We start from the raw sequence: 284,089 nt of genomic DNA on the forward strand, positions 1-284,089 counted from the left end.
AGTGTGGTGGCTGAGTTCAACTGCAAGTTGAGTTTCCCAGCGTGGATGTTTCTGAGACCCCAGAGATGGAAAAGTCAGGAGTTGCCTATCCTTTAGGAAGGATCCCTGCTGGGAAGGGAGGGTGGGGTGGTGTCTTGGAACTGGGAGACACCATGCCCAGTGTGTCGTGTTTGCCATATCCAGGCCCCCAACCTCCTCAGGTCCCCTTAGTGAACTAAGGGCCAGCGGACCCAGAGTCCCACCATGGGGACACGGGGCCAGGAGTAGGACACCAACGGCAGGCTCAGCAAGGCATCAGGCAGGATGTTTTAGTTCAGTGATAATTCTGCTTATCTAAGTATCTGAACTTTAAGAAAGAGCCAGAGGGGCTAAATTAAGAAAATACTCCTAGGGGCAGAAGGAATCCCATTTTCCAACAACAGCAACAACAAATGACAGGCATGCGCGATGATTAAACACACCAGTATTTTTTATTTCATTTTTCAATGTAAAAATCAAACATAATAAAGAAACTTTGAAAACTATCAGCAGGGTTGTTTTCAAGGCGGGAATGCACTCATTAGGGTTCTGGCAAAGTGAGCATTGCTACATTTCAAAAGCTGAACCTGTACAGTCTTTACAGAGGAGTAGGGCGCTACAGTGCTCCAAGGGGTCGGACTCCAGGTCAAGAGGGAAGGTCACTGCTGGGCAGGGAGGGCATTTCTGAGAAACCCAGACCAGAGTGCTGTGAGCTCAGGCTGTGTCAAAACCACTCAGCAAGGTCTCCCTCCCTCACTCCTGGTGGGAAGGCAACCCTGAGCCCCAAACCCCGTTCCCTTCTCTGCCCCCTCCTCCACCCCGTCATTCTGCAGACAAGGGTCATCCACAGACCACACGTGTGGTGGCTTTGGCAGCCAGAAATTAAAAATAAGCTACGGTTTTTCCAGTAGCCAAAATGATCCCTCACCAAAGCTTACAGACTGAGAACTTGAGCATGCAAAACCACAGTCTGGGTAAAGGGATGTCTGCTTTTCAAATGACCTGCTAATTCTTTGCAACCCACAGTAATTTGGTTTCTGTGAACCCACAGAAGCAGGCCCACTGAAAAGGGCCTTGTCTGCTAACCTGGAAAAGTCCTTGTGTAAATGAGTCACTGGCAATGGGATCAGTCATTTTTAAGGCTGCCCCATTTTCCTAACATGTCAAAAGGTCTATTCTCAGTCTGCTTAGGAGAGGAAGAAGCAAAGCTGCCCCCACATACAGAAAATGAAGTAGGCCCCACAGACGCGTGACTTGGGCTTGGGAGAAGGTGGTGACATCGTGGGACTGCTCTTGGGCTTTCTAGAGTGGGACTGATGGAGAGATGGATGGTGAGGACCACTTGAGGGAACTAAACTGCTGGGAGAATTAATGGTGGAAGGCTCATAAGATGGTGAGAGAGCAAAGCCAGTCTACTTATCTGACAGTGAAGTCATGATGTTTCTGTACCGTGTGGTTCATACCCATTGGTTCTAAGGCTCAGCACAGTCTTTACTCTTAGGTATTAAAACAAGATGAAGCAAACTGTGTGTTCAGGATCAGTTGCCTCTATTGGCAAGTGAATTTCTATCATGGTCTTAGTATGATTTTTGAATATTTTCCATGTCTTTAAATCCAGATACAGAAATATGTGGAAAATCTACAGCCACCCAACATAATCCACCCCCTTGCCCCCAAAAAACAAAGCAATGTTACCTAATAGACAAAATTACATAAAACCTCACAACATCCTTGGGAGGTAGATATTGTTACGTCCTTACATTTTTAAAAATCAAAACATTAACATTCCAGTTTCAAATAACAATTCAATATCAGCATATGACAGTTCACTATTGTAATATTCAGAGGAAACTTGCATCCAGCTTCTTCAAAGTGCAAAGACCTGTTTCTCATGTTGATGACACGGTGTGGGATAGGCTATATACAGCTTGGGTCAACAAAGGTACAGTCTTGTGCTAGGAGCTACACAAGTCGAAAGCCTAGACCTCTCTTCTAGGCTCTTCCAAGTTCACAGTCTCCAACCCTGGGTTCACTGATCATTCTCAGACCTTTTCAGTCGGTTAGGCTTAGAGACGAGTCCTTTCCCTGGGATGGCCCAGGTTTAGCTTTAGGTTTTAGGTCAAAATTGTCCTTTTCACAGGCACTTAAATCCCCAGTCATTCTGCTTCCTGAATTCTGCCTATAGAGAGTCTCTGAACTGTACTTTCTGTCTGAGCATAAAAACAGCTCCTAATTCTTTAAAAGATGAGGAGGATCACTGCATCTCTCTTATCTTCTGCACAGCCTGAGTCCATTTTCTAGGGCAAACTTTTCATCACTCCCCTTTCTTTTCTCTTCTTGAGCTCAAACTTCTAATTCTCTTTGTCAAAGAGCCTGGACACTCCAAGGACTCAAATCTTGAGTGTTATAGAGTTTCCAAATCTCCACTAGAGACCAACGTACCTACTCATAGTGGGGTACACTTTAAAGTTAGGACTTCAAACACTAGACATTTAACATTTACACTGCAGTCTTACTGCCTGTCCTGGGATATATATCAGAAGTATTGCTTTTTCCCCCTAAAAACATTCTAAACCTCACATTTAGCTGAGGGAAAAAAGCAGAGGAGGGGAATAAAACAGTGATACAGAAGCTCCTTGGAAAAAGCATTATGCTGATGCTAGATTTGTTACTAACACAGTGTTTCAATTGAATAAAATGTTGTGTTTTTAAACATCTCTCTTTGCAAAAGAAATCTGAGGTCATTTTACTTCTGGGTCTGGCAAAACGTTAAATAAGCCTTGCCTTTAAAAGGTGAGACATTTTGTCACTGATAAAGTTGGAAGCTGAGTCAGGAACAGCTTAGAATGGATAACAAAGCATAACATTAGCTAGCTTATCTGTGTCAAGGTTAATATCTTCTTGGAAGAATGACTTAAAGAATCTAAAGACTGCTGGATTTATTAACATTTTTTCCCGGTGGTGGTGTGGAGTGTAAGAGGGGAGACACCTCTACCAGGGAACTGCAGGAGGGAACACAGCCAATACTTCCAACAACAATAAAGAACGTTTGGAGAACAGCTCTCTTCCTTTTCCACTCTTACCACCTTGGCTGTAAGGGAATTTTTCACAGGTTTGGTTGCTCCTCAGATTTCGGCCTCCTGGGTGTGCAGTGGGGGCCTGGCTAATAAAAGGATTGGGGAAAGTGAAGGAGAGAGAAAACCTACACAGCTCACAGTCACAGGGACTCTGGCTGAAAAAAGAACTGTGCTGTCAGAAGCTGCCGAAGACCTCACTGTAAAGCAAGGTCAGATGTAAATCTTAACCTGCCCTCCTCTCTAGGCATCTTGCTAAGGTTCTTCACCTCCTTCCCCAAGTAAGGGAGAGGGTTAAGTAGGATAAGGAGTGCCTGCAGAAGCAAGTGTTTACCTGTGTTGTGGCAACTGCTACATTCCACCCTGTTCAATTTCAAGATTTAAGAATGTGGAGTTTCCACATACACATTTTCTCTGGACCTGACATGTCCCAATCAGAGGCTCAAAATGCAACAATGAATGTGCAGCCTGTGTGAGAGGTCACCTCACTCAGAAAACTGACCTCAGAACGATGGAAATCATTCAGAAAATCCATTAGTCACAGAGAAAACCAGGGTCATAGCTACAGAGTCCCCGTCTTGGTGGGAAGGGCTTTAGTTTCACTATCTTAAGGTGCAGAAGATGATGTCTTCTCTAAAGACTCTCCCACTAATCTGGTGGAAATACTCGCTTTCCCTAGCTTTCTCTTGCTAATCCTTGCTTCCGGATTCTCTTCCTTTTGTCCCCTAAAGAGTCAACAGGATGTGTGGTATTTCAAAAATATAACAAGCAGCTCCTCTTTCACAATGGGTGTAAGCAACCTGGTGTGGCTTGGGGTCTAGGATTACAGAAACACAGTGATGTTCAGAATCCCGCACACTGAAATCCAGCTAGTCTTCTAGCTGAAATCTCAAACATGTTGGGACTGTTGCCATGGAATTTCACAAAATCTTTTTTTCCTGAGACAGACGCCATGCTACAAAGAAGGATAAGCCATTTGTGCAGTCTGAGGTGGAACATTTAAATTACTGGCAGCACACAGACGCGTTGAGGTTGAGCCTAATGCATAAAGCCCTTTCGAAATATCAAGGCAGATACATAAAACACTGTTCTACCAGGAATTGGGGATTCTTGCCTCTGCTAGAAATGTTCTCACAACTGACTCTTAATTTGTAAATAGGCTCCATGAAGTGGTCCCTGGAAGCAGCATCTATTTTTCCTAACACAGTTACTTTCAAAGGAGAGAAAAAATAAGGCTCTGTAAGCAGCAGCAGGGGCCAGTTTGTGTGCTCACTCGGGGGCAAGATCAAGATACCTTCCTGTTTTTTGTTCCTCCCCTTCACACTCACAACTCAGTGGTTAAAGGAAAAGCTTAACAATACTACCATTTTCACACCAAAGAAATGTGAAACATATATTCATATACACATACGTTTCTGCTCAATACCCATACATCAAGAGGTTAAAAAAAAAATTGTGGTTACTACACAATCACATAAATTTAAAGCTGGAAAAGATCTTCAGAGAACATCAAAATCCAATCCAACCCCTAATTCTATGGTTGAGGAAACTTAGTTTTAAGAGTTACATGATTTGCCCAAAGTCATTCCGCTAATTAGTGGCAAACATGGAATTCAGCTAACAGATTGTGTGACCCCTATTCCAGTGCTAATTTTACAATTATCACAGCACTTTTCCTTGACAGCATGTCTCCCATAATTAATGAGAAAGATGGCCAACACATCTGCAGAACCAAGAGCAAATTTTCAGGAAACTGTGGAATACAACAGCTCCATTTAAAATGTGGGGGGGGGGGAGGTGGTGGAGCCCCCAACCTGCCTGATGGAGGAGAGCCTGCCAGCAAAGGGGCTCTCTCCTCGTCCATTCTGAAGCTCAGCTCTGATCATGGTGTTTAGCCTTGATTCCTTCCTGTGGGGTGGGGGAGACTAAGTCATACTTTGGGTATGATTCTTTTTTTTTTTTTTTTTTTTTGGTCAAAAGTCATTGGCAAGTTTGCTTTGGATTTGTACACCAATACTCCACAAAGGAGATGAAAAACTTCCAGGTGGGTGGTTCCTCCCTCCCTCCATCCCTGGTGATGCTGCTGAATCATTCCCCCTTCAGAACCACGCCTGCCAATCTCCATCATAGGAAAAGGATGCCATCATCCAAGCAGACAACCTCCTGGAGTTCCAATGACGGTCTAAGTTTAAACCACCAGTTCTTCTGATACAGAGTTTCTTCTGTGCATGGTTTAACCCAAAGCAACTTTAATGGGACAGGGGAGGATAAAAAGTAGAAGCAGAAGTATCATCGGATAACTTGGGTTTTTTCGCTTGTGTGATAAGAGGTGGATCTGATGCTTGGAGAGTAGGGGCTTTTGGTAGCTTATTTTATGGCTGCTCTTTTCCTTATTGTTAGACTCTAATTTGGGATGGAGAGTTCATATTCTAACCCTTCAAACTTGTGTGAAGTGCACATGGGCCAGGTTTCCCAGCAAGGTTAGCTGGTCAACAGTTCTTCTCTGTGGACCCGAGCATAGAACTATGAGGCTTCTCCACATATGGCCAATGTATTTAGAAAACAATGTCTCACACAGCACAACCAGGGGACTCTTCTGATTAGCAACAGACTCCAAAGAATGCCTGTCTATTGCTACAAAAGATTATGACCAAATATTTCACTGGCTTTTAAATATAAAATCCACTGGCTTTTAAATTTCCCTGATGGGAAAACACAGCTCTCACAAAAGTAGTAACAAGATATATCTGCAAATGATTTCTGAATGCGGACAGCATTTCTCTGCTGCCCACACGAACGTGATCCTTTGGACACTAAAATGTTGTGGAAAGGGGTTTGGAACTGAGTTTGAGAGTGACTTGTTAGGTGAGTGGCATTATCAGTTTTTTAAGAATGACATGGAATGATCAGGTGATGGTCGTCTCTGGGCCCGGGTGTTCACTTCAGCATGGCTCTGTGCTCTCCTCTGGCTATATGAGATGAGAACTCATAACGATCATGGCTTCGATATCCACACATGTTACACTCAAAAGGGTCACGAAAGCCATGGCAACCCATGTGAATAGTGAACATCACGTAATCCAGGAAAAGGACTCGGCAGTGGTCACACCGGTACACATCCGTCACCTCCCCTTCTTTGCTGATCACTTTGATGGAGTCTCTTGGGCAGATGGGTGGGGGCTTGAGGAGTTCATAAGAGCGGGGGCCCTCCTTCAGAAGTGGCATCCCATTGCGGGCCCGAGGAGGGACCATGGGGTTTTGCTGGTAGATGTGATTCTGGCGTTCCTCGTGGTTGCTGTCAGTGTCCGTGGAGTCGTGGCCACTGTTGGTGGGGGACAGACCTCTTTCAGAAGGCAGGCTCTTCTCTGGCAGGTGGATGTTCTTCTTTTCCAGCTCCTGGGAGGCACCATTTGGCATCTCGGCGCGGGTGAGGGCTATGGGGTACATGCTGCTGATAACCGGGACCATTTCTGAGGTGGGAGCAGGTGGTGTCTGGACCAAGGGGCGCAGGGCTTCGGCCCCGAGATAGCTGATGGCGTTATTGATGGCCTGGTCCATCATTCGGGTCTGGATCATCTCGCTCTCCTTCTCGTACATGTAGCTAGGATTATAGCTGACATCAAAGCAGTGGCGCTTCTCACCTACAACAAGGGAAAGAAACGGTGACAAAAGGAACAACACAAAGGCACAGAGTTTTTAGAATGATTTTCTGGAGTCCTTGAGAAATGAGGAAGGACAAGCTGCCTGCTTAAGAACACTCAGCCCAGGCGAAATGGTCCTGCACGGTGCTGAAGTCTCATGGGACAGTGGTTGACAGCACATGTTTGGACAGTCAAAATAACTGAAACCAGCAGGCAAGAGGGAGTCAGAGATGTCACTAAGTTTAGGCTACAATGTGAGTTGTTTCCACTGCTCATGTCAGAGGGGAACCCTGGAGAAAAGAAGCAAGAGAACATTAGGAGGGGGTTTAGGAGGGGGTGGGGAGTTGCCAGTGTCAGGAGCGTGGGGGCTTCTGCATCTCTACTGTTCGTGAACTCTGAAGATGCAGTCCATTCCTGAACTCTTCATTTGCTTGTCCTTTTCTGCTTGTAATACGAGGGAGCTAGGGGGCCGGATGTGCTGCAAAAAGTGGGGATGCTCTGCCCTCGGCAGTTTTTTAAATAGCTGCAGAGGCAGAAAAAATAGCCCCCAAAACTCCAACTTACCACTCCTGAAACACATCGGTCATTAGATAGACTGAGATTTAAATAAAAGCGCTTCAAAGGCAGGGAGTTTTAGAAAGGCTCTCTTGATGAAAGATCATGATGTTTGTCCTCATCAAGTGTGTTATTCTTCTTTTGTTTGAAAAGATGTGTCATTGATACATATGTGATCATTAGGACTTATCTCACACTTAACTGAAAAATTTATTTGTGGTCACCCTCTCCTACTTCTCATGTCAAACTGCTGAGAAATTTTGAAAACAGAGTTTAGCCACCTTCAGGGCGTGTGGGTGTTCTGTGTTAGAAAACAGGCTCTGGCCACAGGGAAGGCAGAAGCTGGGTCTGCAGTGATGGCAGGCGTGCTCAATGGTGAGTGGCTGGTGGAGGCACAACAAAGTGGGGAAGACGTGTCAAGGGTTGGAAATGAGGCCAAGGTCACTCCTGATGCTTTTTCATTCTGTAGACACTGGATTCTGAGAGATTTGGTAAATGATAACCTGTCTTCCCTAACATTTCCGAAGCATGTTATGCTTGTTCCAAAACTTGTCACTGCCACACAGTAAAGGCTTCAGGGAGGAAAAAACACAAAAAGACAAAAAGAATTGAAAGAACCAGTTTCTGTTCTTATGGACTCTCCAACCTAGGGAGAGAGAAATAAGACCTGGATAGTTGGAACTGGGGAAAAATAAATGCTAAAAGTTTAGAAAAGGGCTGCCTTGCTCTATAGAAGTTTTTATTCTAAATGCCATGTTTGAGGCATTTAAGCGGGGGTGGGGGAACATGTCTTCTGTAAAAAGGATTATAAGGCAAGGGCAGGGCAGTCTGGTACAAACTATCTATTTAAATGTTAAAGGAATACAAAAACTTTAGGAGTACTTTCGGAAGGGAAAGTATTCTTGGAAAATCTAAATTTTGAGAAGGGTCTTGATGAACTGGTTGCATTTAGATTTTCAGAGATGCAGAAGAGACATCCTAATTGAGACATGAGCATGAATCAAGACAGACACGAGGGACCAGCCAAGCTATGAGCAGGGAGGAATGAGAGTCTGGATACAGCAGTATCAGGAAGTATGGAATGAAGGATTTCTCAGACTCCACTTATCCCTCCACTCTGTGCAGCAGCAACACCCCAGGGCAGAGCAGAGGCCGCGAGCAAGAGCTAGACGGCGTGGATTGGATGCTGCCTCCTCATCACCAGTGGCGTGAGCTTGGGTAAGCTCCTTAACCTGTCTGTGGCTCCGTGTCCTCATGTAAAATGGGGATAATAATTGTATCTACCTTAACTAGCAAGAGCTTAGAACAGTACCTGGCACACTGAAAGCACTTGGTAGACATTAGGGTTTTGCTTTTTTTTTTTGGTTTGAATCGGCTTGCATTTTCTTTCTTTCCGTTTTTGCTAAAAGAAATTTGTTTTTTTAAGGAAACTTTATATCACCAACATAAATGGAAAACCAGAGTCACGTGCCACAAATAGAAGGTAACTATGAAAAATAAAGACAATGAAACACAGCAATTTATTAAAGTTTGATCAGATACTGTAAGTACCTGTAGACAAAGATCCCCTTCTTTCTTTGCTAAAAATAGAGTTTACGAGTGTGCGATCAGTGCTGAAGACAACTAACATCTAATAAAGTCAAACTCTTTCTCTTTGGTATAATCAGGAAGATTCAAAGAGAACTAAAAAGAAAACAATTTTCTAGCCATGTAGATCAAGGTTTTCAAATGCCCTGTGAGCCTCCCAGCCTTTTGCCTCCAACATTTTGGGGAATGTTGAGAAAAGATAACACATGGTGGGACCAAATGATGCCCACTCTGAACAATCAACAAACAGTAGGGCTTAGGTCTGGACAATGGCAAACCTCTTGTGCTCTGGAGCAAGAGAAGCTTGCGGTCAGAATGTTATTTTAAGGATATTAATGTAACAGCAACGTGTGAGGTGGACCAGAACAGTGAGAAGTTGGAGACAGAAAGACTTGCTAAAAGACCTAATCGGATGGATTTGTCCTGCATCCCCACTACCTTAAGGCCAACTTGACAGCTTCCAGACAAATACCTGAGAGAAAAAATATGTTAAGAAAATCACCGTGCCTTAACTACTCAATAAAAAGGAATAGAAAAAGACCTTTGCCAAAGTAATCAACAGTTCTTTCAAGTGCCAGACTGGCTGTGTCTCTGATCAGAGCTGTTTGGAAGAATGAGACGGGAATACGAAAGCTGGCTTAAGTCACAAATATTCGTTCCCCTGAAAGTGACACAGAAATGATGAACTTTGGTTTCCTGGCCTTTTCAACATTACTGATGATTTTTCAGTGAGCTAACTCTACTCAGTTCCTCCAAATACCAGGAATCTCTGGAAGTCTTTTTTATCTTTTCGCCTATCAGAGAGGCTCCGAAAAGTTTCCTAGGTGGGGCAGGCACATCCCAACCTCTGCTTTTATTCTTTCTCCCAAGAGTTTGTTTCGCCTACTTAGGCCAACGATTTCACAGTCTCTACCACCTGCAGCACATGTCAGAAAACAGCTGAGTGCTAAGGTTGTAAGAGGCAAAACAGCAAGAGGAAAATCAGCTCTGGATGTGGAAATATGTGACTGAGTTCTGTGGTTAACGCAGACCATTGTTCATTTTTAAGAAGATGGGAGAGCCTCAGATCTTCACGTGCACGCAACCTGCCCTCATCAGATCCCCTCATCTCTGAGTTACGGTAACTTGAGTAGTGCAGATGATTATCAGTCACCTGTAGACACGATGACTCAATGTGTATGAAACTCAGGAGGGGTAAGCTACAGTAATTGAAAAGCCAGCAGCTCACGTTTCTTTAGTAACACACTCATAAAAAAGGTTAGTCAAACCACAAGAGTGTAACTGCTCCCAAACCTGCTCAGAGCCTCCAGTCCAGCTTCTAGTCAAAATCAAACCACACCTCTGCGTGATTAACGAGAGCAGCTTTGGGCTGAAGTGGAGGTTTTCTTCCAATGAGAATACAAATGGCAACAACAAGTCCTAAGTTTAGAAACCCAGGCTGCCTCATTGGGCTGTTCCCTACCTGTGATTCCTTTTAAAGCTGTCAATCCCTACTGCCTAGGCTTCTGGTAACCCTGAACTGAGCATCTGCCCGTCCTGAGTTGTGGCAATGTGGTGAGGGCATATGGTTTTTGGCTGCTAAGTGCCAACCTGAAAGGACAGAATCATAGCCTAGAACTAAAAGGGACCTTAGCTGGGCACGTGGATTCAGATTTCTGCCTTGGGCATCCAGGGACAAGATGCACCCCTCTAATCTGTTTACTTCTCTACTTCACAGTACCAAGCACTGGGCCTTATGTGTAAATACGAAGAAGAATAGCTACTACCTATTGAGTCCTACTATATACCCAGTGCTGTCCTAGGTACTTAGCCTATTAACTCATTTAACCTAAGATGAATTATCATCTCTTAGTCAGATGAAGGACTTAAGGCACAAACAAGTTGACTAATTCGCACAGGTTGCTCAGCTGGTAAATGGAGCTGTGATCCAAGGGCCCATGTATTTCAGTAAGTGTTTGAGCATTAACTCTTTCCTGGCTGCTACCTTACCCGTGTCTCAATCCCACCACCAGCAATGACTCTGGATTCTCTGCTGGGATGGTTCCCGTAAGCACAGAAAAGCAACTGTGCTTTGTTCTATATGGACCAGTACCATGCATTCAATAAAGACCTAGATGCGTAGAGTTGTCATGATGTCCGTAAGTGCATGACAGAGTATGGGCATATGTGAGCACTCAACAAGTGGCAGATCTATTATTATCATTGTTGTTAGCTTCATACCATGTTAGGAGCTTTGAAGAATACAAACTTAACTGCAATCCAACAGGAGATGTAGCATGTACACAATTTCATCACATATTAGTATCCTCAATACTATGTGGTGGAACAAAGTTTAGAGTAGCCAAGACAGCAAAGAGAGGAAAATACATGCCACACCTCAAATATGCCAAATAACATGGGACAAATATTAATTCATTCTTCCTCTAAAGTCTGCTTGAAATCTGAGGTGGTGGAAGTGATGGTGATGGAGACAGTTACATATATCACGAAAAGCAGACTGTTAAACCTGCCTGGATTGCAGGGGGAGGGCAGAGAGAGGACTCAGGACAGTGTGGGAATGTAGACCACGTGGAGGTTTAGGGCAGATGGGAGGGAGGGCATTCCAGACAGTGAGCATGGAAAGAATGATAACACAGAAGTGGGAGTAGTTCATTACGGCTGAATTAAAAGATTAGCTGGCTGAAATGATACATTTAGAAAAGACAACTTAGAGACAGATTGTCAAAGGCTCAGAGCGCCTGGGTGGTTTAGATTTTATTCTGATGAGAAGCCATTGAAAGATTTTTTTTTGACAAGGAGGAGAAATGATTTTGACATTAGAAAAATAACAATTCTTCTGTGATAGTCATCACAACAGGGTAATGTGAAACACCAGGGTTTTCATTAAGGCTTTAAGCTTCTTCAAATCACTTAATTGTATCTGCTGATACCTTCATACCATTTCCCACGTGTATCATCAGTTACTCTTACTCCAAGCACATATCCTCCCCCTAAAAAAGGGCAGGTAAGTAGGGTGAATGGAATATCTGATGATGGTGATGGCTCTGCTCTCACTCTAAGTGAGACTGAAGTGGCTAACACCTCTTCCAGGAGGAGGAGAACAGAGGGTAGGAAGCCACAGAACAAGAAGCAGGAAGGAGGAGAGAGAAAAGAGAGAGCTGTGGGGGTGGCAGTGAGGAAAACTGAGCTGGAGACCACGTTCGGTTGCTGCAGAAGCCTTTGTCCTCTGTGAGTCACCATGAAGTGCTATTTGGTTGTCATCTGCCCTGATGGAGTCACCACAGCTCTTTTCTCAAGAAAACACACCCTTAAGAGAGAATGACTGGCCTTCAGGAATTTTTCTTCCACCAGCTTTCAGTGACTAGATCCTCCCCTTTTCAAAGCCCCCGTGTAGCGCACGTGACATGTACAGCTCTGGGTGACTTTCTGAGGAAGGAAGGCCTTGGACCGCAGCACATTACAGACCCAGGCTCTGGCCCTGCTCTGTCACCTACTAGCTGCTTCTCTCCATCTTTCCCATCCCCCTTCCTCCCTTAATGAACAACAAACTTCACCTACTGGTTCCTAATATTCCTTCAAGTTCAAAAAGGCTATGACTTTGGATGCTTATAGGATTAGGGATTTCGGCCCTTTGGGAAGGGACGGGAGAAGATACTTTTTGCTTTTAGAAACAGGCATTAAAACTGCTTCCTGTCACCCTGTTAACCAAAGCAGACAATTTCTCATTAGTTACTTCACAGGGAGAACCGACAGTGTTTGCTGAAGTGTCAAAACCTCACGACATGTTTACCGGGGGTGAGTGAGATCTTTTTTCATGTTCTTTTCAACGTGAAAACTTCCTTTAATAAAGTAATACATGAAATTAAAAAAAATAGGGAGATGCTATGGTAACCACTTTGGTCTGAATAACACATCTGTTTTTGGAGAAAGAATGAAAATCAGAAAAAGAAATATGCAGAAATGTAGTCATTTTTCTCCTCCCTCCAGGAGAGAAATCTGGCCTCTATTTTGAGCCAAGTATTTGAAGATGGCCTAGTTAGAAGTATAGTCAAGCAAGTCTGTAACCGGAGAAAAAGATTCAGAGAAAAGACAGTCCCTATGGGGGTTAGGTGCTAAAAGCAAGGTCTTCTTTGGAAAGAACAACTAAGAAGAATTATTTTGATGACGTAAAGATGCTGATTTCTAATGAATGTGTGTCAATTTATTTCCCATTTTATAGAAAGTGATACAACATTTCTTGGAGAATTTAAAAAAAGGTGATTCATTTTTCTCCTCCTTGGGTGATTTTCTCCTCCTTACTCTTCAACAGAGGCATGTTTTTGTGTTTCTAAATGCATTTAGACAATACAATCCATCCTGCTTCCTCCGTCATCTCTAATGGGTGAAAATGCTTTCTACGGGTAATTATCTCAAGCCTGTTAGGAAAGTAACAGGCTGATCTGATGGTATAGTCTTCACCTCTACCCTCACAGTTCAAGAGGTCAGAGAAGCCAAGGCTGGTCTGGGAGCTGTGCAACCATCAGCCAGGATTAAAGGGAGTGACTCATTCTTCCTTCACATTTTACCCACTGCCATTTCCCTGGCAGCTGAATCCCTTCAGAAAATGGTGCCTTGGAGAGGAAATAGAGGAGAGAAAAGAGGGAGGGAAGATATTAGCTCCACAAGTCTTATATCACTACATCCTGAATACTGCACGGTGTCATAATGTTCCTTTAGTTCCCCTTTGAAATTATTCTTTTCTATCAAAAAGGTTGATTAAGGTAAGTGATTCAGAGAGTTTTAGTAAAAAAAAAAAATCTCTTAAGGTTCAGGGTATAAGCTAATGCTAGAAGATGAGAACAGTGCTAGGAACCAGACTATCACATACATGGCAGGACCTCTATAGACATTTGCATGACAAATGAATGGACAAAAAGAGTGGAAGAATCGGTAGTAATATTCTAAGTAAAATACGTAAATGTTGAACTAATGTAGATGTTTTACAGTTACTCAGGTTAAATGACACCTTTCTGAAGAAAACACCCTAAATTATATGATATGGTTTATAACATACAATAAACATATACTAACATATCATATCTACACAATCTTGAGAAAAAAGTTATCTGAAGTTATACATATTGACTTAAAGTGGTGCTCATAATTGCTGGCTTTTATACTTCATCTTACAGACTTACAGAATGATGGAGCTGGGAGGGACCTTCTCGATCATTTTATCACCTGTTCAGTCTATTCAGTTCACAGATGAGTAAACAGAGGCACAGAAAGGTTATGTGATTTGTCTAAACACACACAGTTAAGAAATGACTGAACTGGAACCAGAACCTGGTCTTCTGGCTCCTAATCCAGTGCTCTTCCTACTGCACATTACCACACTTTACAAAAAAAAAAAAAAAAAAAATTCCCCCAGCTATTCAGGGCCCTGAAGTCCTGAAGTTGCTACCTCAGCTCAAATCAAGAACTAACTAGACTGGGTTTCCTGATGCCAGCAGAGAGAACATGATGGTTCAGAAGATGAGAGAAATCAGTACCTACCAGATCAGCATCCCTCCTGAGTCTGGAAATGGAAGAGTGAAAACCCTCTGGTCATAACGGTCTTAAACAAATGGAATGGATCCCTGATGCAATAAGCAAAATGGCATGGACTTGGACATACGAAACATGTGTTTTTAAACCCATGAAAATACCAAAGCAACTTATTAAGTAGGGCTTTAGTTCAAGGACAGGTTTAAGGAAATTATATGAACTAAGTACCTTCTCTCATACTTTAATTCTCTTAGACCAACATGCATGGACCATAAGTGGATTGAAATTAAGTCACTTTACATTTTTTTCTTGCCCATTTCTCCCCATATTCCTCCACCTACATCAGCTGCAGCCATTTCTACAGTCAAAACATCCTCCAAATTACATTATACTCATGGCACAGAATAATAATTCAAGCTTCCTTTTGTACTCCAGACAGAACCTCTTTACACAAGTACAGCTCAAAAGATGTATGAGCAATATTTTAATATAATGTCTTGGTGTCATGACTCGTCCACTGTGCCTAAACTCCATATGGAAGTCACTGCATGTCCCCTGACACTTCCCTCCACGAGAGGGGAGTTGGTGATGAGGAAAGAGTCTCTCTAAATTGAAATGCACCAACTTTAGTCTGACACGATTTATTCTTACAGTAACTAAAAGGATACAAAAACTTCTCAGCCAATCAACATAAAATAAATAAGCATAAAGACCAAACTGGATAGCTTTGGAATATATGGGTTCCTTCAATATATCTCTATAATTCACATAAAATTAAAAAGCTAATTAGACCAGAATTTAGAAATTACCTAGACCAGAATAAAATTTAATCAGATTGAAAAACCAGGCAGGTGCTTGATATCTGTAAAAGCTATTGAAAATAATAAACACAAAATAACTGAAGTAAAAAATCAACAGTAGCAACAGCTTTGGAAAAACAGACTGACAGGTTTCTAAAATATTATCGGTGTTGAGGAAGGTCTATTTTTGTGTGATAACTATTTTTGTTCAATATCACCGACTTTCAATTTATAGCAAAACCGATACATTCAATTCAGCTGCCTACTCCACAAATACAAATCTATTTTAAATATCATAGTCACATTTAGGTAAACATCTGGGAGAGTTCAACAAAATATTTCTGCCATTTGGCAGTCCTAACACTTTAACGGACATAATTATTTCTTAGCCATCTCCTTGCTGTGTTTTTTGACAATGTGAAAACCAATGGTATAAAAATTAACTCCAGTAAGACAAGTGACTAAATCAAACCTTGTTATTTAAATCTATGCATTCTCAACCACATTCTTTTAAAACCAATTCTCAATCAAATTCAAGAAAATATAGCAATACATTTTAGAGCCTGAAAAAAGTTTGAGCATGATAAGGGAACCAACTTGTAAAATACAATTACAAAAGATTACAAAAATACTATCTTGAACATCTTACTGGTGTAAATTGCACAAACTCTCTCATGCAACATATGTCATTCAAAATAAAGAGGAAGGAACAGCATTTCTAACACCAACTTCATTTAAGATACTGGATACCAAACACTCCTCTCTTTAGTAGTGAAGATTTTTTAGTTAAAAATATTTTATTTTATTTGCTCTAGTTCTCAAAGTGAATCCCAAAGAATAAAACTTGTAAATGGAAAAATCAATTATCTTAACAGAGATTAAACTAGGAAAGGCCTGGGTAGTAAGCATCCTATGTTATCTCATTCAAACTATCCGCTAACAACAGCAGGAAAAAGGGTTGTATTCTTACCAATGAATTTCTGAGGCATTGAGCTTTTTCGCTTTGCCACATTGCTTGCTAATCTGTCCAGAACGAGAGCTCTTTCACTTCCCATCTCTGCTTTGATGTGTCTTGCCTCCACACTTGCTGGTTTGGAAAAATGAAAAAAGAAGAGGGAAGAGAACACGATGATAAATGGAGAGAAAAAGAAATACACTGGAAGGAAAACTGTCAGAGGTCTGATGCAAACTCTGTTGTTACCTGTTATTACTGCTCAGATTCTTGCTTGGGGTACCTGCTGTGGTCAGTGAAGCCAACACCAGGGCACATTCAAATCTTGCAGTCTTATGCTGACATGGGAAAGCCCGACCCATCCCCAACAAGTACCTTCATTAGCAAGAGGAAGTATTAAATAAACAGCCTGGACGTGGTTGGTTGCAAAAAGATAGATAGATGGAGATCTTCTAACCCCTGATCAGCCTTCTTTCTGATTCTGAGTAACTGCGTGTGACACCTGCAGACTGATATAATTCTTCTTAACAACTTTGAAAAAAAAAAAAAAAGGATGGTGCCCCAGATTTACTGCTCTGTTTATGTTAATAGCACTTTTGAAAATAGATACACTTACCCAGACAGCAAGAAATCTACTCAGTGATTTGTGTATTGAAATTCTGAGTGGTTTTTTCTTTTTCTTTTTCTTTTTTTTCCAGCATGCTCCTTTCAGTTCCTATCTTTTAAATTCTATTTTTCTGGTCTCGGCATTGTCTGTTTCTTATGCTCTTCACATTTCAAAACTGTCTCGGTTAAAATTTCCCTGAGCAACACTTCTGTCTTGAAATTATAGAGCAATTTGTATAATGGATCTTTATTATATTTCTAATGAAAAATGTGAATAAAAACTGACTAACAATATGGTCTGATTGTCAATCCACAAACAGAACTTCAGGTGGTATAGGTCTGTAGTTCTCAGACCTGCCTGAATATTAGAATCACCTGAAGAGCATGTAAGACACACTTATGCCCAGGCCCCCTTTCAGATCAGTTAAATCAGGATCTCTGGTGTAGGGGCCTAGGAAACAGTATTTTTAAAGCTTTCCAGATGATTTTTAAGATGCAGCAAGAATTGAGAAGCACTGAAATAATATATAAATAGTGCCAACATAGAATCAAACTAGAATAAATGTAGTATAATTTAGTCTGGTACAGCATGCGGTACCCAGTAAGAGTTTGCATCTGAAGTTCAAAGAGACACCAGCTGCTCTAAATACAAGGCTTTAAATTTTAACACATGATGCTAGTCCAAGGCAGGGGGTCAGTAAACTTTTTCTATAAAGGGTCAGAGTATTTTAAACTTTGTGGGACACATACAGTCTCTGTTCCAAACTCTTTGGTTCTCCCTTACACTTTACAAATGTTTAGCCCTAATGTGCACAAGTAAGTTGCTGACTGCATTTGGCCTGCGGGTCATAGTTATACACACCCCTGCCCTAAGCAAACACGTTGTGATGCTACGAACATTTCTCTCTGTTTTATCATAAGCATTTCCAGAGGTCCAAACTAAATGAAGTATCCATACACTCCCAATGTCTCTAAGGAAGAAGAAACTGAAGTCAGTTTAAGGGACTAGAGTAAAAAGCAAGTGATGAGTGCAGAATGGAATTTCCCACCCCCCTAAATATATACACAAATTTAGGAATTGTCGGTACTCACTCTGCAGTTAAAAGAGTTTACTGTATGAAGAGATTCTAGGGAGATGGTGAAGGACAGGGAAGTCTGGTGTGCTGGGGTCACAAAGAGTCGGACATGACTGAGCAACTGAACAACGACAATATACAGAAATAATGTTCCAAGTTTCATGGTCTCTGGGACATTCAGAACCAAACGGACACACCCAGAGAGAAGAAAACTGGCCATCTCTGCAGTAAATGAAAGACAAAGAAAGACCTCAAGGGCAAGACTGTCAAGAATGGCCAGGGTGAGGGTTCAGAGCCAAATCAGAAAAAAAGAATTCAAAGTATTAAATAGTTTTCATTTTATTATTGGCACCTTTTTGGTTTTGCTTTTAAAAAACTCCTTGCCAGTCATTACACAATAAATTATAAAACTCAATTCAAGAATAAAGTTCAAGAATAAAATGAAATCTGGCTCCAAAAGTGAATAAGAGAAGAGACTGATGACAATGCCCATATTTACTGGACTTTGTTTCTTATCAAAAATAATTCTGTCCTCTAAAGAAATAAATCCCAGCCTCCAGTTTAAGCTATAATAACACTGTATAAATGAAGATAAGAAGGATAAAAATAAGGGGGCTGGGCAGCTTTGGGGCTGGGCAGCTTTGGGGCTAGTAGTAAAGCACTGTGACTTCAGCTGACAGATCGCTGTAAGTAACGGGTACTTTAGTGACAGGACGCTGCTGTTGAGCGAAGTGGGTCAAATTCTGTCCAGCACAAGGATAGGTTTAAATGACCAAACAGGAAACTATTATACATATTATTTCCTTTCACACAAACCACCACCAGATGTGGCACTACCCAGAGCCCCAAGAGCAGAGAGATGAAAGACAAAGGCCTGGGATTTGAAGTAAGCTCCTGAGGCTGTTTTAAGGAGGCTTTTCTTAGGAGTGTCGAAGAGGCAGCTCAGTTTGTGCTTTGACTTGGTTCCAGCAACCTTGAGGGGATTAAATCTAGGTAAGGTCTTTCCCCACCCCACCCCTGCCCCATGTATTTACTATCAAAAAGATTCATAGTAAAATAAGAATGAAAAACACTACTTTGGGAATTTTAAACTTTCTCCCCATCTTACCACTACTCTTTTTCAGTCTTTCAGTCACTCCTCTAAAGGCCCCGTTATCACCCAGAGATCTGTCAGTCCCAGGACTTCCTGCAAGCATTATGCTGTCAGTTTGGTTTTCCCGTTTGGCTCTTGGGAGTCCCTGTCTACCTTTTACCAAAGTCACCATCAATCACCACAAGCATCTTTCTGAGGACACATATTCTATGTATTCTATATCTGGGAGGATGCAAAAGCGGGTATACAATGACCTGAATAATGTAATTGGGGCATGCCACTAAATGGCAACCTTTAGAGATAACATCATCTTTTATCCCTGGTTACTCACCAAGCTTGTCTTGACAGTCATTTCCAGGTAAATCGTACTCTGGAAATCAGTGACCAAATGCCTGACATTTAAAAAGATAAAATTCTGGAGTGTTGATGGATATACAGATAATTTGAGGCAAACGGGGAGATTTTCCCATACTTCACAACTCTGATTCGATTGAAAGGAGTCCCCTGAAACTACTAATCTTTTCTTTTGTCATAACGAGAGGCCTGTGGGATCTCAGCTCCTCGAACCAGGGACTGAACCCCCACCCTCTGCATTAAAAGGCAGATTCTTAACCACTGGACCACCAGGGAAGTCCCTGAAACTCCTAATCCACAGGGCTGCCATCTACCAACACCCTCCTGCAGGGCCATTCACTCAAAATATCAGCTTCATGATGCCAATCCTCAGTGTATATGTGCATATACTCTAGAGATTAAGTTAATCTTTACTAAATTAACTGTGTTCTCCAATTGGCAAGTTAGGCAAAGGCTACAGTTTCAATTGATTATGGCTTGGAAGGAAAGTTATGACCAACCTAGATAGCATATTCAAAAGCAGAGACATTACTTTGCCAACAAAGGTCCGTCTAGTCAAGGCTATGGTTTTTCCAGTGGTCATGTATGGATGTGAGAGTCGGACTGTGAAGAAAGCTGAGCACCAGATAATTGATGCTTTTGAACTGTGATGTTGGAGAAGACTCTTGAGAGTCCCTTGGACTGCAAGGAGATCCAACCAGTCCATTCTAAAGGAGATCAGCCCTGGGATTTCTTTGGAAGGAATGATGCTAAAGCTGAAACTCCAGTACTTTGGCCACCTCATGCGAAGAGTTGACTCCTTGGAAAAGACTCTGATGCTGGGAGGGATTGGGGGCAGGAGGAGAAGGGGACAACAGAGGATGAGACGGCTGGATGGCATCACCGACTCGATGGACGTGAGTTTGAGTGAACTCCGGGAATTGGTGATGGACAGGGAGGCCTGGCGTGCTGCGGTTCATGGGGTCGCAAAGAGTCGGACACGACTGAGCGACTGAACTGATACTCTCATTTTCTTCCCCCAAACTTTCAGTCTATTGCCTTGCAGTTATTGGACAACTGCTGTACTAAATGATGCACCCTGTAAAACACAAAGAACTGCTTTGGAGTCAAGACAGTCTCTGGGATTACAAGGAGTCCAAGCAGTAGACTGAAAAGGGAAAAAAAAGGACTTGGCGTTTGGTCCTCTGCTTCAACTTTAAGACCCAACTGTCTATTTATACAAACAGTCTAGACGTGTTATCTTGCCACATCATGTCTCAGAATTTAAGTAGAGGGAAACCAGTTTGGCAAGATAGTGAGGCAACAAGATAATGGGTTTAAATGACGAAATAGGAAATCCGTTCCTGGGTGGTGTTTGGCAGTTTAATGTTGCAAGGGGTGGGTGTGGGGAATATGGGATGGTGGCAAGGAACAATTTGCACACTTGCTTCATGAGTGAGCATAGTAGGAATAGGACTAATTCTGGGTCAGTTCCCCTTCATGTTACTTGCCTACTAGTATAGAGGGGAGATAACCATTTTCATTAGCAAAATGATTTTAATGACATATTGGAAAAATAAATAATCAAACTCATACTAAATCAAAATTATAGAATAAATTACTCTTTAATCTCTGTACAAGTGTTAATAGTTCATCTGGTTTTTAGTTAACTGGTTGCATGATGTCATTTCTATTTCAAAGTGATTGTAGATTTAACTATATAATTTGTTGTGTTTTTGTTCAAAATCCTTCATTAGATCTTGAAGTGTTAAATGGAGCTCAAATAAGAGACATTGCTTCCTGTCTCTTCTATAGTGTGGTCAGCCAGTAGCTGATGGAGAGTGGAACAAAGGGGTGATATTATGCAATAAGAATTGTCTAACAAGAGATTGCTATCAAAGAGCAAACCAGGTTCTAGCAAAAAAGTTGCATAAAACCGTTGCCTTTTTGAGCATGTACAATGAATACTACTTGTGAGTTAGTATTGACTTTCTAAAAAGAATAATCTGTTGGGAAAACAGACATTTAAAACATTTTAAGCGCTTTCTTTGGACTGCTATTTGGTAAAAGTACGGATTTTTTCCTGAAATTCTCATGCTTGTATTATCTCAACCACAACAATGAGGATGAAGATAAAAGGTTTTGACTTCTAGATTCATAAATAAATATAATTACTCAATTACTTTAAAAATCTTCTTATTGCTAGAACTCATTGTCATACAAAAATATGTCCCGCTCCAAGTATTCATAATTTGTGTGAAATGAGGCTAAATGAATCTCTATACCAGCTGTTAGTCCCTTTCTGGAATAAGGATCAAGCTAATGAGAAAATGAAATCTGTGGTTGTCTATATTCATTCTTCTTTACATATATACTCCATTAAGACAGCAGAATTGGGAGTATCCTGATGATGTCTGGTATAGAAACTTGAGCTGAAGTAACACCATTACATGTGTCTCTGTTAGACCTTTATATTAAATTAATAGATCCAGTGCTCAGTCCCTTGTTAGACTGAGTTCTTTGAGGGTAGGGGCTTAACCTCCACTCATCTTTACAAATAGCTCTGACACAGAGCCTGGTCCATGAGAATGCAATGAATGCTATCAGAACAAATGAAAATGATCAGCTAGGGCAGGAGTCTTGTTGTCCAACACGATCTTCTTTTGCAGACTGGTCTCCAATCCAAGGTCTTTTCATTTGTCCTGCTTCCATAAAGGCCTGATTCCTGACTGGGGCAGGTTTGTCCCAAGGCTCAGCTCTCACAGTAGGCTACACTTCAACTTACAAGAAGCACTTGATGAATGGTTGGATGGCATCACTGATTCAATGGATAAGAACTTGGGAGAGCTCCAGGAGATGGTGAGAGACAAGGAGGCCTGATGTGCGCAGTCCATGGGGTCGCAAAGAGTTGAACATGACTGAGCGACTGAACAACACTTGATGAATAAGTGCCACATCCACAGTAGAGCATCATCCCTTTAAAAGCTAGTAATAGGACTTGCTCAGTGGTACAGTGGATGAGAATCCACCTGGCAAGGCAGGGGGCACAGGTTCGATCTCTGGTCGGGGAAGATTTCACATGCTGCAGAGCAACTAAAGCCTGTGCACCACAATTGCTGAGCCAGTGCTCTAGACCCACAAGCCATAACTACTGAGCCCATGAGCTGCAACTATGAAGCCTGCACACCCTAGAGCCTGTGCTGCACAACAAGAGAAGCCACCACAATGAGAAGCCTGTGCATTGCAATGAAGAGTAGCCCCAGCTCACTGCAACTAGAGAAAGCCCAAGTGTGGCAATGAAAACTCAATGCAACCAAAAAGAAAAGAAAAAGGAAAAAACCCTAGAGATGAAGGGATAAGAGGTACCACTGGTGATACAATATTGGTCAGGTTCAAAATGGAACACTATGTCCAGACCTGGACTCCCAATTTTAAGAAGGAAACAATAGAAACCCTATAGGGAGCTCTGACAATAATCAAAGGATTGGCTTGTCTTCAATTAAAGATTCTTTATATTTTGGATTTTAGGAAAAATCATGAGAACTATTTGAAATATCAAAGATAGACATGACATACAGTGTTCACCATTCTTGATTAAGCTGTGACTTTATACATTTTCTAACCTGAAACCACCATAACAATATATATATATATATTTTAATCAAAACTTGCTGACTTAGTTAGCCTTTTATTTTTTTGCTGAGACTTTAAGTGTTTTGCATGCATTCATCAAACCAACCTATGAAATGCAAATTAACTCAACCTCTGTATTTCAGTATTTCCTGAATCACTTTGTACCACTGAAGATAACAAAAAAGATTCTTTGAACACTTTTATTTTTTTAAATTTAATTTAATTTCTGTATGTTTGGCTGTGCTGGGTCTTCACTGCTGCTTGGGCTTTTCTCTGGTTACGGTGAGCAGGGACTACTCCTTAGCTGTGGCGTGTAGGCTTCTCATTGCAGTGACTTCTCTTGAGCACAGGCTCTAGGATGTGCAGACTTTAGCAGTCGTGGCATATGGGCTCAGTAGTTGTGGCTCCTAGGCTCTAGAGCACAGGCTCAATAGTTGTGGCACACAGGGGCGCACACGGGGTTAGTTGCTCTGAGGCATGTGGGAACTTCCCAGATCAGGGCTTGAACCCGTGTCTCCTGCATTGGCAGGCAGATTCTTTACCACTGAGCCACCAGGGAAGCCCCTCTATCATCACTTTTCTAATTTGAAATTCCTAAAAAGGTCATGGGGATAGGAAGTAAGGTGGTAACCTTTCTTCAAAATCACTAATTTTGAACTTATTGTTCATAGAGGATATTTTACTCATGTTTTCCCCTACCTCCAGGACCATCAAGACAAATATATATACAAAAGTGTCTATTAATTAGTATGTGTGTTATTCTACTTTTGCTAACTAATACATAAGCTTTAAAAATACATAACTAATTAAGCCATTTTTCCAAAAGTAGAAAAAAACTAAATGCCCATTAACTAATAAATGAATGGATAAAAAGCAGTGAATCCATATAATAGAATATTATTCAGCTATAAAAAGGAATGAAGTGCTACCACATGGATGAACCCTGAAAACATTATGCTGAGTGAAAGAAGGTAGATATAAAAGGCTACACATTTTATGATTCTATTCATAATAGAATGTTCAGAACAGGCAAATTCTTAGAGACAGAAAGTAAATTAATGGTTGATAGGGGCTGAAGAGGGGGGAACAGGAGTGATTGATAAGGGGTACAGGGTTTCTTTCGAGGTGACAAAAATGTTATGAAATTGGAGTGGTGATGGTTGTATAACTTTGTGAATACATTAAAAACCACTGAATTGTATACTTTAAAAGAGTGAATTTAATGGTATGTGATTATGTCCCAATATGTCTTTGAAAATAAAAAAATAGCTAATCATGAAAACAATAAAAGTTCTATTGATTTTTAAGCAAGTCATTGAATTTTTGATGAGTTTCAGTATTCTCAACTGTAAAATGAAGAGGTGGGATCAGATGCTCTCTTTAATTTTTCTTGCTTTAAATATTAATGATTCTACTTGGAATATAAGAGTTTCATAACTTGAGAATTTCTCATAGTAAGAGCTTTGTCTATTGTCTGAAATATGGAACTTCAAGTAAAGATGCCCAGGTATTGCCTGACTAAGCTTAAGCATGTTGCTTAAAGATGTCAAAATCCAAGTTTTAGGTTTTTAAGAGTAAACATTTCTCTTTAGAAATAAGGAGGAAATCCAACTCCTTGATAAAACTAAACATGCCATCAGGATAAAAAGCAGAAGCAGTGCACACCAACGGAATTCAGTTGGCCAGCTCCTAACACCATAAAATAGGCTTTATCTAAAACAAAAGTTTCCTTTCACTCAAAACGGATACAGTTAAACTACTCAAGATTTCCACTCCATTTTCCCTGAGTTTCACATTATTTCTGTCACATTTTTGTAATCTTTCTGTTTTAGAATTTTCAAACTATTCAATTGCAACCACTACCATCAAACACCAAATCCCATGAAGATTTATGCCTACTCTAAATAAGCAACTGGTTTAAGTAACCAAATAAAAATAGCAGGCAGTCCATGGAATTCTCTAGGCCAGAATACTGGAGTGGGTTGCCATGCTCTCCTCCGGGGATCTTCCCAACCCAGGGATCGAACCCAGGTCTCCCACATTGCAGACAGATTCTTTACTGTCTGAACCACTAGGAAAGCCTAAGAATACTGGAGTGGGTAGCCTATCCCTTCTCCGAGGGATTTTCTTGACTCAGGAATTGAACCGGGGTCTTCTGCATTGCAGGCAGATTCTTTACCAACTGAGCTATCAGTGAGGAAGCCCAACCAGGCTGATGGTCAATTATATGGGTCAAAGGACAACTGCAGGGATGTTACACAAAAAAGTTTCAGGTCGAGAATGAATGAATGAATTCATTCAACTCAAGAATGAAAGGAAATAAAACCACAACTGATACACGGAAAGACATCTGGTGTTTCAACCAATTGCCACCAGGCATGTAATTCAAACCATGGAATAAAATATGAAATTCCCAGAGCCAAATATAAACATCACAATAAATCATATGAGTGGACAAGTACATGATTTGGGGGCCCTGTGCAAAGAAAATACTTGTGGTTTTAATGAACTCTGCCCTAGCCACCCCTCCAGCTGCCTCTACCCTCAATCTTTGCCATTGTAGTTAATGGCAGCTGCGTTCTTCATCACATTGCACATCAATCTGTTAAGAAACCCGGCTGGTTCTATCTTTATACTATATAGAGTTAGAACACTTTGCACCACCTCTACAATTACCAAGACAATTTTCTTTTGCTTGAATTATTGCAATGGCCTCCTAACTGGACTCCCCAGTTTCTAACCTTGCCCCCAATACAACCTATTCTCAGTAGCAAGTAGAGTGATTTTTTTTTTTTTCAAATGAGAAGTCCAATCATGTCACTTCTCTGTTCAAAACCTTCTAAAGATTTTTAATTTCACTCAGAGTAAAAGCCAACATCTTTACAATGGCCTACAAAGCCTGGTAAGATCTGGTTTCCTATTTCCTCTCTGGCCTCATGTCCCATTACTCACTTTCTTCCAGCCACACAGGACTACTTACACTTCTTTGAATTCAAGCCCCAGGGCCTTTGCATTTGCTTTTGCCTAGTGATCTGTAGGGCTCTCCCCTCATGCTTTTAAGTCTGTTGAAAGGTCAGCTGGCTGATGTTTCTCCTAACTCACCTTCAGCCCCCAGTACCTGCTTTATTTTTCTCAATAGCAATTACTACCTTACAAAATATCAGACAAAACTGTGTTACTTTTTCACTTTGTTTCTAGTCTGTTTTTCCCAATGAGAATATAAACTCCACGCGGGCAGGGTTTTTTGTATTTTGTTTACTATTGCAACCTACCTCGGAGAAGGCGACAGCACCCCACTCCAGTACTCTTGCCTGGAAAATCCCATGGACGGAGGAGCCTGGTGGGCTGCAGTCCATGGGGGTGCTAAGAGTTGGACACGACTGAGCGACTTCACTTTCACTTTTCACTTTCATGCATTGGAGAAAGAAATGGCAACCAGTCCAGTGTTCTTGCCTGGAGAATCCCAGGGACAGTGGAGCCTGATGGGCTGCTATCTATGGGGTCGCACAGAGTTGGACACGACTGAAGCGACTTAGCAGCACTGCAACCTACCACCTGGAACGGCAGGTGCTCACTAAATATGTCCAGAACAGGTGTTGCATGAACTCACCAGTCTCACCCAGGTCAGTGCTCTGAAGAAATGTACGGCAGCGCTCCTTGTGCTCCTCAAGGGAACTTCTCTGCTTGTAACTCCTTCCGCAAAACTCACATTTATAAGGTTTCTCAACTATAAGGAGAGCACAAGGGGCACTCAGTGACCCTCAGGGGTTATAGAACAAACGGTGTATTGGGGCCCTGTGAAAACTGTCCCCTAGTAAGGAGACTGCTCAAAGAAGCCAGAGTACTTGGATACTCATGCATCTACATTTCTTTCAGATTCAGTACACTGAAACAAGGTATGGCCTATGATTGATTCTCATGTACTCTTTGAAAGGATAGGTTCCTTCCACAAATGAAAGGATTTAGACTTAATCACTATCCTGGAGCACAGTGTTTTGGCTCCAAATCCAATCCTGCTTTTTCAGGAAAGAAATACAAAAATGAACATTTTATTTTTCAAGGAGATTCATGTGGTTTAAGAATGAAGTAGGAAGAGATCCTGTATTCTGTGACATCCAGCTGGCTTTAAGTAAAGAATGCTGCAGTTTGTGGGTATTAGCCACTAAAAGTCTTTTTAGAGCATTGACCTATTTCAATAAATGTAGCTTGTCTTTGCCCAGTGGCTATAGCAAAGTCTGGGCTCAATTAATAAAAACTGACCTAACCAACTGAGGATCGTTTTGAATAATAGAAATAAGAAGGAATTTCAAAAAATGACTTCATCTTAATTTCTAAGATAAAGCAAAAATTTCCTCAAAAGTTCATCCATACAGTACAGGCCACCTTTACTCTCCTAACTCCTCCAAATGCCTTACTGTTATAAATAATACTTCAACTCTGCGTGCAGGGCTCACCTTTCTGACTTGTCAATAAAATGTACACCAGAAATTTTTCAGAATTTTAGGGACTGAGAGTTTTTTTTATTTTCATGTCCTCTTGCTCTGTTTAAAATAGAGCCTTTGGGGCTTAAAGCACTGAAAGATCCTTATGGAATCACAAATTAAAATAAATGCAGGTTTTCTGGGGCTAGGAATGTTAAGTTTCTACATAAATTGAGGTCCTCTAGAATCTTAAAAATGACTGCTATTGTTGGATCTTACCTGGAAAAAGCAATAGAAAAGAACTACTCTAATTTTTTGGACCAAACTCAGCCTTAACTCATTACTTTGAACAATGAGCTGTAAAAGAAACCCTTCTTTTACCCTTTACCATCTCTCACAGTGGGTTTTCTTGGGGCTGATTTGTTTAATCCTTAGTCTCTGAATTGTGACCAGTTGCGGGTTTAGGGCTGGGTTTTAGTCAAAGCAGAATGTGGATTAACATAAAAACAAGCCCTTTTTTCCCCCTTCAATTAAAATTTTGTCAGATAACATCAAGAACATGAGGTCCCAAATTTGAAAATAAACCCAGTTTTATTTTTCTAGGAGGGAAATTCTAAATGTTAGTTTAATGTGGTTAAAATAAGGAGTGAAAACATCAAGAGAGAACATAGCTTTTTATGAATTCTTATTGCTGCTCATCTTTTAGATTAAAAATAAATTGGGTGATCAAGAAGAAAGTTTGGTTTAGAAATTTAGCTCATATACACCTAAAACTAATATAATGTTGTATTTTTAATTATATCTATTAAAAAAAAGAAAATCTAGACCAGAATGGCCCAAACTCCCCAAATTAGCCCAGATTAGCCAAAATTTACCCTCAACAGAGATTCATACCCAGTTTACAGTTTTACACAACTTACAAACTGTACATCATTTACTTTATCCAGACTTTTGAATGAATAATGTGTGTATATTTTTAGGAAAATATTCTTTTAATAAAGTTTTACATAAAAATACTGATGGCTATAATGTTTTTGCAAAAATTTAAAAAGCATTTTTACAGTGTAGGCTTCTCCTGTCTGACTGTGTTGTTCTCTAGGGGTGCAAAGATGGTAAGGAGATGTTCATCCCCATTGAGCCAGACGGAGAGCAATTAATGTCTTAATGGAAGTGTAATTAGCCCTAGAGGTCTCTGCTGTTGTAACCCTTCAGAACCGAGTGACAGATTAAAACCTCCACACTTAACTCTTTCTAGTTTCCTCAATGGGCACGGAGAAAGACATATTTACTAGATATGGAATGCTCATTGCTCTCACTTACCAGAATGTGTCCTAAGATGACCTGTGAGTGCATCTCTTCTCTGGCATGCGTAGTTGCAGAGGTGACACTTAAAAGGTTTTTCCCCTGTGTGCAGTTTAATGTGGCGGAGGAGGTTACCTTTCTGAGTAAAAGATGCCCCACACTGATTACACTGGAATGGGCGTTCACCTTTAAAAAGGACAAAAAGGAGATTTCTGATCACCCAGCAATTGGCGAAGCATATGCACAGATTCGATGCCTATGGCAAAAGCTCATTTTTCACATAGTTTCTGTTCATTGTGAGATCAGATGGGAGCTGTATTTCAAGGGAAGCCTAGGACTGACTTAAGGAATCTTCCTTCTAGAAGAGAAAAAACATTCATCTGGCAAGGCTAGCTATCACCTTGCCTTGGATCAGAGCAAAAAAAATGAGTAGCTTTAGAAGTGCTTTCTAGACTTAAGTTTTCGCATTACTTAGCATTCCTTTTAAATAATCTCAATCTATAAAAAGAGTCACAGACTGAAGTCCTAATAAGGTATAGATAGCCAGAAATGCTTTTTTTTTTAATTGAAAAAATGCTTTTTAAAGTCTCCATATCCTATGTTAGATGAAATCTATAGGGCTTGGTGGTGTTAAGTTTGCATGCATCTCTATAGACTGCCTTTTGTTGTTTGAAAATAAATTTTTTAAACTGTTAATAAAAACTGAATCCTTTGATCTACCAAATTTGAACCCAATACTATAAGGAGATCTGCTGTTTTAAATGGGTTGCCATTTCCTTCTTCAGAATTCTCGCCTGGAGAATCCAAGGGACGGAGGAGCCTTGGGGGGCTGCCGTCTATAGGGTCGCACGGAGTCAGACACAACTGAAGTGACTTAGCAGCTTAGCAGCAGCTGTTTTAAAAATTACACAAAATATATGCAAGATGCTTAAAAAGCATATCACAAAATTTAACTCCCACTTGTTACTGAAGAAAAATATTTGGCTGACCTAGAACACTGTGATCTCTACAGCCTTACTCATAGCATTTGTGATATGCTTGACAAATGCATGGTGAAGCAGGAATAAAAATCACTTGGTAAATGGAAATGCAGAGAGGGAAAGCGATATCAGAATCATGTAAAAAATCAATGAAAAGTAATCAAAAGTAAGTTCTAAATTACACCACTTCTTTTTTTATGTGGTTGAATTAGGACAGTTTTCAGAACAATGGATAGAACAGACTATTTACCAGTATGGCTCCGCTTATGAACCATTAAGACATTGAAGCTAATGCAGGATAATCCACACACATCACAGTTCATCTTGCCACTGGTTGGCCTGCTACTATCATATGAGACAACATGTCTCTCCAACTTAATGTTTTCATATTCATTATATTCTCTTGAATAGCTGTAAGGAATTTCAGGCTCTTCTGCATTTCCCATGGGCTCTGGCTTTAAAACATTCTCATCCCTTTCACTGTATTCATCTTTCACTTTCATTGAATCATCTGCAGGAAGGAAAATGCAAGAAATGAACAATGATTGTTTTTGCAGCTATCAAACCAGCTCAAAGAACAGAGACCCACAACTGACAAATACCAAATGAAGCTAAAAATATTGTACATCTACAAAACAAGAAAACACCATTAGGATGATCACTGATTATTTGAATTCAGAGCCACAGTCAGGGCAAAACACAGACACATGTGCACACACACACAAACACACACAAAATAGATGACAGCATTTTAGGCCATTCAGAAAATTAGAGATAACAGATTTTAGCTATGACTGCTCAGAGCAACTATGAAAAAAACATTTTGAGCAATTTTTCTCCAGTACCGGGGGAGAAGAAAGGTTCTCAGATTTAGTACCTTTTTTGGTGGCTGCAGTTACAAGGCAAGGTGATGTGCTCTTTGGTTTCAAGAAGAAAATACTATTTTAATTCTTCAGTTGCACCCAATTTAAGTCACTAAGACTGAGAATTGAGTAGTTAACAATTTTTTTTTTTTTCCTGATTTTAAGCCATGCCTTGCCTCTTCCCCTTCCATGTACACAAACTGCTAAAATGAGTCTTATCTCTCTCTCTCTTGGAACTGATAAAGAGACAACGCTGAACATAGAGGAAGCTGGCAGTACTAGTGAAATACTGTTGAGAAAGATAAAAGGAGAAGTAATCCTTTAACATAACCTTCTAAGGAGTCACTTTCATTGACACAGGTAAATGAAGCTCAACCTAAGCAAGGGGACAGCACCAATAACCAATACCCAAGTTGAGTGAAGTTGCTCAGTCGTGTCCGACTCTTTGCGACCCCATGAACTGTAGCCCACCAGGCTGGAGTGGGTTGCCATTTCCTTCTCCAGGAGATCTTCCCGACCCAGGGATTGAACGCAGGTCTCCCACATTGTAGGCAGATGCTTTACCATCTGAGCCACCAGGGAGGGAGGGCTAAACTCGAAGCCCTAGAAGAAAGCACTGGATAGGAGAGGTGTGGCTGGCCCAAGTGAGTTGGCTGATCAGGTACTATTTCAATAAGAGCTGCAACACTCTTAAGCTGAAGAACATAAGAAATGAAGAAGGCAAATTTATGTACTGATACTAAGAAAACCTAAAATATTTGCCTGATATAATAATAATAAATATTTATAAGGGATTTTTCACATATAAAACATGCTGCATAATGCTCACTTAAAAAAAATCATTCTTAAAAACTGGAAATTGTAATGCTGCATCGGAATCACAAGTCAATGGGATTTCAGGGCTGGAAGAGAATTTAGAGATCATCTGATCCAACCCTTGTTCTTCAGATGAGGGAATCCGGGAACAGAGATGTTTTTGGGATTAGCCCACAGTTAAACAGCCAGTTAATAGCTGATGAACTGGAATTAGAACACTGAACTTGGATTTGCTCTTGCACTCTGACACATAGAGTCTAATTTGCTCCTTATATCATATTGCACACTCCCTCATCAGTGGTGTAGATGTTAAAGACCAAACACTCTGAAGAAAAGATATTTAAAAAAATGACATCCCTTCCAAACAACACCAGTAAGTGCAGCTCCTGTTGCCACACAGGAGGAAGTATAACTGCAGCTGTGCCTGGCTTGCTACCTTCTACTCAAGTTTCAATTTTCACTTCTATCAAGGTTACCTTTCATCTGTATTAACTGTGTTTGCTTAATAGAGCAAGACAGGGCCTAACCACCAACAGAGGAGCCATTGCTGCAGCACGGTTCCACTGCTTCTCACCACGGTTCATGGTTCATAACCTTTTACTCTTTGATTAGAAGAGATGGAGGGCTGCAGGAAACATCCAGTGTGTTTCAAAGTGGCCCATCCTATGTATCTGGGTTGTATATGAATTGATATCTATTTCCTACATGGAGAGAGAGTCATCCCCTTCCTTGGACACATCTTGCCTGCTTTCACATGGAATGTGTTTCCTTAAGTGGTTTTTGCTTTTTAAATTTTTTTTAAACAGAAGGATGCACCTGAAGCTTGTACCCTCCTCCTCCTCCATCACTCCAGCTGCGGGTGATATCCCACCAAAGCTTGAGTGCTCTTCAGTTTGCATGTAGGCGTTTAAAACAACCTCAACGGAAAACTTCAGCTACTGAAAACCAAAAACAGCATATAGAAAAGGCCAGCAGAAATGGATCCTTTTCATTTGGGTTATAAAATGTTAATATGAACAGACTCAGGCTGTTCTGTAGTCCATGATAATTAAAATCTGGTAAAATCAATGTTTTGAGTCTTTCTGAAAACACAAGACATAAGAAGGTTGCTCCTTCTCTCAGGATTTTGGTTTTAATGGGCTTGACCTAGAACTCAGTACTACACCGACCTAGCTCAAAACAAGTCCTTGGCTTTTGTTCTTGAGGACTTAGCTGTATAACAAGGAAGACAGTATTTGAGACTCTAAGGGAACAAATCCAAGCACATGAACAGGAAATTGAGGCAGTCCCTTGGACTTACTGGACCAAGAGAGTTCCTGATTTGCTCTTGGGGTCTTACCAGTTTTAGATAAAAGATCTGGATGGCCTCTCTGCATGGTTACTGAGGATCAACAATTCATCATGGTTTACCATGTGAAGATAAACAAAGCTGAATACTAGAATACAGTAGTATATAAGACACAAAATGGATTCCTGAGAGATTATTGGGCTTAGCACCTAGTCTCCAAATATAGTCCACCAAAACTACCAGAAAAGAAACTAGTCTGCTCTAAGGACTAAGAGATTCATTCCAATCCTTGGGAGGAAAGTTTGTAGGAGCAGAGGAAAGGGAGTTGGAGGGACATTCTACTTAGTGTCCCTTGAAAATAATAATAAATATATCTAGTGGTAAATAACCCACCTGCCCAAAGCAGGAGACGTAAGAGATGCAGGTTCAATCCCTGGATTGGGAAGATGCCCTGGAGGAGGGCATGGCAACCCACTCCAGTATTCTTGCCTAGAGAATCCCATGGACAGAGGAGCCTGGTAGGCCCCAGTCCATAGCGTTGCAAGGAGTCAAACAACTGAAGCGACTTAACACATGCACACACTAACATCAAACTTACCGTTTTGAACCCCAAACTGCTTCTAATGTTTGATGTCTTTTTTTCCCATCTGTACCTGCAGCATTCAGGATCTTAGTTCCCCGACCAGGGATCGAACCTGGGCATCCTGCATTTATTGGGAGCTCGGAGTCTTAATCACTGGACCACCAGTGTAGTCCCTATGATGTCTTTGGAGTGACCATGGCATCTTCCTTCTTCTATTCTCCAAATATTGAAACTGGATGACTTTTCCATCCAATCTCCACATCAAGTCATCTCCAAGACCTATAGATTCTATGTTCTCAAGATCTCTAGATGCCAACACCTCTTTTCTATTCTCTTTGAAATTTAGTTTAGCCTCTTATCCCATCACACCCAAACTCTCTCAACATTCCCTTTCTAGATAGATTTAATACAAAAGTAACCTGTGCTTACTGTCTCTACAATCTCAAAACTGATATAAAATTGCCTGTAATCTGGATTCTGTCTTCTTAATTCACTGAATCTGCTCCCCTAAAGATCGTCAATAAACTCATGATTAAATCCAGTGGTTTTTTGTGTGCCATTCTCCCCAACTTCTCTGCAGCCCTTGATACTGTTGACCACCACTCCTTCTTCTTCTGTATTCCTACTTCTTCAGTGAAACTGAAACTTCTTTCCTCACCTTCTGTGAGTGAGTGTGAAAGTCGCTCAGTCGTGTCTGACTCTTTGTGATCCCATGGACCATACAGTCCAGATTCTGTATGGCCAGAATACTCCAGGCCAGAATAATGGAGTGGGTAGTCTTTCCCTTCTCGAGGGGATCTTCCCAACCCAGGGATCGAACCCAGGTCTCTCGTATTGCGGGCAGATTCTTTACCAGCTGAGCCACAAAGGAAGCCCAAGAACACTGGAATGGGTAGCCTATCCCTTCTCCAGCTGATCTTCCCAATCCAGGAACTGAACTGGGGTCTCCTGCATTGCAGGTGGATTCTTTACCAACTGAGCTATCAAGGGAAGCCTACCTTCTGATTACTTCCTTCTAGCTCCTTTCCCCGTTTTGCCTCCTAAATACTGTCCCTATCCTTCTTTCTTCTTCCCTGCTAGACCTCCTTCCCTATTGCAATTTTCTCCACTTTTAAGACTTCAACTAGCACCCCAAATACATAATTTCTCTCCCCTTCTTCTGTCCTGTGTTCCCAAAGGCCTCCTAGGTATCTTCACAGTTACTCAGGTTAGAATCTTTACAGTCATCTTTCCTCCCTCTCTTTTTTCCTACAGTCTCTTTTTCCTCCCTCCCCAACGTTTAATCACTCATTGGTTTTATTTCCGCACCCTCTCTCCAATCTGCTTCTCCTCCCTACTATTTCGCGTGCTCATTATCCCAAATCTCAAACTCTGATTGCTCTCCTTACGATCTATTGTGGTAGCCTCCACATGGTGCTCTCTGCCTTCTTTCTCTCTTCTTTCCAGCACATCCTATGCTCTGCCACCAGATGGTTCATGTAAACGATAGCTCTGGTCACATCATGAGCCTGTCCAAATTCTCCAATAGTCTCTGCTGCCAACAACATGAAATGCAAACTCAGAAACAAAGAATTTAAAAGACCTTTCAATATGTGGCCCCAACTATCTTGGTAATGTTGATTTGGAATACTCAGGTATCTTTAATGAAACTAAACAACTTCTGAATATTCTTCCTTTTATTATTTCCACTGCCAAAAAGATCTTTCTCCAACACTGCCAAAGGTCCAAATCCAACACATCTTTTAAGGCTAAATTAATTTGCCATTTTCCTCTATTATGCCTTCCCTGTTCCCCCAGCTGCAAAATAATCCATTCCTTCTTTCTCTGAGTTACTAATAAAGTCACTTCACCTCCCATATGGACATATAAGCTATCTGAGGTCAGAAGTTACACAGTTTTGTTTTTTTTTTTTTTTAACTCAGTATTCCCTATGACACTGCTGGAAGGTTGCGGGGTTTTAAAATACAAATTTTAGGGGCCCAAAAATTTTAGGGTGTGAGGACTGGAAACATGCATTAAAAATATGCTTTCCAGGCAAATCTTATGCACGATGGAGTTTGAGAACCGCGCTCTGCGTAAAGTACATACAAAGTAAATACATAGTACATGGATCTACTACTGTGTTAGCCTCCTAACTGGTCTACAGTGGATATGACCTCTCTTTTAGACTATATCCTATTATCGAATTAATCAGCCTGTAGTATACTAAAACCCTTGTTCAGAAACTTTCAAGGATTTCATTTTATTTACAGAATCCAAACTCCTTATTTAGACATTCAGGGGCCTGTCCAGAACCTGCCCCAAGCTGATCTGACCCTCTCATATCTCACTAGATTTCCTGAATCACCCTTCTCTCTAGACTAGAATCTTGACTATTCAAAGTGAAGTCCTTGGATCTGCAGTTCCAGCATGCCTCCCAGGAGCTTATTAGGAATGCAGACTCATAGGCCTCACCCCAGACCTACTGGATCCACTGTGCATTTCAACAAATCCTCAAGGATTCTTATACACAGCAAAGTTTGAGAAGCACAGTAGTCATCGTACTAAATGCAGCTTTCCAAGCCTCTTCTCCAGTCTTTTCTTTACCTAAAATGCCCTTCCCCACATCAACATTCTATTCAAACTTGCAGATGCTGTTTAAATGCCATTTCTTCCATGAAGTTTTCCTTGATACTTTAAACTAGCAAAAAATTCTCCTGTTTCTGTTTTCATACAGCACTACACATAAAATCAATAATACTGTTCCACAGATTTATATTATACATTCAGAGGTGTTTATCTTCATTTTTCCTTGATTTTTCAATTGTCAGTGACTGGCAACACCTGAACTGTTAATAAAGGCAGAAAATCTTAAAGATCTGGCAAGAAATACTTGAATATACTTGAGGAATAGCCCCACAGTAACCCGAAGTCTTTTGTACAGAGAACAGACCTTTTGTAATATGAATAATCTGCCATTTCAGTTTTGTAAATTATAGTCGCTTATTATATGTATCAGGTTTCTTAGACACATGACTTTGATTGCCACTTAAAAGACTATCAAGAATCTTCTTAGGCACTAGCAATATTTTATTTCTTAAGCCAGGTGGTGGGTCCATGGATGCTTGTTATTATTCTTTATACATGTAAATATATTTGCCTTTTTGAATGTATCATATACTTCATAATAAAAAATGTTAAAGGCTCCTGAGTAAATTTTTTATAATCGAGCTTGTAGAGAAAAGAACACACCAAACCACAAATTGCTGATAAAGGTAATTGCTAAACATTCCCAGAGGGGGGAAAAAAGATGTCTAAATTGAATCTAACCCATAGAAAATTAGATTAGGTTGCACTTCTTTCTAAAGGACCTACTCTGGGGTACAATTGCTCCCATCTTTGTCTATGTTCTAGAGGCCACTTAGGAAGATGACACACACTAACACACACACACACACACCCCAGAGAGAATTTTGTAGGCTGAGGAGAACAAAGGCTTGGCTCACTGGGGCTGATGCACATGGTTTCATTTCCTGGGGTGATGGTTATCACATGAAAGGCTTGCACTCCAGAGTAGACATTTTTGGTTTCACCTGAGACACTGCAAAAACAATGGGTCTTGGAAAGGATCCAATATCTAAATCCTTCAGGGGCAATAGCAGTCTCAGCCAACTGTGCCTCAGTTTGTTTTTACAGGCACATAAAATGCTCAGTTGGAGAGAAGAACCTATCAAAGATGGCAAACAGAAGAGGCAACTTGGATGTCTTGGATAGTATGTTTTTAGTATGAACTTCCCAGTGTAAAAAGCGGGTTCTGAATTTCCACTCTGAACTATGAGATCTCAGAATCCAACTCAAAGAACAAAGTTTGGAGTAATAGCTTCTAGTTTGCCAGAGATGTGAGAAGGGACAAAACCAGATAGCAGCTTTAGACAGGGAAGATGCAAAAGGGGATGTTGTTTAAGTGTTTTACAAAGATTGGGGGTCATAACCATGAAATCCTCGGCACATGCAAAAGTCAACTGGATAACAAAGAAGCTTAATCATCTTAATGTGGCATTTTAATGATGCCACTGATTTGCTATGCCAATTCAGAGATAATGAGGCCCTAATGCTACAGATGTTCAGCCAGGCTAAAAGAAAAGGGGGGTGGGCTTTTCTAGCATGCCATTTTCTAACTATCCAATTAAACAAATTGTGAAAGCATCTAAATAGTTTACCAGGTTTTGACAGCTGTTAATAGGATTTAGAAGCTTGAAGCACTAAAGAGCAAAATGGGAAATACATGTACTGTAGGTATTTAGTCTATAGAGTTTGTTGCTATCACCCAATATAGCAAAAATAGATTAACTAGAACAGTTCTCCTTATAAAATTAATGTCTGTACTTCTTTCCCACAATGGCTTCTTTGTAGTATAAACAAGAACACTGAAATTATGGGTCATTTTCATTTTCTAATTTACATTTTTATGTGAAAAGTGAGGAGGGAGAAAAACCAATGATATTTTGAGAAGTAGAGAATATGAAGTTTTAGTATTTTCTAACCAGTAAAATAAAATTTCAATGAAAGTAAAACTTTTGGTCATTGATATATCTATTATGTTTTTATTCTTCTCTTCCTTTAAAATTTAAAATGATAGGCATCTTGTGACTTTAAAACACTTATTTTAAAATTAGGAAAAAAAATTGGTAAATATGAATTAGACTAAGAAGAGATAAAATATTGATATCAATAGTGATGAGATAAGAGGCAGCAGTTTGGATAATATTTGATTTGACTTAAGTTCTCATTAAAACATATTCTTATCAGACTTTAAATTTGCCCTTAAAGAATCTAAACTAGTAATCAGTAAATCATATCACTTCAAAGTCAAGAGCACTGACATGAAAACATGAAGAAAGTTACAGTTGCAAGGAACCACCCTTGATTTTACTAGAGACATTAATCTTTGTCTTATTATCTGACTATCAAATAGCTCATTCATTGCCATAATAATAAGTAAAAATAATTTTGCTTAATAATTTCAGTGCAACTCTTGCTTCTCCATTAGAACAAGAGGAGATTTATTACTTTTAACAAGAATACACTACACATCAGCAGTAGATATCATCCAAACTGCTACCTCTTATCTCAACACTATTGATATCAATATTTTACCTCTTATTAGCCTGATTCATTTTCCAATTTTTTCCTAATTTTAAAATAGGTGTTTTATAGCCGATCAGTTGGGCTAAGTTCTTCAGCTACCATCAGGCCAGGTGAATTCTTTATCTTTTGAATTGTTGTGAGGAGTGAAAAACATGATGTGTGGAAGTTCCTTCTAAACTATAAAAAAAGTATACAGTTTTTCATGTCTGTCCATTGTAGCTATGAACTTTATTGATCAATCTTTGTGTTTATTATTTTATATTTCTGAGAAAGAACTGCCATCCACTGAAAAATAATGATTGAAAAAAATATATTTAAAGAGGTTAAGGTTTTAGATGTTGCCTAAACATACTAGAGATAGACTAAAGTATGGACCTGGTAGATATTTCATTTATAAATCCAGAAGAAAAAGCTTTCTTTTCATTCACAATTTTCTTGTGTATAGAATATTCACTTTATCTTTCTATCTTTTTAAAAACTGAACAGAGCTCAATCCTAAAAATTTAAAGTATATTAAAACATAATTCTTAGGGACTTTCCTGGTGGTCCAGTGGTTAAGAATCTGACTTCCAAAGTAAGGGACACAGGTTTGATCCCTGGTCGGGGAACTAAGGATATGCCTCAGGGCTACTAAGCCTGTGTGCTGCAACTACTGAGCCAAATAAATAAATAAATATTAAAAAGAAACATAATTCTTAGAAAAATTAAAAAATTGTTGTCCAAATACAATTAAATTGGTTAAAAACATCCTAACTGTCATAACACCAAACTCAGCATCATGGGTGAGAGAAGGAATGAAAATGTCTTCTAAATATATTCATAGCATAAGTAGTTCTTTTTGTACATAGTACATGTGTGTGTTATGTTAACTGTACAACAGTTAACATGTTTATTTATTATTTATTTCACATACAGATTAGAAGTATCATCAAGGCAGAAGCCAGGTTTCAGTAATATTTGTGTCCCTAGAACCTTTCAGAGAGCTCACTTATTGAATGAAAAAATGAATGAATGAACGAACTCCTTGTGCAGCCTGAACCAATTTAATGATAATAAAAAGGCCAGCCAAGGAAGAAGTCATAAGAGAAGAGGGTTCCATCTCTGGGTCAGGAAGATCCCCTGGAGAAGGAAATGGCAACTCACTCCAGTATTCTTGCCTGGAGAATCCCACAGACAGAGGAGCCTGGTGGGCTATGGTCCACAGTGTCGCAGAGTTGGACATGACTGAACGACTACACACAACATGAAAAGGAAGAAGTCAGTCCATTTGCTGAACCACCCCCTAGCTTGTCTACAACAGTCTGAAAATGAGCTGTGCTATGAAGTTTCTCTTCATGATACATTAGGAAAAACCCCAAGCCCCACAGTGATAATAAGTTTTCTAGTTGATTTCTTTGCCAAGTGTGGTCTGGCTTCAGGCCCTCTTATTCTGCTACTTTGGAGCAGGCTGCCACTGACCTGCCCCAGCTCCTTGAACCTCTTCCCTGAACTCTATTCATTCCTTCTTCTATTTCTACCTCGTTTATTTTCCATGTTTACTTGTCTTTCTGTCTCCTAGGTGTGAACGACCTCCAGGGGTCTGTTTCTTGAACTTTTCGGTTTTTTCACTCCACATATTCTCCTGATCCAACTTTTTTTGCTAATGACTCCCAAATCTGTATTTTCAGCCAATCCTGCCTGCTGAGCCCAACAGATACTGCCAACCACCTCTTGGATTTCTTCCACTTGTTTCATACTCAGTCTAATGCACTGTCTCTCTCTTCTGTACTTCCTTTCCACATCTGCGCCCCATGTTAGTTCCCAGTTTCTTCTCTGTGTAGTGGCTCCTTGATGTCAATGTCTACACCCTCAACATTTAGCACTCTGCTGGTACAAAGTTTAGCAACCACTTACCAAATGAACAGAAGGAAGGGAAGAAAGAAGTCAAGAAGGAAGGAAGGAGCAAAAATTATTTGTTCTTTGCTTAGAGTACAAAATTAAGGCTGGAGATGTTTCTAAAATACTGCACAGTTTGTAATTTTGCTTAAGGCTAGTGTCTTAGGCCATGGCAAAGGAAAACAATAAATTGTATTTCTAACTTAAGATATACCAACCAGACACAAAGGGTATAGAGGATTCTTGGAAGAGAGAAAAATGAATATAAGGATTAAGATTGAAAAGATTCTTGCTTTTTTAAACATTAAATTAAAACAAAATATATACAAACTAATATAAAATTTACCACCTGCTACACATTATTTGGACTTCTCTTCCTCTCTGCTTCATCCATTCCCCTCTCTCTGTTTTCCAAATGATGGAAATAGAGCACTAAGAAACAATGGAAGGAACTCAGTACTGATTTGTCCTAGGTAAATGTACATTAAAAGCACATAAGGGAATAAGCTATTTTGTCACTGGAACATGTTAGTCCCTGAGGGTAAAGTATAACTGCTTAACAGCTGCCCAGTGACACACTTCAAGGCTGCAAGCAAGAAATGCATCCTAGCTCCACCAGAAACTGTGGAGGGAATATTGCCTGGCAGAATAAAACCAGGACGGAATCCAGCCAACAAACTGGAGTACAAGCCTCTTTCTATTTCAAAAGGCAACTTCCAATGATCATAAATAGAGGTTTCTAATAACAGTATTCAACTAGCACCAGAATGGCTACTAATCATCATAAAGAAAGGACAATATCATATTTCACTCTCATTCTGCCCACTGAAAATGGATTTGAATGTCTTTTTTTTTTTAAAGTTCTGATGAAAGAGAATGAACTTCAGAGTAACACAGAATCTAGGTTCAAGTTGTACTAACTAACCATGTGATCTCAGCAAGTCACTTGACTTCTGTGAATTTTCTTATTTGTGCAATGAAGATAACATCTACACCTAACAAGATAGTTACGGTAATTAAATTGGCAAAATAATGTATATAAAGGCCAAGCATATTAGATGACATATGATATCTTTGTGACCTTGGAATCGATTTCTTACATTTGATACCAAAAGCATGATTCATAAATGGAAATATCTTACGACTCAATAATGAGACAAATAACCCAATTTGAAAATGTGGAAAAGATCTGAATTGACATTTCACCAAAGAAATTACACAAATGAACAATAGGCAAACGAAAAGATGTTCAACATCACTGGTTATTCGGGAAATGTAAATGAAACCACAATAAGATACCTCTTCACACTCACAAGAATGGCTAGCATCAAAAACACAGATAAATGAGTGTTGGCAAACGCATGGAGAAAATGGAACCCTACCTAGTACACTGTTGGTGGAATGAAAAATGGTACAGTCATTTGGGGAAAAAAAAATTTGTCAGTCTAATAGGCAACCTTCTGAAACTGCTCCCAATAATCCCTGACTGCTAGTATGCATATCTTGTGTAATCTTACTTTGCACGTGGGTTGGATGTAGGTGACGTGCTTCTAATTAACAAAACGTGGCAAAAGTGATGGGAAATCACTTCTGTTTATTTTAGATTTTTTTGATGTGGACCATTTTTTAAAGTCTTTATTGAATTTACAACACGCCTTCTGTTTTATGTTTTAGTTTTTTGGCTGCAAGGCAGGTGAGATCTTAGCTTCCCGACCAGGGATCGAACCTGCAACCTCTGCACTGGAAGGCAGTCCAACTAGTGGGCCACCAAGGAAGTTCCCCACTTCCTTTATTATACTGTAAAAGAATATGGTTTCCATCTTGTTCTCATTCTCTTACTCTCTCTTTTCTCTCTGGTGCTTCTCATGAGCTTCTCTAATGAAGTAAGCCAGACAGCTCACATGGCAAGGAACTGAGGGTAGTTTCTGGCCAAACGACAGTGAGGAAAGGAGGCCCTCAGTCCAAAAACCTTCAAGGAACTGAATTCTGACAAGCACACGAGTAAATCTGGAAGTTGATCCTTCCTTACTCAAGCCTTCAGATGAGACTGCAGTCCAGGTCAACACTTTAATTGCTGCCTATGAGAGATTATGAAGCAGAGGAACAAGATAAGCTGTGCCTCTGTTCCTGAGATAATAAATCTGTACTGTTAAGCTTCCAAGGTTTGGGATAATTTGTTATATTGTAACCAATAACTAATACAGACTGTTTCTTATAAAATGAAACATAAATTTACCATACAATCCAGCAACCCCACTCTTAGGTATCTACCCAAAAGACATGAAAACCTATGTCTACACAAAGACTTGCACACAAATGTTCATAGCAAGATTATTCATAAAAGCCAAAACAAAAATGGAAACAATCAGAGTATCCATCAAATGGTGAACTAATAAACAAAATGTACTTTATCAATACAATAGAACACTATTCAGAAATAAACAGAAACAAATTAATGGTACATGCAACAACATACATAAACTTAAAAACATTATGTTAAGTAGAAGCAGCAGAGCAGAAGAGTACATATTGTATTATTCCTTTTATATGAGATGTCTAGAAATGCTATGTCTATAGAGACAAAAATCAAATTAGCTGTTGCCTAGGGCTGGGAGTAAGAATGGGAATTGACTGCCAACAGGTACAAGGAATTTTCTTAGGGTGACAGAAATGTTCTAAAACATGGTTGCCCAACTCTGTAAATTTACTAAAAATCACTGAATTGGACACTTAAAGATATGGAAATTATAACCACATTATAGCTGTGTTTTTTTTTTTAAAGAAAACTATAAGAATTTTTTACAAAATCAACAACTAATAGCTAACAACACTGATAAATACTCTCTCAAGAGGGAAGAGTTTAGCAGCTCATTCACCAATTATAAGAAACGTCGTGACAAGTGTAGCTTTTGAGCTATGATTAAGCTCATATGAGAAACCCTCATAAGACTATCATTAACTCCTTTTATTCTTGTGCAACTAATTTCATGTCCTTTTAAAACAATTTAATAAATTCTGTATTTAAAAAACACAAGATGTATCTGCTAATTGGTAGTAGGAAAGAGGCTAAAACAAGCAACTGTAAGCATTGGCCTCATAGGACATTTCTACAGTACTTAATTATTTTATTATCTACTACTTCAGATAATACCTATTGATTTTTGCTTTCTAAATTGTACTAAAATCCATAAAAATCCAGACTTTCTAACTGTATTAGTTCTTTGTCACATTTTGCGTTTTTATGTCTTTTTATGTGGTTTTATGTCTCACTTTCTATTCTGTTAATGGTTGAGTACGCTTTACTAGGCTATGACTACTACTTGATTAATGAGTGCTATCTCTGACCTACAAGTTAGCAGTGGTATAAAGCAAATGGGGAAGCTCTCTGAGGATTCACTCAGGAATGTGAGAGTTTAGTTCTCCCATTAGAAAAGAAGAAAATAAAGAATTATCTTTTCTATATAGTCTTAAGAGAGAGAACTAGTACAACCTGAAGGACTAGAACTGGAAAGTCAAGTTCATGGTGAGTAAGAGTTCATATAAAAATGCCAGAAATAGTTCTGGACTGCAAGCAATGAAGAAAGATAATAAAGGTACATTAAAGTGGATGAGCATTATGGCCAGAAGCCTAGGGTGACTTAAGAGACGCTAATAAAGAGCCTTTTCTATATTTTCCAGGGCTGCTATGAACTTCCTTGAGGAGTAACAAAGGCATGACTGGGATTTCTGCTTCTGCAGACGCAGGTGCAGAAAAGCCTGGTCCTAACAAATCTTGTCAACGTTTTTAATGCCACCAGACTGACTAATATAGTGAAACATCTACTTCCATCCTGTTATTACTTATTCAGTTGACATAATTAACAAATCTATTAAGGGTAAGGCCACAAATTATTTTTAATTATTAAACCGTGGAGTTCCACATGTAATGTTTCAACAGCATCATTCACTGCAGAATACAGTTTTCAAGATTGTCATTTCTGCAGCCTCAAATCTAGATCCAACTGCAGTCGGTTAAAAAACAGATTTCAACCAGGCAGCTGAATGAGAAAACATCTGGACCTACCAGTCAGAATGAGAAAGGTCGCATGTTAAATCCAGATAATCTTGTTTATTGGTGTTTGAAGGTTATACACCAAGGGCTGGATTACCAAGGTCCTCCTTTAGGCCTGGTTCTGATATCTTCATTCATCTGCTCTGTGTGTGACACTTTGAAAACTCAAAGCTTTAAAACTACTGTGTTGTCAGTCACTTCCAAATGTAATTTTCCTAACTCTAAGCCTGAATACTATGTCAGTCTACTGCTAGACTGCTGAATATTAAGTGCTAGGAGAAACTACATAACAGAATTGTCAGGGGCAGATGATGTCTATTCTTCTAAAAACCTGTTTTCCAAGTTGCCACTTGGCATTTTTTGTGGATGAAGCATTTCTAACATTCTCTATCAAAACTTAAAAAAAAAAAAAAGGAAAGGCTTTTGAAACAGCAAGGAATATAATCAAAAGGTTGCCCTAGGATAGGGTTCAAATTGGTGATGAAGAAAGAAAGAGGATTGTGCTTATTTCATGATTTTCATAATTAGTACATATCAGTATTATTTTATACACACACAAGAATGAACCAAAATTGTTTATGTTGAAAGCATAGAGACTATTACATATAAACTATTAAAAAAACAGCAAAGTTAAGAAGCCTTAAGACCTTACACATGTTGGTCAGGGAATTTTCATCTTTCTAGGTTGTGGATCTACCTGTGAGAACTATATTGTACATAGAAAAATGTACACATATCGAAAAACAAAATTTCACATAGTTTTGAAGAGGTTTTCAAACCTTGAGGTATCAAGTCTATATTAGGCTTTTAATCAGGTCCAGTCTTAAACTGATGGCTCCTTATATTACACTGCATTTATTTTACATGTTAGCAGTTGGTCTTCAATTTTTTTTGCTTGCATAGTCTCAAAGAATTTTGAAAAATTATATTTACCCCTGGTATATAGTGGACATTAAGTGGATATTAGGTTGATATCTATAACTTATCATAACTTTATCATTTAAAAGTTTTTAGAAAAAAAACAGTTTTGTTTACTGTAAAAAATGATGGTTAAAACTCACTGCACCCTTTCAAATGGGCGTTGCTGCTGCTGCTGCTGCTAAGTCGCTCCAGTCGTGTCCGACTCTGTGCGACCCCATAGATGGCAGCCCACCAGGCTCCCCCGTCCCTGGGATTCTCCAGGCAAGAACACTGGATTGGGTTGCCATTTCCTTCTCCAATGCATGAAAGTGAAAAGTGAAAGTGAAGTCGCTCAGTTGTGTCCGACCCTCAGCGACCCCATGGACTGCAGCCTTCCAGGCTCCTCCATCCATGGGATTTTCCAGGCAAGAGTACTGGAGTTGGGTGCCATTGCCTTCTCGTAATGGAATATAAATATTAGTGATTTGATTTACTCCCTTATAAACTTAAAAATATATAAATAATCTTTAAAAAATCAGAAAATTTCTCCTTGAACTTCTATTTCCATTTTCCTTTTCCCATAGAATTTTATCTTTATGCTATTCTTTTATGTTTGAGTCTTCTATTGCTCATTCTATCATATGTCTCTATAACAAAAACAACTATAAAAAGAAAAGAAAAAACAACTATATACAAAAATAAAATATTTTTATTACCATGAATTGCTATGTGTCAATAAAATTTCTTTGAGATTGAGTTATCATTAAAATTATTAGCATAAAATTGATGAAAACAATATAGGTATGTTAAAAATCTTGATCAATAACTATTAAACATAAAAAGTAAAATGTTGAGAATGCATCTCTAAATGAAATGGATGAAGGGGGCATGCATTTATGAAAGTTTGAGTAGAGGAATTATCTCTTGCCCCTTTGATATCTTGGAAATATATATATATATATACACATACATATACACATACTTTTTATTGGAGTATAGTTGCTTTACAATGTTGTGTTAGTTTCTGCTGTACAGCAAAGTGAATCAATCACATGTATACATATATCCCCTCTTCCTTGGATTTTCTTCCCGTTTAGGTCACTGAGTATAGCTCCCTCGGCTATACAGTCTGTTTTCATTAGTTATCTGTTGTATACATAGTAATGTAAATATGTCAATCCCAATCTCACCTCATCCTCCCCCCTTCTTGGAACTATTTACAGTTTAGGGCAAAGAATTAAGATTTGCGATGGTGAGAGATGTGCCTTTCCTCTATAAAGTGAAGAAGGGTCACTGTGCAAGAGGAGGTGGGAAATAAGAACCTCAATGGTAGCAGCCTAGTAGGGGAGATCAGTTCCAGGAAAGAGAACATGATGAAGATGAAGAAATAGAAACTGATTCTCTTAAAATTATCCACATCCATGTAACCCTTGGAATGTCTCCCCATATCCTGGTTTGGGGAACACTGCTAAAAAAGACCTCAAGGCCAAAATGTACTCACATGCTCTTCTTCACCTAATCAATTGACAGTTATTTAGTGAGCACTGGGGACAGTGCAGACGATGAATGCATAAATGAATAGTTGGATGGAAAGGCAAAAAGAAAAATGGATAAATATTGACCATTTACTGTCAATAAATATTGACCACTTGGCATAAAAGGAGAAAGAGACTAAAGACTGTCCTTGCCATGTCAGCAACCCTTTGAGGTCAACGAAGTACAGTAAGATCCCGCCACAATGCATCAATTTGAATATAATAGGACTAGCGATTGCCTGCAGCTGTCCACTCTTCCTTTCTCTGACAGGAGCAAGCTAAAATTCTTATGTTATGAGATTAGGTAGGGAAGTAACTGCTTCATGATTACTTGAGACTTTAAAAGTTTAATATATGTCCAGTAATGTCTAGTCTAAACTTCACTGTTGTTGCTTTGTGCTTTTTGTAATATTATCTACCAAAACCCTCCTATATTTCATTAACTCTGTAAAAATGTGACCCCCATATCTTAAAGACAAAACTTCTGGATCCTGCCTACTATGCTGTGGAGATATTTCACATACTCTTCTCCAACACTATTCACCTTTGTGCAAATTACAAAAAAAAAAAGCCCCTTTGACAAGTTATGAAAAATGATGACCTAGTGAGCCAGCACAGGATTTCATTCGGTCCTCAGTCCAGTGGCGTGCTGGGAAATGCTTAAAAACCCAGAGGGGGGCCAGAGCTTCTTCATAGCATTTGCTGATGTCAGTGGTATAAATATCATAGCCTATTTCAAGCTATCAACATGAAGTCAGCGGCTCACTGAAAACTTAACAAGCAGTTATGAGCTGCCTCTGGCACATCACTGGGACTCCTCTTACCCCTCAGCAGGATGCATTCATGTGGTTACCACAATGTACCAGGGCACAGAATGGCCCGGTCACCATGCCTGGTGCCAAACTCAGTTTGAGCAGCTGAACTCCCTTGGCAAGAGCAGATGCTGGCCGAGTTACTGGGCACAAATGGGTGTTTCATGCATACTGCTAACCAACTGGACTGTAATCTACATTTCATTTCACTCCTCTTGCCTCCACTCCAAGGAGGCGCCAGTATTATTGTTCCACAGTTAAAGGAAAGTCAAAGGAAGGGGAAAGAGTCTTGGAGAGCCCACTAAGGACAGTGGGCAGACCTATTTTCCTGTCCATTATTACAATTGTACATTTCTATGAATCACAAATATCTTCCTATAATTTCCTTGTGGTTCACTGTGCCACAGAGGTTGGTGAGAGAAAAAAAAAAAAGAATCCTGGGGTGTTTTTTGTTTGAAAAAACGTCAGGGAGGGGTGTCTGGGTTTTATCACCAACAGAACTTACCCGTTTGACACAGTACAAGCCGTGAAGCCTCTCTGCCCATTGTGAGCACTTACAGAAATCCCCTGTGAGTGAACTTCTGCAGCAAAGCACTGCTGATTTTGTAAGATAACCCCCGCATCCCATGAGCGGCAGGTCTTGATCTGGGCTTGAGAGATGTAATATTTTGATAAAAAACGGCACTTCCTTTTGAAGCATGTACTTGCGTGTGCTTAGCAGTACCACTGGAACCTCAGTGAGCGCCTAGGCGAGGCTGACTCGGTCTCTCCCAGCTCCCTCCAGCCATAGACCCCTCCTTCACACATCTAAATGTAGCAGTAATTAGCATCCATAAGCCACAAATGTGGCTTTTTTTTTCCCCCTTTCAGAAGCATCAAAATAGTTTGTATTTCTCATGAGTGCAAAAAAGTCGTACACCTCAAAAGACAATAAGACTCTGACATGGAGAACTACTGAGGACGGGAGCTCTAGCTCCTAAGGGGAGGAGAATGATTTGTTTTCAGCAAACTTTCTAACTTTCAAACTTTCTAAAGTTCTAAGCATAGCATCACCATAGAGAAAATTTAAGGCCTTTCGAAAAATGATCAGATTCAAGTTTTCTCATGGTCACGATCCTAACTCTTACATAAACGAATAATTAAATAAATACACTACTTGATCACCACTGTATATTTATTTAAAAAGAAATCTATTTCACAATGAGAACCAGGTATAGCCAATATTCGGTCCTAAAGATTCTGAAGATGAAGAGTGTACCCCCAAAGTTCATGTCTGTCAGAAATTTCAGAACTTGACTTTATTTGGAAATTGGGTCATTATAGGTGTAATTAGTTAAGAGGAGGTCACACTGGATGGGCTTTTAACCCAGTGACTAGTGTTCTTGTAAGAAAAGGAGAAGACACACATCAATACACTCACAGAAGGCCCTGTGATGGTTAAATTGCAGTTGTGCTGGTACAAGCCAAGGAACACCCAGGATTGCTGGGAGTCACCAGAAGCTAGAAAGAGGCAAGGAAGGATTCTATTCTAGAGGCTTTTAGAGGGACCATAGTGGTGCTGACACTTTCATTTGGAACGTCTAACTTCCAGAACTATTAGAGAATAAATTTCTGCTGTTTAAGCCACCCAGTTTGTGGTAATTTGTTATAGAAGCCCTAGGAAACTAATACGAAGGGTAAATGTGCCACTTAAGCAGAATAAACAGCCGAAGCTGATAGATATTGAGATATATTGTGTACTTTTTGCCCAGTAGCAGCTCAAGAATAAAATGCTAGCCTAAGTAGAAAGAGATGGTAGTTGATAGGGGAATGCTGAAAAATGGAGGCCAGTAGAATATTAAATGCAGGGTATTGGTAGCCAAATTTATATTCCCTAATTATTTAAAGAAGAAAAGCAATGCCATCACCATATTCAAAAACTCAAAACATACAGATGATGGAATTTTTCCTTCCCTATTCTAAGTGGGAAATGGCAAGGGTTAGGGATTCAATTTCAGAGGAAGAAGGACTGAAACAAAAGCTGTGAGGTTCTATGTCAGACATGCTGCCTTTAACTGCATTTCTTTTTCACAGGGCCCTGCTAGGATGACATCCCACCATCTGGTGTGTCATCTCTACCTAGTTATATCCTAGGTACAACCACCGTTAAAACACATTTTACCTCTAACTCTGATCTCCAGAGGCTTTAATTTATTGTATTCTTCTGTGAACACAGGCCAGATACAAACAATAAGAATATTTTCTCTTGTGATACGTTATGATTGCTCTAATTTCTACTTTTGACGGTACAATATCTCAATGACATTTTCGATCCAATAGGAAAGTCCCAATATCCTCTGTATTCAGTGAAGCACCTATGATACTCCCAGCACTCATCCGATGCTAAACAAAAATAAAGACCTGGGGAACCCTTGGTTATTTCTTACTGCTCAAGATCAGTTCGACTTAGGGGAGTTCAGGGGAGAATGGATACATGTATATGTAAAGCTGAGTTCCCTCACTGTTCACCTGAAACTATCACAACCATTATTTGTTAAGCAACTATACCCCAAAATAAAATAAAAAGTTAAAAAAAAAATCAGTCTGACAACAGATGGAGTTGGTCACTGCTAAGAAGAGAAATAATTGTTCACAGGAGTCAATGACTAGGCTGGAAAAAGAACTCTCAACCTCTTCAAAAATCCAGGTGGATTATATCGCTTCCTAGATGAGTATTTTTGAAAAGACGTAAATGTGGGCCACGAGGGTTTTTTTTTTTCTCAAAAAGTTTATAATGTAATGGGGTGAAAATCTGTCATGCACAAACAAATCCAGATAGAGTATAATAAGGCTTAAATAAATAGTAATTAAACACACACCCAAACATCAGCTCTAAGACCATACTTGAGGAGGTGGGGGTTGGCACAGTACAAGAAGGCCTCATGGAGGAAATAAACTTGAATTGATTTAAATATCTCTAGTGCTTCAGTCTACTAGATTTACATTTTCAGGAAGAAAGGAGGAACCGACTGAGTGGCAGACACAACACTGAATCCACAAATGGTTTTATTTGTGACCAATTGGCTTATATAAACTATAGTGGCATAAAGCTATACCCACAGTACATATGTGTGATAAACAGAGCTGTTAGTGATGTATATTTTTCAAGTTTAAAAAACAATCCTGTTAGACCCCCACTGATGCCTTTTTGATATGGTTACATGAACCCTGTTCCTTTCAAGAACAATAGCTTTCTCAAGCTATCACACAAAACATGCATACACTAGGCCAAGAGTCGGCAAACTATGGCTTGCAGGCCAAATCTGACCCACTCAGTGCCTGACGTTGTAAGTGAAGCTCTTGAAGGCCATGCACATTCATTTCTGCACCTGCTACAGTTGCTCTACATTACAGCAGCAGCGTTGAGAAGCTGCAACAGAAATTGTGTTGCCCCCAAAGTCTAAGGTATTTACTAGCTGGCCCTTTACAGAAAAAAAATTGCCAACTCCTACACTAGGGAAACAAGTATGGGAAACAAGTAAACATAAGTTAAATGTTTACACCTTTTAAAAGTTTTTTTCCCAAATATTTTATTTTGTTTTTCAAACAACAATACTAGTTGGGTAAAGCCTTTTCCCTCTAAAAATTTAGTTGGTCTTTCCACAAAAGAAAAATAAAGTAAGTGTTTCTAATTTTTCTATAAAATAACTTTCTAAGAGTTGGAAAATTAGAAAGAGGCACATGACACATTTAAATATGTACATTAAACATGATTACAATTATTCTGAATTTAAAACATTCCAAGATTGGTCTGGTCTTAACTTTCTGGAGGACATTAAAATACACTTCCACAAACTTAAATAAACTAAGATCCTCTAAAGCAAAATAATCATTATTACATTACAGCTAAATTTCTCTAATTACCTTTTTTTTTGGCATGCGGGATCTTAGTTCCTTGATTGAACCCATGCTCCCTGCAGTGGAAGTCTGGAGTCTTAACTACTGGACCACCAGGGAGGTCCTCCTAATTCCCTTTAAAAGTATAATCCTAATTCTAGTCTTAATGTTTCTCCACATTAAATATAGGGCTTCCCTGGTTGCTCAGACGGTAAAGAATCTGCCCGCGATATGGGACACCTGGGTTCAATCCCTGCGTCAGGAAGATCCTCTGGAGGAGGGTGTATTCAACCCATGCTGAATATGGCAGAAGTGCCTTAATATATCGATATATTAAGATTCATTACTATATATCTTTTCTCAGGCAATGCTACTTTTCAATTCTGTTATTTCATATTTTAGCATGTATAATTTGTATATACTGATCATATGGTATCTTTTTAAAAAGCAGACACCTGGTAACAATCTTTCCCAAGATATATGACCCCGATCAAGTGCCAGCATTATGTTACATTATATGACAGTAGTCAGCTTAATCATGAAATGAATTAATCTTTCAATGCTAAAGGTAGCCTATTCACTTCTAAATTGGACTTAACTGTTTCTTCTCTTTCCCAAATTATTTAGAAGATTGATAATATCTTCTAGTCTCTACCAAGAACTACATGACACTCCCAGACCCCTAACAAGTGAGAAAAATAGACAGATATTCCAGTGATCCACTGACATGTAGCTGGAGATGACAGCAGTTGGAGATGACCCTCAGAAGCACTTCTTGATCAGGGTCATAATACTGTTGCATGGACTCCTCGAGAAGTGATATACCACATGGCTTTTTATAATATTTGTTTTAAATTCCTATAGTTGAACAGAGTTATTTGGTTTCTTCTTTACATTTCAATATTTAATCTTTTCCCCCCAACTATCTGAAAACATTAAACTCAAAGGCTACTTCTGAACCCAGAGCAAATTCTAACATAAATTGTAAATTCCCAGACTGAAAGCAGTATAGGGATCGCCATTTCAATCCTAAACTTCATGGTGTTATCCACCAGACCTCAGAAACCCTAACTTGGAAAAATGCAAGCCAGTGACATGGTTATCATTTGCCTCATTCTGAATGTGACTCCATGGTTGTCACCTTCAGAAAGTTGCACAAAGTTGGTAGAACACCATATGCCTTTCCTCAGCACAAATGACCACATCCTGTGCCAGGTAGCAATTTTCAGTCTCTGTGGTTAAGAACTGGTACAAATTAATGTATAGCTAGGCAGAGCTGGAATGTTAGTTGAAGCTGTGATTTGAATCTCAGAAGTTTTAGATATAGACCTTCATTTCTTGGGCCTTAAGAATCTAAGACAAAAGAAGACGATTCAGAGAAACAATTTTTGTCTTTTTCTTTTCTTTCTTTAAGGAAAAAGTGTGTGTGTGTGCATGTGTGTATTTTTAACTGAACAAATATTTACTGCACATCTACTGCCAAGTACTATTCTAGGTACTGCAAATACCTAGAGCAAAAAAGAAAACTCAAGATCCTAGCTCATGAAGGGGGAAAAAGAGACACAATAAACAAATAAAACTCCAAAATTATCCATTGCAAAGTGACATGGAGAGAATTGAAATAGGCTACTATGTTAAAATAACTGGGTTGTCAAGGAAAGTCTCTCTGAAGAATGTCATTAAGATGAGATCTGAGTGATATTCACAAAGCAGTACTGATAATATTTATCAACATAAATATTAATACAAAATGTTTACAATGCTAAATAAAGTGCTCAAAAGTAACAAAAACAGTCTGGAAGTATTTCATATGCTAATACAGACTATATTTGAGTGGTAGATCAGAAGTCGATTTTTCTTTTTTCTATTTTTATGAACTTTCTGAACTGTGGTAAAACACAAAAATACAGTTAGTCTTTGTCCCCAATTCCTTACAGAGAGTTCCTAAAACCCTTGAAATTTCCTAAGTGATGGGAGCATCTTTTGCTATTCATAACAAGCTCCTTTCAGTCATACCTGAACTTGTGTTACTGAGGTAACTTGGGGTGCAGCCCCTATATAGCCTCAGGATGGGTTGGTCACCAGAAACACCAAGTGATTAGAGGACTGGAATTTTCAGTGCCACCAACCAACCTCCAGGAAGGGAACTGGACATTGAGCTCTATAATACTTTTGAACTGTAAGACTCAGAGAGCAACTGGTGAGGACACCAAACTGCTGAGCAGGTTGTATGCCCAGGGAGGGCATGGAAGCTTTGCACCCCACCCCACCCTCCATCCCATAGCTTGCCCTATGCACCTCTTCCATTTGATTGTTCCTGAGTTGTGTCCTTTATGATAAACCAGTAATAATATGCAAAGTGCTTTCCTAAATTCTGAGTCATTCTAGCAAATTATCAAGCCTGGGAGTCGGGGGGAGTTGTGGGAAATCCTAAATTTGTAGTCAAACTGGACAAAAGTGCAGGTAACCTGGGGACCTGGTACTTTCAACTGGTGTTTGAAGTGAGGGTAGTCTTGTGGGACTGAGCCCTTAACCTGTGGGTTCTGTGCTAACTCCAGAAGTTAGTATCAGAATTGAACTGATGTCTGGAGAATCTGTTGTTGGTGTTGGAAAATATCCCAGAATAGGTGTCAGGAGTGGGATTTGCTAGAACGGCCCTTGCTCATAGAACATATAGTTTGGGAAGAAAAAGAGGGGAATGAAGAACCTCTGATTCTTGTCCATATGGTCACCCATGTTACAGAGCAGCAGTTATGCTAGGATCAGTTACTATAAAATAAAATTACCCAGAGTATTCAGAGATGGATCCAACTCTTGGGAAGCTGATTCACTGGATATGTGCAGAAATGCAAACTGATAAGAAAAAAGTGAAATGCGTAATTCTTTGGTCACTGTTATTGGCAAGAGCTGAAATGAAGAGAGTTCTGGGTCAGACCTTGATGACGGATCAAGCTCAGATTTCAGTTGGATTCTGCTTCAGATACGAGGCTCAAAATTTCCCCTAAAATGAAAAACTATGCAGAGATGGCAGAGAGTACCTCTAAGAAGGTACTTCATGTGGTAGGAAGGCAAAACCAAGAAACTACTGAAACCAGGGGGTAGAATGTGAAAGAGTTGTCTTATTTTGTGAATCAGTACCATCAGTTTCCTGGAGAACTTTTAGTAAAACAGATTGTGAGAGTGACTAATTCAGGGGCACTGTCTTTAGTTCTGAATGCTATAGAGTGGAAGAGCATGTCTGGGTTGATAAAGGACCCACTGCTCACTATGAAACAACTGCAGATGGTTATGACCCAGCCAGACACACAGCATGTTTTCCAGGAGGAAATGGTCAGCCTGATGGACTGGATAAAAGCCACCATAAGGTCTGCTTACGCTGAGAAAGAGGACCATCCAACTCCCTCTGTAAGTGCCAAGTAGAACAACCCAGATGAAGCAGCTGATATGTTTCATATGTAAGCCAGACGAGACTGACTTTATGACAACCAAGATAGTCACTCACTGAATATGCCTATTACCCAGGTCATAGTAAATGCTGTGGATTAAGGGGGTGTTCTGACTCATTTCAAACATATACAGCAGTAAGTGGCAGCTTGCAGCAAGTAGCAGTAAGCAGCAGCTAGAAGCAAGGTCTTAGCTTCCCAGACTGAGAGTCCTAACCACTGGACCACAGGGGTCAGAAGTTAGGGTCTGAGTCCCTAGTCTTTGTCTGCCTAGTCAAGAACAAATTCAGGTGAGAAGGTAGAAGGTGACGAGTAAAGTAATAAGTTTATTAAAAAGGAAAGTACATGCAGAAAGGCACACAGGTGAACTCAGAGAAAGAACTGCACCTTTGGAAAGTTTAAATTCTTTATGAGGGGGCAGTTTTTCAGGTCTTTTGTCTTCCCTTAGCCCAATCATCTTTTTTTGTCCCCTCCCACCAGCCCACCAGTTAATTTGTCTCAGGACTCTCCCCTGAGGTGTGTAAGCACCCTTAGCCAAGAAGAATCTTGAAGTGAAGGCTTCTTGGAAAAGCAAGACTCACTATGGCCTGGCATTAATGCCTTTTTTTTGACCCCAAGGAGCCTTTCTGCGCATGTGTAGTGTCTCCGTTGTCCCAAAGTGTGGGGGTGGGGGGGCTGAGATCCTTTACTCTTTCATGCAAACAAGGTTTGGCCCCTCTTTGTCCTTGCCATGACTATTATCTTAAGGTTTTTACAAGAGACCAGACTGGCTATTTACCCCGTTTCTTCTGTTACTTGCATTTTGGTGGGCAAACAGGAGGCTGATTGTAAATGCCTTAACTAGAGCCCACCTATCTCTTGTCTCAGGAAATGCAAACAGGAGGCTAACTGTAAGTATCCAGCATGAAGCCCACTTCTTTCTGCCCCATGAAATGCAAACAGGAGGCCACTTGTAAATGTCTAACCTGGAGCCCATCTATCTCCTAACTCATAAGCATGCACACGTTGTATATAGCATGGTAAAGTTACTGCAGCCACAGAAGGAGATGAGAATGAGGCCTGGAAGGAAGAAGTTTATTACACTCACATGATCCACAGAAGGGGTCACCACATAACAAACAGGGCCACAGGGGAAAGTGCCAGTGCCAGTCAGAATACAGAAAAGAGCAAGGAAAATCCTAGGCTGAGAGCTTTCATTGGACTTTCTGAGAAAAGGCGAGGCAGGCAGGATAAACAGTTAAGGATTGGTTGGTTTGAATAATTACAGCAGGCTTTGTGACAAGTGATCTCTAGTTGTCTGGTACTTGGCCCTGGATTGATTACAGGCAAAGGAAATATTAGTTGAGTTCATGAGATTTAGATAAGGAGATAGTAGCTGGGGGGGTATAGACTCAGGATTTGGTCAGTTTGTATATGAAAAACATGCTCCTGGCCAAGTCCTTTGCTATCTCTAACAGAAACAGAAGAGATTAAGAAGAGGTGGCAAGAATACACAGAAAAGTTATACAAAAAGTGTCTTAACGACTTGGATAACCACGATGGTGTGATCACTCACCTAGACTCAGACATTTTGGAGTACGAAGTCAAGTGGGCCTTAGGAACTCCAGCTGAGCTATTTCAAATCCTAAAAGATGATGCTCTTAAAGTGCCACACTCAATATGTCAGCAAATTTGGAAAACTCAGCAGTGGCCACAGGACTAGGAAAGGTCAATTTTCATTCCAGTCCCAAAGAAGAACAATGCTAAAAAGTGTTCAAACTACCATACAGGTATACTCATTTCATATGCTAGCAAGGTTATTCTCAAAATCCTTCAAGCTAGGCTTCATGAACCAAGATATTCCAGATGTACAAGCTGGATTTAGAAAAGGCAGGGGAACCAGAGATCAAATTGCCAACGTCTGTTGGATCATAGAAAAAGCAAAAGAATTACAGAAAAACATCCACTTCTGCTTCATTGACTACACTAAAGCCCCTGACAGTGTGGATCACAACAAACTGTGGAAAATTCTTAAAGAGATGGGAATACCAGACCACCTCACCTGTCTCCTGAGAAACTTGTATGTGAGTCAAGAAGCAATAGTCAGAATCAGACATGGGAGAACTGACTGGTTTAAAACTGGGAAAGGAGTATGACAAGGCTGTATATTGTCACGTTGCTTATTTAACTTATATGCAGAGTACATAATGTGAAATGCCAGGCTGGATGAAGCACGAGTTGGAATCAAGATTGCTGAGAGAACTATTGACAACCTCATACATGTAGATGATACCACTCCAATGGCCAAAAGTGAAGAGAAACTAGAGAGCCTCTCAATGAGGGTGAAAGAGGAGAGTGGAAAAAGCTTAAAACTTAAAGCTTAAAAGCTTAAAAAGCTTAAAATTCAACATTCAAAAAACTAGGATGAAGGCATCTTGTCCCACCACTTTATGGCAAACAGAAGGGGAAAAAGTGGAAGCAGTGACAGATTTTATTTTCTTGGGCTCCAAAATCACTGTAGATGGTGATTGCAGCCGTGAAATTAAAAGACGCTTGCTCCTTGGAAGGAAAGCTATGACAAACCTAGACAGCATACTAGAAAGTAGAGACATCTCTTTGCTGACAAAGATCCATATAGTCAAAGCTATGGTTTTACCAGTAATCATGTACGGATGTGAGAGATGAACCATAAAGAAGGCTGAATGCTGATGAATTGATGCTTTCAAATTGTGGTGCTGGAGAAGACTCATGAGAGTCCCTTGGACTGCAAGTCAATTCTAAAGGAAATCAGCCCTGAATATTCATTGGAAGGACTGATGCTGAAACTGAAGTTCCAATATTTGGCCACCTGATGAGAAGAGCCGACTCACTGGAAAAGATCCTGATGTTGGGAAAGATTGAGAACAGGAGGAGAAGGGGGCAGCAGAGGGTGAGATGGTTAGATACCATCACTGACTCAATGGACTTGAGTTTGAGCAACTCTGGGAGATAGTGAAGGATGGGGAAGCCTGACGTGCTACAGTCCATGGGGTCACAGAGAGTTGGACACGACTTAGCGACTAAACAACAACAAGGACTGGTTATCCCTGAAAAGTCAGTCTTATGGAAAGCTGGGTGGACCAAAGGGACCCCCTGCTAGTTCCCCTGCTTTAAAGGGCCCCAAAGAGTCAGATACGACTCAATGACTAAACGACAACAAAATCTACTCTATTCACTCCAGTATAAAATCCAGAAGGTAAAGATTGCAGTGAGAAATCTGATCTGAAATCATCTAAAGCAAGTCAGGCAGATTAATCTCTGTCATAACAAAAGAGCCAGGGTCCCCAGCTCAACCTGTCACTTAGGGACCCAAAGTCTTCTGTCAGTCAGGAGAGAGGAGAAGAAAAGCTTTTGGAACTCCATGACATGGGTACTTCAAGCAACATGGTACCTGAACTTGTTAGTGGAGCCCTAAGTGAGTGAAGTGAGTGAAGTCGCTCAGTCGTGTCCGACTCTTTGCGACCCTGTGGACTGTAGCTCACCAGGCTCCTCTGTCCATGGGATTCTCCAGGCAAGAATACTGGAGTGGGTTGCCATTTCCTTCTCCAGGGGATCTTCCTGGCTTCAATTAGATTGACAGAATAAAGAAATGTAAGGTTTGATAGGATTAAGGTGGTGGTTTGGATGAAAATTGGGATGTTTTAAACAGGTTTTGTTTGGAGAAATTGTGCCTCCTTTACCTGAATGTTTTATAAGAATGGATATTATGTCTGATTGGGAAACATCTCCCTTACCTAATATTGTAAAATTAACCCCTGTGGAGGAGGCTAACTTAGAGTTGTAATTTAAAAAACTGGGATGAAGACCTAAATAGACATTTCTCCAAAGAAAACATACATGCCAATAAGCCAACAGGCCAACAGGGACAAGATAAGATGTTCAAAATCACTAATTATTAGAGAAATGCAAATCAAAATTACAATGAGGTTCCACCTCACACTGATCAGAATGGCCTTAATGAAAAAGTCTACAAATAATAAATGCTGGGGAGGGTGTAGAGAAAAGAGAACCCTCCAACACTGTTGGTGGGAATGTAAATTGGTGCAGTTACTATGGAAAACAGTAAGGAGGTTCCTCAAAAAACTAAAAATAGAGTTGTCATATGATCCAGCAATCCCACTCCTGGGCATATATCCAGACAAAACTATAGTTCAAAAAGATACGTGTGGCCCAGTGTTCACTGCAGCACTATCTACAACAACCAAGATACTGAAGCAACCTAAATATCCACCGATTGATGAACGCATAAAGATGTGGTATATATATACAATGGAATACTTGTTATTATTGTGTAGTTGCTAAGCCTTGTCCAACTCTTTTACAACCTTATGGACTGTAGCTTGCCAGACTCCTCTGTCCCTGGGATTTCCCAGGCAAGAACACTGTAGTGGGCTGCCATTTCCTTCTCCAGGGAATCCTCCCCACCCAGGAATCAAACCCACGTCTCCTGCAAGGGCAGGCAGATTCTTTACCACTGAGTCACCAGCCTCAGACATAAAACAGAATGAAATAATGCCATTTGAGGTAACATGGATAGACCTAGAGACTGTCATACTAAGTGAAGTAAGTCAGATAGAAAAAGACAAATATGACATCACTTATACATGGAATCTAACATGTGACACAAATAAACTTATTTATGAAATGGAAACAGACTCATCGACTTAGAAAACAAACTTATAGGTTACCAAAGGGGAAAGGAGCTGAGAGAGAAATAAATTAGGAATTTGGGATTAGCAGATACAAACTACTATATATAAAATAGATAAACAACAAAGTCATAAAGAACTATATTCAATATCTTGTATAAATCATAATGGAAAAGAACATGAAAAATAGTCTATATTTATATATATATATATATGCAAAACTGAATACCAGAATACCAGACCATCTTACCTGTCTCCTGAGAAACCTGTATGTGGGTCAAGAAGCAACAGTTAGAACCCTGTATGGAATAACTGATTGGTTCAGGATTGAGAAAGGTCTTCAACAGGGCTGTCTGCTGTCACCCGTTTGTTTAATCTATACGCTGAGCACATCATGAGAAATGCCAGGCTAGATGAGTTAAAAGCTGGAATCAAGATGGGTGGGAGCAACATCAACAACCTCAGATATGCAGATGATACCACTCTAATGGCAGAAAGTGAAGAGGAACAAAAGAGCCTCTTGATGAGGGTGAAGGAGGAGCATGAAAGAGCCAGCTTAAAACTAAATATTAAGAAAACTAAGATCATGGTATCCAGCCCCATTACTTCATGCAAAGAGAGGGGGAAAAGATGGAAGTAGTGACGAATGTCCTCTTCTTAGGCTCTAAAATCACTGAGGATGGTGACTGCAGCCATGAAATCAGAAGGCATTAGCTTCTTGACAAGAAAGCTATGACAAACCTAGACAGTCTTTACTCTGCTGACAAAGGTCCGTATTGTCAAGCCTATGATCTTCCCAGTAGTCATGTACAGTTGTGAGAGCTGGACCGTAAAGAAGGTGGAGTACCAAAGAATTGATGCCTTGGAACCGTGGTGCTGGAGAAGACTCCTGAGAGTCCCATGGACAGCAAGATCAAACCAGTTCATCTTAAGGGAAATCAAGCCTGAATGCTTATTGGAAGGACTGATGCTGAAGCTGAAACTCCAGTACTTTGGTCATCTGATGCGAGTTACAGCAGACTCATTGGGAAAGTCCCTGATGCTGGGAAAGATTCGGGGCAGAAGGAGAAGAGGGCGTCAGAGGACGAGATGGCTGGATGGCATCACCAATACAATGCACATGAACTTAGGCAAACTTCGGGAGATGGTGAGGGACAGAGAGGCCTAACGTGCTGCAGTCCATGGAGTTGCAGAGTTGGACATGACTGGGTGACTGAACAACATGTACACCTGAATCACTTTGCTGTATACCAGCAACTAACAGAACACTGTAAATCAACTATACTTCAATTTGTTTAAAAAAACGAATATAAGGGTTGATGGATTAAGGTGAAAGTTTGGAGGAAAACTGGTTATGTCCTAAGTGATTGCATCTCTTTTACCTGGATGTATTATGGGAACGGTTGCTGTGTCTGACCAGGGAACTCTTTCGTAGAACAGGAGGCATGAAAATGTATCCTTCAAGTAATATTAATTGGACATACTAAATGAGGATGAATAAGATTGCCAAAGTCCACACAGGGTAGAAGAGAAGCCGGAGCACTGGCATGGAAAAATTCTATGCAATAGTTCTATGTGGAGCACAGATTGGGGCTTATGGCAAAAACCTGGGAGTGCTTCCTAGTGACAACTATGGCGATGACAGAAAAGATAATTTCTACTTGAGGGGAAAGTAGTAGGCTTATATCAGACATTAACTGAAAACTGCCCCGATGACTGCAGGACAAACAATAATCTCAATATCTGAAATACCCATGGTATCTTAGATGGTATCAGAAAAATGTTCTAATGAGGAGGGCAATGCCCAGAAGAGTGCCACAAGAAAATGGAAATGGCTTACACAGGATTATGCTACAAGAGAATGCAAGCTGGAGATATAAGCAGGGAGCCTCTTTTCTATTAGGACTGACTTTGGAACTGTGTAAGGAGCTGCCAGATTCTATCATCACTTGGACAGTGCCCTATAAACTGCTCTCTTTTTTTAAAGCTTTTTATTTTTTATTGGGGTATAGCCAATTAACAATGTTGTGATAGTTTCAGGTGGACAGTGAAGGGATTCAGTCATACATATACATGTATCCATCCTCCCCAAACTCCCCTCCCATCCAACCTGCCCTATAACATTGAGCAGAGTTCCATGTGCTATACAGTAGATCCCTGTTTGTTATCCATTTTAAATATAACAGAGTATACATGTCCATCCCAAACTATCCCTTCCCAGCATCCTCTCCCTGCCCCAACCCCAGCAACCATTAATTTGTTCTCTATGTCTGTGAGTCTCTTTCCCCTATAAACAGTTCTTGTGTTCAGTCGCTCAGTTGTGTCTCACTCTTTGTGGCCCCTGCCAGGCTCTTCTGTTCAAGGAATTTTCCAGGCAAGAATACTGGAGTGGGTTGCCAATATCTACTCCAGGAGATGTTCCAGACCCAGGGATTGAACTCAAGTCTCTTATGTCTCCTGTATCATAAGATTCTTTACCACTGGCATCACTTGGGAAGCCCAAACACCTCTTGACTGACCAACAAAGGTCTGCTTGATGTATGGATGGCAGTCCAAGGTAAATAGCCGATATCCTATTTGAAAGACCTTCTTCAATCAGAAGATTGAAGAAGGTAAAAACAATTCAGTTTGGTGGGGTTAATTACACGCTGCTTTCCTAGCAGTGATGGAAGAATCGAACAATGATGAAAGCCTCTATGTTTTGGTTTTTACCTGACTAATGTGTGATGGTCAATGACCTGGCCATATTGATAGGCAGAAGGCAATAGAAATCTGGCCTATTAAAGGGATGCCCACATGGAGTAGAACCCTGCAGAAATCACTATGGAAACTGGAGAGTACATTAAAGTAGGACAGGTTGATGTTCAACAGAAGAACCTCCTTCTAGACTAGATGATGATCAGTCATCCATGGATACTGTGGTTGGATATCGTGGTATATTAGCTTGAGATGCCAACCTGGGTCCATGAAATGAGTAGACATTTGGGGACCAAAGTAGTGCAGAGGGCTGAATCTGGACATATTCCTTTTGTACTCTTTGAGGCTCAAAATGCCAACAAGAACTGTTCAGTATGCCAACAAGAGAAACAGAGGCTGCAGATGGCTATGGGGGGATTCCTCAGGGGGAAGACCCCATGCATAGGTGGTAAGTGGATTATACTGAACCAACGTCAGTAGCCCCAGTAGGGCTACAAATGGGTTTTGACAGAATAGACATTGACTCTCTACTGAGTTTTGCTTACCTGGTGATAGATGCAGAGTCCAAGTACTATAAAAGAATTGGAATAGAAGATATTGAACACATTTGGATCATCAAATCACATTTTATCAGAGAAAGGAACACACTTTACAGCTTATAATGCCAAATAATGAATAGTCAGAGAGATTCTTCTCAGAATAAGTTTCATAGAAAATTGGAACAAGCATTTGAAATACTCCTTGTTTAAAACAGGGGGAGATGGAGGCATGAAGGGTTGGTTAACATGTTTTCAAGAGTAAAAAAAAAAAAGAAGATACAATCTGTTTGTAGGATATATATTAAATTTTAAGTTGACCTTCAAATGCATTCCAATATACATCAGGTACAGACAAATACTGTTTGATTCCATCTACACAAGACACCTAGAATAGTCAAATTCAAGGAGTCAGATAGTACTCTGGGAGACAGAAGGGGCTGGGGGGTAGAGGGTGGGGAGAGGGAACGGGGAATTAGTATTTAATGGGGACAGAGTCTCAATTTAGGAAGGTAAAAAATTCAGGAGATGGATGATGGTGAGAGTTGCACAATAACGTGAATGCACTTGGTGCCACTAAACTGTATTAAATATGGTTAAAATAGTATGTTTTATATTATGTGACTTTTACCATAACAAAAAAATTTTAATAGATTAAAACATAAAAAAAAAAGATACAACATAATAGGGCTAAGGCAGCGTTGTTCCCACTAGAGGGATTCCTCTGTTTTTCTGGGGAAGAGAGGGTGGTGAGAGGCTGCTGGTATGATTATGCAATTTTTTTCACGAAAGGAAGATGATGGTCTGACCATATGAGTCTTTCCAAGTAGAGAGGACACTGGTATGATAAATATACTTTTTGTTTTCTTCTCCATATACCTCAACTTTCTCTTTCCAATCTGATGCCCTGTGGTCACAGGACCTGGGATGCAACTACAAGTGCCAGAAACAGGGATGATTCCTAGGCAAGAAATTATAACTATAGTTTTACACCTTTATGTCAGAATTCCTAAAGGCCTGGCAGGGCAGGTAGTGCCTTCATTCTATTTGACAAAATCAAGGTTAACACTCGAAAGTAGCTATTGCCTGGTGGTAAAAAAAAAAAAATAGCCCAGTGGTTATGTAGCTAAGTAATTCTACCCTATATGAATAGAAATGAACTGAAGGGGAAGCACTTACTACACTAGTATGTTGCCTGAAATCTAGAACAGCACAGTTGCTAAATCTAAAGTTCCTTCCAAATGTGGAAAAGTTTAGGTATAAATAAATGGAGAGAAGGAGGAACAGTAGTTCAGGGTAACGGAATGAATCAATGGGCTATGCAAATGAAGGAAATCTAATATCATATTACAATCTCAACAGAGGCTCAGAGCAAGGGAATAATACTGTCTTTTAGCTCAATTATGGGCTTCCCGGGTGGCTCAGAAGGTAAAGAATCCACCTGCAATGCGAGAGAGCTGGGTTCAATCCCTGGTTTGGGAAGATCCTCTAGAGAAGGTACTCATTCTGGTATTCTAGCCTGGAGAATTCCATGGACAGGGGAGCCTGGCAGGCTACAGACTGTGGGGTCACAAAGAGTCAGATGCAACTGAGCAACTTTCACTTTAGCTCAATTACACCAAATGCTTGAAAAGATGAAACCATGTATTGCTGAGACTACTTGTGCCTTTGTAACTTGACAAGATCAAACAGAAGCACACACATCTGAGTGGTCTCACCCCTGAAGACATTTTCATATGATGTGATGATGGACTAGACTAATTAATGACTGAATGTGACTCTAGTGAAGGACCAGGATCTTTTGACTTACATGATGCTTTTGCTATAAGAGATTAGTGGTCAGAGACAAAATATACATTTGGTCTTTGTCCCAGGTTCCTGGTATGAAGTTCCTAGTTCAGTTAAGTCACTCAGTCGTGTCTGTCTCTTTGCGACCCATGGACTGCAGCACACCAGGCCTCCCTGTCCATCAGCTACTCCCAGAGTTTACTCAAACTCATGTCCATTGAGTCAGTGATGCCATCCAACCATCTCATCCTCTGTTGTCCCCTTCTCCTCCCGGCTTCAATCTTTCCCAGCATCAGGGTCTTTTCAGATGAGTCAGTTCTTCCCATCAGGTGGCCAAAGTATTGGAATTTCAGCTTCAGCATCAGTCCTTCTAATAAATATTCAGGACTGATTTCGTTTAGGATGGGTTGGTTGGATCTCCTAGCTGTTCAAGGGACTCTCAAGAGTCTTCTCCAACACCACAGTTCAAAAGCATCAATTCCTTGGTGCACAACTTTCTTTATAGTCCAACTCTCACATCCGTACATGACTACTGGAAAACCATAATTTTGACCAAATGGACCTTTGTTGGCAAAGTAATGTCTCTGCTTTTTAATAGGCAGTCTAGGTTGGTCATAACTTTTCTTCCAAGGAGCAAATGTCTTTTAATTTCATGGCTGCAATCACCATCTGCAGTGATTTTGGAGCCCCCCCAAAATAAATTCTCTCTCACTGTTTCCATTGTTTCCCCATCTATTTGAAGTTCCTAAAACCCTCGGAATTCCCTGAGTGATAAGAGTGTCTTTTGTTATTCATAACAAGCCCCTTTCAATAACACCTGAGTTTACGTTACTGAAGTAACTTAGGTTGCAGCCCCTAAATAGCCTAAGGATGGGTTGGTCACCTGAAGCATCAAGTGATTAGATGACTGGAACTTTCAGCGTCACCCACCAACCTCCAGGAAGGGAACTGGAGATTGAGCTCTATAATACTTTTGAACTGTAAGATTCAGAGAGTGTTTGGTGATGACATCAAGCTGCTGAGAGGGCGGTTTGCCCAGAGAGGGCATGGAAGTTTTGGACTCCCCATCCCATAACTTGCCCTATGTACCTCTTCCATTTGGCTATTCCTGAGTTGTGTTCTTTATGATAAACCAGTAATAGTATGTAAAGTGTTTTCCTAAATTCTGTGAGTCATTCAAGCAAAGGATCAAACCTGAAGGGAGGGTGGTGTGGGAAATCCTAAATCTGTAGTCAAGTTGGACAGAAGGGCAAGTAACGTGGGGACCTGGAACTTTCAACTGAAGTCTGAGTGAGGGTAGTCTTGTGGGACTGAGTTCTATGAGTTCTGCAATAATTCTAGAAATTAGCATAAGAATTGAATTGAATTGAATTGTTGGCTGCCCAGTTGGTATCTAGAGAACTGGTGGAAAACATCCTAGACAAACTTTCTATCATGAGCATGTATTACTTTAATAACAAAAAAGGGCAAAATAAACATGTTATTTTAAAAAATGAAATATGAAGACAACCAACAAAATGGGAAAAAATATTTGCAAAGTGACCAGCAAGAGATTAATCTCCAAAATATACAAATAGCTCATGCAGCTCAATATCAAAAAAGCAACCAACTGAATCAAAATAAGGGCTAAAGATCTAAATAGACACTTCTCCAAAGAAGACATACAGATGATCAAAAAAGCAAATGAAGAGATGTTCAACATCACTGATTATTAGAGAAACGCAAATCAAAACTACAATAAGGTACCACCTCACACTGGTCAGAATGGCCATCATCAAAAAACCTACAAACAATAAATGCTAGAGACAGTGTGGAAAAAAGGGATACCTCTTATGCTATTGGTGGGAATATAAATTGTTACAGTCACTATGGAAAAGAGTATGGAAGTTCCTCAAAAAAAAACAAATAATATAGTTACCATTTGATATAGCAATCTCATTCCTGGGCATATACTCAGAGAAAACCATAAATTGTAAAGATACACGAAACCCAATGTTCATTGCGGCACTATTTACAATAGTCAGGACATGGAAGCAAGCTAAATGACCATCACAGATGAATGAATAAAGAAGATATGGTGCATATATACAATGGAATATTACTCAGCCATAAAAAGGAATGAAATAATGCTATTTGCAATGACATGGATGGACCTAGAGATTGTCATAGTGAGTGAAATAAGTCAGACACAAAGACAAATATTATATGATATCACTTATATGTAGAATCTTAAAAAATGTTACAAATTAATTTATTTACAAATCAGAAATAGAGTCACAAACATAGAAAACAAACTTATGGTTACTAAGGGGGAAGGAGGGGAGGGATAAATTGGGAGATTGAGATTTACATATGCACACTACTATATATAAAATAGATAACTAATAGGAACCTACTGTTAGCACAGGGAACTCTACTAAATACTCTGTAATGACTTATATGGGAAAAGAATCTAAAAGAGTAGATATATATTTATATTTAACTGATTCACTTTGCTGTACAGTAGAAACTAACATTTGGCACCCCACTTCTGTACTCTTGCCTGGAAAATCCCATGGACAGAGGAGCCTGGAAGGCTGCAGTCCACGGGGTCACTAAGAGTCGGACACAACTGAGCGAATTCCCTTTCACTTTTCACTTTCATGTACTGGAGAGGAAATGGCAACCCATTCCAGTGTTCTTGCCTGGAGAATCCCAGGGACGGGGGAGCCTGGTGGGCTGCCATCTGTGGGGTCACACAGAGTCAGACACGACTGGAGCGACTTAGCAGCAGCAGCAGCAGAAACTAACACAACATTGTAAATTAACTATACCCTAATAAAAGTATTTTTTCTTTTTTTTTAATTTATTTTAATTGGAGGCTAATTACTTTACAATATTGTGGTGGTTTCTGCCATACATTCACATGAGTCAGCCATGGGTGTATATGTGTTTCCCATCCTGACCCTCCCTCCCACCTCCCTCCCCATCCCATCCCTCAGGGTCATCCCAGTGCACCAGCCCTGAGCATTCTGTCTCATTCATCAAACCTGTACTGGCCATCCATTTCACATATGATAATATACATGTTTCAATGCTATTCTCTCAAATCATTCCACCCTCACCTTCTCCCACAGAGTCCAAAAGTCTGTTCTTTACATCTGTGTCTGTTTTGCTGTTATACCCCAATAAAAGTAATTTAAGAAAATTTTTAAATGAAGTTCTTATAGCTTGAACACTTAAACTCTCAAAATCTGCTGATATCCTACAGCAAATTATTAAATGCAAATATTTGTAAAGTGAATAAAACTGAATTCCTCCCAACTCAATCCACATATATAAGTTTTCCTGATTTCTTCTCCATACTGAGCCTCAATCGTCTCTTTAGTTCTGGTCTATACACTATGGCTCACCTCCTATGTCTTCATCCTCATTGGCTGGGCCTTCTGTACCATCCACATTTTCTGTTTCATGAGCTTTGGTTAAATCGTAGTCATTCAAAAGCTCTGAACCTTCTAGGAGATAAAAACAATTTTAACTATGAAGTAACCTTAAAGGATTTTTATAACCCTGTATTAAGTAAGACTCCCATTTCAGCTTTATCCAATCCCTAAATGATAGACAATATCCTTTCACATACACCCAAGCGAGATATATGTGAAATTTTAGAAATATGCCCAAGGTTTATTTGCCTTTCAATTAGACATTGTTTTCTTGAATAGTTCTTTCACCTTAAATTCCATTCAAGTTCCTTCTGGATAGAAATTCTCTCTCCTTTGGTGTATTTCAGGATATTCAGTAAGATGTTAAGACCAAGAATATTAACATATAGTGATGAGAAATACTGAGCCTGAGACTACTGGCAAAACTCAATTTGGGAAAGATGCTTTCCTGAGAGGAAGCCTCTAAGCTTCTGTACACCAAATTCTATTTTCCCTTTCTGTTCACATTATAAATATGATTTTGTAGAAAGCATATTGGCCCCCAAATTCTTTTATTTCTTCAAACATTTACTAAATGTTGACAAGGCTACAGATATGAATAGGTCATAATTCCTGTATTCAAAGAGCGGATAATTCACAGATGTAGATAAAACAAACCCACAAACACAATGCAAGATTTACCCAAGAGATAAGTCTAAAATGTAGACTCGGACAAGAGATTAAGGGAAATACAAAGTGCTATGGGAGTTCCTAAGTAAAAGGCAGTAGATATGATAAAAGCATGGTTAAATAAACAACAAACTTGCTAATAATTAAGTTTAACAAAGACACAGTTTTTTACAATAAATATCGAAAATAATAAAAGTAAGGAAGAAGGCATGACATAGCTAGAATTTTTTCACATATAAGCATGGTAGCTTAATAAAAAAAATGATAACAAAAGAAATGAACAGAAAAGACCCACTTGCCATCAAACTCCTTCCCTCAATATTCAATAAAATATTTGCTGAGAACCTATTACATGCAACAAATAGTCAAAAACACGGAATCCTGCAGCACTAAGGAGCTGAAACAGGAGAGGTGAGAGAAACTCTGCAGTGGCTTCCTTTCTGCTGCAACCATGACTGAACACGTGGAACAGGACATTTTACTGGAATATAGGTGTAAAATGGAAACATATCACATACGATACATGACTAAGAGGTCCTGAAAATGTAGTCGTCATGGATTCAGGCAAAGTTTCTCATTTCTGCATATCATATACTCTTAGACACTAAGACACTGCTCTAAACAATAGTTTTCTTTTCTCAAGCCTGAAATGATAGATATACAGTGCACGTCTGATAGAACAACTGATATGAGGTACATGTTCAATTAAAACATAAGGTTACAACTCAGAGTAAAATAAAGATACCTGTGTGGTAAATTTTGTAATATAGCAAAAGCATTGATTCAAACAAAGTGAGTATATCAATAGAGAAAACACAGAATTTATTTTTAGGAAATAGATTATTTTAAGTATTTATAGTTTATTCTGGAGCAAGGGTCAGCAAACCATGGCCTAAGGCCAAATCGAGCCATGGCCTATTTTTACTAATATGTAGACCCAGGAAGTAGGAATGGTTTTACAGTTTTAAAGATTGTAAAAAATATAAAGAAGAATATACAACAGAGACCATATATGGCCCACAAAGTCTAAAATATTTACTCTCTGGCCCTTTACAAATAAAGTTTGCTGAGCACTGTTCCCGAGTGAAAAGCACAAGTTTCATAAGCTATGATATTGTTCAACAAAAGCTGTCTTAATTCAAATGAGTCAGCTGAAATATTTTTTAAAGAAAAAAAAAAAACAGTGAAAAAATAAAAAAACATTGGGTGGGGTGGTTTGGCTCTGTGATGTCAGATAACTTATACGATATAAACGGATGCATTATTATTGTATCCGGAAGACATAACTTCGTTTTTTCCACAACACATTTCCATAGCATTTGTATTGCAATCAGAATATTCCTCTTCATTTGAACTATTCAGTAAAGGTATATTTTTAGAGAGGAAAGACCTGATGTTGTTACCTGTGGGCATAGACTGCTCTTGAGTGCTTTTCAGTTCCACATTTGGTTTTATATCTGAAACAAAAAGGATTATAAATATTAGCTTTTTAGAGTAAATTTTTTTCAGATTTGAGCCTTCTAAATTTAATAAGGATACCACTTTGAAAGATTTACTTGCTGATTTCCTCTCCAGAGCAGGACTATTATTACCTACATCCTTCCTAAAAAGTGTCTCAAGGAGAATAAAAAGAATCTATGCAGAAATTATATTTTAAAGAGATTAAGAGGAAAAAATTACTATTCTGTATTTATTCTGGTATTTTAATTTTTCCATAAAGACCCGAGTTCCTATCTGGTATTGTCTTGTTTCAGTCTAAAGATCTTTCTTCAGCATATCTACTAGTACAACTGTATGAATGACAACTTTTCTCAACCTTCCATTTATTTGGAAGTATCTTTATTTTGCCTTAAAATTTGAAGGATATTTTTACTTGACATAGAATTATGGACTGACAGTTTTCTTCTGTCACTTTAAAGATGGCATTCCACTATGTTTTTATCCTCTATTGTTACTGATGGGAAGAATATTTTCTATCATTGTTTTCCTTTATATATTCTTTTTCTCTGAATGCTTTCAAGATTTTCTCCTTAGTTTTTAGCAGTTTAACTACTATATGCCTAGGTGTGATTTTATTTGCATTTATCTCACATGGGTCCACTTAACTCCTTATCTGTAAAATTGTGTTTTTCACCAAACCTTGTAATTTTTCAGCTATTATTTCTTCAAATTCTTTTTCTCCTCCATTATTTTGCCCTTTTTCTTCAAGGACTTCATCTACATGTGCATGTTAAATTTTTTCATATTCCTACATTTTCTTGAGGTCCTGTTCTTTTCCCCTTAAAGTTCTTTTCTCTGTTGCTCAGATTGAATACTTTCATTAATGAATCTTCAAGTTCATTATCCCTTCTTCTGTCATCTTAATCTGTTATCAAGCCTATTCAGTGAGTTTTTTATTTCAGATACTGTAATTTTTAGTTCTAGAATTCTATTTTGATCTTTTTTATAGTCTCTCTCTGGAGTAGGAAATGGCAACGCACTCCAGTATTCTTGCCTGGAGAATCCCATGGACAGAGAAGCCTGGTGGGCTACAGTCCATGGGGTCACAAAAAGTCAGACACAATTGTGCGACTGAGCACACGACACATAGTCTCTCTGCTAGATTTCCTATTTGTTAATTCATTACAAGCACATTTTCCTTTGCATCTGAGTATAATTATTACACTTGTTTAACAGTCTTGTCCTCCAGTTCTAATATCTATATCATTTTGGGGTTAGTCACCTATAATTTCTTTTTCTCTTGAGTATGGGTCACATTTTCCTGCTTATTCAAATAATCTAAAAATTATGGATTGTACCCTGAAAATTATGAAGATATGTTACAGAATTTCTGGAGTTTGTTATGTTCCTTTGAAGGATATAGGAGATTTTCTTTGTTTATTTCACTTTTTAAAGCATGTAGTTAAACTCACACTCTGTTTCATTGTGGTGGGAAGCATCTAGGGTAATCAATTGTCCCAGTACACCTGGGATTGAAGGTTTTCCAAGACTACAGAACTTTCACAGCCTCAGGAAAACTGGCACAAATTGGTCACTCTTGCAGAAGCGTAAATTTCTGTTCAGTTACTTTCACCTCAGATGGACTGCTCCGGGTGTGAACCATACAAGTGTAGTTCAAGGATTAGCTTAAGACTTGGTCCAGCTAGAGCATTTATACACAAAAGACCCTCTCTACCCTCTCCACCCTAGGATTTCCCCCTTTGCTCCTATGATTGCTTGTGATTGCTATGGTTTTTTAAGCTAGTAAAACTGTGGATTATCTATTCAAGTTTTGGTCACCCAGATGCTAAAACTGGGACCTGCCTTTGAGCAAAACAGCCTTAAAAACAGGTTGGTTTTGGTTATTTTCCAATTCCTGCAGGTAATAGATTTTTCATATTTTGTCCAGAATTATAATTGTTATCTGCTAGGTTGGTTCAACGAGACCAACCTCCTCTACTACTAGAAATGGAAACTCTCCATTTGTTCTTTATTTCAATGGTGATCATATACCCATAACTGCTCCAGACACCACTGATTTCAAATAATCTACATTTCAGACGTATTTCAATTTTTGTTTTGAAAAATACAGTCACTGCACTTACATTCTATCTTAATATTAAAGTTTAACACACCACCCATTAGATGTTAGCAGCAAAGCCTAAGTGCAGGAAAAATGCAAATATTTTTTAAATAAGCAAGCATTAGTCAGTCAGTCAGTCATGGCCGACTCTTTATGACACCATGGACTGTAGCTCACTAGGCTCCTGTGTCCATGGGATTCTTCAGGCAAGAATACTGGAGTAGGTTGCCATTTCCTACTCCAGGGGATCTTTCTAGCCAAGGATTGAACCCAGGTTTCTTGCACTGCAGACAGATTCTTTACCATCTGAGCCACCAGGGAAGCCTTTTGTAAAATAAGCAAAGGGGCAGCCTAATATGCAGTGTTAAAACCCAAGATGGGTGAAAGAAATGTCCATACAAGGAATAGGGACAGGCCAGGGTAGGCTGTTGGAAACCAACCAATATGAACAGCGTGCCTGTATGGGGTGCACATTTAGCATGAGATGAGGAGGGATTCTACATGAAGGGCAGACAGATCGGCAAGTCAGAGCCTAAGCAGGATGAGAAGGGCAGGAGAATCACCTGGGCTGGAGTGATGAAGAACATATCCAAGTAAAGGATGGCCTAGCATGAGGAGTCAGAGCCTGAGCATAGAGAAGAGGCCACCTATGCCGAGGGGTGCTCTCATTTCAGGGAGCAGACAGGGTTAGCAAGGCTCCCACATAGGGACAGTGGGGGCGCCAAAGAGCCCAAATGGAGTGAGGAGAGTTTCTATGTTTGGGAGTATCCAAGGCAAAGTGTCAGAACTTGATTGGGTTGAAGAGGGCAGCCACATATTAAGGGCAGCTTTGCACTGGGATGTGTGCCGTGCTTAGTTGCTCAGTTGTGTTTGACTCTTTGCGACCCCATGGACTGTAGCCCACCAGGCTCTTCTGTCCATGGGGATTCTCCAGGCAAGAATACTGGAGTGGATTGCCACGCCCTCCTCCAGAGGATCTTTCCAATCCAGGTCTTCTGCATTGTAGGTGGATTCTTTACTGTCGGAGCCACCAGAGAAGCCCAAGAATACTGGAATGGTTAGCCTATCCCTTCATCAGGGGATCTTCCCGACCCAGGAATCGAACTGGTTTCCTGCACTGCAGGTAAACTTTTTACCAGTTGAGCTATCTGGGAAGCCCATTAGACCCCCATAGTTGAAAAGGGTATCCACATAGATCAGTGCCTGCAGTACAGGATGTCAGAAACCAAACGAGGCAAGGTAAGAATCTTCACTGAAGAGGAAATGGCAGTGGCAGTGGATGACTGTTTATACAAAGGAGGACTGATTAAGTAAGAAAAATATAATAAGGATAATAAGACACAGGTTTTTCTCTGTCTGAGAAGGGAGTTATAAATATGGAAACCTGTGGTCCTATATTGGAAATGGAAGTACTGGCAGGAACACGTGGCTTCAACTATATATAAATTGATACAAAATACAGATGGAAATGTGTGTATATGTATGGTATAACACACATGGTCTCTAGCTCTGTCCACTGAGAGCCCCTGGGAGCAGTGACACCACAACAGCTTTCAGGATATGGATATTAACTTCTAAGCATCATTCTCAACTTATAAAAACCATATTCCTTGGAGAAAGGGCTGACTCCAGCACTGGGGGAGGGAGAGTACAGATGAGTCTGGAACATTTTGTTGTGCCACAAAGCAAGGAAGTGCTCACATAAACAAGAACATATATTAAAAGGATATGGAAATTATTTTGAAGGGATTCCCACTGGTCAAATCTGAGACAAGGAAGCATCAAAATTATAATGACAGTATTGGATTACAACCTATTAAAAAGCATAAATTCATGAGTCCATATTGACATTAGTAAGTAGTTGATAAATTTAAAGTCCAGTAACAAATGGAAAAATTTACATAGTTTCAAAATGCTTCTTCTCAAAATATTATTACAAAGACAAAAAGAGAAACTATATAGTGAAGAACCTTGTAGACACCACTGAACTGAGTAAAGTGATCATTATCAGTAACAGGACAAATGAAAATTATGTGTCCACTGATAATGAAAAGAACACAGCTTCACTTCTGTGATATACCTGCCAGACATGCACAATCTAAATCTAACCATGAGAAAACTAACTCTAATTGAGGGATAATTTACAAAATACCTGGTTTGTAATTCTCAAAAGTGTCAAAGTCATGACCGACTGAGGAACTATTCCAAACTGAAGGACAGGGAAGAGACGTGACAACTAAATGCATATGTGATTCTGAGCCAAATTCTCCTGAGGTGAAGGGCATTATAGAAGCTACTGGAGAAATCTGAGTGGGGTCTGGGATTAAATTGTAGTAATGTCTCAATGTTAATGTCCTGATTTTGATAGTTGTTTCCTGGTTATGTAGGAGAAGGTAGAACACACACTAAAGTAGTCAAGGTGGATAGGGCTTTATGTCAGCAACTTACTCTCAAAATTTCCGGAAAAAAAAATTAGTTTTTTGTACTGTATTGCAACTTTTCTGTAAGTTTGATAGTGGGAGTTTTTTTAAAAGCTTTTTTTTTTTTTTTCAGCTAACTGTGAAACTTTTAACTGCATACTAAAGGGATTCTGAACCAAAAAAAAAAGAAAGAAAAGTAGCTCAAAAGTTTCACACGAACAATCTTCATGTGAAAACACCTTTTAGTTATTACAGAACAAGATGGCTTTTGATTTGGTGAGCTAAAGAAAAAAGGTCCTAGTCCCCTGAGCCTTTTAAACTCTCTGACAGTGATATTTAAATAGCTCTTAATATTTTTTCAAGCAGCCTTTGTGTGGCATAAATAACACCAGAAGGAACTGAGTACAGTTTCCAAGGGAAAAAAGGAGATTTTACTATCTGAGTATTCAAAATTTGAAGGAGACATTTAAACCATCTAAGACTTCCCTGGAAGTCCAGTGGTGAAGACTCACGTTTCCACTGCAGGGGACACAGGTTCAATCCCTGGTCAGGGAACCAAGATCCCACATGCTGTGGCACAGCCAAAAAGAAAAGAAAAGAAAGCCATCTATAATCAGGCTATATGGATACTCTTCTTAGGTGCTATAAAGTACTTAAAATACAGGAACAAAGCAGACTGAAGTGTATTTCCCCTTCTTGAATGTAAACATCTTTATAAAACTGTGAAGTCTAGTAGTGAATAGATGATAAAGGAATTCCCACCTGAAGACCAGAAACCTATATTTATAAGTGCAGCAAAAGTTTTACAGTTTTTAATGGATAATTTTGCAATTCCTTCATAGTTCAGTCCAAAAAAGACTTCCAAAAATTTCCATGGTGGGGTCCATTTGGGTATTTTTAATGTGTTGGCAGTCAACATAGTTTTAAACTATTTTCCAAACAAAAAAAAGTGCTCTAGAAAGCTAAGAAGGAAAGGTCCCTATACTTCTTTTGACAAAAATATTAATTCCCTTTACTGATATTAATATATACAGTACAAATGATGGAAGAATTCCAAAGTGGATTAATTCTATTAAAATCTAATTCCTGTCAATTTTCTACCTCTTCTATTACTTGAATTGGGTAAAGCATGTTCCTGCCTCAGGACTTTTGTTTTTACCCGTCCCTCTGACCAAAATGCTCTTCCCTCAGACAGCCACCCGCCCTACCTCCTTTCTTCATTCAGGTGTGTGCTCAAAAGTTACCCTATCAAACCAGCTTTACCTAACTACTCTATAATAAGAGGTCATTCTTCATCGTCACTTTTTTCTCTTACATTATAAAATTTCCTTCATACAATTTCTTCATTTTCACCACCTTACATATATTTATTCATTTTTTTAAAAAAGTATTTATTTATTTGGCTGTGCCAGCTCTTAGTTGTGACATGCAGAACCTTTGGTCTTCATTGTTGCATGCAAGATCTTTAGTTATGACATGTGAACTCTCAGTTGCGGCAGGTGGGATCTAGTTCCCTGACCAGGGATTGAAACCAGGCCCCCTGCATTGGGAGCACAGAGTCTTAGCCACTGGACCACCAGGGAAGTCCCTATTTGTTCACTTTTAAAATGTCTCCTCCCCACCCCACCAGAATGTAAACTTAATGAAAACATGGACGTTGGCTGTAATTTTTATTGCTTTTTGCTATATTTTCAGCTCTCAAAATAGTACCCATTATGACAGCCACTCAATAAATATTTGTTGAATTAATACATGAACTTTTACATCTCTATCTTTGCTACTTATAAATAATCTAGGTCAAGGTTCTACAAACTACAGCTTATCACCTGTTTTTGTATGACTTGTGAACTGAGTTTACATTTTTTAATGGTTGAAAAAAATCAGAAAGATGCATTTCATGCAACTTGAAAATTGTGTGGAATTCTAACATCAGTGTTCATAAATAAAGTTTTACTGAAGCATGGCCAAATCCATGTTGTCTACAGCTGCTTCTGTATTCCAAGAGCAGAGTTGAGTACTTGCAACAGAAACTATATGCCTTGCAAAGCCAAAAACATTCACTATCTGGTAACCTTTTAGAAAAAGTTTGTCAAGACCTGGTCAAATCTACTATTAATACTAACACTAACAATGCACTGTCCAGTACAATAGCCACTAGCCACATGTGCCAATTTGAGTTTAAATTTAAGTTAATTAAAGTTAAAATTTTAGTTTCTCAGTTACCCAACCACGTTTCAAGTATTCAACAGAACATGTAGCTAAGGGTCTTTCATATTGGAGAATATAGATAAAGAATATTTCCACTCCCGTAGAAAGTTCTACTGAAGGGCACAGCTCTAGATTTTAGAATATCTCGTTGTCGCTTGGGATACCACTCAATGCAAAGTTATTTAAAGCAAACATTACAACTTTAGGTCAGGAAAGAAAACATGTATAAAAGTTAAATCAATGAAAATTCTAAAGAAATTATACTAGGAAACAGCTTAACAATGCTCATCTTCTATCAATGTTTTCTAAACTCCTACAATTGGAATTTTAGGGGAAAGCACTTTCTATTAATGCAGTCATCAAAAAGGTAAAGAATATAGACAGCATCTTCATACAAAGAACTTTATAAATTTTACTGATTAAAAAATTAATGTGACTCTTCAAAGGGTTAAGAAAGAAAACCCACATGATGCCAAACATCCAGATAAAATATTTCTAAATTTACCTATATGGGGCCTCCCAAGTGGCAGAGTGGAAAAACAATCTGCCTGTCAATTCAGGGGACATGGGTTAAATCCCTAGTTTGGGAAGATTCCACATCCTGTGGAGCAACTAAGTCCATGTGGCACAACTACTGAACCCACTCTCTAGGGCCCATGAGCCACGACTACTGAGCTTGTGCTCCACAACAAGAGAAGCCACCACAATGAGAAGCCCATGCACCACAACTAGGAGTAGTCCCCCACTCACCATAAGTAGAGATAGCCGAGCAAAAGCAACGGAGACTCAGTGCAACCAAAAATAAAGTACTTATATATGTGCATACAAAATAAACTCAGCATGTTCATTAGAATTTTTATATCATTAGATAAAATCATTTTTCTTACCTAATTTAAAAGCCAAAATTACAATCCCTACTTAACACTCTTTCATATCAATTTCCCTCCTGCTCTTGCCATAACTAAATAATCTCCTGATATATTTTTTGTTTAATTAAATAATTACTGTTTTCCATTGACACTGGTGTTGTACTGTGCTTTCCAATGACATTTTACCTCCTAAACAATAAATCTTATGGAAAGATTCTTTAAAAGTTCAATCTTCCAAGACTGGACCAAGAATAAATGGAAATTATGAACAACCCAATTACAAGCACTGAAATTGAAGCTGTGATAAAAAAAATCTCCCAAAAAACAAAAGCCCAGGACCAGATGGCTTCACAGGAGAATTCTATCAAACATTTAGAGAAGAGCTAATGCCCATCCTTCTAAAACTCTTTTTAAAAATTGCAGAGAAAGAAACACTTCCAAACTCATTGTACAAGGCCACTATCACCCTGATACTAAAACCATACAAAGACAACATAAACAATAAATCTTATAAAAAATGCATAGCTTCTGTTACTGATATAGTTCACAAATATATTGGACTGTTAAAGTTAAAGGTTATTTCTTTTGTAGTTTTCCAAGCACTCTACAAATTCAAAGCTTTATTAGCAATCTCAAATTGTTTTCTACCAGAAGTGAAAACAAGCCTCATCATATGCTTGCTGAGAGATGACAATTTCAAATTTGTTTTTACTGCTTAAGATTCTCTCTTTGACAAAGATGCTGTTTAAAAAATTTCATAAGTTAGAATTTTTGTTAAATATACCAAGATTTTTCTCTGAGATTCTAGCATTTTATGTGCTACAAAATGAAAAGGGGTAGATTACAAATAAAATTTAAAATTGAAAATGATAAGGATCTGGTTAATTGAGATTTCATCAAAATTCACACGTGAATAATATGTTATCTATGAACAAAATCAAATATTTACATTAGCAACAAAACATGCAACCATAATTTTAATTCGAATGATTGTAAACTTGTTTTCATTTTGTTACTTTAAGTAATTAGCATTCAGTAAAGGATATCCGCTAATAAACATGGAACTCTGCTCAATGTTATGTGGCAGCCTGGTGGGGAGGGGACTTTGCGGGAGAATGGATATAAGTATATGTATGGCTGAGTCCCTCCAATGTTCACTTGAAACTATCACAACACTGTTAACTGGCTATGCTCCAACACAAAACAAAAGCTAAAAAAAAGAATACCAGCTAATATAATTCTATTCTTAATTTCAGAGATCAGATTTCCACTTGCTGGTCTGTCTTTCCAGCACAGCGTAGGAGCTAAAAGAGACCAAAATGTCAGTCTCAGAAAGAGCCCTGCACTGAGTTTGCCAGCTGTCCTCAGCACTGGTGCCTGACAGCAGCCAGAAAGTTGTCTTTGAGTGTCAGCATTTCCCTTTACCTTCATAACAATAAACTGATTTCTCTATCCCCATACCTCTTTCTTAAATTTAAAATGTCCACTTTTACGTTTTAACAAAAAGCTTTGGAAACTGAGTCACTGACTACAAAATGATCCTTATAATCAATGAAATTAGAAACGTTGGAATTGAAGTAGATATCTTACCTATCTTATCTCGTCTTTCCCTGCCAGTTGATATTTGAATTTTCTCCAACATCCAACTATTTGGATTATGAAGTCTCTGCTTAGACACTTCCAAGAATACAGAAGTTATACTTTTCCTTTTCAGAAAAATTCTAATGTTTTAAAAAGTTCCTCCTTAAATACAGTGGAACTCAAAATCTCCTGAACTGTCCATTTCAGGTCCTACTTCAGCTTTCTGGGAACATCCAGAATAAATTATTACACAAATGCTACCACTCAGTTCCCTAACCATGGTGAGAGCTTTCTTCTGAACCTGGTTTTGTTTGCCTATGGTCCTCCAAAAATGTGGCATCAAGCACTTAGCCCAGGAATGCAAAGAGACTTCATATTATCTCATAGCATCTCTGGAAAATAAACAGGTGCAATGGCATTTATTATTCTTCCCATTTTACAAACAAAATTTAAGACAAAAGAATGACAAAAAATATAAAGTCATGTAATTGTCCAAAGGTACAATGTCAGTGGCATATTATGAAGAGAAACAGGATTCCTCTCTTGAGTTTCAACCTTTGTTTCAAAGAATTTAAATAATGTTTTAAGGTGCTTTCCTACATAGATTATAAATCTTGGAAGGTCAGAACTAGAAGACATTTTAGACCCAATTAATTTCAAATACCTCAAGTGAGAGGAAAGGAAGATATTAAAAAAGGGGGGGCATGCCTTAAAATGAGAATAGTCTCTCCAACCATGAAATCCTTCCTTTCCCTCCTCTTTGGACCAAGGTAAAGGTTAAGAGACATCAAGAATACTTCTCTAAGAACATCAGATCAATACAGCCCACGTTACCCTCTTTTTTTTTTAAACAAAATATTCCATTTTCCTTAGATTAAATGTGAAGAAATTATAGACTGCAGGGCACAGATCTTAAACAGCAAATTCAATATCTAGTGTTTTTTTCCTTGAAAGGTCTGTTACTCTAAAGTTGTAGAAAAATATATTTTACCATGGGTATCACGTGCCAAAAAACATGCAGAGAGAAAAGAAAGAATGAGCATTTCATGCCATTGACACTTTTAAAAATTGTGCTAAAATGATTGAATCCAACATACTGCAAGTAAGATTTTCATTTCGTAACTGTAAAATGCCTAGTTGGTTATAAAATAACTGAAGTTAAAAACAAAATATCAATTGAAGATGGGTGACAGACTTAAATGTGAAAACTACAACAATCAAATTTCTAGAGGAAACTATAGGAGAATATTTTCATGGCCTTGGATAGGCAAAGACTTAATCCCCAAAGGAAAAAAAAGAACTTAGTCTTCATTAAAATTAAGAATTCTGTTTATCAAATAGATTAAGAAAATAAATAAACAAGTTACAGACCCAGAGAAAATATTTGCAATACACATCTGATGAAGTTTATGCTTTTAAATTTTAAATGCCTACAAAATCAATAAGAAAAATATAAACAATCCAATTTTTTTTAATGTACAGAAGACTTATAGCACTTCAAGAAAAAGAATACGTAAATAGCCAATAAACATACAAAAAGGTACTCAACATCATTATTCATCAGGAAAATACAAATTAAAATCACAATAAAATACCACTAAACACCTACCAGAATAGCTAAAATTTAAAAGACTGACAACAGCAAGTGTTGACAAGATGTGGAACAACTGGGGATCACCAGTGAGAGGGTAACAAGTCCAACCACTTCAGAAACTGTTTGGCAGTATGCATCATACCTAAGAACACACCCACACTATGACTTAGAAATGCTAGTCCTAGATATATATCCAAGAGAAATGAATGTATATGTCCATCAAAAGACATGTACAAGAATATTCATCATATAGATAAACAATGGAAACAAATCCAATGTTCATCAACAGTACAATTAATAAACAAGTTGTATATTCATACTACTCAATAATAAAAAAGGATGAACTATTAATAAATGTAACAATATAGATGAATCTCAAAGGTATGTTGAGTAAAAGAAACCAGACACCCAAAAAGGACCTACTGTATGATTCATGCAGAAGTCAAGAACAAGAAAACTGATCTATGGTTACAGAAGTCTGAATAGCGCTTTACTTGGTGTGCGTGCTCCATCACTTCAGTCACGTCCGACTTTTTGCAATCCTACGGACTGTAGCCCATCAGGCTCCTCTGTCCATGGGGATTCTCCAGGCAAGAATACTGAACTGGGTTGCCATGCCCTCCTTCTGGGGATCTTTCTGACCCAGAGATTAAACCCGTCTCACTTATGTCTCTTGCATTGGCAGGAGGGTTCTTTACCACTAGTGCCACCTGAGAAACCCTTTTTACTTGGTGTAAAGGGAGGTTTTATAAATGGGCACAAAGGGAATCTTCTGGAGTAATGCAAATGTCTTTTTCTAAATTTTATTTTACTGAAGTATAATCGATTTAAATGCTATGTTTCTGGTATAAAATGTTTCCTATCTTGACTTTGAAGGAATGCATATAGATAAAAATTAATCAACCTGTATATGTAAGAAACGTATACCTCATTGGATAAACTATTCCTTAATTAAAAATAAATCTATTGAACACAATCATTTTCAAATATCTAAAACACCAAAGGAGTTCCTGGAGATCCAGTGGTTAGGACTTGGCACTGTCACTGTTGGGGTTCTGGGTTCAATCCCTGGTCAGAGAACTAAGATCTTGCAAGCCACATAGTTTAGCCAAAAAAAAGCCCAAACTTTAAAAATGCAATTATAGCAGTATCTTCTTTTAAAAAAACATTTGAAATTTGGGAGATTTTCATAAGTTTTCTATAGTTTTTATGGGCTATATCTATACCAACCATCCTCTGAATGGGCCCCGTGTAAAAATTCTTATGGTGAGGAAATTTATTTACATGTTATGTACCACCTAAATATGAAGATATTTTCAGTGATAGCTAATTCTCCAATCAAATTTTCCTAAGGATTGAGATTTCAAGATTTGTTTCAATTTTGATCTTTGATTTTTTTCCTTTTTTCACTAAACTTAGGCTACAGATAATTTGTGTCATTCATCTTTGGAAAACAAAAACAAACAAACAAAATCTCTTGATCCACATCTATGCTTCTCTCCAGCAATAGCCCCACTTATTTCTCTGCTTCACCTCCTAGCTAAACTTCTGGAGAATATAACCTGTACCCAGTGATTCTACTTCTTCTATTCCCCTTCCTGCTTTAACCATTTCAGTCTGGTTTCCATCCCCACAACTCCACAAAAACCACTTTTGTTAAGGTCACTAACAAGTTTTACATTGCCCCAAACCAGCCCACACTATTTGTCCTCACTTTACTTGATTTTCCAGCAACAGTGAACATAGCTGTTCACTCTCTCCTCTGAATTCCATTACACCACACTCGGTTGGTTTTCCTACTTGTCTCGCCATGCTGTTTCTCTTATGTTAGCCCCTCCGCCTCTACATGACCACCTAAGTAGGATGCGTCTCAGGGCTTGATCCCGAGCCCTCTTCTCACAATAGGTGGCCCCAGTCATTCTCATGGCGCTAGTCGGACATGACTGAGCAACTGAACTGAACTGAACTGAAAGATCATCTACGTGCTGAGGATGACCAAATTTCTATCTGTAGCCAGACTTTTTATTCAGAGGAGAGGTGCACCAACCCTGCCCTGAGCATTATTCTTCCTTTTAGCACTGTTCTTTTATAACACTTCAAATAATTCAAATCTTTTCATTGGGGGTTTATTTGTTTGGGAGCCTACCTTCCTCAGTTCAGTTCAGTCACTCAGTCATGTCCGACTCTTTGCGACCACATGAACTGCAGCACGCCAGGCCTCCCTGTCCATCACCAACTCCCAGAGTTCACCCAAACTCATGTCCATCGAGTCAGTGATGCCATCCAGCCATCTCATCCTCTGTCATCCTCTTCTCTTCCTGCCCCCAGTCCCTCCCAGCATCAGAGTCTTTTCCAATGAGTCAACTCTTCGCATGAGGTGGCCAAAGTATTGGAATTTCAGCTTTAGCGTCAGTCCTTTCAAAGAACACCCAGGACTGTAAATTCCGAGCGGGCAAAAGCACTGTTGTCTTCTTCACCATTATATTGCCAATATTTTGCATACAAGACACATAACAGTCAGTGAACGGTTTTTGAATGAAGAATGAATGAATAAACATTTCTGACTTTTGAATTAATATAAACGTTATATTACAAGGTAAGTCAAAATCAAATGTTATAAAAACTTTCATTGCTCAGCTTTCTTTTAAAACCAGGATATAAACAATAAAAATATATTCTAGAACAATAGGAATACCAGACCACCTGACCTGCCTCTTGAGAAACTTATATGCAGGTCAGGAAGCAACAGTTAGAACTGGACATGGAACAACAGACTGGTTCCAAATAGGAAAACGAGTACGTCAAGGCTGTATATTGTCACCCTGCTTATTTAACTTATATGCAGTGTACATCATGAGAAACGCTGGGCTGGAAGAAGCATAAGCTGGAATCAAGATTGCCAGGAGAAATATCAATGACCCCAGATATGCAGATGACACCACCCTTATGGCAGAAAGTGAAGAGGAACTCAAAAGCCTCTTGATGAAAGTGAAAGAGGAGAGTGAAAAAGTTGGCTTAAAGCTCAACATTCAGAAAACTAAGAACATGGCATCTGGTCCCATCACTTCATGGCAAATAGATGGGGAAACAGTGGCTGACTTTATTTTTGGGGGCTCCAAAGTCACTGCAGATGGTGACTGCAGTCATGAAATTAAAAGACACTTACTCTTTGGAAGGAAAGTTATGGCCAACCTAGACAGCATATTATAAAGCAGAGACATTACTTTGTCAACAAAGGTCCGTCTAGTCAAGGCTATGGTTTTTCCAGTAGTCATGTATGGATGTGAGAGTTGGACTATAAAGAAAGCTGAGTGCAGAAGAATTGATGCTTTTGAACTGTGGTGTTGGAGAAGACTCTTGAGAGTCCCTTGGACTGCAAGGAGATCCAACCAGTCCATCCTAAAGGAGATCAGTCCTGGGTGTTCATTGGAAGGACTGGTGTTGAAGCTGAAACTCCAATACTTTGGCCACTTAATGCGAAGAGCTGACTCATTTGAAAAGACCCTGATGTTGGGAAAGATTGAGGGCAGGAGGAGAAGCGGATGACAGAGGATGAGATAGTTAGATGGTATCCATATGTCCATACCAACTCAATGGACATGAGCTTGGGTAAACTCCGGGAGTTGGTGATGGACAGGGAGGCCTGGTGTTCATGGGGTTGCAAAGAGTCAGACACGACTGAGTGACTGAACTGAACTGAACTGAAAGATATAAAGATGATCTACTGCTAACCCAGTGTGTGCTATGAAAGTGATGTTTCACTAATACTTTTCAAACTGTGGGCCATGTTTATCAGATTTTAGTGTGCACAAGAATGCCCTAGGAATCTCATTAAAATGCAGATTTTGATTCAGCATATCTGGCCTGAGATTCTGCATCTGTAACATGTCCCAGATGTTGCCAGTGCTACTGGTCCATACACCACACTTGGATTAACAGGTGTTTAAAGGATCTTTGTAAATGAATTATGAATTAAACTGAACATGTGCTGGATCCTAACTTTACTTCTGGTAGAATGCAAGGTGATTTTTGTACACATCATCTTATTCAGACTTGCTGGTCTCTTGCAGTATTATAAACTTAGAGGAGTTCTCAACCTTATCAAGACCAAGTGCCCTCCTCTTTTAGAAAAAGTATTTTATAATACCTCTTTACCCCAGGTCGACCCCTGGGTTGGGAAGATCCCCTGGAGAAGGGAACAACAACCCACTCCAGTATTCTTGCCTAGAGAATTCCATGGACATAGCAGCCTGGCAGGCTACAGTCCATGGGGTAACAGAGAGTCGGACACAACTGAATGACTAACACACACACACACACCATCATAAATTAAAAATAACCTATCCACACATCGAAGTTTTCTAAAAATAAAAACCTAACTGTAACATAAATGTGAAATAAATAAAATAATTTGTTTTAATATCTAAATGTACTAGTAAATTATTATAGAAGACATAATAAGAAGGTAGTCAGATGTGTTTATAGAATCATCATGAATGCAAGAGACAAAATATGCAAGATATAGCTTGCATCAATAATGGCAAAAGTCTTGGCTCTAAACTAAAGAAAGAATCATCTTCCTTTAACTTACTGGGTTGGTCAAAAGGAACCCAGACAAACTTTTTGGCCAACCCAGTAGACAGCAGTTTCATTCTTAAACAATTTAGATTGCATTAAAACCATGCAAGAATACTTTATGCATAAAATACAGTTAGGTTCTAGCAGTCATTAGATGACATAAAATATTACTAAGTTTCAGAAAAGCAAGAGATTCCAACCTAGAATAGGGAACAGCTTCCTAAAAGACTGCCAATTGCTGATCTGTGGTAGAGGCAAAGGGTCAATAGCTAAGTAGCAGTGGTCCCTATAGTAATATCCTTACCTAAACAACTTTACATGAGCACATATGCATAGGAAAAAAATATTCTGTGGATAAAAATTGAGCATGCTCAATAATCAACTTTTTATGAATGTGGAGTTATATCATAGCTGATGTAAAATATAATAGCTCCACTCTGAAAAAACGGTTTTCGTAATATTTAACAACTAATCATTTTTGCCATCATCTGCCTTTATCTCTGCAATTGAAGATCATTTGTTATACACTTGTGCACAGTGTAGACAGTAGCACAAATGTATATCAGAGGCTCAATTTGACTTTCATGTGTATCATTTACCAAATATTAGCACATTGAAGATTATCCCTATAAAATGTATATTCAGACCTCAAAATAAAACTTTTTAACCAGCTCTTTGAAAATATTAACAATTTATAAATGTGGTATGAGTAAGATCGTGGTTGTGCACTGAATTTTTTTCCTGTGCATATTTGCTCATATAAAATTGCTCTCATGTTCTAAATATTCTGCTATATTAACATTCTCTCAAACGGATAATACTTTGCAAATAAACTGATCATTGTGTGATAGAGAAATCAAATGAAGTAAAATATGGTATTCTCAACTTTAAAAAGCAAAACATTTGTTGTGAAGAAATAGTTTATTGTGGCTTGCTGAAACACTGCAAAAAATGTAGCAAAGCCAAGGATTAGATTTCACTATGTTATTCTGCCCAAAGTTAAGCCAGTATTGGATTAGAAAAAAATAACAGTATTCATCCTGTTGAATTCAGCCAACATTCGAAGCTCTTCTATCAAACCTTTAATAGAACCTCTGACAAATTAACCGGAAAAATTAACTAGCTTTCATGTCACTATTTTCTTTACTATCTTTACCATAAAAGTTGAACAAATAAATAGTCAAATGACCAAACACAGGCAATTTATTAGTTGATTTATTTAATAAATATGACTGCAGTCCTATCATGTGCTAGGGACTAAGCAGGGTACTAGTTATCACTGGTGATAAAAAGATCCCTACACTTTGGAATCTGACAGTTTGGACGGGGCAACAGGTGTACTAATGACCAAAATATGCAAGAAATCCAGTTAAATAATCTTTAAATAATTAAGAGCTAAGAGTAAAAAATACAGTTTTGCACTGCTTCATCAGTGATGCTATTGAAATGTTTTCCATTTCTCTTATTTTAAAAAGTTTCCTTTATAAACCCACAAATAACCTGATGTGCCAAAAATGTTATCTCTAAAAACAGTTGCTAATAAATATAATTTGTGATATGTTGCCAATTCCATTGACATAATAAGTCAGGAGGTAAGCGGCTTTTGAATTTTTGATGCATAAAAAGCACTGCTTCATAAATGCTTTTATTCTGTTTCATATCTATTATTAAACATTTCATTTTTTCTGTCTTCTAGATGGGCTACCTGTCCAATATAATATGGTATTGACTCCAAATTATATTGATTTACTGTACATCACTTTGTACTCTAAGAACTTTAATTCTGGATGCAAAAGCAGATTTCATTAAGGCTGAAAAAATTATCTCATCAGGATCATTAGGGATTATTTTGACAGATTTTACAGCAATAATGATTAATAGTTTTATATATATATATACCACTTTTCAAATAATCCCCCTATAATAGAAATATAATCATTGTTTCATTATTTCATCTTTTTTAAAAAAGTGATTCAAAAGGGCTTACGGTCATCCTTATGATTTCTAATTATTATGAACGTGCCAGTTAATGGGAGAGTTGTATTTTCAAAAGGCTTAACAGCAGCCTACTCTATGTTCTCGTGATGTTTAGAATCTTTTTCCACAATAACTAATGTATGTTTAACACATTCAAAAAACATTTATTGGGTACTTACTACAGGCAGCTTCTGTGTTAATCACTCCTTTTTCACACATGGTCTAGAGCTACAGCTTGAGTTAGGAGCCAACTCATACTGGTTATCTGATAAAAGACCTACCGATAATCTTTTAGTCGTAAGTGTAAATATATACACTGATGACAAACTTAACAACATATTAAAAAGGTATCACCAGGAAAATGTATGCTAATTTTATGAGACCATTCATGTATCTTACTGACTGAGAAAGTAAATTTCCCCTCATATTTGACCCATATTTTAATGGACTAATATGTGATCCTGAAATCTGCTCATGTTAAAAGGTAAGGTTTAGCATTAAGTAATATGCTAGTCAAAAAATCAATACCATTTTTGTTTTCTAAGTTTTCCTTTCTGTTATACCATTTTAAATACTTAAACATTTTTCTGAGTTCTAACAAGGAATTGCTAGCACCAATCCCTTATTTACAAAGAATAATAAAAGGCATCATAATAAAGATAATGAAAATGACTTTTCAGCACCATTTTTTCAAAGTTTTTTTATGTGGACCATTTTCTTAAATTCTTTATTAGATTTGTTACAATAATGCTTCTGTTTCATGTTTGGTTTTTTGACTGTGAGGCATATGGGATGTTAGCTCCCTGACCAGGGATCGAACCTGCACCCCTGCAGTGAAAGGCAAAGTCTTAACCACTGGACCATCACCAGGGAAGTCTCTTTTGGGCACCATTTTGAAACTTTAATGCCACAAACTCTGAGGATCTTTTATGAACCAGGAACTGCTCTTTGCACTGAGTATACAAAAATAAGACATAGTTTCTGCCTTCAGAAGCTTAAAGACCAGTGAGAGAATAAACACTTAAATTGGTGAATAATTTCAATATAATTGGGAGAAGTATGCATAGTAAGGAAAGGCCCTTAGCCCAGCTGGATGGAGGTGAGGGACTGAATAGAATGACCACCAGAAAGCACCAGGAAAAGTCATGAGGAGGTCCTTCATGGTGATAATGCATGAAAAAATGAGTAGGCATAACAAGGTAAAGAATGGGATGAAAATTTTAGGAAAGACATGGAAGTATGAAACAGCATATTAGACTGTAGCAAACACAACCAGAAATTTTCTTAAATTATGTTCTACCAGGAGCCCATGACCTTTCTGTGGCTTTTGTTCCTTTGAATTTTATCAGTTCAACCTTCACATGTTCATAACGGAGGGCTAGTAAACCACCATCTGGAGGCTGTATCTATGTAAATACCATCCATCCAGAACAGAGAAAGGAAGCTAGAAATGAAAAAAATGGCTACCACAAAAGCCATGTGGTGGGAAGCTGACATCAAGAAGGAGACAAAAATTACACAATAACCTGGGAATATTTAGCGTAGGGGGATTCAGCTCTGCACAGTTCAAAACCCCATGAGAATATACTACAGAACGATATATAACCTGATGCTCAGAATACTGAGTCTGGGTCCCTAAGATAAAGTTTTCTCTTGAGGACCTCACTTATAAGGGGTCTGTGTAACAAATACTCTTAGAAAGATTTCTTCCCAATAATGTTGAAATAAAAAAGGTTTTTAAAAATATTTATTTATTTAGCTGCATTGGGTCTCAGCTGTGGCACATGGGCTTTTCTCATGGCATGTGGGATCTTCATTCCCAGACCTGGGATCGAACCTGCATTGCCTGCATTGGAAGTGGGATTCTTAACCACCGGACCACCAGGGAAATCCCAAAAGTTTTACATTACATAAGAAATACGCCAATATCTATAAAATTCGTATTTGTGAACTACCCATTTCTCAACTATCAGATAGAAGAGATATTATTATAGCACAAATAACAAAATTCAGTAACATAAAGAATCTCTGTGTAGAAAATATTCAGGCTGACAAATTGGGAGAAAAGAAAACAATTCTAGTTCTCGATTTATTACATGCATTAACTCTTCATCTTTACATGACAAACTTTCTATTTCAAAAGCTTATTTCATCTGACATCTTCACACACAGAAATTCTCAATAAATGTCTGGTGATGAGTGAAAAAATGAATAACTTTTTAAAAAGATTTTATATGTTGAAGAAATACTGACTATATAGTTTCACATTTCACAATAAACCATAGCATATTAATCTGGCCCCCAAATTAGGCAGAAAATAAAAGTACTTCATCAAGTACTCTACTTGCTTACAGTGCCAAGATATGACAGGTATACACTATAGGTCAAATTCTAAACTGGGACCAAAATATCAAAATAATATAAAAGTACTTTAAATATCAAACACATAGACCAGATTAGCCAATCTTGAGTGGCTATAATAAACCAGATATTTTATTACACCAAATACTCTGATCCTCAAGGACGTGATGTTAGAATAGACAAATTCACATCACTAACCCTTCTGTTAATCTTAGTTTTTAAGTGCGAAATCTTAGCATCAAGCATACCATGTAACATCTATCTCCACAGATTATGAATATAATCTACTCATCTAAACTCACCTAGTGATTCAATTCTGTATTCTCTTTCCATTTATAGCCTGTACATTCCAAATAAAATTCCATACAAGTTTTCATTCCCTTTTTATTCAGCTTATCAAAAAGTCAGTTAGGGCTTTAATATCCTGAATTATGCTATTTAGTTAATAATTTATTTCACATTAAATAAATGAATTCAGGGGCATTAACATTTATAGAGAAACATTCCAGTTTCCACTATCTTACACTAACTCATATGTTATTCTTGAGAATGAAATGATAATGACTAAGACTAGGAAAAAATAGTTTTGGAGTATTGATCTATCACTTCACAAAAATAAACTCAGGAATTCATTTGAAATAATTAAAGCCTGAGTGTTTTTTTATTATTTTTTCTACTGTACAACAACCTAATTTTTTCCTGTTCTTGGTCAATGAAATCTTTACATGATAAGAATTACACATCATAAACCATTTTTCAAATATTCAAAGTATAAATTTTTAGATTTACTTTTAAACCTTGATTTAAAGCAAAAAGTTTTTCATAAGAGAAAACCCTCAAAATATTTTTCAATAATGATCATTAAAATTTTTTTTTACAGAATACTAAATATGTACTGTGCACTGACTTATCATTTGGCGCTCTACTTAGAGGAAAAAAAAAACACGTATAAGTGCCAAGTCAGTTTAAAATTATAAACATACCCATGTGTAAATTAAAGATTTACAATCACAGTACTGTGCTCAATTATACATGAAACAAAATTTATTTTGTGTCCTGACATATTCAATCAAGTTTTAATAACTTCATAGATCCTAGACCTAAAGCAGCCAAAGATCAAGGTATACTGGCAATAAGAGAGCCTTCAATCATTATGAAGAAAATATCCAAGTATTGATAATTATTTATCAAGTTAACATTTTAATTAGGTGTCAGTGTCTCATTTACTAATAGAATGAATACGTTTCTCACAAATTTTGATTTTCTATTTTCTGATTTTCTCCTCCAACTTGAGATGCACCTGCCATTTTCAAGGTTTTAGAAACACTTGTGGAGAAAACTGTTGAAAAGTTTAAAATAACACTGTGAAATTTTAGTTATCCCAAGGAAGTATATATATCCCAATAATACTGAAAATTTGGGGGGAAGTGAGGATAGTTTAATAACTTTCAAAATTCAAATGAAACTTTTCATGTGAACTTAATTTTTTGCTTTGAGTAAATAAGTTATCATTAGAAGATTGAGTACCAAGGGAAGCACAAATGCCATTACTTAAAAATTTACCTTCCCATATGACAGCATTTACCCTTAGGGGGTAAAAAAAAGTCACCTTTCATCCTAAAGAAGTCACTCAGGTTAGCCCAATTCCAACGGACTTTGAAGCCATGGACGAAAAAATCATGCAAAAGGATTAGTTATTCCACCTTAGGTTTGCTGCCATTTCAGGGACACCCCATAAGTACTCCTCCTCTGCAGAATCAGAGTTGACCCCTGACAACCCCTAAGAGGTAAAACTGCGGAGAAATTATCACTGTCCAAAGTTAGGTTGGGGGTGGGGGAGAGATAGCAAATGAGAGATGTATGAAAACCGACACGCTTTGCCCTCTGAAATGCCTATTTACTTTTGACAAAAGAAATAAATAGAAGCAAAACCGAGATTCAGAAGGAACTCTCTCTGCTGCGTGCACCGGTTGAGCATTTCAAAGACCCCTTAGAAAAGAAGCAGGCTGGAGGCTCACCTTCCATCTCGCCGCCGGGCTGGGCTGGAGCTGCCGCTCTGGCTACCCAGCCGCTCCACGTGCTCCTGCCTTCGCCGGGACGCAGCGTGCAGCTGGCGGGAGATTCGCAGCGCGCAGCTGGCGGGAGATTCCCAGCGCGGGGAGTCCCCGGGATCCGGCCGCCGCGTCGGCGCAGATTGAAAGGGGCAGGAGCCGGCGACCGGACTGTGCGCGGGGTTACAGCGGCGCTGGCTGGCGGCGGCTTTAAAGGACGCTCACCGCCAAGGTATCTACTGCGCCTCCAGCCGCCTTTTGAATGTCAAAGCCGAGAACCCCAATAGGAAGGAAATGGCAAGACAGTAAATTGTCTCCAAATGTCTATTTTAGAAGGATAATGGAGAAGAGAGTAATATCACACGGCGGGAGGGAGGATCTGGATTGCTTTCTTGCAAGTCTAAGTTCAAAGAGGTTTGTCTTGAGCAAAATCTGGAACTTTTGATCTAGATTCAGGGATGATAGCCATAAATACCATCAATGAGCACTCTATTAAATGTAATATGTTCTTCTTCCTCAACTTTTCATCTCACATAATAAAAGTTCTTGGTCCAAGTTTTCAGGAGGTTCTAAGACAGTTCCAAAGAGTGTTGGCACTTTCATCAACTCGACTTTTTCAATTTTGGAAGCAATATTCTCACTTTATTTTCCCTTTTGGAAACTGCCTGGTTTATTTCCCACCACTCACAAAACACTACACATTGTATTTATGTGTGTTTATTTTCTACTACCTTACCTTCTTCCTAATAGGATCTGAGACAGCTTACAAAAATACATATATAAGGTATCAGTACTAAGAGACTGGGGTGGGAAGGGGAAGATACACTAAAGACAGTAAAATGTTAGTTGAACACAGAGTGAACATCTTTTCCCAACATCCTTCCCACATTATAGAGATGAAGCACACATTTGACTATAGGGAGAGGGAAGGGGAGGTGAACATATAATTTTTAAACAACAGAATCTTTCTTCACACTGAAGTTACCCAGTATGTTAAACATGTAAATGATTCTCAAAAAGACCATTTTGCCTTTGTTAGAAATGTATGTGGTTGGTATATACAAGTATATTTGAGACTTAAGGTTGGGAGTTTACGCATCAGAAGTCCACACCAGAGTAAACCCATTCTTATCCAGTTAAAGAATACATATTGTAATTTTACGAATTTTAGTTTATTTTAAATACGCCTTGGTATAGGAGACATATATATAGATATAGGTACATAATTTTTAAATGAGTTAATAACTTGTAATGGCTTTGTTTTACGATTATGGCACCATGACAACATCTCTATAACGTGTATGGGATGGAGTTCTACAGGATAATAACAATTTCGGAGAAATACTCTAAACACTAGGTCTAATTTTAGTATCGAAAGGGGAAATTTGTTGTTTGTTAGTTTCTAAAGGCAAAAATAGCACATCAAAAGTAGCAGAAGAGGAACTGTAAAATTTCACAGGGATGGTGTAAGGATGAATAGTTATTTGGTTATTAAAAGTTTTAGAAGGTGTTTAGCTTCCATTACAATGTTCTTTATACTTATCAATGGCATGTGTTACTACTCTGTGAATAATTAGCTCAGTATTGAGTATTTCAGACTCAAAAACATGATACTTAAGGGGATAGATTAAAAGTGGGTAAAATAATTGATGCAGCTATTTCACCCTCAAGGAGGTAGAGCATAAATCCCCACTCCTTAAAGTGTGCAATACACTTTTGGGTGTTTCTAGTGGCCTAGTGATTAGGATTCCGGGCTTTCACTGCCATGGCCTGGGTTTAATCCCTGGTCAGGGAACTGAGATCCCACAAGCCACACAAAGCACCCCACCCTCAAAAAAAGGTTTTTTTTTTTTTTTTAAAAGAATGGTATTCACATAGTGACATCCTTCCAAAGATTACAGTATGAAAAGGTATAGGAAAGAGAGTAACTTTATATGACAGAAACCAGACAAATACTACCTCAGGCAGGTGATCAAGTTAACAACAACAATGATATAAGGCATGTGACAGTATGTGCCCTTGATATATACTTGAATATGGTACTTCACCTCCAAAGCCTTCAATCCATAAACCCTAACCTAGAGGGTTAACTTAGACTGGTTAAGCTCCAGTCTAACCTAGAGGCATTCTGCAAAGAGCCTGACCAGTTCAGATCAAGTCAATGTCATCTCAAAACCCATTAACTGTCAAGGTCATCAAAACCAAGAAATGTCTGAGTAACTGTCACTGCTAAGGAGACTTGATGACTAAATGTAACAAGGGATCCTGACTGGGATCCTGGAGCAGAAAAAGGCCATTAGGTAAAAACTAAGGAAATGTGAATCAAGTATGGACTTTATTTAATAAGGTATCAGTATTGGTCATTACTTGTGAGAAAGGTATCATAACAAATGTAAGATGTTAATTGTAAGGAAATAGGTGGGCATACATGAGAACTCGGTACTATCTTCACAATTTTTCTGTAAATGTAAAACTATTCTAAAATTAAAAGTTAGCTTTAAAACAGTAGATGGATTCTTTGAACAAATCACTACTCATTTGGTTAAGTCTCTTCTTATAGTATTCAAAGTTGATCACAGAGGGTTTACAAGGATCAATTACTTATAACTGGGAAGCTAATAAAACGCTGTGGGTTTAATGATAAACTTCCAGGGAATCAGAGATAATGCCTAAATTTGTCTTTATTATCATTACTTTAAGAAGGGAACAGTTGAGACTAAACCATGAATCTAGACACGGTAACTGACAAGGGTGGATCTGACTCACCGAATCACATTTCATGGTTTATGCTATGTAGTAACATTAACAGTGACTAAAACTGAAATCACTGACAAAGGCTGCTCCTGGACCATCTGAGATAGTCCAAGTACTGACTCGGCTCAAAGGAAATAAAACTGAAAACTCTTGATCTCACCCCAAATAATCATTCTGCACCCTGTCTGAACCTTGGGCTCTCTACCCACCAGCCTACTCAAAACCACGACGGAGGGTGTCCCGCTGCTAAGAAACAGGCAATACGCAGGGCTTTCCAGGCCACTAAATGAGTAGCCAAGAAGGAACCATGAAAGACACTGGCCTGGTCTCTTTTGGAGCTCGCTGATATTGACTGAGCATCTACCCTGCAAAAAAAGCATTTGGAGATCTTGCCTTTCAACTGGGCTCGTGTTTTTGTTTTTGTTAAAGCAGGCTTACTTCACAACCCCGGATACACTTGTAAGTGGAGTCTCTCAACATCGTATGATACTGGAAGTTGAAAATGAAGGTTAAACGTTCCTCTAGAGTGCAAAGCCCTGGAGACGCCTTGTTGGTGCACTAGTTCTTCGGGTTCTTCATTCTGTGGGTTAGAACACAGGTGGGTGAAAACTGGGAGTTAAGAATTTGAAAAAGATTGTGCACACAGTTTCAGACAATTCATAAGAAAGGCATAGGGAATTCGCACGCGGGGCTCTCTGCTTCTTGTGAAGTGGAAGCTTCTCCTTCCTCAGATCCTAATGTAATCTCACCCCCTATCCGCCCTATCCCATTGCGCCCACCGCGTTCCTCTCATCGATTTCTTCAGCTCCTAGACTAAGGAAATGACTAAAACGCCAACGCTTTTCTTCTCTCACCGACTGCCCAGCGAACGAAGCGGACAAGAGCGCAGGAAAATGGCGCCAGATTGGAGGCGCGAAGCACCGGAAGCATCCGCATGACAGCGACCGCGTGCGCGCGAGGGGCGGGGCGCTCGCCTCCCGGCACCTGCCAGGGCCCTGCCCTCTGCACAAGCCCCGCCCCCAGCCCCACCCACGCGCGACAGGCCGCGGAGCACGCTCGCGCTCTCCTGCGCGTCCGCTCCCTTTGTAGCTACGCACGGTAGGGGAGCGGACCCTGGCGGTTTGCTCCGCTCGGTGGAGGAGAGATGGGGAGGCGTGGCGCTGGGGCTGAGGTAGGAAGGAGCCCGGCCCTCGACGCCTAACCCTCCCGCGACGCTAGCCCCTGAGTCGTGATGCGAGCGTGGGTCCTACTCTCCGCGGTGCTCTGGTACCTCACAGGAGGTGGGGCTCCTCCCGCCCGGCCCCCAGGCTTCCCGCAGCTTCCCCGTCCAGCCTCCCCGCTTCGCCCCGCCCCGCCCCAGTCTGAGCTCAGGCTCCGCTTCCACTTGGTCAGTGGGGTTGTTTTTTTTTTTTTTTTCCTCCGCAGTTGGATGGCAGCGTAATTCCGAACGCACTAAGAAAGGTTTCATTTATGGCAAGCCGGGACACCCAGGTAATGAGGACCTCTTCACTCGCAGAGTCCATCCGAACAGCCGGGGTCCCCGTGGCTCTGCTGAGGTTTTTCCCGAGCAAGGAAATGCCGCAGAAAGTTATAGAACGTGTACTGTGTGCTCTGCACTTCCTGGAGGTTGTTTCATCCTTACAGCAACGCCACTGCGCCTCAATTGCGTAAAGAAGAATCTCGCCTAAAGAAGCACGGCTCGTGAGGAGCTAAGATTCAATTTATAGCTCTTTCTCTGATACCACCTCTCTTCAGAATGTCCCTGCTGGTTTGCAGCCTGTGAGGCCAGCTCAGAGGAGTGATTTCCGGGGCTGGAAGTCCCTCTGTTTGGAATGTCCTTATCCCTTCATTAACTAGAACTCCTACACATCATTTCCGGCTCCGCTCAGATGTCATTTGTCACTGTGATAAAACTTTCACACACTCCCCAAGGAAAATCAGTCACACAGCTAACTTTAGCTGACTTTGGGCCGGTTCGTAGCGTTGGTTACATTTGGGATCACTCCGTTTTTGGAGCCCCTCCCCCTCCATGCCACCGCCGAATTGTGGTACAGTATCTTTATAGGTTCAGAGCCCGGTGTTCAGCAGGCTTTATAATTACTATCTTATGGGACAGTATTGTTCAAAGCACATTGTTGCTGCTTCCATCAAATCCGAAATAGAGTAGGAATTGCAGAAAATCTTCTTTATGTGTCCCACATAGACTGAATTATTGTTCCTAACAGAGGACATTTACAGCTAAATATCACATTTGCCTTGGGGATGATAATGATCATCTTTAAAATAGTTTTGCAAGCAAAAATTTCCTTTTCTGATCTTCAGGTTGATTCTACCAACGCTTCAAATTTTTTTGATTCTAGTTCTTCTGAATCTGTACACTAAAATGTATTATGTACAATTTTATAAACACTATACTATCACAGAAAAAAAAATAATGACTCTCTGGCAGTCTAGAGTTTTAAAAGTCTATGAGAAGTAAAAAGGACTTTAGTTTTCCAAGTGTTATAATGATACGCTGATTTTTAAAACCGTGAAATCCAAAGAGAACTAATCAAAGTAACTTTGGGACAAAATGGTAGGAAGTGTGTTTATTAATTTAAATTTTGCTATATAATGTAGTTATATACTGTTTTATTTGTCATAGTGAAAGTATATGTAAAATTACATCACAACAGCCCAGTCCTTGTCTGTATGGACTTTAAACATGCGGAAAAAGAAACAGTGGACCCCACCTATTTATGGGTTGGGCCTAATGAAAAGCCATTATCAGGTAAGTTATTTGATTTTAATATCTTCCTTTTTTAATGATGCCAACCTTTTTTAAGAAAAGCACTATTATTTATGAGAATGAAAAAGCTGTAACTTAATTTTAACTGAAGTTTTGCTTACTCAGTATTTAGACAGTCATAACCTGGTCTGTGCCTTATTTTCTCCTTATTCATAAAACTGAAGCAATAATTTTTGTACCTTTCCTCCCAAAGCCTTATTAGTTCAGAAGTTTTTATAGAACCTAAAATTTATCTTTGCAGCATCTGTGATAGGAAATGAGGTAACTAATTTGTAATTTTTCATGATGTTAGAAGGGTGTCTTAGAATGTAAGGATTATTAATTTCTATCATATGTGAAGAAATTGCATTGTACTATAAGGTACTATAATCTCATTTACTGAATTACTGGTATAAATAAATTGAAATTAGATGCCAAGAATTGAATTAAAGAAAACCAAAATATATTTCAAAATTGTACTTATCGTGTGGTTTTCCATTGAGTAATACAGCAGAATTAAGACTGTTGAATTCTTGAAGTTAAAACTGTCCATTAATTTATAAACTTTCATATGTATTTGTAACCCCAAGTTTACTAAATAGTGTTTGAATTGTTACATGTTAAATAACCAACTCATTTACTCTTTCTGTTTAGGAAGTAATAGAATAAATATAACTAATACAGGAAAGCTGACAGTGAAAGACTTTCTGGAGCCTTTGTCTGGACTTTATACTTGCAGTTTTTCATATAAGACTATCAAAGCAGAAACCCAAGAAGAAAAGGTAGTAAAGCAGAGATATGACTTTATGATCTTTGGTAAGAATATAGGCACATTTTAACTTATACATTTAGTTTGGATCAGAATTAAGTATATGGTTTCTTCATTTAGTATAAATGAGTCTGTTATATATGATCAGTATGGCTTATAGAGTATTTTAAATGTGGCTGGTTCCAAATAGGAAAAGGAGTATGTCAAGGCTGTATATTGTCACCCTGCTTATTTAACTTGTATGCAGAGTACATCATGAGAAACGCTGGGCTAGAGGAGCACAAGCTGGAATCAAGGTTGCCGGGAGAAATATCAATAACCTCAGATATGCAGATGACACCACCCTTATGGCAGAAAGTGAAGAAAAACTAAAGAGCCTCTTGATGAAAGTGAAAGAGGAGAGTGAAAAAGTTGGCTAAAGCCCAACATTCAGAAAACGAAGATCATGGCATCCAGTCCGATCACTTCATGGCAAATAGATGGGGAAACAGTGGCTGACTTTATTTTGGGGGGCTCCAAAGTCACTGCAATTGGTGATTGCAGCCATGAAATTGAAAGACACTCTTTGGAAGGAAAGTTATGGCCAACCTAGACAGCATATTATAAAACAGAGACATTACTTTGTCAACAAAGGTCCGTCTAGTCAAGGCTATGGTTTTTCCAGTGGTCATGTATGGATGTGAGAGTTGGACTATAAAGAAGGCTGAGCGCTGAAGAATTGATGCTTTTGAACTGTGGTGTTGGTGAAGACTCTTGATAGTCCCTTGGACTGCAAGGAGATCCAACCAGTCCATTCTAAAGGAGATCAGTCCTGGGTGTTCACTGGAAGGACTGATGTTGAAGCTGAAACTCCAATACTTTGGCAACCTCATGCGAAGAGCTGACTCATTTGAAAAGATCCTGATGCTGGGAAAGATGGAGGGTAGGAGGAGAAGGGGACAACAGAGGATGAGATGGTTGGATGGCATCACCAACTCAATGGACATGGGTTTGGGTGGACTCTGGGAGTTGGTGGTGGACAAGGAGGCCTGGCGTGCTGCAGTTCATGGGGTGACAAAGAGTCAGAGACAACTGAGTGACTGAACTGAACTGAAATGTGTCTGACCAAGGAACCTCAAAGTGACATCAAAATCAGTTCATTTCAGTTCAGTCGCTTAGTCGTGTCCAACTCTTTGCAACCCCGCGAATCACGGCACGTCAGGCTTCCCTATCCATCACCAACTCCTGGAGTTCACTCAGACTCACGTCCATCGAGTCAGTGATGCCATCCAGCCATCTCATCCTCTGTCATCCCCTTCTCCTCCTGCCCTCAATCCCTCCCAGCATCAGAGTCTTTTCTAAGGAGTCAACTCTTCGCATGAGGTGGCCAAAGTACTGGAGTTTCAGCTTTAGCATCATTCCTTCCAAAGATATCCTAGGACTGATCTCCTTTAGAATGGACTGGTTGGATCTCCTTGCAGTCCAAGGGACTCTCAAGAGTCTTCTCCAACACCACAGTTCAAAAGCATCAATTCTTTGGCGCTCAGCTTTCTTCACAGTCCAACTCTCACATCCATACATGACCACTGGAAGAACCATAGCCTTGACTAGACGGACCTTTGTTGGCAAAGTAATGTCTCTGCTTTTGAATATGCTATCTAGGTTGGTCATAACTTTCCTTCCAAAGAGTAAGCATCTTTTAATTTCATGGCTGCAGTCAATATCTGCAGTGATTTTGGAGCCCAAAAAAATAAAGTCTGACACTGTTTTCACTGTTTCCCCATCTATTTCCCATGAAGTGATGGGACCAGATGCCATGATCTTCGTCTTCTGAATATTGAGCTTTAAGCCAACTTTTTCACCCTCCTCTTTCACTTTCATCAACAGGCTTTTTAGTTCCTCTTCACTTTCTGCCATAAAGGTGGTGTCATCTGCATATCTGAGGTTATTGATATTTCTCCCAGCAATCTTGATTCCAGCTTGTGCTTCCTCCAGCCCAGCGTTTTTCATGATGTACTCTGCATATAAGTCAAATAAGCAGGGTGACAATATATAGCCTTGACGTACTCCTTTTCCTATTTGGAACCAGTCTGCTGTTCCATGTCCAGTTCTAACTGTTGCTTCCTGACCTGCATATAAGTTTCTCAAGAGGCAGGTCAGGTGGTCTGGTATTCCCATCTCTTTCAGAATTTTCCAGTTTATTGTGATCCGCACAGTCAAAGGCTTTGGCATAGTCAATAAAGCAGAAATAGATGTTTTTCTGGAACTCTCTTGCTTTTTCCATGATCATTGCGGATGTTGGCAATTTGATCTCTGGTTCCTCTGCCTTTTCTAAAACCAGCTTGAACATCAGGGAGTTCACGGTTCACGTATTGCTGAAGCCTGGCTTGGAGAATTTTGAGCATTACTTTACTAGCGTGTGAGATGAGGGCAATTGTGTGGTAGTTTCAGCATTCTTTGGCATTGCCTTTCTTTGGAATTGGAATGAAAACTGACCTTTTCCAGTCCTGTGGCCACTGCTGAGTTTTCCAAATTTGCTGACATATTGAGTGCAGCACTTTCAAAGCATCATCTCTCAGGATTTGAAATAGCTCAACTGGAATTCCATCACCTCCACTAGCTTTGTTCATAGTGATGCTTTCTAAGGACTTCACATTCCAGGATGTCTGGCTCTAGGTGAGTGATCACACCATCATGATTATCTTGGTCTTGAAGATCTTTTTTGTACAGTTCTTCTGTGTATTCTTGCCACCTCTTCTTAATATCTTCTGCTTCTGTGAGGTCCATACCATTTCTGTCCTTTATCGAGCCCATCTTTGTGTGAAATGTTCCCTTGGCATTTCTAATTTTCTTGAGATCTCTAGTCTTTCCCAATCTGTTGTTTTCCTCTATTTCTTTGCATTGATCGGTGAGAAAGGCTTTCTTATCTTTTCTTGCTATTCTTTGGAACTCTGCATTCAGATGTTTATATCTTTCCTTTTCTCCTTTGCTTTTCACTTCTCTTCTTTTCACAGCTATTTGTAAGGCCTCCCCAGACAATCATTTTGCTTTTTTGTATTTCTTTTCCATGGCGATGGTCTTGATCCCTGTCTCCTGTACAGTGTCACTAACCTCAGTCCATAGTTCATCAGGCACTCTATCTATCAGATCTAGTCCCTTAAATCTATTTCTCACTTCCACTGTATAATCATAAGGGATTTGATTTAGGTTGTACCTGAATGGTCTAGTGGTTTTCCCTACTTTCTTCAATTTAAGTCTGAATTTGGCAATAAGGAGTTCATGATCTGAGCCACAGTCAGCTCCCAGTCTTGTTTTTGTTGACTGTATAGAGTTTCTCCATCTTTGGCTACAAAAAAATATAGTCAATCTGATTACGGTGTTGACCATCTGGTGATGTCCATGTGTAGAGTCTTCTCTTGTGTTGTTGGAAGAGGGTGTTTGCTATGACTAGTGCATTTTCTTGGCAAAACTCTATTAGTCTTTGCCCTGCTTCATTCCTTATTCCAAGGCCAAATTTGCCTGTTACTACAGGTGTTTCTTGACTTCCTACTCTTGCATTCCAGTCCCCTGTAATGAAAAGGACATCTTTTATGGGTGTTAGTTCTAAAAGGTCTTGTAGGTCTTCATAGAACTGTTCGACTATAGCTTCTTTAGCATTACTGGTTGGGGCATAGACTTGGATTACTGTGATATTGAATGGTTTGCCTTGGAAATGAACAGAGATCATTCTGTCGTTTTGAGATTGCATCCAAGTACTGCATTTTGGACTCTTTTGTTAACCATGATGGCTACTCCATTTCTTCTAAGGGATTCCTGTCTGCAGTAGTAGATATAATGGTCATCTGAGTTAAATTCACCCATTCCAGTCCATTTTAGTTCGCTGATTCCTAGAATGTCGGTGTTCACTCTTGCCATCTCTTGATTGACCACTTCCAATTTGCCTTGATTCATGGACCTGACATTCCAGGTTCCTATGCAATATTGCTCTTTACAGCATCAGACCTTGCTTCTATCACCAGTCACATCCACAACTGGGTATTGTTTTTGCTTTGGCTTCATCCCTTCATTCTTTCTGGAGTTATTTCTCCATTGATCTCCAGTAGCATATTGGGCACCTAACCTGGGGAGTTCCTCTTTCAGTATCCTGTCATTTTGCCTTTTCATACTGTTCATGGGGTTCTCAAAGCAAGATTACTGAAGTGGTTTGCCATTCCCTTCTCCAGTGGATATCAAAATAGTGTATTCTAAATAATCCTCTTTCAGCCTCCCACTTCTCACTGTCTAGGTATGCAGGCACAATCAGCATTATCACAGTTTTGCTAGGTAATTTTAAAATTGATGTTTAATTCCATAAAAGCAAATTAATGATCCTTTTCACTGGACAGTGCTGACACCAATGATACTTCTGTAAACTAAGACTCTCCCCACCAAAATCTCATTTTTTTCTTGATACTTTTAACTTACATATGTAGGGCACCCACAGAAGCTATATCTTCTCTTGTACTGAGTAGACAATGTATCAGACAAAATAACCTTTTTCATTAGTCATTAGTTTTACATGTCTTCATGAGGACAAATTGTTAAAACATTTGTGCTCAGTTGCTCAGTCATGTCTGACTCTTGGAGATCCCATCGATTGTAGCCTGCCAGGCTCCTCTGTCCATGGGATTCTCTAGGCAAGAATACTGGAGTGGGTTGCCATTTCCTTCTCCAGGGGAATCTTCCTTACCCAGGGATCGAACCTGCATCTACTTGCGTCTCCCGCATTGGCCACTCCTGCACTGTGCCACCCGAGAAGCCCTTAAAACATTTTATTAGATAAATTAAGCTTCTTTGGTGGTTTGTAAGATTGATGGCATTTAATATTACGTGTTATTTGGAAATTGATGCTAGGCACAATTGTTTCATTATCATCTTTTTTTTTTTAAGCCTATCGGGAACCTGACTATTCATATCAGATGGCTGTACGTTTTACCACAAAATCTTGTGAAGGAAAATATAATGATCTGCTTTTTCGAGTCCTGAAGAAAATCTTGGATAATTTAATCTTTGATTTGTCATGCCATATCATAGAACCATCATATAAATGCCATTTTGTTAAAGTTCCAAAACATGGCCTCATTCATGAGCTATTTATAGCCTTTCAAGGTAAAAAATTTTAATATTTCTTTAAATTTATGAGTTTAATCTTATTACAGAATTAATTACCATAGTAATATGAGAAATAAGTAGTAGGCTTTAAATGCTTGTTAAGGACTAAAATCTATTGTTGTTCTTAGCCTGGTTCAACTATGATATATTGTTGCCTACTTTTGGGAAGTCAGTAGCATTTTATAAATATGGTCTTTAACTATGCAGCTAATATTTAAGTTATAACTTCTTATAGAATTTTAAATTGTATTTTTGAGAACTTGACAAAAGGGGGAAACCAAACCAAATTTATTTCTATTCATTTTAAAGCCTTGTAGTTACCTCCATTAGCCCCCAGATGGAGTGAAATCATAATATATAAAGTATTCAAATTGTGCACCTTTCTGGGATTACATAGATTAAACACATGCACACATGTATACTGATCAGCATTTGGAACGTTATTGGAATGTTTGGAACTTTTTGGAATTGTTTTGTGAAGATGTCATTTTCTCCCCCCTCCAGTTAATCCTTTTGCACCAGGGTGGAAAGGTACATGCAATGAGTCTATTGACTGTGAAGATACCACTAATCATAATATCCTCCAGGTAAGAATTTCAGTGTAGGGGGAAAGTATTTGAATAGTAAACAAAGCTGTTTAAAAACTTAAGCATGAAATATTACTGATATTGCTTTCAGTTTTATAAAATGAGATTGTGAGAGTTTTAGCTATTTTAAAATGTTTTGTCTTGGAATAGTATGTTTGGAATATTATATAACTCCCCAGGTTAATATTATGTATTTTTCCTATGATAGAAGAAGGATGGATCGCTGGTCTTTGTTCTCCAAATGTAACCAAGCAGCAGCTTGAAAAACAGCCTTACAGGGCTTCCTTGGTGGCTCAGTGGTAAAGAATTCACCTGCCAATACAGGAGACACAGGTTTGATCCCTGATCCAGGAAGACTTCACGTGCTATGGATTCTGAAAGAGATGGGAATACCAGACCACCTGACCTGCCTCTTGAGAAACCTATATGCAGGTCAGGAAGCAACAGTTAGAACTGGACATGGAACAACAGACTGGTTCCAAATAGGAAAAGGAGTACGTCAAGGCTGTATATTGTCACCCTGCTTATTTAACTTCTATGCAGAGTACATCATGTGAAACGCGGGGCTGGAAGAAGCACAAGCTGGAATCAAGATTGCTGGGAGAAATATCAATAACCTCAGATATGCAGATGACACCACCTTTATGGCAGAAAGTGAAGAGGAACTAAAAAGCCTGTTGATGAAAGTGAAAGAGGAGAGTGAAAAAGTTGGCTTAAAGCTCAGTATTCAGGAGACGAAGATCATGGCATCTGGTCCCATCACTTCATGGGAAATAGATGGGGAAACAGTGAAAACAGTGTCAGACTTTATTTTTTTGGGCTCCAAAATCACTGCAGATATTGACTGCAGCCATGAAATTAAAAGATGCTTACGCTTTGGAAGGAAAGTTATAACCAACCTAGATAGCATATTCAAAAGCAGAGACATTACTTTGCCAACAAAGGTCTGTCTAGTCAAGGCTATGGTTCTTCCAGTGGTCATGTATGGATGTGAGAGTTGGACTGTGAAGAAAGCTGAGCGCCGAAGAATTGATGCTTTTGAACTGTGGTGTTGGAGAAGACTCTTGAGAGTCCCTTGGACTGCAAGGAGATCCAACCAGTCCATTCTAAAGGAGATCAGTCCTGGGATATCTTTGGAAGGAATGATGCTAAAGCTGAAACTCCAGTACTTTGGCCACCTCATGCGAAGAGTTGACTCATTGGAAAAGACTCTGATGCTGGGAGGGATTGGGGGCAGGAGGAAAAGGGGATGACAGGATGAGATGGCTGGATGGCATCACGAACTCGATGGATGTGAGTTTGAGTGAACTCCAGGAGTTGGTGGTGGACAGGGAGGCCTGGTGTGCTGCGATTCATGGGGTTGCAAAGAGTCGGACATGACTGAGCAGCTGAACTGAACTGAACTGAACTGAGGCCTCTGCACCACAATTACTGAGCCTGTGCTCTAGAGCTTAGGAGCCGCAACTACTTAGCTCATGTGCTGCAACTACTGAAGCCCCTGTGCCCTCGAGCCCAAGCACCGCAACAAGACAAGCCACCACAATGGGAAACCCATGCACTGCAGCTAGAGAGTAGCCCCCACTCTCTGCAGCTGGAGAAAAGACTGCCCAGCAATGAGGACCCAGCACAGCCAAAAATAAATTAATTCATTTAAAAAAATGAACAGCCTTATAAAAATAAATAAATAAAGAACAGCCTTATAATCATGTCATTCTAGGTTAAAACATTGGTTTTTCCAAAACTGAGTCTTTATTGATCATGATAGTTGCTCTCTCCTCTGCCTTATTCGAGGCTCAGGACATAATCTAAAAAAATACCTTCATTCTCCTCCTCTAGTCCTTAAGCCCATTACCCTTAACATTGTACATGGTTTGTGGGTTTTATTAGTTACTATTTAAGCCCTGTGCTCAAAAAATAAAATGTACACCATTAGTCTGAAATGCTAATTAAAGTTTTGGTTTCCATCTTGCTTGGCTCTTTGGAGTTAGAAACAATCAACTCCCAGTTATCTACATATGGGATAGACATGCTGCAAATAATTCAAAACAAGTGCTTTTTAACCTCATTTCAACTCTTAACTGTTGTACATAAAAATTGACAGTTGATGAGTTCAAGCTAAACTAATTTTGGTATTAACATGCAACTTTTCAGGAATTCACCTGTTGTGTAAAGCAGTGCCATGCTTGTATTACATTTCATTGCCTCTGATATAGGAGAAGAAATTTGGTTCACAGTTTAGTAATTGTACTTCTCTCTGGTGTTTTAAAATCTTAGGCAAGAAATCGAATAGAAGAATTTTTCCGGAGCCAAGCATATATTTTCAACCATGATCTAAATAAAACTCTACCAGCCATGCATTTTGTGGATCACAGTTTTCAAATAGTACGTATGGATAGCTGTCGTCCAGGCTTTGGAAAAAATGAAGGTCTACACAGCAATTGCGCTACCTGTTGTGGTAATTATAAAATACACATATCTAGTTATTTAGGTTATATAGTCAGGATTCTCTTAGCATAATTGAATATTTATAGTGATTTTCTTACCAAAGAAATGTATTCAGTTAAAGGGAAGTAAAAATTCAAAGCCCAAATTTCTAAACATAGTTATCTTCATGTATATTAATTCTGCCTAGTATAATCTTTTGTATTACAAAATATCTCTATAGCATTCTGACTTGAGATACTGTACTATGAAAGGAAACAAAATGGTCCTGCCTAGAAATCAGAAATAGGAACTAGACAACCAGAAATAGGAACTCATAAATGGAGCAACACAGAAGTTATTGGAAGATGCTACTAAAGGACAAAGTAGCTAAGATTCTAACTTTCTTTTACAGTGCTACCTCGGATCATCAGATAACAATATTGAAAACTCATAAATAGGGAGTTCCCGGACAGTCCAGTGGTTAGGACTCCACTTTCACTGCCATGGCTCCAAGTTTAATCCGTGATTGGGGAACTAAGACCCTACAACCTGCTCAGTGGAGCCAAGGGAAAAAACAACTCATAAGTAGTCTTCCACAGTTTAATTGGTTGAACGTTACTGGTAGTAGAACATAGATATAGAATGTCAATGGTGTGACATTGATGGCAATTTGTATTATTGGTATAAAATACCTTTAACTGAAATGAGAATAATCTGTTCCATTGTACTTTCCTCTGCAGTGGTTTGTAGTCCTGGTACTTTTAGTCCTGATGTTGATGTTACATGTCAGACCTGCATTTCCGTCCAAATCTATGGAGCTAAATCATGCCAGTGAATTTCAACATGAAGACTAGGGGTGAAAGCATCATTACTTGCTTGTAGAGGTGGAAGACGTAAGATGATTTGTTCACATCCCAAATTGTCATAGATATTTTCTTTAAGGAAGATCAGTAAGACCAAAACATTGGAAAATGTACATTGTAAAAACCATAAAAAGATAGTCAACATGGTATTTCTAAGAAGGCATTTAATCTCAGTGGATGATTTTTAATGAAATATGTTTTGTTGCTTACAAACAATCTTGTTTCTTTGTACCTAAAACTATGTTAAGGTCAAGAAGAGTAGACAAGTATAATATAATAAAATTTTGTACTTTCCATATATTATTTTGTTTGATATCACTCATATGATATAAAGGCATATGTATTACTTTTATAATTAGAACCAAAAAAGTTATTTCTTTTAGTCTCTTTGCTTTTAGTCTATTTATTTTAGAATAATAGACTTTGTTTTTTAGTATAGAGTTAGGGTTACAGAAAAATTGAGCAGATATTACACAGAGTTCCATATACCACTTCAGCCCACCCCCTCTCCCCTCCCCGTTTCCCCTGTTAATAACATCTTGCATTAGTGTGATACATTTGTTATGATTAATGAACCAATGTCGATACATTATTATCACCTATAGTTTTAATAGTTTATATTAAGGTTCATTCTGTGTGTTGTACAGTTCTGTGGGTTTTGACAAGTACATATTGACATGTGTCCACCCCTACAGTTTCACACAGAATAGTTCCACCACCCTTAAAATGCCCTCTGTTTAATCTGTTCTTCTCTCTCTCTTACCCCACAGCCCTTGACAACCACTAATCTTGTTACTGTCTCTACAGTTTTGCCTTTCCCAAATTAGATTAAACTTAGAACCATACAGTATGTAGACTTTCCAGACTGGCTTCTTTCACTTACCAATCTTCATTTAAGATTCTTCCATGTCACTGTATGGCTTTGATATATCAGTTTTTATTGCTGACTAATATTCCATATCATGGGTGTATAAAGGACATCTTGATTGCTTCAAGTTTTTGATGATTATGAATAAAATTGCTATAAATATTTGTGTACAGATTTTTGTATGGACATGAGTTTTCAAATCAATTGTGTAAATACCTAGGAGCATGATTGCTGGGTTGTATGGTAAGATAATGTCTAGTTTTGTAAGAAATTTCCAAACTATATCCCAAATTGGTTTACCATTTTACATTCCCACTGCAATGGATGTGTTTCTTGTTCCTCATCTTCACCAGCTTTTGGTATTTTAAGTTTTTTGATTTTGGCTATTCTATTAGGTATATAGTGATAGTTCATTACTGTTTTAATTTTAAATCCCCTAATGACATCTGGTCTCTGCATTATTTCATGTGTTTATTTGTCATCTGTATATCTATCATTTAGATCTCCTTGTTTTTATTGAATTTTTCATTCATATTATTGAGTTCCAAGAGTTCTTTGTATATTTTAGATACAAATTCTTATCAGATATGTGTTTTGCAAATATTTTCTCCAATTTTGTGGTTTGTCTCTTCTCACAATGTCTTTCACTGAGCAGAAGTTTTTAATTTTAGTAAAATCCTTTTTACCAGTTTGGGGCTTCCCTGGTAGCTCACTGGTAAAGAATCCCCCTGCCCATGCAGGAGACACTGGTTCAGTCCCTGGCCTGGGAAGATCCTACATGCTGTGGAGCAGCTAAGCCCATACACCCCAACTATTGAGCCTGTGCTCTAGAGCCCAGGGACCCGCAACTGCTGAGCCCTTGCGCTGCACCTGCGGAGGCCTGTGCGCCCTGGAGCCCACGTTCAGCAACAGGAGAGGCCACTGCAATGAGAAGCCTGCCCACCAACTGGAGAGCAGCCCCTGCTTGCCCCAACTGGAGAAAAGCCTGGGCAACAAGGAATACCCATGTAGCCAAAAATAAATAAAGTATAGTCAATATTTTTCCGTGGATCATGCTTTTTATGTTATATCTACAAACTCATCACCAAGCCCAAAGTCATGTAGTTTGCTCCTGTTGTATTCAAGAAGTTAGTTTCGTGATTTACATTTAGTCTACGATGAATTAGTTTTTGCGAAAAATGTAAGTTGTATGTTTAGATTCTTTTTTTTTTTTTTTTTTGCCTATGGATGGTTCCAGCACCATTTGTTGAAAAGACTGTCCTTCCTCCATTGAATTGTCTTTGCTCCTTTGCCAAAGTTCAGTTGACTACATTTGTGTGGATCTATGTCTGGGTTCCATACTTATTAATTCATGTATTCTTTCCTCAGTATGGTTCAGTTCAGTTCAGTCGCTCAGTTGTGTCCGACTCTTTGCGACCCCATGAACTGCAGCATGTCAGGCCTCCATGTCCATCACCAACTCCCGGAGTTCACCCAAACTCATGTCCATCGAGTCTGTGATGCCATCCAGCCGTCTCATCCTCCGTCGTCCCCTTCTCCTCCTGCCCCCAATCCCTCCCAGCATCAGAGTCTTTTCCAATGAGTCAACTCTTCTCATGAGGTGGCCAAAGTACTGGAGTTTCAGCTTTAGCATCATTCCTTCCAAAGAACACCCAGGACTGATCTACCTTGATTGCTGTATAGTAAGGCTTACATTTGGTTGGTGTCAGTCCCCTGATTTAGTTCTTCCTCAATATGATGTTTGGAGAAGGCAATGGCAACCCACTCCAGTACTCTTGCCTGGAAAATCCCACGGACGCAGGAGGCTGGTAAGCTGCAGTCCATGGGGTCACTAAGAGTCAGATACAACTGAGCATCTTCACTTTCACTTTTCACTTTCATTCATTGGAGAAGGAAATGGCAACCCACTCCAGTGTTCTTGCCTGGAGAATCCCAGGGACAGGGGAGCCTGGTGAGCTGCCGTCTCTGGGGTCACACAGAGTCGGACACAACTGAAGCGACTTAGCAGCAGCAGCAGTATGATGATAGTTATCGTCTTTTGCCTTTTTGTATAAATTTAAAAAATTTTTTTATTTATTATTTGGCTCTGCTGGATCTTCATTGCTTCACACAGGTTTTCTCCAGTTGCAGCAAGTGGGGGTTACTCGCTAGTTGTGATGCTTGGGCTTCTCATTGCAGTGGCTGTTCTTGTTGCAAAGCATAGGCTCCAGGCACTCAGGCTTCAGTAGTTGTGGCACACAGACGTAGTTGCTTTGTGCACTGTGGAATCTTCTTGGAACAGGGATTGAACCCATGTCCCCTGCCTAGGCAGGTGGATTCATAACCAATGGACCACCAGGAAAGTCTATGGTCTTGTATTTTTAATTTCAAATTCGAAGTGTTTATTGCTGGTATTTAGAAAGGCAATTAACTTTTGTATATTTACCTTACATCCTATGATCTTTCTCTAATTGCTATTAATTCCAGGTTTTTGGTAGATTCTTTGAGATTTTCTACTTAGACAACCATGTCATCTGCAAACAAAACAGTTTTATTTCTTCCTTCCAATCTGTATATCTATTATTTCCTTATCTAGTCTTACTGCATTAGTTAGCACTTCTAGTATGACATTGAATAGTAATGGTGAGTGGGCACATCCTTGTCTTGTTTCTAGTCTTAGAGAGAAAGCATCCAGTTTCTCACTATTACATGTGATTTTAGGTATAGTTTTTTTTTTTTAATAGATGTTCTTTGTTAAGTTGACGACGTTCTCTATTCCTCTATTCCTTTGATTGATATATGATATTTTCATCTTTAGTCTGTTGATGTTGATAGATAAATCGATTTTCAAATGTTAGAACTATTCTGTATTCAGAATAAATCGTTTTTAGTCATCGCTTCAGTTCAACATTCAGTCGTGTCTGACTCTGCGACCCCATGGACTGCAGCACACCTGACCTCCCTGTCCATCACCAACTCCCAGAGTTTACTCAAACTCATGTCCATTGAGTCAGTGATGCCATTCAACCATCTCATCCTCTGTCGTCCCCTTCTCCTCCTGCCCTCAATCTTTCCCAGCATCAGGATGTTTTCTAGTAAGTCAGTTCTTTGCATCAGGTGGCCAAAGTATTGGACTTTCAGCTTCAGCATCGGTCCTTTCAGTGAATATTCAGGACTGATTTCCTTTAGGATGGACTGGTTTGATCTCCTGCAGGCCAAGGACTCAAGAGTCTTCTCCAACACCACAGTTCAAAAGCATCAATTTTTAGTCATAATGTACAGTTTTTTATACATTGTTGGATTTGATTTGCTAATATTCTGTTGACAATTTTTGCATTTATTTTATGAGACATATTAGTTTGCAGTTTTCCTTATACCATTATCTGTGTTTTAGTACTAGGGTTATTTTTTGTTAGTGTTAACATTGTAGATAAGTGTGTCAGTCGAGTCCAATCAGGAGACAGAAAACATGAAGCATTTTGAACAGGGAAAGTTTAATATAAAGAATTGTTAACCATAACGGGATTAGAATAACAAGGAATTGGATAGTAAGATGTAGGGAACCCTGAAGACTCTGCTACAAAACCACACAAGGAAGAAGGGTTGGTGAAGCTACTGGCCACCATGCGCTGCAGGATGTGGCCAGTGGAGACGCTGCACATGCTGCAGGGGCCTGTCAAGGGAACAACCTGCTGCTTTTTGATGTCAGCTCAGTTTGGCGTTTTCTTCCCTCTCCTTAGAAAATCCTGCAGCGTGTAGGCACTGCTCTTGAGTTGGAGAATTTCTTTTTTTTTTTTCCTAAGCCAGAAAGCAATTTTCTCTTATATTTTGTTTTACATCCTCCAGTGCCCCTGTACTCTTTAGGTTGCTGCTGTGTTTGCTTAACTGTGTTTGGTTAACTGTGTTCACCGTTAGCAGACTTCCCTTACCCCATAGTTCATGCATCTGATAAATGTTTCTCAGGCACTTCTTGATTTCCTCCTTTAGTTTCAGAAGCTTCTTCATTCCCCTCGAAAGGAAGAACCATAGATAAACTGACAGATTAGTGTGATTACCTCTATGAGTAGAAACAGTTTAATAGTCAAAAGCAAAACCTGATCTCAAGAAACATTAATTTTCAAGTTACAATAATGGGGGAAAACACATCACTACCAGGTTTGTGCAGGTGTCAGTGGCCTAGAGTGGAAGTTATTTTCTATCACAGCAGGCTTATTGTTTCACCAATAACCCATTCCTCAGAATTGAAAATTAAGTAGCCAAAGAAAGAATTTTTGTATTTCTCACTGGGCCAGAGATTATAACTATCGCAAAGTAATATAACTGCAGCAGCTCTTGCACAGTAATGAATTGTGTAGGTCTGAAGAACCCTAAGGTTGCAGAAACATGATTGGTGCCAAAGTATGGTTGCTGAGTGGCAGTGTTTATTTTGAAGACTGCTAGATATGTGAGTTGAAGTTTGGATAAACAGATACAGTATTATCACTTTGGGTCATCCCAGGGTAACGCATCTAGTATCAAAATCTGTAAACAAACAGACCACAGTGAAGGTATTTGGAAAACAAAGACCGTAAGGAAATTGGGAAGCAAAAAGAAAAGAAAGTGGCTTTAAGCACAAAACTTGGACTGGAGAGCTCTAATTTAGGCTCCTGGACCCTACCTCATTTCTGTTATCTGGAATGTGACTCAAGCAGAAGAAAGTCAACCAAATTTGTAAATGCAGAGGAAAGACTAAATTGAGGATGGAGGTATGTGTGTCTGCCTCCCTCGTCTTTCTCGTGGCCCAGCTGATGAAGTCTAATGTCCAATGTCCAAAGCATCTTGCAAACTATGTCTCCCTTGAATGACAGAAAGCAAGTGAGAAAGATGTCTGCAGTCTACAATGGAAAGACCTTGGCTTTCTGATTCTAGTCCTGACTGGATCATTTTCTATCTTGTCAAAGACCATTTTCTTATCCCTGCTGTGGGGAATCTAATTAATACCAGGCTCAGCCCCTCTTAAAATATAACTTTATGTAATCTTTTTTTTTTGTCTGAAAATGTCTTTTATTTTTATTTAAGGACAAAATCGAGACATAACATATACCTTTGTACACGGAGAAAAAAAATACCAGAAAGGAGTTTACAAAACCTTGGTCCCTGCCATCCTTATTCAGTGGCTCTGGGGCTGTGTCAGCTGGCAGCTTCAGGGCTACCTCTGGGTAGGCCCCAGATGCCCTGGGTTGGACAGCTTTTTGAGAAGTCCCCTCAGTCTACCCACCCACTCCTACCATCTCTGGAGGACAGGATACAGGTTTTAACCTTGAACTCCTAAGCACCCATCAGAGTGACACAACTCCTGGGGAATCCCCAGGACTAGTGGAAGATGATCTAGACTCTGCTTGGGGAGTATGGGAGAACCCTGGGGGATTAGTCTGGAACACTTAAAAAGGTGGCTTGAAGAATGAAGTTCTGAAATCATTCCCCTTGCCCTCCCTAAGAGTCATACAAGCTAGATACTGCTGATGGTGGGGGGCAGGGATGGGCAAGAATATGAGGCCAAGCTAAAGGGCAGCTGTCCCTCAGAAAGAGAGGAAATCAAAATGAATAGGGCCAAACAAACCACACCAGGACAATCAGACCCACCCTAATACAAGACTGCCAAAAGCTGGGCAAGACAACTTCGGGTCAGTGTCCTCTATCCCTCTCCATCCCCAAATCCCAACCAACCCCATTGCACATTTAGTAAGTCTAAACAGGGAAGGGCTTAAGAGGGGCCCCAGAGGGCACCATGTACTGCCCACATCAGGAGGATGCAGGGGCCTAAAGGGCTAGGAAACTGTTAGAAACATGAGGCAGGACAGAGGCTGGAAGCCCAGCGTTCATCCTAGAGTGATCTGAGGAAGAGCCCAGACTGCAGCTCATCTAAAGGGGAGCCCTTAGGAGGCTCCCAGAGTCTGAGCAGGAGGGAAGGGCAGGACTGTGGAAGTCAGGCTGGGTCCATGAAGCCAGATTCTGGTCAGGCCTGCTGGGGAGGAGTGGAATCTCAGGACTCCAGCAGAAATAAAACCCCAGGTGGTTGGGCCCAGGACAGCCAGTGATCCCAAGTGTGTATGTTTGTGTTTGTATGTGTGTGAGTACACGTGTGTATCTGTGTATGGGAAGAAGAGAACTTCAGTCCCACTGCTTCCAAAGAGACAAAAAAGTCCTATCAAACCACCACCAGAGAAGAAAAGACAGCTTTTTTTTTTCTCTCTCGTGTAAAAAAAAGTCCCTGTCTCTCCCTCCCCTTTCCTCAGGTGGAAGAGAGAGATGATTGCTAAGGGAGGAAGAAGAGCCATGGGCAAGACCCTCCCCAGGTCTGTGCTGGGCATACCCAATAGTTAAGGCACCCATGGAAAGTGCAGCTCAGAAGGCAGGTGAGAGAGAAGGCCAGGGCAGAGGGAGGAGTCAGGAGGACTAATTCCCCTGGAACGCTCCTTGGGCAGCAGATGAGGCAGCACTGCGGAAGGTCCTGCTACTGAAGATGCCCTGGGAAAACTCCTCCTGGGCCTGCTGGAAGCTGGCCCTGTCCTGCGGTACAGGGAGTGCACCCGCTTCAGGAGGAAGAGTGAGAGCACGGCACAGAGGGTGAAGAAGCCACGCACCACCATCATGATGACCGACACAGCCAAGTTGTGCTTCATCGTAGACAGGGCTGCAATCCAGCCACTGTCCCCAAAGCTAGGGATGCCGATCCACTGGATAATGCAGATTTGACAGAAAAATACAAAGAAGAACACGAAGAAGCTGAAAGAGTTGTCAGACCTGAAAGCCTTATAGGTGGGTCGATACCAACAAAGGAAGGCACAGCGGGTGAAGATCACAAACCACAGGATGGAGAGGCCAAAGTCTACTCCCCTGGAGGTGTTGACTAAGAACCAGGTCAGGCAGGCAAGCAGGTTCAGAAACAGTGTCACTGAATGCAGTATCCAGAGATAGGAGAGCATCTTGCATATCCGCTGGTAGTCGGCAGGGATCTCTGTGGAGAAGTCCTGATAGAAGCAGGGCTTGACAGGGCACCACACAGGCAGGGGCGACCAGTTGTTCTCTCTGGCATGTAAGTTGGCCACCGTGTTCTGAAGCTCCCGCTCCTTCCGTTCCAGCTCGGCCGCTTTCCTGTCCAGTTCTTCCTGCTGCCGGAGCAGGCTTGCCTGGGCTGCAGAGGCCACAGTCTGGGGGGTTGGCTGGGTGGGCTCCACTGAGGGTTGGAAAACTGCCGGCTGCAAGGGCCCGGGCATCTGTGAGACAGGAACCGTCGTCGCTGCATTTGTCTCTGAGAAAGGGTTGAATTCAGCCAGGCCTCCTTGTGGGGCATTGGTCAGCTGGGTCACAGAGGGATCCTGGAAGGGGTTTACGTCCACTGGGTCCGCGAAGGGATTGGTGTCGAAGGACGACATGGCGGTCAGCGGCCGACGAGCGAGCTCCGAGAGCACTTCTGCCTCCGGGCACCCAGACCCAGCGGCGCTCTCCGTGCAGACCCTCCATTTCCGGGAGCGAGGCGCTATGTAATCTTATCGTTTATATGAAAGAGCTATGTAGACCATAAAACACCAACAGTTTTAAGGCTCTGTATTAGCTTTGTGGTGGTGGTGGTTGCTCAGTCATTCCTCCTTTGTGGGCCTGTGATAAACAATGGAGTAATTCTACACAGCTAGGAATCCAGAGCTTTCACCATAATTTGCATTATTGTTGTTCACTCAGTTGTGTCCGATTCTTTGTGACACCATGGACTGCAGCACGCCAGGCTTCCCTGTCCTTCACCATCTCCCAGAGCTTGCTCAAACTTATGTCCATAGCGTCGGTGATGCCGTCCAACCATCTCATCCCGTCATCCCCTTCTCCTGCCTTCAGTCTTTCCCAGCATCAGGGTCTTTTCCAGTGAGTCAGCTTTTTGCATCAGGGGGCCAAAGTATTGAAGCTTCAGCTTCAGCAGGAGTCCTTCCAGTGAATATTCAGGGTTGATTTCCTTTAGCGTTGACTGGTAATTTGCATACATTCTATCAATAAACTTTTATTTACTATAGGTCCAGTGTTCAGTAGTCTCGGTCCCTGTCACCAGGAAAGGCCCAGACTAGTGTCTGAGACAAATAAACACTGCAATTAAGTGCCGTTGTGACTTAAATAGTAGCTCTGTCCTTTGGATGTTTAGGTGGTAGATTTGAGGGAAGATTTCAGAAGACAGGCAGAGGAAGGATTATACTGCCTCGACACACAAAAAGCTTAAAATGAAACAATAAGCATCACCATTCTTTTTTTTTTTTTTACCACTGTTATTGTGAAATATAACATGCATACAGAAAAGTGCATTAAACACTAATTTACTGTTTAACATAATTATCAAACATCTGAAATACCCACCACATAGTGAAGAAATAAAATATTTCTACCATCCTCAAAACCCACCCCTTTCCCATGTGCCTGTCCCTGATCTTATCATTCCTCCTCCATCGAGGAGGAATGATAATAATTATTTCCTGCCTTTTCTTAGAGTTTTATCACCAAAGTTGGATCCCTAAACCATTAAGTTTCTCTGTTTTTGAACATAATGGAATCATAATGGATATACTCTTTTATGCCTTGATTCTTTCTAAAGATTACTCTCACATAGAGTTAGTTCATTTATACTTTTGCTGTATAGTATCAGTTCAGTTCAGTTGCTCAGTCATGTCCGACTCTTTGTGAACCCATGAATCGCAGCACGCCAGGCCTCCCTGTCCATCACCAACTCCCGGAGTTCACTCAAACTCACGTCCATCAAGTCCATGATGACATCCAGCCATCTCATCCTCTGTCATCCCCTTTTCCTCCTGCCCTCAATCCCTCCCAGCATCAGAGTCTTTTCCAGTGAGTCAACTCTTCACATGAAGTGGCCAAAGTACTGGAGTTTCAGCTTCAGCATCAGTCCTTCCAATGAACCCAGGACTGATCTCCTTTAGGATGGACTAGTTGGATCTCTTTGCAGTCCAAGGGACTCTCAAGAGTCTTCTCCAAAACCACAGTTCAAAAGCATCAATTCTTTGGCACTCAGCTTTCTTCACAGTCCAACTCTCACATCCATACATGACCACTGGAAAAACCCATAGCCTTGACTAGATGGACCTTTGTTGACAAAGTGATGTCTCTACTTTTCAATATGCTATCTAGGTTGGTCCTAACTTTCCTTCCAAGGAGTAAGTGTCTTTTAATTTCATGCCTGCAGTCACCATCTGCAGTGATTTTGGAGCCCCCAAAAAGAAAGTCTGACACTGTTTTCACTGTTTCCGCATCTATTTCCCATAAAGTGATGGGACCAGATGCCATGATCTTCATTTTCTGAATGTTGAGCTTTAAGCCAACTTTTTCACTCTCCTCTTTCACTTTCATCAAGAGGCTTTTGAGTTCCTCTTCACTTTCTGCCATAAAGGTGGTGTCATCTGCATATCTGAGGTTATTGATATTTCTCCCAGCAATCTTGATTCCAGCTTGTGCTTCTTCCAGCCCAGGGTTTCTCATGATGTACTCTGCCATTATATAAATATACCACAGTTTGTTTATCCATTCTATTGTTGGGGAACACTAAAGTTGTTTCTGTTTTGACTGTTACAACATCCTACTAAGTAAAATTCTTTATATACCATGTGATGCATATGTTCACAAGTTTTTCTAGAGTTTATACCTAGCAGTCAAATTTTGGGGTTATAGGGTATGTCAGTGTTCCATTTGTAATGATGAACTGCTATTCAAAGAGTTTGTACTAATTTATCTTCCCAGTGATAGTGTATGGAAGTTCTCATTGTTTCAGATACTTACCAACATTTGGTATTGTGAGACCTTTAATCCTTTTCCAGACTGGTAATTGAGTAAATAGCATCTCCTGGAGATTTTTATTTATGTTTCCTGATTACTAATCAGGTTAATAATCATTTCATGTTTGTTAGCCATTAGGATTCTTTTTCCAAATATTCTTTAGAACACTTTTGACTCTCTTTGTATTGAGTCATCTTTTTTATTGATTGGTACAAGCTCCTTATACTGGCTCTTATTATTTTGTGAGTTACAAGTTTTAAATATCTTCTCCATGCTATAGTTTGTCTTTTCACCTCTTTATGATATCTTTTGATAAACAAATGTTTCTGTTTTGTTTGTTTGGGGTTTTTATTTATTTTTGGCTGTGCTGCACAGCTCAACTGTGGGATCTTAATTCCCTGACCAGGGATTGAATCTGAGCCATTGGCAGTCAAAGCGCAGAGTCCTAACCATTGGACTGCCAGGGAATTCCCTTGAACAAGCGTTTTTAATGTTAATATAGACTTGCCTTAGATCTAAATTCTATTCAGATCTATTTACCTAAATTCACATTTAGATCTAAATTCTAACTGGAATTAATTTTATATATGCTGTGTGCTAGGCATCGTTTATAATTTTTTATCTATATGGTTACTCAATTGTACTGACACCACTTACTGAAATATCTAGCCATTCCCCAGTGCTCTGCAATGATACCTCTCTCATATAGCACGTGTCCGTTTATGCATGAGAATCTATGTCTGAGATGTCTCTTCTATTTTTCTATTTGTCTCTCCCTGCTCTAATGCTACACCAAAATATTACAGTTTTTATCTGGTAGAGCAAGTTTTTCTATCTTGTTTTTCAAGAATATCATGGCTATTTGTGCCTCTTTACACTTCCATATAAGTGGAAGTGGATAACTTATTAAGTTATATGCACAGAAATGTTGGGATTTTGGTTGAGATTGCATTGAATCCATAAATTATTTCGGGAGATTTCAAATTTTTGCAATATAGTGGCTTCTAACCCCGCAACACAGTATTCCTTCTTTAAGTCTCCTAGGTCTCTCAATAAAAGTTTATAACTTAATGTGTCTTTCAGGCTTTTTGTTAGATATATTCCTAGGTATTTCACATTTTTGGTGCTATTATAATTGGTATTTTTAAATTTCATGTTCAGTTCAGTCACTCAGTTGTGTCCGACTCTCTGCAAACCCATGAATCGGAGCATGCCAGGCCTCCCTGTCCATCACCAACTCCCGGAGTTCACTCAGATTCACATCCATCGAGTCAGTGATGCCATCCAGCCATCTCATCCTCTGTCGTCCCCTTCTCCTCCTGCCCCCAATCCCTCCCAGCATCAGAGTCTTTTCCAATGAGTCAACTCTTCGCATGAGGTGGCCAAAGTACTGGCGTTTCAGCTGTAGCATCATTCCTTCATGAAATTGTATATATATATAAATACAATTGGTTTATATATATTTTAGCAATTACTAAATTATCTTACTCCTTTTAATAATCTATAGACTCTTTTGGACTTACTATATACAAATTAGATCATCTGCAAGTAATACAATTTTCTTTTTTGGCAATTTTCTTTTTAAAACAGTAACCTTACATATTTTGTTTCTCTTTTGGCTTCCTGTACTTGCTAGACCATCTATGTAATGTCAAATCAATAAAGGCAGTGGCAGTAGGCATCCTTGTCTTCCTTCTGATTGAGAGAGAAAACTTATTTCACTCCATTAAATATGATATTTACTGTAGGTATTTTATAATATGTGTATCAGATTAAAGACATCTGTTTTATTCTTGTTTCTCTAGTAGGAATTTTTTATGCACTTTTTTCCTTCAAAACAAACAACTTTTTAAAAATTTTATTCAACTATAGTTGACTTACAGTGTTGTATTAGTTTCTGGTGTACAGCAAAGTGATTCAGTTATATATATATTATATATTATACACACACATATGTACATTCTTTTTCATATGCTTTCCTATTATGGTTTAGCACAGGATATTGAATATAGTTCCCTATGCTATATAGTAGGACCTTGTCGTTCATCCATTCTCTACATAACAGTTTGCATCTGCTAATCCCAAACTCCCAATCTATCCCTCTCCTATCCCTTCCTCCCCTTGGCAACCACCAAGTCTGTCCTCTGTGTCCATGAATGTTTCGTAGATAAGGTTACTTGTGTCAGATTTCAGAGTCCACATTTAAGTGATAGTATATGGTGTTAAAGCAAACAACTTCTTAGTGAAGTCTAGTTGATATGCGATACTGTATTAGTTTCAGATATACAGGAAAGTGATTCCGTTATATATATTCCAGAAATATATATCTATTCTTTACAGATTCTTTCCCACTATAGGTTATTACAAAACATTGACTATAGTTCCCTGTGCTATATAGTAGGTCCTTGTTATTTGTTTTATATATAGTAGTATGTATCTACTCCTAATCCCAAACTCCTGATGTACCCTCCCCCACTCTTTCCTCCTTTGGTAACCATAAATGTATTTCCTATGTGTGTGAGTGTATTGTAAATTGTGTCACTTGTATCATTTTTTTAGAATCCACATGTAAGTGATGGTATATGATGTTTGTCTTTGTCTGACTTCACTTTGTACAATTATCTCTAGGTCCATTTGAGGCATTTTTATCAAGAATGAAAATTGAATTTTATCAAGTGCTTTTTCTGTATCTACTGAGGTGGTCATGTCATCTTTCTTCCTAAACTTTCAATGTGATGAATTACATAAATTGATTTCTTACTGTTAAGCTAACCTTGAAGTCCTAGACAAACCTAACTTAGTCTTAATGTAGTCTTCTTTTTATTTCTTGGTTTGCTATTCATTTTCTATTTTTGCATCTAAGTTTATGTGTGAGACTGGCCTGCATTTTTCTTTCTCATGTTCTTGTTAGATTTTGCTAGCATTGTAAACAATTTGGAAAGTGTTGCCTTTTTTAATTCTCTGGAAGAGTGTGTATAATGTTGGAATTCTTTATTCTTGAATACTTCATTGAATTTACTGGAGAAACCGTCTGAACTTAGAATTTTTGTGGGAAGATATTTTACTGTTGATATAATGTCCTTTGTAGTTATAGGATTTTTCATATTTTCTATTTCTTCTTGGGTTAGTTTTAGCAGTGATACTTTTCTAGGATGGTTCTTATTTAACCTAAAATCTTAAATTTATTGGCACAATGTTGTTCTACTATCCTTTTATCTGTTTAATGCCTGTAGCATCTATAGTGGGCTTCCCTGGTGGCTCAGATGGTAAAGAATCCGCTGCAATGCAGGAGACCCAGGTTCGATCCCTGGGTTGGGAAGATGCCCTGGAGAAGGGAATGGTAACTCACTCCAGTATTCTTGCCTGGAGAATTCCATGGGCAAAGGAGCCTGTTGGACAGGGATCGCAGTCCACGGGGTCGAAAAGAGTCAGACATGACTGAGCGACTAACACACACATAGCATCTATGGTACTGTCTCCTTTGCGTTTTTGAAATTGGTTATAGGTGCTTTCTCCCTTTTTCTTTTTATCACTCTTCTCAGAGATTTGTCTATTTTATTACTGATTTCAAAGATCCAATATCTGTCTTTATCGAACCTCTTTATTATTTATTTACTACTTTATATTTGCTGTGCCCTTTCTTTCCTTCCATTTATTTACATTTATTTTGCCAATTTTTTTTTTAGTTCCTTGACATAGATACTTAATTCTTTGATTTTTTCTTTTAAGCCTTTCTTCTTTCACATAAACAATTAAGGTTATACATACATATTCTGTTCTCTAAAATATTGCTTTAGCTAATCTTACAACTTTTGGGTTTTTTTTTTTTTAGCTGCCCTGGGTCTTTATTGCTGCACTTGGGCTTTCTCTAGTTGTGGTGAGTGGGTTTCTCATTGTGGTGACTTCTCTTGTTGCAGGGCACAGGCTGTCGGGCACATGGAGTGCAACAGTTGTGGCCCGCAAGCTCAGTGGTTGCGGTTTGAGGGCTCTAGAGCGCCAGCTTAATAGTTGTGGTGCACAGGCTTAGTTGCCCAAGGCATGTAGAACCTTAGTTCCTGGACTGGGGATCCAGTTGATGTCCCTCCCACTTGCAGGAGGACTCTCAACCCCTGGGCCACCAGGGAAGTCACCTTACAAGTTTGATATGTATATTTTTATTGCTAAAAGTTTTATTCTTCAGTTATTGTTGGGTATAGCTTTCTAAATATGTCCATCAGATCAAGTTTGTTAATTATGTTGTTCAAATCATCTGTATCACTGACATTTTAGCTGCTTATTCAATAAATTACTAACAGGAGTGTGTTAAAATCTTCACAGTAGTTTTGTACTTGACTATTTTGTTGTCTGTCAATGTTTGCTTTCTATATTTTGAGATTATATTATTATGTACATAGCAATTCAAAATTGTTGTATCTTCTTGGTCAATTGAAATTTTTATCATTGTGAAGTGGTCTTCTTTGCCACTAATAATGCTTAATACCTCAAGTTTATTTTGCCTAATATTAACATAACTATACCAGTTTCTTCTTGGCTAGTATTTACAGAGCTAATGTTTTTCCACCACTTTATTTTCAATATTTTATATCTGTATGTTATTTAGATGTCTTACAAACTGTAAATAGATAAATGTATCCATTCTGACAATATTACATTGTCGCTGCATCATTTAGCCCTGTATACATGTAATTTCTAATACATTTGGATTTCATTCCACCATTTTCTTTGGGGTTTTTTGTTTCACCTGTTTAAGGTTTCATTTTCCCCTGTTTCATGTATTCTTTTTGTTGATAATCTTTTTATCACTCTGCTTTTTTCCCTCCACTCATCTGTTCCCTAGTCTTTTGATGGTTACCTCAAAAATTATAGAATACATACAATATCATCAAAGTCTAAAAGTAAGCAATATCTTTTCTCTTTTCCCAAAGATAAAACCCTTTAGAACACTTAAAATTTATTATATTATATTATTATCCTGTATTTAACATCAAAAGATGCTATTAATAGTTTTATTATTTCTATATATAATTACTGCTCATTTAGATGTAACCATATATTTACCAGGATAATAAATAACCTAGCTTGCCACTACCAGAAACAACATTGGCATCACCATTCTTGAGTGTTTCTCACCTTTCCACATCGAGAAGTTTTTATTATTTCATCTAGTCTCAGTCTCTCTCTGCCTTTCTTGTGCTTCTCTTTAGCTCCATTCTCTCTCCTTTCAATGTTCCTCTCCTCCATCTTAAAATCAATAAATTCCTCAATTTGTTACCTGCAAGGTAGTTTTCCCTCTTCTCCAAGATCTGTTGACATCCAACTCTATCTATCCCAAGGTGGCTAAACTTGCATTTCTCCAAAATGGTTTCCTTCCCAACAGGGTCTCTAACTCAGATTGGAAAGATGTTGAAACTGTCAGAAGTGGGTACTGCTTGAGCTAAGAGTTCAGAAGAATGAGTAAGAGTTAGTAGAATCTCTCACATCCCTCCAAGCTCAAATAATGACTGTTCTGACTGTCCCCATTTCAAAACCATCCCCTTCACCAGTTTCAGGTTCTGGAGCAGGAAATTCCTTACAGACTTACACAGTTAATGTACTGAGCTTCACTCTGGAATCAGAAATGTGAGATGAAAAGGAGAGAAATCAGCAGATCAAATATGAACCTCAGACTTCTGGGTTAGTTTAATCTCCTTTAGACAAGTAGTCCCTTGCTTGCACTCTAAGAGGACAGAAAAAAAAATCTTAATGACAACTGGTTGAGACAGCCTCATGAAATTCTGAATGTGTCTCCCAAACTTCCCCCAACTCAAAGGCACTTTGGAAAAGGGCCCTATTAAAGTGGCTCAGCTGGTAAAAAACCCGCCTGTGATGCAGGAGACCCCGGGTTGATTCCTGGGTTGGGAAGATCCCCTGGAGAAGGGATAAGCTACCCACTCCAATATTCTTGGGTTTCCTTGGTGGCTTAGCTGTTAAAGACTTGGGTTCAATCCCTGGGTTGGGAAGATCCCCTGGAGAAGGAAAGAGATACCCATACCCACTCCAGTATTCTGGCCTGGAGAACTCCATGGACTGTATAGTCCATGAGGTCGCAAAGAGTCAGACATGACTGAGTGACTCACTTTTCACTTTTCCAGTAAAGAAAAGTAAAATTTAAAGTAAACCCTGTTCTCCAGAAGCTTTCACATCAGTGGAACAGACATATGTGTTAATAATTTCTGTATGGTATAATAAGGCCTTAATAGAAATGTATTCAACATGCTCTGGGTCAATGAGAGGAAGAAGTAACCAAATTCTTTGGGAAACTGGGATAAATACTGAAGAAAAGATATTTAAGCCTTAGCTTAAGAGGTGGTTAAGGCAGGGGAAGGTAATCCAGGCAGAGGAAGAATACAACCTGTATTTAAAAAGCACAGCATTGTAAAAGTGCATGTCATGTTCAAATTGAAGACCAATAGTTTGGCATGGCTAGAATCGGCATTTAAGGAAAAGGCTAAAGGACTGTCAGAGGTCAGATGGGACCACCCTGTTACCTTCTATTAAACACTCTCATAGTACCCTGTATTTTTTGTAACACTTTCCTACTGTGAACTTCTTGTTCAGTGTCTGTTTTTTCACAACATTCATCCTTAATCCTGGGTAATCAATAGATACTACCCATGGCTCAGATGATAAACAATCTGCCTGCAATGGCAGGAGACGTGGGTTTGATCCCTGGGTCAGGAAGATTTCTTGGAGAACGGAATGGCAACTCACTCCAGCTTTCTTGCCTGGAGAATTCCATGGACAGTGGAGTCTGGCAGACTACAGTCCATGGGGTCTCAAAGAGTCAGACACAACTGAGCAACTAACACTTTCACTTTCTTTCAAAATTAATAAATCAAGAATAAATTCAGGAATATAATTTTTAGTTGTAATAAACACTAAAATTGTTAATATGGCTATCGCAAGGAAGTGGGACTAGGTGATAGGGTTAAGGGGTTTGAGAGGAAACTTTTACTTAATTTGTTTATATTCCTCTGTACTGCTCAAATCTGTTCTCATTTGTTCTCATTATATTTTTAAAGTTTTTATTGAGATAAAAATTCACAGTAAAGTGTGCAGATCTTGTGTTTAGCTTAATAAACATTCACACATGTAAACATGGTTACACATCCATGTAACCCCTATCCAGATCAAGATATAAAATATGTCCAGTGCTCCCGAAGAGTCTCTCAGAACTGCCCCTTCCCAGACATACTGCACCCCCCGAGGTCACCACTGTGGTGACTTCTTCCACCATCGTGTAGTTCTGGTTGTTTTCCACCTCATTTACATGGAGCTATATAATATGTACTTTTTCAAGCCTTTCTTATTGATGTATAATACACTTCCATTAAAATATACTGATCTTATGTTAGCTCAGTGAATTTGGATATATTTCCAGCACTGCAGAAGATTCCCTCATGCCTCTTCCCAGTCAATAATGTCTGCATGAAGATGATCACTATTTTGACTTCTACCACCATTGCTTTGTCTGTTCTTGAGCATCATATAAATGGAATCATACAGTCTCACAGAGGACACCACCCAGATTTTCTTTAGGAGAACCTGCTGTAGGAAGCAGCTTGATGAAGGACCTCTAACCCACCCTCCTATAGATCTGCCTCCTGAGCCTCTCCTGAGCAGCTCCCTGCCGGAGGCTGAGCGTGGCGTCCCAGAGCCTGGCCCTCCTGCCTGATGGGGAGCCCCCTGGCAGACTGCTTTTGCTCTGGTTGGCTTGGCAGAGACCCTCAGATGGTGCTGGCGTCTGAGACTCTTCCTGCTCAGTCTCTCCCTCCTCCTCTCCTTTCACAGGTTTTAGATCACGTGCTCTGAAGTTTTGCCATATCTATTCCTGTTCCCTCTCCCTTCATTCTTCACGAGCTTTCCCGCTATCTTGCATAGCTGCTTCCATTCTGGCACCTACTGCTCAAAGGACCCAAACACACAAATATGCATTTTTGTGCTGACTTCATTTGCTCAGCATTCTGTCTGTGAGAGCCATTCGTGTTGTTACGTGTAGCAGTAATTTGTTCTCTTCTATTGCATAAGTATAGCGCAATATATGTATCCATCCTGATGGTACTGGGTATTTGAATAGTTTTCAGCTTAGTGCCCTTATTTTGATGTTTTTATACATGCAAGTATTTTGGTGAATACGGGCACTCATTTCTCTTGGGTATATGCCAAGGAAGTGGAGTTGCTGAGTCATAGGCATATGTTTAGCTTTAGTAGATACTGTTAAAGTTTTCCAAATTAGTGGACCAAGCTACACTCCAAGCACTTATAAGAGTTCCTGTTGCATATAATATTTTTACAAATGTAAATGTAAGAATAAATAGTTCAAAAGATAGATACAAGCCAGATGTATGCCATCTCATCCTAGTTTCATGTTTAAGTTACCATTTTTAAAACTGCCCAATAGGAAAAAAATGTTCACACACCCTAAAACGTGCATAGTGGTTATACTAAAGGGAGAAGGGAGATCACTGGGTACCTTTACCTTTGACTTTGAGCAATATCTGAAATGCTTTACAGCAAGTACATATTTCTTTCAATTATTGTCCTGAAAAATATTAACTAGAACTAAAAGGCTTATGATGAAAACCAGCAGGCTCCTCCTATGCTCCTCCACACCCCTCAGTCGCGAGTCTCCTAGCTTACCACTCCTTTAATTGCTTCCAAAGATGTGTTGAAATCCCTTATCAGCTGCCTAATTCTCTTTATTCCTTGTGGGTTTCTATAATTTCCATCACCTTATTGTCATTTAGTGAAATTTGAAGAGAGAGAGAGAGGTAATTAATATGATCAGTCTCCCACTTTTAATCAGAAGTTCATGCCTACAATCTAGCTGATTTTTGGACATTATTGTAGGGAATGGGATGTATCAAAGAATAGCAGCTCGTTTTAAAGACATCATTCTGGTGATTGAGATTAGGGATGATGAGGATGGACTGGGGAGGAGAGCACTCAGAGGCTGGTGGGGCGAATGCTTAGGAAGACACAGAGGTGGGCTTCTCACCCAGCTGCAGCAGGATGGAGACAACAACATAGAAGGCATAGAGAGTCCATGCCTCAGGATCACAGCTCACATCTAGGGGCCCCTCACCCCAGTTCTTCTTCAGGATGGGCTCCACCTGAAAGGAAACCCACCAGATGGTAAAAGCTGAGAACAAGGAAATATACCAAAAATGGCAACTATGTGGCCATACATACCCCCTTAGTCCTGAGTCCATAGCAGAGGTTGTAATCCACCATGGCACACTTTCCTGCAGAGCCTGGGGAGCCTCATACTCCCAAATGGTAATAGACACTGCTGATGCATCAACATGGGGCCAGTTGCCCTCCTGGAACTAGTAGCCTCCCACCCCCTCTCTTGCCCACAGGCAAACAACAGAGCCTAAAGACCCCATCCTGAATTGTCCTGAAAACTACATGTCCAGGGAATTGCCACAAACCAGCTGCATAGACGTGAGCTGGCAGTGGACTATGAAGTAGGAAGGGACTGGTCATTGAGGTTGCTGGGGCCCTTGAGAGCATGGGCAGTCACTTCCACTAGGACCTGGATGCTCAGCCCAGGCTGTCTTACCGTGTCCTTCATGTGGAGCAGGGTCCCCTTATCTAGGGCCTCAGCAACAAACTGCCGGTATTCAGACAGCTCTGGGGACAAGAGAGAGGGTGGTCAGCAGAGAGGCAGGGCACATAGTGGGACAGGGCTTCGCTGTTTGATCAGACCTGGGACAAAGCATCACAGGAGGTTCCAGAGAACCCCAGCGTGGCTAGACAGGGGTCATTCCCACTGGGTTTCTGCTTTCCTCTTAGCCTGCAGGAGGTCAGAGACTGCACCATGGGGAAAGAGGAGGCAGTCCCTCCATCTCTGGCCTGGGGAAGATGGCTGGTTTGTGAAGTGTGAAGTCTATGCCCCACAAAATGTAAAAGGCAGTGATATCCCCTTCCTCCCAAGAGTTGACTCCGCACAGGTCCCTCTGCGCAGCATGTCCTCCACGCCAGCTTATATCCAAGCCCCTCCTCACCCGTCAGGGCATCCAGGACATCCCAAATGGTTTCTGCGCGTGCCTCTATCAAGACCCCAGCAGCATTGAAAAGACTGTTTATGAGAGAATTCGCTGGGCTGTTCATCTGTAGCTCCCCGGAGCACTGGATCTCAGACACCTAGGACCAGGAGATGGGAGAGAGGAGCCCAGTCCCATTAGAGTGGATTGTCTCCCGACTCGTCCCTCCCTCTCTTTGCCCTCTTCCTTGGGCCTCTTACTCTTTGCTCTAGGTCCTGCAGCTCTTCATCACTGCTGAGGCACTTAGTGAAGCAGTTTAGCACCTCTTTTTGCTCCTCTGGAGTCAGATCCTGGAGGACTCGCACCATGTCCTGAACCCTCTCTTTTATGCTTTGGAAATTCTCCAAACTCAAGGACTTCCCTGTGGAGGCAGAAATTAAGAATCCAATCCCTCCAGCCTAGCAAGCTCCATTACCAAGGCCCCCCAGACCCCATTCTTGATCTATCGTTCTTCTGGAGACCACCTCTCTGTAACTTCCCTTCTTCTAGTCTTTTCCTGTTAACATGAAGCAGATAGACACCCACCATCACTGCCTTCTGCTGACCCCACTTCCACCTCCCAGTTCACCTTCAGTCTAGTACCAACCCCCAATTCTTCTCCACCACCAGGAAGTCAAAGCTTATGTAGTTCTTGCCATTCAAAGTGCAAGCTTTGGACCACAGGAGTAATGAGGATTTAGAGGAAGTTAGAACAGTGGTTCTCAGTCTTGACTGTGCATGAGAATCCCCTGCGGAGTAATTAAAACTCCCAGTGCCCAGACCAGGCCCCACCCCCAGATCAGCTAAATCAGAATTTCCAGAGGTGGAACTCAGTTATCACTACTTTCAACATTTCCCTCAGGTGATATCTGTGTACCAGTGAGAATCACTGTGTTCAGAGGAGACAGATGCAACCTCTAAAGTGGAAACCTACTTTTGGCACTGCCCTACCCTTCTCCAGGGCATGGCAACCCACTCCAATATTCTTGCCTGGAGAATCCCAGGGACAGAGGAAACTGGCGGGCTATGGTCCATGGGGTTGCACAGAGATGGACATGACTGAAGCGACTTGAGCATGCACTGCCCTTCTCCTCCCAACATTCTCCACTACTACTGCCACACACACACACACGCGCGCGCGCACGCACACACACACACTCAGCAGCCCTATTTGAGCTGCATTCCTTGGGGACAGAGGGCTCAAAGGTGAGGAGTGCAGCTACCCTGAACATAGATGGCCTCCCCATCCTTACCCAACCAAGATGAACCACCATCTTTCTCTGCAAAGAGAGGAAGAATAATCTCAGCGAGTCCTCAGGTCACCTCCACCCCAGCCCACCCCATGGACATTCTTGTCCCAGTGGTGGGGGTTCTCAATTCTAGATTCTGAGCCCTCGCTGCCTATGCTGGGGAGCCTGCATCCTCATCATGGTGTATAAATGACAAAGTACTATATTTACAGACCCCTTCCTACACTCGGAGACAGGCAGCCATAGGCATATACTTAAGATGACTGAAGGAGAAAGGGAAGTCCAGAGAGAAGCACCATGCCCTTAGCCACTCAGAAAATTTGGGGGACAGCAGGAACTGGAATCTATTCCCTGACTCCTCTGTGATGGCACTTAAGAATGACAGAGAATCTCACTTGAGCTAGCAAGACCTTCCCAGAACTGAACCTGAAGCTTCTACAACTTTCAATAATTTCTCTGGAGTGTTCTACTCCACCTAGACTTCTATGCCACCTAGACCCCTCCACTCCTTCACAAGGGCTCTTAGGCAGTACAGCCCGTATGGGATTCAGGGAAAGACTGAAAGGCCAGAGGAAGCCACACACAGAATCATACGGGTCTCCTGGTCTAGTCCCAGTTCGTTTTAAGGTTAGTACACCCATGACTCTGCGGGCTGTAGGCCTAGTGAGCAGCAGAGCCAGGACAAGCCCCTGAGACTGTCTGACTCCTAGTCAAGTGCTCATGCTGTTGTGTAGAACTGGCCAGGCAATTCAACTGTGCTTTGTAAGCCAATAGGCCTCCAGTAAGGACTGTGAACCCAGGATCCAGCCCACTGACCTATACAGAGCAGGTCAGAGTTGGCGGAGCCTGGAAACCCTAGGCCAGCATGCAATCCAACCTGCTTCTCGAACAGGCAGATTTTCCTCCTGCCCTCTCACCTTGGCTCAAACTTGAGTGCATCCTGTTACATTCTCAGTACTGATGACTCTATAATTCCAGGTCATTTGCTATCCTCTTTTTAAAACCAGTATCCTTGCCCATTCTAGAATGATGAACAGGAGGCCCACTCACTCACCTTCTGGAAAGGAGCTGGTTTTGCCCAAGAAACAAATATCTAAACCAGTTTTTAAAAAGAGAGAAAGAGAGATCAGTTATTAGAAAGCCCAGGTCTCTCTCTTTAAGTTCCTCTTTGTAATATCTCCCCAGTCTTCCCACCCTGCCCAACAGGAACAATAAATTGTGGGAGAGAGACAGGAGCTAACAGCTCTAGGGAAGAATTGGGTCCCCAGGTTGCTCAGCAGTAGAGGATCCACCTGCCAACACAGGAGACCTGGGTTCGATCCCTGTGTTGGGAAGATCCCCTGGAAAAGGAAATGGCAACCCACTCCAGTATTCCTGCCTGGGAAATCCCATGGACAGAGGAACCTGGCAGGCTACAATCCATGGGGTTGTAAAAGAGCTGGACATGACAGTGATTAAGTAACAACACCTTCCATCCTTCTTCCCAGTCCCTGAAACTTCCTCCCACCTTCCAGGCCACCAGGACCCCTTCAGACTGACACAGACCCCAGTTGAACTGACCCCCACCTTCTTCATGTGTTCAGCTCCCCCACCCCACCAGGCCTAGCTTACCCATTCTCTCCACGCTGGGGAAGACAAGCTGCTTTACCCGATAGGCCAGGACCGTCTCAGGGGGGAGAGTCACTTTCTTTTGGTGCTAGGAAAAAGGAGCGACATAGACTGACTCCTCAGTTCCTGACATAATTGCCTTGCCTGATCTCCCAAACAATCCTGGGAGGTAGACATTATTACCCTCCATTTACAGATGAGAGAACCAAGGCTCTGAGAGGATCAGCAGATGAGCCCATTTCACAACAGCAAAGTTGATATTTGACTCCACATCTGACTTTATTTCCATTTCACTCAACAAATATTTATGGGGAATTCCCTGGCTGTCCAGTGGTTAGGACCCAACAATTTCACTGCCAGGGGCCTGGGATCGATCCTTGCTTGGGGAACGAAATTTCCACAAGCCATATGGTGTGACCAAAAAAAAAAAAATTTATGGAGGACAAAACATGCCTGTTTTGTTCCAGGCATCCTGGCTCCTGTCGTCCTGCCTCCTGAAAAGGGAGGAAGACAATGAACAAGCAAGAAATACCCGTGTAATTATGAGCCATGGGAAGCCCTACGAAGCAAATGAAAACAGAACATTGCCAGAGAGTCAAAGGGGAGAGACTGTGTGATGCTATATACTCTCTTGGGGCAAGAAGAGACGTTGTCAGGAGGCCAAGGAGCAGGTAAGACTGCTCAGAAAAGTCTAGAGGAAGAGATGAGGAGCCTGGTGTCTGGGCTGGCAGCCCCTGACCTGCAGTGAGTGAGCCAAGCTGGCTCGCCCACAGTCCCTGTCTCCAGAGATCCTAACCTTGTGTTCACATTGGAAACCAAACATTTTCAACAGGCTCTGAAAGTCAAATTGCGTTTCATATTTCAGGGTGTCAGTCTCTTTTGTCTTCAGAGTCTCTGTCACTAGATACAGGTCCTCTTTCTTCGCCTCGATTGACTGGAATGAAGGAGGCAGTTCCTTCTTCAGCTTCCTGGAGGGAGTAAAGGGGGAATGAGAGGGGCCCCACCTCCTAGGCACATTTCTCCCTCCCCACGGCAGTTACTCTCTGTTTGAGAGTAAGTGCTCCCAGGGCTGGAAAACCAAGGAACGTGGAACCTCTGTCAAAGTTCACTTTACCCACCATGGAGGGGGAAGGGGGTGCAAAGTGGGAAGGAAACCCACTAGCATTTCTGGAAGATTAGAGTATGCCAGCACAGGGAAATACTTCACACGTCATTTCATTTAATCCTCTCCACACCCCCATGAGATAGGCAGGCTTGCATCCGTTTTTCATAGGAAACTGAGGCTTAGAGACAGGTCATGAATGGCCCAAGGTCACACAGCAAATAAACACAGAGCTGGGATTCAAGCCCAGGTCTACATGAGTCCAAAGCCTGTGCCCTTCTCACGGCACTGAGATGGGCATGTGCCCAGCCCACAGCAGCCCCTTCTCTGGGAAGCGGTCCCAGCTCCCTACACGGGTCTCTGGGACCTGGTTGCACATTGTCCACCTTTGGGGTCCATGTGCCATTTCTGATTTCACAAGGGAATTCGTGGGCTTCCCTAGTAGCTCAGAGAGTAAAGCATCCACCTGCAGTGCACAAGACCTGGGTTCAATCCCTGGGTGGGGAAGATCCTCTGGAGAAGGAAATGGCAACCCACTCCAGTATTCTTGCCTGAGAATCCCATGGATAGAGGAGCCTGGTGGGCTACAATCCATGGAGTTACAAAGAGTCAGACATGATTGAGTGACCAACACACAAGGAAATTCATTTCGTGACTTAAAACAGCCTGTTGGAACTTCTGGTATTTGCAGCCAAAATACCTACCTACATCCTTGCCTCTGGTGACCTTCCTTTACCTACCTGCCCCCACACAACTCTATTGACACACTCAACATAGCCTCACCTTAGAAACAATGCATTCTAGAAAAAAATGAGTTCCCTCAGCAAAGGCCCCTCCCCAGCAAGACTGTGGTGGTAGGAGCAGGTCAAAGGGCCAGTACAATTTCACTGTAAGCCTTTCAGTTCTTAATTAAAAAGGGGAAACAAAAGGCATCCACCCTGCTGGGGGAGGGCTAGCCCAGGAAAACAGAGGGGCCCTGTTCCCTGAACCATCCACACTTTCCAACAATTCCAGCTAGGGGAGAAGACACCAATACCAGCCATAACATAACTGCTGAGGGGGAAGGCTGGTGGAGTCCCTTGGAAGGACCATGCCCTCAGCTATTAGAATGTCTGTAGCACTTGATAGGTGCCACCCTGGTGGGGTGGGGCGCTGGTACTTCCTGTGCAGGAAATGTTCAACCGGGGTGCTTTGATTTCACTGTGCTTCACCTCAGCTCTCTTCTCGAGTACTTACCATGTGCTGTGGATAAACAGAGAGGTTAGTAAAGACGGTCCCTGGTCACAAGTTGTTCTTAGTGCCCTGAGGGACAGGTACTTGGACACTACTGACTTGCCACAAGGCAAAGTGAAACAAGCACAAAATGAAGATTTGGGCAACACGGTTTAAGAAAACAGAGGAAAGTGGTCTCGAAACCAGCCAGTTTGCTCCAAGTCAGAGTCATCAGTTACCCTGGAGAACAGCAGGAAAGTAAGTGAATTGGGGGCCTCAGAAGAAGGGCTCCTGGAGGCTGGTTCTGGACGAATAAGAAGGCTTCGACTGGAGAAGAGGAGGGCATGCTTGAATAAGGACTGGGTTGTGGGGGCAAGGTGTACTGGGAGTAGGGAGTGGGAGGCAGCACCTGCCAGGGCTCCCCACCTCCGATAGCCTAGGTGCCCCAAAATATGGGCTTCTCCCTCTCTCCTTCCCCCTTACTGCCCACCTCCAGCCTCACTTGTTCTTAAGGGAATCCAGGAATTCCTGGGGTATCTCGCTCTTTTCTAACTTGATATTCTTCTCCTGGAAAATGTGGAATGCTATTTTAAATGTCATTTGGGGGTGAAATCTCACTGTCAAACTTCCCTTTGAGTCTACGACGTCCAGAATTTCGAAGTTATCACCTTGACCTGGAAAGAGAAAGGTAAGGTCACAATGTCGTTATTATCACTGAGGCTGACCCAAAAGATCTCTCTAGAAGATCCTTGCTGATGCGTGCCATCCTGGGCTCCCCTCATGATCCCCTTCTCTTCTGAGCAAGTCTTCCAGCCATGGTTCTCCAGCCAATGCTATTCTCCCTGGAAGTTATCAAGGTTGGAGCCCACTCTGCCACATTCTTACCAAATGACCTTGGTTAAGTCACTTCACCTCTGAATCTGTTTCCTCATCTATAGAAGGAGAATATTCATAGTACCTACTTCCAGTGCTTGAGGAGATTAAATCACGCAGCTAAGCACTTAGCACACTGCTAAAAGCTCAATAAATGTGAACTAGTCCTATTAAACCATTTGAGAGGCTGAAATGAAAGAAAGAAAAGCAAAGCGAAAGAATTAGGAGCCCCGACCACCTGGCTTCCCAGGTGGTGCTAGTAGTGGTAAAGAACCCGCCTGCCAATAGAGGAGACAATAAGAGACTCGGGTTCGATCCCTGGGTTGGGAAGATCCCCTGGAGTAGGAAACGGCAACTGGCTCCAGTATTCTTCCCTGGAGAATAGTGGACAGAGGAGCCAGGAGGGCTATAGACCATGGGGTCACAAAGAGTTGGACACAACTGAGGGAATGAACACAACCTTTGGGAAATAAAAATTAAGCGGAGTTCAATCTCTGTGTTTTTGTGACCTGAGCATGTGTAAAGTAAGGCAACTCTGGAAAGTTGCCCACCGGCATGGACTCTGCCTGGCCTTGCATAAGGCCTTGCGTAAGGGCCTGGAGTCTGAGTCCATTGCTGACCCGGAGTTAGTGGCAAGTGTGTGGAGATGCTGCCAAGCTGAGTGCCTTTCTCTTAGACCTCCCAATTCTGAGCCTACAGAGGCGGGAGAGCATCTACTGCTGCATTTTAGGGGTGGGCCTGGATTTCTAGAGAAAAAAATGCATTTTGAAACTGGTGGAAACATGCCAGACCTACAAACGACGCCTGAAATCAGTCCTGTGTGTGTGATGCTAATGTCTCAGGGCCCATTTGTTCCTTGAGTAACGTAAAATTTGGTGTACTTTATCAGAGAGAAAGAAAAAATCAAACCTCATGCACACAAAGGCTACAGTATGGGAGAATCCCCTGGTCCAATAGTTAGGACTCCATACTTCCCCTGCAGAGAGCATGGGTTTGATCCCTGGCTGGGGAACTAGATCCCACAAGCCATGCAACAGAGCCTACACAGTATGGAGAGAGGCAGTGCAGAAGAATAACGTGACAATGGGGAAACCTGACAGGCACTACCTCCCCCGGGTGACCGAGGTCAATATCAATAGTGATAAGTCTTGCTGACAATACGTACCCTTGATATGAGGGTTTCCCAGGTGGCTCCGTGGCAAAGAATCCTCCAGCAATGCAGCAGACGCAGGTTTGATCCCAGAATCAGGAAGGTCCCCTAGAGAAGGAAATGGCAATCCACTCCGGTATTCTTACCTGGAAATCCCATGGATGGAGGAGCCTAGTGGGCTAAGCAACAATAGCAGCAAACTCTTGACATGATGTGGTGAGAATACCACTTTCCCTTTGTAATCTTGCCCCGCCCCTCAAACTCATTTCCTAGGTCTAAGAGACAAAAAAACCAGACAAATCTCAGTGGAGAGGCATCCTACAACACGCCTGACTAGCGCTCCTCAAAACTGTCAAGGCCGTTAAAAACAAGGGAAGTCTGAGACCCTGGCACAGCCAAGAGGAGCCTAAGGAGACGTGACAACTAAATGTAACATGAGGTCCTGGACGGGATCTTGGAACAGAAAAAGGACACTAGATGACAACTAAAGATATCCGAATAAAACTAAAGAAATCTGAATATAACTTTATTGCTGTTCAGTCACTCAGTCCTGTCTGACTCATTGCGGCCCCATGGAACGCAGCACGTCAGGCTTCCCTGTCCTTCACTATCGCCCGGAGCTTGCTCAAACTCATGTCCATTGAGTCGGTGATGCCTTCCAGCCATCTCATCCTGTGTGACCCTCTTCTTCTCCTGCCCTCAGTCTTTCCCAGCATCAGGGCCTTTTCCCATGAGGTGGCTCTTCACATCAGGTAATGGACTTTAATTTTTAAAAAACCTATGTACACCATCCACACCAAATAGTTAAAAATAATAACGTTTCTAAAAGAAGGTCAGATTGCTAAAAATCAATTTAAATGATCAGCTCACCTCATTCTTAAGAATTTTTTTAAAGCTTGGTTTCACCTCTGTCTTTGAATTTTTTATCCAGATAGAGTTTCCCTTAAAGGAAGTTAACCTCGTCAATTTTCCATGATTAAACTTGCCTCTGCCCCTGGAGAATAATATGATCATTGCAAAACATCCTAGTCCTGCTTTAAAGTTGTTTTTTTTTTTTTTTTTCAATGAACTTGTCATTTGGCAAACTGATTTTTTTTTTGGCAGGGGGGATGGCCACACTGAGAGGCATGCCGGACCTTAGTTCCCCTACAAGGGCTCAAACCTGTGTCCCCTGCAGTGGAAGTTCAGAGTCCTATCTACCGGACCACTAGGGAAGTCCCTGATTTTGATTTTGATTTTTTTGAGAACTAGCTTTTAGTAAATTGACTCTTGGCAATTCAATTTTCAGAAAGTCGACTCAGAGTCTTTGAAAAATGCTAATCTGAAATTTTCCTAAAGCTGCTTGCTTGCTGAATTAAACTTCATTTGTGGAAAAGCCCACCACCTCTGAGCAATCTGGGTACTGTTCTTGATCACTTAATAGTCATACGTGGCAGGTGCTCTAGAAATATACAGTGGTGGTGGTAGAATTCTTTTCCATCTCTTGGGGAGAACCAAAAGGATTTTGGTAGAGATGTCTGAGCTGTAAAACTCCTCACCATGAGGCGTCAGACGCCATAATAGTCTCCAAGAGAAGGTTCATTAACACCTCTCCTGGGGCTTCTGAAACCCAAGAAACCCCAGGAATTGGGAGCCACTGAGCTTGGAAGCAGGAGAATGGGACAGACTTCTCTCCTAAGGCCTCTGAACCCTTAAGGAGTTCTGCTGACCAGCAACTTCCCATTCAACCATCATCCCCAGGGAACAGGAAGGGCTAATAATAATAACTGCCACCAGTAGAAAGTCTGGGGCGAGCTTTTATTGAATGCTCCTTCTTGCAGGCACAGTGGTAAATGATTTACGTAATTTACCTCATTTGATTCTTGCAACAGTCTTTTCAAGTTGACAGATGAGGAAACAAGCATAGATAAAGCAACTTGTCCAGAGGTTACCCAGCTGGTAAGTGTGGCAGAGCCAGGTTTTGAAGTCAGATGCCCCCCAGTTCTAAAGCCTGAGTCCTTTCTTAACCACTAAGCAAATTGTTTCCATTTATTTATACATTTAAATGATTAACTTTACAAACACATGAGAAGACCTTAGCTAATTTAAAAGTGAATTATTTACAAAGGGAAAAAATAGGAAAAAAAGACTATTTAGGAATAGTTTCCAAGAAAAACAAACTGTCACTTCCCCTATTCCCTTCTCCCCATGCAGCTCTCGAACATTTCAAGTTGAGGTGTATGGATGTGTACATACAAATTTCACGGTTTCTTTGTTGACTGGCTGACCTGGTTGATAGCAATGGGGCATTGAGAGAGGGGTAGAGTAGGAGTGGGCAAAGTCTCTAACCACCTCATACTGACCTTGGAATTCAGGAACCACCATATCAAATGGTACTTCACTCTCCAGGATGTCCTTCAGGGTGAGGTTTGTCTTGACATACTGGTATCCAAAGAAACGTCTCCTCTTCTTCACCAGATAGAAGCAGTGGAATTTGTCAGCATCCCCGAGGCTTCTGACAGCAATCATCTCTCCACTGGTGTCCATCTCTTTAACCACAGCTTTTGTGATCGACTCAAATACCGTGGGCATTGTGCCTGGACCAACTGGGGAAAGGAAGCCCATTGCAGTTTGGGGGCAGGGGGATATTGGTTCAGGTTTTTTGATCTTCTACTTTTGGCTGATCCAAAAGTTCTAGGCCAATCATAACTTGGAATGATTTGGCTTCCCTGTTTCTAGAAGGTATGGCATTTACTACACACTAAGATGGAATCACCATCAGGAAAGCTGGAATGGTGATTGCCCCAAAAGGAAAGTGAGACCTGTTTTCTGAGTCTCGCATAGCAGAATTGTCCCCTTGCTCAGAGGGACCTGATGGGTAGGAAGGCAGGCCCACCATCCCCAAACCTTTACAGTGCTGATGAACAGAGGAACCAGAAAGAGATGAAGGGTCTGGCTGCAGACCTCACGTTACCAACCCCAACAGACGACTTCTTCCCTTGGCTCTGACTCCTGGGCCTCCCTCCCTTCCTGTTCTGCAAGGCAGTTGGATGGGTGCCCCTATCCACCATTTCCCAGTAAGATGGTGATAAACTGGTCTCAGAAGGAAGCAGAAAGGGTAGTACCCTATCTTTATACTTAAACAGCGGTTTGCAGCTGGATATCCTGGACAGCCTCCCACCCCCAAGTCCTGTCTCCTCTGTTTCCGGTCACCTTCTGAAGGATCCCCTCATACTTGGTAAAAGCAAATGAATCCCAAAACCTCACCTGGGACATCTCCCGCTGCCCACTCTCTGCTTCACCCTCTGCCTGGCCTACTCTTGGCCCCTGTGCCTCCCCACTCGCCAGCCCTGTGGGACCTTCCACAGGCCCACCACCAGTCCAGCCTGACACGGCTGCCCCTCCTCCATTTCTCGTCAGCAGCAGCTCTTTGATCCCCACCACGTTGGAGCCCTTAGGCTCTCTTCCCTCCAAATCCTTCCTACTCTCTCCTCTTCCATCAATCACTCTGCTCTCCTTCCTTTTCAGATCTTTTCCCCTTTCTTCAGGCTCCTCTGCCAACCCTCCTGAGGCCAGACCACACCCCACAGGCTTCCTGGCCACCTTCCCCTAATTCCCTTCTGGCTGACGCAGGCACCTGCTCATCCCTCACCCATGTTCCCTTCTCTGCCCCTGCCCCCGTCATGGTGATCAACTCTCAGCTCATTCTCCACCTAGGAATCCTTCTGGGACTATGGAAAGGGTGTGCCCAGGGCCTACAGATCCATCTGAGGGGCCACACACCTCTTTTTTGTCCTCAGCTACTCACCAAAAATGGAGGTTGTAAGAATCCCGTGTAAGGTCTCTGCACAGTTCCTGGCCACTGTGTCTTGGGACTATATAATATGGGAACTAAAAGAAAAAAAAAACTGGAGAGCTAGGTGCCCCACCTCTCAGAGTTTTAGATAAGCCACATTATGGCCCAGCTAGACAACAGGTCAAAGGTAAGAAACCGACTCTTCCTTCCTCAAGGACCCAGGGAGCAGGCAGGTGGGAAATAGACAGACAGACACAGATGCTACTGCACAGAACAGGCTGTAAAGGCCCCTCCCTGGCAGGTGAGCCTCAGTAAGTTCTCTTCCCTCCCACTCATGCTTGTGGAGGGAGGAGGAAGCAGGAAGCTTCCTCTGAGGACACAGGGGCCGGGGGAGAAGCCGCCCTCCAAGGCAGGAGGAGAAGTGACAGGAATTCAGGGGGAGGAATTCAGAGGAAAGGACTGGGCACCCCTTGGGACTCTGGCTTCTTTATGAAGCCATGGCTGAACTGACACCCTCCCTGGCTGTGGCACAAGCTCTCCCTCTGCCAGCCCGGCCTGGCTCAGCCAACCAAGCCCAGAGGCGTAAGTTCTGTCTGAGGACCAGCCAGGCGAAGTCCCCAAAGCAGACTGCTGCACTCTGGCCAGCTTGCTGTCTCGGCTAGCTCACCATCAGCTACTTCACCCTGTTCTGCTGGCCCCGGGAGCCCTCCCACCATCCAGGCAGAGGGTCGGACCCATGCGCAACACTGCCCTCCCCCTGCCCCTCCTCCAGAGCCCTCCAGGAAGCAGAGGCCAGACTCCAGAGAAATAGGAACACATTGTCCTTTATTTGCATTTCTCAGAATACTGTACAAAGGGAGTAAAAATCCTATTCACACTTTGCTTAGAAAGATTTTGAGGTGAAAGTTCCTTATGATACATGGGGTGGGGCTTGGGGGGACCAAGAGGCAGAAAACAGGGCCAGTGACCCCCGCAACCCCCACTGCTCCCTCAAGGCCCTGGTACCCACACCTCAGAAGTAACACAGACCCCAGTCAGAGGGGGCGTGGGGAGAAGGCAGCTCCCCTCTGGTCCCGCCCCGCCTCACCTCCTCAGCCTGAGTGGACAGCCCCCACAGGTCACTCCCTGCTCCCTCCACTGTCCTGCTCAGGCGGGGACCATGCAGGACTCCCTAGCCCACCAAACCCATTTGGCGGTGACCTGATGAGCCCACAGGTGCATGCCACACGAGAGGCCCCGGCCCAGACCCCGTCTGCGTGAGAAGGTCACAGGTGAAGGGCTGAGGAAGGGCTGCAGCACCGCTTCTGTGCAGCATCCCCACGCCACCCCCCATCACCACCGCAGAGACGGTGTCACACTGGACCTGGGCTTACGATGACTCACAGGCATCTCCCACCCATTCCACCCTGCCATGCCACCTCGGAGCTGCTGATCCACAGCAGCCTCCCTACCAATGTATCACCCCACCACGTGGCGGGTAAATGTCCCCTCCGAGCCTGCCCCTCCTCTCAGACCACTTCTCAAAGAACGAGGTTGGGTCTATCCCCACCGTCCACCCCCCTTCACACCAATCCCAGCTGCTACGTGGCCCCATTCTTCTAAGACTCAATTCAGTATCCCACCCCTGCCCCCAACTCCCTCCCCCAGGGCCATGATGGCTGCAGCCCTGGCCCCTCACCCCTGGGACCAGGCCACCCACATCCAGCCCACCATCCTGCTCCTTACCCTCCCCATTCCTACCCAGTACCCTAGGTGGGTCGTGCGGGAGCCATCTGACTTGGATTAGACAATTCTCTACCCAGAGCGATGAGGTGCTGCCACACGGTGCTTTCATAGACATAAGCATACACACTAAGTGTCATTCTAAAGACTTAAGAATTAAAGTGAAACAGACTAGAAGCTGTACCGTCCCCTCTGCCCCGCTCACAGGAGTTAAAGTGCTTTAGCAGTCTGAGGATGAGCAAGTGAGCAGGGGGCTTCTCTTGCCCCAACCTCACAGGTCTGTGTTCAGCCCAGAAGCCCAGCCCATTTCATGAACACCCCCCCCCCCCAGAGTCTCTATCCAAAAGGCAAAAGGAAAAAATTTTAAAAAAAAATCAGAAGGGGTCAGAGCCCCAGGGGGGCCCACCCCAACCCACTACAAACTACTTCAAGTCTGCTACTGGGGGAAGTGAGGGGAAAACTAGGGCCCAGAGGCTCAACCCCCGTCTCTGGCGGTTACCAGAGGCTCCTTCTGTCTTCAGCATCACAGCCCAGGCTTCGACCCCTCCCCCGCCATCCCGGGCAGGGGAAAGGGCTGCACCCTCAGTACTTATTGATTCCAAAAATCCGGACTCCGTGGAGCTGGGGCAGCTTGGGGATGAGCACACTCATCAAAGACACAGTGTTGAGGATGAAATGGATCTGGTCATACTTGGTATAGAAGCTGGTGAGGAAGTACCTGTAGGGGATGGTTGGGAGGAGGTATAAATTTGAAAGGTCCCTTTCTTTCCCCTCCCTCATTGGGGGAGACAGATTTCTGACAGTGAGGAGTTATGGGAAAGACTCCCCAGAACCGAGGTAGGGTGGTAAGATCCCCCCAGTTACAGAAGCCCCTGCTGACCCAGGCCCTGTGTTCTGCCCCAGACCCGTGGACCAAACTCAGCGGCAGGAAGGAAGCGCCAACGGAGGACAGACAGGACCAGGGAGTCACAACCTGCACCCAGCATGAGACCCAGGGGCACCCCAGCCTTTCTTCCTCTGGTCATTCCTATGCCAAGGGCCACAGTTGGCGAGGGGTTTAAGCCTCGCAGGGCCCCAGGGTTCCCCAGGCCTTGGCCTTTCCACTGGCATCCTCCTCTGCCCAAGGCACTCACAGCACGATGGGTGTGATGGTCAGGAATTTCCGAGATGCGGTGAACTGGACCCCATAGTCCATCTGCTCCCAGTGGGTGAGCAGCCTCGCCTTGCCCTGGTCCGGGGTCTCAAAGGGTGTCCCCTTCACTGTGTGCAGGAAGATGTACATGCCCTGGAGGGAGGGGCCTTCATTAGAGGACACAGAAGGCCAAAGGCCCACCAGCTCAGCTCCTCTGCCCCAGTCACAGACATGGGCTCCCAGTGATTCGGAGCCCCATCTACTGGGCAGGGGGATGTGGGCCGGAGGTCAGGCTGGAGCAGCTGGGAGACTAGCCAGAGAATAAGGAGACCCACTGGGTGAGAGGGCAGGCCTGGCATGAGGAGAATTCCCGGGGAGGAGTCAAACAGAGAACCAGCAAGGAGATGCCATCTCTCCAGCCCGGGGCTAGGCTTCCTGCGCCAGCTGGGAGGAGGCCAGCTGATGGAAAGGAACCAGGTCTTGCTTGCCCACCAAGAGTACCAGGGAGCAAGCAGGTAGTGAAAGCATGGAGGGGCAAGAGAGAAGGACACTCAGATTCTGACTGGGGAAAGGAGTTTTTGCCCCAGGCCAGGCATCCAAGTGCTGCAGACTCTTTGGGGTCCTTAGCTCAGCTCTTGATGACCCCCTCTTCCAATCCATAAGCCACCCCGTCCAAGAGGTATGGCCATACCTGCAGATTTTATTCCAGTAGCGGGGAGTGGGGCAGAAAGAAGAGAACTCTGGTGACTGAAGTCAGCATGTCACCCTGACATCTGGCCCATGTCTGGGGGTGAGGGTCCCCTACCCCCACCCCAAACCCACCAAAGGCAGGTAGCAGGCAGGCCCTCACCATGTTGTGGATGAGGTTGGTGAGGGTCCAGACGACGGGGACGCTCACGAAGGGAATGCTGAGCAGCACGACGTGGAGAAGCCCAATGGCCAGCACATACGAGAGCCAGATGCCGCGGCTGTTCATCACCCGCGTGTTGGGGTTCACCTCGCTGTGTGCTGTTCCCACGTTCATCCTGCTGCCCCTCTCCTGCCACTGTCCTACAAACAAGCAGCACAAGCAAGACAGGTCACACCACTTTCCCTGCTCCCTCACACTTTCCAATTCCTGCAGGGAGGCAGACTTTATCCATTTCCTGGTGCGGGGCTGGGAAAAACACCAGGCTGCTCTGTACATCATCCAATCAGGACAGTGCCCTTCCAGGCACTCGAACTGCTTGGGTGGACAGGCCATCAACAGGCATCCAGCCCCAGGGCAAAGAAACCACTGCCTGTCTTGCAATCTCACCCTCTGGGGAGCTTTCTGCCCAAGAAGCCCAGGGCAGGGAAGACGGGGCCCGTGCCCTAACAATCACTCAGCAATAAGCCCTGCTGTACTCTGTCTCACTGAGGGTCTGAAATGACACATCTCCCCCTGAACCCCAACCCCCCGTGAGAAGGAACAGGCAGCAGTGGATGAAGTATCCTGGGTCTCCCTGCCCCCTAACTCAGGAGGATAGGCGGGGGTAGAAAGAGAGAGAAAAGGAAGAAAAGAAAAAACAGGCAAGAGACAACCTTTACCCAGACCTGGAAGCTGCCTTCTTGGGGACACAAAACCACCCAACCAGATGTTTTATCCATTTGGCAGCCACTCAGGCTAGCCCTCCTGATGCCACCCGTTTTCCTGCCAAACCATCTCGGCCCTTTTCCCTACCAGAGGAGGGGCAAGCACAGTGAACATTACCAATGTCTACAGTGCCCATGGGCGCCTGAAGCCCACATCAACAGACTTCCCCCAGGGACACACCTACAGCCTCTCTCCTGCCCCCTTCCCTCTCTGCCTACCCATCCTCACCTGGGCCTCTTTTCCCAGTATCTGTTTCCAAGTGTAAGTTATTAGCACCAGGCCTTCCTATGCCCAGTTCCAAGGGCAGAGGCCCTGCAGCAAGGGGAACCAGGAGGGCTTCCCTGGCTGCCCATGAAACCATGCAGCCCAGCCCATTCTTGGATGCAAGTAAGGAGGGGAACAAGCAGCCCCTTGTCCAGAGCTCAGCTGTCCCCAGATCTCTGAGGGCCCTCTGACCAGCAGGAGGTGGGAATAGATGACACCTTTGTACTGGCTCACCTCCTGAACTATGGGGAGATCCTGTCCAATAAAGACCCTAAGGTCATCACCATGGTAACAGCCCCATCTTTCCTGGGGATACAGAAAGGGGTCCCAGATGAGGGTATCCTGGAAGTGTTCAGAAGGTCACCCCCCGACTCTGCTGCGATGACCCCACCCTCACCCCCCAACTTGGTTGCCCTCTATTTCAGGGTGGGATCACAGAGACTGCATAGGAGCCGGAATTCTCAAGGATCAGTTCCCTACTTGCAGGATAATGGGAACAAATTTCCTATCGGATGGCTCCAAGCTTAGAGACCTCAAAGGAAATGCAACCCACAACACACCTTCCCAACATACAAACATACATGTGAAGGCTCCAAAAGCAGTCATGCTCCTGGGGCCCATGAGCTCAACCCATTAGGTTGGATAATTGGGCCTAAGAGAAACCCAGGGAACTAGAAAACCAGGACTGGCTCAGTTGTTTACCTCCCAGGGCCTTAGGGCTTCAGTTACCCAAACACAGTTCCTGGGAAACCTACTGCACAAAAGCCTCCACCTGGTGGAAGGGGAGTGGAGGGTGGAGGAGACAGGCTAGGAAGTGACAGCCTGAAGGGCTTAACTACTGACGAAGAACAGGGAGAGAGTTCCCCAAGTAGGACCAAAAACTACTTCCCTTCCCCACTTCTCCCTAACCTAGACCTACAAGGATAAAGGAGTAGCAAGACCTCTAGCCCTCCCAAGTTGTTTGTCCAGGAAAGCCAAGAGCCTGGCTGAGTCCCAGATGATTCGACACTCTGTTCTGGCTGTAACAGGGCACCCAGCAAAGTCTGAGGCATCTCGGGGTGGGGCTCAGACCTATGGCTTCAACTGACACCCTGGGAAGCTTCTTTCTGCAGCCTGAACATCAGGTGCCCTGAGAGCAGAAATTCCCAGGAGACACCGCCCCCCTCACCAAAAAAAAAGATAGAAAAGTCAATAAACTAAGGGAAAGATTGGCAGCAATAAACTAAGAAAAGCTCTCTTGAGACTTTTGTGTGACTAAGGGTACACACCACTTCCATTAGTGAAATAACCAACTGCCCCTGGCCCAGCAGAGGAGAAATGGGAAGAAGAAGCTGGCAGACACAAAGTAAGCTCACAGCAGCTGAGGCTGAAAAGTTCTGCCGCTAAACTAGCAGGTGGCTGCCCGCGTCAGTCCCCGAGGTGGTTTCATAACCTGCCTCAAACCAAAGCCTGCAGCAACTCTCTTCTGTCAACTACTTTCTTGCTGGCAGCTCTTTCCTACTGGCTCCTACACAAATCTCTCTGCCCAGTCTGTCAGACACTTAAGCCAACACCACAGTGCCAACGGCCAGGTGAGCTGCTTCCCAATCTCTCCCCCAACTAAGGGCAGCAAATCTTTCGCCTTCTGGGTGAGGAGCACAAAGCATAGGAGCCTGCAACCTGGACCCCAGCGGGGAGTCCCTGACACAAAGCCACTTTCTGCCCACCCCCCCAACCGCTCACCACTTAGCTCCAGCTCTTCCTCCCGGACTCGGGAGGGCGGTGGGGATGAAAAGAAGGCAAGAAGAGGAGCGAGCCCCTACTAGCACGCGGAGAGGGCGAGACGAGGAGGCGGAGTCCTCACTATTGTTGGGGTTTACAGAGTGGGACTTCGAGACGAAGTGGGGGTCTCCGCTCCACCCACCAGCCTGGGACCTCGCACTCGGAGCCTGGATTCGTCCGGAGCCCCACCCCCACCCCCACACGTTCACCCAGCTGGAAGCGGCCAAACCTTTATCCCCGAAGCCCAGCCTCTCCCCGCCCCCATCCGCAGCCCAAGCGCTTCTCCTCTACGCCCCATCCCCTGCCTCCTGCCCCCACTTTCCCCTTTGGGCATCACTTCGACTGATGCACCCCGACCCCCCGGCTGATGCACCCCCGCCACCTCCACTCGCCCTGTCCCGATCCCCTCCAACCCCGGGCGCCTCCCCAACAGCCCCCACCTCCTTTCCCGTCCCTCCTGTAGCCCCAGGGTACTCCCGGTTTGGCCACTCCAAGGCCGCCCGACTGGACTCACCGTGTGGGGCCGAGGTCGAGGCCCGGGAAGGGTGCCCGGGGGCAGGGGCCGCTGCTGCTCCAGCAGCTGTAATGAGCCGCGGCGGCAGCCACCCCGCTGGCAGCTCGGGCCGAATCAGCGCCCCGCACCAGCCCCCATTACGTCACCGCCCAGCGCCGGGCCGCCCGCAGCCTCCTGGGAGTTGTAGTATTTACCCCTGCTCCAGCCCAGGGCTCTCTGGGGCCGCCCGCAGGTTTCAACAGTACGCGGAACAAAGGTCAGCTGGTATTGCTTTGACGCATAACAATGCCTGTTTTGGCGTCAGCGTGCTTCTTGTGGAGTTTACTATTGCCCGGTTTTGCAGATGAGGAAAGTTTAAGTTTTAAGTAACTTACCATAGGTCCCCGCTGGGTCCCAGCCTGGACTGAAACCCAGAAATTCTGACCCAAAGTCGGAGTTTTTCAACTACACCTTGCTGCCTCTGGCCCTTCAGACAACTACTGGCTCAGCCCCTGTCAGGCCCTCCTGGAAGCGGTTTTTTCGCGATATTGGTTAGTATGAGAGTCTGGAGGTCAGAGAACTAGGTCCACAGCCTGCCTGCTGCTGTTACACCTGACCCAGGCCGGCCTGGGCCAGGTCTCATCTTTGGCCTTCCCACATTAGACGTGGGAAGAAGACATGTGACTTGGGAAGCCACCCTGGTGAATAACCAGGTCCCTGAGTCCCAGTCCCAGGTCAGCTGTGTGGGTTTTGGGTGGCTGGGGTCGCAGTTTTCCCCTCAGAACTCTGAGGCCGGGGCACAGATTTTCCTGCCAGGTAGACTAGGCAGGCACTGCTTCACCAGCAGTGTAACCCTCAGCAAATAAGTTGTCTTTATCTCCAGTTCCATACCTGTGAAAACCTACCTCCAAGGTTGCGGGAATTCAAAAGAATGTTTGTAAAGCGACTGTTATATTGTAGGAAGCTGTTTCTGTAGGAGACTGAACCAAAGGACTCTTGAGGTCTCCTGGGTCACTCCCACTCTCCATGTCACCAAGAGGGCCTTGTTTGAATAGTTTCTACTTCCCCTGTCCCAGCATCTAAGTCCACTCTATGCCCGGTGGGGCTGGAATAGCAGGATCAGGTGATGTCACGACTGGCCAACCTGCCTGGCTGTGAACAGACACTGGAATGAAGGTGAGGGAACGGAAAGGAGAATGCTGGTCCAGGGAACCTGGGGAGCACTCCTCTGTGACCTCACCCACCCTCTCACCAGGTGGCTGCCAGGAAACAGCTGTCATAACGCTGGAGTGGGCCCCTGAGGGTCCTATTGGACGCCCAACAGGTGGATATCTGAACCACTCAGGGCAGGAGAACAGGCAGCTTCTGAAATATTTCCAGGGCCAGTAGCTCGAGAGCAGTCAGCCCAAGACGTGAATAGTCACCCCAGAGTCTTAAACAGTTGTGCCTGGGCCTTGCAGAAGTTCCTGCTGGTTGGTAGAGGCCCCTTCTGAAGAAATAAGCAAAAACTGCGTGTTGTCCTTCCATAGAGGCCTCCCCAGTACTGAGGGGAAAAAAAAATTCTTATTTTTCCCAAAATGCACCTACTGGACTCCTTCCACTTTTCTCTGGGAGTCTTTCATCTTCCCCATAGTTGATCAAGCTCTCTGATCTTTGCCAATTTCCTGTCTGAAGTTCAGTGACCCAGACTGGTTCCAAACCTCAAACAAGGGTCTGACTAAATGCATAGTCTAACAGAAAGATTACTGGACATGCCATGCCCTATTAATAGCTCCTGTTATCAAGGGTGTTTTTTTTTTTTCCTACAATGAGAATGAACAGAGTCCTGACTCACTCTAGGTTTGTGGTGAATTGTGGATCGCTTTCTGCTTAATTTAGCCTGAGTCCCTGTCATCACCTTTCTCCTCTGGCTTTCTGCCCTTGTAATTACCATGTCTTAACCAGACATCCTTCAGCCTTGAATAGGCCTGAGCACAGTTCAGAATGAGTGACAGCACTCTTATGTGGCGCTGGTGTGTGTAACCCCTCAGACAAACAATTGCTGATGCCAAGAGATTAAAAAATTGTTCAGGCCTCGGAGCCATGATTACACTTCTGGTAGCATATTCTGAGGAAGTACAGCCCATATACTACGTGTGAGGGTGTTCATTCCAGCATTATCTATAATAATAGAAAACTGAAAGCAACCCAGTTCAGTTCAGTCGCTCAGTCGTGTCCCACTCTTTGTGACCCCATGAACCACAGCACGCCTGGCCTCCCTGTCCATCACCAACTCCCGGAGTTCACCCAAACCCATGTCCATTGAGTTGGTGATAGCATCCAACCAACCATCTCATCCTCTGTTGTCCCCTTCTCCTTCTGCCCTCAATCTTTCCCAGCATCAGGGTCTTTTCAAATGAGTCAGCTCTTCACATCAGGTGGCCAAAGTATTGGAGTTTCAGCTTCAACATCAGTCTTTCCAATGAACACCCAGGACTGATCTCCTTTAGGATGGACTGGTTGGATCTCCTTGCAGTCCAAGGGACTCTCAAGAGTCTTCTCCAACACCACAGTTCAAAACCATCAATTCTTCTGCACTCAGCTTTCTTTATAGTCCAACTCTCACATCCATACATGACTGCTGGAAAAACCATAGCCTTGACTAGATGGACCTTGGTTGGCAAAGTAATGTCTCTGCTTTTTAATATGCTGTCTAGGTTGGTCCTAACTTTCCTTTCAAGGAGTAAGCGTCTGTTAATTTCATGGCTGCAGTCACCATCTGCAGTGATTTTGGAGCCCAGAAAAATAAATTCTGACACTCTTTCCCCATCCCAAGTGCCCAAGAAAAAGTTATAGTACCATATCCACTGAGTGATGCAGAAGGAAGCCATATAGTAAATGACTGTGACCAAGAAAATGTTAAATGAGAAGATCAGGACACAAAATAGCCTGCGCTGGGAGTTCCCTAGCGGTCCAGTGGTTAGGCACGGGGCTTTCAGTGTCGTAGGCCTGGGTTCAATCCCTGGTAAGGAAACTAAGATCCCAAAAGCCATGCAGCCCGGCAAGAAAAAAAAAAGTCTGAGCACCCCCCAGGGATGCAGTCAGCAAAACAAACACCCAACTCCATCAACAAATAAATTGGAAGAAAAAAGGAGAGGGAGAGACTTAAAATGAAAGGAAATTAAGAAATCTATCAATCAAAAGCCTTATTGGGGTCCTCATTTAAAAACTTACTTAAAAAAACACCAACTTAAAAAATATTTAAATTATTGAGGAAATTTGAATACTAACTATTCAAATTGATGATTTTAATGAAATATACATTTTAAGGCATGGGTTGGGGACTTCCCTGGTGGCTCAGATGGTAAAGCATCTGTCTACAGTGCGGGAGACCCGGGTTCAATCCCTGGCTTGGGAAGATCCCCTGGAGAAGGAAATAGCAATCCACTCCAGTACTATTGCCTGGAAAATCCCATGGACAGAGGAGCCTGGAAGGCTACAGTCCATGGGGTCGCAAAGAGTCGGACACAACTGAGCGACTTCACTTCACTTCATGGTACTGTGGTAATTTTTTCAGTAAAAAAGTCCTTATCTTCTGGACATATACACTAAATTGTGTGGATTAAATTATATGATGACTGGATTTGCTTCAAAATAATCTGGGCTGGGGTGGGGGAGGGGAAGAAAAGCAGCAAGTTGGGCCATGAGGTGATAATTATTGAAACTGGGAGATGGGGACATGAGATTACTTCTATTATTTTCTATGCTTTTTTTGTTTGAAATTGTCCATAATAAAAAGTTTTTATAAATCTGCAAATGCATTCACGATTATGATGTGACAAGACAGAGCAACACTGGTAAGATCCTGGCACCAGACTGCCAGGGTTCAACTCCCAGCTCCTGTGGTTGCCAGCTGTGTGACCTTAGGCAAGTCACTGGACCTCTCTGTGCTGTGGCTCCTAGAAATGAAGAATGTTGATCTTCATGGTGATACCTGCCACATGTTGTTGAGAGAATTAAATGGGTCACTACATGTGAAGCACTTAGAACGAACCCAGGCACACAGAAATTGTTACTGACTTTTATTAATCCATTCCACGTTTGAGTGATATTTCATCATCTGCTTCACTAGGCTGTGGAAATCCAATAAAATAAAAACAGATTTTGTGTTAGGATGGAGAGGTTGGGGGTGATTTTTTCATTCTCTAGTTTCAAACTTTGTTAATGTGAGATTATCCGTTTTTAAATTTTTTATGAAAAGTGTTTATATTTTTAAAACAGAGTTGAGTCATCTCCACTGACTCTCCCTGCCCTCTGGGAGCTCCTTAGTCTGCTCAAGTAGACACGTTCCCAGCCTTGGGGTGTTTCCATCTGGTGGGGTGGTGTGGCCTCTGCTTGCCACAGATACACCGTGTGGGCCGAGATAGCAAACAGGGGTGGGATAACAAGCTGGAAATGCATTCCTGGGGTGCTGGCAGTGGTGGGAAGTGAGGAGGTGGGATGTCAAGAAAGAGAACCCCTTCTTCCGAACCCCAGGGGGGATGACTGAGCCCTCCACTCTTATCACCTCCTACTCCCCTCCAATTCATTCCTGCTGCTCTCCAGCTCCCCCCACCTCACCTCCCTCCTTCCAGAAGGGGAGGTGTTGAGGTCACACCCAGAGCAAGTGCAAGGAAGCAAAGAGCTGTTTATGTCCGCAGCTGTTTTTGTTTGGGTGGGGGGGCACCCCGGGCGTGTGGTGGCAGCGGAAGGGAGGGGGCAGTGATGCTGAGCCATCAGAGCCCTGAGTGAGTTTCCCAAGTTGATGAGAAACAGGAGGAGGTGCCAGGACAGGCCACGTTGCCAGTGGGCACTCCACTCTCCTCCCCTTGCCCAGCCCTGTGGTTGGCTATTTTGGGCTGCAGAGGGAAAGGGCCGAGCCTGCCAGGGCCTCCTGGGCCAGAATCAGGGCTAGGGAACCAGAACCTCCCTCTGGGAACCAAGAGTGGGCTGCTCATTAGGAACCCCTCTATCTGCATATTCTCTGATACAAACAATTGAGATTTTCCTCTATGTGGGGAAGAAAAAAAAAAAACCGTTTAGAAAACTGTAAATATTACCAGATTAAAAAGCCCATGGATATAAAAACAGTAGCTTTAAGAAAAACTCCCCTAGGTTCCTTCCAGTCTCATGACTACCCCTAGCAGGCCCCACCTCTTTAGGAATTCTGGGCTGCCACTGGCCCAGATCAGCTTCCGCCTTCCCCTCCTAATACAGCTCCTCCTTCAGGGGTAATCACAGCCACCATTATTAGCGTTTGCTCTGTTCCAGGCACTGGGCAAAAGGTCTTACCTACATCAACTCTCTTCATCTTTCAAACAACTCTGTGATATAGGTATATAGGCAGATAGATAGGGTTTTGTTTTGGGGTTTTTTTGGCTGTTCCGGGTCTTCGTTGCTCCTCAGACTTTTCTCTAGTTGCAGTCAGTAGGCTACTCTCTAGTTGTGATGATGCGCGGGCTTCTCATTGCAGTGGCTTCTCTTGTGGGGGAGCTCGGGCTCTAGGGCGCGTGGGCTTCAGTAGTTGCGTCTCAGCTCTAGAGCACAGGCTCAACAGTTGCGGCGGGTGGGCTTAGTTACTCCACGGCACCATGGGATCTTCCCCTGACCAGCGATCGAAACTGTGTCCCCTGCATTGGCAGGCAGATTCTTTACCGCTGAGCCACCAGGGAAGCCCCAGTGGGTATTTTTATTATCTGCACTTTGCAAATGAGATAACTGCTGTAGGAAGTGTTTAAATATTGTGCCGAAAGTCATACCGCTGCTGCTGCGGCTGCTGCTAAGTCGCTTCTGTCGTGTCCGACTCTGTGCGACTCCATAGACGGAAGCCCACCAGGCTCCCCCGTTCCCGGGATTCTCCAGGCAAGAACACTGGAGTGGGTTGCCATTTCCTTCTCCAATGCATGAAAGTGAAAAGTGAAAGGGAAGTCGCTCAGTCGTGTCCGATTCTTAGCGACCCCAGCGACCCCTGGAAAATCTCAGGATTTTCCAGGCAAGAGTACTAGAGTGGGGTGCCATTGCCTTCTCCGAGTCATACCGCTAGGAAATGGCATTTCTCCCAAAATTCAATCCTGGCCACACACACTCCTGCAACCATATGTCCCTCATGTTTGCATCAGTGCTTTATAAAGACTTCTCTCCTGCACTGCGCAAGTGCTGTAGTTATGTTACACATCCACTGCCCCTGGAGGCTGCTTGCTCCGTATTTCTTACTCATGTTTGCATTTCCTGTATATAATAGGTTCTCAGGAAATGTTAGCTGAGATGCACACCTCCCAAACTACTGATGTATCAAGCCCCTAACCGCTCTCCCCTAACCACACCAGGCTCTCTCTTGCTCATGTCTCAGCCTACAATGCCTTTGTGCTGCTGGTAGACTCCTATTTGTCCCAGAAAGCCACCCCTCACCTGTCTCCTTCTCTGTGAAGGAGACTGTCCAAACAGAACCCGCTGCTTCATCCTCTCCACTTCTCTGAGGCTTGCAGACGCCTCAGCTACAGCCCATCCCTAGGCCATCAAGAGGGCAAATTTGCGCACACACCCATTGTCTGAAGGCTGTTCTCTCTGCATCCCCAGTGCCTAAGAGGCCCAGCAGGTGTGTGTCGAACTAAGGAGAGAGTACATCTGAGGACGGGAGCGTGAGGCATGTACACCCTTGTCAGTTTCCACAAAAGAGCAGAGGACTTTGTTGCCCCCAAAGCCCAAACTGCCCAAGAGACTGGTGTTAGATGGGTCCCTGGTTGACATGCTGGGTCAAGGAGACAGCTCTCCTCCTTTCCTTTCAGTTTTCCCTCTCTACCCAGGCTGAGCCTGAGGGGTGCTTTCTATATCAGGCAGGGAGGGCCCTAGAAGACTGCTCAACTTCCTTCCTCCAAAGTCACATCTCTGGGGCGTGGAGTTACTGTCGTTGAAGGGAAGAATTGTGACTCCGGCCACGGAGGGTGGGGCCCTTTCCAGGGCCCTGAACTTGGGAGCCAAGGCCTGCCGTGCCTCAGTCTCTTCCCTGCCGCATCATCACAGATACATCAGGCTGGAAGGGGTTTCAGAGGCCAGGAGTCCGGAGAACCAAAGACCCAGGGGAATCGGGGAAGGATGTGCCCACTGGCACAAATGTCTGATGAGCTTGAGCTCCTCCAGCCATAGCTCCTTCAGTCACCCATCCCTCATCACTTCCCGCCTGGACTGGTGTAGTAGCTGGTCTCTCATTCACCAATACATCTTCCACTCAGCCAGCGGCATGAGCCACATTCAAAGCTAATTTTAATGCCCTTCCATCCATCAGCCATGGAAACAAGTCCTAATTCTTGCCTTGTATACAAGGCCCCAGGATCTCGACCTTTTCCACTTTAACTGTAGCCTTTGCCACCACCCCTTCAGCTCTACATCTAGGAGAAGCCAAGCCTTCTGATGCTCCCTTCTTCCTGCATATACTCTGTTCCTCCGCCTGATGAACTCAGCCTTAAAACCCAACTCAAATGTCTCTCCCTGGTAGAGCCTTCCCTGAGATCTTGGAAAAGCTAGTGTATCAGGTAAGAATGCTCTCAGTTAAAAGCAACAGAAAACCCAAGCAAAGGAATGATTCTCACCCTGGGTTGCCGTCAGAATCACCTAAAGAGGAACTTCCCTGGTGGTCCAATGGTTAAGACTCTGCGCTTCCAGTGCAGTGAATGCAGATTTGATCCCTGGCTGGGGAACTAAGGTTTTTTGTGCCATGAGGCATGGCCAAAAATATTTTTAAATGAAAAATATTTAAAAGTCACCTAAGGAGCTTTAAAAAGTCCCCATCACTGTACACATGCCAGATCAATTTAATTAGAATATTTGAGATGGACCCAGGCATCTGTAATTCTCAAAACCTCCCATGTTCTAATGTGCAGCGAAGTTAAGAAGCACTGAAGCAGGAGTTATCTTTCTCACATAATGAGTCCAGAAGTAGGCAGTTGCTGGTGTTGGCTGAGCGGCTTAGCCATATCCAGGCCAGGTCTCAGTGATACTCTTGACCTTTCCTTTCTGCTTTGCTGCCTCAAGGTCAAAATATGGCTGTAGTTGACTCTTCATGTCCAATGCCTGAAGAAAGCTGTAGAGAAAAGGGGAGAGTTCAATCCATCCTCTTTTTATGAGCAAATCAAAGATTGGCCTAGAAACCTCTCAGTCAACTTCAGCTTAGATGTCATTGGCCATAGTGAGCCACACCCAGCTGCCAAGATTGCTCCTCCCAAATCAGTGTGTGCTATCAAGGAAGGAGCTTAGGAACGGATGCTGAAGGGTGGCAGAATACACCACCCCAAAATATGTCACATGGGCCTAAGGATTATTTTGAGCAGATGCAAGAAGGGCATTCTAATCTCCTCTTTTCTTCCAGAAAAGAAAGTGAAAGTGTTCATCGCTCAGTAATGTCCAACCGTTTGCGACCCCATGGACTATAGCCCGCCAAGCTCCTCTGTCCATGGAATTCTCCAGGTGAGAATACTGGAATAAGTTGCCACTCCCTTCTCCAGGGGATCTTTCCAACCCAGAAAAGTGGCAAAACATTAATACTTTTATTCAGGGATCGAACCTGGGTCTCCTGCATTGCAGGCAGATTCTTTACCATCTGAGTCACCAGAGAAGCTCTTCTTCCAGAAAACAGGAGCGCAAACTCCCCACGTGAAAGATACCCTCCCTATAATCAGAAGAAAAGAAGATTCTTCAACGGGGAGTCAAAGGCAAGAGAATTCTGTACAAACAGACTTTGTTAAAATAATTTCTATCTTCCTCTAGGCTCCCCATATATTTCAGTCACTTCTCCACAATTGCTTCTCTTTATTCAACCCAGAATAAAAGTATTAATGTTTTGCCACTCTTCTGGGTCTTCACTTCCTTGTGAAGGTTCCCATGTCATTAATATAAATTTGTTTTTGACTCTTTTTTAATTGAAGTATAGTTGGGGTTTTTCTTTTTGGCTGTGCTACATGCTTTCCAAGAGCTTAGTTCCCCGACCAGGGATCAAACCCAGGACCCCTGCAGTGGAAGTGTGGAGTCCTAACCTCTGGACTGCCAGGGAATTCCCACTGAAGTATAGTTGATTTATAATGTTTCAGTTGCACAGCAAAGTGAATCAGTTATACACACACACACACCCATATATGTATGTATTTTTTTTTTCAGATTCATTACAATATATTGAATATAGCTCCCTATGCTCTACAGTAGGACCTTGTCATTTATCTTTTTTACATGTAGTGGTATGTATCTGTTAATCCCAAATTCCAAGTTTACCCCTCCTCATCCATATAATTGTCTATGCTTTCCTCCTGTTAAGCTGCTTATGTCACTTCAGTTCTCAGGCCCAGCTGAAAAGCCCTAATTGGGCAGGGGAAAACTGTTGCCTCCCCTAGAGCACCAGCAGATTCTGCCTTGGTGACTTAACCTCTCTCTTGGCTTCACACATCATCTGGCAGACATCACGTTAAAGGCATTGTGCAGACGTGTGTCAACATGTCCGTGTCTCCCTCCAGACCGGCAGTTCTTAACTCAGACTGAACATTAGAAATACCTGGGGAGCATTTTGAGAAAAATACCAGTGCATACACCCCATCCACAGAGATTTTAATTGGTCCAGGTACACCCAAGCATAACTAATTTTAGAAACTCCCCAGAGTGATTCTAATGGGCAGACTGGGTGAAACACTGGGCTAACCACTGCTATCTAAGACCTTCAAAACAGGGGCTGGGGACTTCCCTGGCAGTTCAGTGATTAAGACTTCACCTTCCAATGCAGGGAGGGAGTGAGTTTGCTCCCTGGTCGGGGAGTAAAGATCCCACATGCCTCATAGCCAAAAGCTAAAACATAAGAAAAAAATTAACTAGAAGCAATATTGTAACGAATTCAATAAAGACTTTAAAAATGGTCCACATCAAAAAAAAAAAAAAGAAGAAGAAACTTAAAAGAACAGGGGCTAAATCTTGAGCACAGCACTACTTACAACATGGGACTCACAGGATATCTTCACTGAATGAACAAATGAATAAATGAATAAACAGTGGAGAAGAACTTCTGCTTCAGCCTCGTTCCCCCTCAGACTGTACTGTGCGCCATTCTGAGTGTTGTTCCTCCTTCCTCTCTGTTTTCTCATCTCTACTGAGCACCACATTCAATCACCCTCAATGAATGACGTCATGAGCCAGCCGGACCCTCCTGGGTGCACAGACTTCCTGCTTCTCTGACAGCTGCCATGCCAGACACCCCAGTCCCACTCTTACCTGGCAGCCGCCCAAGTTGAAGGAGATAACTCTCTCCATCCACATCCAGGCTCCCCTCTTGTGCCTTAGCTAAAGCCCCCACCCGGTGTGACAAGACAGCAGTGGGGTGGGGGTGGGAGTAGGGTTCCACATGCTTCCTCTTCCACACTCATCCCCAATCCCAAAGTGAACCCCCAAGTATTCAGTAGCAGAGTGTCTGGGCTAACGAACAGGCAACCCACAGACAAAATGTCCACTTCTGCCCAAGTGTCGAAAATGTGTCTTATTGGATTCAGTGGACAATCTGCAGTCTGAGAAATGACCCTGTTAATGTCACTGGAATGAGTCAGTGGTGAGCACATCCTCAGTGATAACATCATCCCATATCCTAGCCTCTGATTCTGACTTCCATTACCCGTCTGAAAATGCTTATTCAAGGTCACGTACAGGGCCAGGCTCAGGGACCTGCAACCTGTATAGGGCCCCATGCCTTCCATTCAGAAGGGCCCTGCACTTGGTTTTACAACCTACTGCTGTTGCCATCTTGAAATTCTCAATCTCTGAACAAAGGACCCCACGTCTTCATTTTGCACTGAAGCCTGCAGTTCTGTGTCCACTGCTGTTCATCTGTAGTCTCTTAGAAAATCCGGCAAGGTTCTCCTTCCCAGAAAGGTCTCCACAGCATATGACCTCAGCTCTCTGTGACACCCACTCTTCTGTTCCCTTCCCTTTCATTAGGAGACGGTGGCGTGATGGGGCAGTGTGGCTGTAAATGATGGTCAGGATCAAGAGACCCTGGGGAATAAGTAGTCCAAGCTCTCCCCAGCTCCTAGGCATGAGGGAGAGTTAAAGGTACCAACTTGGGAGCTCAAGGCCCCAGCAAACTAAGAGAACGTGAGTCAGCTCCAATCCAGAAGGAAAAACCAGTGAAAAAACTTCTAGATGACCGCATGGAACTTCAGAAACCTTGAAGAACCCCCTCCTGCTCCTTAAGGGGCCATCTGCCAACAGTGCAGAGAACTAACACAGTGCCCCCTGCCTGGCAAGGAGGCTGGACACCCTTCAGGGAGCCAGAAGATGAGGTCCTCCCAAGAGAGACAAGTTTTCCAAGAAAAAGGGTGAAGGAAGCTTATTTGCCATGGAAGAAGGTGTGCACAGTAGGAGGGGGGACGGGTTGCTGAAGGCAGTGGTGTGAAATGAGGCCCCCCTCCAGGCCTGCCAAGCAGGGATCCTCCTACTGAGCCAAGCTCTGGGCAGAAGGCAGAGGTTCTAGGAGGCAGAGTCTCAGCCCCAGCAGAGAGAGGAAGGATGGAGGCTGGCAATGTCAAGGCCTTGGAAAGGGAGCCTGAGGCGGGGAATGGAACTGGGGCCTGGTCTTCCCATGACAGGGCTCATCAGGGTCCAGGATCTACCCTCTCTGGGCATCGCCTGGCCAGACCAGGGCTCAGGTATCTGACACCTGGGGCCTGGAGTCACATGCCAGGAAACCCAACACTCCTGGGCCCCAGCCCCCAGCTTCCAGCAGCTACAGGAGCAGGGCTCCGGAGGAGGAAGTGGGTCTCCAGAGTCGGGAGGGCAGCACAGGAGAAGGCTCTCCCAGCAACAGGGTGAGAGGCTGGGAAGACGAGGGGGGAGAGGACAGGGAGGAAGAGTGGGGTGGAGAGGACAGAGCTGGGACGGGTCGAGGGGTGGACGCTCCAGGAAAGGGGGTGAATGGGCACAGAAGTTGGGGGCCTGAGTCACTCAGCCTGGCTATATACCATAAAGTCTTATTACTGATCCGTCCTCCTTGTCTCCTTCACACGAGTGCTCTCTGGTGCCTACCTGGCCTACCTGGCAGCCACCCAGGTCCTTTATTCCAGTGGAAGGAGAACAGTACATGAGCAGAAGCAGATGCTTAGGAGCCCCCAGACCCAGAATGACCAACAGAGCCTTGGGCAGAAAGACTTCCTAGGTTAGCCCTCCAGAATCAAAGTGAACTTAGAAGAGTCTCAGGCCCAGGAGACTGTCTACCCTGAGGGCCCAGTAAGGAGTCTTAGACTCCAAGGAAGCAAAAGAGCCACCCAGCCACCCACCTCTCTCTGAGGGGGAGAAGGAAACGGCAACCCACTCCAGTATTCTTGCCTGGAGAATCCCATGGACAGAGCAGCCTGGCAGGCTGCAGTCCACGGGGTCGCAAGAGTCGGACATGACTTAGTGGCTAAAGAGAGAGAGAAGCCAGAGGGAACTCCCAAAGGAGAGGCCCTAGCCCGAAGAGAATCCAGAGGCAGACTTCAGGAAGAGAACGCTGGCCACAAGGAACAGAATTCTCTCGACTCACTCTTCCTTTCTGGAACTTTTCCTTCCCCAGATTCTACTCCAGTCCAGGACTATGCCAATCTGTGGCCATGTTCCCGCCAGCCAGTCACCTCCTGTCCCTGCTGCTGGTGATAGACGCAGGGGGAACCGTGCCCAGCCCCCAGGGGGTTCCCCAGGGCTGCTATGCGGCAGAGGAAGCTGGGGAGCAGACCTTCCGCTGCAGCCAGGCGGGTCTGAGCACCGTGCCCACCAGCATCCCCAACGACACCCGCAAGCTCTACCTGGATGCCAACAGGCTGGCGTCGGTGCCAGCTGGTGCCTTCCGGCACCTGCCTGTCCTGGAGGAGCTGGATCTGTCCCATAACATCCTTGCCCACCTCTCAGGGGCTGCTTTCCAGGGCCTGGCGGGCACACTGCGCCACCTCGACCTCTCTGCCAACCAGCTGGCCTCGGTGCCCGTGGAGGCTTTCATGGGGCTAAAGATCCAAGTGAACCTGTCTGCCAACCCATGGCGCTGCGACTGTGCCCTCCAGGAGGTGCTCCGTCGGGTGAGGCTGGCCCCGGGCACTGGGGCGGGCATTGTGTGTGGCCCAGAAGCCCGACCGGACCTTGTGGGGCAGAAGTTCCTGCCACTGGTCGGGGAGGAAGAGTTGTGTGGGACAGGGCGGGGCGGGGCCCGGCGCAGCACTGACGTGGCCCTGCTGGTCACCATGGGGGGCTGGCTGGTTCTGGTGGTGGCTTATCTGGCCCACTACGTGTGGCAGAACCGGGACGAGACCCGACGTCCGCTCAAGCGGGCCCAAGTGCTGCCTGTGCGCTCTGAGGACTCCTCCACCCTCAGCACAATGGTCTGACGACCAGGGACATTTCTCCGGGCCCACGCCCAGCTCCCCTCTCCATACCATCTCCTCTCCTCTGACCCCCTCTGCCTCCCCTGCAGCCCCTTCCCATCCCCCAATTCCACCCCCTTCCTCCTCTGTCTCTCTGAAACACCTGATATCTCTCAGTCCACCAACACCATCTTCGGTGCCTGGGGGTTTGAGCGCCTACTTTTGGTACCTACTCGGCTGGTCTCTCATAAAGAGAGCGAGGGCGAGAGACTGTGTAACCTTTATTGTTATAGATTCCCTGCATGGAAAAATATTTTCCAGAATTATGAATTAATTAACAGTCTAGGATTCTTTTTTTCATACTTATGAACTATCTAATGAAGGACTGCAATGCATTTTGCATAGCACTCATTTCTTTAAAATTGCTACTTTCTAAAATTCTCCTGTTTTCACATTTTGTTGGGGAACCCAACAACTCTACTGAGAAAACCAACTCAGTAGAGTTTCACCCAAGAAATAGGAATAGTTGGACATTCCTGAATTTTTCCATATTGCTTTTTCCCTTGTTATATTTATACTTGATTCTGAAGGGCTGCTTATGCTGTGTCACTGCAAGCAATCAGTACCCAGTCATTGTGTAACACATAATGATACTTATTGTACAACAAAGCCTGAGTTTCTACCAACTGTAAACCCCTAGCATTACGTGTCTCCCTCCTAATCCATTCACCTATACCATGGCCTTTTCTCTTCACACTCAGCAGGTTCATAAGGTTATTTGCCTTTAGTGATTTCACTTTCTTGCAATATGAAATGATGAAGGTTGATAAAAGAAGAGATTACAGTTTTTTTAAAAAAATAAATAATAAAGAACAGGAAAGCAAAGCTTAAAGAAACAGCAGCTCTAATTTTTTTCTCTATGAGAGTCTCAGGTCTCCTTAAATGTTTTCCTGTTTTGGCTGTTCAAATCCAGCCTAAGCTAAAAGGAAGAGGTATGGTAGGTGCTGGTATTACACATAGGCACAGTTCCCAAAGACCCCAGTAGGGTAAAGACCAAAAGGAAGCAAAACTAAAAGAAGACAAAACAGGAGAGCTGGGTTCGATCCCCGGTTTGGTAATATCCCCTGGAAGAGGGAATGGCAAACCACTCCAGTATTCTTGCCTGGAGAATCCCACGGACAGAGGAGAGCCATGGGGTTGCAAAGAGTCGGACACGACTCAGCAACTTTCACTCACTCACTCACTGCTGGTAAAGAATCTGCCTGACATGCAGAAAACCCCAGTTCAATTCCTGGGTCGGGAAGATCCCCTGGAGAAGGGATAGGCTACCCACTTCAGTATTCTGGCCTGGAAAATTCTGTGGACTGTACAGTCCATGGAGTCACAAAGAGTCGGACACGACTGAGCGACTTTCATTTTCACTGGGCCTGGACTGTGCTAGTCAGAGACCCAGAGCTTCCGAGTCCACAGAGATGGAGGAGTGACAAACCAGAGGATGGTGGCAAATGGTCACGTGTGCCACCTCGGAGGCAGGAGCAGGCAGGTGTGGAGCGTGGCGGAGGTGGTCTCAAAGCCGGCACTGAACGGATGTTTGAACTGACTCTTCAAGAATGAGGGGGGCTTTGGCAGAAAGGGGAAGGTCCCAAGGCAAAGAAGATGCAAAACAACTTGGAATGTCTGGGCAGCGGCAAGACTTACCTGGGGGCTGGAGAAGAGGGTATATAGGAAGGCAAGGAGACAGAGGGACCCAGCTGGCGGTGAGGCCAGAAGGGACCCTGCAGGCTCCTCCTCTCTTTCTGCCTCTGCCTCTGCTGAAAAGCTGCACCCACCTCTCTCTCTCTCTCTCTCTCTGTCTCTCTCTCTCTCAGACCCAGGCTTCTCTCCCTCTACCCTCTACTGTGGATCCCCTGGCTTAGGGTCCTCTGCTTCCTGTTTCGGAGATTCCCTAGCTCTATGCTCTCTCCTTTATACACAGAAGGGCTTCCTGAACCCTTTCCCTTGGGAGAAAAGCAGTTTCTGCTCCACCTGAACTGGGGATGGATCACTAGAGAGCTAAAGGGATGGGGAGGTTTCCCATCCCCACCCCAGAACATCACTGGACAATTCAATAAAGTCCCTTTATTAATGTCCCTCGTCTCTTTCTTATTTCACTGAACATGTGTGGTCCTGCACTGAGGAGTGGGAGGCTGTTGAGACCTTCACCTCCACTCTGAGAACTCCTTTGATGAGGGCGCTCCCACTGAGCTGGTGCCAGCTCCTCTCTCTCCTACCTCCCTGCTCCTGACACCAGAGTCTATCTGCCATGGATGCCAAGGCCTATGCATTAATGATGATGGAATGGAAGGATAGGGGATGGGAGGGGACAGGGAGGGAAGACAGGGAGGAAAGGAGGGCAAAGCCCAGACTAAGGGAGCACGGGAAGAGAGAGTCAGTATTCTCTTAGCAATTTGTCTCTTCTCTCAGCAGGAGTCCGGGTAGGGGTTAGGGAGAAACTAGATGTCCCCACAGTTAATCAAAGAATGCCTGGACAGAGTGTGAGGGGAGAAACGAAGCTGGTTGAAAGAGAGGGCCATATGAGACATCCCCATCACAAAATAGGCTTTTCACGGGACCCAAAGGTGCCAACACACCCTGTCCCTTGTCCTTATGAGGATGATTCACCCATGTGGCCTCCGTGGAGGAAACAGTCACTTTGGGAAAGCTCCTGGGAGCCCCAATAAAAACTGAAGATAAGAAACACTGAACCAGGGTTCCACCTAACTTAAGGCAGAGCCTGGGGCAGAGTAGGAGGCCACTCAACGAACAGCAAAGAGGAAGCCATCACCTCCCTCAGTCCCTCTGACCCATCCTGACTTCCCTGTCTCCTTTCCAGTCCTGCCCGATCCTTTCTCGATCCCTGAGGCTCCCCCTACCACTCCAAGGTTGAGCTTCCTCACCTCACCCAGGAAACCTACACTCACGTCACAAGAACCTGGGACAGGCCCCCATCTTCTTTTCTCAGGAGACATGGGCCTCCATCTCCACTTCCAGAGATGCTCGGGGATGGGGGAAAGAACTTGAATGTGGGGAGTTTCAGGCTGTGGCTTTGACCGTCCACCCTTTGACCAGCCACATCCTGGCCTGGGCCTTAGGATCCTGCCCCAGCCCTTAGGATCCTGCCCCATCTCTATCAAACCCTCTGTCAGTCCCTCCCTACCACTCTCAGCATCTGCCCCCTCTCTGCTCACCCATCCCCTTCCGGAATCAGCTAGGACTCATCTCACTGGGTTCTGGGAAATACAGTGTGGAGACCTGTGGGAGTGGGAGAGTAGGAGATGGGTGGGGCCCCGGGTCCCTGTCATTGGTGCCTATTTCTGGAGGTTCATTCAAATCCCTGTTGTCCTGAGCAGCAGAGACAGCATCTTTAAGGTCTTCAGAGAGTGTTTTCCCCTACCCTGACCCCTAACTCCCGCTCTCAGAGATAAGGTCAGGATGGGAAAGGATCCAAGGAGGGAAGCCCAGATCAGGAGGGTCCTGGAGCTCTGGATTGTAAACATCCCACCAGTTATCGCCATGGCTCCCCTCTAGATCAAATTCCTTTCCCTCTCTGGAACTAGGACAGGAGGGAAAGGAGAGGGAGGACAAGTGGGGCAAAAGACAGGGGGCAGGCTAGGGAGGTGGCAGGGATGGGGAGGTGGGGGGCTGCTGTGGCTCTCCTCCGCAGAGAACGACCCCATCACCCAGGCCAGTCAGGGTCTCTGAGGCAGAACTTGGTGCAAGGGGAACATCAAATGCTGTAACTTTGGACTTCCCTGGTTGTCCAGTGGCTGAGCCTACAAGCTCCTAATGCAGGGGCCCCGGGTTCGATCCCTGGTTGAGGAACTAGATCCTGCATGCCACAACTAAGAGATTTCTCATGCTGCAACGAACTAAGACCCAGTGCAGCCAAAAAAGAATCTGCCTGCCATTGCAGGGGACACGGGTTTGATCCCTGGTCTGGGAAGATTCCACGTCCTGTGGGGCAACTAAACCCACGCACCACAGCCACTGAGCCCACGTCCTAGAGCTGGTGGTCCACAACTAGAGAAATCACTGCAACGAGAAGCCTGCACACGGCAACTGAAGAAAGCCCACACACAGCAGTGAAGACCCAGCAAAACCAAAAACTAATAAATAAATGAATAACTTTTTAAAACACTGTAGCTTCGACTCAACCCATGACAAGAGACTGAACAAAGTGAGGCACCCACAGACTGAGAAACACCTGCTGGGACAACAGTCACTGAATCCCTAAGCCCTTCCCTCAGCACCTTGGCCTCTGGGTATCCTCTGAGCAGGCAGGAAGTGGTGGCACACCTGGTTTCACCTCCATCCTTACCTCTCCCAGGGACCAGAGGTCATAGAGCCAGAGTTCCAAAATGCCACCTGGGCCCTGGCATGGCAGCCGGATGGCCTCATTTTTGTTCCCTGCTTCTGGCCCTGCTGCCTGGTACAGAGGTAAGGGAGACATGCTCTGTTGAAACCAACCTCTCCTCCAAGGGGTCCTGGAGCTAGGAATAAAACTGCCAAGTACTGAGAGCGCCTAGCCACATGCCTAGTCCAGCTTTGATGTGAGAACCCAGGGAGGCAGGTCCTGGCTTGTCATCCACAAGCAGGAGCATCCTGGAGCCTGCAGGCGGTGGGTGGGGGTGGGAGCACAGGAGAGTCCCTCACTCAGCCTTTCCATCACCAGCTTCTTCCTGCCTATGGAGCAAAACCTGGAGCAGCAGAGAAAGCAGACGCTACCCTCAGGGAGTCCCCATCTGAGGAGGAAAGCTATGACCCTAACTCTCAGGGAACCCCTAGGCTAATGGAAGAAATAGGGTCTTTTCTCTTTGCAGAGCTTTGATGCTGGTGAGGCCAAGACATCCCCCAGACAAAGCCCATACAACGCCTGGTTAGCTACCAAAGGAAGTCGAGAGAGAACAAACTGAGTTCATGGGAACTGAGGGAGACAGTTAAGAAGCAGCAGGTGGGGCACAGCCCCACCCTTCCTGTCCTGGCCTCCCGTGCAGACCTACCAAGTGCAACCCTGAATAAGCAGCTGCTGCTGCTGCTAAGTCACTCAGTCGTGTCCAACTCTTTGCAGACTTATGGACCGTAGCCTGCCAAGTTCCTCTGTCCATGGGACTCTCCAGGCAAAAATACCCGAGTGGGTTGCCATGCCCTCCTCCAGAGGATCTTCCCTAACCAGGGATTAAACCTGCATCTCTTATGTCTCCTGCTTTGGCAAACGTGTTTTTTTACCACTAGCGCCACTTGAAAAGCCAAGTGATGAGAGGGTGTCGGTATCAAAACCAGAAAGGAGAACCAGGCACCTTCTTCCAAGTCCCTCCCCCATTAGACTAAGGGGAGTTCCAACTTAGAAACGGTTTCCCCTCATCTCTCTGAGGCTCCGTTATCAGCAACCTCAGCGTCCTGTGAGGAATGATTTCCCAAACCAGGAAGGCAGAAAACCAAGCAGACAGTGCAAGGTGTCTGAGCTGCCACAGACAATGCCACAAGTCCACTTGCTCAGTTTATAAACATTTATTGATGCAGGTACAAAGAGAAGGATGTCATGGTGCCCATCCTTGGGGACCTGACTATGTATCAGTGATGACAATTAGCGTATCAGTTAGTGATGACAAGGGGGCTTCCCTTGTGGCTCAGCTGGTAAAGAATCCACCTGCAATGTGGGATTCAATCCCTGGATTGGGCAGATCACCTTTAGAACAGAAAGGCTACCCACTCCAGTATTCTAGCCTGGAGAATTCCATGGACTGTATGGTCCATGGGGTCACAAAGAGTCGGATATGACTGAGCAACTTTCCCTTCCCTTAGTGATGACAGAGGCGTGCACAGGGGTCATGTGAGCCCAGAAGGGACATCTAAAGCAAATACTCACTCTGGCTCAGGCACTTTGTTCACAGGAGCACTCAGAGAGAACCCATTTATTTTGCCTATTTTTGAAAATCTTTTTTTACATAGAGTTGTAATAATACTGCAACTATGGCTTCCTGCATACAATAGGTACCTGCATACAAACATTCCTATCTGAAACAGGAAAAAAGTTCATCACAGATAAAACAACAGCAGGGAAAATCAACAGCCTGACAGCAGGGAGAGACATTACTGAAGTATTATTTTTAATTAATTTCTTTTTGGCTGCATTGGGTCTTTGATGCTTGCCTGCTGCTACTGCCAAGTCGCATCAGTCGTGTCCCACTCTGTGTGACCCCAGAGACGGCAGCCCACCAGGCTCCTCCGTCCCTGGGATTCTCCAGGCAAGAATACTGGAGTGGGTTGCCATTTCCTTCTCCAATGCATGAAAGTGAAAAGTGAAAGTGAAGTCGCTCAGTCGTGTCTGACTCTTCACGACCCCATGGACTGTAGCCCACCAGGCTCCTCCGTCCATGGGATTCTCCAGGCAAGAGTACTGGAGTGAGTTGCCATTGCCTTCTCCAGCTGCTTGCCTGGGCTCTGTCTATAATAAATAACACAGAGTGACTATTGGAAAATGCTCATTCTACCAGCGCTGTATCCTCATACCGTCCTCCCATAGGACCAAGATCTGCCCTGGGGCTGTGCAGAGAGCCCAGTCACTCCTTGAATAGCTCTTCGGGTGAGTGAAGATGCCTCTCCAGCACCTGAGTCAGAACATCATGATTCTTCTCTGCCCCCGTTTAATGTCCCATGGTCAACATCACACTGATGCGCCTGCTTCAGTTCCCTGGAATCCAGTTTATCTCTTGCCGATCTCAATACTCTCTTCCGCACTTATGACGATCACTATCTTCCTCTTTTAGAATGTTAAAAACAACAACTCAAGGCCCCATACTAAAACTAACGTCGGAGGTCAGCCCTCAATTTTCATTCATTTTATTCATTCATTTTAGGGGTTAAGGACCCCTATCATGTAACGTCAAGCCATCAGGAAAGGTTCTCTCAAAGAACGTGTGGGGGAAATCACAGGGCATGGTGTCTGTCTTGGAGAACCAAGAAAAGACTCCAAGATCAACAAAGCTGCAGTTGTAGGGCTCCCAGTGAATATCCCTGTCACAGGCAGCAACAAATGTCAAAATTCCCTCAACACCCAAAACCTCAGCATTGAGAATGATCTGGAAAACCTAAGAAGGAATGAGTTTGCACAGTGAGATGGGGAGGCAGGTTGAGATAACAGGCCAGCCAAAGAGCTTGGCACCATGGGGCATGCCCTCGCCCCAAGCAGTGCAGGCTATCAGAGAGGGCAGAGATCTTCATTTCATTAATACTTCTGCCCCGATAGAAGGGAAACTTTCTTGAATGCATCATCTGCTCCCTATCCCTGAGAGTGAATGCTCCAAAATTTGACCTTTTTTGCAAGCAACTCAAAGTCAAAGAGATTGATATTACACATTTTTGCCATTTTTAGGTGGGAAGAAGCTTTTGTCCACACAAGGCCATTTAGAAGACACTACATGTAAACTGGGCTTCCCTGGTGGCTCAGCTGGTAAAGAATCTGCCTGCAGTGAAGGAGACTCCAGTTCGATCCCTGGGTTGGGAAGATCCCCTGGAGAAGGGAAAGGCTACCCACTCCAATATTCTGGCCTACAGAATTCCATGGACTGTCTAGTCCAGGGGGTCGCAAAGAGTTGGACATGACTGAATGACTTTCACTTTCATTTTCTTTCTTCACATATAAACTGGTGCAGTCACTATGGAGAACAGTACAGAGGTTCCTCAGAAAACTAAAAATAGAGTTGCCATATGATCCTGCAATCCTATTCCTGGGCATATATCTGAAAAAAATGTAATTTGCACCCCAATGCTTATTGCAGCACTATTTAAAATAGACAAGACATAGAAACTTCAACATCCATCGACAGAAGACTGGATAAAGATGTGGTACACAGATGCAATGGGATACTACTCAGCCATAAAAAAGAACCAAATGAAATAATGCCATTTGCAGAAATATCGGTGGACCTAGAGATTATCATACTAAATAAAATCAGAAAGAAAAATGAATACCATATGATATCACTTATGCATGGAATCTAAAATATGACACAAACGAACCTATCTATGAAACAAAAACAGACGCAGAGACATAGAGATCAGACCTGTGGTTGCCAAGGAAGAGGAGGGTAGGGGAGAGATGGACTGGGAATCTGAGATTAGCAGAAGCAAACTATTATATATAAAACAGATAAATAGCAAGGTCCTACTGTATAGTACAAGAACTATATTCAACATCCTGTAATAAATCATACTGGAAAAGGATATGAAAAAGAATGTATATATATGCCTACACATATATAGTGTGTATATATTGTATATATATATGAATCATTGATGTACACCAGAAGCTAACATAACATTGTAAATCAACTATACTTCAATAAAATTTTTTTTTAAGAAAAAAAGATGACACTACAGGGCCCTACTGCATTGCTTTTTGAGTTCTTAAAAATACTTTTAGTAGGACTTCCTTATCGGTCCAGTGGTTAAGAATTCACCTGCCAATGCAAGGGACATGGGTTCCATCCCTGATCTGGGAAGGTTCCTGAGGCCACAGAACAACTAGCCCATGTGCCACAACTACTGAGCCTGCATGCTCTGACTACTGAAGCCTGCGTCCTCTAGAGCCCGTGCTCTGCAACAAGAGAAGCCACTGCAATGAGAAGCCCGTGCACCACAACTATCAATACGAAAGAGCCCAGAAAAGGGTGGTGCATTGTCCAAGGTCACACAGAGAGTGAGGTGTCCTGGTTCTTCCAGGACTAGAATCCACACACGAGCCCCCTGTCCCTCTATGATACACACACTCCCTTCCAAGGGAATGGGTTGAGGGAAGGGTGGACCCAGGGGTGCCACTGAGAGAGCTGGACGTGGACAGGAAGACCCCCCTTTTCCAGAAAGGAAAGAAATTGCTCAAGTGAGGACCTCATTCCCAGATTCCCTTGGGGTGATGGTGGCTGGGATGCAGAGGGGTCGCGCAGACTTTGACAGGATGTAGTGATGTCAGGAATCCCAGCCACGGGTTTCTTGGGCCTTTAAGTGCATCCTCTCCCTGTGCCCAGCCTCCACCACCACTCTGCCAGGCAGGATGAGGCTGGGTTGCATCTCGGGGCAGGAGGACGCCTCTACCCTTAGGGCTCTCAGTCCTGCTTCTGTTGCAGTTGCCTGTAATGTTCCTTTCCCCTCGGCAGAATCCTCAACGCCCATCGAAAAATACTGTAAGGAGTTGAGCTCCTCCCTCACCCCACAACAGGCCCTGATGTGATCCTCTTTCCCTGGGAAGGGCTTCTTGAGGGAAGACCAGAACACCAAACCCCACACTCAAGTGCCTGTGAGTAGCGGGCCTTTCGGGTGAAGTTGCTGCTGCTGCTGCTGCTAAGTCGCTTCAGTAGTGTCCGACTCTGTGCGACCCCATAGACGGCAGCCCACCAGGCTCCGCCGTCCCTGGATGAAGTTACATGGAAGTAAACACAGGGTAGGGTTCTGGTCACTGCTGTCCTGTACTCAAAGCTCTGTCTGGGCCTCAGCCGTTCCCCGGAGGGCCCACGGGGTTTCGGGAGCTACAGGCTGAGGCGGACGAGTGGCTGCTGGCGCAGCTGGGCCTCGCGGGGGCGGGGCGGGGCCTCGCGGGGGGCGGGGCGGGGCCTCGCGGGGGCGGGGCGGGGCCTCGCGGGGGCGGGGCGGGGCCGAGACGGAGTGGGCAGGATTGCGGGAGGCTTGGGGTGGGGCGACACAGGAGCTCCGGAGCACGCTGCAGTGGTGACTGCAGGACCGCGGGGCTTAAAACGGCTGGGGGCCAGGTTGGTCTCTGAGGGCGGAGTTGGGGTGCTGGTGATGGCTAGACCTTCGACGCTGAGGGCGGGCCCAGGTGGTGGGGGCGGGACAAAGGAATGAAGGCGGGGCTTAACGCAGCTTGGGGCAGTTGTGGGCGGCCTGGGTTGGGGCTAGGGACAGCAGGGGCCAGACGCAGGTCGGATTGGGCGGGACTGGCCTCCTCCGAGAGATCTCGGCAAGCACATCCAATTCAAGGGAGGCTTCTTTATGCTAAGGTGGAGATTAGACTCCTGCCCCGAGGGAACCCTCCCTCTCAGTGGGGAGACAAGTTTCTCCCTCACAGAACTCCGTCTCTCTTAACTACGGGAATATCTAGCTGACCAGTTCTCACCTCTCTACCATATGGGTGAGAGGGGCTTGGATCTTAACAAGCCAGAAGTTCTGGGAGTCCGAGGGGCAGGCCCGGGGACTCAGTCCTCAAATGACTGTAGGAGACTTCTGGCAAACTCAGCCCCATACTGACTGAATACATCCTCTCCCTGTGGAGGCTCTGGGCGGTAAGGGTCAGGAGTGGGAGTAGGGTGAGTTATTGATGTGGTTGACGGCCCTGCTGGACTCGGCCCAGTGGTACCAAGAAGGAGGACCTGAAACACAATTTATGAGTCCCAGTGCAAAATGAGAAATATGTTAAAAATTAATTGGGTTATTATTTAAGATGACAACTGTTGTCCTTTTAATCACTAAGTCGTATCCAACTCTTTGGGACCCCATGGACTGTAGCCCAGCAGGCTCTTCTGTCAATGGGACTTCCCAGGCAAGAATACTGGAATGAGTTGCCATTTCCTTCTCCAGAGGATCTTCCCAGCCCAGGGATCAAAGCCATTGGCAGGCAGATTCTTTACCGCGGAGCCAACAGGGAAGCCCTAACTTAACAACAGCAGTGTTAAACTAAGCAGGGGACCCATGCACAGCTTGCATGCCCGTCCAGCCAGCTGTGGTACCAAGCAACAAAGCAAAATGACTCGGTCCAAGTTCCAGTTGTCCCCTCCAAAGAAAAATAAGAGGTGCAAGTCTTCCTACCCCACCCCCTACTCCCACTCATTTTTCCCAATGGAGAGGGGAACATATGCTTTTAAGAATCTTCTCTTATCCTCTCCTGGAGGGGAGTGAATCTGAGGCACCCCCAACAAACAAACACATACACATGCAAGCCCCAACTCCCAGAGCTGCCTTACAATCCCCTGCCCACCAGAGAGGGAGAGAGCATGGCCCTGTCCCTCATGCCATCACCTTTCCTGTACCCTCTGCAGAGCTGAGCCAGGAGCAGCAGCAGCTGCTGGCCGTGTCCATGGAGAAAGTCTTTCTTCTCCAACAGGCAGAGTTGGTGAGGATCTGAGGATTGCACAGTGGATGTCAGGGATGACAACAAAGGTAAACTTGAATACTAGAAAGGATGTGGGAGCACACCCAATTCCACCCCTTCTCTCATGATGAGCACTCTGGACCAGAGAGCAGAGGGTACTTCTCCCGGGCCACACAGCAGGCCCTTGGCAGAGTTCTCTACAGATCTCAGATCTCCAGATTCTTAACACATGCCCATTTCTTCTGTGATATGGCACAATTGGGTAGAAGGGGTCAAGGAAGGGGCAGGGACTGAAATTTAAAATTTTACTGCAGACTGTCTCTGAAGTTGGTAGGTCCCCAGATGCAAAGCACCTTGTGATGTTTATTCTCTACCATGCAGGTGGTGACCATCCTGGAACAAATTCTTCCGGTGGGAGGCAGTGCTCTTCTGTCTTCACTTCAAGCTGCCCAGGGGCTTTTAGGGTGAGGAGCTGAAGGTCACCCAGCCCTGGTTAACTCTGCAACCTTGACATACAAAGGGATGGACCCCACTATACCCAGGAGCCCGGGCCTCGTCACCACTCTGTGTCCTCCGTGCCATCCTTGCTATCTTTCAGGTGTGGCCAACAACACCTGGCTTTTCCCAGTTGGAACAGGGGAAAGCAGAGTAGGGCTTGGCACAGACTGAGGAAGCTGGAGAAATGGAGAGGAGCTTCGTCTCCAAGTTTTCCTGGAAGCAGAGTTTCAAAGGCTCCACCTTGGACTCAGTCTCTTTAACCAGGCTCTGTAGGCTCTGTCCCATCTGGAGAGCCTAGGAATCACAGCTGAGGAGGAAAGTTTCTCTTTCATCAGCCAGGGAATGGATAAAGTTCCAGCCCTTGATGGAGCTGCATCTTCAGCCTGACAGTTAGGGAACCTGACAGCAGAGGGCTGGGGGCAGCGAGGGCTGGCACCTTAAAGTTGGACATTGAGTTTGATGCGTTTCTTCAGTTCTTCAGCATAACTTTGATTTAAGTAAGTATCACAGGCCATTGACCAGTGTCTGCTCAGCCAGAATTTGGGACATGTTTTGGGCTCCAAAGCTGATTTGGGGATTTGGGAAGAAAACTTAAAGGTTTTTAAGGGGTAAGAAAAGAGTCTGGGGTTTTATTTCATTCATCTCACAATCTGAAATCTGCACCCCAAAACTTCCAACCTCCCAGGAGAAATATAAAACACGATGCCTTAGGGGCACATTCTTTCTGCTCCTCCATCACTCTGGCCTGTCTTCATCCCTAGCTAGTCCACCTCCTTTTACTCAGCAAAGGTCTAGAGGCATGTCTGGGCAGGGGGTCACTTCCCCTAAATGCTCCAACCTTCCCAAATCCTCCTCCTTTTGCCTTCAATCTGGAGAAGGGGATAGCAGAGGATAAGATGGTTAGATAGCATCACAGACTTAATGGATATGAATTTGAGCAGACTCTGGGAATGATGGAGGACAGAGGATCCTGGCAAGCTACACAATCCATGGGATCTGGCCTACATACGTGTGCTAAGTGGCTTCAGTCATGTCCAACTCTTCACAACCCTATGGACTGTAGCCTACCAGGCTCCTCTGTCCATGGGATTCTCCACACAAGAATACTGGAGTGGGTTGCCATTTCCTCCTCCTGGGGATCTTCCCAGGAACTGAACCTGTGTCTCATATCTCCTGCATTGGCAGATGTGTTCTTTACCACTAGCGCCACCTGGGAAGTCATCTGGTCTATCTACACACACACATTGCATAAATGAAGAAAGTGGATAAGGAAGCAATGCCCTGTCCCAATGTCTGTATCTGTCTGCGGGGTTTACAGTGCACTCTGTGGCTCAGGTTTTCAGAGGACAGGTGGTTGGGGCTTCCTCCCCTAAGTGGATTCCCTTTCCTGATCCCCTTGGCTGATCCCCCATCTCCTAGCAGCAACACACAAATCACAAGCTTGGCGCAAAGCTCAGGGGTGATTATCACCCATTACCTTCCCTAATTTACCACCAGAGGGAGATAGAGAGCAAAGCCTGTTTCTTGCATCAGCACAGCTGCCCCACCCTGGCTCCTGTTTCAACAAATCTCTATTAATTGACCTAAAGTGTTCCTACACATTAGTACAGTTTAAGTTTCCTCCAGTACAATTGTGTCCCAGATTCCCCCGAACATAAACAAGGACTCTAAGGAAAAGAAGTCTCTGAACCCTAAAGAGATTCTGTGTGTGTGTGTGTGTGTGTGTGTGTGTGTGTGTGTGTGTTGTACTTTTTGCAGCTCATGGACAGTAGTCCACCAGGCTTCTCTGTCCATGAATTTTCCAGGCAGGAATACTGGAGTCGATTGCCACTTCCTTCTCCAGGAGATCTTCCTGACCCAGGGATGGAACCCAGGTCTCTTGTGTCACATCTCCTGCGTTGGGCTGATTCCTTACCACTGCGCCACCTGAGAAGCCCCAAAGGAATTCTGTGGTCTCTTCCTAATGCTTTTACCAGAGGTTTTCTTGAGGAACTGGTAGTGATGGGGGCGGGGCAGATGGGGAGGTGGACAGAAAGACGAGATATCTTGGGTGGATGGGAGGAGTAGCACAGGGACGAGCTGACAGAGATGTTTTTACGCCAAAAGCACAAGACATTCAACCGGCTAGGCTCACAAACCCTTATTTCTTCTCTGTGCCTTGAACCCTCAAAGGCTCCTGCTTGCAAAACCGTCAGGCAGTGTGGGGAATGGAGCAATGGGATGGAGGTCGGTAGGAGCAAGCCTGGCAGAGTTCAGAATGAAAGAAGGATGGCATGAGAAATAAAGGAGCAATATTGCTAGGCCAGAGGAGAGAAAGCTGGCTAGATGGATTTTGGGGGTCCTCGGGAAGAGCAGATACAGGCGTGACTGGTTTTTTTTTGGCCACGCTGCACAGCATGTGGGATCTTAGTTCCCCAACCAGGAATCGAACCTGTGCCCCCTGCAGTAGAAGTGTGAGATTCTTGACAATTGGACCTCCACGGAAGTCCCCAGGCATGACTTCTTGAAACCACTATTCTCCAAATCTCTGGAGAACGAGCTGAACTGGAAACCTTGACTTACAGTCAGTGGGAGGAAGATAGACACCAGGAAGAAACTCTCCAAAGTCTGGCCAAGGCAATGGTGGGCTGGGAAGAAGGTGGGGAGTGGGGCCACCTACTCTGGAACTTATTAAGGGATGGGAGACTGCACAGCCCAGGACCACATGCTGGTTGCTATGGAATCACATCCATGTGCTGAATAAGAGCTATAGAGAGGAAAAGATGAAAATCCAGGAAGAACCAGGAAACGAAACGTGGAGAGGATATTACAGACACACATTTCTGCATACACATGCTCTCATGATGGGAACTGCGTGACTAATGACAGCCCTCCCACACACCCCAGCTCCCAGCTTTTCTTCTCCTAAGGAAAGGATGTTTGCTTAAGGTGATGGTTAGAGCTGTTGAAGGAGGATGTATTAGATAGCTACACAAGATGAGAGTGGGTAGGTAGAAAAGGAGGTGAACCAAAAGACAGAGGCAGGGGACATCCCTGATGGTCCAGTGGTTAAGACATCACCCTCAAACACAGGGGGTCTGGGTTGGATCCCTGGTCAGGGAACTAAGATTCCCATATGCTGCAGGTTGCAGCCAAAAAGTTTTTTAAAAACAAGGTTGGGAGCTTCCTTTGTGGTCCAGTGGTTAAGAATCCACCTGCAAAAACAGGGGACACAGGTTAGATCCCTGGGCCAGAAAGACCCCTCATGTTGGGGGGCAACTAAGCCTATGTGCAGCAACTCCTGAGCCCCACACCCCCGAGAGCCGGCGCACTGCAACAAGAGAAACCACCGCCATGAGAAGCCCATGCATCACAACTTGAGAAGCCTGCGTGCAGCAGCACAGACCCAGTACAGCCGAAAATTTTTTAAAGTAATAATTTTTAAAAAAAAATGAAATTGTATTCATACAAAGTCAATACATAAAAATCAATTTAAAAAAGGAAGATAGGAAGCAGGAACCAGAGGCCCAGCAAGGGTAAGGTCTTGTCTTGTTTCAGGACCCAGAGGAGAGAGATTTGGGAGCAGCTGACATACTAACTGAGACTCTCAGGATAAAAGTGAAGTAGTTAAGTTTTTAAAACCTTGGCTGAGGGTGCTGTGATCTAATCTCTCCCATTCACCACCAACCCCTCAAGAAAACCTCCAGTAAAGACCTAACTTACTCTTCATGGCCTTCAAGGTCACATTTCAGTTTTGGTGGGTGATATTGAGGAAAGCCAACAGGTGAGAGCATGAAGGCTCAGTGGTATTCAGATTTATGTGCGGATGGACAGTCACAGATCCCAACAACATAGGAGCTTTGCTTGTAAGTGTCTTGATTTGTCATTTAGGGACCTGTCATGTGTGTAAAGTCTCCTTCACAATTCCTTCCAGGCAGAGATTTAAGATAAGAGTAAGACTTTGATGGGGAGGGATAAATTAGGAGTTTGGGGTTAGCAGATACAAACTACTACATATAAAACAGACAAACAAGGTCCTACTGTATAGCACAGGGAACTATATTCAGGATCCTATAGTACACTGTAATGGGAAAGACTATGAAAAAGAATAGGTGCATATATGTATAACTGAATCAATTTGCTGTAACCTGAAGCTAGCACAACACTGTCAATCAACTATACAATGAAATTTTCAAAAACGATACTTCAATTAAAAGAAGATAAGAGCAAGATCTGAGTAACCAATGGTGAGGAGTCTGAATTCCCACAGCAAATACACACTGTGGGCTCTTCCATTAACGCCACCGGGCCTCTGCCTATGCATATGTGTGTGTACAATACTACGTGAGGTACAGAGATGCTGAACAGGAAGCAACGCAGAGAAACATTTGGTGTATCTCCGTCTCCCCCTACACAGATATAAGCTGCTAGCAGTGCCGTAGTTAGGTCCCTGTTTGACAAACAGGGCAGAGGACAGTTTTTCAGCTGCTCTGCTTGTTGTTGGAATCTGAAGACACACAGGGTTTCTTATCCCCTCATCACACCCACAAGGCCTCATCATGAACCCTAGATGCTTCCTGATGACCGTGATGATAAAACAGACATGCCTGTCCCACATCACACACATGCACGTGAACACACACACACACACACACACCTGCCTGTCCCCACTGCCTCTCTCTGTAGCCCCCTCCAAGGCACCTTCCTTCCTTTCTTCTCAGCCCATCAAGCCAAACTTCAGTCGCCACCTCTCCCCCACCCACGCTGGCACCTGCCTGGCAGCACCTCACCCCTCCCCTCAGCCCTCAGGAGGCCAGGGCCCGGGGCAGGGAGCACGTGGAACAGGTTGATGCTGTTCTCCCGGAAGTGGAGCAGCTGCGGGGTGGGGTCACTGAGGCAGGCGGGGTCCCTGGAAGCCTACATCCTTGCCTCCACAGAGGCATAAAGCCACAGCCTGACCTGGTAAGGGACGGTCATTCTCTCAGCCCACAGACCCAGAGGGCTCCTGATCTTCACCCAAGACCCAGTTGCCAGACAGGACCCAGCACTGCTCCCTGGTAAGAACTTGATGACACCAGGGGGTAGGGGGCAGGGGGGGTTCTAGGGGTGAACAAGAACATGGGTGGGACGGGAAGGGCCCAGGAGTCCCATAGGGCCAGTGGGGTAGAAACATTTTTTTTAGTATTTATGTATTTATTTGGCTGCACTGGGTCTGGCTACATCTTTTAGTTGCAGCATGTGGGATCTAGTTCCCTGACCAGGGGTCGAACCTGGGGTCCCCTGCATTGGGAGCATGGAGTCTTAGCCACTGGACCACCAGGGAAGCCCGTGGGGTATGAATCTTGACCGGCCTTGGGGAGGGAAGGGAGAGGTGGCCCCATGAGCACTTCTCTGGTGAGGAGGAGACAGCAATCACCCAAGACTTTCCTGGCTGGCCAGGTTGCCTGTCCCACCTGAGCCCTCCAAGGAATGAGGGATTAAAAAAGCGCGTTGGAGCATGGTTGTATGGTTGGTAGAATGGCCCTGTGTACCTGTGAGTGTGCCCCCGGCCTCCCTGACTCTGTGACGTGCCCATAGGGGGTGTGAGGTGGTTTCCAGCCAGCCGGTATGTCCTCTTCCATCCCTGGGGATAATTCAGCTGGGCCAGCTGGCTGACCAGCTAAAACACCTGAACTTGAACCTCAAAGGCAGAGACCAGAGGCCATGAACCTCTGGAGGCCATGAACCTAATGCAGGCCCCCCACTCTCCAGGGCCCTCCGATCCTAGCTGATGTTTCCCAGTGTTAGTTGCTTCAGTGGCGTCTGACTCTGCGATGCCGTGGACTGTAGCCCACCAGGCTCCTCTGTCCATGGGATTTTCCCAGCAAGAATCCTGCAGTGGGTTGCCAGGCCCTCCTCCAGAGGATCTTCCCGACGCAGGGATCAAACCCACGTCTCCTGCATTGCAGGCAAATTCTTTACCATCTGAGCCACAGGGCTGCATTTCTTCATTCACCTCTTCGTTCATTCTTTGCTCACACATTTGTCAAGCTCCGCGTCTGCACTGGGCCCTGTGCTTGGAGCTGAGGCCACAGAGATGACTAAGACCCACTTCCTGGACTCAGGGAGGTCACGGTCAAATAGGTGAAGGTCAAGTAAACAGATCACAGCCACATGAGGTGGCAGGTGTTTCAGAAGGGCATGTACACAGTGCTTTGGGGACATGGGGTAGAGTCACTGGCTGCTGGAAGCGGGGAAGGAAGGGGTCACAGAGGAGTGACCCAAAGTAACCCAAAGTGAGTCTTAAAGGACGGACTGGGATTCCAGAGGGGAGAGGAGGTATTACAAGCAGACGAGGCAAAAGCAAAGAGCAGCAAGATGTCTGGATTTGTTGAGTGGTACCTGGAGGGAAGTGGGTCTACCCACAGCTGTGAGCCAGGAGCAGGGCACGAGCGACATTAAGATACAGGGAAGTGACTCCTACCCAAAGAAAGAGCAACTCGGTGAGCGGCACTGTCCCCTGGGTCCTCCTAGGCACAAGCGGTGGCTGCCTCCCTCCCCCAGATTCCCCAGGTGGTGGCTTTCACGGTTCACTGGTGGGGAGACAAGGTGGGCGTAGCTGAGTGAAAGGAGCTTTACTTCCACGTTAATGAGATGTGCCAGTCAGGCTCCAAGTCCATGAAGAAAGTGAGCAGGGAGTGAGCAAAGAGCCCTTCATAAAGAGAGGGGAGGGCTGCCCCTCTAGCCAGCCTTGCAGCCGGGCAAGTTGTTTCAGCTCTCAGGGCCTCATTTCCTCACCATAAAACGAAGACTCCTCTGGTCCCTTTCAGCTCTGACATCCAGAGGATTCAGGCGTCTTTAAGGGCATACCCTACCCCAGAGCCCATGGACCTGTCTCGGTGGAAGATGTCACCCTTCCTCCCAACTTGTCACTTTCCCTCCCCATACAGAGACAATGACCATGTTTGAAAATGTCACCCGGGCCCTGACCAGACAACTAAACCCCCGAGGGGACCTGACACCCCTGGACAGCCTCATAGACTTCAAGCGCTTCCATCCCTTCTGCCTGGTCCTGAGGAAGCGGAAGAGCACCCTCTTCTGGGGTGCCCGGTATGTCCGCACCGACTACACCTTCCTGGACATTCTCGAACCTGGCGGCTCTCCTTCAGGTCAGCCTTGGCCACGGACTTGGGGACTGAGGGAGGGGCTGGAGCCGGCCAACCAGGAGGACCTGAAGCTGTCTCTGCCCAGGGGACAGGGGTGGGAATCCTCTAGCCAGAAAGTTCTCGAAGGAGGCAGGGAGGAGGAAGCGCCCCTCAGCCCAGCCCCCTTCATCTTCTCCCTCCTGCAGACCCAACAGATTCGGGGAACTTCGGCTTTAAGAATATGCTGGACGCCCGAGTGGAGGGAGAGGTGGACGTGCCAAAGACAGTCAAGGTGAAGGGGACGGCCGGCCTGTCCCAGAACAGCACCCTGGAGGTCCAGACCCTCAGTGTGGCACCCAAGGCTCTGGAGACCCTGCACCAGGAGCGGTGAGACTCAGGGCAAACCTGTGCAGTGAAAGGGTGCTTTGGGCCTGACCCAAAGGGCAGGGCCCTCACGCTGAACTTTCACCTACGGTCACCCCAGAGGAGCTCTTGAAGATGACCCTTCAGCCTGTGGGTGCTTCCAGGCCATTTCCTAACCACTCCCCTCAACCCCACCCCCATCCGTCCACCACCTCCCCACTATCACGAACACCCGAGGGTGAGTGTTTTCACACTAATGAGTTGTGTGGCCTTGGAAGTCACTTCGCTTCAGCTTTCTCTCCTGAAAAATTGTTTAAGTGTTCGATGAAATTCTCTAGGGATTTTTTCCCTACCATAAGACTCTATGAAAATACACTAAAAAGGGAAGAAACCTTAAAAGCTCCCTACTGCGACTTGAGCACAGCATTCTCCTTGCATAAACAAAGCCCCCCACCCAGCCCCAGCCTGCAGGGAGCAGCCCTCAGGAAGCTGCCTCAGCAGCACAAGGGGTGTGGCAGTTGCCAAGTCTGCCGGTTTCCTCAAATGTTTGACTTGACAAGGGAACTGACTTTTTAAGTAGTTAAGTGGTGGTTGAAAGGAGGTGAGTGCTGGGGAGGCAAGAAGAAAGGGCTGAGGTGCCTGGGGAATCATGAGTAAACTCAGCCCACCTAAGTACAAAGCACTCTGTTAGGTGCTGGACTGCACTAGAATACCTTTGCCTTGCGATTTCAGAGTGGGGGGAAATGTACAACAGTAACTCTAATCCAAGGCCAGAAATGTAAGTGCCTGAGGAGGGCTTTGCCTGAGTTTTGTGGCAGGTCAGAGGGACTTCTTGCTGGGGAAATGAGAACAGACTTCGCAGAGGAGGCAGCCCACAACCTAGGCCTTGAAAGTGTGAAAGTGTTAGTCACTCAATCATGTCCACCAGGCTCCTCTTCCATGGAATTTTCCAGGCAAAAGTACTGGAGTGGGTAGCCATTCCCTTCTCCATTCCCTTCTCCAGGGGATTTTCCCAACTCAGGGATAGAACCTGGGTCTCCTGCATTGCAGGTGGATTCTTTACCATCTGAGCCAGCAGGGAAGCCCTAGGGAAGGCCTTGAAAGATGAGCAGAAATGGGACCTGCAGGGCTTGAGAGAATGGCATTACAAAAGCACACAGGTGAGAAATCTCAAAACCTATAGCGACAGGACTTCCCTGATGGTCCAGTGGTTAAGACTCCAAGCTTCCAATGCAGGGGGTGTGGATTCCATCCATAGTCAGGGAACTAAGACCCCACATGCTACACGGCATGGCCAAAATAAATAAATAAATGCAATCCATCCATTAAAAAAAAATTGTTTTAACCTATAGGGGCCATGAATAGCCAGTTTGGCAGAAGCAGGTAAGAGTGAAACAAGGGAGAAATGTAGGGAGAGCCAAGACCACGGAGGACCCAGGTCAAGGACACATCTATGCTGTGCCATGTACGGGGAGACTTGACGATGCTCCGATGTGCCAGGATTAATCTGGCCAGACGGAGGAAGTGTGTCACGGGATAAAGAAAAGGGAAGGCAGGCAGATCAGGCAAGACTGTGTTCCACTGCCCATCAGAGAGAGAAACTCAGTAGAGAGGAGCAGACAGAAAGAAAAGGGCTGAATGGACGCAAAGTCTCGAGGACAACAGAGTGGATGGACTTGGCAGGGTGAGGGAGAGGATTTTGTCAAAGTGCACCTGGGAGAGAGCTAATGTGCCGCCTGGCCGTGTTAATACTTCTACGTTGCAGGGAATTCCCTGGTGTTCCAGTGGTTAGGACTCCAAGTTTTCATTGGCAGGAACCTGGATTCAAGCCCTGGTCAGGGAGCTAAGATTCCACAAGCCAAAAAAAAAGGTGGAGAGAAAGAAAGGACCCCACCCCACCCCCCACCCCCGCCCAGGAGAGAGGCACAGAAGTAAGAACAGGGTGGAAAAGGAGGGGAATCCGAGGGAGAAAGAAACAACCACAAGACCCCATTCTAGGCCAGGTGCTGTGCCCGAGGGTTCCCCAGTCTCTCTCTCTCTCTCTTTCTCCCCGGAGGTAGGTGTCATTATCCTTGTTTTATAGATGAGGCAACCCAGACTCAGAGAAGCTGCCCTGCCAGGAGCCGGGAGAGCTGGGTTCCAGCCTGTCTTGCTCCAGAGTCCTCACGCTTCTTGACACCCCCTGTGCCTCACTCCTGGGAATGACAGAAGAAAAGAGAAGGGCAGGGCCCAGATGGGGAAAAGCTCTGGACAGGTCGCTTCTGTTTCTCCTGTCACAGGAAGCTGCTGGCAGAGCACCCGTTCCTGGAGGAGATGCGAAGTCGAGGAGAGAACCTGTACGTGGTGATGGAAGTAGTGGAGGCCGTGCAGGAGGTGACCCTGGAGAGAGCTGGCAGGGCCGAAGGCTGCTTCTCCCTCCCATTCTTTGCCCCGTTGGGGTTACAGGTTTGCTTCCCGCACACTTACATTGACTTTACCCTCAGAGGCTGCATTGCTTTCCCCAGTCAGCACCCTCCGCCCCAGGATACTGAAAAGGACCCACTCCCTCCCCTTGCTCTTCAACATCCAGACACCAGTTGGCCAGGAACCAATCATCTCTATGGTCAAGGTGCCCAGTTGGGTAGATTCCTGTGCCAGCTGCCACAGGGAGCTACTAGGGAAGGGGAAACTCACAGCCACCAGTTTTCCCTTACAGTGCTCCCAATCTTGGGAAAGATGTCCTTGCTGCCAGAAAGGTCTCAGTCTTATGAAGGAGACACAGAGGTGAAAGGCCAGAGAACACAGGCTTGGAAAATTCAATGTAAATAAGTAGTCTTTACTTACCTATATCTATATTGTGTAAGTATAGATCCAAATAAAAGCAAGGAGATGAAACCAGTCAATGCTAAAGTAAATCCCTGAGTATTCATTGGAAGGACTGATGCTAAAGCTGAAGCTCCAATACTTTGGCCACCTGATACAAAGAGCTGACTCACTGGAAAAGACTCTGATGCTGGGAAAGACTGAAGGCTTTTGAAGGAGGTGGTAGAGGATGAGATGGTTAGCTAGCATCACCGACTCAATGGACATGAATTTGAACGAATTCTGGGAGATAGAGGAGAGAGGAGCCTGGCATGTTGCGGTCCATGGGGTCACAAAGAGACAGTCATGATTTAGCAACTGAACAACATACTGTGTAAATATTCAAGGGCTGAGTTGGAACCAGGAGTAAGGATTAATCATGGAAGGCTTCCTGAAGAAGGTGATCATGGGACACATGGCAAAGAGGAAGAAGGAACCAGGGCCTGGATGGACGCTCTAAAGTGGGACAGGGATGCACAGGCAGGTGATGAACAGGTCTGGCCAGTTCCTTCATGTGTCTGAACCCGGAAGACAGAAAGAGGTCATTAAAGGGGTGATCAGCAGAAATGAGCAGAAGAGCTCTGAAGCTCATTCCACACTGGATGGAAAGGTGATCAGGCACACCACTGAAGGGTTCCTAACTTCTTATCTCCCCAAAGGATTTTGGGCCTGGCCTTCCACTTGCCCTTTACCCCCTCACTCCCAACATCTCACATGTAGGATCTCTGCAGACTCACAAATCCTCATTGTCTACCCCTAGGGATCCGTAAACCACAAGGAGGCTGTCACCATCCCCAAGGGCTGCGTCCTGGCATTTCGAGTGAGACAGCTGATGGTCAAAGGCAAAGATGAGTGGGGTGAGCATGTTCTCCCCTGCAGACAAGAGTTACCCACACACTCCTAAGGCATCCTGCTCCCCTCTTGTGGCAACACTGGGGAAGGAGCAAAGGAGTATATTGTATTGTGGTCCAACCTCCACTGTAGGGGCTGCCCTGGGAGTGAGGCACCCTGGATTCTGAGCATCTCCTGAGTGCTAGCTAGGCACCTTTGTTAGCAGGGAGAAGAGGGTACAGAGAAGAACAAGCACAGCCTCTGTTCTCGAGAATTCTGGGGCCAGGAGTTTCCTGGTGGTCTAGCAGTTAACTCTCCGTACTTCCACTGAAGGAGCCTTGGGTTTGATCCCTGGACAGAGAACTAGGATCTGGCATGCCACGTGGCCAAAAAAATAGAAGTCTGGTTCTGATGGAGGAAACAGACACAGATACCAGTACTAGAATGCAAAGTAGAAAATAGTGATATCATACGGAAAGATTTACAGAGGAAGAAAAGATTACTTCCAGCCGTAGAGACAGATCGAGGATAATGTTGAGGTACTCAAAGACAGGTTCTTAGCCTTTAGCAGAGTCCATAGGCTTGAGGCCAGAGAAAGAAAGTTGGGGCAGCTGTTAAAAGTCCTTCTGCCCTCCCCGCTCCTGTTCCTTACAGATATCCCACATATCTACAATGATAACATGCATACCTTCCCTCCCGGAGGTAAGTAAAAATTGCTTCCTGGCTCCCCATGTGTTCCTCCCTACCCCTGACATTATCTGCTGACATCCTGCACCCTCTAATAGGGGATACCAGAAGCCCCCAAGGAGCCCCCTGGTTTTGTTTCCCAAGGCTCTAAAAATATCCATCTTCAGCTTTAGGAAAGGCAGATAGAGGCATAGAAATGTGCCCAAGAGAGACAGAGAAACAGAAAGAGACCGGAAGGCACCATCAGAAGCAGCAATACTGGAGACAGTGTGTGTTCCCAAAATTGCAGAGGCGGATGAGCTCTGTTTTTATAATGATCACTGATAAAGCTGCCTTGACAACTGTTCTAGATAAAAAGGCACAAAGAGGTTTTATGCTGACATATGTGTGTTGTTTCTGTCTTCAGAAAAGCCAGACGATGAGAAGTTCACCCGTAAGTGTTTCCTGTCATTTCACTGCAACTTTCTTGATAGGATTTTTAAACTCTAATGTTTTTCTTCCCTTCTCTCTGGGACTGAAAAGGAATGTGGCAGAGCAGATCTCAGAAAAACTATTGTCTCTGAAACACGGCAGGAATTCCAATAGCCTGGGGAAAAGCAGTGGAAGGGGGAAAGTCTTTGGACAAGACTCCCGGGTGGTCAGACGCCTCCGACCTCTGTCCTCAAGGCCTTAGTAATAACGACCTGTCACATGCGCATCTGCGTCTCTGCTGCCCAGCACCTGGGGCAGGAGCCACTGAGTCACACTGATGCCAACTCGATCCAAGTGCCCCGTTTCACAATGCCTTAGCTTCTCTGCTGCCCCATTTCTGCCTCCCACAAATGGAACAAGAGTATCCTTAAGACAGCTGGGACATCCCAGGAGATAGGATGTATTTCCTAACCTCCATTCATGTCCCATTCCCTGGGTATGGCTCCTGTTTGGGAGGATTGCCTTCTAATTGGATTTTTTTTTTTTTTTCCTGCAGTTATCCAGGCATCTGATGTTGGTAAGGAAATTTGTGTTTCTCCCTAGACGTTGTCAGGAAGACAGTGGAAGTAACCTTGGGGTGAAGGGAGAGGAAGACAAGTGCTGAGGCCCAGGTGGTGGGGCTTGGAGCCACTTCCAGGAAGCCCACTCTTTCCAAAGCAGGCTGGATGTGTTCCTAGGATGCCAGGCCCCTAGAGGGGCAGGCCAAGGTTCGAGCTATCCCTAGCCAGCCCATGTCCCTGGATTTAGACCCACTACTCTTGGGGCTTCCCAGGTGCTGCTAGTGCTAAAGAATCTGCTTGCCAGTGTAGGACACATAAGACACGCAAGTCCAGTCCCTGGGTTGGGAAGATGCCCTGGAGGAGGGCATGGTAACCCACTCTGGCATTCTTGCCTGGAGAATCCATGGACAGAGGAGCCTGGCGAGCTACAGTCCACAGGGTTGCAAAGAGTTGGACACGACTGAAGCGACTTGGCAGGCAGCGCGCACACACTTCTGAGCAGTCCCCTCCTGGTCTTCACCCAGTCACCAAAATCACTTTGTCAACTGACTCTTAAGAAGGGAAAATAGACCTTCCTTCTCAACTCTTAGGTGGTGGTCCTAGAGAAAGGGAAGTCAGTTGTCTACTGATCTGGGATGGAGCCTAGAATCTCGGGGGAATGAATACCTGGTTTAGATGATACTGTGGGTCCTGGCCCACCCCTCGATTCCCCATCTCCCCACTCAACACCATAAGTCAAGTCTGGGGAATAACTTTATAACTTGTAAACCTTGGTCAAGCAAAAAAAGAAGCCAGGCTCTAGCTGAGAGCAGAGCTCAGGGGCAGCAGAGCCTGGGGGCCTAAGCAGGGCTGAGTGAAGGAGACCCGCCAGGAGAGCATATACTGAACTGATGAAGAGGATGCCACATCTACTGTTGCCACAGGGGCGGTACACGAGGACTTCAGGACCCTAAAAGAAGAGGTTCAAAGGGAGACCTGGGAAGTGGAGAAACTGAGCCCGGAAGGGAAGAGCTCCCTGCTCAGCTCCCTCAGCAAACTCCTAGGGAAGAAAAAGGAGCTACAAGACCTAGAGCTGATGGTGAGAACCCAAGGGAAAGGCAGGAGATGCAGGGGAACATGGAGGTGGGGGAGCTGGGGGCGGAGCCCACGGACCTGGCAGATGGCTAGTGGCCAGAGGAGTCGGCAGTGGACGCCTTCTCCAAGGCTGGTCAAGTGCCCCCCTCTCAGGCTGCCAGGGTCGCCACTGTGCCCTGCGTCTCTTTGGAGATGGGCAAACAGTGCAGGTTCCCAGGCTGGGCAGCAGGCCAGCAGAACCTTCTTTCGGAGAGGGGCTCGACCTTTCTTTTCCAGAGTCCAAGACTCGGGGACCAAGGAACCCAAGAGTCTAATACTTTTCAGGACTTGATATCTTGAAAAAGAAACAAGGAAATGGAGAGAATTAACACATCTCAAGGGACTGTCATGTGCCAGGCACTGGGAGCTCTACCCATGTTCTCCTAAATAGTCACCCAGCTTTCCCCACAGCTTGAAGGAGCTCTAGACAAAGGACATGAAGAGACCCTGGAGGCACTCCCAAAGAATGTCCTGCAATCAAAGGGGGCTATGGACGCCATCCTCTATTTCCTTGGAGCCCTAGCAGGTAAGTGGGGAGTGAGGTCTTTATTTATACACCTATTCAGCAGTAGGAATGAGTCACTAAACGAATTCGTAAATGAATGAATGAGTAAATAAATGCCAGGCAAATTATACTGCAGTTAAGTAGTTTATATCTACATTCTCAAAACATTGGTTTCATTCCTTACGATTCACATGGTCACCATACCCTAGTCTTGCTAACAGAGGTTGGGAAATAATCCTAGTTTTATCAGCCATATATTTAAAACTTCTGCATATCGCTAAGCTCGTCATTTTCATTTCAACATCTGATAGCTTTAATCTGAGGATAACATCCTCTGATCTTACCCATGAATTCTTTTTCCCTCTGCAAGAAATATTGTCCCACTTTGAAAAACACTCTGATCCTTCACATGTAAGCTGAGATGTTTGTTCCTTCAAGAAGGCTGCCCTTAGGAGCTTCCCTGGTGGTGGCTAAGACTCCATGCTCCCAATTCAGGGGGTCCGGGTTTGATCCCTGGTCGGGGAACTAGATTCCACATGCCTCAACTAAGACCCAGCACAGACAGATTAATTAACTAATTAAAAAAAAAGAAGAAGAAGCCCACCCTCAAACACCAAGCCAAGCCAAGGTAGGTCTTCAGCTATGGCCCCTGTCACAGCCTACACTGTAATTACAAGTTATTTTGTCTTCTCGGCTACAATGCGGAGAAGTTCCCTGAGTGAGCATGATTTTTACCTAACACACCCAGCAAAGGCACTTGGCCCAGAACAGGCATTCCACCGTGGGTGAACATATAAATCAGTGAATGCTGAAATTCTGCAAGTACACCCATTTGGAACTTGTAGTTCCCTTTGCACCAACACACATCTCTTCCTCTGCTTTTTTTCTCCAGAGCTAAGTGAAGCCCAACAGAAACTGCTGGTAAAATCCGTGGAGAAAAAGATCCTACCAGTGCAGCTAAAGCTGGTAAGAAAAAAATGGCAGATGTTAGGGAGACTTTGGAAGGGAGTCAGCTATAACTGGTGGAAAGATACGATCTAACCTAATGACAGAACCATCCTACAGGGCCTCTGTCTTATCCTAGGAGATCATGCCTACTTCTCATTTCTCTCCATGTTTCTTCCTATTTGCTATTTCACAACTAGAGGTAGAGGAGTGCATTTCTGGGCAACTATCTGCATTTTTCAGTCTGATCCTGGGAGAAGAGACAGAAAACTCTAGCTTGGTTTATTCCTAGCCAAGTGATGTGAGTCAATCTTAATGTCTCTGAGTCTCCCTCAATTCATTCCTCTGTAAAATGGGTCTAAAAATAAATGTGCTGCCCATCCTACAAGACTGTTAAAAAGCCCAGGCAGAGTTGTCATTAATGTAACCTAAGGGGTTATAGTGAGAGAAAGTTAGCCCTCTTTCTGGATTTTGTGAGTTGGGAAAAAGGAATAGAGGTTTCCAGTTCTTTCTTTTCACGCTGCTTTGCTTCCTTCCAGGTGGAGAGTACAATGGAACAGAATTTCCTCCAGGATAAAGAGGGTGTATTCCCCCTGCGACCTGAGCTGTTTTCCTCCCTTGGGGAAGAGGAACTGACCCTCACAGAGGCCCTAGTGGGGCTGAGTGGCCTGGAAGTGCAGAGATCCGGCCCCCAGTACACGTGGGACCCAGACACCCTCCCCCGCCTCTGTGCCCTATACGCTGGCCTCTCCCTCCTGCAGCTACTGACCAAGGCCTCCTAACTTGCCTCTTTGATTCAACTCCTGCTTCCTTAATGCCTTCCCTACCTCACTGTACCCTGTGTGAACACCCAAGGGCATTTCAGAACCACCAGGCTAAAGATAATGGAAACTGTAGCTGATCACTCAATTCCCACTTGTCCAACTCTGTACATCCCCCATCCCTACTGCTCCACAGCCCATCCACAGATGCTTAAATTCTCTAATAGTGTAAACACTCAAAGTTGAAAAACTATGAACCATTTCAGCAAATCCCAAATTAATTAATTAATTTCCTATCCCAACCCCTCCCACTTATGATTCCAAAAATCAAACTTTACTGGAATTGATGAAAAAAACATTATTTCACTTTGAGTGAAACGTCTTTTGGTGTTTTTCCTTAAAGAATCTATCCTAAGGAAATTCTTAATTTGTGCCAGAAAAAGACAAAGACATTATCATACTCTATACAGATTATCTGTACATGAACACTATTATGATGGCCTCAGACTGGCTAGAAAATGCTCGGAGAACTATGAAGGTGTAGAATGTGGACTCTAGACTCTAGAATCAGAAGATCATCAAAGCAATTTGTCTTCCAAGAGGAGCCTTTGAGGTTCTCTGGACTTGGGTTGAGGGACTGCGAAAGGTGAAGACCTAGAGATATGTGGTACAAGCACAAGAGTGAGACAACTTCCAAGTTTATTGAATAGAAAACGCAGAGGAATTCCCTGGCTCTCCAGTTGTTAGGACTCTTACGTTTCCAATGCCAGGTGGCCAGGTTTTATCCTCAGTCTGGGAACTAAGATACCACAAGCCATGCAGCCATATATGTATATATATATATATATTTAATGCAGATAAGTAAAAAATAAATGGTACCCCAAGAATACTGGGTGGCTTCCCAGGTGGTACTAGTGGCAAAGAATCCACCTGCTAATGCAGGAGATGCAAGAGACTTGGGTTTGATCCAAGTCAGGAAGATCAGGAAGATCCCTTGGAGTAGGAAATGGCACTCCACCCCAGTAGTCTTGCCTGGAAAATACCACAGGCAGAGGAGCCTGGTGGGGTACAGTCCATGGGGCCGCAAAGAGTCAGACAGGACGGAGCATACAAAAGAATAAGACTGATTCCAAAATTTAAAAAAGAAAATATAATATTATCTTCTCATTCCACCTTTCCTTCTTCTGCCCTCAATTAGGGTGGTTGCAGGAGGAAGTGAGGTGGATAGAATGGCATGTGGACGGGTTAACATACACATTCAGTCTCGTAAAACTGCTAGGTTTATACCAGCCTCCTCTGCCTAAAACTGGGTTTTAACATCTTTCACTGATCTCTTTTAACATAGTTTTATGGATGGAATAATTTCTCCAAGGTTTTTGGCCCCAGGAGTCAGACTCTTCCCCTTCTTAGCCACCCCTCTCCAGGCTGGTTCCCTCACTCACAAAGAATTCAAGACCAACTGCCAAAAACTTTGTGTTAAGCCATCCTCCCCCATGCTGGGGCGTTTTCCAAGGCCCGGATATATTGCTCAAGGACATACTAGGTAGTTTTCTGCTGACTTGATTGTTTTTCCCTTGTGATGTAAACTTAATAATGAAGTGAGCTAACACTCTAACTATCCAGAAGGGTAAGCTCATAAAGATGAACAACAAAGCCCATCTGTTTTCTTCCTTTGCCATTCTCATCTACCTACAGTTACAGATATGGTGTTATAAAGAACACGCTTTAGGGACTTCCCTGGTGGTCCAATGGCTAGCACTCCAAGCTCCCAGTGCTGGGGGCCCCGGTTTCATCCCTGGTCGGGGAACTAGATCCAGCATGCTTCAACTAAGACCCAGCATGGCCAAATAAATAGATTTTAAAAAAACACACACATTTTAATGAGTTTACTCCAGTGATGATTCAAAAGTCCTGTTATCCAATCTCCCAGCCCTAGAGCGCAGGGGTACACTTTGGGAAGAATTGATCATTTTCACTAAAACCGGAGAACACAATTTTCCATTTAGGAAGTCACTACTTAGTACAAGGAACTAGCTATTCATTGCAATAGTATAAAAGGAGGGATACAAAGAATATCCTCTCTCTGTAAAAATATAAAGGAGACAATGGTCAAAACATTCTCTGCCCTCTAGGACCTTACAGCAGGGCTAGGTTGCCTTGCAGGGTCTGACCTGGTCTAAACGCAAAGCTTCCATTTACGGGAGAGATAAAAGTTCCAAGATAGGAAAGGAGTTTTTTGGTTTTTGTGTCTTAGGAAACTGGAATGTGCATACTCCTGCAGAATCACCGGAGGAGCCCTTTGAAGGAGTAGACGGGGTTTCAGGTCCAGTTTCCCAAGGGGACTCTTGCTGCTAAGTCGCTTCAGTCGTTTCCAACTCTGTGCGACCCCATAGACGGCAGCCCACCAGGCTCCCCCGTCCCTGGGATTCTTCAGGCAAGAACACTTAGGTGCTCCTTAAGTGCACTAGTACTCTGTTCCCCATTTCACTACAGTGTCTGTCTGGATGTATAGCCTCTCCCCAAAGGACCCCTGAAGCCTCTCTGTTTCCTCCAGCCTCACAATACACCACAGCCCAGAGCAGAGCTTCCAGCATACCACATTCTGAAGCTGATTTTTTATCACCCCACCCCCTAAATATGCTATCCCTGGGTCTCATAGAGACCAGACTCCTAAATTTAATTACACTGAAGTAATTACACCCAAATACACTCTCCCCGAAAAAAAGTCCGAGATGAAATGCAGTACTTGGATGCAATCTCAAAAATGACAGAATGATCTCTGTTCATTTCCAAGGCAAACCATTCAATATCACAGTAATCCAAGTCTATGCCCTGACCAGTAATGCTGAAGAAGCTGAAGTTGAATGGTTCTATGAAGACCTACAAGACCTTCTAGCACTAACACCCAAAAAGATGTCCTTTCCATTATAGGGGATTGGAATGCAAAAGTAGGAAGTCGAGAAGTACCTGGAGTAACAGGCAAATTTGGCCTTGGAGTACAGAATGAAGCAGGGCAAAGGCTAATAGAGTTTTGCCAAGAAAACAAACTGGTCATAGCAAACACCCTCTTCCAACAACACAAGAGAAGACTCTACACATGGACATCATCAGATGGTCAATACCAAAATCAGACTGGTTATATTCTTTGCAGCCAAAGATGGAGAAGCTCTATACAGTCAGCAAAAACAAGACTGGGAGCGGACTGTGGCTCAGATCATGAACTCCTTATTGCCAAATTCAGACTTAAATTTTAAAAAGTAGAGAAAAACACTAGACCACTCAGGTATGACCTAAATCAAATCCCTTAAAATCATACAGTGGAAGTGAGAAATGGATTCAAGGGATTAGATCTGATAGGCAGAGCGCCTAAAGAAGTATGGATGGATGTTCATGACATTGTACAGGAGGAAAAGAAATGCAAAAAGGCAAAACGGCTGTCTGAGGAGGCCTTACAAATAGCTGTGAAAAGAAGAGGAGCGAGAGGCCAAGGAGAAAAGGAAAGATACCCATTTGAATGCAGAGTTTCAAAAAATAACAAGGAGAGATAAGAAAGCCTTCCTCAGTGATCAATGCAAAGAAATAAAGGAAAACAATAGAATGGGAAAGACTAGAGTTCTCTTCAAGAAAATTAGAGATACCAAGGGAACACTTCATGCAAAGATGGGCACAATGAAGGACAGAAATGGTATGGACCTCACAGAATCAGAAGATATAAAGAAGAGGTGGCAAGAATACACAGAAGAACTATACAAAAGAGATCTTCACGACCCAGATAATCACGATGGTGTGATCACTCATCTAGAGCCAGACATCCTGGAATGTGAAGTCAAGTGGGGCTTAGGAAGCATCACTACAAACAAAGCTAGTGGAGGTGATGGAATTCCAGTTGAGCTATTTCAAATCCTAAAAGATGATGCTGTGAAAGTGCTGCAATCAATATGCCGGAAAATTTGGAAAACTCAGCAGTGGCCACAGGACTGGAAAAGGTCAGTTTTTATTCTAATCCCAAAGAAAGGCAATGCCAAAGAATGCTCAAACTACCACACAATTGCACTCCTCTCACACGCTAGCAAAGTAATGCTCAAAATTCTCCAAGCCAGGTTTCAACAGCACGTGAACCATGAACTTCCAGGTGGTCAAGCTGGATTTAGAAAAGGTAGAGGAACCAGAGATCAAATTGCCAACATCTGTTGGATCATCAAAAAATCAAGAGAGGTCCAGAAAAACATCTATTTCTGCTTTATTGACTACGCCAAAGCCTTTGACTGTGTGGATCACAATAAACTGTGGAAAATTCTGAAAGAGATGGGAATACCAGACCACCTGACCTACCTCCTGAGAAATCTGTATGTGCAGGTCAAGAAGCAACAGTTAAAACTGGACATGGAACAACAGACTGGTTCCAAATCGGGAAAGGAGTATGTCAAGGCTGTATATTGTCACCCTGCTTATTTAATTTATATGCAGAGTACACCATGAAAAACGCTGGGCTGGATGAAGCACAAGCTGGAATCAAGATTGCAGGGAGAAATATCAATAACCTCAGATATGCAGATGACACCACCCTTATGGCAGAAAATGAAGAAGAACTAAAGAGCCTCTTGATGAAAGTGAAAGAGGAGAGTGAAAAAGTTGGTTTAAAACTAAACATTCAGAAAACTAAGAACATGGCATCTGGTCCCATCACTTTATGGCAAATAGATGGGGAAGCAATGGAAACAGTGACAGACTTTATTTTGAGGGGCTCCAAAATCACTGCAGATGGTGACTGCAGCCACGAAATTAAAAGACACTTGCTCCTTGGAAGAAAAGTTATGACCAACCTAGACAGCATATTAAAAAGCAGAGACATTACTTTGCCAGCAAAGGTCCATCTAGTCAAAGCTATGGTTTTTCCAGTAGTCATGTATGAATGTGAGAGTTGGACTATAAAGAAAGCTGAGCACGGAATTGATGCTTTTGAACTGTGGTATTGGAGAAGTCTCTTGAGAGTCCCTTGGACTGCAAGGAAATCCAACCAGTCCATCCTACAGGAAATCAGTCCTGAATATTCATTGGAAACTCCAATACTTTGGCCCCTGATGTGAAAAAGCGACTCATTTGAAAAGACCCTAATGTTGGGAAAGATTGAAGGCGGGAGGAGAAGGGGACACGACAGATGAGATGGTTGGATGACATCACTGACTCAATGGACATGAGTTTGAGTAAATTCCGGGAGTTGGTGATGGACAGGGAGGCCTGGTGTGCTGCAGTCCATGCGGTCGCAAGGAGTCGGACACGACTGAGCAACTGAACTGATTGACACTCCCCTATCCGCATTCCTCCGCTGCGGATTTTATGCTTTATTTTCAGCACTAGCTAAACACAGATGGGTTTGCCTTGTGGCTCAGCTGGTAAAGAATCCGCCTGCAATGCAGCAGGAAACCTGAGTTAGACCCCTGGATTGGGAAGATCCCCTGGAGAAGGGAAAGGCTACCCAATCCGGTGACTTTCACTTTTACTTTTCAAACTCTGAATCCCATAGGGTTCTCTGTCGTCTCCAGTACGGTTTTATTTCAAATCCAACAGAACTGATACTTTCCAATTGTGGTCCTCGAGGAGACTCTTGAGAATCCCTTGGACAGCAAGGAAATCAAACCAGTCAATCCTAAAGGAAATCAACCCTGACTATTCATTGGAAGGGCTGATGCTGAAGCTGAAGCTCCGATACTTTGGCCACCTGATGCCAGGAGCCCAATAACACGAAAAGACCCTGATGCTGGGAAAGATTGAGGGCACGATAAGGAGGCGACAGAGGATAAGATGTTTGGGTGTCATCATCGACTCAGTGGACATTTGTTGTTGCGCAGTTGCTCAGTCGTGTCCGAGTCTTTTTTCGACCCCATGGATAGCAGCACGCCAGGCAAACTCCGGGAGACTGCGATGAACAGGGAAGCCTGGCGTGCGGCAGTTCATGGAGTCGCAAAGAATCGGACAGACCAAGTGACTGAACAACATCCTAGCTCCACAGCCCTCCGCAGATTCTTTTCTTCTCTCGTGCCCGATGCACCGGGCTACGGTTGAGGACCAGCCTCGTGGCTCTCGAAAGTGAACCCTGCCGGGGGCAAACTGAGAGTTTAAGCATGAAACCCGCCCAGCAACTCACGGCGTCAAAACGCCCTGCGTTCCGGTAGGTCCTACCCACTCTTTGCTGGGTGGGGTGCTCCGCGGTAACCCAGCTGGAGCCTGAGGCGACCGCTTGTGGACCTCTTGTGGACATTCACGGAAGTACAATGTGAGAGAAGCAAGCAAGAAAATCAACACAGTGGAGCACTCTAAAACAAGCCTTACAGACTCAAAGAAGCTCCTCCCCGCTCCTTCCGTGGAGATCCGCCTCCATCATGCGTCTCGGTGGTTGACTTTTTCCCCCTTTGATGACTCGGCCATCGACCAGCCCGGCCTGTCGTTTCCCAGAAGGCCCAGCGCCGGGAAGGGGTTTGCAGCTGCTCCGTCATCGTGCGGCCCGACGCGAGCCCGCGCTCGTGTGCAGGCCCGGCTCGGTTCCTGGTCTCCGGTGCGAGGGTTTACGCGAGGCCCCGGCCTCGGTCCCCGGACTAGGCCGCGACCCCGGGCGCCATGAAGCAGGAGGGCTCGGCGCGGCGCCGCGGCGCGGACAAGGCGAAGCCGCCGCCCGGCGGAGGGGAACAAGAACCACCGCCGCCCCCGGCCCCCCAGGATGTGGAGATGAAAGAGGAGGCAGCGGCGGGTGGCGGATCAACCGGGGAGACCGCTGGCAAGACGGCGGCTGCGGCGGCTGAGCACTCCCAGCGAGAGCTGGACACCGTCACCTTGGAGGGTACGAGAGCTTGGGCCGGGGACGTGCCCTGATCACGGGTGACAGCACCCGATGATGTAGCCTCTCCTTGGGACTCCAGCGTAGCCTCCACCGCCGTGACTTGGGGTTTCCTTCGGATCACCCCCAAGTGCCTGCTCCCGCTACCCTGACACTCCCGACCGCAGCCCGGATAACTGAAGTCTCTCTAGACTCTGGACTCCTCCCTTCTCACACACCTTCCCTCCACGGGCAATTGCATCTAGAATTAGGTCTCACTGGGCCCCTAGACTCCCTCTTCTAAGTCCTCTCCTCTTACCCTATTCCATTTATATCTCATCAGACTGATTCTAGTGATCCCAATGCATGACCGATCTCTATAAAAACCAGTGTCTGTATTTATCTTTGAAGGGGGATAAGACTAACACAGAATACTGACTCCTGTGTTTTAAGAATGATTTCTGTTGTCTTAACCACCTTTAACAAACTCCGCTAAGAGAGCCCTTTCTGCTTAGTATCTTGCTTCCTCGTTGCTCTCTAATTGAACTGGCCAAACGATCCTATCTCGTTTTTCTCTCCCTTCAAACCCTTACTCCTGCTCTGTTTCTAAAGAGTTTAAACACATGATACACTTTCAACTTTTTAGTTGTCATTTGTTTGAGTTCCTGATACTCACCTCCCACCTAAACTATATGCCAGTTCCCCCATTTCTCTTTTCCTTGGTGCCTGTTCTGTTTCCATCCTCCTCTTGTTCCTCCAAGTTTATATTTCACTTTTCCAACTTAGAGCATTCTGTCCATATTTGGAGTGGGTAGAGTGAAGACTCCCCACTGTGACCCTGGTGCCATTTCCCACTTCTGGATCAAGTAGGATAGGACTATTCATTGGATTTTCTCTCTGCTTAACTACGTGAGAAACTAGCTCAAAAACATTGAAATAAGCAAAGTTATGCTCCTGGGTGGTGGTTTGAGGTTGTGATAATGTTGACTGCATCAGCTCCTATTCTAATACAAAGGAATACGAACACAAGGGAAACTGAGAAGCTACCAATTGATGGTACTCCCTTATTTCTGGACATTTGTTTCCATTTTCCTCCATTATAAATAGCTTTGCAGCCATCATCTCTGCGCACGTATTTGATCTGTTTCTATAATTACTCATTCAGTATAGATCCCTGAGTTGAAAGGATAAATATTTTTAAGGTCCTTGGTAGATATGTCCAGGAAAACTGTACTGATTTACATTATGCAAACAGAAATGTCCTGGTCACCCCTGTACTCTGTATGTTACCATTTTTCAAATACTGTTAGAATGGTTATTGAAAAATGTTTTCATCAGTGGTTATTTGAATACTAATGAAGCATTTTTCATGTCTGTTTGTCATTCCTCATATTGACCATTCATACTCATTTGTATTTATTTTAATCCTTTCTACAAGCTCTTTATTGAATATGCATCTCTGGCCACATTTGTTGCAGATACTTTTCTTTTGCTACAGTTATTAGAAGGATTTTGTTTGTTTGCTTTTTCTACGAAGTTCTTTCAGTCTTGTGTGTGTGTATGTGCGTGATTTCTCCCATTGTTCGCATTTGGAAAGTTTTCCTATTTGAAGATCTGCTAAATCCCCACGTGTTTTTGTTTTTCATTGTTTTTTTTTTTTCCTTTTTATGTCACTCTATACTTCTTCCCCAACCCAGCTTTGTTTTTCTGTGTCTCTTGGTTATGTCTTAAAATCAGCATATGGCATCCATAAGTATTGCTCAACCCTGTCAGAGCAAAAGAGGAGACTGGCCACATCCTGACATTTGTAAGAGGCTTCCTAAGACTGCTTGGCTGGAGTGGCGGAGGGGTAGGAGGAGTTGGAATTCACATTTTTCCTCCCCTGCTCCTCCACAGACATCAAGGAGCACGTGAAACAGCTGGAGAAGGCAGTGTCGGGCAAGGAGCCTCGGTTTGTGCTGCGGGCCCTACGGATGCTGCCTTCCACGTCCCGCCGCCTCAACCACTACGTTCTGTACAAGGCCGTGCACGGCTTCTTCACTTCCAACAATGCTACTCGAGACTTCCTGCTACCCTTCCTGGAAGAGGTGAGTGGAGTCAGGCCAGCACAGGAGTGTGGGCTTGGCTTGAGACACACAGAGACACACATTCCACCCTGGGTAGCTGTGTCCCATCCTGGAGACCTGTCTCATTACCTGCCACAGCAGAGACACGAAGCAAAGCAGCCCCTTTAAATAACTCATCTGCCCTCTTAACAGGGGGACCATCCTTCTGCCCTGTAGGGTCATTATTCTGAGTCAGAAAAAGGATCTGAGAATCAGGACCCTTCCAACTACATTCATTTCCCACCACTCCCAACATAGGGCCTGGGAGAAGGTTCTACCATCTCTCTGCCTCTGAAGCTTCACCATGGAGGATGTAGAGAACAGTGAAGGGACTTCCCCGGTGGCCCAGTGGTTAAGACTCCTTGCTTCCGCTGCAGGGGTTGTAGTTGGATCCTTGGACGGGGGACTAAGATTCCGCATGCCCTGCAGTGTGGCCCCACCCAAAAGAGAACCGTGGTTAAGAGCACAGGTTTTGGGAGAAGGTTGAGTTTTTAATCCCAGCTGTACCATTTGGTGTCTGACCTAACTTCCCTGGGCCTCGTCTGATGTATGTGATGAACAGCTCTGGGGGCACATTGTGGGGCAGTTGCTGAGGAAGACAGGGAAGGCTCTTAGAACAGTGTGTGGCACAGAGTGCATGTTGATGACGTTAGTTTGCTGGTGATGGTTGTCTGCATGCCAGGAGAAACCTCTCCTTTTCCTTTCTGACTGCAAAACTTCTCTTATCATTCATGGTACAGTTCAAGTCCTGCTGCTTCTTAAACTTCACTGGCCCTTCAGCTACCTTCATCTCCCTAAAATTCTGTATGCTTACAATCTGTTTCATAGATGTAAAACTCAGGAAATCCCCTGAGGTGGACAGTAAGACTTTACTGTCTGGGAAAGGGGAAAAGCACCCTCCCCCAGTCCTGCCTGGAATATTTTTTAACCTGTACATCTCTGAAGTCCCCCATCAAAATCATTTTTTGATCTGTTACACATTATTCCAGTTTTAGTGACTAGATCTGAAAATAAATATATATGTCAATTTCCCCCTAAATTTCTTTATTACCACCAAAAAAAAGTTTTTTTGTCTCATTATTCTTTTTTGGCCAAGCCACACAGCTTGCATAACTCAATTCCCCGACCAGGCGTTGAACCCAGGCCACAGCAGTGAAACCTAGAATCCCAGCCACTAGACCACCAGGGAACTCCCTGTCTCATTATTCTTGATCTCATCTCTAGAATTATATCACTTTATTAAACCCTGCCTGACAGAATTTGCAGTGGTTTCAGGTATGGTGGTTTAATCTCTAGTTAGATTGTAGGCTCTCTGAGGGGTCCTTACATCATCCTTTCTGTCCCCGTTCTCTTCTATAAGGATGTTATACCTCTGTAACTCTTTTCTGTATTGATTTTATCGCCAGCCTTTTTGACTCCCTTCAATATTTTTGTATCCCCAGCACCCAGAAAAATCTTGGCACACAGTGGGCACTTAGTAAATCTCTGTTGAAATAATAGTGAGTGCTTAAGAAATTCCTGGTGTGTTGATCTGACTGAGCTCTTCCACGGTAACTCACGTCCTCTCCTAGCCCATGGACACAGAAGCCGATTTACAGTTCCGTCCCCGAACAGGAAAAGCTGCGTCGGCTCCCCTCCTGCCTGAAGTGGAAGCCTACCTCCAGCTTCTCATGGTCATCTTCCTGATGAACAGCAAGCGCTACAAAGAGGTATCCAAGACCAGAGCGTGTGACTAACGCGCCCCAGGCAGTGCGTGGGGTTAGTGGGGGAGATCGCCTCTTGTGAAGAAATAGATCATCACTGGGTCATTCACTGCCCCCCAGACTCTTTCCCAGCGTGAGGATGCGCCCAGCCCCACATCCAAGGAAGACCCCTCAACTCCTGCTCCGGCTCTGGGAAAGGCCTGCCCATAGCCACCCTGCCTCTCTGTGGCACAGTCCCTGGGTGGGGGATGCTTTGGAAAGGGTAGATTTGGAGGCAGAAAGACCTGGCTTCAAATCCCATTTGTACCTTAGGCAAATTGATTTCTTCCAGCTGTGTGTAAAATAAGACGAGCTGCCATTCTTACAAGTTTATCATTAGTATTAAATAAAAATAATACATTTAAAAAATAACTTGGCACAATGACCTGCACAAAGTCAGCATTCCCTACATGTTAATAAATGGCAGCTCTTACTGTGGATCTGAAAGACTCCATTGTGGATACGACTCTTCCAGCACCGCCTCCAGCTGGGGCAGCTGCCCTGGCAGGCTCAGCTTCTCTCCCAGGGGCACACCCAGGAGGTGACAGGTCTTATGCCTCAGTCTTCTGTTTTATTTTTTCCTTGCTTTGCCACTGGTTGGTTTTTGTTTGATTGGTTGCTCTTTAGCTATAATTCACCGACTTGAAAGTCTAGATTTCGATGGCTTTTTTGTATATTCACAAGGTTGTACAACTGCCCTCCTGTCTAATTCCAGACAAGCTTAGTCACTACCCCACCAACCCCCACCGCCCCCCACAAAGAAAAATACCGTACCTGTTAGTAATCACACCTTGTTCTCCCCTCCCCACAGCCCAGTAATCTTTTAATACTTTGTGTCCCATGGATACTATGTGCCCTTTGTGTCTGACTTCTTTCTGTAGCTTAGGGTTTTCTAGGTTTATCCATGTTGTAGCGTGTATCTGTACTCTGTTCCTTTTTATGGAGGAGTACTATTTCATCACATGGATATACCACATTTTGTTTAACCATTGATTGGATGATAAGCACTTGGGCCGGTTCCACTTACTGGTTATTGTGAAAAATGTTGATATAAACATTCGTGTGCAAGCTTTTATGTGAACATACGTTTCCAGTTCTCTTGGACATATGCCTAGGAGGGGACTTGCTGGCTCATGTGATAGCTCCGTGTTTAAATTTTGAAGCACTGCCGCTTGACTCTCTTTTGGCTGCCTCCCCAGGCACAGAAGATTTCTGATGATCTGATGCAGAAAATCAGCACTCAGAACCGCCGGGCCTTGGACCTTGTGGCTGCCAAGTGTTACTATTATCACGCCCGGGTCTATGAGTTCCTGGATAAGCTGGATGTGGTGCGCAGGTACCGGTGGCCAGGGGTCTCGCTCGCAGGCCTCGGGGTCAGCAAAATGGTCAGGCGCTGCACAGAGCTGTGGACTTGCAGGGGGCCGAGGCCTGGGAGGCGCTAAGGGCCCAGCAGGAAGTGGGGGTGACGGCTAACACACCCTGAGCTGCGGGAGGGCTTGAGGGGCTGAGGCAGAGATGACCACTGGCTTGCTAAGTCCTGTCCCCCAGGCTCCTCCTCTCACCCACCTCTTCAGTGGGGCAGAGGTACCAGGGCAGTATAGCTGAGTCCCTTTGTTTTGCACCTGAAACTATCACAGCGTTGTTAATTGGCTGTGCTCCAATATAAAATAAAAGGTTTTTGTTTCTAAAAAAGGTATAAGGACAGGCTGGAAAGCCTTTCACTCCTCTGCTTGGAGCCTGCAGTGGCTCCCCATTCCCCTCAGGGAAAAGCCCTCCTGATAAAAGCTTTTGAGGCCTCATAGGGTCTGGGCCCCCCCGCTCCCCGATGCCTCGCTCTTCCACGGGCGCACACTTCCCTTGGCTGAGAGTGCCCTCCTCCCTGCATCCTTCAAGCCTGTGCTTAACTGTAACCTTCTCAGTGAGTCCTACCCTGACCGGTCTGTTTAAAGCCACAACTCCCTCCTGTCCTCCTGCGCCCCTATCGCACTTACCCTGATTTCTGCGTCACCCCCCACCCCCACCTTTTGTCAGGCCTCACGGTACACTTATTCATCATGAGAGTTGTCTGTCTCCCCCATCTGAGTGCGGGTCCTCTGTGCACCCACACTGGTGCGTTACTAGTTGACTATTCAGAGTTGTTACTTGAGGCCTTTGACCTCATCTCTTTCCTTCTTGAAGCTTCTTGCACGCTCGGCTCCGGACCGCCACACTGCGGCATGACACGGACGGGCAGGCCACACTGCTGAACCTCCTGCTGCGGAACTACCTGCACTACAGCCTGTACGACCAGGCCGAGAAGCTGGTGTCCAAGTCCGTGTTCCCCGAGCAGGCCAACAACAACGAGTGGGCAAGGTACCTCTACTACACAGGTGAGCAGGGCCCGCCCCAGCCAGGAGGCGTCTCAGGCTCACTCGGCACAAATTGGCTAAGAATGTGGTGCCCGTGGTGCCTAAGAGGCGCTCTGGTTTGTGGAGGACCAGGGTTTGGATAACGCTCTCATCTTGATCAGCTCTCGTCTTCTCACACCCAGGGCGCATCAAAGCCATCCAGCTGGAGTACTCAGAGGCCCGAAGAACAATGACCAACGCCCTTCGGAAGGCCCCTCAGCACACAGCTGTCGGCTTCAAACAGACGGTGAGCAGCAGCTCTCTCTCCCCTTTGACCCCCTTACTCATCTGATACCACATTAGTGCTGTTTCCCCATCTGAGGAGCCAGGAAGGCATCTTTACTTTGTCTTCGTACCCTAAAGGTGGCATCACATGTCTGTTTCCACATAACGTTGTTCAGGGCACCTTAGGCAGACACTGCCTGCGCCTCTGGCAGTATATATCCCGAGTCTTCTCCCTGGTAGGTAGGTTTTAAATATTCCTGACTCCCCGGAAGATCCTATAGTCTTTTCATGCAAGGGTCTTGTTTGTGTTGATTAGCTCTGGACTCCTTACCTGGTCCCTCAGGTGCCCCTTTGGGAGCAGTGGTGTCTGGCCAGGGAACCCAGGGCCCTCCTTAAGGTGACCGACTCAGGTGGAGGCAAACCTCGGCCACGTCAGAGCTGTCAGTCCCCAGGTATATTTCTTGAGTGCTGACCTTGATACTGGGCACTGTGAGGGATAGAAAAGAAGGATTAGAAATGGTATTCGCACTCAGAGATGGAATCAGAACACCTGAAGCAGAATGGCTTGAGGGCTGTGTAGAATCACAGAGCCTAGCAGCCAGAATTAGGACCCAGCTTTCCCAGCCACAGATGACTGCTCCCACACTCACACACAGGCACCTCCTAAGCCCTTGAAAGAGAGCATGAGGAGAGCCCTTGAAGGATGAGCATGTACACCGACGACCTCAGTTTGGTAGGAGCTTTGGTTTTAGTTCAGCAGTTCAGAGAAAGGCAAATTTAGTTGTGGTAAAATAAATCTTTAAACAGTTATATTTGATCTGGTTTTTGAAAGATAGGTTGAATTTTCATAGAAAGGGGTGGTTTTTCAGACACATAAGGTACATTGCAGAATGTAAGATTGCTTACAGTGTAGGACACACACTAAACCTTCTTCTAAAAATCAGTAAAAATGCACGTAATTGACATACAGGCTGTGGTGCACACCAAGGAGAGGTGTCATGGGGTAAAGCGGTGTTTTCAAACCAGATTTTGCTGTGGATGGATAAGGTTTCAGAGTTTTCTGTGGTAGACCCAGGTTGCAAGAAGGAGCAGAGGGAGCTGGAGTGAGGCCTTGCCCGTGGACTGTTGGTCAAGGAGCCAGGAAAGAGGTGGAAGGGCTGCTCGAGAGGTGAAGAAGCAGAGGTGGGAGAACTTCCCACCCAGAGAGGCTGAAGCAGATAGGTGATGAGCCAAGGCCTGGGAGGAGGTAGGAGGAATGGGCTGGAGAGCCCAGGTGGAGAGCTAGCTTTAAGTAAAAACAGGGCGGGTGAGAACGGGTAGAGACAGATGTGGAGTTTAACATGGCATCTGAAGCAGAGCACGCTGAAAGTGTGCCGTCCGTAATTGTTCCACGTTCTCGCCTTCGGGGAATCTCATTTGTTTTCACGGCTTAGCTCTCTCTGCCACAATGCATCACCGAAGTCCATTAATCTGTCTTAATCTGCCCGGGTTGCTGTAACAAGACTGGCTGGCTTAAACAGCAGAAATTCTATTTCTGGAGGTGAGAAGTCCGAATTCAGGATGTCAGTGTGGCCAGGTTGTTCTGGGAGCTTCTCTTTTGCTTGGAGTTGTCCATCTTCTGCCGTCTCCAAATGGTCTTCCTTCCGTGCATATCTGTATCTCTAGTTCTTCTTGTAAAGACCCCAATCATAATTGGATTAGGGCCCACTCACGTGACTTCATATTCCCTTCATAAACCTCTTTAAAGGTTCTAGCTCCAAATCCAGTCACATTCTGGGGTACTCAGGTTAGGACTTCACCATAAAAATCTGGGGGTTCCCAGTTCAGCCCATAATACAAGTTTTGAGCCCTCTCATAAACCCAGACCTGCAAATTCCACTTCTCAGCACACGTCTCCATTAAGATACTTGCTGCCTCCCCACATTCACCTTGTCCAGACCCGCCTGTGTGCCATTTATAATCCTCCTTGCTCTCCTCGTCTGCATAGAAGCCTTGGGTCATCTTGGACTTGTCCCCACCTTCCCTATCGCTGAGTCGTCTGTTGATTTGCCTGATGCCTTTGGTAGTCATCTCCTCTCTGATGGTGCCCGTGCCCTTGTTTGAGCCACTGACACTGCTGGTCACTATCCTCCCCTCTGCCAGCCCAGCTTCCCCTGGCTGACTCAGTGGAGGTCCTGGCTGGTCTGCCTGGTCCAGGAAGCTTGCATTTTTCCCATTTCCTACCCAGTAAAGTATTGTGAGTCTTGTGTATCTGGTAGTTCAGGTAGTAGTATTGTTATTACACCCATTCTAGGGAGGAGGAATCCAGAGACTCGACATTTCTAGCTAGCAAGTAAAGACTGGCATTCTGTCTCCGAGCTCAGAACTCAGCCTGGCACTCAGAACTGGGCGTCCCGAGACGTGCCCCAGGCATCTCTCCTGACAGACCCCCTCACCTCCTCAAGTACACTGGCCTCTTCTCCAGCCTGTCCCTTTGGCTGAATCATTCTCCCTCCTTTTTCTGCTTCATCAGATTTCTCAAGCTTGGGACTTCCCTCATGATCCAGTAGTTAAGACTTTGCTCTCCCAGTGCAGGGGGCACAGGTTCTGTCCCTGGTCAGGGAATTAAGATCCTGCATGCTGTAAGGTGTGGCCAAAGAAGTACCAGTCTGCCATTGCTTAAAAGAATCCTCAGAGCTCATGTTAATTTCTGCCATCACCATGGCTTTCCCCTCACTCATGGAGTACGCAGAGGGACAGAGTAGTGGTGAGCGAGGGGACCACCCCGGAAGGCGGGGCCCTCCCTGCCCAGCTGTGGGCACCATCACCCACCCCCATTTTTAACCCCTCGCCTCCTTTGTGACACTTGCTTGCCCGTGGTTTAGCTGTCTGGGCTCCTGTCCCTCCTGCTTGTGGGGGAAGTCGTCCCCTCCTCCCACAGTCTCCCTTGCAGGGTGCTGCAGCAGGAGGAGGGACCCGGTTTCCCAGGCAACCCTGTCCATCATACCCAGCTCATTCACCGAGGCTCTGCAGGCCCTTTCCTGTGCTTCTTCCTCTACCCAGATGACTAGCTTACATATGGTTCACCTCCGTAACCAGCATCTTTAGACTGGCTTGCATCCCATCCCCGAGGCCTCTGGGCCCTGCTTCCTCACTGGTTCTGAGCCATAGAACCTGCCCATCCAGCCTGTAATTTGGAGCTTTGCCATTTTGGAGCATTGTGCACTGATTGGCTAAGTGAAATGAAGCTGAGGGCCCGGTGTAGTCAAAGGGTCAGAGGCTCCCAGGGCCTGATCCCAAGGCAGAGCCTCGGTTCCACATGCAGCACAGCTTGAGGGTGTTTTCCTCTCTCATGGGCCCAGTCCAGTGCCGCCGTCCTTCTTTTCCTGTGTGTCTGGCTGAGTTGAAGTCCCCTTGGTTCTCTCTTCCCACCCTGTGGGCTCCCTGCCCACTGCCTTCCAGGTCCACAAGCTTCTGATTGTGGTGGAGTTGTTGCTGGGGGAGATCCCAGACCGGCTGCAGTTCCGTCAACCATCCCTCAAGCGCTCACTCATGCCCTACTTCCTTCTGACCCAGGGTAAGGCTGGTCCCCTCCCAGGGCGTGCCGCCCCCCAGCACTGTGTCCCCTCCCAGGGCGTGCCGCCCCCCAGCACTGTGTCCCCTCTGGTGTATGCGCCACGGGCAGCATCTGACCCACTCCTCTCCCCACCGCAGCTGTCAGGACAGGAAACCTAGCCAAGTTCAACCAGGTCCTGGATCAGTTTGGGGAGAAGTTCCAAGCAGATGGGACCTACACCCTCATTATCCGACTGCGGCACAACGTCATCAAGACAGGTGTGGGTCAGGCTTGAGAATCTGCCTTCCAGGGTGGGGGACGCAGGTTCAGTTCCTGGTCAGGGAACAAAGGTCCCACGTGCTGCGGGGCAGCTAAGCCCACACGCTGCAGTGAGAAGCCCTTGCGCTGTAACAAAGACCCAGTGCAGCCAAACTAGAAAAAAGAAAAGGTAACCTGATCACTTAAAAAAAAGACAGGTGTGGGTCAGGGTCTGAGGGAGCCTGGAAGCAGGACTGGGACTCGGCTTCTCTGGGGCTGGGACAGCGCTGTGGCTGCCCGGGCAGGTGAAGGGTCTGTGCCCAGCCTGTCTTCCCCGTGCCCCTCCTCCCAGGTGTGCGCATGATCAGCCTCTCCTATTCCCGCATCTCCTTGGCGGACATCGCCCAGAAGCTGCAGCTTGATAGCCCAGAGGATGCAGAGTTCATTGTCGCCAAGGTGGGCCTGGTTCGGGGGCCACAGACGCCGTGTTTCAGGCGCGGGGCGGGAGGGGGTTGACGGCTAAAGCGGCGGCATGCCCAGCTTACAGTGAAGCCAGGAAGTTGCCAGAGTGTCTGTGTGTGCACGAATGAATGTAGGAGAGATCAGCAAGGACAAAGAGATGAGACGGGATGTTCTCAGACTTAGAAGATGGACTTTCTGGTGACTTCTCCTCCCTTTGGGGCCTGCAGGCCATTCGAGATGGCGTCATTGAGGCCAGCATCAACCACGAGAAGGGCTACGTCCAGTCCAAGGAGATGATTGACATCTATTCCACCCGCGAGCCCCAGTTAGCCTTCCACCAGCGCATTTCTTTTTGCCTGGATATTCACAACATGTCTGTCAAGGTGAGGGGCCCTGAGCTGCAGAGCCAGCTGGGCAGCACGCTGCCACACCCACAGGCTCCTAGAGAAGACCGGCTTGGTTTGGGGCCCGGCTCCCAGTCTCTAAAGCACTGGAGGTCCAAGAGGGGCAAAGGACTTGGCTTGTGGGACCACAATGCCTCTGTGCACTTAAAGGGTCTGGTTGCCAGGGAGGATGAGACTGGGGTTTAGGGTGTGCGGTTCTGGATTTGGTTCCAAATTTGAGTCGTTTACCTTCTGTGAAGTCTCCATGTCTCCATCTGTGAGACTGATAGTGAGGTATTACCTGCCCTGCCTGCTTCACAGAGTTGTCGAGATTGGATGAAATCACTGTCTTGGGGCACTTAGCAAAGTTTGAATTGTGTAAAGGGTGGGACCACCATCTTGGTCCGCAAAAGGCTCCTAAGCCCTTGTGGGTCAGGTGCTGGTACTGTCGGACACTGTTTTTCCTGGTCTCTCCCCGCAGGAAACCAGGCGTATCACTTTGTCTGAAATCAGGCAAACGCTGTGCATGAAAGACCCTTTGTGACTGGTCCCCTGTGTCTCTAGCCTCACTCCCCAGGACTGCTCCCGTCAGCCCCTCCCCCCGCTTCTTCCCTCCTCCCAGCTGGCCCCACTGAGCTCCAGCCTAACCTCTCACACCTTGAATGTCTGCCTGGAATGCCCTTCCTTCCACTCCCATAGGCCATCCGTTCTTCCTCCTTCTCACTGCCAGTCCGCCTCCCTGCCTGACTGAGAGGGTTGGTCGTTTATCCCTCTGGATTTTCTTTTTAGTGTTTATCACGTGGTGTCACGGGTCATTAGTCACCATGCCCCAGCAGACTAAACTGAGGAGTGTCACCTGTCCGGTACATTTCCTAGCGCCCAGGTGCCTGCCTCCTCTTCACTCACTCCTCTCTCCATTGTGCTTCAGGCCATGAGGTTTCCTCCCAAATCCTACAACAAGGACTTGGAGTCTGCAGAGGTAAGCTGCTTTCTGCTTTGGGTGGAAGGGGAAGTTTCTGGAAAGCCTGGGTGGGTTGGGCTGGATGCAGACCAAGTGAGTGCCTGGCTGGTCCTCAGCCCCCCGCCCCCTGGCCCTCTTCCCCAGGAGCGGCGAGAGCGGGAGCAGCAGGACTTGGAGTTTGCCAAGGAGATGGCAGAAGATGACGACGACAGCTTCCCTTGAGCTGGGGGGCTGGGGAGGGGTGGGGTGAGTGGGGACTGGCTCTGTCTTTCCCCCATGGGGGTCCCCTGCCCAGGGAACTGGCTCCTCTTCCCACATGGGGCACACAGACTGCTATGTGCAGGGGGTGAGGGGTGCAGGGAGCCGGTCACCCTACCTCATCCCAGGGCCCCTCCTCAGCCAGTGACTTAGCACACGGGGGCAGGCGGGCGGGCGGGCAGCCTCCCCAGGGCAGGGTCCTGGCTAGTGGTGTGGGCAGCACGATGGGAGGGACTAGCCCTGTGCCCTCCTCCAGGGAGTAGGGCCCCGGAACTGGGACATGTGTTAGGCTGTATGTTTTTTGAAGCTTCAATTATGATTTTTAAACAATAAAAAGTTCTCCAAAGCTTCTTGTGTATCAGTTACTCTCTTTTGCCCTCACAGGTACAGTGTTACAGGCCCAGATTTTTCTCCTGGCCTGGGAGTGCCAGCCCCGGGCATGATCTGAGGACCTGATGCAGTTGTAGATGAGGAGGCGGCCAGGGGCTGGGTGAAGAGATTCTGATCTGGGGTCAGAAGGGCCTGGGTTTACTCTTTCGCATCTAACTGGCTCTCAAATAAGTGGGCAACTCTCTAAACCTCTCAGGCTCCTTTGCCAGATCTGTCAAATAAATTATTATACTCAGTGATCTCCTGGCTCTAAAATGAGGAATCTAGGCTTCCAATGGATCAAACAAAATGTGAGAGTCTGGCCCTCAGGTGAGATTCAATGAGGAGAGAAGGGTCTCCAGCAAGGCTGCACCATGTTGGAAGCAGGGTCCTGCCCAGCTGGCCCTTGAGAGGGGAGGATGGGCTCCTCCCTGAGGGCAGGGAGGAGTGGTCGGGCACGAGGGGGCTCCCTGTGGCCCCCAGCCCACCTGCTCTGGCAGCATATGGTGAGACAGTGGGCCTGCCCGGCTCTCCAAGGCTTCAGCCACTGCCAGTGGTGCGCCCCTCGTTGGGTCATTTGCCATATTCATGTTCTCGGGCTGGCACCTGGGACATACACGTGCCATACCTTCCTGCCAGCTCTGTCATCTGAGCAGTGCCTCATGGGTTTCTCCCTCTCAGCTGCATTCCCTCTCTTATTGGTCTCTTCCTTTCCACCTTGCTGATTTCTTTTTCTTTTTATATATATATTTATTTGGCTGTACTGGGCTTCCCAGGTGGCGCTAGTGGTAAAGAACCCATCTGCTAATGCAGGTTAGACATAAGACATACCAGTTCAATCCCTTTGTCTGGAAGATCTGGAGAAGGGAATAGCAATCTGCTCCAGTATTCTTGCCTGGAGAACCCCATGGACAGAGGAACCTGGCAGACTACATACATACAGTTCATGGGGTCACGCAGAGACACAACTGAAGCAACTTAGCATGGCTCGGGTCTCAATTGGTGCACACAGGATCTTCGATCTTCACTGCAGCTGTAGGATCTGTCTTTTTAGTTGCAACATGCGGGATCTTCAGTCTCAGCATGCCAACTCTTAGTTGCAGTGTGTGGGATCTAGTTCCCTGACCAGAGATCGAACCCAGGCCCCCTGTATTGGGAGTAGGAAGTCTTAGCCACTGGACCACCAAGGAAGTCCCTCCACCTTGCTGATTTCTACACGTCTTCTGGACATCCTGCCTCTTAGTGATTCAACTTCCCAGCTTCTGAACCACTCACTTATTGATAATGGAATTCTTCTCTTAGGAGGTCGTTTGTATGAAAGCCTTATCTTTCCAACTAGATTGCAGATTCTTAGAGAACTTGAGGCGTATCTGTCCCTCCAGGACTGCCCAGTGCCTAGCACACTGAGTTGAATAAAATCTTGTTTGTTAGGCAAGGTCCGCTGTGTATTCCCAGGTGGTAGTCGTGGTAAAGAACCTGTCGGCCAACGCAAGAGACAAACGCAGGTTCAAGCCCTAGGTCGGAAAGACCCCTGGAGAAGGGCATGACAACCCACTCCAACATTCTTGCCTGGACAGAGGAACCTGGCGGGCTACAGTCCATACAATAGGGTCGCAGAGAGTCGAACATGACTGAAGCAACTCAGCAGGCATGCACTGCGTTTTCATCTGTGGATAGCCCTAATTCCATTAAAGGCATGTTTTAGACTGGCCTTGCTTTAGTTCCTTGCATCCAAACTTTATTTTCTTTTTAAGGATTCAATCTTTTCCTCATTTTATAGGTCAATTCAAAAATCTAACAGATCTTTAATTCCCTTCCAGGAAGGATGAGGACTGATGGTGAGCACCACCCCCACACCCTTCCAGGGTGTGAGGGCAGGCTTAGGTGGGCCTTGAACCCTGGCCTGTGTGATGCCAAGTGAGGGTCCCGTTCTGTGGGGTGTGTGCAGCCTTCCAGTCTCAGCCTGTGGCTCTGTTTTCTTGCTGGTTGGTTGGTTTTTGTCCTCACATTGCTGTCCTTCTGGCCCTTGACCACTTTGCCTGACCTTTAAAATGACTTTCTGGGGCTTCCCTGGTGGCTCAGTGGTAAAGAATCCACCTACCAGTGCAGGAGACACGGGTTCTATCCCTCACCTGGAAAGATCCCACGTGCTGCAGAGCAGCTAAGCCCATGTGCCACAACTGCTGAGGCTTTGCCCAGGGCTCAGAGCCCCAACTACTGAAGCCCACGCGCCCTGGGGCTCACGCTTCACAAGAGAAGCCACCACAATAAGAAGCGCTTGCGACGCAGCAAGAGAGTAGCCGCAGCTCACCGCAGAGAAAAGCCACACAGCAACGGAGACCCAGCACAGCCAAAAATAAATAAATGAAATGACTCTTTCTGAGTGTGTGATAATTAGTTGTAATTATTATTATTCAAAATGACAGATCTTGAAGTCACCACCAGCCCAAAGTGCCCCAGACCCTTTCCTGGTTGGTAATGGATCAGAGTGTATCAGTGCTGTTCACAGAGGTGGGGTTATTTGTCATGATTTCCTGGTTCTCACCCGCCTTGAGTCTGTGGACCATTTTTCTGTCTGCTCAGTATCTGGAAGTTTCTTGTAATCCATCCTCCTTGGCTTGGCTTCCTTTTCCTGGAGAAATTCAGTGTTATTTTTATGCTTGGAGAGTTCACTGTGTTCTCTACCTTCCAGTCTTTTTTTTTTTTAGTTAGAAAACTACAGAGAAGTACAAAGAATAACAAAAGTTTAAAGCCCATCTTTAAAGGTAAGTTTAAAGCCCATCTTTCCCTCAAGACAGCCACTCTGCTAAATTCAATGGCTAGCCTTCCAGTTTACACTTTTCTACTTTTACTACAACATACAGTATTGTCTTGAGTTTTTAAATCTCTGCAAATGATGTATCATCTGAAAGTAAGTTCCTTTCACTCAATATGGGTTTTGAGGTCTAATCATCTTTAAACCCACACCCAGCACTGTTCCAAGGACTGAGAATACAACTGAATAAAACAAACTCCTTTCCTTGTGGCTTTTTATTCTGGAAGGGTGGGGAGGCACACGTGGTATGAATAGGCCATGATTTATTAATTTACTGGTGGCCACTGGCTTACTGTTACAAACAACATTCCAGAGGACATTTCTGTGTGTCCCTTTGTACATGTGTCCTGTGGACATAGTTTGCAAACTGTTCTTAAAGGCTCTGACAGTACGTTTTTTAGATTTGTGAGCCATATCCGCAGTCACAACTATTCACTTCTGTCCTTCTTGAAAGGGGACTTGCATAAACAATATGTAAACAAATTATTTATTTTTGGCTGTGCTGGGTCTTCACTGCTGAGTGGGCTTTCTCTACTTGCAGCGAGCAGGGCTGCCCTCCAGGTGCTGAAGCCTCTCGCTGCGGTGGCTGCTCTGGTCTTGAGTACAAGCTCTAGGTGTATAGGCTTCAGTAGTTGCCGTGTGGGCTCAGCAGTCATTGCCTGTGGGCTCTAGAGCCCAGACTCAGTAGTCGTGGCACCCAGGCTTAGTCGCCCTGTGACCTGTGGGATCTTCCCAGGCCAGTGATTGAATCCGTGTTCCCTGCATTGGCAAGCAGATTCTTAACCACTGGACCACCAGGGAAGTCCTAAACAAATTATTTATGAACACTGGCTTGTTGTGATTTTTACATGTGATAAAATATTCTTTTTTTTTTTTTTCCAGTCATTTCAAAAAATGTAACACTCATTCTCAACTTGGGGTGTACATATCTCAGCCCACAGGCCAAGTCTGCAGCAAAGGCATTACTCCAGAGCCTGTATAAAGACACTCTGGGGCTTCCCTGGCAGTTCAGTGGTTAGGACTCAGGGCATCCACGGCTGGGGCACAGGTTTGATCCCTAGTTGCGGAACTAAGATCCCCATGTGATGCGTGTCGTGGCCAAAAATAAAGGGGGGTGGGGGGTGGGATGTGCTCCAAGCCCAGTTCCAGATGAAAACAGGAAGTGTGAGTGGAAGCTACCCACCCGCTCTGGCTATTGAGAAATAATTAGGAAAGCCCTGAGGAAGCTGGAAGGATGAACAACAGCTAGGGGTCTCTGGGGCCAGGCCCTTTGAGAGACGGTTTCAGTCTGGCCCAGCCTACATGTATCAGAACCAGTAACTTTCTCTCTGCCTGGTCTTTATTCTCTCACGGGCGGGGCTGAAACCTGGGCTGAGCTGTCATCCAAGAAGTGCATCTCTCTGAATAGGAAGACAGTGTAATGAGAATGACGGGGGCTCAGGAAGGGCGGCCACAAATCCTGCCCGCAGTTTGTTCTGTGATCTTGGGCTTTTCCCTGCTCTGAAGCCAACCCTTGTCTATCATGGAGATTCTGCACACTCGGTTATAGGATGAAAGACGAAAGTGTAATGGAAGGTGCCTGGCATATAAGAGGTGCCCTCTAATTGTCAGCCAGCATTCACCCAGATTCTCTCTGTATGGGATGGAGGCCAGAACACCTCCCTGGCCAGACAGTCCCACTTTCTCTGGAAGCAGCTCACCCCATCCTTCAACACCTCCGGTAGTCAGAACACTCTCTTCTTGAGCTGAAAATTGACTGGCCGTGGCTTCCACTCCCTATCCCACTTCTGGTCCCTGAAACCACACAACAACCCTCTCCTCTTTGCCAGACAAAACTGCCAGTTTGTGGACATGTCCTGGTGGTCCAGGGGTTAAGACTCTGTGTTTCCACTGAAGGGGACACAGGTTCGATCCCTGGTCTGGGAACTAAGGTGCCACAAGGAGTAGCCCCTTCACCAAAAAAAGTTTGTGTTTTTTTTTAACTCTGCTTTTTTCAAATCAACATCGTGAGTCCTTTCATCATTCTGGCCACCCTTGTTAGAATCAGCATTTTCTGAGCCAAACATCTGACACACCTGCACTGTAAGTGAAAATTAAAGTTTGGGTCCAGAGCTGGCCTGGTCCCAGGTGAGGAAGGCGGAACACAGAGACTTGATAGTTAAGAGCTGAAGACTCTGGCACAGGGCAGACCTTGGCTCTGCTATTTTGGGACAAGTCATTTAACCTCTTCAAGATCAAATTCATCTTCTGTAAAGGGGGAGATCTTTCTGGTAATTTTGTGATAAGGCTTATTAAAAGAGTGCATTTGCCAATGTGCAGGAAGTGTTCCTTGGACTGCAAGGAAATCAAACCAGTCAATCCTAAAGGAAATCAACCCTGAATATTCATTGGGGGGACTGGTGCTGATGCTCCAATACTTTGGCTATCTGATGCAAAGAGCTGCCTTATTGGAAAAGACCCTGATGCTGAAAACACTGGAGGCAGGAGAAGAGGGTGCCAGAGGATGAGATGGTTGGATGGCAGCACGGACTCAATGCCCAAGAATTTAAGCTTCGGGAGACTGCAGAGGACAGGGAAGCGTGGTGTGCTGCAGTCCGTGGGGTTGCAAAGAGTCGGACAAGATCTAGCGACTGAACAACAACGGGGAGTGCCCAACACATTATCTGGGGTGGGCTGTGCACTCTGGAGGTTAAGGCGAGGGAGAGAAGGCATGATTGTGAGAACTCTTGCCCTGACTCCCAACAGTTCTGTTAAATTCACCCTTCTCTTCCCATGAAGGTGGGCATAGAACTGGGCTTAATCAGTGTCCTGGCCTAAGGTAGAGTCAGGGCCAGGGCTGTCCAGCAGGGCCAGGGCTGTCCAGCATGGCCAGGACCAGAGGCAGGACATGAATTGATTCATAGTTGTTGGCCCTGCCAGCTGTGACCACCAGAGGGCACCCCCACCCCAGAGATGGCCTGGACCAGTTAGACACACCCACTCCTCTTCCCAAGACTGTTAAGGCACCTGGTGGGGTTAACTGGGAGAGAAAGTGACAGTCTCAGATGCAGTCGGCCGCACTGCCCCAGGCAGGCCCCATGGCCTATGGAAAACGCTCAGACTGGAGGCAGAGGTCTGGGTTATAACTCTTAACTCTGCTACCCATGACCTTGGGCGAGCCTCTTCATTCACTGACCCAGTTCACAGTGTTGGAACAGACGCCTAAAGTTCTCCCAGCCTGGACAGCGCGTGGTTCTTGGGTTGGAGGCCAGGTGGTTTCTTCTTTCTCACCCCATCCCTTCTCCCCTCAGGGCAGCACACACTCGCCCGCTGGCAGTGAACCCCGCCAGGGAAGCCACCTGTCCCAGACCCTCAACTCCAAAGTGCTGAGGTACTGGCCGGGGGTGGGGGTAGGGGGTGGTCAGTGCAAGAGGAGGAGGAGGGACAAGGTCAGGTGACCCAAGAGCCTCGAAGGGTCTTGCTTCATCCGGGACAGACATCCGGTTTCCTCTGGTCTCTGCCAGGATTCCGGGGGCAAAGGGATGAGTCATGGGGGGATTGGGGAGTTCCCAGCTAATCGGTTCAGGATGGAGACCGGGAGGATGCCCATCAGAGTGTGGGGTGGGGACAGGCAGCCAGACCCCAACGTCCCTACCTCAGGCCTCTGGCCCCTCAAGAGGGCAATCAGAGAGGCGATCTCTTATCGCCTGGGACCTGGGGGGACAGAAATGAGGAAACTAGCTTCTTCCTTCTCCAAATTGGGGGCCTAGGGAGCAGGTGGCTTAAGGATCCCAAGAGAGTGGCTAATGCGGCTGACCCAGGAGATATGCCAGGGGCGGGAGGGACGGAGGAGGGCCCCAGGCCTGCCTCTCCTTGAGGTTCAACCAGACTCCAGCCTCCCGGCCTTTTATCATTAGCTCAGTTTGGTTCAGAGGTTTAGTTCAAACACTCTGGGGCAATTCAGACCTGGGTGGGGCTGAGGGGAGGAAGGGAGTTTGAGGGGGGCAAGACGTCAAAGAAGAATCAGAGATTCCACAATTTCACAAAACTTTCGCAAACACTTTTTTTTGGTCCCAACCCCCCTGCATTGTCCTGGACAACAAATTTGCATAAAACTTGGGAAGCTATTACTAAGCGTTAGTCGCAGCACCAGGTAATTTCCTCCCAGGCCTCCATGGGCTTGAGTATAAAGGCCCCCGGAGCTGGTCCCTGACAGAACCCAGAACCTACAGCCCCACCCAGACCCTTGGCTGAGCCTTCTGCCCAGAGCCCCATGAAGCTGATGGGTGAGTGTCTGGGTCCTGGGAGGGGAGAGCTGTGGCAGCGGGCAGGGGTGCCTAGGCTTCCAGAAAGGTCTGCACTTCTCCTGAGCCCCCGTCTGCTCCCAGCCCTGCAGCTGCTCCTCTGGCACAGCGCGCTCTGGACGGTGCACGAAGCCACCCCCCTTGGCCCTGCCCGTTCCCTGCCCCAGAGCTTCCTGCTCAAGTGCTTAGAGCAAGTGAGGAAAATCCAGGCTGATGGCGCCGAGCTGCAGGAGAGGCTGGTGAGTGAGGGAGGCCAGCGTGGGGACAGGGAGGGGACAGGTGCTGCAGCAGGGCAGGGAGGGAAGGGGGCGCGGGGGGGAGCTGAGGGAGAGAGCAGGGCTAAAGGGCAGCGTGGGAAAGGGCAGCAGGAAGGGACGCACGGGGAGAGGAGACACTGGGGGAAAAGGAGAATCAGGAGAGGCCCAGCCCGGAGGGCGGCTGGCGAGGAACTGGGGGAAGAGCCTCTAGTGCTGGGAAGGGTTGGCTGGGAGCTTGGATGGAAGAAGGGGGCTGAGAAGCCTGGCAGGACGGGTGGGGAGGCGGAGATGTGGGGGTGGAGAGGTGGGGGCGCTCGGGGAGGAGGAGGAGCTGGCCCCTCACCCAGCATCCCTCCCACCGCAGTGTGCCACCCACAAGCTGTGCCACCCGGAGGAGCTGGTACTGCTCAGGCACTCTCTGGGCATCCCCCAGGCTCCCCTAAGCAGCTGCTCCAGCCAGTCCCTGCAGCTGGTGAGTGTCCCGAGGGGAGAAGGGAGATGAGGGGGCGGAAGGGTAGGCTGACCTGGAAGGCTCCCCAGTTCTCTAGGCTCCACGCAGGGGCCCTGAGGGGAGCATCCCAGGCGGCGTCCCCTGACTCTCCCACCCGACCCCCCAGACGAGCTGCCTAGACCAACTGCACGGCGGCCTCTTTCTCTACCGGGGCCTCCTGCAGGCCCTGGCGGGCGTCTCCCCAGAGTTGGCTCCCACCTTGGACACACTGCAGCTGGACGTCACCGACTTTGCCACCAACATCTGGCTGCAGGTGAGTCTCGTTGGGAGCAGCAAGCTTTAAGGGCCAGAACCGAGCTGGTCCCCAAAGGTAGTGCTGCAAGCCTGGGGCCCTGGAGTTCTCTAGGACAGAGCCAAGTCCCTGGACCTGGTTCTTGTCCTGGCTCCACCGTGAACCCTGGATCCTCCACAGCCCATCAGCCCCCGGCCTTCCCTCCCTGTGCCAACTTGCCCTGACTGCTGACCTCATCTTCCCCCACAGATGGAGGACCTGGGGGTGGCCCCCGCTGTGCAGCCCACCCAGGGCACCATGCCGACCTTCACGTCGGCCTTCCAGCGCCGAGCAGGAGGAGTCCTGGTTGCTTCCCAGCTGCAGCGTTTCCTGGGGCTGGCATACCGTGGCCTGCGCTACCTTGCCGAGCCCTGAGCACAGCTCTTCCCCTCTTGTGTATTTATCTCTGTATTTAATATTTATGCTTATTTAAACCTAATATTTAAAGACAGGGAAGCACAGAAAGGAGCCCCAGGCTCCTGGGTCCTTCCTTCCACCTCCATGTGGGGAAAACTCCCCGTCTTGTGTACTGGGACTGGGAGGGAGTTGGTAAATACCAAGTATTACTTCTTGTAGCTGCTCCAGGTCTGGCTCCGCGGTGGGTTCTGGGGAAAGCTGCAGTGAACCCCTACCCTGAGGGTGCCCTCCTCGGGGCCCTTGGAAGCATCGGGAAGTCTCCCAGGTGGGAGACGAGACAGCCCTGTTTAATATTTAAACAGCAGTGTTCCCCGACTGGGTCCTTGCCCCCTGGCTCCAGCCCTGCATTCGGGCATGAAGCCCAGCAGAGGCAGCTGGAGTGGGATGCTTGACCCTGGGGTCCCATGAATTTGCTGGGGAAACTTCTTTTTAAGACTTTTTTCAGGCACATTTTGACTCCTCGTGTGGGGAGCCCAGGCATCAGTGACGCCTCTTGTTTTTCTGGATGCGCTATAGACGCCATGAGGCTCATGACCTTGCTCCAACCCACCGGGGTTGGGGTCAGGATTCTGACTCTCTTTCGGGCTAAGCAGATGGTCGTGTGTCTCTGCCTTGCTGGGTGAGACTGGGAACATGGAAAGGAAAGATGAGGGGGCTTGTGTGACGGGGTGAGAGAGAAACACGCAACTGTTCACTTTCCACCCCGGCCCCCACTTTCTCCCTGTAGCCAAACTTGACGATAATAAAGTGTTTGTCTCCAGTAAATGGCCTTCCTCCTTCTTGAGTCCAGCTGGCGCCTGGCCAGGGGTTGCGGGTGGGGAGTTGAATGGCGGGCGAGGCCCGAGGGAGGGAAGAGGAGGTACGGTCATTCCTTGGCACCCACTTGGTATAGACGCCAGGCCGGGTGCTGGGCGCGGAGTTAATGAGGCAGGCGTGGTCCCTGCCCTCGAGGAGCCACGGCCTAGTGGCTGGACAGGAAGCAGATGGGTCAGCAGTACCAGGAGAGGAGAGAGTGGGCTGGCGGTGCTCAACAGTCCAGACGCAGATGGACGTGGGCCTGATGCGAGGAGGATTTAGTATTCGCTTCGGTCTACCACCTTCCATAAACCTTCCCCCTCCTGTACTCACAGCTGCCCATAAAGATAGGATTATGAAGGGCCTTTTACAGACCAGGAAGCTGAAGTCAGGGCGACAGCTTGGATCGGACCCCAAATTCCAGGCTCTGTGCTTCTTTCCCTTGTTGAGCTCTGCTTCTGACCTGGCGGGGAGCCCGCAGCCTGAACTCACATCTGGGGAGGCTGGAGGGGCCGCTTCACAGCACAGGTCCGAGGCAAACCTCTCGGCCAAGGAGGCACATGTGCTCCTGGGCTGCTACCTCCAGACCCAGGACACCCAGCCAGCCAGCCAGTGCCCGGGTCCCCTCCCAAGATTCCCATCCTCGGCTCAAGTCACCTCCCACTCCCCTTCCCCGCTGGCTCCTCAGCAGCAGGGTCAGGCTGAGGGGGCTGGAATCCCCAGCTGTGCAGCTCAGGGTACCCTCCCCACCGCGGTTGGTCCTGAAGAAACCAGGGCTTGGAGATGTGGGACACAGGCAAGGAAGGGTTAAACAGAGCTCCTGCCCTCATCCCCCGTGGTCCCTCACCCCCCTCACCCCTCATCCCCCAAGTCAGTCCTCCTCCGGAGAGGAAACTCCGGGCCAGTGAGACTCTGGGTGGGGCTTGGAAGGGCTGGGAAGCATCGGAATGAACAGGACACCCTACCCCAGCACCAGCGGGGCCCTCAGCCAAAGCCTCTCCCTATGCAGAGTAAATCAGACTTTGTGAGCAGGGGGAGGCAGCTGGCAGGTATGAGGAAGGGAAGCTGCTCCCGTGCCCTGCCCTGCCCCTACCGCGTGGACAAACACGGGAAGCTGGGCCCAGCCCTCCCCTGAACTCTCCGCCTGCCTCCTCTACCACCAGACGGCAGGGGACCAAGGAGAAGACAGTGCTCTCCGCCCACGCCAGACACGGGCACCGATGGCTATAAAGGGATCCACGAGGTCTTTATTTACAACTGAGAGGAGGCAAACACATCTCATGTAAAAATATATATATACATATATATATATACACACACACACACACACCCCCCGCACCCATAAAGTTCCTTGGAGGTAAATCCACTCTTGGAAGGGGGACAAGCAGGCGGGTGGGGGTGAGGCGGGGGTGTTGAAGAGCCTGCTCTGAGTTAAGGAAGCAGGCTGCTCACGCACATGAGGTACTGACAGTGGGGAGAGGAAATTATGAAAGAAACTGGGAGCCGTGTTGGAGGTCAGAAGTCAGGAGCAGGGGGAAAGATCTGGAAACCGACCAGGGGAGGTTACGTCATGTGGACGTGAGCAATGATGGCTCATCGTTCTGCATGTTCCCTTCTGAGGCGCACAGGGCTGGAATGCTCCCGCCAGCCCCCGTGGCCACGCCAAGCCCCTCAGAGGGCGGCGATGGCTTTGGCGGCCACCTGGCGGCCCAGGGGCAGGCTGAGGTCCGTGATGGCCAGAACCACCTTGGGGCTGGACATGGCCGACACCTTCACCAGTTCTGATACCTGTCAGACAGACAGCTGCTAAGCGGGGTGGTGGTGGGCGTGATGTCTGGGGGAACAAGACCCTTCCCACTGGCCACTGGACCCTGAGCTCTCCTGAGACTTGCTGACCCGCTCTTGAGCTAGAGGGGTCCGGCTGGGGCCCGCGGGCGGGGGCACACTCACGGTGGTGAAGGGCATGAACTGCAGGATGCTGCCTCGGCCACCCTGCTCCAGGCAGTCCACGCACTCTTCCATAAACCACTGCACGAACTGCGTGTGGGGGCCGGCGGTCCGAGAGCCCAGGATGGAGGAAATGAGCAGGAACAGGTTGGCTAGGAAAGAGGGGGGCAGGAGAAGAATTCCATGAGAAGGGCTTGGGAAGCGGTCAGATTTCAGGAGAAGAAAGAAGTGCCAAGGGGGTCCCCAAAATGGGGACATCAGAAAGAAAAAGCACTTAAGAAAGCTGAGGGCGAGCCAGAGAAGGACTCGATGGGGGCCTGGGGGAAGACAGGAGAGCTGGCGGCCAGGGGAGATGGGCCAGAGGTGAGGAAGGGAATGAGGCAGAGGAGACGAGGCTCAGGAACCAGGGTGGGAGGCCTCACCCAGGACTCGGTTCAGTGGATCTCTCATGTTGACTGTGTGGAGCTGGGAGGCCGACAGGGAGCTGCTCATGGACCGGTCAGCTGCGGGGACAAATGAGGGAGCATAGAGGAAATGGCCTCTTGTAATCAAGACCACTGTCCCAGGGGAAGCTCTCACCCCTCAGGAGTGGAGGGCCCACCCAGAGAGGTCCTTGGGTCCAGTCACATGGGCCCCAAACACAGACACCACCACAAGCAGATAAGAGAGAAGAACTAATGTTAGGTCAGCACCACCAGGCACCAAGCTGCAGGCTGTACACGGGTGAAACCGATAAATCCGCACATCTCCGTTTTACAGACAAAGAAGCAGAGGCTAAGATTCGCTAAGTAACTAGCCAAGAGTCACTAACCAAGTAACTAGCCAAGGGGTCTGTGCGTGGCAGACCCTTCATCTTTCCTCTTCTTAAGCACAGTGATCCCCTAATCCCTCAAGGCCCCAGAGAACCTCCAGCCTCAGGAGAAACCTCTGGAAACAGGAAAAACTAAACGCCACAGGAGACCCCTTGGCAGGGAGGCGTGAGGACATCTAGGGAAGCAGGTGGGGGAGGGCTGTTCTCCTGACAGGAAGAGTGGGGAGCAGTCCAGCCCCAGCCCAGGCTGCTCCAGGCCTCAGGGCCCATTTCAGGGGAAGGAAGGTCAGGGCTGAGTCAAGGGCACAGTCTGTGCCTGAGGCAGTGAACTCACTGGGGTGAGGGGTGGGGAGGGGTCAGCTGTGCACCCTGGGCTGGGCTGAGGTCTGGGTAGGACAGAGCCAACCCTGAAGGAGAAAGCACAGCAACCTCCAGGGTCTCCAGGGCAGGAAACCGAGCAGCCGGAGGGGCAGACTGGGGCAAGTGCACACCACACCCCCTTGGGCCAGCCAGAGGGACGCTGGGGCCAGAGCAGAGCGCCTCTCTGCAGGCGTGAGCTCCCAGAAAGGAAGCGGCCGCCTGGCCCTGTCCACATACTCACTGGGACTCGAAAGGATATTTGCATCTTCCTCATTGGAGCTCAGCAGGCGCATCAGCTTCGAGGGCTGCATGTCGTCCAAGGGGAAGAGGCTGATGTAATCCTGGGGGGCAGAGGAGTCACGTCACCACCCCTGCACCCTGACATCTCCCAGGATGAGGGAGGCAGCTGGAACTCAGCTGGGAATCAAGTCCCCACAGGCCGCAGGCAGTATCTCCTGGAGGGCACCTTCCCTCTCGCCACCCTCCCACCACCCTAGGGAGAGACCCTCCCACACAGTCACCCAATACAGTGGCCCAGGGGCAGGAGCCATGCCTGGCTACCTGTGCCCAGGAAGGCGCCTCTTAAAAGAAAGGCTCAGCACACGTCTGTGGGCAAGGGAACAGGAAGGGGTGCCCTCCTACCTCAATGTCTTCCCGATGTCTCTTCTTTTGGCGGGAGGATGCCTGTCCCTTGTGGGAGGAGTAGGAACTCAGGGCACACCAGACGGCCAGCCTGGCAAAGGGGTCCAGGAGATGGGGGGAAAATCAAAGGGGGCTTCTGTGCCCGTTGACCAGGCCCCACCCAACAGGGCTTCCCCGCAGTCCAGCTTCCGGGCTGGGGCCCAGGCGGGGCACCCAAAACCAGGCTGGGGGACTGGAGGCTCCGCACAGAACCCTACTTGGCGAGAGCGGTGCCAGGGGGGTCCATGAGGCTGTGCCACTTGGAGGAGTCAGTGAGCAGGCCTGGCAGGATGTGGCCCAGCAGGACTAGGGTCACCTGCTGCATGTCCAGACAGAAGATGGAGTACAGCAGCTCCACCGCCCGCAGTGTGTACTCCTTCCGTGTCTCCTTCAACAGCTCCTGGGGGGGCAGGGGAGGGGGACCCAGGAGCTGAGGACCCTCAACACAGGGCAATGACATCCCACAGCTCCCCTCAGAGCCCAGGAGCGCCCCAGGCGAGGACTGGCCTCTGGAGCCCAAGGAACCTTCTCGAGCTGGGATTCGCCAGGCTGAGGGTTGGGGAGCCAGACAACCAGACCTAGCTCAGTCTCATCAGGCCTGTCTCTGGCAGTCTGAGGATGCCTGCTCCCACAGCCCACCCCCAGCACTCCCGTACCTTAATTAGGTTGTTGCAGAACCAGTAGACACCACCCATGTGCAGCAGGGTGTCAAAGATGTGGATGGAGCGGCTGTCCACCCATCCCTTCTCCAGCACCTTAGCAAATATGTCCGTCAGCACCTCCTTGATGGGCCGCTTGGGGGGCAGCAGGTTCCAGTAGGGCATGGTGTCCATGCCCGTGGAGGGAAACTTAATCTGCGTGGCGGTTTGCTGCAGCACGTCCGCACACATGTGCTCCAGGATGGAGCTCATGATCACCACCCTGGGGGGGGGCGGGGGAGGGCCAGTGGTACAGGTTCAACAGAGGGGGTGGGAGTCGGGGCGGAAACACCCAGGCCCCACTCCTCCCAGGATTAGGGTTACGGAACCAGGAACCGGGAAATCAGCCTCATTCTGTGCTGAGGGAGGGAGGGGACAAGAGGAAGTTGCAAGCCCTGAGCAGATGTGACCCCACCAGCCCTGTGCCAGCACCGAGCCTACAGCGGGTTGGTGGGCACTTGCCTCTCGGGTCATTTCAGCAATATATTCATACTCTTTTTTCCTCTCTCAGTCTCTCCCTCCAACTTCCCCCACCCTCCAGGCCCGGGCCTGCCAATCCTCTGGCGTCAATATTGATAAATACAATCACTTCCCTCTAGGCTGTGCTCGAGGGGGGTTCCCCACCCGGCCTTGGCTTCCTCCCAAAGTAAACTGTTACTTCCAGGACAGGGGCCCAAGGGCTGCCCCACAAGACTCTTCCCGGCCCTTGGTAGCTGGGCAAATATAAGTACATCCAGGAATTTCCTCATGACAGGAGTCTCTGATGGTGAATGCAGGCCTGGGCCTGAGAGCTAACCGTTCAGGGAATACTGCGTGGCTCTGGGAAAGTCACCACGACTTTCACAGCCACTTTTCCCACCAGCAGAATGGAGCCGCGGATTTCCCAGACAGCAGTTAGGGTGCTCAGAATCAATTATATCAAAGAAAATAGTCCCTGATTTGTGGGAGGAGGATGAGGAAGGAGGGGAGGAACAGAGAAGGAGGCAGGGGAAAAAGACCCTCCTGATCTCATGTCAGCTGTGTTTCCATTTTTTCCCTTAAAAAACATTTTGATGGCTACCTTGCGGGTCATCACTCATAACTTAAGGTTTGGTGCAAGCCCACATTCATAGCAACACTAGTCACAACAGCCAAGAAGTGCAAGAAACCCATGTGTCCATCAGCTGAGGAACAGATAAGCAAAATACAACATATACATACAATGGAATACCATCCAGCCTTAAAAAAGCAAGAAGTCCTGACACATGCGACGGTGTGGTTGAACTTTGAGGAACATTACACTAAGTGAGATATGCCCGCCACCAAACGTGATATGATTTCACTTATATAGTCAAATTCACAGAAACAGCAGCTAGGGTGGCGGTTGCCAGGTGCTTGGGGAAGGACAGAAAGGGGTGGTGTTTAATGGGTCCAGGGGCTGGCGTAAAGACATGAAGGGGTGTTGTTGGTCCAGGTTCAGAGCTACAAGATGGAAACATTCTAGAGATGTTTCACAACAATGTGAATATACTTAACACGCTACTGAACCCTACCGCTGGACCTGGTGGTACAGTGGAGAATCCACGGACCAGTATAGGGGACACAGGTTCGATCCCTGGGCTGGGGAGATTCCACATGTCTCAGAGTAAGAAAGCCTGTGCGCCACAGCTACTGAAGCCTCCAGACTCTAGGGCCTGAGAGTCACAGCTGCTGAGCCCAAGCGCCCTATATAGCCCACACTCCACAACGAGCGGCCACCACCATGAGAAGCCCGTGTACCGCAATGAAGAGTAGTCCCAGCTCACCACAACTAGAGAAAGCCCACGTGCAGCAACAAAGGCTCAGCAGAGTCAGAAAAAAATAAAAATGAGCTGTTATCTTAAAAATGGTTAAGGTGGTAAATTTTAGATCATGTATTTTTTTACCACAATGTTTTAAAAAAGCTTACTGGATGGGTAAACAAACCCACACCCCCTGACTCAACATAGCTGAAGTTGTTAAGGAGGTCTTCCAAGTCTCTGAAAAGTCCAGGGAAGAAAAAGTCACAGAAGAGGGGGTGGGGGCAGGGTAGGGAGGGGGTGGACAGGGCCACAGCCTGTAAACACTATAGAGGGGCTCTACGGCTCCTAGAGAGGGACACAGCTGAGATAAGCACTGTTCCCACCAGCGAGCACCTGGGACTCAAGCTCTCTGAGGGCAGGAATCCTGGCCGTTTGGGGTCTGGAGTTTGGCACACACACAGCAGATGCTGGATTATAAGCACGGCCGGCACGAAGACACATACAAGCTCTGTTGAGTCAGCGAGTGAAGATGTGATTGGGAATGTGAGTGAGCAGGCAAGTGGCGTGTTTGGGGAGGTATGAGAAGAAGGGCAACTTCCCTGGTGGTGCAGTGGTTAAGAACCCACCTGCCAGTGCAGGGGACACGGGTTTGACCCCTAGTGTGGGAAGAGTCCACGTGTCTTGAGCGACCAAGCCCGTGTGTGCCGCAACACGAGAAGCCACCGCAGTGAGAAACCCACACACCACAACCAGAGAGTGGCGCCTGCCCGCCGCTGCTAGAGAAAGCCCGCGCACCGCAGTGAAGACCCCATTTATCCAGTGTACGCTACATAAATAAATGACTGATTTTTCAAAAGAGGGAGAGAGAAGAGGAGGAAGAGTGGTTACTGGAGGGGCTGACTTCTCACCACAGACCTGCAGAGTTCAAGGAGGGAGGGGCGGGTCACTGACCTCTCATTGTAGAACTGCAGGGTGTTCTCGCTGTACAGCGGCCCTGCCAGCTGGCGGATCATCTGCAGCGACTTCTCACGCTCGTCCAGTCCCAGCATCCGCACGTGCGCCACGAGCCAAGCCACAGCGCACACTGCCAGGCTGCATACCTTCCCCTTGATATTGTCCGTGATTTTCTGGGCAAGGGAAAAAGAGTGACTGGGGCCTCTCGCCCCCTCCCTGGCCATCACTTGCCCCGGCCTCCGTGAGCAACTCAGCAGAGCAGTGGGGTCTGGAGCCACGTCCAAGCCTCTTTTCACCACAAGTCTGATTTCCCCTAAAGTCACCTGGTGAGAGAGGGTAGCTAAGACTATGACTACAGGGGAGGCCAATGCCCACACACGGGCTCCTGGAGGAAGGGTCGTTTTGTTTTTATGAAATGTAGCGAACTATTAAAGACTGGCTGTGCCTTAGGGAAGAGGGAAGGCTGCAGAAAAGAGGAGCTACCTGGATGGACTCGAAGGCTAGCACCCCATTCTCCCAGGCATTGAGGATTTCCAGGATGGCCGCTGAAATGTTGAGACAGGCTTCGTGCCACTTCATCTGCCTACACGGGGATGGGGGCGGGAGAAAACATCACCACAGGGGTGGGCGGGCGTGGGCGGGGCTGAGGGAGAGGGCCCAAGCCTGCCCCCACCACCACCCCGGGAGCAGGCGCCCAGCCACTGACACGAGCTTTATCTCCGAGGAGTTGTTGAGCAGAGCCACCAGGGACTCCACTTTGGTGGAGTCGGGCCGGAAGCAAGGGTGATCGGGGTTCAGGATTTTGCCCTCCTCGGGCATGCATGTCTGCATCCAGGTCTCAAAGAAGAACACCTCCCCTCCTGTGTTCGACTCAGACAGGATCACCTGAGAAAGGAGGGGTGGGGGGCGCAGCAGCCTCGACCTCGTGTCCTGCCCACTGGTTTGGCCCTTCCCAGCCTGCAGAACTGGGGACTAACTGGTCTAAGGGAGAAAGACAGGGGCTCTGCTGCCACCTGGTGGTGCGTGTGGCACTCAGGAAACGACAAGGGAGCATCTACTGACTGGGGCGCTGGCACCTGATTTTCTGCAGCCAGGAGAACTAACTGGCCTGGGACCCAGACTGGGGGCAGGGGTGAGGTGGGAAGTTATTGGTTGCTTATGTCTCCTTTGTATCCACTTGGTGCCCCAATCCTGACCGCTCCCCCTAACTTACCTCTGAGCCATAGGTCTGGGCCACGTGGCACAGCATGAGGAAGGAGATGTCAAAGAGCAAGGCTCGAACCGAGGCCGCCTTAGCTGTGAAGGATGAGAAGGCTGACCCCACGGCCTCAGGCATGGGCCCGAAGGCCTTGGCTGGGTCGCCAGGGGCTCAGGAACTACCTCAAGGAAGGTCAGGGAACGAGTGGCTCCTTCAAAGCTCTGAGGCTCAGAATCCTTTTCTTGAGTTTCAGTTGGAACATCATCCCTTCCTTGGAACCAAAGACTCCTAAACCCTCCTTCCCCCGCAACACCTGACCAAATCATTATGCTGATGGAGAGACACAGACGGTGGTGTGGGAAGAATGCTTTTCCCAGCATGACCCTCTTTTGAGGCTCCCCAAAAGCTCCAATCAGTCATCCCCAGGGGAGCACACAGCCTCCCCAGGATGAGCAAAGGCATCCTCTTCCTCCCCTGTTCTCTCCCCCAACACCCCTCCTTCAGCGCCCCCGGGTCTGCAGTGTGCAGAGCTGACTTACTGCTCTCTTCGCTGCGGTGTGTCGTGAATTCGTTCAAACTGTGGAAGGAATGGAGACAGGTGGCATCAACCAGGGTGAGGGCTGAGCAGCGGCTGGGGTCGGGGGCTCTGCCCACTCGGAGGCGATCAATGGAGTCTGAATTGTGGGTTCAACTTAAAAGGAACACCACTGCTACAGAGACAAGAACTCTTTCTATTTTTAAAAGATTCCAAGCCCTAGAGAACTGCTTGCTGAATGGAGCCATGTTCTATACATCAAATTCCAGGTCAATCCAAAAGGTCAGCAGAATGTGAGAGCCCCTTATTAATAAGTGGGTATGAAAGCAGTCTCTCCCCATCACTGCTCAACACCTCAACGCCTCACCAAACACCTCCTCCGCACCAGCCTTGGCTGAAAAGCAAAACACTCTTCACTTCAGAAAACCAGCCCCTCCCCAATCTCCGGCTAGGATGCTCTGCCCTGGCATCTCTGGGGAGACCTTGCCCTTCTTCTGCCCTCTCCTCCTTCGGACATGCCTCCCAGACCCTGGTCGGGGGCTCAACCTTTCTTACTTGATGAATTTCCGGGCGAAAGACTTCAGCTTCCCAGTGGCAGCGGCAGCAGCCAGCAGCAAGTCCAGGCTCTTCCCGGACAGCATGTGGCCCAGGACGCCCAGCAGCCCCTCCGGGGACTTGGAATGGTCTGCATCCATCGTCTGGGGACGAGACAGGACACCAGTCCTGGAGAACACTGAACTTCCCAGATACAGCCTAGCCGCAGTTTCTTTCTCTGCCTGTCTCCATTCTATGGGAGACCACGACTTACAATTTACCCTACAACTGACTCCAAGCTGGAAATCTGTTCCTTGAATCCTCCGCTCTCAGATCCACCCTTCTCAATTAGACTGGGGTGAGGGCAGTGGGGTCAGTGTGAGCCAGACTGGGGTCTCTCTGCTGAGAGACTCAGCACTGTTTCCACATAAGCAAGCAAAGCACCCACCACAGCGCCAGGCTGACTGGCGATGCTCAACACAGACTCGTTTCCAGGACACTTCCCTCACCTTCCCCCTTTCTCAGCTTCCAAAGAAAATAAAAGAGAGAGAGGTCTGGGGCCTGTTTACTCATCTGGCAGTAGAGGGAACCTGGAAAGAGGGAAGGGCTGACCCTGGTGGCCAGGGATGGGCGAGCTCACTTTCAGGATGTTGGTGACTGTGGGCTCCGCACGGAGGATCAGCCCAGGGTTGGGCTGGATGTTGGCATTTTCATCTGACTTCAGCTGAGGGGCGTGCTCCCGATCTGCTTTGCTGTAGCCAGGACCAGTTGGTCCAGAGAAGGTAAGAGGAACAGAGATGAATCCTGACACATACCCTAGTCCAGTCCAGAAGCAAAGGAGGATGAGAGTTAAAACCCTAACAGTGCAAAACCCTGGTCTGCAGAAATCAGTGTCTCTTGTCCCTGGCAACCCTTAGCATGGTTCATGTCACCCACAACCAAACTCTAGACAGGAGAGAAAAGGCACCCAGCGGCCCAGGCTGGACACGAGGCGGGTGGTCAAGGGGCCCTTGGGCCAGGCCAGGGAGTTCCCACTTACCGCTTGGCCATGAGGTTGTTCATACTGGCCTCAGACAGAAGCCCCTGCTTGCTACATTCTTGCAGTAGGAAATTTGTACAGTCACAGCTGTGAGGGAAAAAGACGATGGGGGATGGGATACAACATCCCTGGGGCATGCTGCAGGGATTACTGGGTGGTGGGGGTGGGAAATGAGGCCCTGTCTGAGGAAGAACACTGTGAGCGCCTGAGGGAAGGCACAGGGGCTCGGGCATTCAGCAACCATGGAGTAGCTGCCTCCTGCCTCTGCCAAGGGGAGCAAACAAGCAGACGGTCCCCTAGCACTGATGGGGAAAAAAGGGCAGGGGAGAGCCAGAACTCCTTCCAGTAACGCCAGGTGAGAAGGGGGCCTCGTACTTGCAGCGCTGGTCGGCTTTGTCCAGCAATGGTGTGAGCTTCAGCAGGAACTCGAAAGCTGTATTGACATCCTCAGTAAAGTCCTGCCAGAGTAAAGTAAAGCCAGAAATTGCCATCTGGCTTCCAGGCCCTCCGCTCCACCCACGGCCTGCACTGTAGGCTCACAAGGACACACTGCTGGGTACAGTAGCCAACAAGTCGGCTGTGCCCACCGCTGGCTACCAGCGACCGAACGGGAATAGTATGGGGCGTCAGTGTCCTGTACCCTGGCCCTGGGACTCCGGCCCTGGGCATCTCAGGCACCCTCGCCTCCAGAGCGGCCTGGCTGCCTTCTGTGTGTGGAGGCACAGAAGCTCAGGGACGGCCCCACCTCCTTACAAGAACGCACTGCTGCCCAGCTCGGGCTATACGACTCTTCCCTGGCCCTTTTCTCCAGAGCAGAACCAAGGATTCATCTGCTCCCATGCCCACTCCCCGTTTCTTTTTTTTTCTTATTTGACTGCGCCGGGTCTCACATGCAGCACATGGGATCTTTAGTCATGGATGCAAACTCTTCGGTATGGCATATGGGATCTAGTTCCCTGACCAGGGACTGAACCTGGGCCCCCTGCATTGGAAGTGTGGAATCTTAGCTGCTGGACAACCAGGGAAGTTCCACCATTTCATTTCTGTAACTCACCTTGTCCCCATGGGAGTATTTCTTCAACTTCACCAAAACCTGTGGAATCTGGAGGGTGAGGCGGGAGAAAAACAGGAAGCTCAACCTCCTCTCTCTCTCACCCAGAACGAAAGGCACACTCCCTGAGTCCCCCTCTCTGGGTGGAGACAGGGCCGCTCCTGCCCTGGGAGTGACAGCATTCTAAGGGCCAGATCAGACATGCCGGTGCTCAGCCTCAGAGCCTGGGAGCCCCGCTTCCACGGCTCAGTGAGGAAGTGCCCTTTGTGAGAGTGGGCTCCCAGAGCTGCCCCACGCCAACCTGGCTGAGGACTGCTCTCATGGCACCTGTGTGCCAAGACACAGAAGAGGCCTGCCAAGCGGGCAGAAGAGCCTTGGGGCTTTTGGATAACGGGGGACCTGGCAAGCTAGGCATGAAGCTGGAGGGGAGAAACCTGGGGCAAAGGTCCAGGGGGTTGCCGCCCCTCCTGAGAACCATCCCAACAGTGGCTCTCTGTGGCTCCCATAGCCCAGGTACCTTGAGGAAGGTGAAAGCTGTCCACTTCAGCTCCCCTGTGCCCTCAGGAGACTCAATGAGCCCCACGAAGCAGGCTTTCCAGATCTCCAGAACAAAGAGCGGGGTGGGGATATGCTGTGGGAAGACCCAAGGGTGAGGAAGAAGAGGGTGCCCATCCCACTCCAGTCTCCTGACCCTTGGGGATCCGGCAGGCCTGACTCCTGAGCGAGAACCCGGGATGGCAGGTGAGACAGCAGAGCCATTCCACCAGACAGAACCACCACGACGGGATCCATGATCCGCCACAAAGCAGGAGAAACCCCGCATCTCCCAGGGAAGACCAGAAGACTCCTCCCTCCTGCTGCCATGGCCAGCCCGCTGTGGGGACAGAGAACCCACCCCAGCCTCCCACCTGCATGCGCTTCACCATCATCAGCTGCTCCACCAGGGGCTGCGTCTCGCCGGTCAAGTTCATGGTGCCCTCGAGCAGGACCACTGCGTGGACTGTGGGGAAGCCAGTCTTGTGCAGCTGCTCAGAGTGCACCGACAGCATGGTGGGGATGCTGAGGGGACAGAGTGCAGGGGGCGAGGCGGTGAGGGCAGAGGTGTGGGGGCCAGGGGCCACGTCTGCCCTCCCACCCCCGCGGCCCTCCGTCCCTCCCTTCCCCGGGGTCACCCCCAGCGCGGGTACCTCCTAATGAGCGTGCCACACTGCTCAGCCTGGCTCCGGAGCTGGGGGTTGCTGAGATTGGCCAGGATCTCTCCAAGCTTCAAGAGACAATGCTCGATGGCTGTCCAGGAGGCTGGCAGAGAGAGGAAATGCGGAGGAGGATGGGAACCTGAGAAGGAGAGACTGGCCCCAAACCCCAGGGCCCACAGAACCGCGTGGGCAGGCTTCCCCTAAGGATGGCATGGAGGCTGGGGACCTGAGGGCAGCATGCACTGTTTCCAGAAGGGGGGGTGAGCACTAATGATGAGACCACTAGAAACGATTCCCAGAGGCCCGACTTCTAGGGGGCGCTGGCAGCTGACTTCAGAGACTAGGCACAACAGAACACAGGCAGTGAGAGAGGCCCAGCGGGCTTGCAGTCCAGCGGCCGGAGCAAGAAGCTGGCCCCGAGTCACCGCAAGAGTGGGCCAGCCTTACAAGTGGCTGCTGCTCTCCACCCCAGTCAAGCTGGAGGCCTAAAGAGCCTCTGTGTTCAGCCGCTCCCCGTCTGGGCCTTTGCTCTCGCTGGGCCCCTCCGAAAAGCCCCTCCACTCACCTCTGCCTCTCACACTCTCACTGTCCTTTAAGTCACTGTTCAAGCCCCAGCTCCTTTAACAACTTACCCAACAGTCCAACCCACTGATCTCCTATTCCTAAATGCCTGAACTCATGGTCTACACTGTAGAGTTTAGCACTTAATTGTAAGTCATTTATCCTAGTTAACACTTCCAGAGGGTCAAATGATGAATAATGGCACCAACTAGCCCATTAACCTCCATGTAGCATAGTGGGGAAAAAAAGAAGAAAAAGATAAGACCTGAGAGCCAATAAAATTAAGTCAAAAATTCATTCATTTTTCAGCCAATAAACATTCAGCAAGTGCTCAAGATAGATAGGAAACCGTCCACAGAGCCCATTTTTTCATAGTGATCATCTTTCTGGACTTCTCACAGGCAATAAACCATATTTTCAGAAGTGATAAATACACGAATCCTAGAACCAGTTCTTCAACCAGGTCCTAAAGATCTATCTGGGTGTAACCCATTCCAACACTCTCATTACAAAGAACAAGAGTTCCTTCCGTGATCCCAAGCCTCATCACCAAGACTGTGGTCTCTGGGCCCCATGTCCAGCAATACCCGTCTTCCCTCCCACCAAGTCATCTGTCTGATCCCCGGGCTCTGGAGGGTTCCAGGATTTAATATCTGCACTTAAGTTGAGAAGCAAATGGCACAACAGGCCCGACAGCAGACCGGTACTGCATTTAAAGGGATCTTTTGGGCAACACTCAAACACAAACGTCATTTGCTTTCAGAGGATGAGTACAAACACATGGAGACAAACACAAGGATGGATGGTGTGCTTGTCTTGTCCGCTCATTTTTTCCATGTATACTAGATGCTAGCCTTGCTCCCCACTAGCAGGTATGCTCATTGAGGGCAGGGACCCTGCCACATGCTCCTTTGGTAGCCCCCCACCCTCCACCCCCAGCACCTGGCACAGTGCTGGGCATACAATAATGCTCAGTAAATACCTGTTGGTTGATTGGCTCGGGTGCCACCCTGCCCAAGTCCCTGGGATGTATGCAATGCTTATGGGGAGAAAAAAAAGGAAGTGGGATGATTTCAGATCCTCCTGGAAAAAAGTGGGATGGCATCCTGCCTCTCCCCTCTCAATTAAAGACCTGGCTATGGGAGTGATGGCGGGTGGGGCTCAAGGAACCAGGGGACATACAGGCCTCCTCCAGTTTGGCGATATGGAGCAGGGCCCGGTTCTTGGTGCTACTGAGAGTCTTCTCCAGGCGTTGCAGGCACATAGCAAGCTGCTTCTCTCCGGCCGCTGGGGTGCCGGCCTCTAGCCCCTCCCGGAGCCGCTCTGCAGAGGCTGCAGTACAGCGCAGCAGCCAGTGGAGGGCGCTGAGCAGGGCCCGGCACAGCCCGATGCACTCCTCCGCTTTGCCGTGACAGCTACCAGGAAAGGATGCAAAATCTGTCTCCGCTCCAAAGGCTGAAATCCGACCCACACCCATGTTCCCCAGAGTGCCTGGCCCTCCCTTACTAGGGAAGAGACTTGGGAAGCTAGCAAAGTCCTGGGGAAGACTGCCCTGTCGGTTTCTACTGGATAAGATTTCAAATGAGCTACTCCAAATAGAGCAGAGGCATTTTAGCCCTAAGAGAATAAGTAGAAAAAGATGGGGATGGGTGGGTGCAGAAGAGCAAGGCGGGGACAAGTGTGGGAACCCACAGAGATGGTTTGAGCCTGCGTGCCAGGAGCTTCTCCTTTACACTCAGCTAATGCTAGAAGGTTGCAAGCCCCTCGCTCCTGCCGTTACCTCAGTCGGTCACAAAACATGTCCATGATATCCAGCAAAGCCTGGACACACAGGTCCCGGGAAAAGTCATCGAACTGTGGAGAGAACAAAGGCGATACGATGGAGTGTCCTGCTCACCCCACCACCCCGTCTCCCACGTGAGGCAGCTGGCACCTTCAGGAGCCCTGCTCATCTTTCCTCCAACCCCAAGATTCACACTCGGCATCCTTTCAGTGTTGGAAATTGGCTCCTAGTTGCCAGCCCCCACTTGCCATGATCCCCCACTCTCTAATGGAAGGCGGCCATGCCAGCCAGAGGTACGCTGTGCTCATGGTCCAGGCCCAGAGGTCACATGATCAGAACAGTCAAGGAGGTGGGCCCCCATATGTCACCACCGTATCTCTGTCCCCTGCCCCCCATCCAGGCTGTGAGTGGCTGTGGTCGTACCTTGCTGATAGCTGTGAGTACGGAGGAGTAGGACACCATCTGGAGGGAAAGAAGAAAGATAAAGTTCAGACAACCGGTGTGTGCAATCGAGAGGAACAAACATTGACACTTAAAGTTGCTGCAGCTATCTGAAAATCTCAACCCCTTCAAGAGGCCTTCAAGCCCCAAAGACAGGCAGTAACACCAGGCATTGTGCCCATCCTTGCTTCTGTCAAATTCACTGTGACTGACAGCACCAGCATAAATGGGGGGATCATTTGGGGATTCAAAGGGGCCGTGTTTCATGCCCACCTGCCGCTCACTGTTCACCACATAGTACAAGGTCTGATTGCTGGTGGGCAGAAGAATGGAAACACGTGAGGTCATGATACTGCTATAACTCCAACCAAGAGTGATTTTATTTGGACAAGAACTGGAGACATACAAACTGTTCCCTCAATGAACAGGTAGCATTTACACTTTGAAATTGGTAGTAAAAATTTCATTATACACACTCATTCTCTAGGATGCCTCTGGGACATCACCCAAAGCTGAAACCCTCCTCAGTGCTCTAAAGTGAAAGTGAAGTCACTCAGTTGTGTCCGACTCTTTGCGACTCCGTGGACTGTAGCCCACCAAGCTCCTCTGTCCATGGGATTCTCCAGGCAAGAGTACTGGAGTGGGTTGCCATTTCCTTCCCCAGGGGATCTTCCCGACCCAGGGATCGAACCCAGGTCTCCCACAGTGCAGGCAGACGCTTTAACCTCTGGCTCTAAGCAATCCCCTTAGACCTGTCATGACACCGTGGACACCTGCTGCCCACCAAACTAGAAGCTCCTTGAAGACACTCTGTGTGTCTTCATTCTACAGTGTCTGCAGAATGAATAAGTAAAAACACACCCTCAGAGCAATATTTCCCAAAGTAGCTTCCAAAGCTGCACTGTCCAGTAGGGAAGCCACCAGCCAGCCACACTTGGCTGTTTAAATTCGTTAAATAACATTACAGATGCAACTCCTTAGTCATACTAGCCTCATTCCAGGTGCTCCTCAGCCACATGGGGCTAGTGGCTATTGTACTGGACAGTGCAGATATAGAACATTTTTTTTTAGTATTTTTATTTATTTGGCTGCACTCGGTAGAATATTTTTATCATTGTAGAAAGTTCTATTGGCAGATGTTGCTCCAAAGGGTCCTCAAGATGTTAAGAAATTTTATACATGCACACACATACACAGAGCTTCTGTGTGATAAGAGTTTGAGAAACTCTGAAATAAACATGTACAAAGAGCTAGCTTTAAAAAAAAGGGTTCTTTCAGTAAAGAGCTTTCTTTATTGTAGGACTCCTCTTACCCATTAGTGTAACTTGTACACAATAAAAATCTCTAAGATCACTGGAGATGAGGCAAGCAATACTTTTCCATCTTATTTGACCAAGGTATCTCATTTAACATAACTGCAAGGCATATTTTGCAAAATGCCACCTGAACAGTGAGCTCCCTGAGAATAGAAACGGTGTTAAATATATGTTTCCCCAGAACTTAGCCCAAGGACTATCACAGAGTAGGTCCTCAGGAAGTTTGTATTGCTTTCGATTGACGAATTCTAGTAACTAGCATTCTAAAAAAACTTTTACCTTAACACAATTTTCTATTAGTAAAACCTACTTATCACCATTATAAGATCGGAGATGTAGTTCAAAAGAAATAATCTGGCCTGAATTAAACCAAACTTTACCAATAGCTTTTAAGTTGTCGTATTTTTTAAAAAATAATTATAGCATGCTGATCAAATATGAATAAGACTACAGAAAATAGTTCCAACTCTACACTCAAAGTCAGTGGCAAAATATATCAAAATAAAAAGCAGAATACAATGATAGAAACTGTCAGGCTAATCACCTGCCTCATAGAAGAAGAGAAATTTCCAAAGATTTAAAAGAAAGCTAAGTCACCCTCAGTGACTCAGTATGGTGAATTTTACATGCTTGGCAATGCCTCCCATGTATAATTTCTCCATCATGTGAACAGGCTGCTCTCCGTTCAGACATTTTTTAACCAGTATTCTTGGATGAAGAGAAGCAAAACACACAGAAGACTTAAACACACAAATTACTGTTTAGTGCCACTCTCAATGGGTCATGCTGTGAAGCCATAGTTGGTGTCTGACAGTGGCCAGAAAGTTGGGAGCCTGCCTGGGCAGGATGACTGTAATGTTCCAGGCAAGTGTTTGTTTATTTATAACTGATGTCCCCATAGCAAGAGCTTGGCAGTGAACTGAACCTTGCTGGATACCAACCTGAAGGGGGAGCTGGACATTCCCACTGGAAACTGACCCCAAACTACAAGAGGAAACCCCCAGATCTGTACGTTTAAGGGATGCCATCAGTTACTATGAATTTATGGTCTCCAAATTGAGAATTCTGTTTGGTAAATTTCTGCGAACAGTATCAAGAGAGCCCTGCTACTTCAGAGACCTAAAAATACTTTCCACATGGTGAACTGTTTTTCACAGCAGGACTTATAACCTATCCCAGTCCTAATATATCTACCAACACAGAAGCTCTAACCTACCACCAGCCCCCAAGGCTGGAGCCCATCTACATGGCCCAGAGCACACCTGGCAGGCCCAGAGGGACCCTGCAGCTGCTCTCTAATCCCCTCTCTCTTCTTCATATTCAACGCCCTCAACTGCTCCTAAGTACCCTCTACATGCAGAGATAGCACTGGACCAAAGAGCCTCTTGACTCTGAGGGGAGAATAAATTACTAATTTCGCACTGCACTTTGTAAGTCAGGGAGGTCTTTCAAATATATTTATTTCTCACTCACTGGTACTTCAGCCTCCACCCTCTCTTGCCTTTCCCATCAGTTTACATATCTCAAGATTCTTCTATTTTTACAAGAACCTCCCGCAGACCATATACTTCCAATTAACCACCACACTCTCTTCAGTCATAAGGGTTCTCTACCCTTTACCTCCCCAGCTTCCGTTCTCAATGTGACCCACTCCAATCACTTCTGTCCTTACCACCACTGCATGAATCTCTCATTAAGCTCATCAACAAACTTGTTGTCAAACCCCATAGATACTTCTCAGTTCTGATCTCACTGACCTCTCAGCAGCATCTCACACCAGGAAACATCTCCTCATCCTTCGGCCCTCCCCTCCCTGGGTTTTTCTTTTTTTCTTTCTTTTTTTTCTGTATTTTCTTGGCCACACTGCACAGCATGTGGGATCTCAGTTCCCCGACTAGGGACCGAACCTGCGCCCCCTGGAATGGAAGCTCAGAATCTTAAACACTGGACCACCAGGGAGGTCCCCCCGGGCTTTTCTTAATATCACACCTTCTTGCTTTCCTTCTTCCCTCACTGGTCCCTTCTTTGCAGATTCCTATGAGGAATTATTTTCCTCTGTATGTTCCTGAAATGTGACTGGTTCCTTAGAAATATGGCTTGGGTCACTTCTTTGTTCCCTCTGCATGTTTTCTGGGTAAATCTCATCCATGCCCATAGCTTCCATTATCACCTGTGGTGGACAACTCCTAAACTGCCACTCCAGCCTCCACCTCTCCTTCGGCGTCTCCAACATTGATGTTCAACTGCGTACTGAGTGTCTACTCTTGGAAAACCCACACAGGAACCTTCCATGAAATGAGGCCAGAATCAAATAAGGCATCTCCACCCTTACCTGCAACCAAACCCTGACAGTGGTCCTGCTCTTCTCCCACTGTCTCCCTGAGATCCCATCAGCCATCTGATATCCGAATCAGAAACTAAGACGCTAGCCTTGACTTCTTCCTCTCCTGCACACCCTTCATCTAATTAATCACCAAACCCTGTCAGTACCATTTCCTAAATTGTTCCTGAATTCATCTTTTTTTTTTTTTTCTGCTGCCACTTCTCAAGTTTAAGCCAGTAACATCTTTTACCTAAATCACTGCAACAGCAGAAATCAGGGGCTGGCAAATGACAGCTTGCAAGCTAAATCTGGTTCATCACCTTTTTTTTGGTAAATAAAGTTATGTCAGGGCACAGCCTCATCCATTTATTTATATGTCACCAGTATGTGCTTCTGAGCAATAATGATAGAACAGTGGTAACAGAGACCATACGGCCAGCTAAGCTGAAAGTATTTACTATCTGGTCCTTTACAGAAAAAAAAAGCCACACTAAACTGTCTCGCTGCCTTCTGTCTTGCCTCCCTCCAACTCATTCTTCAAACTACAACTGGAGTGATCTCTCCAAAATTAACCTACGAATTCCCCAAATCCACAAAGTCGAGGAAACTCCAATCAAAATGCAATAGGCTTTTTTAAGAATTTAACTTGATTCTAAAATCTGACTGGAAAAGAAAAATGCCTGAAAACAGCCAAGACATTTTTGAAAAATGAAACAACTAAGGGAACACTTGCCTAACAAGCATCAAAAATGCTTCAAAGGTACAGTAATTAAAATAGTAAAGCAACAGTCCAAGAAAAGACAAATATGTTAATGAAATATACTAGAATGTCAAGATATAGACTCTTAACTATCAGAGAATTTAAGATATAAAAAAAGAATGGCTTATTCAATTAAGGCAGTTAAACTAATTGTCTATCTATTCAGAAAAATAAATAAATTTGGATCTCTTCCTCATATCAGAATAAATTCTAAATGAGTTAAACAAAGTGACGTGTTGGCAGAAATTAAAGATTATATTTTGTTCCTTGGAGAAGGGAAGCACTTATGAAAGACAAAAGTCATAGAGAGGAAAAAAGGCAATTAACTCTGAAAACAAATAAATTTTCAAAATTCTAGGGAACTCCCTGGTGGTCCAGTGGTTAGGACTCTCCACTTTCACTGCCAAGGGCCTGGGTTTAACTCCTGTTTGGGGAACTAAGATCCTGCAAGCCACGTGGCACTGCACTCCCCGCAAGAAATAGAAATAAAATTCTGCATGCTAAGAAAAGAAAACAAGTTTAAAAACTGATAGAAAATTCAAAACATAAATAACAGACAACAATTACAAGATACAACATATTAAAAGACACCAAAATCAGTAAGTAAGAATTCTTCTTGGGGTGATGAAAATGGTCTGAATTGATTGCAGTAATGGTTGCACAATTCTAAATATACTAAAAATCAGTGAACTGTACGTTTTAAATGCATAAAATGTATGGTATGTGATTTATGGGCTTCCCGGGTTTCTCAGTGGTAAAGAATTTGCCTGCCAAGCAGGAGATGCAGGTTTGAACCCTGGGTCAGGAAGGTTCCCTGGAGAAGGAAATGGCAACCCACTCTAATATTCTTGCCCGTGAAATCCCATGGTCTGAGGAGCCTGGTGGGCTACAGTTCATGGGGTTGTAAAGAATCAAATATGACTAAAGCAACTTACCACTTACGTACACACACAAAATTGTTACTTAAAAAATAAAGAAAACAAACTAATGATAGAAAATTGGGCAAATGAAATTCATAATTCACAGAATATATACAAAGAGCCAATAAGCATTTCAAAAAATACACTCATCATCACAATCGTGGAAATATATCTTATAATATGTTGTAATTTTTTGCCTCTCTGGGGAAAAAATGTTAAAAGATTCAACACTGGAAAAGGTGTGGAGAAATACTCTCAAGCACTGGGGAGCAGGTGTAAACTGAGAGAATCATCTTTTGAGAGCAATTTGCAGGATCTATTATAATTTAACACATGCGCACTCTTCAAACCAGCAACTCCATTTCTGTGTATCTATTCTAGGGAAACAGTGCCAGATATGCAGAAAGGTTAAGTATAAGAACATTCAATGAAACACTGATTATAACGGTAAAAAATTTAAAACCACCACCACCTGACCTGCCTCTTGAGAAACCTATATGCAGGTCAAGAAGCAACAGCTGGAACTGGACATGGAACAACAGACTGGTTCCAAATAGGAACAGGAGTGCGTCAAGGCTGCATATTGTCACCCTGCTTATTTAACTTATATGCAGAGTACATCATGAGAAATGCTGGGCTGGAAGAAGCACCAGCTGGAATCAAGATTGCCAGGAGAAATATCAATAACCTCAGATATGCAGATGACATCACCCTTATGGCAGAAAGTGAAGCGGAACTAAAAAGTCTCTTGATGAAAGTGAAAGAGGAGAGTGAAAAAGTTGGCTTAAAGCTCAACATTCAGAAAACGAAGATCATGGCATCTGGTCCCATCACTTCATGGGAAATAGATGGGGAAACAGTGGAAACAGTGTCAGACTTTATTTTTTGGGGCTCCAAAATCACTGCAGATGTTGACTGCAGCCATGAAATTAAAAGACGCTTACTCCTTGGAAGGAAAGTTATGACCAATCTAGACAGCATATTCAAAAGCAGAGATATAACTTTGCCAACAAAGATCCATCTAGTCAAGGCTATGGTTTTTCCAGTAGTCATGTATGGATGTGAGAGTTGGCCTATAAAGAAAGCTGAGCACCGAAGAATTGATGCTTTTGAACTGTGGTGTTGGAGAAGACTCTCGAAAGTCCGTTGGACTGCAAGGAGATCCAACCAGTCCATCCTAAAGGAGATCAGTCCAGCGTGTTCACTGGAAGGACTGATGCTAGAGCTGAAACTCCAATACTTTGGAAACCTCATCCGAAGAGTTGACTCCTTGGAAAAGACCCTGATGCTGGAGGGATTGGGGGCAGGAGGAGAAGGGGACGACAGAGGATGAGATGCCTGGATGGCATCACTGACTCAATGGAGATGAGTCTGAGTGAACTCCGGGAGTTGGTAATGGACAGGGAGGCCTGGCGTGCTGCGATTCATGGGGTCGCAAAGAGTCAGACACGACTGAGCGACCGAACTGAAATTAAGTATATATGGAACAGTACGCAGCAGTTAAAAAGAACAAGGTAGGGACTTCCCTGGTGGTCCAGTGGTCAAGAGTCTGCCTTCCAGTGAAGGAGACACAGGTTTGATCCCTGGCTGGGGAACTAAGATCCTACATGCCAAGGGGCAACTAAGCCTGTGAACCACAACTAGAGAGCCTGCAACTACTGAGTCACAGTGCTCGAGAGCCTGTGCTCTGCAATTAGAGAAGCCTGAGAGCCAAAACTAGAGAATGTCAGTGTGCCACAGTGAAGACCCAGTGCAGCCAAAAAAAAAAACAAAGTAGATGAATATGTGCTAACATGGAAATGAGACTTGATGCCACGAGGAAACAGGAAGCATAAGAACTACGTGCCAACTGAGGAATACTACTCAGCAAGTTTAAAAAAGGATGAACTACTGACATATACAATAACATAAAGCTCAACAACATTTATATTAAAAGAAGACAGAGCATTAAGAGTTAATACTAAACACGAGTTCATTTCTATGAAATCCAAATACAGGCAATATTAATCTATGGGTATAGAAAAAGGTGCTGAAGCTGAAACTCCAATACTTTGGCCACCTGATGCGAAGAACTGACTCATCTGAAAAGACCCTGATGCTGGGAAAGATTGAAGGTGAGAGAAGAAGGGAACAACAGAGCATGAGATGGTTGGATGGCATCCCCAACTCAACGCACATGAGTTTGAGTAAACTTGGGGAGTTGATGACGGACAGGGAGGCCTGGTGTGCTGCAGTCCATGGGGTCGCAAAGAGTCGGACACGACTGAGCAACTGAACTAAACTGAACTGAATAGAAAACATTTAGTGGTTACAGGAAGATGGACTAGAAAGGGCACAAGGAAACTTTCTGGGAGAATGGAAATGGTTTATCTTATTTTGGATGTTAGCGACATAGGTATACACAGTTACTAAAACTCAAGGTTAATTAAAAGGGAAGAATATTTTAATAAACCTTTCAAAATATCCACATTTATCTGAAAGGCTTATTAAAATATTCTTCCTTTTTCAAGCTAAATATCTGATGTGCAAGGTCAGATTTTCTTCAGCTGAAGCAGCCTACTGCAACAACTGAATGCAGAAGCAGCTATGAGAATTCAGCTGTAATCTATTAAGCCAGAATTAAAGAGATCTGTAAAACAATACCACTTTCCTCACTCATTTTTGCTTTGGAAAATATGGTTACTTTTTCATTAAAACGTTATGTATGTTAATATACAATGGGTTTACTTTTTGTTACTTTTAAATACATAAGTATTTTTTTAATTTCTAAAGTGGTAAATATGAATAGATATAATACATATAAACAAAAGCTCTGCAGGAGTCTCAATTTTTAAGAGCATAAAATATTCTAAGGCCAAAACTGCTACTCTAGCCATTGTTATTGTTTAGTTGCTAAGTGGTGTTCCAACTCTTTTGGGACCCCATAGACTGTAGCCCGCCAGGCTCCTCTGTCCATGGGATTTCCCAGGCAACAATGTTGGAGTGGGTTGCCATTTCCCTCTCCAGAGGATCTTCCTGACCCAGGGATCGAACTGGTGTCTCTTGCTTTGGCAGGCAGATTATTTACCACTGAGCCACCAGGGAAGCCCTACCCTACTCTAGCCACATCACGTTATTTTCAGTTCCTAAATATCATGTGATGTTTGTCTCCCAACCATTGCATATTCTTTTCTCTCTGCTTTGTACACTCTCATCAATCTCCTTGGCTAATTCCCATTCAACACTCAAGTCTTGGTTTAAACATCACTTCCTCCCTGGTTGCTCAACCTGGGATTAGGTATCCCTCCCATGTACTCCCATAGTACTCTGTCCTATATCGTAATCCTATCCTGTGATTGACTGCTTATTCACATGCCTATATTGCCCACAAAATACCTGTGCACTGGGACTAGACCTTGTTCACAGCTAAATCCCCAGGGCATATGTGAATATTTATTGATAGAGTAAATTAATGTAATATTCATCATAACCAATGGAGTATTATTACTTTCACAAGAAAACTGAGGCTCAGAGAAACGATGTGTTCAAACAAATTCACCTAGAAAATCTGAGCTGACAACTATATTCCAAGCCTTTCACCTTCAAACCCTGTCTGGAATAGGCAGAAGAGTTTACCTGGGAACTAATGGCATACTTCAGGTAAGACAGGATGAGAGGATTGGGGGAAGGTCCAATCATGGCCTGCTCCAGTAGTGCTTCTGCAAGGAGAATAACAAAGGAAGACTCAGTGTTACAACATTTCTGGGTTTAGCCCTCCCATCCTTCCTTCCTACTTCACTTAAGACCTGCTAGGTTGAGAATGTCCCAGGTGGCTCCTTTGGGAAAGAATTTCTTCATGTTGACTGCCCACTGGTAGTCACTCCATCGCTCCTTCCAAGCTTGCAAAATGGCTTGCTTCAGGTTCACCACCTTCATGATTTCACTCTGAGGAGACCGGGCCGGTAGCAGTCAGCCTTGAGGTTGGAGAAATCAAGCTAGAGAAAGGGAAAGGGATTCTGAAGGAAAGAACCCGGGCGGGGAGATGGGGGTGGAGCGCAGACTTAGATGGAATGGAGTCGATATAGGAATATTCAAGGGAAGTAGAACTACAAAGGAAAAAAAAGGGGAAAGGGGCAAAACAGGGCTTCTATTAGGTTATTCCCACCTGAACATTCTTTAAACAAGAGCAGTAAGAAGAGAGTGTCAAAGGGGCTTAATACAAAGAATAAATGGGCAGTAAGGGGTTAAGCCAGTTCCGGTTGCCTAAATATGCCCTTAGCTCTGGCTGCGTCCCTCAGCCACTACTACCCCAAATCCAGATTTCTCCCCCTACTTCCTCCACCCTCCCCAACCCTGAAACTATAATTCCCTATTTCCTTTCCATCCATCACCTCCCCAAATTTAAGCCTACCGGACAATCTAGTTCTAGATCCTAGGTGTCGCCATTTTGGCACTTATAAAAGAGCTAGCTTTCTATTGGCTGACAGTAACAAACATGAACCAATAGGAAGGCAGCGAGACACCGGTCACACCACTATGTCTTCTGGGAATTGCAGTTCCTTGGACTCAGCTAGCGCGGAAGCTACGAGAAGCTAGTCAGTCGGCATTGTTTCTCTCCTTGAGAGAAAGCTGAGTAGGAGCTGAGGATCTCGAAGACTCAGGAAGCTTAGGGAGAAAGGCTCTCAAAAGGCCTACCGCAATTAAGTTTCTTCCAGTGACATCATTGTCGACCGAGCATTTAAATCAAATTCTGACACCCTTTCATTGCCTGCTAGTTAGTAGGGTCAACACGGGTGTGGCATACGTTCATCCATAGGTTTTCTCTTTCCTGGCTTTTTTTCCCCTCCGAAACCCCCGGATTTCCCAGAGTTGTTCTCCTTTCCGCAACTATATTCCAAAGCAACACTGAGTCTCTATCAGTTGAACACACCTTACCCACCCCTTAACCCTAAAATGTGACAGTTCTCTCAGAATCTCCTGGCCCAGCCAACTGCTTGACTAAGGGAGAAGTAAGGAGGAAACTGAGCTTTAGGAAATCGAAGATAAGAAAAGTCTAGGAACCTGTCACAATCAAGAGGGCCTAAGGAGACATGATGACTAAATGTAACTTGCTATCCTGGATGTGATCCTTAAACAAAAGAACCTTAGATGAAAACTAAACAATCTGAATAAAGCACGTACTTCAGCTAATAATACTGTATCAATGTCAGTTAATAATAATGTATCAATGTCAGTCATTAATTGTAACACCTACCATACTAAGTAAGAGGTTAAAGGGGTAGGGATTGAAAGTGAGGTATATAGGAAACCTCTCTATCTTTAATTTTTTCCTATAAATCTAAAACTAAAATTCTTTTTTAAAAAATGTTTCTTAAAAGCAATATGATTAGACTTCCCTGGTGGTCCGGTGGTTAAGACTCTGCCTGCCAATGCGGAGGACATGGTTTTAGCCCTGATCCAGGAAGATTCCACCTGCCAAGGAGCAACTAAGCCCATGGGTCACAAATGCTGAGCCCAGGCTCTAGAGACCAAGGGCCACGATCACTGAAGCCCGCAGGCCCTAGAGCCCACACTCTGCAACAAGAGAAGACACCGAAGTGAGAAGCCCACAGACCACAACTAGAGAGTAACCCCCCACTCACCTGAACTAGAGAACGCCTATGCTCAGAAACCAAGATCCAGCACGGCCAAACATAAATTAATTACTTTAAAAACATGATGTCTTGCTCTAACCTATGGAACCACATTATAGATAATTATGTCCAGTGTTTGCAGTATTAGCCTTTTTCCAACCCCCCTTCCCCAGTTAGAAGCCAAAAGTAAATGCTACCCACCTCTGACTCCAACAGCTGAGCCTCTCCACACACAGCCCTCATCCCTGTCCTGCCCCGTGGACAGATCACCACTAACATTTACAACCAGAACTACATTTACAACTGGAACAAGGCAGTGTCCTGCCAGCCCTATTTTCAGCCCTCCATCCCATACCACAAGGAGCCTCAGATCCCCATCCCTGAATCCAAGTTCCATCAATATTTCCCAATCCCCATTCTTTGGTCACCCTTTAAGTGTCAGACTCAGTTCTCAGAGGGATGAATCTGGAAGAGCAGTCCCCCTCAGACTCTGGAAGCAAACCTGCAGCTCTCCGGGCAAAGAATGACAGAATCCTGGGTGTCTGGAGCATAGTCTAAACAGGGAGACCAGAACTCCTGTTCTGAAGAGGAGAGTGCAGCTGGAGGAGACCCAGATCACAGCCCTCTAAGGTCATGACTGCCTTCAGCTTCCTCCTTCCCCATAACCCACCCACAGCCCCTCCATTCTGCTCCCTTTAGTGCCTGCCCAAGCGACACCGCTGGGGAATGATGTTTATACAAAACAGCTGCCAAATATGTGTAGCCAAAGCTTCCAAAGCAGGAAGGAGGGAGAACCCAAACTTCTCACACTTGACCTCCAAACTCCCCTCAGCCACACACATTGAAGCCGGCTACAGACCCTGTTTCTCAGCAGTCTCTCATGTACCTGGCTTCCCTGCTTCTCCCAGGCCCCCAACTCTACCTTTGCCCGCCTCCCTCCTCTTATTCCTTTGCTGTAACTGCAGCTCAGGGCTTCCCACCTTGACACATTCATGCATCCTGCAGCTCCACTCCCATCCCACAGAACCCAAACTGTCCTCTTAGAAAAAAGCTGTCAACCTTGTGACTGCTCCTGACTTGGTCCACATGGGAGTGGAGAATGTTTGGGCCCTGAGGAGAATGGCATTCTGAACTCAGACCATCCCCTTCTGGCAGGAAGCTAGCAGACCTCTGGGGAGGGGTGCCTTCTCCCCCACTTTACAGTGGCAGAGAGGCAGCTTTTGTCATGAGACCATCTGCCTTCCCTGTCCCCCACCTCTCACCAGCAGCTCTTTCTCTTGGTTTGGCAGGGTTTCCCCAAGGACTGGACTTCTAAGAGTTTAAAAGGACACCCTTATTTATTTATTTATTTTATTTTGGCTGTGCCGTACAGCTTGCGAGATCTTAATTCCTTGACCAAGGATTGAACCTGGGCCCTCAGCAATGAAATCATGAAGTCCTAACCACTGGACTGCCAAAGAATTCACTAAAAGGTTTCCCTTAGTTCTGGGTAAGGGCTATTTGCAGTTTTTCTACTTTGTCCTCTCTAGTGTGTCAGTTTCAGAGACTGCCTTTCCATACCCCACCTCTTTCCCCCAAACCAGAAGAGCTTCTAGGGCCCTGCAGGCTCTCTGACTTGCCCTTCACAAGACCGGCATTCCATGATAATCCTCCAGTGGGTGAGAGAAGAGATGCCAATATCCTCTTTGGGAGGAGAAGGAAACCCTCCCCACACACAGTCCCTCTCAAATATCCCTCTTCCTTACTCCACTTTCCTAGGCTGTCTGTTTCTTCTCTCTCAGCACCGATAGAAGCTGAGCTCTCACTTCCACCCTCTTAGCCCCAAGGTCCAAGCTCTTCATTTTGCTGGCGGGGGAAGGGGACTGGCTGGAGAAGAGGGGCAAGTAAAAGCCAGCCAGCCAGGTAGAACTTCCCTGGTGGTCCAGTGGCTAAGACTCTGTGCTCCCAATGCAGGGAGCCTGGGTCTCACCCCTAATCAGGAAACTAGATCCCACATGCCACAACTAAGAGTTTGCATGCCCCAGCTAAAGATCCCACACGCTGCAAGTAAAGATCCCATGTGCTGAAACTAAGACCCGGCGCCCTCAAATTGAAAATGAATAAAAACAAACAAACCAAAAAAGCCAGCCAGGCAGAGTGACATGGCAACACTGAAGGAGTAGCTGAAAAGGAACTAGGTTGGAGTGGAGACTTGCGGTGGGGTAAAATGCTATGAGGAATCGGGGTTTGGGTACCCAAGGAGATGGGAACACTCCTCATCTAGGCTGGAAAGAAGTGTAGGGAAAAGTGGCAAGTCTAAACCAAGAAACTCTGAAATACTTGGTAAGAACTCAAGGCACAAAGGGTGTCATCATCCCTTCTCTCTATAGGGAAGAACATTTTCCTTTGGAAGCTTGCCTGGGTCCCCCCACTATGGGGAGTTAATTGGCAGCAGGTGGATGGGAAAGAAAGCAAGTCATTCCCACACACTCCACACTCTGTACACAGCTGGCTCCAAACCAGTTCCCTCCCCTTACCCGTCCCCACATTAAGCTCTCTACTCTCTGTCTATCTGGGAAAGGGGGGGATGGAGAAGACTACAAGGTGGTCCCCCCTTAGGGACAGTTCCTGGATCCCCCCCAGTTCCGCCTCTATCTTCCCACTGGCCCCAGGAGAGGTCCAGAAAGAGGCCAGCCAGGACAGTGAAAGGCAGAATCTGAACCTTTGAACCACTGAACCACTCTGAACCTCAGAGTGGTTTCTTCTCTAACACCTGAAGGATGCCTTCTCTCTCCACACCCTCCAGCAAGGAGGAGAAGAGAGTGCCGTGATCCTGAACCCTGGACAGGCCACTGCTCCTCCCTTCTGGCTCTGAGAGCCACTTTGTCCTCTTGACCTCCACAGCTGCCTGGGCCATCTCTCCTTTAACTGGAGCGGGAGGGCTGTGGTGTGGCAGGTAAAGGAGATTGCCCCCCACCTCTTCTCCTGGCAAAGCAGGATGAAGGGGTTCCAGGTGGGAACCTTCTGAGACCAGAAGCTGGAAACATTTAGGGGATCTGATACTTGAGATGTATTAAAGGTTTGAACAAAATTAGAATAAGCTCTGAAAGACAACCTGGAGAAGGTGTCAGCTTCTTTTTCTACTTTTACCCTCAGATACCAAAGCAAGGCTCAGCCAGGCCTGAGTCCCTTCCCTGGCTCTCTTTTTTGTGACCCATAAACAGGGCATCTGATGGGACAAAGGTGATTGATAGGGAGCAATAAGTGGTCACTTTACTCTTAGTTGGGCAACTGTTTGCTAATTTCTCAGTCTCTCATCTCTGCCAGCTGCTGATCCCCAAATCGCATAAACTGACCTCCTTTTGTCTCCTCCTTTTCTACTATCTTTTCTTGATTAAAAAATCAGTAAGAGAGATAAATACTTAGGTTTTATGTTCTCTTAGTTGGTGATACCTCAAAATCCCATGGGCGGAGGAGCCTGGTAGGCTGCGGTCCATGGGGTCGCTAAGAGTCAGACACAACTCAGTGACCACTTTCTCTTTTCACCTTCATGCATTGGAGAAGGAAATGGCAACCCACTCCAGTGTTCTTGCCTGGAGAATCCCAAGGACGGGGGAGCCTGGTGGGCTGCCATCTATGGGGTCATACAGAGTCGGACACGACTGAAGCGACTTAGCAGCAGCAGCAGCAGCAGTTTCTTCTTTCCAGAACTCTCCAATAAGTGGGGCTGTATCTGCGGAGTCAGGGGGTGTCTGTTAGACACCTCGTCACTTGCTGACATCACCTAGGGCCCAGGAGGTCAAAGGGAGATAGGAACGGGAATTACTTAGGCCCAGGCCACTGAAGGGCTCGTTCATTCCAGGGCAGGCTGAAGGAGGCCTTGTCCCCATTCCCCCAAACTGTTTGTGGATTCTTGGTAGGAGTGGAGAATGCTGAGTGGGGTCTTGGCTTCCAGGATTTGAGAGAAGCTCTTTAGAAAGCTATCTGGATCCCCAGGTTTCTAGGGGTGAGACCCTTGATCAGTCCTGGGGTGCTTCCTAGCAACAGTCTGGGAGGGAGAGAAGGAATGGAAGAAAAAGAGGGAGAAGCCTGGGCATAGCTGTTCCGATGGGAGCCCAGAGAACAGGCTGTTCTTGCTGCCTCCTTGGTAACCGAAGTCTAAGAGGGAGGGGGCCGTCAGACATATCCCTGCAGGGTCTCTATCCCTCCTCACTTGAGCCCCACCCTTCTGCTCTCCCCTTGGACTCAGCCCTGAAGAGGTGGCAGGGATGGGAGGAGCAGCCTGGATAAGGATTTCGTGACAAGGAGGGAACACGATGGGGATGAAATGACTCTGAGATGAGCTAGAAGCTTTGAGAAATGGGGGTAGGCAGGGTGAGTGGGGTGGGAAGGGGAATGACGCAACCCAGGGCCAGGGTCTGTAAGCGCCTAGACTTAGGCTAGATCCTGGCATCTGGCAAGATGCCTGTTTTGGAGGCAGCGTGCCCTTCACTTTGCCCTTGTCCAGGTCTGTTACCAGCCCATGTCGGGAATGAAGGAAAGTGAGAGAGGTAAGGAGAAGGTAGGACGGGTGGACTTTCCTCTTTGAATTCAAAGTGCCTACTCAGGCCCTGGGGAAAAAGATAGAGCAGGAGGCACTTCATTATCTATGGCTCTGGATCTAGGATTTCATAAAGTCTCCCTCGTCCAATAACTTTAGGGCCTTTCATTAGAGAGATGTGGTGGAGAAGCCAGAATGGAGGGAAGAGGAAAACCCTAGTGCTTTCACCTTCCCGCTCTGGACTCCATCACCCTGCCTTAATCCTGACTGTCGTTAGACCTCTTCACTGCCTCTGGTTCTGGCTGATGGAGGCAGAAGATACAGTAGCTCATCTCATAAAGATGTCTTATGCATTGAGATTATCTCCCAGCTCCCTGGGCAACCCAGTCCCAAAGGACTGTTTCCACACATGGCACAGCCTGCACCCTGGCCGCTGCACAGCACAGCCCTGTCCCCTGCCCCAGGATATCAGCCAAATCCCATCACTGAGGAGATGGCATCGATTGGCAGACAGCCACCCTCGGTGCTCCTCCCACTGCACGCTGCCTTGACCCTGCACGATCAGCTTCCTGCCCCACACTGCAGCTGTTGCATGTTCACCATGAGCCCAGGCAGAACCCACAGGTTCACTGACTGCATGCTGACTCTGCAGGCTGTAGCTCTAGCTCCCTGCTGCCATCTCCCTTCCCCCATCTGCAAACCCCTCATCACCAGCACTCCACTCTGCATCCCAAGGGTTTCTCCCTAACTGCCCTTCTCATCCCTGTGATTCCAGGGAGGTCCCAAGAGAATTATCCTCCCCTCATCCAAGCATTGCAAATGCCAGGACCCCCTGTAAAAGAAGTGGCTGCAACAGAGCCAGGATGCAGGTGGCTGAGACTAAGAAAAGCGAGGGCAGCCCAACTCCCATAGGCTGTTGGTCAGAACCCCACATTTGAAAGTGATTCTGCCTAGTACAAACTGGGCTATTGGTAGAATAGCTCTCCTTCACACACACACACACACACACACACACACACACACACACACCCCAGCTCTACACACATACACACACACACACACCAGCTCTACACACACACACACACACCTTTCCAAGAGCAGACGGTGGAGACAGGGCTCCGCCCTGGGAGCCGTGGGAAGGCTAGGGCCCCCGCTGGTAAAACTGGGCTAATGACAGCGGGGGAACCGGCGGGCCCAGAGGGGGTGCTGGGGTAATTAGAGTCCTGCCTGCCGCTGGGAGATCTCGAGATGAAAGGGGCTCTGGCGTCACTGGGTTGGTTTTATGTCCACGAATGCAGGTGTGTGTGTGTGTGCGTGTGTGTGTGTGTGTGTGTGTGTGCGCGCGCGCGCATCAGAGGTGGGGCTGGCATGATGGAGACCTCTCCTTTGGGGAAGGGGATCTATTTTTTCGCAGCCCACCCTTCTCTCTGGACTGGCCTTGTACATTTGGATGGGGAGGGGCAAACGTGGAAAGAAAACCCGCTGTCCTGAAGCTGAGAGTTAAGGGGGTAGGGCAAGCCTCGCCCCCTCCCCAGCTCAGAAAGAGCACCAGATTGTCGAGGAAATGACTGGTGGCAGTGAATAGAAAAAGCCTACATTGGAGGAGGGTGACATTTGAAAGGGGAGGCAGTGGATCAGGCAGGTAATGATGTTAAAAATGAGCCTGCAAGGGAAGTAATGGGGAAGCATACCCCCAAAAGGATTAAAAACACAGGATGGTTTAATTTAAGAGGACCCCAGGGGTCACGTGCTCAATCCTCGAATTGTAAGGTTGAGGAAGCTTGTCACCTGGAGAGGTGGTGATTTGCTCAAGGTCATACAGGGAGTTACTGGCAGAAAAGGGACCCGAACTCAAAACAAACTCTAAACCGCCTGCGGTTTGGTGTTTAGAGTTTCTCCCGGACTTCTAAAGTGCAGGCGGCTCGGCTCCCCGATGTGCCCTTCTCCATCTCCGTGGTGCCACCCCCAACCCCCAATTCTTGCAGCAAGCGAAGGCTATGTTTTAAATGACATCTCTTCCAAAATATGTCACCAAGCACCACTCCTGCCGGAGCCGCCTGGAGTGGGGCGGGCGAGTGCGGGTCGGGAGGGGGCAGAGGCGGCCGAGGGGCGGCCGGGGAGCTGGCCGGGGTCCCGGGGCGCGGCGGGGAGCGGGGGGCGGGGGCCGGCGGCGGCGAGGCGGCCTGCAGGGAGCAGCCGCGAGCCGGCTGGGCGCGCCGAGCCCGAGCCCCTGCCAGAGCGGGGCGGGGGAGGGAGGAGCCAAGAGCGGCCGCCGCCTCTGCCGGAGGAGCCGCGGGGCCGCCACACTCGCCCCCCGCCCCCCCGCGCTCACTCGCACTCACACCCGGGCGCAGGAGGCGGGCGGCCCGGGCCCCACCGGCCCCCCATGGACGCCCCCGGCACGGGGCGCTGAGACCCCCGCGTAGCTGCCCAGCCCGGTCCAGCGCGCCACGCCGAGGTAAGGGGGAGGGAGCGAGGGGGCATTAATATGCAAATGCCTCGCGATTGATTATGCAAAGCCGCGGGGCTCTCTGGCCAGCTCCCAGGCGGGCTGGGGGCGTCCGGGGGGTACCCGCAGCCAGCCTCAGCCTTCCCGGGCGCCCCAGTGACCCTGTCACTGGCCGGGAGCTTGCAGCTTCAACGCCCTGGGGAAGGGAGGCGTTGCTGGGAGGTCGGTGGGCCCCGGGGTTCGCCGGCGGAGATGGCGTCCGGGCCTCCCCCTCGAGGGCCCGCCCGGCCTCTGTCCGGCCCGTCCGCTGCGCATTCCCGGGCCCGGCCCCGCTGCCGGCCGCCGGAGCTCCCCCGCCCGCCGCGCCGCGGTTTGTTTACGGTGCGCCGGAGGCCTGCCCCCCCCAGCTCCCACCCCCAGCCTCCCAGGCCGAGGCCGAGTGGCGTTTGCAAGGCTACCTCCAGCAGCGGAGGGCGGTAGGAGTGGGGTGGGAGGTGGGCTTCCCCGGGCCCCAGGAGAAGTCTCCCCCCCCCCCCCCCACTTCACTCGCCTCCCCAATTGAACATGGCTCTCTGGTTGCAACACAACTAATTGCAAAAACGCGGCTGGGTGTGTGTGTGTGTGTGTGTTGGGGGGGTGTATCTGAGGGTCCCTGGATAATTAGGGGAGTTGCAAGCTAGGGTGGTTGGGGAAGAGAGGGAGGAATGGGCCCGTGTTGTGTGCCACCCGCTTCCCTCCCCTTGCAACGTGTCTCTGGTGCCCCTTCTCTGCCTGGGGCCCTCCCTTGTCCAGTGTGAAGGTAAAGCCTGCGGGGTGGTGGTTATCGGGGCAATGGAGAGAGCCTCCCGTTTTCCCGGCGAGGGGGGTTTTGGGGGGGTGGAGGTCTGGAGGTCGCAGAAGGAAAACCAGTGGGATGGGAACCCACCCCTCAATGCTGGCTCAGGCCCCAGGAAGGGGAGGGATATAGGGGGCTGTGGTCCAAGATGAGGGGGAAGCAAATGTGCCATGCAGACACAGAGATATGCCCACACACACGGCCACATGCACACCCAGGGACACCCAGGCAGACTCAAGGACAGGAACTGCTGGACACACCCACATGGGGACAAGGGAAGAGGCACGCTGCCACTGCACAGGGGAGCTCAGAAGGGTGGGACACACCCACGGGAGACCAACCCATGCACATACCCAGGCACAGGGTCACGGGGAGATGCTCTCATACACAACAAGGAGGAGTCCTGTCACCCACACAGAAAAAGTCACTATCGCCTGCATGCATGAACGCAGAGCAATTGCACACAGCCACACATTACAAAAGACCCTGTCACTCACAGGCACACACGTGCTTGCATGAGCCCAGTCACACAGGCATCATCGCCTTGCCGTGACAGTCGCTGTCACTCGGTCAAACGCAAACGCAGTTGCACATCAACCCACATATACGCAACTCAGCAACAAGTATTTTCCTGGACTCTTACTGTGGCTTTCTGAGGTGCTGTGTACCACACACAAAAAACCCTGCTCCTATAATGGTGGAAGGCACCCAGTCACTATAGGTAACATTCTCTGTCTCTTTCCCTTGTCATCCCGCCCCCTAGATGGTGAGCTCCTTGAGACCCAGGAGAGTCACTGGAATGGCTCTGGATCCCACCCAGAGCCGAACGTAGGAAGTGCTCCGTAATCCTTTTTAACTGATTGACTGTGGGAACTCTGGACACAGGTGCAGGCATCTGCACACAGTCCCGGGGGCTCAGGTGCAGGAGGCACTCAGAAGGTTCAGGACCACACAGTCACAGGTCTACAACCCCGATGCACACACTGTAGCTGTGCGGTCAGGCACACCCCTAGATGCACACGCAGTCATAGACTTTTCCCCTCAAGCTTCCTCCTGCCTTCTTTTTCCAGGCTCTTTTTTTTTTTTTTTTTGAGGGACAGGAAAATCAGAGCAAAGAGTAAGGGGGAGGGGGTTCTAGAGGGCCGAGTTAGGCTCGTGAAGCAGTGTTAGGTGACTTCAGGAGCTGGGATGACCCTGGCTGCCGGGGGCGGGGGGTGGGGTGGGGTGGGAAGGGAGTCTTGGGGATACCTGCCTCCTAGGGAGCAGCCCCCATCCCCACCCTGAAAGCACAGTGCCCCTGCTGGGCTTGTTGGTCTGGGCCATTACTGGGGATGCTCACCGGCCTCCCCCCCAGCCCCCGCCGAGTTCCTGCCTCCCACCGGGAGTCTGGCCCCTTTTCTCAGCTCTGCCCTCCTGTCTAAACTTGGAAGCCTCCCTTAGGAGGCCGTGCGCTGGTGAGTGTCTGGGTGAGTCTGTGTATTTTTGACTTGGAATTTTGCTCCACCGCGGTCTCCGGGGCTCTGTCTCTCTGTGTCTCTTCTCTTTCCCCTCGCTTCTCCACCAGTCTGTAACTCCCTCTCACCCCGTCCCTATCCACCCCCCTCGCTGACCCCTGTTCTGGTGTCCGTTTCTGCCACAGCCTCCGTGCTCGGAGCTGGGAACCGGCGGTGATGGTCTCCATTCTTCTCCAGTTGCTAGTACTCTGACCCCGCCCCTCGGGCCTGCCTGCCCTGCCTCTGGGGTCAGCGAGAGGTTGGGGTGGGGGGCGGGGGGCTCAGCTGGCTGCTCAGGACATCCTGCACTTCCTCAGCCCTGCAGCTGCGGCCAGCAAGTTTGGGGGGCTGCGCATAGGGGAAGAAGAGAAGGGGTCAACCAGTACCCACGCTGACTTCTCAGGCCGGTGGGCTCAGCCTGGGTGAAAGGTCTGGGTGGGCAAGCCACGGATGGTTAGCGGAAGCTCCTTCCACACTGACCCACTGGAAAATAATCGCCCCCCCGCCCAGGGGCAGTGGCGGGAGTTGGCAGGACCCAGCTGAGCAGGACTCACAATGGCCTTTCTCCACATCCCTGGCAGCTGAGACCCACCTCAGAGATGCCCAACAGCTGTGTCTGCTTTGCCCAGCCTCTGAGCCTGGTTCTGAGGGTACAGCTGCCCACACTTTGTGTGGGGCTGTGTGAGGCCCTCTTCCATGGGCTGGCCCTTCACTTTGGGCTGGCAGGGCGGGCATTTCTTCCAGAGAGGAAATCTGAGCAGGGGGCACTTACCATTTCTGGCCGTGCTCCCCTCTAACTGTGGTCTAAACGATGGATGAGGAGGTACTGGCATGGATTCCACCCTAGAGAATCCATAGCTGCTACAAAAAAGGGAAACTGAGGCTGGGTCACAGGGAACACATAGCTGGATGAAAGAACAAGGTATTGTTCCTCTAGCAGGTGATATGCTGTAATGGTTAAAAACAGGGATATATATGTGTATGTATATACACACACACGTGTGTGTATATATATATATATATATATATATATATACATATGAGCTAGAGTGCCTGGGTTTGAATCCCAGCTCTGCCACTGGCAGTTGTATAATCCTGGGCAAGCAATTTAACCTCTCCTTTGCCTTATCTGTAAATTGAGGATGGTACTACCGACCTCATTTGGTTTTTTGAGGATTACAGCAGTCAGAATATAGGAAATGGTTTTAAAAAGTGCCTGGTGCACAAGCACTGTATGTGTTAGCTGTTACAGCAAGGAAATCTGTGGGTCTGGGGTCCCCTGGATTTCTTGGAGAAGCTTGGTGGAGAATTGGATCTCATGGACATTACAGGCATGAGGTGGGGGTGGTAGGGATAGTGGGTCCCTAATCTCCAGCCTCTTTGTCACCTCTCCATGACACCTCTCTCTCTCCTGCCAGGAGTTTGGGCAGCCTGGAGCCCCTCTGCCACCACTGTGCTTTCCTCTGATCCTCACCTTATTTAGCTGCTTCTTAAAGGAGCCCTCGGTATCTCAGCCTGGGACACACCTCCCCAGTTAGGGACAAATGCACGAATGTTTGGGCATCACTGCATCTCTGTTAGGACAAGTCTGAGCACTGGGAGTGTGGGAGAGGAAAAACAAGGAAAGCAGGCTCCTCTCCACAACCCCTCTCACTTCTTATGTGTGGAGTAAGTCACCCTTCCTCTCTCCTGGGGACCCAAAATCTCAGCTACCTACCTTCGAACTGTCATTCAGGACCCACCCTTGGCTGACAGATTCCCCGCCCCTGCATGGAGGGGACATTAGTGTGGAGGGTGGGGGCATCGAATAAGGAGGGTGTTGGGAGCAGCACCTGGGGGTCCAGGGTCTATTTTGGGTTGCCTCTTATCCTCTGTGAATCTGGTGATAAAACTCTTCTCTCCGCCCTCCATCCCTTTTATGCAGCTCCACCAGGACAATGGGAGGGATATGCCCTGTGGTGGGCCACTGGGGAACCTCTGGAGTGGGGGTGCTAATCTCAACCCTAGTTCTCATGACTGCAAAGGTGCTTGGGGGACTTTTTGCCTCGTGGGGAAGGAAGGCACGCATGACCATGGTGGGAAGACCACTGCCTGGGAGTTGGAGGCTGGGTTTTCGCCACTTGCCAGTTGCTGACTTTGGGTTTAGGTTTTCGTAATCTGGAGACAGGGATGCCCACCTCGTGCAGAGTGAAGGCAAATGACATAATGTGAGATGACACCTGTAGTCAGCCCCTGTTGCGAGCTGTCACGGCCAACAAGGCCTGTGGATTCCCTTCTCTTCCCAGGGTCTGGAACGCTGCAGGGTGGGTGGGGACACACAGGCCACTTGGAACCAGAGACGGTTCTCAGGCTCTCACAGAGGCGGCTGGGGCTGGTGGGGAGAGGACCGTGTGGTTCTCAGGCATGTGGTGTTGCCTGCCCTCCTCCCTGGCAGGCCACGGCTGGGGCACCAAAGGGGGGCCACCCTGTGGCATGCGGGGCTGTAAGGTGGTCCAGAGGGAGGCGTCAGTTCTCTGGGCAGACAAGGAGAGCAAGATGGAACTCACCGGTGCCCAGAAAACGCTATCTTTGCTCCCCTGCTTTGGAGGCGGGCACCCAGTCTGGGCACGGGGACTGGGGTTAAAGGTTAGGGCCAAGAGCACGCCTCTGGCACTGGCACAGAGCAGTGGGACTGGACCCAGCCCCCACGCCTCTTCTTCCTCCTCGCTTCCTCTTGTAAGGAGGAGATGAGCTCTTGGCTCCCAGAGCCGCCTGTTTCATTTTCTCTTTTACCCAGGCGCATGGGGCGTGGGCGAGGGAAGGGGAGTGCGCGGACCCCAGGCTTTGGTGGCTATCGGGCGTCTTGGTACACAGCAGTGAGTGGGCGTGTTGTGCGCGCATCCATGTGTGCGCATTTTGTGCATGTGTGGGCCGGGGAGGGCTCTGACTATCCGCTGGAATGGGGTACCGGAGCCCGCGGCTCTGCGCATGCGGGGTGAGTGTGTGTGTCTGCACGTGTCCGTGTGTGTGCGGGCAGACTCGGCTGCTTTTACTTGCTCGCTCTCGCCTGCTCTCTCTCTCTCCCTCCCCTCTCCCCCTCTCCCGCTCTCTCCCTTTCCCTCTCTCCCTCTCTCTCTCTCTCTCTCTCTCACACACACACAATTTTCGATCTCTCCTCCCTTTTCCTCATTCCCTCCCTCGTCTCCCTGCTCCTCTCTCCCCGCTTCCCTCTCAGTCCCTCCCCCCACCACTCCAACCCTGCCTGTGCCTGTTCGGCTTGGCTGGGGGCTATCTCTGCCTCTCTGGGGGTGCCAGGGAGAACATCCCCGCTTTTCGTGTCCCCTCGACCATTCCCTTCCCTCCTGGGCGGAGCTCCCCAGGGCTCGCAGACTCCTCTGTGCCACCTCCTCCCTGGAAGACGGGAGTGGGGAAAGGAGGACCCCAGCCCTGTGCCCATGATGCCATCTGCAGTGAGCGCCTTGGCCCCGTGACATTCATGCCTCCAGCCTTCAGCTGCCCCAGCTCCCAGCTCCGATTACCCACTGGCTGCTGGGGGGGTGGGGGCAGGGAGAGCGTGCTCAGCCTAGGGGTGCTCCTAACTCTGCCTTCTTGGCTATTTGGATCTCCCTCTCCATTCCTTGCGGGGAGTGGGGGGTAGGTATGGAGAGCTGTGGGTTGGCAGGGAAGGGGCTGAGCTCTTGAGCAGGAGCTGTGGGCACCACCATTGTCAGTAGGCGCGGTGGGGAGTGTGGAGGTGAGCCCCACACCTGGGTGCCCACCTTGCTGCCTGATGGGAGCTGGCCTGGGGTGGGAGGAGGGGCAGGAGAGCAGCAGGTGGGTGAGGTTATGCTGGGGGTGGGCGGAAGCCTGACAGTCTTTGATGTTCCTACTGGGCATCTGGCCCAAGTCAAGGCTACTGTTTATGTCTTTCTGTCTCTGACCTGCAGGGGGGAGTTTCCTGTTATATTCTTTTGGGGGAGAGGATCCTTTTGTTTAAGTAACCAATCTCCCCCTTATATCCCCCACCCCCATCTCCCATTAGCCTCCAAGGCCCCAGAGTGGCTCAGGAGATCAGACGTCAGGGGTCACTGCCCTTGAGCTCCAGAATCCCTTCTCATGGGGGCCCTCTGAGAGCCCACCGAAGGCTGCTGCCTTCCCCTGGCCCCTCCCGCTTGCCAAGCTGGTGCCTGCTTCTGTCTGTGTACTCCTCTGCCATCACACACCTGCCAAATAGCACCTCCCTTCCCGCCTTCACCCCTCCTCTCTCTCCCAGCACTGGGATAACAGGAGTTGGGTGGGGCAGCCCCGCCCCCCCCAGTCCATACCTGAGAGTAGCACGGGGTGGTGGGGGGGGGGAGGGGGGGGATCTGGGAAAGGAGATAAAGGTCCCAGCCCTGAGAGGCACCCAGCCCTCAACCTGGGGGCCTGTGTTGCTGCCGCCGTGGCCAGAACCCCCGGGGGGCTGTTGGTGTCTGTGGCTGCCCATGGGAGCCCACGTTGGCACAGGCGGTCATGTCTGCACACAGATGCCTGTGTTTGCCTGTGCATGCCTGCGCGTGTGTCTGGTGTGTGTGTGTTTGTGTGTGGGCTGCAGTGGCCACCTGGGCCTCTTAGCATCACCCTTGTTGGCCCCCATGGTGTGCAGTCGGGGCATCAGTGCCAGATAATTGGGAGTGGGGGTGAAGTATCTCCCCCCACCCTAGCAGCAGGCAAAGGGGAAGGGGAGAGGGAGGTGCGAACCTCCCCACAGCACTATTAATAGCCCACATGCCAGGCCACCAAGAACCAGCTGTCACCGTGGAAACCATTTCTGCTCTGCCCTCCCCCCAGCCTCTGAGGTGGGACTTGGGCGGGGCACCGAGCACCCCCCACCCATCTTCCTTTGTTACCTTTCTCTCTGTGTCTCCTCCCCTCCTCTGTCCTTCTGTCTCCCCCACCCTTCTCTCCCCACCCCCACCTCCCTGCCGCCTTTCTTCTTCTCCATCTACTTCATTGTCATCCCTGCCTCTACCCCAGTCCCGGCCCATCTCTTTGTTCTTGCCCCTCCTCATCTTTCCTCTCCTCTCCCCCTTCGTCCCTGTCCCTTTCACCCTTCTCCTCCTCCTCTTTCTCCCCTTTTCTCAGCCCCCCTCTCTCTATGTGTGTCCTTCCCTCTGCTTGGCAAGGAGGAGGGCTGGGCTTCCCTTAGCGCGTTAAGGACAAAGTTCAGGGGCCCTGACAGGTGGGGCCAAAGCCAAGAGTAGACACAGAGGAGTCTGGTGTGGAGACCTGGGGGCTTGATCCAAGGGCAAAGAGTGTGCCCCCTCTGGCAGCCCTCGGCATCCTTCCAGGGAGTCCCTTGGGTCCACAGGACTGCAGAGTGGGACAGTCCCGGCAGCGGGGACCTGGCATGGTGCCTATGGATGCTGCATCGGCCTCTTGTCTCTGTCCCCCCATCCCAGAAGCACTTAAGCTTAATGAAATGTTTCCCCTCCACGGGCGCCTTGCCCACACTGCCACCAGGCAGCTCTTATCTGACAAAGAGGGAGTGGGTGGCCAGGCCCGCCGACAGGTGGGCCTTGCCTCCCGGCTGTCCAGCCTCCTCTGCAGCATGGCTCCAGCCCCTCTGCCTGCAGGGGCCTGAGCCTCTTCCTCTGCGGAACTGACAGGATTCCAGGAGGAGGGGTGAGAGGCTGCCCTTCAGGGTGGGTGTCCCCGCCCCACTTCCCTGTGGACTTTCATCTGCCCACGGCCAACGCAGGCCTGGCCCACGTGCCGTGTGCCTCCCTGCATGCTGGGCTCTCTGCCCGCTCTGTCGCCTCAGAGGCCCAGGTATGTCCCCAGAGAGATGACAAGGAGCCCTCAGGGGTGCCAGCCTCTTGCTAAGTGCCAGGCGAGGGTGCCCTGAGCAGCGAGGGCAGGACCTTGCTCCACTGCCCGCTGCCAGGGCCTCCGGGGATCCTAGGTGGTACCGACAGGCAGCAGGCACCGGTCTGCTCAACGCCCCTCCCAGCAGGCACGTGCAAGCCCTTGGCAGTGCCCAGACACATTTGGAGTTAAGACTGGGCCTGGGAGGGGGAAGGGAAGATAAACATGGTGGCTTAGGTTGGCGCTGCCCCAGGTGTGCCCTGTAGGGGCAGTGGCAGGAGTGAGCGGGGAGGGGGTTCCTCCAGCTCTATGGCCTGAGAGGGAGCTGCCCACGCCACTCGCTGCCGCCAGGACTCCCTGCCTTGCCTGGCCCACAGCTGTCGGCACCCATTCCTGCACTCCCTGGCTGCCTTCACCTGCCCCCAGGGCCTGCTCCCCAGGGCTGCCCCTCTCTCCCTTTGCCCACTCCTGTGCCTGCCTCCTCCCCTCCCCGGGGGCGCCCGGGCCTCAGGCTGGCGAGTGGATTTTTCCAGCTTCTGTAAACAAGTGGTGGCAGCATGCCAGGTGGGCAGGAGACAGGCGGGGGCAGCACCACAGCCAGGGTGTGCCAAGCACCGAGGCACAGTCTTGGGGGGAGGGGGAGACAGGGAGACACCCAGCCCCCTGGGGAGAGAGAGAGAGAGAGACATTCAGATGCAGACAGACAGACCAAAGGAAGCTTCACTGGGCACAGAGAGAGGTGGAAACAGAGGCGACAGAAAATAGCCCTCTATTGTCAGCCCCACCCCCACGGCTACCCTGGCCCCCCCTACCCCTCAGCGCTCTGGCTGGGAGCAGCAGGCCTCTGTGCCCAGGCTCTGGGCAACCCCACCCACTCCTTTTCTCCCCCACCTCCACCCCTTAGGGCTGGCTACGCCATTATAAATTTATAACAGGAATTTCTCCGCAAGCCAAGAAAAACTTGACCTACTTTCTTGACGGCTCCCTGGGCTAAGGCTCCCCGCTCGCACCCGCGCCGCCCCCCCCCCCCCCCCGTGTCTCCTGTCCAGCCCCCAGTGCCCAGTTCTGGTCTATGGGGGTATCAAAGGCAGAATGGGCGACCCTTCTGTCCTCCTGCCCTGCTCCCCAGGATGGGGACTCACCCCAGTGCCCTGTCCCATGGCCTGGCCCTGCCCTGCCCAATGGCCTGACTTATCTCTCCCTTCCTCTCCCACCCAGACTCCTTATCAGTTCTTGGAGGTGGGGCCGAGGGGCAAAGCCTCTGGTGCAGCAGTTGCACGATGGAGGGCTGAAGGGGTGTGTGTGGGAAGCTGCACCTTTTGTCCCCTCTCATGTGCCCACACCTGCCTGTGTGGGCAGACACGGAGCCTCAGGTCTGTAGCCTGGGGTCAGCAGTGTGGCATGGAGGGAATGGTTGGCCCAGGTTGGCACTGCCCTAGACCCGAGGTAGCAGAACAAGGCCAGCGTTGGAGGCAGGCTGCTGACTAGCTGCGCCCACTTGAGTGAATGTTCAAGCTTTCTGAGGCTTCGTTTACTCACCTGCGAAGTTCTGATACCAGAGGGCACATGTTCTATGTGCCATTAACGGGGGTTATTTTCCATTCCCTGTTCCCTTGCCTTCCTGGTGGGTGGCAGCTCAGCTAAACCAATGGGGAAGGGGAAGCCTGGTCCTCAGACTGGGAAGTGTGATGTGGGACCTTGTATGGGAATCACCTTGTGGGGCCAGGGTTGGGGAGTCATAACTGGGCCAGCAGCTGGGGGAGGGGGCAGCTCCCTACTGTTTTCAGCGTCCCTCTTCATTAAGGCATTCCGGTGGGTGTTCAGGATTCCTGCATGCCACCTCTACAAACCATGCTTCCTTCCCCAGTACACCCCTCTGCCCCCCCCCACCCCCCCCTGCCGCCCTGTGCCTGGGCTCAAAGCTGCCCATCTCTGGTGGCCTCTTGCCTTACAGTACTGATGAGTTTTAGGAAAACTTGGCGAGGGGGTTGGTAACAGCAGCTGATGTTTAATAGATGCATATTAAGGGCCAGGAACTTCCCAGGTGGCACTAGTGGTAAAGAACTCGCTTGCCAATGCCGGAGACACAAGAGAGGCGGGTTCGATCTCTGGGTCAGGAAGATTCCCCTGAAGAGGGAAATGGCAACCCACTCCGGTATTCTTCCCTGGAGAATCCCATGGACAGAGGAGCCAGGCAGGCTATAGTCCATGGGGTCGCAAAGGGTCAGACACGACTGAAACGACTTAACACACACACAAGGGCCCTCACTTGATTGTGAGGATTGAGACAAGGTACATGGATGACCTCATTCTTTCCCGCCATCCTTGTTCATGTCTGGAGATCAGGCTGTGGATCTCCAGTCTTGCGGGCTATGTGGTGGTTCTTTATTTTTTTGCCTGCTCTCTGTTGATTTGAATGGTTATCCTAGTCCTCTCCCTGTGCCTGCCCTCTATGACTACCGCTATCTCATTATTTTCTCTTTCAAAGTATTTATTTATTTGGCATGCTCCAGGTCTTAGTGGTGGCACACTGGATCTCAGGTCTTCCTTGCGGTATGCAGGAACTTCAGTTGTGGTTTGCGAACTCTTAGTTGCAGCCTATGGGGTCCGGCTCCCTGACCAGGTATTGAACCTGGGCCCCCTGAATTGGGGGCATGGAGTCTTAGGCACTGGATCACCAGGGAAGTCCCCCATCATCTCATTATGAGCCCGAAAATGTTGGTACCAAAGGAATCCTATTCGCCTAGCCCCACCATGGCGCCACCTTATCCCTGCCTCTCTCCTCTCTCTGCAGGGACCTCTGGACAGGACAAGATTCAGAAGTTACTCTTCCCACCCAGGACCCCTTTACAGGCCCAGCTTGCTCCCCGACCCAGCCCTACCACCTGCCATTCCCTGGCCCCTTTCACCGCCCGCCCCCCTTGGGGCTCAGGGCATGGTGTGAAAGGCCAAGTGCTGAGGCGGGCACCATGGGTGCTGTGCCCTAGGGCCTGGGTGGCAGGGGGTGGGTGGCCTGTGGGTGTGCCGGGGGGGCCAGTGTGCCCACCCCAGTCTCTCGGCGTGCTGGAGGGCATCCTGGATGGAATTGAAGTGAATGGAACAGAAGCCAAGCAAGGTGGAGTGTGGGTCAGACCCAGAGGAGAGCAGGTAATGCGTTCGGCAGCTACGTCGTGCCAACTCCTAGGCAGCAAGCAGGGTCACCTGGCTGGGCCCAAGAGAGCTGAGCTTGGGCCTTTTAAGTACCTCTGTGGTGGGGGCCAGGGCGGGGGCATGAGGCCAGCCAGCCTGCTGCCTACCTTTGCCCAGGAGATGAGGTCATGTTCCCATGTGGCAGGGAATTAGGCACCTGGATGGAGAGATGCCCATTCTAAAAGGGGGAGGTGATGTAGAGTAATTACAGGCGGCAGACACATGGCCCCTCCCTGGATGGTGCTGGGCATCTCAAATCCTGCCCCCCTGCCTGGTCCCCTCGGCCACCCTCACCTGCATCTGTGGAATCCAAACAGCCTTGCCATTTGCCTCCTTTCCTCCTCTCCCTAGCAGCTCATTCCCTTCTGACTGCCATTGTGCAGTCCAGAAGCCATGGTGCCTGTTACATGACATTTCAGAGCACATGGTCCAGTAGCTGTTGGTCACAGCGCACACTTATATTTGGAAGCTATTGGGAGCCTCACAAGCTCTTCCTTGTTCATGGGCAAGGGCGGGCACTACCATGGAGCTCCTCCCAGGAAGTGGAAGTGAATACCAGCTATGAAGATTTTGCTCCCACGTGGAGCAGACATCAGCCTTGCACACACAGCTAGGGATGGCTTACCTACCATCTGCAGTGCCTTTCAGGAGCCCAGAGGGTCTCTGCCTCTCCCATCAGCTCCAAGCAGCACAGAGCTCCGTCTCTGTTGGCATGGTGCCCTGGGAGCTGGGTACAGCCTGTGCCTATGGCCGGGGAGAGGGTGGGGGATGGGTGCTCTGGGGAGCAGTGTGGCCGTTGCCTAGGAGACCAGATCCTGAGCCAGGAGGCTGGAGTCCTGGCCCAGCAAAGCCCTGGGGCCCAAGACTGGGTCCCTGGAAGGGTGGAGTAAGTAGATGGGGCTGGTGGTTAGGTAAGGGCAGTGGGGTATCCCCCTACCCAGTCCCTACCCCAGGGAACTCTGAAAAAGATGTACCCTGTCATTGCATAGCTTTCACTTACAGCCTCTGTACCTCCATGCCCAGACTTCTGTGGGTCTGGGAGAGTCTGCTCCTAAGGCAGAGAAAGGCGGGAATGCCAGTTCCTGGTCCCCCCAGGACTGCAGCCCCTCCCCTGACAGCCTCCCCTCCCCCATGTCCTTGCGCCACCTTGTGGCTAGCTCTGGTACTGCACCCAGAGGCTGTAAGTCTGATTAATTGCTGAAGACCGCCAGCTCAGCTGGGGCCTCGATAGCTAGGCGTTCCCCTACACCCACCCCTCCGGAGACAGGAGGCAGATCTGACCCTCTAACCGTTCTAGAAATTAAACAGGGGCAATCCCCAGGGTGTGTGGGACACAGAGCTATCTGTGACTGTGACCCTGGCCAAGGTCACTGTGTCAGTGTGTTGGTAGTTGCATGGGACTCTGGAGGGAGGGCTCTGCAACATGCCACACATGGCGGGGGCGGGGGGGGGGGGGGGTGAGAGGTTATACAATCCATGCATGCATGTAGAAGGCTTATGTAATCTGTGTGTGCCGAGGTTATGTAACACGTATGTGGAGAGGCTGGCCACATGCGTGTGCAGTGGCTGAGGGCTGCTATAATACCTTACATGGAGGGGCCCTGGGTCTTTGTTCTGGCTCTGACCCCTGCCCACCGTGTCAGCTGGCACAGGTGGGGCCTCAGTTTGCTGTTCTGTTAAATGGGGCCCATGGACAGGGTGGCTTTGGGAGTCCCATCCTTTTCTCATGTTCTTGAGTCTAGGTTCTGGTGGTCCACTGTGGTTATCTAGCGTGTGTGCATGAGCTGAAAATCAAATGACATGCTCGCTGCGGGGAGGGCCATGGTATTATTAGGTGCCTGTCTAGAGGGTTGTGAAACATGTGGGCGTATCCTTGAGGCCGTATAACATTTGAGAAAGCCCTGAAAGTCACATCCACATAGATAATAGAGACTGCTGCTTACATACCATGCTTGGGTTTATACTGAAGGCAGCATAGTTGTTCATATGTTCATATGTGCTGGTTTTATGCTGCATATATTTGTGTGTATTCTAAGCTTATATAGTTTTAAGCATGTCCTAAAGATTCATGTTCTCTGATTCTTTCTGCATATGTGTCAAGCACTGAAGGCTTAAATATGTCGATGTTTTATAGATGATGGATGTTTAAGGTTCTCTAATGTGTGTGTGAGTGTGTGTTGGGACCCTTGAACGTACTTGTGCTCCAGCCAAGCCCCTTATCTCTTGCTCAGATAGCTGGACCCTTCTCAGTTTTGTCAGCTGACCTGAAGGTGCGAGGTAGATGGAGGGAGTCAGGCCTGAGGCATAACCTCAGCCTCTTGGATGCAAAGAGGGGCTGCCCAAGGTCTGCTCTCTGATTCTACCCACTTTACCCCTATCCAGTACCAGGTCACCAGATGGAAAGCGAAAAAGAAAGAACGGCCAATGTTCCCTGAAAACCAGCATGTCAGGTGAGCCTGGCTGTATGTACCCTTCCTCCCCACCCTCAACCCCACCGAACCAGCAAAGGGCTCTTCCGGGGCCTGGGCTTGTACCAGCAGGTCCTGTGTCCTGTGGGAAGAGCCTCCTGGAGAGCTTGGGATGGACTTGTCTGGGTGAGATGTGTGACGTGGAGCATGCCCCAGCCACTGAGGATGGAGTAGGTCAGAAAGGGCCTCTTCCCTTCTCTTCTCCCATCACGCCCTTGCCTGAGGTCCCCGAGATGAGCTGCTGCCGAGATTTGCTTCTCCTTCTCCTGTGTCCCCTGCCCCTGGGATGCAGCAAGAGAGAAAAGCCCTGAAGGGGCAATCAGAAGAACTGGATTCTCCATATTCTTAGGGAAGGGGATGAGCAAGATGACCTCTGTTATGTCTCCAGGACTCTGCCTGGAGACAGAGAACCCTTCAGGGAGGCTGGGCAAGGAAGGAAAAGTGGGGGGATGGAGAGAGTATCAAAGCCTCTCTGCTGGGGCCCCAAGCCATGCCTGCCTGCCTGCCTCCCTTCCTCCCTCCCAGGGTATATCCCTAGTTACCTGGACAAAGACGAGCAGTGTGTCGTATGTGGGGACAAGGCAACCGGTTATCACTATCGCTGCATCACTTGCGAGGGCTGCAAGGTATGGACCAGCCAGCTCCTGCCCCTCCCCCACCACCTGAGCCCCCGACTCGTTCCCTTAAGTCCCTCAGCACCTGGCCCGACAGACAGCTCTATAAACGTGTAACCTAAAGCCCACCTATTTCATCATCATTTCCCGTATTCATTCATTTGTTCATTCATAATCACTGCTCTGCCACTCCTAGGCAAGAGGCCTCATCTCTCTGAGCCTCAGGTTCTTCATCTATAAAATGGGTTAGGATAATGATAATACCTACCACATAGCATTGTTGGGGGAATTAAATGAGATAATGCACATCGAGTATTTAACACAGTGCCAAACAGAAAAGAAGCACTCAACAAATGTCTGCTTCCATCCATCCACTCAGTGTATTAAGTGTCAGATGTGTAGTACCTGCCTTGACCTCAAGCTGCTCACAGCCTACCAGAGAAAGACTGACGTCAGCTGAAAGCAATATCAGTGTTTTTTAAATGTGGTTCCTGGACCGCCTATAGTACTTGTTAAGTGCAGGTCCCCAGGCCTCATCCCAGCCCTACTCAATCAGAACATTTTGTGGTGGCTGCCAGGCATCTGCCTTGGAACAGGCTCCCCAGTTGCTTCCACTGCCCGTGAAAGGTTGAGAACCTTTGCTCGGGAGGGGCATGGTGGAGCCCAGAGGAGAGGATGGCAGAGTCTCCCTGGGCAGAGGGGACAAGGTCGTAGACTTGGGGAGACTTAATTAGATCTCACTTTGGGCATTTCAACCTACATGGTTTGTCTAGAGTCATCACCTCCTGAAAATATAAGACCTTTCAAGAAACAGAAAGATTAAGAATACATCGAGGCTTCAAGGTCCTCTTTTCTTGCTGTCAGTCAAGCCAAGACCACCAGGAATGGAGAGTCCTCTAGCAGCATTCGTGGAAGCATCACCAGCAGTGTAGCACAGAACAGAGAGTCTCACCCTCAAGGCCCTCTGAGTCCCAGTGGGTCATCCCAAAAGGACAGAGATGTCTTCCCGCTCCTAGAGAGTCTGATGGTATAGGTTTAGAGTGAGGCCCGGGAATCCGTATTTTTGATCGGTGGATTTTAATTGCACCCCAGAATCTGAGAGCTCAGACCTTGCGTCTCATACCTCAGGTCCAGTTCTGACCGTTTAGCCATATAACTTTGGGCAAATGGTTCAGTCTCTCCAAGCTTCAGTTTCTTAGTCAGCAACATGGAGATAGTAACAGTTCCTACCTCATGGGGTTGACGCCAGCATTAAAGGTGATGATACATGAAAGAAAAGGTTTAGAAGCTCCTGGCTCATTGTAAGTATGCAGCAGACGTTAGCCCTTCATATTATTACTGCCATCTTGAGTCTTGAGGTTTTTTTTCCTTTAAAGCAAAGGTTAAACTCTGTATATAAAATTGAAAATTTTCTTTTCAAGCTAATACTAGTCCATGCCCAATGCCTTTTCTTGATTTTTTTTTGACATTCTCCCTGCCCCTCCACCATTTCATGAATTCCACCTGCATAGGCAACAGGCAGTGTGTATGAGAATGGTTTGGGGCCAGTGTTGTTTCTAGAGTCGTTTAGCAAGATGGAAAATCAGGTATTAATTGGATGTCCACAGTGGCTGTTCTTCAGGCCTCGTCATATTTCACACCCTCCAAGGCTCAAAGCTCCTCTCCGTGGTCACCATCCTTACCTCTGCTGCCACCACTCCCCAGGTACCCCGTAGGCAGTTGGGGGCTGAAGACGTGTGTTTCTAAGTCCTGGCAGAGCCCAGGTGATGCTGGGGTTGCTCTGTCCAGAGGATGCCAGGTCCCCTCACTAATTCCCCTAGCCCCCCACCCCCTGCCAGAGAGCTGCATGGTTGGTTCAGGAAGAGAAGGTCGTGATCACACCATGCTCTGTCTCTCCCCTCCACGCCCCCACTCCAGGGCTTCTTTCGCCGCACAATCCAGAAGAACCTCCATCCCACCTACTCGTGCAAATATGACAGCTGCTGTGTCATTGACAAGATCACCCGCAATCAATGCCAGCTGTGCCGTTTCAAGAAGTGCATCGCTGTGGGCATGGCCATGGACTGTAAGGGGATGGGTGGGGGGAACTGGGCCAGGCAGCTGTAGGGGGGGTGTGTTCAGATGTGGCAGCTCCCTTCCAGGGTACCCACAGGGCAGAGTGACCATCTGGGTCAGGCTGGTGATGGAATGAGTATTCAGAATCTTCAGGGAATTCAGCAGTCCCTGCTGCCCTCATCTCAGAAGAAAAGGAAACAGAGGATTCCTCTATTGGCCCTGAGCACAGGCCCTGGTGCCTACCTGCCTTTCACCAGTCAAGGGTCTTCAGAGAGTTGTTGGGTAGAAATAAGTCCTGAGTACCGCACCATAACGCAGTATCTCTGACTGCCAGGGAAGGCACTCCAGTTCTCTGTGGGGTGAGAGAGGGCCTTTTGTTAGCTAGGGACTGGATGGCTCTGTTTCCCAGTAACCATTGTCACCTTTAGACCAGAACATGGTATCCTCTGGGTTGGAGTTGATGTGGTCCCAGTGATGATCATGATCCAGGTTGTGCCACCCGACTACTGGGGAAGTCATTTAGCCTCTCTTGGCCCTTCCTCTCAGTTTCTCCAACCTGAACACTGGGAAGAGTAGTTTCTGAGCAGGTGGCAGAGTGTGCCATGCAAAGGGCATTGTGTCTGTTGTTGACAGTGGTTCTAGATGATTCGAAGCGGGTGGCCAAGCGCAAGCTGATTGAGCAGAACCGAGAGCGGCGACGGAAGGAGGAGATGATCCGATCACTGCAGCAGCGACCAGAGCCCACTCCTGAAGAGTGGGACCTGATCCATGTTGCCACGGAGGCCCATCGGAGCACGAACGCCCAGGGCAGCCATTGGAAGCAGAGGCGGAAATTCCTGGTAAGGAGAGAAGGGGCATGAGTGAGAGTGGCAGCCTGGTGGCCAGGCGAGGGGAGCGAATTCAGAGTCTCACCTCCTCCAGGAAGCCTTCTTAGGTTAGTCCACCCCAAAGCTGCTAGTCTGCACAGCTTGGCAGTTCTGATTTGTACACCTGTGTGTGTGTTACTGCCTTTTCCATCTGATTTGATGAGGGCAGGGCCTTGCCTCATCAAATTTCCAGTGAAGTGGGGAGGATCTCTCCCCCTTTTTCCACAGTGACTGGGAGGCAGGGGCAAGGACACAGTCATGGGACAGTATTTTGGGGAGCCTCCTGGGTGCCACATGTTGTTTTGGGCCTTGGCAAAGCTGAATGCCAAGCGTGGAAGGAGATGGACAGTTGGTTGTGTGTGGTGGGGGAAGGCAGAGAACTCCTGATGGCTGGAGTGTGTCAGCGGGTGAAACAGTACACTGGAAGGAGCACCAGCTCTGAAAGCAAGCACGTGTGTGTGTGTGTAACGGTTCAGATCCTGTTTCCACCGCTTACTAGGCTCTCGACCTGGGCTTATTACTTAGCTGCACTCTGTCTGTTTCCTCATCTGTGAAATGGTGATAAGTATAACATCAACTAGTGGTGATAAGTCATGGTGAGGATTAAATGAGATAATATGTGTAAAACACATGGCCTAATTCCTAGCTACGTATTAGTCAAATGTAGCTTCTGTTGTTATGGCATTGCCGCTACTGGTGTTACGATCCTTGTTCTTATTAGCCATCTTGGAGCTCTGGTGCTAGTTTGTTCTCTGCCGTGAGGTGGGAGAAGCCCTAGGACTGGGACACAGTGTCTCTAGGTGCGGTGGCCCCCGCTTCCCCAAGCTGCCTTGGAGCTCCCCCTGGTGGGCAGGGAGCCTCAGTGAGTGGTTGAAAGGGGTCTGCAGCCCCAACTGACCCCCATCTCTCCCTCTAGCCGGACGACATCGGCCAGTCACCCATCGTCTCCATGCCAGACGGAGACAAGGTGGACCTTGAGGCCTTCAGCGAGTTTACCAAGATCATCACCCCGGCCATCACCCGCGTGGTGGACTTTGCCAAAAAACTGCCCATGTTCTCCGAGGTGAGTGATGGATGGGAGGAGAGACCTGGTGTCACACTGGACGGAAGCCTTGGGCTGCTCCCCGGGTCACCCAGTCCCAGCTCATCCTTCTCTGAAGCTCTCTGGACAGGGAGCAATTCCTATAGGTCAACACACCCAACACACACACATGCACGCACACACGCATGCACAGGATGAGCTGATTCCTAAGAACTAACAGGCTCCATGGGCCCAGCCCTGCACCCCCAGCCTCTTCCTGCCCATCTCCCTGCAAGTCTACATGACCATCCTGACTCTGGAAATTCTTATTTTAAAGAGCTCTAACTCTGTGGACAGGCTGCCCTACTGGCTTGAGAGCTTGGCTACATGGCCTAACTCCCTAAACCTCCCTTTGCTCATCTGCAGTGGGCATGGAGGTAATGACAGGACCTAACTCAGAGACCTAGTTGCGAGGGTTAGTGAAGCAAGGTAGGTCTGCCACCCAGTGCAAGGGTAGCTGTCCAGAGCATGTGTTCCCGGTTGGTGGTGGCCTTGCAGTTCCCAGGGGCACCTTCAGGGGACACTCATGGGGAGGGTCATGCTGAGTGTTCCTGTGACTCTGCAGCTGCCTTGCGAAGACCAGATCATTCTCCTGAAGGGGTGCTGCATGGAGATCATGTCCCTGCGGGCGGCTGTCCGCTATGACCCCGAGAGCGACACCCTGACGCTGAGCGGGGAGATGGCTGTCAAGCGGGAGCAGCTCAAGAATGGCGGCCTGGGTGTCGTCTCTGACGCCATCTTTGAACTGGGCAAGTCACTCTCTGCCTTTAACCTGGATGACACGGAAGTGGCTCTGCTGCAGGCTGTGCTGCTAATGTCAACAGGTACCTAGCCTGGCTGGGTGGGCTCCGGAGCTTCCAGGGCCCGAGACCTTGGCTGGGCCCCAGGCTTGTCCTTCTTTAACCCCTCAGTCTCTGCTCCCCAAGCCCACCTCTCTGTCCCCCAAGCTTATCCCTGTCCGCAGGCCCATCCTCTGTCCACTGTCCCCTGCTCTGTCACCCATCCCCCCTCTGTTCTCTCCAGGCCCATCTCTAGCTTCCCACGCCCTTTTCTATCCTGGCTTCATTTTTCACCTCTGCCCCACATCTGCTCTCTGTCTCTCATAGTCCCCTTTGTTCCCCACCCTTGACTCTGTTCCCATCCACCTTCTCTTCCCCTCCCTCCTTTGTTCTCAGTACCCCTGTCCCTGCCCCCAACCTCCTCCTACTCCTCTGCCCACCCCACCTCTCCACCCCCTAGGCCTGCCTCATCTCCTAGTCTCCTCCCTTCCCAGGCCCACCTCTGACTCCTCTGTCTGCTTTACCAGCCCCTCCACCGGCTTTGCCCTGTGCTTGCCCCCTGCCCCCGCAGAATGCATGTTTTTCTCCATTCTCCCCCAGCCTCTCGGCCTCTGCCCCCCTGCACCCTCTCAGCCTCGTGCCCCTCCTTCCCTGCAGACCGCTCGGGCCTGCTGTGTGTGGACAAGATTGAGAAGAGTCAGGAGGCGTACCTGCTGGCGTTCGAGCACTACGTCAACCACCGCAAACACAACATTCCGCACTTCTGGCCCAAGCTGCTGATGAAGGTGACTGACCTCCGCATGATCGGGGCCTGCCACGCCAGCCGCTTCCTCCACATGAAAGTCGAGTGCCCCACCGAACTCTTCCCCCCACTCTTCCTCGAGGTCTTTGAGGATCAGGAAGTCTAAAGCCTCAGGCGGCCAGAGGGTGTGCGGAGCTGGTGGGGAGGAGCCTGGAGAGAAGGGGCAGAGCTGGGGGCTGAGGGAGACCCCCACACCTCTTCTCTCCTCCCTCTCATCCTTGGATAGATTCAGCTCCCCACACACACCCCCACACTGCCCTGTCCCTCCTCAGAACCTCCAGCCCTGGGACAGGGCAAACAAATGAACTTGCTATGAAAAGGACAGTGTGGGAGGCGGGCGGGGGGACCGTGTCCTGCAGTTCCCAGGACCCTGTCCTCTGAGAAGGTAGGAGAAGGGAGGGAGAACTAAGAGCGGACAAGCCATCTTGACCGTAGGGGATAGAGGAATGTGGGGTGGGGGCAAAGGCCCTCACTCACCCCCTACACACACACACACACACACACACACACACACACACACACACACACGAGAGATCCCCCTCTCCCAGTCTCTCGGCCTAGGTCCCCCCTCCAGGCTGAGGGCCTCTCTGCTTCCCCAGATGCCTGGTGCAAAGAAAGGCTTGGCTTGGCTCCTCCTCTGGAGGTTAAAAATTACAGTCATTCTAACTGCACTTTGGAAACCAGGCAAGGGGAGAAGATAAATGAAGAAATACTAGACAGAGGAAAAAAGAGCGAGCGACTGATAGAGAGATGATATTAAGTTATTAACTGAGGCTGGCCAGAGGGGAGGACCCCCCCTCCCACCCCCAAGCACTTTGAGAGCTGCCCCTCCTCCCCCCAAATCAGAGAGAACTGCCCCCCCCCCCACATCAGGTCCCCAAGGGTAGGGCTGCCATCAGAGCTGTGAGCTAATACAGCAGGGTCCTGCCCACGCCCCCTTGCCTTGCCCCTCCCTCTGTGCCCTTTGGCACCCCCCACCCCAGTACTCCCTCTGCTCTCTGCCACTCGTGCCCGCTGAGTTCCATCTACCTCTCACTCTGGATGCCAGCTGGCCCCTCACCAGCCTGCCCTGCTGCCCGCACAGCTCCCCTTTCAAGTGCCCAGCCCCGGGGGCCTCTCCCTGTCACCCCCCTTCCTCTTCTGCACCTTGGCACCCACACAGGAAAAACTGTGGCTCAAGCTCCCGCCCTCCTCACATCCTGCAGTATTAGCTACGATCCAGATGCTGCTGCCCCGGGGGCGGGGGTTGGGGGGCAGCATGGGGGGAGGCGAAAGGGGTGTGTTTGAGCTTCTCCCAGAACCTGCACACCCGCGGGCCCCTGTTCCCATCCGTCTGCTGGGCTCTCTCTAACCCCTGCCTTCCTTCTTTCCCACTCCCACTAGCACTACCCCAGACTCTGGGCGGACGGGCCCCAGAATGGGGTGCTTAGATCAGTGGCACTTAGTCAAGGCCCTGGGGGAGAGGGCGGTTGGTGCTCCGCCTTTTTCCTTTGAAGCTCTTTAGGCCAGCCGCCCCTGTGCCCCTGGGACCCCTTCCCCCTCTTCTTTTCTCTAATTCAGGGACTTTGGCTTGAGCCACCTCCCACCCTCCTGGTGAGGAGTGCTCTGTTGGTCTGCACTTGGGTGAGCTGCCCTCCTCCTCCCTTCTTTGCCAGCGCCCACTCCGCAGGGAAGAGAGGGAGGGAGGAGGTAGCCCTCTGAGGGTGGGGGAGGGGAGGGCGGGGAGGGACAGAGCAGACCGGAGGGCCCTGGGCTCAGGGCTGCATGTCGGCAGGGATGGATGGGTGGACATAGATGCCCCCGGAAGCCATGGGGAATGGGGCAGGGGGCGGGGGGCGGGGGGCCAGGGCTTCCTGCGCTTTGCACTATTGGGGCAAAATGTCTTAAGCAGTGGGGAACCTGCCACCCCACCCTGACCCTCAGCCTGCCACAGCCCCCTATACACATGCACACACATGCGTGGAAACACACACACACACACACACACACACACACACACACACACACGGGAAGCCCATCGGGGCATGTCCTTTCCCCACTGTTCAGGTGTTCCGACGGGGGGGTGGAGGGCCTGGAAGAGCAAGGCTGCCACCTGTGTGTGTGCCTGCCCCGCCCCCTTGGGCTCTTGGGCTGCCCTTGCGGTCTTTGTCTGTCTCAATCCCCATCTCTCTTCTGGGGTACTGATTCCTGTATTATTCCAGTCCCATGGATAAGCCCTCTCATACCCTCCTCCCACCCCTGGGGGCCCAGTGGAATTCCTGACCTGTCTGCTGTCTCCCCGTCCCTCCATCCCCACCGCCATGTCTCCATTCCCATTCTCAGCCATGCATATGGTGGAGAAAAGGCCTCCAAGAGGCTTGGCCTCTTACAGGCACTTGGGAAACCCTCCCTCCCCACCCACCTCTGCCCAGTCGTGTGAGCTGTGATCCCTCACTCCTCCCCGTAACCCCTGACCCCTCCCCCCACTCTCAGTGGGGTAGGGTGTGTATGTGTGTGTGTGTGTTTCTCCGTGTGAATGTGTGAGCAAGTACACATGGTGGGGGAGGAGCTGGGGGACTCAGGAGTGCCACGCACCTGCTCTAGATGGGCAGCCAGCCGTCCCAGTCCCTGCTTTGCAAGTGGGGGACAGGGCCCTCTTCTGGGGGCCATTGGTGCTAATGAGGGGGATGGCCTTGATGTGGGTGCTTAGCCTGCCTTCCCCAGTATTGGCCCGGGGCACTAGGGCAGGCAGAGTGGGGGCAGCAGGTGCAGTATTGGTGGGAGGAGGGGCTGCTGGGACGAGGAGGAGGGGGCCAGGCCAGGACAAGGGGGTGCCAGAGCCATGACCACTACCCCGCCCCCACCACCCGCCTCTCCATCTCAGTATTCCCCCTCCCATCACTCATAACACACATACCTCATCCAGCCTCCTCCCTGCTCAGACCTGGGGAGGGTGGGGGTGGAGGAGCCCCTACCCCTTCCCCTGGTGGCGGGTCTACAGGGCTGGGAGAGGGCGGGGCGTGTGACACAGACACCGTCCAGAAGGGGGACAGCAACTCCTGCCCTGGGAGCTCCTGGGTGGGAGGAGGGGGACACTTCCCTGCAGGCGCTACTGAATGTATGAGAAGCTGGTGCTGGGGTGGGGGGAGGGGGGCTGTGGCCAGAAACAGGGAAGGCAGTAGGTCCCTTCCCCAGGGAGGGGTTGGGGCCAGTAGGGGTGATCTGGGGGCTCCTACTCCTGCCCCACGTTGACAATCAGTATGTCTGTTATGTGCGATTTTTCACCCCCGTTGTGTTTTGGGTCAGGATTTTAAAGAAAGATATTTTTATGGTAATTGTTGCTCGTCTATTTTACTATATATTTATGTAATAAATATATGATGAAAATAACCCCCTTGGGCACCCCCCCCCCTTAGACTTGCGTGCTGTTTCCCTGTATCCTCCCATCTGCTGGCAGAGTACCCACCCCCAAACTGACCAGATGGAGAGGTGTGCCCCCAGCCTTGGCCATATTTCCACCACCCCTTCCCCCTCCCCCCAGAACGAGCACACACCACAGAAGCCAGCTCAGCTGTGAACTATTGGATTTGAGACAGGAATAGAACAGATCAGGGGGCTAGAGAGAAAGAGTGGGGTGGGGGGAGAGTGGTTTAAATAGGGGAGGCTGGGGAGGTGCAGTGATGGGGGAGGGAGGCAGGTATTTACAAGAAGGCTCGGGGGGGCCAGAGGCTCATCTTGGAATATTTTATAACAATATAAATAAGATTCTGGTTTGCTTTTCCTTTTCGTCTCGTAAAGGAGAGAGAAGTGCAGAGTTCGATTCTGTACAAGGGGGCAGCGGCGGAAGGCCGGCCGGGCGGGTCACTGGGCGTCCACCCGGAAGGACAGCAGCTTCTCGGAGTGCATGTTGTTCAGGGTCCGCAGGTCCGGCAGCTTGAGCAGCAGCTTGGTGAAGCGGGAAGTCTCCGAGGGCCGGTTCTTCAGCACCAGAGCCCGAAGAGCCCGCAGCAGCGTCTCCTGGAGCTGCTCCACCGAAGCGGAATTCTCCATTCCCGAGCGGTCTGTGGGGAAGACGACAGCAGTGAGGCAGACTCCCTGAGCTCCTCCGACTCTGACGAGGAGGAGGAGGAGGACGCGGAGGTCTGCGAGGATGCAGCGGTGGCCACGCAGCCTCTCCCTGAAGCCCCTCAGAGGGCCGATGGGGAAGGGGCGGGAGGGGGAACATAATGCCCTCTCCCAGGCCCTGACCCGAAAGCAGGAGATGCCTGCAAACCAGGAGCCCAGCCTCAGCAAGGCCAGCCCCGCTCCTGCCCCACCAGGCTACTCTCCTTCCCTGAACAGGCCCAGCAGGGCCCTAGCTCCCCCGCTGCTCTGTGGTCCCCTCTGCCTGGGACGCCCTTCCCCCCTCCTATGCCTGGCAGTATCTCTACTTGTCCTTTGAGGCCCCACTCGAGTGTCACCTCCTTCCCCAGCTCCCCAGGCAGAAATAGTTGTGTGTGCTCCCAAAGCCCTTGGTTCATGCTTCTACTGTGACACTTATCTCACTGTTTTATAATTAGTTGGGCATGAGTCTGTCTCCTGAGCTAGACTGTGTCTGAATCATGTCTGTATCTCCAGTGCCCAGTGCAGGGCCTGGCCTAGAGTAGGTACTCCATAAAAGGTGTGTTGAATCGAACTGCGTCCGCCTCCTCCCCGGTCAGGCTCAGGCGAGAGCCTGACCTACCTGCAGAGACAAGCACCACCGCGGTGAAGAGGCCCAGCTCCTCCTCGGTAAGCGCCAGGGAGTTGAGCTTCTCGCTGAAGTCGAACATGGCATTGAGCAGGTCCCCCATGCCCATGGCGCCGAGCTCCTGCAGGCTGTAGGTGGTGCGGCTCAGGAACATCACCGTCTGGTCCTTCACGTTGAACAGCGACGCAAAGCGCACCATCAGCACCTGAAGCAGGGACAGTCGTCCTGGGTGGGGCGCAAGACTTGCCAAATCTCCCCTACCGTTTTTCTGAACGGGTTACAGGTGCTGCCTTGGATTTCTTAGTTAAGACTGGGGCTAGTTTCTGAGTGGTCAATGAGGCAGAGCGGGTGGAAGGATGGGGAACATCCCACTGGCTTTGGAATCCAGTGGGCCTGAATCTGAGTCTCAGCCTTGTCACTCCCTGTGACCCTGGGCAAGGCCCTTCACCAAAGTGAATCTGCTCATGCCTAGAATGGAGTGGTGGGGGTAGCACTGTACTCTGTTATTTTACGGTAGCAAGATGTGATTAGACCCCATTTGAGATGACAGAAGTTCTGGCCATCCACAGGCAGGACTGGGTGGGATTCTGTCCCTTCCTAATCACTCAAGAGTAAGGTGGCCCCTCCCCACCCCAGACCCCCATTCTGCTGGATACTTCCCAAGGTTGAGAGCAGGGAGCCCAAACGGTCACTCACCTCAAAGGTGCCAGCCTTAAGCAGGGTGACCTGGTCGTGCTGAGAAAGATCACGGAAGCCAGGGATGTGTTTGGCAAATTCTACCACCTCCCGCACAGCAGGCGTGAAGCTCATGGAGAAGTCCTCCCAGATCTCCTGCACAGTTCGCCCGCTGCGCCCATGCGGGTACATGTTCATGGGACATGCCTGGAAAAAGGAAGGATTTGGGGAGGGGAGTATGAGCCAGGCCAGCTCAGAGGGGCTTCCCTAGCAGGTCTGGGCCCCAGATTCTGCCTGGGTTAGCGTTGTGGCCTTGGAGGATGGGTCTTTCAGGTAAAGCAGCAATCAAGTGCCAGGTGGAGATCAGGGTTTCCCAGGCAGAGCCCCTCCTGCTGGACTGAACATCCTCTCTGCACTTAGCCTCCATACACACCCAGCGACCCTGTGCTCAGTCTGTTCTCCCCAGCCCCCTGCCCACATCACCCCCAGCGCTCTCACCAGCAGAACGTTCTTGGAGTTGCCCTGCCGCGGACTGTTGACAGGGGCTTCGCCTTCGGGGGCTGGGTACACGTGGGTGGGGCACAGACGGTGCCCATTGCTGTTGGGCTGGTGGCAGCTGTGGTGGGCAGTGCCAGGAGGCCAGGGGGGAGGGTAGGAGGAGGAAGCCTGGCGTAAACTGTTCAGGGCCTCGTTGTGACGCTGGGCGGCCATGATGTTGTCATTAGGGGCAGGCAGGCAGCCCTGACTTTCCCAGCGATGTGGGGTGGTGGCCGGACGGTTGCCTGAGGCATGGTTGGCATTGAAGTTGCCAGGTGAGGTGCCCAACTTGTCATGGGCGTAGGTGAAGATCTCGCGGTGGGCCCGGGCTACCTGGGATATCACATCCTCCACTGTGGGCTCAGGACTTGGGGATCGAGGAGGCGTCAGCTGCTGTGGGAACTGGGAGAAACCCACCAGGGGTGAGGGGGCAGGAGCTGGGGGCGGTGAGGGGCCCATGGGGCCCGGGGTGGGGTGCTGGGTGGGTGGGGTCTCCAGCGGGCACTGGCTGCTCAGCTGGTTGTTGGCCAGGTTCATGGCACTCTGCATCTCGGCCAGCATCCGCTGCTTCTCCCGTTTGGGGATGCGCCCAAAACGCACAGCTGTGACAGGATGAGAGCAGTGTCAGGAAGTTCTCACGCACACTCACATGTTTCTCTTCCTTCCTCCTGAAAGGGCAAGCCCCCACGGACTTGGGGTTCCATATCAAAACTAAAACCCAGAAGGCCACACCCATGGAGGGGGTTTTCCAAGTAGGGCTGTGGTAGGAGGGGACCAGAGAGACTAAATGGGAGAGAAGTGTGTGTTTACCCAAGCCCTGATGAAATATGGCCACCCCCTCTGCAAATGAGATGCATAGTCTTGGGACTTTTTAAGGGAGGGACTAATTCAGAAACCTCGAGTGGAAGGAAGAAAGGGGGAGGGTGTGGGGAAGCTGGCGGGGCCATGGTGCTGCCTCACCGTCTCGAGACATGCCCACGGAGAGACACTTCTTGAAGCGGCATTGCTGGCAACGGTTGCGATTGATGCGGACGATGGAGCAGTTCTCATTTTTCAGACACCTTTTGTACTGGATGTTCTGCTGGATGCTCCGACGGAAAAAGCCCTGTGGAGCAGGGTAGTGAGTGAGCATCTTGGTCCAGGCCAGGCCTACGTGTCCTGTGGGAGAGGGTCACCTGCCCCTGCCCTTCCCTCCTCCTTGCCTCACCTTGCAGCCCTCGCAGGCGTGCACGCCATAGTGGAAGCCCGAAGCCACGTCCCCACACACCTTACACAGCAACACCATGCCATTCAGCTCTGCAGGAAGAGAGGGGAGGCAGGTAAATGGGGGTTTCTGAGTGGCCAGAGAGCTGGAGGTTTTCTTGGCTGGAGACTGGGTGGGGGGAAGAGCTGAGGAGGAACTTCAGTATCTAGGGGGCACTTGGATGACCAGACGGGGCCAACAGCAGCTGGTGCAACTCTAGGAGAAAGCCCTGAGGCCCTGAGTAGGCCCTGGAATAGCTGTCACATGAAGATCAACTCCCTGCCTAGACCTGGACAGCTTCCCTTCCCCCAAATCAGCTGGAAACTGACTCACTGGTGATGTTGCTGGTGCTCTTGCTGGGAGACACTCGGTTACCGTCTTCCAGGGCCACCTGTAGACCCCCTGGGGGGCTCCCATTATAGAAGGAAGAGGACGACGACGATGACGACGAGGAAGATGAAGAAGAGGGAGAACCATCATCACCCAAGCTGGGCGGAATGCTCCCAAAAGAGCGAGCTGGGTCCTGGGTGAGGGAGCCAGTGGGTGATGGTGGGAAGTAGGTGGGGCAACCTTGGGTCAGGGACTGGAAGCTGCCGTTCGAGCTGTCACTGTATAGGGATTCAGGGCTGGTGCGGTTTGGGGAGGAGCCACTGGAGCCAATATAGGTGATGACGCCACCTGGCAGGAGAACACAAGGGAAAGGGGTGTCAACTGCGGGGCACTCAGAAGTTAACCATGTGGCACCCCTACTCTTGGAGTCCCCAGAAGAGCCACAGTAAGCAGTTCCCCAACATAAGCCAGACATGGCCATCCAAGCCCTGCAACTCTCGGCAGGGACATTCTGCGTCTGCCTTGCGTGTGAGGTACCTCCCTAGAGGCATGACCTCTGTGATGCTCTGTGGCTATCTCACATATGTACTGCTCCCCCCACCTCCGCCCTGGATGCCTTCCTTTAGAGTATCAAACGCAGCTAATGACTTAATTGTCAGCAGCTGACCTGGGGATGGGAGAGCAGCTGAAAACCATTCATAATGCAGCCCAGCTGCCGATTTTAATACCAAGACCATTCCAGGGATGAGACCATGGAGGGGCAGCTAGCCAACAGTGAGGGGAACAGAGGTCTTACAAGAATAAAACAATTACATTCTCTCAAAACTGAAAGACATCATCTCCAAAGGTGCTGTTCCCCTGGCCTCCAAAATCAAGAGTCAGAGTAGAGTCTATCTCTGAATCCAGGAAGGGCTTAACAGTATGAGCTGCAGGAGGTGGAAGTGAAGAACAAACTGTCCAGCCTAAAGCTTTGGAATTCCCCCTTCTAGATCTCTCCGCCTGCTGACAATGACCTTGGCTCTCTAACCATTCAGGGACTTTGGCCCTCTAGTTATATTGCCAACCAGATGGCCGAGTTCCCATTGCATTAGCAGGATAAAAAAGCGACCTGTCTGCCACACCTTTGGCCAAGTACCTCGCTTGGCTTGCCATCGGAGGGGTGGGAGAAGGGAGGATCCCAGGACACGTGTGAGCCGACACAGGCCATGCCACCGTCTACAGAGGCATGTCTTGCTCACCCACTGACACACACTAAGCTGGGCAGGGCCACCCTAAAATAGCTCAAGGTTGGTCAGGGTGAACCCAGTTCCCTGTAAAACAGTTGCACAACAGACCAGCTCCTACAGTTTCAGGGCTGAGGTGGGGGGGATGGGATACTTGTTTGGTGGCAAATAAACCTGACCTAATTCAGCCATCCCCCAAAAGCAAGTTAAGATTTTCATCCAAAGAGACTTCCAACCTGGAAGTGAGGGGCACATTCAAGAGTCTGGTTGGAGCTCTAGATCTACCAACAACTTGATTTGTGATCTAGAGGAAACCAACTCCCTTCTCAGAGCCCCAGTTTTACTTTCAGTGGGGAAGAGAAAAGAAAGATGAAAAGAGACTTTATATCCTTTCAGCTATGTCTCTGAGATCTAGTTGTTTTGGTGGTGGTGGTTTATTCCCTAAGTCGTGTCCGACTCTTGTGATCCCCTGGACTGAAGCCCGCCAGGCTCCTCTGTCCATGGGATTTCCCAGGCAAGAATACTGGAGTAGTTGCCATTTCCTTCTCCAGGGTATCTTCACCACCCAGGGATTGAACCCTGGACTCCTGCACTGCAGGCAGATTTTTTACCGACTGGGGAAGTCCTTAGGAGGCAAGCTGCTTCTTGTTTCACGGGGGAAGGGGCAAGTGTTTGCAGGACTAAGAAAAGAGATGCTGGGGAACAGAAGGAATTTGTATTGTGGAGAAGCTGACTCTAAAGGCGGTACGGTGAAGTAGGTGCAAAGACAATAAATCGAAAAGGAGTGAGGAGAAAGCTAGATGTGAGGTTTCTTTGAGGAGTGTAAACATGAGGCCACGAGAGGTCAGGGATGACTCCGTCTTACTCTGCATCGGTTATGGCGAAGGGGGGCCCCCCTCCGACAAGCGGACAGGAAAAGGAGGCAGGCGGGGGCGGTGAGTCAGCCCAGCTTCACCCAGATCTCGGCGGGGCGGGGCGGGGCGGGAGCCAGGCCCTCAGCCGGCCTCACGTCCCAGCTCCACGTGTGACTCTCGCACGTGGCTCCCCAACGAGGAACCCCAGTACCCGAGGCTCCGCCCTCTCCACTTCCGTCAATCGGGAGCAGTAGCCCCGCCCCCGTTCCGCCCCTCCTCGGAGTCCCGGGTCGGGGTCTTCGGCTGAGCTTCTAACACGAGCTGGGTCGGAACTACAAGGGGAGGAGAAAAGGGGGATCACGCGTTGCCGGGGCAACCGGGGGGCGGAGCTCATTATGTAACGGGGCCGGAAGGCAACCACCAATGGGGTGGCGGCCACGGCTTCTGCTGAATGAAAACAAACGCAGCACGTGGGCCCGGCTCTGCAGCCATGTGAGCGCTCCGGGCAGCCTGGGCGCTCTGGGTGTCCTCCCTGGGGCAGAGCACCACTGTTGGGGCTTCTCAAGTGCCACTCCCTACTGTCACTGAGGGTTCCCCAGTGAGATCCGACCCATTTTCCCAGTCCCTCCTGCCTGGAACCCGGGTCGCCCCTCTGCTCAAGTTCCTGCGGACTCTGAGGGAAGAGGAAGATTGTAAAGAGGGGGTCCTCCTTCCGAAAAGTCCAGGCATGCCACAGCTGCAGCGGCAGGATAGATGGGGGCGTTTCGGGGCACTGCTCCAAAACTCCCAGTTACTCTAAACTGTTCGTCTCACCACACGTACCCACTCTCTCCATTCCCTCCTTCCCCGCGATCTGAGTCCTTCTAGCTAAAGGGAGCTTTAGGAGTCTGAAGGGTGACGGTGGGGCGCCTCCGGGCGCATTCCCAGGCCAAACAACCCGCTGTGGACATCCCAGCCCCAAGTCCATCACTAGCAAATCCCCTGACCAAGCGAGTCCCCAGTCCCTTTCAAAGTTCCTCTTGTTCCAAGACGTAGAGGAGAGGAGACAGTGACAGAGAAAGAATGATGGTAGCAAAGGAATCTTAGTACCTGTGTTGTTGTTAGAGTCCAGGGTCGTCATGTCTTCACTGGCTGACAGCGGTCATTCAAACTGGACCTTGACACAACTGGAGGTTACAGTTGCAGCTGTCGCCCCCTGGGCACTGGCCGAGGGCGGGGAGTGGACCCCCGCGGCTCACGATCAGGATCCGAGGCACTCTGCAGCAAGGTCTTGGCGGGGCCGGACTGCAGCCCTGCAGAAGGGTAGGACGCTGAGGCACCGAGGTCTGTTTTGCATGGGAAGAGCGGAGAGTGTGGGGGAAGGGGGCGGAGGGAATCAGCTTGCAGTACTTCTGGCTAGAAGGTAGCAAGGAGGGTCGGGTCTCTGCAGTGCACGGGGTGCCACTGCCTGACGACTCCGCAGCGCTGCAGGGTATCGAATCTGGAGCTCCTTGTGCAAAAGTCCCACAGGGAGAGAGGCTGCAGTCAGGAAGTAAGTAGGTGATGGGGAGAAACAGGGCACCCAGGCGCAAAGAAGCGAGACGTGTGCCCTGCTACGTTCCCTCGGCAGCAATATTTCACTCTGCCAATCTCAGCCGCCTTTTGCCCCAGCCTTTTTCCCTGGGACAGAGGGCTCTGCGCAGGCGCCAGCAACCCAGGGTTCCCGGGCTGCACGCGGCACTGGAGCAGGTACCATGTGATCCTAGGGAGCGCCTCGTGCCCCAGTGACACACTTTTCCAGCAGCAGGCACGTTGAGCTCCGTGCGCCTGCGTAAAGCCGAGGCTGTCGGGATATGTAGTCCGTTGGCAAAGTGGGCGGACTGCGTTTATTTCCCCATTTCTGCCTTGCACAAGCTCTTGCTGGAACCGGGGAGGAGCTGCGAGCCTTGTTGGGTGGAGTGCGTTAAAGAGTCAGGGTGGCGTGTTTGGAAAGCTTGTATGGCAGAGGCATGTGAATTCCTGGGGAGGGACTGACAAGCTTGGCGGCTCCCTGGGAGATCAAAGCTAACAGCCCCTTTCTGCAAATCTTGCAAACGTGAGGGCTTCACGTGATTGTGGGACTGACCCTGTCTTGAGGTTAGTGGTGACACGAGAGAGAGATGATTGAGGAGGGAGATAGCCCCACAGTCAGGAGCTTAACGTCCTGCAGAGCCAAGTCCTGAGAGGGAAAGGAAATGTGACCCCTTTTGGGTTCTACTCCTCTTTGGGCATGGAGTTGCCATGGGGTTGAGGATGTCTCCGGGGACTCCCTGTTTGCTTATATGACACCACCCCCACCCACTCAAGGTGACTTTGGGGTGAGTCATTTCCCTTTGTCTAGGAAATTAAAAGGACAAGGGAAGGAAACTGTGGTGAAAGTGTTTTGAGGTCCTAAAATAAAAGGACCAGAGGTAAGGCAGGGCTTGGGGGCAGAGTGACACCCCCTAGCTCCACCCCCAGTGCTTCAGGGTAGTGTGGGTTTCATATGGGAACGCAGAGATCATCTTAACCCCTATCCTTTACTGATGAGAATGAGGCTTAGAAGGAGTGACTGGCCCAAGGTCAGACATCCATTGCTAGTTTCACTTGCCTACCATCAGGCAATGACATGAAAGTGAAACATTGAACAGGGGTTAAAAACAGCCAGCATCTCCCTTCAGAGGAGCAACTCTACCCCACTGGTGAAAGCAGGTCTCCAGTGGAGGTCTATCATGTTTTTTTTGTTTTGGAGTTTTTTTGGCCTCACCATGCACCCTGTGGGATCCCTGACCAAGGATTGAGCCCAGAGCCCTGGCACTGAGAGCTCGGAGTCCTAACCACTGGACTGCCAGGGAATTCCCCAGGTCTATCCTCTTTGAGGACTTGGGTGTGGGGAGAGCTGAGAGCCTCTTCTAGAGGCAGCCCAGTGAACCCGAGCCACCTGCTGCTTCCTGCTAATCCCTCCTCAGTCCCACTGCTCCTAGGGAGGGTTTTGTTTGTTTTTTGCACACAGGAAGCCCTTCCCCACTTGTTCACAGACCACTCCTGGGACAGCATTGATGGATGCCTGGACACAGCCATCAAAGAGGTAGAGAAAAGGAGGCGTGTGGACCCCGGGGAAGGAGTAAGCTGGGTGGTGAGGAAGTGAGTAAGCAGAGAGGACTGTGATGGTGACTGAAGGGGAGGCAGCTGGGCAGCTGGCCTGACCACTCGCTGACCCTCTGCCTCCCTGGGGAAGACAGATGGACTCCCTACAACGGCCTGGGATTTAGCTTTGTTCCCTTGCCCCCAAGAACAGTGGGAGAGAGAAGGCAGTGGGCTCTTCCCTAGGCTGCCCGAGCCCCTTGGCCCAGAGCTGGGAAGCTTCAGCAGAGCGTGGGAGGGCCTGGGAGGGGCTAGGACAAACAAGGAAAGAGGCTTTTCAGGAAAACTTGGTTCTGAACTTGGCCTCCACCCCCTCTCCCTCCTCCCTCAGCGCTCTGGAGGGAAAGCTGGGAGGTGAGAGCACTGCATGCTCTCTGTGCCCCTTCTGAGTTTCCATCAGAGCCAGGACCCAAGCCCAGGGACCTGCCACCGCTGGATTCACAATCAGGGACCTTGGCGTGACCTCTAGCTCCCCACCAGCCTCAGCACTCCCTTTAGTTGCCCTGTTTAGCACCTACAGCTCTGTTTGCTGCTCTGGTGACCCTGCCCACCCCTTGTTCTGCTTGCTGGTGTTTATTCCCATGGGGGGAGGGCCAAGGGTCAAGACTCCCTCCCTGAGTTTACAGCCAGTGAGAGGGAGGAGGAGGCAGAGACAGCATGGGCTGAAATGCAGTCAGCCTAACTCTTGGCAAGAAGCTGGGTTGTTTTGCAGTCTGTGTGAGGTATGAAAGCGGAGGCTGGGAGGGAGGAGGCAAAGGAGGGGGGTTCCTTCTGGGTCCTCCTTCCTCTGAACTTCTTACAGGGCCCCTCCATTTCTCCCTGACAAGTAACTTTGGGATCTTCCTTCTAAAACTGGAGAGAAGGATACAGAATAATGAAGAGGCAGGATTCTCCCTTTGTTCTAGAAGCTTCTATCTATTCATCCTGCTCCTTTCTCTGTCAACAGCTGCTGGGAAAAGGACAGAGACTATGGGACTCAGAGCCACCAAAGGGAGGGAGAAAAGGCTGGGTTGTCTGGCCTTTGGGGACCTGTAATAGAATCTAGCTTTGGCCTCTCTTTCACTTCAGCCTTGACCTAAGACAACAGGTGTCTATCAACATGGCCTCCCACCCCCTCCTGCCAACTGGACATTCCAGTTCTCTTTTATACACACACAGACACACACACATACACATGTGCACTCATGTACCATATTTCCCATGGCCAAATTCAGCCCAAGAATCTGGACCCTTAATAAATAGTGCTTAGATAGAACCCAAGACCTGGCACAGCAAAGCACATCTGGCTCCATATTGCCCACACTTCTGCACAGATTCCTCACAGTCTGAGATTCCAGACTGACCTCACCATTTAGGGACAGGGTGGGATCCTCTATACGTGTGTGTTTCCAACTATGTCTTAAATTCTCTTGGATTTCTTTGATTTGGGGAAGACAGCAGAGATAGGGTAGAAGACAGGAAAAGAGTGAGAGCTCTAAGCTCTGCCCCGAGTGTGTGTGTATGCGATCGTAGAGACTGCATGTCCGAGTGTATAAGCATGAATGGCAGGAGTGTGTATGGATGTGTGTGTTTTATCCAAGACCTTTTCTCCTCATCAGTAGGACACTGTGGGTAACAGGACAACACCCTGTGCAAATCCTGGGTGGCCTAAATCTTGGGCCTGCTTCTTGACTGAATGACTGACTGACTGCGGAGGGTGGGTCCTTGCTGGAAACCAGGTCAGGCTTCAGTAGGTGTCTTCCTCCCCCGCCCCTTTCTCACCGAGAGAACCACTGCCCCTGGGAAATAACCTACCTGCGCAGGTGATGCAAACCCCAAGACAGAAACCCTGGGAATGCCCCACACTCAGGCAGCAAGCCCTGCGCTGGAAGAGACTCATTCCCAGCCCTCCTAGCTCTATTTTCCTGTTCTCTGAAAGGCCAGCCAGCTTTCCCTAACCCACCCAGAGCTTTGATGTCTTGGGAAGAATTTCAAGAGAATGAAGTAGGAGGGTTAAAGTCTAAGTTAATTTGTTCTTTGAGGGAGATGGAAAAAGGGAGGGTGAAGCATGATCCAGAGCTGGGTTCCATGGATGTGTTTTGCCTCAGACTCTATCTTTACCTCAGTACTCCTTTTTCCAAGGAAAGGGAATAATAAATATATACTGAGTACTAACTGTAGGCTTCCCCAGTGGCGCTAGTAGTAAAGAACCCATCTGCCAATGCAGAAGGCCTGGGAGACATGGGTTCAATCCCTGGGTC

The 284,089-nt window shown here is 46.5% G+C and overlaps 12 protein-coding genes and 1 non-coding gene across 14 annotated transcripts; 6 read left to right on the plus strand and 7 right to left on the minus strand.

Annotated features, from left to right (window-relative positions):
• Window positions 1–6,029: 6,029 nt before the first annotated feature.
• On the minus strand, window positions 6,030–95,436 carry IKZF3 (IKAROS family zinc finger 3). Its single transcript, XM_052658624.1, has 10 exons — window positions 95,355–95,436; window positions 91,714–91,954; window positions 78,880–78,908; window positions 69,949–70,065; window positions 67,847–67,948; window positions 29,848–30,108; window positions 28,636–28,803; window positions 26,505–26,621; window positions 16,172–16,288; window positions 6,030–6,733 (listed from the first exon to the last, which is right to left on the minus strand). The coding sequence occupies exons 1-10, from the start codon at window positions 95,434–95,436 to the stop codon at window positions 6,030–6,032; spliced, it is 1,938 nt and encodes a 645-aa protein (XP_052514584.1).
• Window positions 95,437–95,731: 295 nt separating this feature from the next.
• Window positions 95,732–107,012, plus strand: ZPBP2 (zona pellucida binding protein 2). The gene is made up of 8 exons (XM_052658759.1): window positions 95,732–95,780; window positions 95,926–95,991; window positions 97,145–97,270; window positions 97,922–98,083; window positions 102,945–103,163; window positions 103,671–103,753; window positions 106,028–106,208; window positions 106,918–107,012. Exons 1-8 carry the CDS (start codon window positions 95,732–95,734, stop codon window positions 107,010–107,012), a joined length of 981 nt encoding a protein of 326 aa, XP_052514719.1.
• Window positions 107,013–114,263: 7,251 nt separating this feature from the next.
• LOC128065592 (secretory carrier-associated membrane protein 2-like) lies at window positions 114,264–115,302 on the minus strand. The gene is given in 2 exon segments (XM_052658799.1): window positions 114,264–114,429; window positions 114,432–115,302. Coding segments are annotated over 2 exon segments (978 nt in total). The 3' UTR covers window positions 114,264–114,322.
• Window positions 115,303–126,699: 11,397 nt separating this feature from the next.
• GSDMB (gasdermin B) lies at window positions 126,700–137,524 on the minus strand. Its single transcript, XM_052658584.1, has 11 exons — window positions 137,296–137,524; window positions 134,969–135,061; window positions 133,433–133,604; window positions 131,413–131,584; window positions 130,620–130,704; window positions 130,063–130,101; window positions 129,012–129,038; window positions 127,980–128,140; window positions 127,741–127,879; window positions 127,296–127,366; window positions 126,700–126,843 (listed from the first exon to the last, which is right to left on the minus strand). Exons 1-11 carry the CDS (start codon window positions 137,522–137,524, stop codon window positions 126,700–126,702), a joined length of 1,332 nt encoding a protein of 443 aa, XP_052514544.1.
• Window positions 137,525–140,382: 2,858 nt separating this feature from the next.
• Window positions 140,383–145,849, minus strand: ORMDL3 (ORMDL sphingolipid biosynthesis regulator 3). The gene is made up of 4 exons (XM_052657408.1): window positions 145,737–145,849; window positions 142,433–142,632; window positions 141,584–141,735; window positions 140,383–141,168 (listed from the first exon to the last, which is right to left on the minus strand). The coding sequence occupies exons 2-4, from the start codon at window positions 142,604–142,606 to the stop codon at window positions 141,033–141,035; spliced, it is 462 nt and encodes a 153-aa protein (XP_052513368.1). The 5' UTR covers window positions 142,607–142,632; window positions 145,737–145,849; the 3' UTR covers window positions 140,383–141,032.
• LRRC3C (leucine rich repeat containing 3C) lies at window positions 145,229–159,106 on the plus strand. The gene is made up of 2 exons (XM_052658625.1): window positions 145,229–145,992; window positions 158,305–159,106. The coding sequence occupies exons 1-2, from the start codon at window positions 145,229–145,231 to the stop codon at window positions 159,104–159,106; spliced, it is 1,566 nt and encodes a 521-aa protein (XP_052514585.1).
• An 18,524-nt stretch (window positions 159,107–177,630) lies between these two features.
• Window positions 177,631–186,858, plus strand: GSDMA (gasdermin A). The gene is made up of 11 exons (XM_052658752.1): window positions 177,631–177,844; window positions 178,027–178,207; window positions 180,463–180,628; window positions 181,785–181,881; window positions 182,510–182,557; window positions 182,949–182,975; window positions 183,510–183,530; window positions 184,437–184,591; window positions 185,038–185,152; window positions 186,024–186,097; window positions 186,616–186,858. The coding sequence occupies exons 1-11, from the start codon at window positions 177,631–177,633 to the stop codon at window positions 186,856–186,858; spliced, it is 1,341 nt and encodes a 446-aa protein (XP_052514712.1).
• Window positions 186,859–193,293: 6,435 nt separating this feature from the next.
• PSMD3 (proteasome 26S subunit, non-ATPase 3) lies at window positions 193,294–206,310 on the plus strand. Its single transcript, XM_052657457.1, has 12 exons — window positions 193,294–193,672; window positions 195,545–195,735; window positions 197,325–197,462; window positions 198,695–198,831; window positions 199,674–199,864; window positions 200,026–200,129; window positions 203,549–203,663; window positions 203,801–203,920; window positions 204,253–204,356; window positions 204,590–204,745; window positions 205,674–205,724; window positions 205,851–206,310. Exons 1-12 carry the CDS (start codon window positions 193,453–193,455, stop codon window positions 205,926–205,928), a joined length of 1,605 nt encoding a protein of 534 aa, XP_052513417.1. The 5' UTR covers window positions 193,294–193,452; the 3' UTR covers window positions 205,929–206,310.
• A 7,069-nt stretch (window positions 206,311–213,379) lies between these two features.
• On the plus strand, window positions 213,380–214,845 carry CSF3 (colony stimulating factor 3). Its single transcript, XM_052658738.1, has 5 exons — window positions 213,380–213,413; window positions 213,516–213,670; window positions 214,053–214,160; window positions 214,306–214,452; window positions 214,681–214,845. Exons 1-5 carry the CDS (start codon window positions 213,401–213,403, stop codon window positions 214,843–214,845), a joined length of 588 nt encoding a protein of 195 aa, XP_052514698.1. The 5' UTR covers window positions 213,380–213,400.
• Window positions 214,846–216,923: 2,078 nt separating this feature from the next.
• Window positions 216,924–240,981, minus strand: MED24 (mediator complex subunit 24). Of its 2 annotated transcripts, none has more exons than XM_052657316.1 (26): window positions 240,941–240,981; window positions 240,336–240,524; window positions 240,166–240,248; window positions 231,214–231,252; window positions 230,788–230,861; window positions 230,190–230,422; window positions 228,438–228,549; window positions 228,174–228,309; window positions 227,768–227,881; window positions 227,254–227,301; window positions 226,575–226,657; window positions 226,200–226,286; window positions 225,801–225,912; window positions 225,182–225,324; window positions 224,631–224,668; window positions 224,107–224,189; window positions 223,600–223,778; window positions 223,377–223,476; window positions 222,891–223,066; window positions 220,138–220,402; window positions 219,700–219,881; window positions 219,443–219,533; window positions 219,042–219,141; window positions 218,052–218,132; window positions 217,633–217,781; window positions 216,924–217,470 (listed from the first exon to the last, which is right to left on the minus strand). In XM_052657316.1, the coding sequence occupies exons 2-26, from the start codon at window positions 240,463–240,465 to the stop codon at window positions 217,354–217,356; spliced, it is 2,955 nt and encodes a 984-aa protein (XP_052513276.1). In that variant the 5' UTR covers window positions 240,466–240,524; window positions 240,941–240,981; the 3' UTR covers window positions 216,924–217,353. The 2 variants fall into 2 exon arrangements, with proteins under 2 accessions (XP_052513276.1, XP_052513275.1); XM_052657315.1 differs by having other exon boundaries at window positions 228,159–228,309.
• On the minus strand, window positions 224,269–224,372 carry LOC128065761 (small nucleolar RNA SNORD124). The gene has a single exon (XR_008201137.1). It is a non-coding gene; the product is annotated as a small nucleolar RNA SNORD124 (small nucleolar RNA).
• A 7,985-nt stretch (window positions 240,982–248,966) lies between the features above and the next one.
• THRA (thyroid hormone receptor alpha) lies at window positions 248,967–270,367 on the plus strand. The gene is made up of 9 exons (XM_052658157.1): window positions 248,967–249,139; window positions 260,079–260,431; window positions 262,856–262,923; window positions 263,467–263,567; window positions 265,473–265,620; window positions 266,244–266,449; window positions 267,393–267,539; window positions 268,123–268,381; window positions 268,994–270,367. The coding sequence occupies exons 2-9, from the start codon at window positions 260,379–260,381 to the stop codon at window positions 269,242–269,244; spliced, it is 1,233 nt and encodes a 410-aa protein (XP_052514117.1). The 5' UTR covers window positions 248,967–249,139; window positions 260,079–260,378; the 3' UTR covers window positions 269,245–270,367.
• A 2,317-nt stretch (window positions 270,368–272,684) lies between these two features.
• Window positions 272,685–280,369, minus strand: NR1D1 (nuclear receptor subfamily 1 group D member 1). Its single transcript, XM_052658156.1, has 8 exons — window positions 279,798–280,369; window positions 276,635–276,979; window positions 276,266–276,354; window positions 276,019–276,163; window positions 275,020–275,660; window positions 274,543–274,728; window positions 273,841–274,051; window positions 272,685–273,178 (listed from the first exon to the last, which is right to left on the minus strand). Exons 1-8 carry the CDS (start codon window positions 279,826–279,828, stop codon window positions 272,979–272,981), a joined length of 1,848 nt encoding a protein of 615 aa, XP_052514116.1. The 5' UTR covers window positions 279,829–280,369; the 3' UTR covers window positions 272,685–272,978.
• Window positions 280,370–284,089: the final 3,720 nt, after the last annotated feature.

This window comes from Budorcas taxicolor, chromosome 19, assembly GCF_023091745.1.
Source record: "Budorcas taxicolor isolate Tak-1 chromosome 19, Takin1.1, whole genome shotgun sequence".
NCBI classification, from domain to species: Eukaryota; Metazoa; Chordata; class Mammalia; order Artiodactyla; family Bovidae; genus Budorcas; species Budorcas taxicolor.

Excerpts from the sequence above, each read along its gene's own strand:
- THRA (XM_052658157.1), top strand. The coding sequence starts at position 260,379 with ATGGAACAGAAGCCAAGCAAGGTGGAGTGTGGGTCAGACCCAGAGGAG. Across the intron at positions 260,432-262,855 it reads TCAGACCCAGAGGAGAGCAG|TACCAGGTCACCAGATGGAA; the intron begins GTAATGCGTTCG and ends ACCCCTATCCAG. Across the intron at positions 262,924-263,466 it reads CCTGAAAACCAGCATGTCAG|GGTATATCCCTAGTTACCTG; the intron begins GTGAGCCTGGCT and ends CCTCCCTCCCAG.
- ORMDL3 (XM_052657408.1), bottom strand. The coding sequence starts at position 142,606 with ATGAACGTGGGAACAGCACACAGCGAGGTGAACCCCAACACGCGGGTG. Across the intron at positions 141,736-142,432 it reads CCAACCTCATCCACAACATG|GGCATGTACATCTTCCTGCA; the intron begins GTGAGGGCCTGC and ends CCCTCCCTCCAG. Across the intron at positions 141,169-141,583 it reads ACCATCACACCCATCGTGCT|GTACTTCCTCACCAGCTTCT; the intron begins GTGAGTGCCTTG and ends CATCCCCTACAG.
- NR1D1 (XM_052658156.1), bottom strand. The coding sequence starts at position 279,828 with ATGACGACCCTGGACTCTAACAACAACACAG. Across the intron at positions 276,355-276,634 it reads GAGCACCAGCAACATCACCA|AGCTGAATGGCATGGTGTTG; the intron begins GTGAGTCAGTTT and ends CTCTTCCTGCAG. Across the intron at positions 273,179-273,840 it reads GGTGGTGCTTGTCTCTGCAG|ACCGCTCGGGAATGGAGAAT; the intron begins GTAGGTCAGGCT and ends TCTTCCCCACAG.
- MED24 (XM_052657315.1), bottom strand. The coding sequence starts at position 240,465 with ATGAAGGTGGTGAACCTGAAGCAAGCCATTTTGCAAGCTTGGAAGGAG. Across the intron at positions 226,658-227,253 it reads AATACTCCCATGGGGACAAG|GACTTTACTGAGGATGTCAA; the intron begins GTGAGTTACAGA and ends TTACTCTGGCAG. Across the intron at positions 217,471-217,632 it reads AGTTCATGCCCTTCACCACC|GTATCAGAACTGGTGAAGGT; the intron begins GTGAGTGTGCCC and ends TCTGTCTGACAG.
- ZPBP2 (XM_052658759.1), top strand. The coding sequence starts at position 95,732 with ATGCGAGCGTGGGTCCTACTCTCCGCGGTGCTCTGGTACCTCACAGGA. Across the intron at positions 97,271-97,921 it reads TAATGAAAAGCCATTATCAG|GAAGTAATAGAATAAATATA; the intron begins GTAAGTTATTTG and ends CTTTCTGTTTAG. Across the intron at positions 98,084-102,944 it reads ATATGACTTTATGATCTTTG|CCTATCGGGAACCTGACTAT; the intron begins GTAAGAATATAG and ends TTTTTTTTTAAG.
- GSDMB (XM_052658584.1), bottom strand. The coding sequence starts at position 137,524 with ATGCCCACGGTATTTGAGTCGATCACAAAAGCTGTGGTTAAAGAGATG. Across the intron at positions 133,605-134,968 it reads GGGAAACCCTCATATCAAGG|GTCAAGGTGATAACTTCGAA; the intron begins GTACGTATTGTC and ends TTCTCTTTCCAG. Across the intron at positions 126,844-127,295 it reads TGCTCCACATGAAGGACACG|GTGGAGCCCATCCTGAAGAA; the intron begins GTAAGACAGCCT and ends GTTTCCTTTCAG.
- GSDMA (XM_052658752.1), top strand. The coding sequence starts at position 177,631 with ATGACCATGTTTGAAAATGTCACCCGGGCCCTGACCAGACAACTAAAC. Across the intron at positions 182,976-183,509 it reads AGACGATGAGAAGTTCACCC|TTATCCAGGCATCTGATGTT; the intron begins GTAAGTGTTTCC and ends TTTTTCCTGCAG. Across the intron at positions 185,153-186,023 it reads TTTCCTTGGAGCCCTAGCAG|AGCTAAGTGAAGCCCAACAG; the intron begins GTAAGTGGGGAG and ends TTTTTTCTCCAG.
- CSF3 (XM_052658738.1), top strand. Across the intron at positions 213,671-214,052 it reads CCGAGCTGCAGGAGAGGCTG|TGTGCCACCCACAAGCTGTG; the intron begins GTGAGTGAGGGA and ends CTCCCACCGCAG. Across the intron at positions 214,161-214,305 it reads CCAGCCAGTCCCTGCAGCTG|ACGAGCTGCCTAGACCAACT; the intron begins GTGAGTGTCCCG and ends CCGACCCCCCAG.
- IKZF3 (XM_052658624.1), bottom strand. The coding sequence starts at position 95,436 with ATGCGGATGCTTCCGGTGCTTCGCGCCTCCAATCTGGCGCCATTTTCC. Across the intron at positions 91,955-95,354 it reads CTTCGTTCGCTGGGCAGTCG|CCGCCGCCAGCCAGCGCCGC; the intron begins GTGAGAGAAGAA and ends CGTCCTTTAAAG. Across the intron at positions 16,289-26,504 it reads CACTGACCTGGGTGAGACTG|CAAGTGTGGAGGCAAGACAC; the intron begins GTGAGTTCATGC and ends TTTCCAAACCAG.
- LRRC3C (XM_052658625.1), top strand. The coding sequence starts at position 145,229 with ATGAAAAGAAGGCAAGAAGAGGAGCGAGCCCCTACTAGCACGCGGAGA. Across the intron at positions 145,993-158,304 it reads CAACAGTACGCGGAACAAAG|ATTCTACTCCAGTCCAGGAC; the intron begins GTCAGCTGGTAT and ends TTCCTTCCCCAG.
- PSMD3 (XM_052657457.1), top strand. The coding sequence starts at position 193,453 with ATGAAGCAGGAGGGCTCGGCGCGGCGCCGCGGCGCGGACAAGGCGAAG. Across the intron at positions 203,921-204,252 it reads GCACAACGTCATCAAGACAG|GTGTGCGCATGATCAGCCTC; the intron begins GTGTGGGTCAGG and ends CCCTCCTCCCAG. Across the intron at positions 204,746-205,673 it reads TTCACAACATGTCTGTCAAG|GCCATGAGGTTTCCTCCCAA; the intron begins GTGAGGGGCCCT and ends ATTGTGCTTCAG.